We start from the raw sequence: 288,358 nt of genomic DNA, 5'->3' as shown, positions 1-288,358 counted from the left end.
GATACCGGCTGCCAACTAGACACTGAGTTGTTGATCCCTATTTTTTGAGCCTGATGATCTAACCAACTTTCTAGCCATTTTATAATCTGTTCATCCAGGCCCTACTTCTTTAACTTTCTGGCAAGAATACTATGTAAAACCATATCAAAAGCTTTTCTAAAGTCAAGGTACATAACATCCACCGCTTCCCCGATGTCCACAGAGCCAGTTATATCATCATAGAAGTCAGTCAGATTGGTCAGACATTACTTGACCTTGAAGAATCCATGTTGACTGTTCTTGTTGTCCTTCACATCTTTTGTGAGCTGGAACTGCAATCTTGATTTGGCCCTCCTAATTACAACCCTACATGTTCGAGCAATATTCTTCTACTCCTCCCTAGTTATGTGTCCAAGTTTCCACTTCTTGTAAGCTTCCTCTTTGTGTGTAAGCTTTCTGAAGATTTCTCTGTTAAACCAAGCTGGTTGCCTGCCATATTTGCTTTTCTTTCTGCACATTGACAGAAAACATGATAGACTTCTTTCTTTACAAAGTGGCAAATCAGATGTGCACACTTGTTCATGCCCAAACTAATATTTTCCAGTAATGGTAATATATGTGTTTTAAAATACATAAAAACACCCTAATGGCATGTAAAATATGGTCCACAAAGCACATCCTTCCAAGACTACAAGCACTGTTCAACAGCAGTTCAAAAAGGTATTGTGATCATTTGTTATGTATTCTTAAGCATTTTAGGTGAGTAAAAAGTAATACAGAAAACAAGTTCACTTATATTTTCCCACTATGGGATAGAATTCCAGCTTAGACAATAATTGTCTGTGTAAAGAATGTTACTGAATGTTTAGAACAAACAATTCTGAAATATTTCTGACAATAAAGTTTTGTAGCACTTGGCAATGAGCTCATAGTTCTTTACAATATTTTAAGCAGGTCAGAATTGCTTCAGTTGGCTGATCGGCCTTTCTCACAATCAGGCTAAACTCCTGGGCTATGCCTACCCTTGCCCCCAACGTCAAAGGGGGCATGATAATCAGGGTGATGGGAGATAATTAATGAAGTTCTGCCATGAAGGTGCAGCACTTCATTAAGCAAATTCTCCCTGCGGTGACTTTGAAGTGCCAGCATGCCACGTAGCCATGGGCACTTTGAAGTGCCTGTGCTACTTCGAAGTGCCTTTACTCCTCGAGTCCCTTTACATGGCATGCCAGCACTTTGAAGTTTGACACTTGGAAGTTGCTGTGGGGAAGAATTTGCCTAATGAAGTGCTGCGTATTCATTGCAGCACTTCATCAGTAATCTCCCGTCACTCTGATTACTGTGCCCCCTCAAAGTTGAGGGAAAGTGTAGATATACCCCTGGTAAATTCTTTGACATATTATATATAATATGAAGGGGCTTTCTTGTCACTAGAAAAGCTGGATTTTGAGCAAAATATATAAAAAATGTAGTATTGTTTTATCAATCTGGAGAAACCTATTGAGGCCTATAAATGTCTGTAAAAGTATACAAATTTATATAGCCCTTTCCATTGCAGGATCACACGGCTATTCATAAATATTAAAGAATAAATCCCCAGCATACCTCAGAGAAGAAGCTAAGTTTTGTGGCATCTTACTCATGAATTAAGTAAATATTAAGCTTTGTTCTCATATTTTTAAGTGCAGTGCTAATTGGGGCTTTTATAATTAAAAATATTGTTTTGGAAGAATTTAGTGAACCAGGGTAATGGATTAGAAGGAAATAAATGGAGCAAACCATAAACTGAATTTATCAGTTATGGAAGAAGGAGATGGACTGGCTACAGGTTATAGGAAGTCTCCAGGAAGCATCATGAATGGAGCAGCTCCAGACAGTTCCACAGGGGCAGCAGTTGCAGTACATGTGAATGAGAGGGAAATTTAAAATTAATTGAAGGTTCCTAAAGCTGTTTGTGAGCATCTCAGTAGTATTTTCTCTTAAACTTTTTGGATTTCCCCCCAACCCCCAGGAAATTCTCTAGTATTCTATTATGTGTAAATTCAAAAGTCAGCCAACACTGAATTCCAAAATATGATCTTTTTTATATTGTTAAGCATATCAGGCCATTTTCTGCTACAGAAAACTTCTTCCCCTTTCAAGCACTTATTTTAATTATCTGTTGTTGATGGCACAGCTGCTAGATTAGCAGCTACACTACTAATGGGATCTATTCCATCATGTGTTAGCAATTCCCCTCATCAAACCAGACTTCTCTACTCAAAAGAATAAATGGATACCATCAAACATCAAAAATGGTAATACTAAAAAAACGGGGAGAGCACTTCAGCCTCTGTGGACATTCAGTAACAGACCAGAAAGTTGACCTACTTCAATAAAAGAAAAGTTCTAAAATAGCAAAATGAAATTGAAGCACTGGAATTCATATGCAAACTTGATGCTATCAGTGTGGGTCTGAATTGGGAATGGCCAGCTTATTTTAAAAAAAAAAAAGTAGTAATAATTGTTTCCCTTTTGTTGTTCTCACCTTCTCATCAACTGTTGGGAGGGATTAAATTGACCTTGTTAGCACTGGTCTTTCACATAGTAAGGTAACATTCTCATCTTTGCATGTCTAGGGTTACCATATTGGACAGACTTCAAACTCTCTTAGACAAAGAGTTAATGGGCATAAAACAGACATAAAAACACTCCTGATCCACCAACCGGTCAGCCAGCATTTTAACGGTTGGGCCATTCTGTTAATGACTTAAAAGTTTGCATCTTACTGAAGAGGAATTTTCACAACAGATTGGAAAGGGCGTCTGCTGAACTCTCTCTTATATTCAAATTTGACACATTAACACGTGGTTTGAATTGTGATGGGAGTTTTCTGAGTCATTATAGGGGCTTGTTTGCATACTTGGCTTAATCTAATTCTTGACTTCCCTCCGCCCTTCTACTCTCTGATTTGCTCACCTTGATAATTTTGTTTTCTGATTTGTCCACCTTGATTACTATTTTTGATTCTCTGTGCCTTAAATATTCAATCTGTTCTGGTATGGCTATGGTCTGAAGAAGTGGGTCTGTCCCATGAAAGCTCATCACCTAATAAATTATTTTGTTAGTCTTTAAAGTGCTACTGGACTGCTTTTTTGTTTTGATTGATTACACAATGTGAGTTGGTAGATGCCGATTCAGATACACTCCCTCTTGGGGTGTCGTCTTTTTTATATGGTAACTCTACTGTCTATATACCTGGTAAACAGAAGTTCAGTTTCATGCATTTTACTAAGTGGGCTTCAGACCACGAAAGCTTATGCCCAAATACATGTGTTAGTCTGTAAGGCACCATCGGACTCCATTGTTTTTGCTGAAGCAGACTAACACAGCTACCCTCTGAAACGGCTACAAAGGCTATTTCAGTTGCTGCTAGCTTTATATGTAGAATGTTTCATCCATACACAACCCAATTGTGTGCACCATTTACATTGACTTCCTTAGAGTTGGTTTTGCATTCGTGTAACTGAATGCAGAATTTAGCCCAACTAAGTTCAACTGAAAGAAAAATATTTAAAAATAAATGTTTGTAATAAGCATGTTGCTCTTTGAATAATTTTCTATTTAGTGTTTTTAATCCAAGTAGATGATACACCTATCTTTCAGAAGTGAAAGGGACCTTGAGAGGTCATTGAGTCCAATCCCCTGCACTCACAGCAGGACCTAGCACTGTCCTTAACCAACTTTTTTTTGTAAATCTATTTGCCCCCATCTCTAAATGACCCCCCCCCCTTGAACTCACAACCCTGGGTTTAGGAGGTCAATGCATTAACCACTTAGTTATCCCTCCCTGCCACTACAAAAAAAAAAAAAGGCAGGGCAGAGCAGGCTGCCACTCCTTCCACCTGCTTGGCAAGTGGGGCGGAGGAGGCAACTCCCTGTGCTGCTAAAGTCACCACTTGTTCCCCCCCCGACCCCTGGCCCCAGTTAATTGCTTTGCAATTTATGACTATTCCTCTGAAATAAATCTATTTCTGCAATTAGCTTAATATGGCAGCTATTTCAAAAGTTTAGTTTAATGTGATACAACAGCATAGGAGCAGGGAAGTTGCTGTATCCAATTGCTGCAGGGAGGATTGAGATATGTAGAGTGTAATTAAGCTAATTGGAATTTGGCACAGTCATTGAAGCTGGTGCCTTGATCCTGAGTAGCCTGGAAGCTTTTAATAAGCACATTTTGCGTTCTATCTGAAAGGCGATACCTCCACCCACAATTCCCACTCTGTGCTGGGAATTAATTTAATACTGATTCAGCCATGAGAGTTGCTGAGTCATACACATTTGCCTGCAACTAAATCTAGTGACTCCACTTACTGGGAAGCTTTACCCTGCTTAGCCTGTTCAAACAACCCACAGCCTAAGGGTTTTAGAGTGCAGAAAATAGAAGTAGTGCCTTGTTCAGCCTCGGTTCACTTTTATTATTAACATCTTTGAGAGTGATGCATTTTTGAAAGGTTTTGATTTGTATCAATTTATGCATAGGCATTTCTATCATGATGGCTTTCTTAATACCTTCAGCATTCTAAGTTTTAAACTTTGACCTGCCCTATAAGTGTTTTGCAATCGTATTCATTCAGAAACACAAGGGTCCTGTGGAATTCACCCCACAAAGCAAGAAATCCTTTGCATGATATAGTGGGAACCCTTAAAAAGTGCCACCATTTTGAAAGACTTTACCAGTTCTGGATATCACCCGCTTAGAGTTTATTGCAATCATTCCAAATGATCGGAAGGTTCAAGGTTGACCAGTGTAGGTAAAATTTTATAGGGTCACATTTAACCTTTATATTGAAATGTTCCTAGTTAATATTAAGTTGTTAAAGTTCAAGTAAGACTCAATTCAGTTTTTGGCCTGAGCCACTATGTTGCTTACATAAAATATTTAGTAAAGAACCACTAGGCAATACTTTGAGAAAATCAAACTTTAATAAAGAAAAATGATTGATTAAGCAAATAGGCATGCAATTATTATTTACCCAGTAACTCTGCCCCAAGCCACCACCACCCCGCCGGTACTCACCTTTGAACGCTCACTCCAGCCTTTATTTGTCTTCATTTTTTAAAAATATTATCATTGAAAACAGCATGTACACTTTTCATTTATTTTCAAAAAATTACTTCAGTTAAAGAGCTGAGGAATGCTGAGTACATCTTCTGTTACAGAATACAGAACGATGATGTCCACACCATGAAGAATTTGCAGTTCTGCAAGAAAATGTGATGAATAGAATGTGAGAGGGTCCTATGGAAGCTTTATTTATGCGACAATTTTATCGGTATCTACGAGTGTGTGGACTTAAGGAAGGGATCTGGGAGAGATGGAAGGAAAGAGGAGAGAAGATCATTCCCAGACTAAGGAACAGCAGCAGTGGTGAAGATTTTTTCATGGATGAGAAATTCAAATAATCTCCCTCAGCAGTAACACCATTCTTGTCCTCGTTTGTCCTTTCCTCCTTCTCCCACAGCCCCGTCCTATCTCCTTCACCCAGGGCTTCTCTCTCTTACCACCACATATATGTCTTGGTGCTTCCAGGAGTGGAGTTTACAGCAGAGCACAGGGAAGTCTACTGTACAAGAACAGACTCCAGGTGTGTCAAGTAACCACAAATTTGAATGGTGCTGCACCCCCATGCACCACTCACTGAAAGTGACTGGCTCAAATTTTAGTGTGTTGCAACCACACAGCTGGAGCAGTGCTCCCAACTGGCAGCTGTGCTCATTTAATGAGAGTCCACTGCTTAAAAGTGACCTGGCCAGGGCTCCCCAGCTTTCCTCCAGCATGTGGGAAGCTTAGGGAACATTTTGAGGTTCAAATTCAGGCTCATTCTTCCAGGACATGAAGATACTTTGATCTCAGCACAAAAAATGTAGACGGGTGTAAATCACATAAAATGTACCATCTGTATAAAATATGCACATTGGAAAGCACCATTCTGACAGTCAACTGATGTAAATTATGACTGAGAAAATGTCTTCTCAAAATTAAAACTCACCCCAGAAACACATTGAAAAATGTTTTAAGAAATTAGTTAGCAGTTGTAACTGTTAACTAGCAAAGTAATTTAAAAAAATGTGCAACACCTTGGAAACATAGTGGCTTCCTGTGCTTTCTATCTGCAAAGGTAATGGATTTCAAGCTCAGAAGGCACCATTCTGGTCATCTAGTCTGACGCAAAACACGGGCCATAGAACTTCCTTGGAATAATTCCTTTAGAAAAAACAAAGTTAATTATTTGAGTTTTGATTGCACATAATCAACAGAGAGGATTGAATGGTTCCCCACACTGACGGTGTGTCCACAGTGCAGATATAGGGTGTGGGCTAACTGCATGAGTCAAATCCCACCTGATCCACTGCTTCGAAACATAGGTGGTTAGCCCAAGCCACCACCCTGGCCACAGCAGCCAAATTGCTATGTTTAGTACACTATGAGTGCGTCTACACAAGAAACTAACTTCGACATTAACTTCGAAGTTAGGCGCTACTTCGAAGTAGCCTGAACAGAGTCTACACACGTTTTCCCTTACTTTCAAAAGGAGCACCACATACTTCCAATTTACTTCAGAAAGAACACTTTTGTGTGTAGATGCTCCATGGGCTCTTTCAAAAGAAGCCCCTTCTTTCAAAAAAATCTTTCGAAAAAACTTGCTAGTGTAAACGCAGACTATGTTAATTCTGCTGCCAATGGTAGTTATTTCATTCTTGCTGACTCCCAGGATAAGATTTCATTAAAAGAGCAGAGAGAAAAAAATAAAGGACAGTGCTATAAATTTTTGTTAGTAGAAGTCCTGCAGCTCAGCCAAAGAATATATACTGAATATACAGCCATTAAAAAGCCTTTATTGATTAAGTGGATCTCCACAGCTATCCTCCTTTCCAGCCAAACTCTGGGGAATGTACAATAACAGACTTAATTTTGGAATGTATGCTCTGCACAGGAATTTCTGAAGGAAGATGGATGGAAAAAAGAAACTAGATCCAGATTCTAAAGTTGAGTCACAGATGTAAGAGCAGCCAGTTTCATATTTCATAACCTATATCTTGATTGCTATTCTGTCCAGGAAGTGTACTGAGAATAGATCTCCATTTCCTCTCTGTGTAATCAAAATACATGTTTTCTCTCACCTGTCTTTGTAATTTCTTCACTACCAAATAATGAACTTCCTTCACTCCTTGTTTTGTTTTATTTTATGCTCTCTATTGTATACATTATTTGATGTTCCACTTTTTTTTCTGCTATGTGAACATTTTAAGAAAATGAAGATGCACTATAATTTTTATGTGTCAACAGAATTGGTATTTTTCAGTGTAATGGATATGTTTGTCTCTTGCTAGACATGATAGAAAACAGATGTTCTGTATGTTTGAAACTTCAAAACAATAAAATGTAGCAAGGGAAAAGCTGCCTGAGCTAAATCCATGTGTGATGTAACTCCATTGAACCCAATGGATTAACACCAGGGATTAATTTGTCTTTCCAAGCATAGCCAGAATAAGAGAGAATACCACAGATACATTCATATGCAGAACAACTTGTACAACCATGGAAGAAAACAATCAGTCTGGTAGCACCTTAAAGACTAACTATTTATTTATTGAGTAATGAACTTGCATGGGAAAGACCCACTTCTTCTGATTTCTGGAGTAGAAGTAAGCAGTCAGGGAAATAATAAATCAGGAAGTAGAGAGAAGAAGTGAGGGGGAGAAAGAGGGAAAAATATAAGAAAAAAGGGAGGAGGAGGAGGGTGGGAGTCACCTATCATTAAGAGGACCTCTGGGACTAGTAAATTAAGTTAAGATGGATGTCTGCCATTCCTGTGAATATCAAAGGTAGAGAAATGAAACCGTGGAAGACCCAGCCATTTCATCTGCTGATTTTTACATCTCATTTTACAGTGGAGATAGAAAAAATGAGTCTTGAGAATGCTGATCTAACTTGGAGTTGAGGGGTGGAGAGTGTTTTGTGTGTTACTTTATAGCTGGCTGCCTGAAACAAATGACAAACATTTACTCAGTGGCTTCAAAAGAATTAGTACAGTATGTGAATGACTTTTTGTCTGGTACTGAACTTTGTTTAATTACACTACATTCCACTCAGTGGCTGGTAGTAATTTGCATAATGGCATGCATAAACAATGCACATACACTTCAAGAACTCATTTAATCTAAATTGTATGGCTATCTCTGTATGGGTGCTATAAAAGTGAAAATCCAGCTTTCAGATAGGTATTTTTTTCCTCCTACTTCAGATTTGCCCACAGTGTATTTGTCACCCAACAAGAGAGGAAGATGAGAATTCTTCTGGTATAGAAACTAATACATGAATGCTGGCTTCCATCTTATCGGCTTGTGTGTTTTTACATCAGACTTTCAGCAGTTTCATTTGTCGGGCTTTTTGTTTCAGGTAAGAAGAGGTTAGGACCAGAAAATCTTAAACAATTAAATAAAAATGCAAGAACATGGAGTTGAACTATTGGAATAAAGTAAGACTCTAGTGATGGCAATGAAGGTTGGGAGAAGGTAAGACCTTGCGCTGCAAACTTTCATGTGCTAGGCACAGTATGCTTTTTCTTTCCTGGTTATCCTTCTATGACAACACGCAGTTATTGACTGCTGCATGCAGCCAGCAAATTCATCCCTGTAGCTGAGTCACTGTTGATAAGCAACTTACTAAACCTGTTTTGGAGAAACCTAAGCCCCTCCTCTCGTATCAGTAGTAATGGCAGATATATTAAACAAAACCAAATAGTTTTTATTATTGATATCTGATTGGCTAGATCAAGTGAGGAGCTAGTCAAGATCTTGCTCTTGAAATGCTGCGTTCTTCATGTGCATGTTGACTGTTATGGCTCACGTTCTGCCTCCAGTTCTATGCATCTGAGGCTTGGTCTATGCTAGGCAGGCAAGTCAATTGTAGATACACACTTCTAGCTATACAATTGCTTAGCTTGTCTTCAATCAGTGACTTATCTGCAATCAACTAAACTGGCCGTCCTCACTGAGGAAGGTCAACAGGAGAGTACGGGGGTTGACTGCCAACCCCAGTAGGTTGATTTTGGGCATTCCTACCCTGAGCAGGTTGATCTTCTGGGTAATGTAGACATGGCCTAACTCCCTTTAACTTCTGGGATTGTTACAGAGCAGGTCAATATAGAGAGGCGTTTTTTGAGGGTGGACATGGGGGCACTAAGAGGGGGGATAATGGGAAAGACCACCAAGAATGCCTTGGAAGGAGCAGGGATTTCAAGAGTTAACTTCCAGCTTCACCTTGCAATAGAAGAGAAAGTGATGCCTCTGAAGATGAACTTGAAATGGTTGAATTAAATAAGAATTGAAGAGGAGAATATTCTTAAGACTCAGGTCAGGCTGCACTGAAGTTTTCAGCCACTGGAACCAGCTACTTGCAGGTGGCACTGGTACAAACTTTTGCCTGTGAAGTTCTATAGGCCAGTGCATATCACAAATGTGTCAAACTTCTTTGAGCCACCAGTGACTGTTACCAGGGCAAATCCCCAGAGTACAAAAGATTAGGGACTGCATATAAAACTATTTATGAATTGGGTAGGGAGACACAGACATGTTCTCATACTGCAGATGCGTTACTTTTTGCATTTGTTTTGAGTTAATTCAAGTAATCAGTACTCTGATGGTGAAGGTAAATTGTGATAAGACCATACCAGAAAAATCTATGCCATTTGCTGCTTCATTTAAGCTTTTATTAACAAAAAAAAAAAAAGAAAAAGAAAAGTTTCTAGCCTTGAAAAGGCTGCTTTCCACACCTGAAATGATACGCTGTTTTTACCCTGAGAATGCAGGTAATCAGAACAATGCCACTGAGAATTGTGAGCCGACACCAGTCTCAGTATCATGGGCATGGCAGGATTGGAAGCCAGTGCTATGGAGCTCGATGAAAACCTTGGACTCTCTTCTCACCATTGATCTACCAGTTTCTAGCTATTGTGCACTGCAAGCTATCAGATCACATATCATCCCTTGTGGCAGAACTGAATAGTGTCTGTCTGGGCTTTGGAATCATGGAATTGAGGGGAAGAAAGGAAGGAATTAATTTGATGTCAGGTTGATTTTTTTTCCTAAGGTGTTATGGTGCCTAAAGATTCTCAGAGGCTGGAAAATTAGAAATAGTATTGGGGGAGACTGACTATTGGTCTGAGGAAAGGTGAAGAGGTCAAAACTGGCTAGTGAATGCCATTTATTACCTGGATAGCACCATCGCTTGCAGTGCATGTCTGCATATGTGTGAAATTCTCTACATGCACATATACACTGCAAGGTATGCTCTCCGTGAGTATGTAATATAGGGGAGAGTCTTTTGTGTCTCTTAATTATATTTCATGTTAATTCATCTAATTATTGCTATCGATTTACTAACGAGTTGAGCTTTTACAGTTTCAGGCTGAAGCAACCTCACCTGGAAGACTATGGCTTCCTGTGTAACCCATGCTGTACTTAGTATGATTTAGACTTTTGCTATTGAAGTTTTGTTCCGGAACGCAGTCTTTCTCCCCCGTCTTCCCTCTGTACTTATTACTCCGACATCTACAGTCAAACACCCTTTAGTGCAGCCCCTTCTTATCCTGGCTGAGGGCAGCAGGGTTCAGTTCTGTCTGTATCCCATCAGCAATGCTCCCCACATCAACCAAGTGTCTTGGAAGAAGATGGAAGAAACTCCCTTTCCATAGAGGTTAAGCATTGATTTATTGTTCTTGAACAATATTGCAGACAACTTGCTTGCCTGGCCTAACTCCATGGGTTGGACTTACACCAGGGATGAATTTGTTTCTGCATTAATATTTGATTTTAATTTTTTCCATGTCTTCCTATAGTGTACCACGTTGGCAAATGCTGTTTTCTTTATCCTTCATACCTCAATGTTCTTTCCATTGTAATATCAAGATTAATTTCTTAATATTTCCATTGTTGTTTTCTTTAACAGAATCTTTATATCTGAAATTTGGACAAGATTTGCCAAGACTGGCAACCCAAGGAACCTAAACTGAGCTTTGAGAAAAAGTCTGGGCTGATTTGTGGTTTCAGATAGAGAGTATATTTTGGCTAAGTTTACTTTTCATATTTTGTGTTTGTTTGACTAAGAACACTCCAGGGATCCAATCAAGTGAATTGAGGCAGGAAAAGTTTGTCATAGATTCCAGGGCCAGAATGGGCCATAGTTCTTAATTGCTCATCTATTCTGACCTTGTGTATAGCACAAACCTTAAAACTTCCCCAGAAGAATTCCTAAAACAAATCTCTCCTTTTTTAAACAAGTCTTAGATGTAAATACTGCTAGTGACGGAGACTCCACCAAAACTTTTTTTACATGGTTGCAATGGTTAACTATTGTCACAGTTGAAAATATATGGTTTATTTCCATTTGGAAATGTCCTGCTTAAGCTTGCAACCATTGGAGCTTGTTCTACCTTTCTCTGTTGAAATGAGAGGCCCCATTATCAAACATTTGTTCCTCATGTATATATTTACAGACCGTATTCAGGTTACCCCTTAAACTTCTCTTTGTTAGACTGAATTCTCTGAGTCTGCCTCTCTAAGACATGTTTTCTAATTCTTTAATCAGTCTCATGGCTCTTCTTTGAGACGTCTCCAATTGCCAACATCCTTTTGAATTGCGTGCACCAGAAATACTCACAGCAGTGCCAAATGAAGAGTCAAAGTAACCTCTCTACTTTTATTCAAGATCCTAGTCTTTATACGTCCAAGGATTACATTAGTCCTTTTGGCCAGTGTGGCTCTGACTAGTCAGGTTCAACTAATTAGTAGTTGTAATTCACATATATTTTTCAGTCCCTGCTTCCCTCAGTAGAGTTTCCCCTGTCCTACATTCTTTGTTCCTAAATGTATTCTTCTGCACATACCTCCACAAAATGAAATAGTTCAGTTTCACATAATACAACTACTATCCAAGACATTGTGGCATTGGCCAGTTTTCCAAGTATGATGTGTACCTAAGTGACAAGTGGGTTTTTTGCTCTATACACTTCTTTTGCCACATTCTGTTATTCCTGTTTTGCAACAGGAAATTTCATTTCCCTGAAAGTGGAAACACCAATAAGAAACATTTTTTTATGTACAGTACAGTCTCAATATTCGTGAACTTATGGTTCGCAAATTCAATTATTCACGAGCAGCCGGAGCAGCTGCTTCCCCAGGGCTCTGGAGCAAAGAGCACTAGCAGCCACCGCTTTCTCTGGGGCTCTGGGCAGGAGCACTGGCAGCTGCTGCTTCCCTGGGACATCCCAGGCAGGGAGCACCAGCAGTTGGGGGTTGCCATATTCATGAAATTCAACATTCACAAGGGTTCCCAACACGGAACCCTCGCATATGTTGAGACCCTGCTATTGTATATTACTTTGGTCTTGGATGTTGCTTTACTAGATGCAATCTGAGAGCAGTGCTGACTATCAGAATATATTGCTTTGGGAGAAAACGAGATTTAGTCTCACAGATGGCTCCACGGAAAACCTCTCCTTTTGGAATTCAGACATATAATATTTTGATTCTTTACAGTATTGGGAAATGTTTTCATTATGATTCTGATTACATGCCCAAGAAAGGGATTAAGAAACCCCTTTATGCTCCTGCACAGACTAAGCAGTCATTGCATGACAATTTCCCCTTCCCAATGCAGATAGGCATTGAACAAAGCCTTGGCTTCACCCTTTCTTATTTGGCCAGTGGACCTGGAGTGAGGAGAGCTGGAATTTGCTGCTGGTATAGACCAACAACAGATTACTCAGTGTCTCTCATGCCGCAAAGGGATCTTTCTGAGGTCATGCAGCTTATACACCATTCCTAGCAGAAGGCTGTATTCAAAGTCACAGTCTCACTGTTAGTTGGATAACAATGACACTTTTCAAAAGGGTTTTGTGTTTTAATATTTCACCCTACAGTTACTTTATTTAGGTCATGACTGTTCTAGATAATATAATTTTGACTCTGCTTGGATCCACATTATGTCTCTATTTTCTTTTTCATCCTAGCTCAATAAACTCTCAGACCTTATTGAAAAACCAGAAATTCGCTAGACAGGAGCTATGACTTTGTAAAATGTTTATCAGTCAAATGATTCTCTTTCACTCACAGTACCATGGATTCACTGCTCAATTCAAGTATGCATGTATTATTTTTTTCCAAATGAATTTAGCACTGGAGGAGCTAGCAGAGGCCAAATTGCCAGTCTGGAGACTAAATTCCTGTGCTATAAGCAACGTTCCCTCTAGTCTCTTCCACCCATGTGTAAAATAACTTTTAAGTGCACCTGCATAAATGCAAATGGGCACCACCAATGGAAACAAACCCAGCTGTGGGCACTCTGCTACCCAGCTGAGCAGTGTGTGAATCTCTCCTGAGCCGCTGCACAACTGCACAGTTTACAGGAAACGTTGGCCATGAGAAAAGATATGGACAGGTAGCAGCAGTTCAGGAATTGCCATGTTTGTGCACCAGTGGCCTCCGACCTGGAACAGAAGGAATTCATGGAGTGGTCAGGTTTACTCTTCACAACCATTGAACTCTTGGCCTTTCTGCACAGAATATCGACCATGGTAATAATGGTTCTAATTACTTATCATGGTGGGGGTTTAGTATCTAGATTGAACTTCTCTTTTTTAATGTTGGGGCGTTATGTTATCGGTAGGGTACAAAGTGTTGACACATTGTTTGAAATATACAAAATGTTTAATGTAATGTCTACAGATGTCTGTTCTTCAGCATAAAGTAAGCAAGCTCTCTGGGACAAGGACTGTTTTCAGCTATGTCTGGACAATAAAGTGCCAGTTTGGCTGGGTTTTTTTGGGGAAGTGCCATAATATATTATTACTAATAATGATCAAAGCTGCCTTCTATCATACACACCACTTCCTGAATATTCTGCTGCCATTTTTGTTTGAGGAAAAATTGGCCACACTTTAAAAATATTTAAAGACATTTAAATAACAACTAACGGGGCTTGCACACTCTGCTCACTGTGCTTGTCAACCCCTCTTCACAGGTGTGGCTGGAGGAGCTGCACAGTCTGCCCTGGACAGCCCCAGCCTTCCTGTGGGTCAGGGAGCCAGACGGCCAGCACTAGCTTTCCCGGGGCTGGGGTTGCAGCCAGCCCCTACCTTTCCAGCACCTACCCCCCAGCCCTAGCCATTCTCCGTCTCCTCTCATTGTCTCCAACCCCAGGTAACAGACTGACATGGTGATAACATTCTGTTGCCCAGGTGGAAACTTTTTTAATAGATGTATGTATGTAAGTGAGGGCTCCTACGTCCTCAGCATGAGGGAATGAACTGGCAACCTTAGGGGCTAAAGCCCTATGCTCTACTACATGAGCTAAAAGCCCCCTGGTTCTCAGCCAAGGCAGTTGAGCAAAGACTTCATTCTCTCTTGGTGGTCTCAGTGCCTCTGTGGGTTACATATGTAAAGAGAGAGATTTTGCATAGATAGTATTTTTGTTACTGAAGCACTTTATTCAAAAACACCAGTGCTGTGGAAGTTAGATCAAATAGGGAACAGCACACTGAAGAACACTGACCAATGTGAGTGCAAAATCTGTCCAAGGACATCCAAGTTAAACCCACTTTTCAAAACTAACACAAGGCCTCAGTATCTATTTAAGGGGTCACACAAATAACCCATATATGTAATTCAATTTATCTACCTAAGACAGATCAGATAAACCCTACCAGGACAAGTTGCTAATCTCAGATTTTATAAACCTGAGGTTTAGACTTGTCATCCACTATGTTATTTACTGTTGTCATAAAAAACAAAGTAGCATTGCACAAACAAAGTGAACAGTGGGTGTAGTGTTGATAGTGAGGTCATTTACAAGAAATAAAAAGCTTTAGAGATTGCAAATTCTGACGATATCTCATAATTTGTCAGGAACATTTGTCATTCAGCACCTGCCCTCTGTATACACATTCTGCAGACTGAGGTCTGAGGCAAGAAAAATGTGGGGGCTGGGGTGAGGTGATTAAAGTTAGAATAGCTTTCATCTTAAACCAGTGTGTGTAATTGAATAGTTCTAAAAGAGTTAAATTATCCATTTCAAGGTTCCAATTTCCACAAGGGAAAGTAACTAGTGAAGTTATCTGGTTTCTATAAAATAGGTAGATATTGTAATTGTCAGGAAAATAGGAATTAATCTTTTCTTTTTATTCTTCATTCAGTTTTGCTTCCTGAAGCCCCTGTGCCCAGCAAAGGGATCCTTTGTTAAAAGGCAAAGAATGAATTGTTCTATAAAAAGGAATACAGCTGAAGGTAATATGCAGTTTTCCACAGCTGTTAATGATTTTGAGTATTAAAAACTGCATTTCATTTATGGCTACATTTTCAGCTACAGAAGCATTTTGCATTATTTGTAGATTGCTTTACTGTTGTACAACCATGGAAACTCCTTTTCCCATCAAGTAAGAGATGGAAGACTGCTTACATCTATAATTTGTGATTGAATACTTCTGTCATAATTCCTCTCAAGTATTGCTGTTAATGTCACCTTCATCTTATAGAAATCAGACTTTCACTACATTTTTAAGACACAATCAAATTGTATATTAAGCTTGTATTTCTCATTTTCCTGTACTATTACTTCCCTTTCCCATATTTGTCAAAAGGCTAAATGAAAAAAATTCACACCAGATAAAATTCAGGTAAAATAACCAATCACATCCTATACCGTAATCTCCAATGCATTCTAAAACATTCTTACACATAGAATTCTTTACTTAACATTAACATTCTACACTTGACATTTAAAAGTTTTTTGGTATATTCCTAATATCCAATTCAAATGTACTCCAATTTCAGTTTAAACTACAGCCCTGGAAAATGTTCCACTGTTTGATTTACAAACATCCATACTTCTCTAAAGCTTTCAAAATGAGTCCAAAATTCCATTTTCACTGTAGGTCCCGTGAAGCCCAGCTTTTCATCACAAGAGTGATGGAGGTGGGGGGACGGGAGATTTTGGCTCCTAAGAACTAATATAGTTACAAACATTTATGTCTTTATATTCACTAATTCAGAGGGAGGAGCTTAATATTTTTCACCCCAATGATTTCTGGTGACATTGACAGTTGTCAACAAGCCTGTATCTTTGAGCAAAATCAAATGATGCATTCCAATGTCCCTCCTCATTGCAATTTCTCCAGCAGTGCTTCTGTTGTCATACTTTCACAGACCCACAACCTTGCAGATGTTTAATAGAATCTACATAACAGTTCAGGCCCTGATCCTGGAAGCTCTGATGCACACACCTGTGCATACAAAACACCCCCCTCTCTCTTTGCTACTTTCTGCTGCAGTGGTACTGCTGCAGCAAAATGGTTAGTAAGACATCTGTCATGTGAATTTAAAAACAGACATGTACCTCGAGGGCAATGGCCTAGCAATAACAAGCTAGTTTTGATTGTTGCCCTCAGGCAACGTGGGAGCTAGGCAGGCTTTGACTGCAGGAAATATACCCTTGGGTGAGAACAGAATCAGTGTTGCTAAACTGTAATCCGTTTAAGTTCAACTGATGAGATCCAAAAGGGGAGCCCACTCAGGTCTTCATTGCCCCCAAATGGGAAGACATTCAGAGTTCCAACCACCTGCTAAGCTACGGCCATGATGCACAGTGTATATAAGGCTCACAGCTGTACTCCCCATACCTTCTGTTTAGGCTCAGTTCTACTTCATGCTGAAGTAGCCTGCTGGCTGGAAACAAATACAAAAGGCTGGAAAATGTATCCAAGACTCATCAGGCTGCAGCTGATTCCAGCCATGGTGCTCTGATTCCCATGGTACCTGTTTTCTCTGTCATGTTGGCAGCAGGGAGGGAGAATGAAACAACCCTTTACACTGGCATGATCCTCTCCTGCTTTAAAGCCAGCTTCTGCCAGCACTGAAATGGGCCTCATCATACAAGCACTCTGGCCCATCAGTAAATAACACTTTTTCCTCCTTTCCTGGAGTAATTTCTGATATAAATGTCTTCAGCCTTCGAGGAGCTATAATGAATTATTGTTTTTTTCTATTCAGCAGAGATACGTGCAAGCAAAACTTGCGGAAGTGATTTGCTCTCCCTTCTAATTGATTTGGCAGAAAATTCCCAAGAAAGCTTTTCTGACTGAGTTCTGAGAGAGCAAACAAGGATGGATTTAGCTAGGTGGCTGCCTGACATGGCATGAGCAATCTTTTCCACACAAAGCTCATCCACTGGGCTAGTCATAAACGTCTTTATGATTAATGGGCCATACTCAAAGCTGGTATAAATGGGACAACTTTGTCGATATCTGGGGAATGATATCTTCTTGTGCCAGGAGTGAATTTGGCCTAATGATTCTCCTTGGCATTTGTGTGCTGAAGCGCACCATTTATAGTGTACAGTGGAAACTAAAGGAAATGTGAGGTTTGAGGCACTTCAAGTCTGAAGGAGCCAAACTGAAAATAAAAATATTGCAGTGTTCTCCAACCACTCTATAAACCCAAATGGAGCATAGCCATGCGTGATCGAAATGGGATCAAAGAATAAGGCTGGCAGGGACTATTTGAAAGTCAAACAGTAACAGATGGGAGGTTGGTGCTATTTTATGCCATTGAAGAAGCAACCTGTGCACAAAGTAGTGTAATGTTTACTGAGACTGGATTTTCCGAAGAGGCTCAGGAAGTTAGGCATGCAACTCCTACTTTAACTGAATGGCTACATCTACATTAGAAGCATCTGTTGGCAGAAGTTAGTGCTGGTAGGAATGTCCTAACAAAACCTCTGTCGACAGATGCCATCTACACACAAAAGTAGCATGGAAAAGCGATACGCTCTGTCGACAGAGGACGTCCACGCAGCCAGGGCATGCTGTCGACGGATCAGGACCTGGAAGCCTGCAGATGGGGTTCTCATGGCCCTCAAGCCCTTCCAAGGCTGCTGGCCCCGTGTGTCCTTAAAGAGCCCCTCCCCAACAGCAGCTCCCTGCAGCCCAGAGTCTGTGCAGCATGTGGCCAGAGGCAGTCCCTCTCTCTGAGCTCACAGCCTTGGAGCCAGACCAGGCTCCAGACATTCCCTGGACACCAGAGGAACTGCAGTGGCTGATGCTGATGCTGGCAGCAGCAGTCATCCTACTGTTCAGGCATCCTGTGCACCACACTGCCATTGGGTCCCTGATCCCAGAGCATTAGTGGAGCCTCCCCTCCCAGTCGTCAAGCAGGTATGGTGGTACCCAACCAGCACCAGCTGGGAGGACCAGGTCATCATGGGAGAGTGGGACAAATGGCACTGGGTCCAGAACTGCCAGATGTGCAAAGCCATATTCCTTGAGCTCTGCGCCTAGTTCATCTCCACCCTACACCAGGAGAACACAAGCATGTGGCCCACCATCCCTGTCAAAGTACATGTGGCCATGGCCCTTCAGAAGTTTTCCACCCCAGACTGTCACCGCTCAGTCAGGAATCAGTTCAGGGTGAGTAGGTCCACTGTTGGGGCTGTGGTCGTCCAGGTAAGGCACCCTCAGTTCGCGTGCCTCACATGGGGGGATGGGGGTGGCTCACTGAAAGGGGATCCTTGGGGGGTTGGTGGGAGAAAAGGGTGGCGGCCCGAGAGGGGAGCTCCAACCATGGGGGATGGTACTGTCCCACCCTAGCTATATACCTGCTGCAGGAGACAGCCTGGGGAGGCAGTAGAGCTCCAGGAGGTTGGGGGGACTGCAGGGGGATGGAGGCCTTCCAGAACCCATGAGCTCTGCCCCCTCAGGCCCTCGTGTGTGTTCAGTCTCTTCCTCTTGCAGGTTGTCAGGGCCATCAATGACATCCTGCTGAGAAGGGTTGTCTGGCTCAGGGATGTGGATGCAGCCATGGCTGGCTTCGCAACCTTGGGCTCCCTGAACTGCGTCAGTGCGCTTGATGGGACACACATCCCTATCCCTGTCCCAGACCAGCATGTGACCCAGTTCATGAACTGGAAGGGGTGCCATTCCATTGTCATGCAGCCCCTGGTGGACCACCGAGAACATCTCACCAATGTATATGTCGGCTGGTTGGGACGGGCCCAGAATGTGAGGGTGTTTAGGAACTTGAGCCTCTTCCGGAGTTGAAGGAGGGGACCTATGTAACCCAACAGAAGATGTCTGTTGGAGCATCAGCATACCACGCTGCATTGTTGAGAATGCAGCATCCCCCCTCCTGCCCTGGCTCATGCACCCTTACACTGGGCACCAGTACCCCTCTCAGGAATTATTCAATGCCCACTTCAACAGGGCCCGGTTGCCAGTGCAGTAAACCTTCAGACACTTGAAGGCACACTTTTGACACCTCCTCACGTGGCTGGACATGGAGAAGTAGAACATTCCACAGGTTGTGGACACTTGCTGTGCTCTCCACAACATAGTGGAAAGTGAAAATGAGGACGTCCTGCAGGACTGTCTGGCTGCCGCCACCACCACCCATATATGATGAGCGGGGGTGAGCACTTAACCACCAGGCCTACCACAAGGGAGTGTGGATATGGGACAACCTCTGGGAGAACTTGGTCCGTAACAACAATGACCCTCCCCATGTAACCCCCTTCTGGGCTCCCAGACCCCAAAACCCACCCCCTCCCCAACATGGCCTCACCTACCCACTCCCACTCTCTCCCTCCACCAATGACAAGGGACATGGAGGTGTTATAGAAATAAGGTTTAGTGCAGAGAACCTCTCACCCACACATAAGAGAAAATAAACACCTGGAACACAAACTTTGTGGAAACTTTTAAAAAGGGTAACTACATACATACAGGAGGGGACAGGAAGGGCATTAGCCCTCAAAGGGAAGGGCATAAGCCATCAGCTGGGACCCATGGTGTGGGCACGATCCCCTCCTGCCCTGGGTTTGGGGATCAATCAGGGCTGAGAAGGGGCCTGGAGTATGGGGAGGTATGGAGGTGGGTGGGAATTGGCAGGCTCTGGGTCAACAGGGAGTTCAGGGGGGCTTGGAGGGCTGGAGGGGCCTGGTGGAACAGGGTGACAGTCAAGGGGAGGCTGGTGGGATGGGGGCAGGCACGGGGTGCTGGGGTTGATGGTGGACATCAAGGACTGCCTGGGGGAGGGAAGGCAGGACAGTGGAGGCGGGGGGCTGGGAGTAGCAGGGATGGTGGGGGTGGAGGAGGGATGGGAGAAGCAGGGACAGTGGTGGCAGAAAAAGGAGTGGAGAGACTGGCCACGGGTGTCTGGGCTGCCTGGGCCTCTTGGCCATTGGTCAATGCAGCCAGGTGGCCCGTGCGTTTGGCCCAGCAATATGCCTTCTATTCCCAACCCCCTACATCTCTCTCTGGCTTGTATGCCTGCCAGGCCTCCTCCCAGTGCACCTGCTGCTCCAGCAAGTCATTCTGCCATGGCATGGGAACTGTGTATGCCCACAGTGCTCTTACCCACTCCCCCCTCCAGTGGGCTCTGCAGCCACGTGGGTGCCTTCAGGCTGGTGGCATGGGCGGCCCCTCGGAGGATGCTCCAGGGCTGGCTGGCGCTGGTCCACAGGTCTTGCCGAGCCTGGAGAGCTGTCAGATGGGCTGTCATGTCCCTCTGATGATACGACTGTAAGGAGAAAACGGAACACGGTGAGACACTCCTGCCACATGGCCCCCATCTCCCACTGTGAGTGGCAACCCCTGCCCCCAGGACATGTGCCCTGCACACATGCCCTACTGTATGGGAACATGCCAACCCTCCCTGACACTCCCACCCAATGGGCCAGTGGCCCAGAGGGTGTACAACTGCTGAGGGGTCCCAGCTTAGGTGGCGAGTGAGCAGAGCACATGGCAGCCCTTCCACCCGACACACATGCGTGGTCCAGAGCGCTGTCCACTGGTGAGGGTACAGCTCCTCAGCTGACCCACGCCCACCCATGGCATCACCTCATGCCCAACCGCCCACTCCCCATGCCCAGGGTCTGGTCCCATGTGGTACTCACCTGATCCCCCAAACAGGCCTGGGGACGCCCTGGGGATTCCCCTGCTGGAGGGGCTGACTCCAGGGCAATTACCAGCACCCCCTTGCTCAAGTACTCGGAGTCCCCTGGGCAGCGGGCACCTGCTGGGACTCTGGGTCCAGCTGCTGCTCCCTCTTGGCTGAGGGGCCCACCTCACCTGTGTCTAGGGTGCCATCATCACCCCCCGCCAAGAAGATGGTGGAGCTCCTCATAAAAGGGGCACGTCATTGCGGCTGCCTCATGTCCCAAGTCTTCATATACTCCTGGAGAAGTTCTGCCACCTTTGCCTGCACTTGTGCGGGCAGCGTGGCCATGCTCCACCAGGGCTTCGGTGATGTGGGCATAGCCTGGTGCAGTGTGCCACCCGGCTGCAGTGTCCAGCAGCAGAGCCTTATCTCCCCACAGAGGAGCAGGTCTGTCTGTCCTCTCTAGACTATGAGGGTGCCTGCTTTCTTTTGTCCTGGGATTGGTCCTGTGGCCCCCTCAGTGGAGTTCCTGGAGGATCTGGGTGGGTCTTTGGGCACCTGGGCCATCACTCTAGCTGCTGCCCTTGGGTGCTGGCTGTGGCTGTGGACAACATGGAGGATGGGCAGTTTCCACGCTGTCTACTTCTTGGAATAGGGTTCCCTAGGCTCTCTGTGCCTTTAAGTGCCACCATAGGCGCAGATCCTAGAGCCCTGTTTCTGGGGCAGCGGGTACCTCCCAGCTCCAGCTGGCCAGTGTGGTGGAGGACCTCTCTCTGTCGATAGAGGACCCAGAGCTTCTACACAGCACTTTTCTCGACAGTGCTCTATCAACAGAAGCATTATTCCTCAATGCAGAGAGGGATAATGCTGTTGGGGAAAGTGCTCTGTTTTGTCAAAACTCCTGACAAAATGCCTTTTGAGTGTAGAGGTTCTTTGAGTTTTGTCGACAAAAGCCCAGTTTTGTCAACAAAACTCTGTAGTGTAGACGCGGCCAATGTGATTTGGGTTCTAAATTTCTTCAGGGTACATGAAAACAGCCTCTCGATGAGCCTCCCAGCCCAGCTCATAAGATTGGGGCCTGCAGGTCTAGAACTCTAAAAATGGGGTTCAAAGCCTGAGTTCCAGCCCAAAGAGCAATTTGAAAGCATGGGCTGTATAGCTGTTCTTCAAAAAGTAGCAGGAGACCCACAAGTCCATATCTGTTGGCCTAGGTTAAGAGGCTTAGTGCTGTGGGTTATATAAACACATCCTTAGGTTCCTTTAAAATTCCTAGTTCTAGTTACTAAAGACCAGATTCTCCCAGGCTTGCATCAAGTAGAACTTGCATTAGTTCTGTTTTAATCCATGGAGCCACTTGTTATAAAAGGAGCTACACAAATGTGACTAAGAATACGTAAATCACGTTCCTTATGTATTGGATAGAACTGTTCAAAATTTTTCCTAACAGTCACAGTGATTGAGCACTGGAATAAATTGCCTAAGGAGGTTGTAGAATCTCTATCAATGGTGACAAATATCAGAGAGGTAGCCGAGTTAGTTTGTATCTTCAAAAACAGTAAGTCCTATGGCACCTTATAGACTAACAGATATTTTGGAGCATAAGCTTTCGTGGGCAAAGACCTGATTCATCAGATGCAACTGATGAAGCAGGTCTTTGCCCACAAAAGCTTATGCTCCAAAATATCTGCTAGTCTATAAGGTCCCACGGGACTTCTTAAACAAGAAGAACTTCTTGTTGTCTATCAATGGTGATTTTTAAGAGCCGACAAACAAACAATTGTCAGGGATGGTGCAGATGGTGCTTGGTCCTGCCATGAATGCAAGGGGACTAGACTTGATGTCCTCTTAAGGTTCCTTACAGTTCTATGATTCTAAAGTTTGATGAAGCACTTGGTTTTGGAAAGGTTGAAGTGCTTTATTTCCACTTTATCATTTCAATGGTATTATAATAAATAATTATGATAAAACACAAAGTAATAAAGCCAAAACAAAATAACATTTTTGTTTCTCCTTCTGGGTCCCATCCAACCAAAAGGCAATTTCAAAATGTCAGAATTTCCAGCAGAAAGGAAATTCCACGTTTCAGCTGGGTCTAGTAATGTGGCACTGCCAAGTTAAACAAAGCCGTAAAAAGAGTCCACTGCACTATGAGTAGTTTTCCGGCCTGGATAGAATGATTCTCAAACATCTTTCTACTTGCCATGTTCGGACAGGTATTTGTGAATAACCAGCTTGTTTATTTTGAAGGGTGCTTGATTATTGTGAGGTCAGTCTACAACTGTCCTATGTCAAGAAGAAGCCATTGTCCATGCTATCTATGACCTCTTCTATCTACCTACTTTTCAGAAGGCTGGGGGAAAGGCATATTTTCATCTTAATTACATGCAGTTTTTTTTTCTCATTTAGTCCCAGCTCAATGTCATCTAGTGCATAGGACACGGGATTGATACTCCAGAAACCTGTGTTTTCTTGGACAAATCCATCTTTGTGCCCAGTTTTCCCATCTATAAAATGGAGAAAAGGATACTGACCTCCTTGGTGAAGCCCTTTAAGATCTCTCAGTTGAAAAGAAAGCTAGATAAGACCCAGGTAATAGTATTAAAATATTTTTTTCAATGTCTCTCAGAATAAATCTTGGATATGACAATAAAAAAATTCCCAATCTTAGAAGTAGAATATGCAGTACCAAGCTAATGAGCAAATTCTTCCTCATGGGACAGCAACAAAATGCCACTAGTTTCAAAGAATATTTGGAAATCTGCTAACCACAAACAGTTGATTCTCTAGTACTGTTCTGTAAAAGGAATCATTACAAATGACTAAAAATACCAGTCAGGTGAGAGTTTAACAATTTTAAAATATCCAGAAAAAGTCATTTTATAACATTTACCAAACTTCACTCTTTGAAAAACTAACAGCTGACCCTATTGTGATTCGATACCTGTCCTTTAATGGATTTTACTTCCAATGCAAGTAATCATAACATTACATTACTGTTAATGATGGGTAATAGTGAAGTTTTCTCTTTTGAAATATTCTGTACATATAAAGATGCATAAATGGTAAAGAGAGGAGGGACTGGTATGATCACTTTATCTGATCCTTTGCATAATACAGGCCGTAGAAGATTACCCAGTTATTCTCGTATCAAGCCTTGTCTCCTGAAGTGGAATTGGATAAAATTTGCAAAAAACACCTAAGTGACATAGAAGCTTTGGGCCTGGTCTGTATGCAGTTTTTGTACTGCTATGACTATGGTAGTTAAAGGTGTGATACTTTTATCACTATAGTTATGCCAGGACAAGACCTAGATTAAGGCAGTTATGCCAGTATCTATATGGTTATACCGGTACAGTTCATACCTCTTTTTGTAAGTAGTATGAAGAATGCAATGAAAAACTTAACGCTTACAGAGCCAACTCTCAGCGGGGGATGGTCATCTAAACCAATAGGAGGAAGAGAACCTTTTTTGAACTGAGAACCATTGCAGTCTGAGGGATGTTTGTCTGTGTAACTGATGCAGAGGGGACAGAGAGAAATGTTTGCTTCCAGGCAGTTGGAATGAATTCAGTAAATATCCTGACCGTCTCAAACTCAGCCATAGATATGTAAGTAGAAGGGGCATGTATAGTTAGATGCGATCAGGTTACAGTTATTTTGGATTTGGTGTGGACTATGTTTTTTCAATGGCTTTGGTTAATGATTTGATTTCTTCCTGTGCAATCTTTACTCCTAAGGTGAATCCCAGGGAAGTAATTCTCTGCAACCAGTATGATTTATTTTCTCTTTTTTGTATAATAATTACTAATTAATAATTGTATAATTACTTTTTTAAAGCAGATGATTGGATCCCTGTGTCCTAGTGGAGAGTCTGTGTATACTCATGCCTTAGCCTGTTTTCAGATTACAGTTCTTTGTGTCTAAGCTCTCTCCTGAAAGAAGGTTAAGAGCTTGGTGTATCCCAGAGGGAGACATCCCAAGTGTGTCTTCTTGAGTTAAAGGGTTGTTTTTCTCATTCAGGTGGTAGCAGTGATTACCTCCTCCCCGCCCAAGGTCAGGGAATCTATGGCCTTGGGGAGCTTTTTAAGAAGAGCCTTTAAAGGCAAGGTATTTTTTAAAGGGTTTTGCAGGATCCCACTTTCTGTACTTTGCGTGTCAGAGTTGGGAAGCAGCCCTGACAGTAAGCGATACTGGATGCTAGAGTGGATCATACCACTTTACCTAACCTGGTAAAGTTAAAGCACTACAACATTTGTGGGTAGACATGACTTAAGTTCCATTTCAAAAGCAAATAAAAGAATCCAAGTCTCATTGTCCTTTTTTACCCCTTGAATCATCCCTGAAGTCCTTGTCTGGGTTATCCAGCCAAAGCTAAATACAAATGACTTACATCTATTTTACCTTAATTTTCTGATTTTTAGGTAGTAAAATTAATGAACAGGTTCCTGGGGGTTCAGGGAGAATTGTCTCTAAACAAATCAAGCAAGCTGATGCCAGGCATAAGCAGAATATACAATTGCAGAGAGCCCTGAGCAGCTCAAGGGTTTCCCCTTTTCAGTTTGCGTTATTGTTGGGGAGAGAGCAAAAATATTTCTGCTTAGGGCCCACAGGCAAGCAGTGCCTCTATGAAGGAAACCTTTCATGAGAACAAAGTAAACATAAAAATCAACTGAAAGTCATAGTAATCCTGTCTTCCCATGAAAAAAAATATTTAAAGAGCTACAAGTTCCCTCATAAAAGATTTTTCCAGTGGAGGCCAGGCAATAGGAGTCCATTAAAATAAAGAAAAACCAAGCATGCCTGACAGTGTGAAAAACTGCATCTCTCTTGCACGCTGGCAAGAGGCTACAATAATCAAATGAATTCTAAGACTATTATTGTAAAATGGTGTGCAGTACAACTACCTGTCATAAAACAAGCCTTTCCAATGGAAATTCCAAGTATTAAACGGCGTACCAGCAAAAGAGAGGCTCAGGTGGTAAGCCTCAAGCTGCATTAATGAGAGATCGCTGTGCTCTGTGCTTCTTGGTTCCTGTCACATCTATATCCTCACAAAACTGATTCTCCAACACATTCCCACAACCAAAATTGTCAGTCCCTAAAGTTGGGAAACAAAGTCACATGTACAAAATATTTCAGAGGAGACTATCCCATGGAACTCTCATAGTCTTGTCTTGGATTTGTTTTTGAAATGAAAACAAAAAAGCAGTCAAGTAGCACTTTAAAGACTAACAAAATAATGTATTAGGTGATGAGCTTTCGTGGGACAGTCCCACTTCTTCAGATTATAACCTTACCGGAACAGACTCAATATATAAAGCACAGAGGTCCAAAAATTGTTAGCAAGTTGACAAATCAGAAAAATTGTTATCAAGGTTAGCAAATCAGGAGAGCAGAGGGGCAGCAGGATGAGGGTGTGTGATGGGGAAATCAAGAGGTACATAAAACAAAGTATGTACCTTATAATGGGCCAGCTAATCACTGTCCCAGTTCAAACCATGTGTTAATGTGTTGAATTTGAGTATAAATGAGAGCTCTGAGCACTCTTTCTGTAAATGACTGCTAAAGTTCCTTTTCAGTAAAACACAGACTTTCAGGTCATTAACAGAATGGCCCACTCCATTTAAGTGCTGACTGTGAGGTTTGTGAGTTAGGAGTTTTTTGAAGTCTATTTTGTGTCCATTCATTCTTTGTCAAAGAGTGTTTACAGTCTGTCCTATGTACATGGTGTATGGGCATTGTTGGCACATGATGGCATATATGATGTTAGTTGAGGAACAGGAGAATGTGCCCGTGGGTCATTCTGTTAATGACCTGAAATTCTGTGCTTTACTGAAAAGGAACTTTAACAACAGCTTACAGAGAGAGTGCTCAGAACTCTCATTTATATTCAAATTCAACACATTTACATGTGATTTGAACTGGGACAGCAATTACCTGGCCCATTATAAGGACTCTTTTACATACTTTGTTTTATCTACCTCCTGATTTCCCCACCCCACACACATGCCCTGCTGTTCCCTCTGCTCTTCTGATTTGCCAGCCTTGCTAACAATTTTTGGACGTCTGTGCTTTATATATTGAGTCTGTTCTGGTGTGGCTATGATCTGAAGAAGTGGGTCTGTCCCACGAAAGCTCATCACATAATAAATTATTCTGTTAGTCTTTAAAGTGCTGCTTGGCTGCGTTTTTGTTTTGATAGGATACAGACTAACACGGCTATCTCTCTGTCACTTTTGAAATGTGACTTAAGTCTTGTCTACACACAAATGTTTTAGTGCTTTAACTGTATCAGTGTAGATAAAGTAGTATGATCCACTCTAGCATGCATATAGTTATGCCAGTATGACTTACCAAGAGGGGGATGCTGTACCGGTGTAACCACATGGATACTGGCAAAGCTGCATCAATCTAGGTATTGTACTGGCATAACTGTAGTGATACAAGTTGCAGACCTTTAACTGACATAATTATAGCCGTACAAAAACTATATACAGACTAAGCCAAAAACTTCTATGTCACTTAGGTGCTTTTGCAAATTTTACCCAATTCAACCACAGGAGGCTAGGCTTGACATGGGAATAACCGGGTAATATTCTATGCCTGTGTTTTATGAAAAGGATCAAAAGTTATGAGCCAGGAATGCAGATGATAAACACACTGAAATGTAAAAGCCAACCAGCCCCATCAACAGCAATTCTGGGCCCCAGGACAGAACAGTCAATGGGACCCCCACATGCACACAAACCATGCCTGCATGGGCAAGGCTTCACCTGCACTGGCTGGTGCCCAATGAGCTGCTGCACACCTGTCTGGCAGCAGCACCTAGGGGAGGTGGCAGCCTGTGGAGATTCCCCAACATCCAGCCCCAGACCCCAGGGATGTGCTAGCTGCTTCCAGGTGTGGTGCAGAGTGGGGATGGGGAGATCCTGCCTTAGCTGGGCTGTGCTACAAGTACTGGCTGAGGACCCCCTGGGCCCTTTTAAATCACGCATGTTCTCAGACAATTGGCCCTTTTGCCCACACCTGTCATGGGCCCGAAGCCAAGGAAGATGGACAAAGAACTATCAGATGCTATATAAATGATATATGATGTAAAAAAAAAATCTATCAAGAAATTACATTTTCTGTTTTAAGCACTTGTTGCTTAAGTTAGGAAATAACAATAATCTGTATTATAATTTGGCTTCCAAAATGTCTACTATCCAGTAGCCAAAAGCCTTCCTTTAATGGGCTGGGAAAGATCACGCACTGCCAGAACCTCCCTGTCTCCTGGCTACATACTCCTCATTAATGACCAGTAATGAGTAATACCCTGGCTTTTGGAAAAACACTGGAGAGCAAATATTTAACAAATTGACTCCACTCCTGCACTGAGTGCCGCCTGGAAAAAGAGAAATAGTGTATAGCAAAGAGCAAACTAAAAACAAGTACAACTTTAGATGACTCTGTCTGTAAGTTCCAGTGTTTATTGTTCACGTTGCTTTATTCTTTTTCCTGTATGCCTCTCCATAGCCACAAAGTAGTGTTGCCAGCTCTTATGGTTTTAGCGCAAGTCCGATTAAATTTTGTGTTTTCTTATGGCCCCAGTAGCTGAAATCAGGCTATTAGCTGAGAAGCTCAATTTTAGAAAAAAAACATGTCACTAACCCTTGTAGTTGTAGAGAAGACTTTGAATATATGAGCCCCTATGTATTCCAATTCCAACAGGAATAAGAAGAACCTAAAATTTACTATTAAAGAAACTCTCATGATTCTTAAGCTATTCCTATGATTGGGTAGGGAGGGGGCTGACTTGTGATTTGTTTAACACTTGAGGCTGACACGTGCTCCTTTTTAATGTGCATCTCCCTCTACATTAAAATTTCCTTACTGCAGATAGGCACAATATTTTGCCTGATGCCCACTGCGTTAATCATCCATGTTACTTTTCTGTTACAAAGACACAGACTTACAGGGAGTTTTAAAATGAAATGTGAGAAACTCCTCAATCTCCAAACAGCTGGACAGAAAAAAAAAAAGACAACTGATCTCCTCAAAAAAAAAGAATCACTACAATCCCTCATAGCTGCTCACCAGAAAGGCAACCAAAATATTCTGGGAGACCAGTTGAGCATTTCTGCAGAGATCCAAAAGATGTATGTGGCTTATTGGTGAAAAACTTCCTAACAGTCATCATGAGCTGAAAGAACGTTAGCAATTTCTAGAATTTACAGGATTATAAGGCACATTTTCATTTTTCGCTCTGTGTATCTGAGCTAACTTGTGTTGCCAGGAGTTCACTTTCTTCCTCCTGCTTTCTGAGTAATCCTCTAGAAGCAATAATGGGAAGATGATTGTAACCCAATCAGCTATTTTTTATGGTTCATTGTAGTAGTAGAATAGGTTTACTTAGGGAGTGTTGCCATTCAGGTGGTGAACTGCTGAAGAGGTTGCATTCCTTTTTGTCTCATCACGCCTTACTCACAATTACGCCATGGCTGTGCTGACTACCATTAGGAATTCATATTCTGTTAATTATTAACTAACCTCAAAGTGAGATGCCCAGAACTGTGTTAAGCAAATGGTTTACACATTGAACTAAAATGGATCAGAAGAGTCTGAGTCAAGGACTTGCTAGTATTTGTAACATATGAAGCAGGAATTCAACCAAAAAATATTTTTGAGGGATGGATTAAGCATGAAAGAAAAGCCCAAACATGCCAAAACTCTGATGTTTGGGTCCAGATTTGGGTCTGAACATAGCAGCTCAAACCCCTCTGTTCTTATTAGATCTGGATGAATGCAGTATATTTCACCTAAAACTGTGATGGGCTTGAGCTTCTAGACTTGAGAAACAAAATTTGCATTTGCTTGTTGGATCAAATTTAAGCTGTCTCTTGGGAAACAAAAGACGCTGCCTTTCTTTCTTCCTGGGTTAGAGATAATGTAAGAAGCCTTGCCATCCGGGATGACCTGCCTCTACAAGCTGGGGCAGTATGGCTGTGAACCGTTTCGTTAACAAGAGGAGGCAGAGTGGTAAAAAATTAGTGAAAACACAAAGAGCCTCTGTAAGGAACAGTAGAAAAAAGGGGAGGGACCCATTGTTGAAATCAACATAGAGGAAAAAGGAAACCAGGGAAAGCGGTTACATAGCCAGAGGAAAAAAAACTTTTCTATAGTTGCTGTGCTGTGTTACAGGCAGCTTCTGAAAAGGGCCAGGATAAAATATTAAGCTTAAGTTCTCAGAAAGGGCCGAGTGGCTGTGGAAGCCTTGAGTTTTGTCCTATTTGAGATATATCATAGGTGACTGACTTGCAGAAAGTGCTGGGCATTTAAGCCCACTAGTCACTGATGAAAACAGGTTTGGCCTAAAGAGACTTTTGTGACCTTTGCCTGTGGGGTTAAATTTTCAGTAGGCTTAGCTCAGCAATGTCACTGAGCAACTTTGCACTAACTGTTTTGCACATTATCACTTTTACCCATCGCTTGATGGAATATACAGTCATGGAACCGTGTGCTCTTGTTTTGCACATGACTGATTAGATTAAGTTGAAAGTAGCAGATACATTGGAACGCCCTTGACAGCATAACGCAAAATGGCAACAATTACTAATGCAATTATTGCTACTGACTTGCCATTGTTCTCTTTACTTCTTTTGTCTTTTATACAGTAACAAAACATATGAGATTTAAGATTGAAATGGTGTTGAATACTACCAACCTACATTTTAACCGTAATCCTACCTGCTGTCTAGTATGAAAAATATTGTTCAAAAATGCACTTTAACTGAATTGCCATTTAAAATGAGCAATGTATAAGTTATAACAGAAAAGGTTTTACAAAGCTCAGTCTCTTGGTGAAACTCTAAGTGTCTAGCATCTGTGCAGCTCACAAAATAACCACTCAGTTTGTCTCTCCCTCCTATTGTGCTTTGATAGCCACAGTTCATGTCTAAGCCTGCCTGCGTTAGAATCTGGCTGTTCCCTAGTAAGGGCGGGGAAGAACTACACTCATCTGTAAAATATTCAGTGGCCAAAAAAAAAAAAAATACATTCAAGCAGAATTAAGCTCTCTTGGTGGCACATCAGACCAGAGGAAGGTTGAGTTGAGCAAGGTTTAAACTCCTGAAAAAACAGGAAATGTAGATGGCTGCCAATGCAACCTAATTTTGCCCTCTTTCAGAAATACCCTAATACACCTCATTACCTTTACTTTGTCAGCTCCAGAACTGCTGAAAAATACATGCTTTTCACCTCTGTTTACAACTCATTCACTGTCACCCGCAGAAAGAAGGGATAAAAGTACATAAGAAAAAAAAAAAAAAGTTGCTGCCTTCCCTGTAGCCTCTTTGAGCAATGGCTCAACATGCATACAGAATTATAAAACTGGAAAGAACCTCTAAAGGTCATCAAGTCCAATCCCTAAGGAAGGGCATGGGTGCCAGGAGCAGGCTTTGAATGGGAGGTACTTGTCTGGGTTGCTTCTGGCCAGCAGCCCAGCACAACCCTCAGGTAGGCTCCCTGCCTTCTGCACTCCCAGCATGCTGCTCAAAGCAGCCATCTGCAGAGGCTATGTGGTTTGTGCACCACAAGTCCTGGGGTGGGGGACAGATGTTGCACATTGCTTGCACTGCAAGCACAGCCCAGGCAGCTCCCATTGGCCACTGGGAGATGTAGAATTGTACCGAGAACAAGACAACGTGCGAACTGTCTCCCTCCCACAAGGGGCCTGCAGCTGCAGTCCCTGCAGCTGACTGCTTTGAATGGCATAGGATGGAGTGGAAGGTAAGGCTCCTGACTGAGACTCCGACTGGGCCATGGATTGGTGGCAGTGGGCTGGATGCAGTGAATTGGTGGGCCAGATTCAGCCGGTGGTCTGCATTTTGCTTGTCCCTGATCTAGACCATCCCTGACAGGGGTGCGTCTAACCTGCTTTTAAAAGTCTCCAGTGCTGTTGATTCCACAACCTCCCTCTGTAATTTATTCCAGTGTTTATGTAACTCACACACCTTCTGGGTGTCATTCCTTCTCCCAAGTAGTGGCAATCACAGAGAGGGAAACTGTGTCCTCTCTAACATTAGCTGTGAGGTAATTGGCTTTGGCTCAAGCAGTAGATGCTCATGCACTAAAGTCCCAGGTTTGGTTCTGCCTGTCAGCAGTTACACTTAACTACCCTGACAACTAGGAAGTTTTTCCTAATATCCAACCTGAAACCCACTGGCTGCAATTTAAGCTCGTTGCTTCTTGTCCTATCCTCAAGGGTTACGAAGAATAATTGTTTCTCCTTCCTCCTTATAACAACCTTTTACTATTTGAAAGTGGCTATCCAGTCCCCTCTGCATCTTCTCTTCTCCAGACTAAATAAACAGACATAGCAGGACTCACACCACTAAAATTCAGGAGGCTCCTGATCTTGGTGTAGACTCACATACTTGGCCCACTCCCCAAAAGAATATCTCATGTGTACACTTCCTAGCCTTTTACAACTCCTGACGCTCTTCCACTTCACTACTGTTGAAGGCTTATAATTCTCTCTTACACCACCTCACTGCTGGCAATAGTCTTTGCAGTAAAAGCCCTATGCCCTGCTAATGAAATGAAATGAGCCCCGCGGCAACTTCAAAGTTTTAAACTTCGAAGTACTGGCTCGCATCTAGCCGCGGCTCACCCACTGGTACTTCGAAGTGCCGGGGCAACTTAGAAGTCTTTTTACTCCTCAAGCAGTGTAAGTATTGTCTCCACATTCAGCACTGCTATGCCTGAAAACAACACTCGCTTTACCTGGAATACATGCAAATTAAACATGCTTAGATGCTTGCACATCCCAGCTTGCTGTTGACAATACTCTTTGTAATAACCCCCCTGTGTCCTCCTAAAGATATAACATGCACAATTTTGCATTGCAGTGACACATGCTGGCCCTGGAAAGCACACAAGCAGCTCTGGCCTTTGCTCACACACATTGGCGAAGGCAAACATAGATCTTGTCATAATCACAGCTGAGTCACACACTTCAATGTAATCCATAGATGGCTTCATCTCCCAAACACACCTTTGTCAAGCAGGCCCAACTACTCTCTCTATCCTAAACACCCTGCACCTGGATCATATGCAGATAATTCCCTTTGGTTAATGCCTGTTCCAGGAGAGCAGAGGGAAGGCATTTTTCACTTGCTTGTTTCTTTCCCCTAATAGTCTTAGTTGGAATCCTGTAGGTGTTCAAGAATGGGTTGTAAAATGAAATGCAGCAATTGGTGTGTTGGCAGGGTAAAGCTGTGGGTGTTAATGGGGCATGTTGGGGCACTGCTGGAAAAGGGAGAGTTAGGGTGCATTAGCAACCTTACTCTGGACTGAACGGCTTTCAGAAGTTTGCGTCTTGCTTAACTCAGTGTTCTGCAAGGGAATAAGGTCCCACTAAGCCACCTTAAGCCTGAATTAACTTTTTTTTTTTTACTCTGAATTTCCTAGTGTTCTTTTGAATGTGGAAAGATATGTTGTTGGTAGGACTTAGGAGTCAATGTGGCAGTGGCACATATCCTGCCCTGAAATTAGCATATGGAGCCCGCTACCACCTTCATGCACATATAGTCATATGCAACCTGAGTCCCACCAAACCACGTTGGCACACCAGACATAACCCAGACCTGTTCCACTGAGGTCCACCAAATTTTAAACAATCCCGAAAAACATTCAGATTCTAGAGATTTGCCAAAGTGGAGTTTTAAACCTTATCGACAACAAGGAGTGGGTATAATTTAACCATTTTTCTGTACTGGTGCACACACACCATGTGAGAGTGTGTGTCTATATATCTATAGATATATAGACATCCACAGTATTCTTAAATACTGTCTTGCTCTCAACTTGAGTTCCCTAATCATTTAGTGGATGCCATCCACTATCCTTGTGTAAAAATTAACAGATTGAGAGCACTCTGGCCCTGAGCATATCAATAGTTTGATCTCTAGCTCTAGACAACACATGCTCACATAGAAAAACGTATTGAATGACTATTTTTTCAGCACTTACATGTCCTGAATCCTGACTCAAATTAATCCAAACATGGATCACTAATCCTACCCTGCACCCTATTAAGGCACACCACTTTTCAAAGAAACCTTGAGTATCTGTCAATTTTCGAGGACTCAGAAAGATCAACTTACGTTGTGAGGCAATCTTAAATACGGGAGGGGCTGGAATGTCGCTATAATGGGACGCATTCTCTCAAACAGGGCTACCTGGAGGAAGAAGCCGTGGGAAAAGTTGAAGGCACCATGAGAGTGGCAGCAGTTTCTGTTTACTGTGGTAACCATGAATATCTAAGGGGACTTCACCTTAAGTCTTTTTTGGCTGTCCCTCAATGTGAGGATGCAGTCTGCAAAGGGAGCTTCACTGGTAGGTTTTTAAGTAGCTGAAGAGTCCAATTCATGCCCTGCAGATTTTCCGAAAAAATGACTTGTGCAATCTCGGAGGAAACATAATTATTGGCTCAATGATTGTGCCTTTTTTTCCCCTCCTTTGTCACTTCTCTGTCTCATGAGCACATCTTTTTTCCTCCAAGTGAGCTATAGCTTGGTGTGAGATGTGGTACTGCTGTGTTCTGTTCCACACCAAGTCCTACCAATTTATTGGGTTGATGCCTCCCTTTGTAAAGTGTACTTTCAAAATGTCTTTGAAACTCTTTTGCTGCCCTTGCAGGCTCTTCTTCCCTGTTTTAACTCTGAGGGCTTGTCTACACTAGCTCCCTACTTTGAAGAGAGGATGGTAAGTAAGGTGTTGGGAGTTTATTAATGAAGTGCTGCGCTGCATATGTAGCACTTCATTAAGCAAATTCCCCCCTGCGGCAACTTCGAAGTACCAGCGGCGAGCTGCAGCTGGATGCAAGCCAGCACTTTGAAGTGCCCAGGGTACTTCTAAGTGGAGTAAAGGGATTTCGAAGTACCCTGGGCACTTTGAAGTACCGGCAGTGAGCCGCAGCTACATGCGAGCCAACACTTCAAAGTTTAACACTTCGAAGTTGTATGGGTATATCAGGTATATGGGTATATCAGTTCATCTAGATATTTGCCTAGTTTTACAACAGGCTACGTAAAGTGAGAAAGAAATATTCCAGTGCTGTGACACTTTTGTATTTTAATGTCTGACTTTGTAAGCAAGTAGTTTTTAAGTGAAATGAAACTTGGAGATCAGCAAGACAAATCAGATTCCCAAAAGGGGTACCAGTGTCTGAAATGGTTGAAAGCCAATGCCTTGCAGATTTGCTTCATTGCACTGTACAAGATCTGATGTAATAAATCAGCAATTAAGGAATCTAAACAAGTGTAATGAGATCTAGAAAATTAGACTATAATATGACATTCATATGTGAAAAGACACAAAAAACATACAAGATTCTTGGTGACTTTATTAAAATAGTTCATTACTTGAGTTGTTCTTTAACACCCCTGTGTAAGCTGAGTGTACCACTATGTTGCCTCCCAACTGCACAATTGTCTGGTTTTGGTTTTTTTCAAGAGTTATATGTCTACAAGTTCTCCATCTCTTTTTATTCCAGCTTAGACAAAAGGGTAAGCTTTTGCTGATAGTCAGGATTTTATATATGTCCTAGAGCATGCAACATGACATTTTCAGCAAAGATGTTTTACACATACTGTCGTTTCCATGGTGAGGAGTCTTTTGTGCTGACCACCCACCCTGACCCGTTGTTCCTTATGCAAAGCAAGTAGAAAAGTCATGGCCTTTTTCCAGTTCTTTCCGTCAGTGGAAAATAAAATCTCAGCCCTCTAGGGCTATTTTAAAAGAAAAAACTAAATACATGTACACAGAAACTCAATACAGAAGTCCCAGCATTCTACAAGAGTACCAATTGCTACTAAATCTGTTCCCATTGCCTAACAAGAGTAGGACACAAACATAAAACATGAGAAATGTTGCTTGCACTTTTCCCACAATAACAATGCTTGGCCAATTAACGAAGGTCATATCAGCCCAAGAGACAAGGTACCCACTATGCTCTGTTTTGTATTTTAAGTTTCATATGCCTCCGTCAGGCCTCTCTTGTCATTCCATGAGCAAAATAATCTTAAAAATTGTACTGCATTATTTCCCTGCAGAGTTTTCTTGTTGCGCTCTTTCCAGGGTGCCTTTGAATGATCCAAAGTTAGTGGGGAACTTTGTTTTATAAACACACAATGTTTGTGAAACTAAATGAATTGTTACTCCCCATTTGTAAATCAGATAAGCCTCAGGGGCTACATATATGGAACTGTTCAGACCACAGTGATTAAGTTGCAGATATTTGCACCACTGACACCAAGTCAGACGTGCTGCGTTTTGCAGTTCAAAACATGTCAAACACAATTATCCTGGCTCGAAGGAGGCACTCTGCTTCATAAGCAGCAAGTTCTGTGGAACAGCTCATGGGGACACCCCTCACCTCCGTGGGAGGACAGGAAGCCCTACAATATCAGTGGTGGCAGCAGGGGCACCCAGACGATCTTAAATTGCCTGGAGACAACAGGTGGGGCTAGGGGACAGACCGGGGAGGGGAGAGGTCATGGAGGCAAGAGACGTGCGATAGCATGTAGAGACCCCTGCCCTCCCAGGAGCCGCTGCCAGAGGGGGTGACCTACATAAGTGCTGCACCCCCAACCGCCCCACCTCTCACACACCCCACTCCCACCCAGATCCTACATCCTCCCCACTAAAGCCCTTTCCCTGCCCAAACTCCCACACCCTCTCCAGCCCCCAAACTCCCTCCCAGAGCCTGCACCCCTCACCCATCTTGCTCCCCCATGCCCAAACCAGAGTCTTCACTTAACACTCTAACTCCATGCCAGAGCCTGCCTCCCAGGACACCTCCTACATCCAACTGCCCCCCAACAGCCATGCACCCCTTCCTGCCCTAGTCCTGCGCCTGCACCCAACACCAAAATCCCTCCCAGACTCTGAACCCCTCCTCCACCCAAATTCCCGCCCAGGGTCTTAGGCAGGTGAAAGGGAGGGAGTTTGAGTTCGGGAGAGGTGCAGGCTCTGGGCATTCTGGGCATCGTCAAAATTTCTGCACACCTGCTTCCCCTGCTCTGCTTTCTGATTGAGCTTGCCCCTGTAACCATTTGGCCAGGTAGTGACAGTAGGAACCAGGGTTGCTAGTGGTTCCTTTCCATCCATACAACACTGCAGAGGCAACATGTGGGAGCGCACAAGAGTCACATGCACCCCTCCAGTGTCACCACCTGCCCTGCCCTCATCATCAGCACTGTGCCACTCCCAGTGAGTGCATGAGCAGTCCAGCCCCTCCTCTTGAGTGGTGCAGCCTGAGAGCAGCATGACCTCCCTAGCTCATGCTGCTCTTGAGCTGCACTATTCCAGGATAGGGGTGAATTGGCCCCTGGACTCATGGTCAGAACAAGGCCAGGAGGGGTGGGAGCATGGGTGGGGAGGAAGTGAGGCAGAGCCAAGTAGATGGTGCCCCTTCTGCAATCCCTAAACTAGCCAGCCCTGCAACATAGGGACCAGCTCAAGATCCCACCCACTAACCTGGGAAATTATCATATCGTCCCTCTGCCCCTCCCCACCCGGGCACCTCTGAGTAACAATGCTTCCCCACTCACAGAGTCTGAGTGTAAGAGACACTTTTAGTAAAAGGAGGGAAGTAATTTGGCATTAATTTGGGAAAATACCTCAGACAGGGTTTTGAAACATAAACCATGAGTAAACGACACATCCACAGGTAGGTTGGTCAATATTGTTTTTTCCTCAGGGTGTCTCTGCACCTCCCTGTTAGTTGCTGTCCTTGATTATTGCAGATCCAGCGTTCAGAGGGGCATGGGCAAAGTTTACTCTCTGGCCAGGGTGGAGGGAGAGTAGAGAGACACCTTACTCACTCCACCATTTGGGCACTCACTCACCAACTCCCTCTGCCAGCGACCCTGCTGACCATTCATTATGCCCCTCTGCTGCTTCCCTGCTGGCCACCTGCTCACCAGTCTCATCATGCCTCTCCATCAGCTGCCCTCCTGACTGCTCATCATGCTTCTCTGCCATGACGCTATTGGCAGATTGTGGCATCTTTCAGCCTCACCAGCCACTGGTTCAGCAACTGGCTGTCAAGTTTCCTGATGCTACCTGCTTCTCTATTGTGCCCTCCTGCACATCACTGTCTAAGGGTACATCTATACTTATGGGAAAATTAATGTGGTTGTCATCTATCTTCCAGGGTTCAATTTAGCACACCTAGGCTATGTCTACACTAGCACACTACGTTGAGTAGCCTATTTTGAAGTAAAAACATTGAAATAGGCTACTTCGATGCATATCATCAACACGTCCTCCAGGGCTGGTGCCATCGACATTCAATGTCAAAGTAGCAAAGGGGAACATTGAAAGGAGCCGCCCCGGAAGGAAATGCAGAGCGTCCACACACACAAGCACTCTCCATTGAAATAAGGGGCCAGCAAAGCCTTTGGACGGGGTCACAGGCTGGACTAGCCCTTCTGGGGCAACAGCAAGCTGCTCCTTTAAAGGGCCCCTCCCAAATACACCAGGCCTGCACAGCATGAGGTCCACAGAGCCAACAATTGGTTGCAGACCCCGTGCACACAGCATGGACCCCCAGCTGCAGCAGCAGCAGCAGCAGCCACCAGACACCCTTGGCTAAAGGCTGCTGCATGCAGCAACCATACAGCCCCGCACGGGCTGGACAGAGCGTCTCTCAACCCCTCAGCTGATGGCCGCCATGGAGGACCCCGCTATTTCGATGTAGTGGGATGTGGATCGTCTACACATGCCCTACTTTGATGTTGAATGTCGAAGTAGGGCGCTATTCCCATCTTCGGATAGGAATAGCTATTTTGATGTCTCGCCACCTAACATCGATTTCAATGTCGAAATAGCACATGGTGCATGTAGACGCAAGGCGTGCTATTTTGACATTGTGCCAGCTACTTCGAAGTAGCTGGCTAGTGTAGATGCACCCCTAGAGAGGTTGCACAAAATCAAGCCACCAGGGTTCCACTGTCAACCCTGGTACTCCTCACGATTGTGAGGAATAAGGGAAGTTGATGTGAGACTTCATCCATTGACCTCACTCTGTGGGGATGACTCAATAGATTGATTTCCATTACATCAGCTCCAGCTAGTGTGGGGATGACTCAATAAATTGATTTCCATCAACTCCAGATATGCAATTAATGTAGCTGGCATTGTGTATCTGAAATTGATTTTTCTTTGTAGTATAGCCCTGCCCTAAGTATTTGTTAGCTCTTTGCATGTTAGGCAGAACCACTACTCGCTCAAGTGATTTCAGCTCTTGGTGGCTTTTAGCTCTTAGGAGACACAGGCCTACCACAGTTGAGTTTAGTTGTGACTGAGCGAAGAGGCTCCCAGTGAAGCTCTTTCTTTGAACAGAGGAAGGGAATGGCTGAAATCATCCTTGCGGGAACTATTGGGCAGGGTATGCAGCCACCTGACCAGGACATCTGTTCCCACACCTCTTCCTTTCAGAGGGCTCTGACGTTCAAGCTCCTGGTTTAAAGAGATTGTTTCAACTGAGGGTGGACTACTCATTTGGGACAGGTTAAGCACAGCCCAGCTTCTCTGTATTCCCACAATAAATACAACATTGATAAATATATTTCACTAACCCTGCAATCAGTTTTAAGGTGATTTGTACCCAGCGCCAGTTGGTCTGATCACTTTCACACTATTCTATCAGCTGAATATGTAAGTAGAACAGGAGAAAACTGCAGTTACATAGATACATCCAACATTACTGTCAGGGAAGCATGCACTCAGTCCCTGCTTACACCCCATATGACTCCATTTTGATGAGCTAATGGCAGAAATAAATATTAGTTTTAAAAATACCATGGAAATTAAGAATGTCCATGTGAGACAATAGTCAAACTACTACTGGCTTGTTTTGATGTGTCAGTCTTGACTGTAAATCCACTTTAATTTTGGTTTTATGACCAATAATTTTGTATTTGTCCATATTCATCAAAAGAAAACAAGTTCAAAATTAATATTTGTGCTATACCACATGATAGTCTTAAAAATGCCCACCAAGAGTCATAAAATTAGAAGCAAGATGTCCACTTCTCTCTTAGCATATAAATGTGATTATTTAAAGTTCTCTGTTTTGTAATAATTCTACTTCCATTCTATTTTGGTTCAGAAAGCGTTTGTCATTGTACATAAAATACTCAAATAATGTTATTTTAAAAACAGGGAAAATAATGGATGCTCAAGCAAGACATTATAAAAATACAAATTTAATTGTTCCTTAGAACTGAAGCACTATTAACCAGTGCCTCTAAGTTATAAACATGTATGAATCTATATTTTTTTTGTTATAAGTGGCATATCACATTTCGTCACCAGTGGAAAGATAATTCAGAAAAAGTGAGGACCGGTAATAGAGATCTCAATATTTGATACAATTGGATAATTTTGGTGATCTGTTCTCCAGCAGAGGCTATCTGAAAGTTTGTTTTTATGCTGCTTATAAGTAAAGAATTGGTAAATGTTCACGAACATTGGGAAATGAATGACACAACTTACCTCTGTCTACAATGACAATGGAACATCCTTTAGAATAGAATTGATTCTGAATCCTAAAACTGTTCATGATAGTTTTAAATTCTATTTCACCATAGTGTTTATTTTGAAGTGATCAGGAAACATATGACAGCACTATTTTCAGGAACCTTATTTAAGATTTAACCTTGTTTATATCTAACTTAAGATCCCACAAGCCTTTATTTTCTGTGTTGGGAATATCATGTCGAAGTAACTAGATTGTAGACATAAGCTAGAAAAGATCTCCTGCTCCTTAATAGATGATAGCAAAGCATTTTCAGATTCTCACTACAACTTGTTCATCTGGCTCTTTTTGGCCCAGGGCTATCTTATGGGCCTTACTCTGGGCCTGATATAAAGCTCATTGAAGTCAAAGGGAGAAGATATGCATAGCTAATCAGATCAATTCCAAACACATATTTCGCCTATTACTTCAGTGGAACTATTCATGATGTAAAGTACTACTTAGTGTGGGAAGGTGGGCCGTAAATGAATAAGCTGTCCTACACTTCTTCAGTACAGCTGAGTTAATGATGTAATGAAGTTACTATTATTCTCTCTTAGTTTGTATTTCAATAAATGTAAATGTTAACAGATGTGTGGGCGACAGCAGAGAGAAGATTTTTTCTGCCTATTGAGACTGAAAAAATTAGGAACAACAAATGTACAACTTCAAAAGAGTTTTTCATCACTGAACATAACTGGAAATATCTTAATGATCCTTTTTGTCTTCTCTAAATCCCATGCTCACAATACAAGGTAATTTATTCATTATATAAGAGAGACATTGGCTTCCATGTAGAGAGATTTTTTTCAGATAAACTGGAACTGGTTTTGATATAAAATGAAAGGACCAAATCCTGAGAGGAGCTGACCAACCCCAAATCACACTGAATTCAGTAAGAATTGTGAAAGTTCATACCACTCAAGATCTGGGCCATGATGTTACAAGTGTTCTGCTGAATGTCAAAATTAAAGCCGTCCATTAAATCAAGCAGCGCTGGTGCCATTCTAGTTGTATACAGAGCAGGCCATTCTAAATAAATTAAAGCAAATGCAAAAAAAAAGTTGGGAGAGATTTTCTATTTTCAGCTCCATTTTCCCCCCCATTGCTTAATGGATGGATGCATTTTGTTTCATGAAAAATAAAGAATGAAGAACATAGATCATCCTCGATGCTGAATGTCTTGACTTTTTAATGGCTGGGGGTTGGCTGGGCTTTAGTGTTCCTGTAGGGTTGTTTATCCTCAGCCGAACTGGTATGCTTTGTCAAACCTTCCCACTTTTTATCTGGAAATGGCATTTGTATATACTCACTCTACAGATATATGTAAAGTATATAGAAACATTACATGAAAAGTATCTTCTAGTCAACTAAAATTAATTCAAAATCAAACTTTGTTTTGCCTATATTCCATCTTGGTCTGTCTTTTCCGCCTTCTTTTTCAGTGTCTGCTTCCCTTCAGTCTATCTTTCTTATTTGTTTTATTAATTCTTTCTTTTCTCCTTCTTGCAGAATTTTATTACAAATCTACATCTCATTTTCTGTTCCTTCTTTTGGCATGATCCCTCTCTCCTTTCCCTTTCCACCACTTATTCTGACTTTTCTTCCTTCTGTTACATTCTTTCCATTTCTCTTTCCCTCTCAGTCTTTGCTTATTGTTTGCTCCTGATTCTTTGTCTGATGCTTCATGTCTATCCTCTTCACCTCACCTTACTATATCCAGCGTCCTCCTCCTTCCAGGGCTTCTTCAACTCCCTACTCTTCTTCACTTCCACCAGTTGTCTCTTGAACCATCAGTCTTCTGAAATGTTCTCCCTTTGTCTTTCTCAGCACACACAAAGTCTCAGTCTTTCTTCCATTACCTTATACCTTCTCCCACCCCCTTGCCTGCTGTGTTGAACTTTCCATGCCAGCTCAGCCAATGCACGTTTGGGAAGGGAAGGGGAGTAGACTGGTGACTGCAAGTATGGGGAACAAAAGGAGGACTAGGGGTAGTGATTTTGTGCTGCATTGACCCTGTACAACCTTCTTCTGCATCACAGTCCAAGAAGGTGTAAGGTGCTGGTAATTGGTTGAGGAAAGAGGTCATTTTGCCCCCTCAGGAAAATAGTGGTCTAAATTGGCATCTCACATTAGCTAAACGGGGTACAAAGTAACCAACCAGACGGCAGACATTTTAAGTGGTTGATTTCAGGAGGCACCAAGCCTCGATGCCTGGGTCATCTGACTTGTGCTGTGAGGCTGTAAAACTGCTGTGTAGGTCTTTGGTCTCAGGTTGAAGCCTAGACTCTGAGACCCACCCCCCCTCACAGGCGATCAGAGCTGAGGCTTCAATATGAATGTTTCTACACTGCAGTTTTATGGTCTCTCAAGCCTGAGTCAACTGAGCTGGGCCTGCTGCAGCCATGCAGTGGATCTTTTATTGCAGTGCAGACATACCCTAAGTGGTATTAGAGATACCAGGATCTTTTATTTTTTTAAACTTTGGTAGAATTAAGTATTGTGGATTGTTGTCCTCCTTTTCACAGAAGAGCCAACCAGGAACAATGTCACCTTCTCCAACTCTCCTGCACGTATGTCTCATTCATGACCTACAGGGAATAATATCTTTAGGGTAAGAGTGTATGTCACCCTCCATCTTTATTCTGTTTTATGTCTGTCTGTTGAGAATTTCAAGAGCCACACCAACTGGGTTGGTGGCATTTATGATGGTGAAACCAATCCAATGGGAACTGGATTCAAATTCCCATCCACATAATACACAGAAAAGCTAGTAAATTATATCATTACTTTGGGGCCTCATTTAACCTACTAACTATCTAGTCTTCCAAATATCTCCAGTTTAATAAACTATTGACAGTGTTAATATTGTCAAGCTAATAAGAAGCATGAACATTTCCACAACAGAAATTTCCTTTTGCCTATGCAAAAAATAAAATGTGTTCGGAATAAAATTAGACAAAGAACAACCACAAAAACATTTCGACATCATAATGAAAATGGTAAAACTTCAAAGCAATGGCTGCAAATTTTAAATTAATCTTTGTGGGTTGTCAAAAGGACAATAAATTAATTTCATCTGAGTGTCATAAGGAATTTATTAGGCACGTATTTATTTCAATTCTCTTCACTTTCAGGATTAATTTCTAATGAAACTAATTTCAAATAATAGAATGAAGTTACAGCTGGTTTCTGCTAGAGAGGGGCAAATGAAAACCTCACATCCAACCACTGTTAAGCACTGGAATGTTGGACACCCAAACCCAGGTCTCTAATCCAGGCCCACAGGCAGTGCAGTCTCTGGTTGCCATTGGCAGCCCACCAGGTCTAGTAGAGAAAAGGGCTTGCTGAGCTCTACCTCACCAAGGGTTTGGCCTATGAAGCTCTTGATAAGCTTGTATGTACTACTTAAGTCAGAAAAAGGGACAGGATATTGTGGCTGCTCCTACATACACCACCTCCTGTCAGAGGTGGCATGGTAATGAGGCAATTTGAAACAGGCTAATGAGGCCTTAACATGCATATTCAGCACCTTATTAGCATAATGGCAACTGCACAAATTTCAAAGTTCAGACTTTGAATTGCAGATTGACGGTGAAGATGGGGGCAGCTTTGAAATAAGCACCCCACTTTGACATTCCCTTACTCACACAGAACTAGATCGGAGTAAGGTGATGTCGAAGTGGGACGCTTATTTCGAAGCTGCCCCCACCTTCACTGTCAATCTGCAAGTCAAAGTCTGTGCTTCAAAACTTGTGTGGCCGCCATTATGCTGATGAGGTGCTGAATATGCAAGTTAGCATCTCATTAGCCCGCTTTGAATTGCCTCATTACTATGGCACCTCTGATGGGAGGTGGCATGCGTAGAAGCAGCCTGTCTGAGCAACTAGGTGGATCCCTGGCCGGCAGGCACGAACTTTGAACTTTGACTAACCTGACTCCTGAGTCCTGTCTTACTGTTTCTGGTTTCTGCCCTCCTTACCTCAGATTCTCCTCTGTTCCCAGAAGACCCTCTGAAAGGGGGACAGGCAAGGTAGCAGAGTAGCAGCAGAGGAGTCTGGTAGCTCTGGACCTCTTTAAACACCACAAGAGGGTCACTGCACTGCTCTGCACAGCTTCTGAAGGCTGGGGCCAGGGGAAGCGATATACTTTGGGCAGCACTCTGTGCTGACTTCCCTTGGCCCTGCCCCTTTTGCCAGAGGCTCTACCCCTTCTTGAGCATGGAACAGACCCTCCCCCCGTACACTGCCCCCAGGCACATAGTGGCTGCAAGCCCCACTCTTTCCCAGTTCTTGCCTTCCTGCCTCTTTCTCCAGCTCCCTGTTTCTCCAGCCTGACTCCAACTCTGGCTTTAACCCCTGGCTCATCTCCAGACTCTGACTTCAGCTTCCACGCTGGCTCTGGTTCCTGAAACTAGCTGAAATTTTGTACACTGTCCCCTGTCATTATAGATGACATCAAAACATAACAGCTGAATACCTCAGATTTTTAATCTGGTCTGGCTGATCTCTAGTTACTCAGGGAAAATGTATAATTGGGTTAAAAAGAATCAGCTTATAAAAAGATTTTTTTTAAATAATAATTTTACCCATTATTGATTCTTTATGAACAATAACAGGAATGTCAAATTTGCCTTTGCTTGACAGGTGACTTCATCACTGGACATTGACCTATCGACAAGAAAACTGAACCTTTCATTCAAGGTAGCATATGCTGATTGTCGTCTGACCATCTCAACAAAATCTTTATCTGTGGTAGGATAGAAGCACCATGTGTGAAACTTGTCACTGGCATTCAAATCCAGGACAGTATTATCCATATGAACGTCACCAAAAAATGTTTTCTCAGTTATTTGCGCTGCATAGTTTCATTGTAGTCAGGGAGTGTGAGATCTTTTCAATTGCCTCAAACACGTGAAATTTATTGCAGGTATCATGAAAGTGTGCTAAAAGACCATGATATAAATTTGTGACAGTGTATAACTCAATACCAGCCTCCTGCAGATTTTTCTTGATGAGATTAGTCTTTTCCTAGTATGTCATTCCAAATGACGCATATATCAAAGCTCTCTGAAACTGACCCATGTTTTTTCTGTGGGTTTTCCAGTCATAGTTGCAACAGCGCCTTGCTTCCCCTTATAAGCTGATTTAACTATAAGGTGCTTCCTAAGAATAATTGTAATAGCCTCAAAATGGCTATGTCTACACTAGCCCCAAACTTTGAAATGGCCATGCAAATGGCCATTTCGAAGTTTACTAATGAAGTGCAGAAATACATATTCAGCACCTCATTAGCATGCGGGCGGCCGCGACGCTTCGAAATTGACACGGCTCGCTGCCGCGCGGCTCATCCCCATGGGGCTCCTTTTCAAAAGGACCCCGCCTACTTCGAAGTCCCCTTATTCCTATCTGCTCATGGGAATAAGGGGACTTTGAAGTAGGTGGGGTCCTTTCGAAAAGGAGCCCCGTCGGGATGAGCTGCACGGCGGCCAGCCGCGTCAATTTCGAAGTGCCGCGGCCGCCCGCATGCTAATGAGGCTCTGAATATGTTTTTCAGTGCTTCATTAGTAAACTTCGATAAGGCCATTTGCATGGCCATTTCGAAGTTTGGGGCTAGTGTAGACACGGCCAATGGCTGTTATTTTTGGATGAAATACCATGAATTGCTCAGGCAGTGCTCCTCATTCAAGACTAAAAATTAAAGTGGGTAATATTAAACATATAGGCACTAGAGTATTTTTCCCTTATATATTTATATATAATCTAATTTAAGGGCCTATAATTATGAGAGTGCCAAAGAACTATAAAGACCTTAATTTGGCCCTGGCCTCACCCACAGGCGGGGAGGGTGGTGAGGGCTGGAAGCTGGGGGATGCCCAGAGTCCCCTTCAGAATCTCCACTTACCTCCTCATCCTTAACTAATTAAACCTGCCTTTCCTCCAGCACCAGCAAAGAAAGTTAAACAAAAAACTATTTCTAAATTTTTTCATATATACTATTTCAGCTGAATTATGGATTAAATAGGATTTTGTGGGCTAGTCTAGGAACCTAGTTACCATTTTATAGCATTGTTTCTATGGGAAAATGTGTTCCAAGTTCCAAACGATTGACCCACAAACAAACTTTTTGTTACACAACCTGTTTGGTAATAGGTAACTTCCTGTATACGACTAAAACTTAGGTTATATGATGCCACTTTCGAATAGAAAATAAAATGTAGCTTGGGCTGTGGTTGGCTAGTACAGTAGAATGTAAGCTCATCTGTGCAAACATGTTCTTCATTTTCTGACAATAAATGGAAAATTCATGAACCATGCGCGTTCATATGCCAACCTGATAGGGTGTTTGCGTAATTCAGTAATGAGTGTCATACCAATGTTTATGAATAAAGAGACTGAATTAATTTAAACTGAAACATCCATGATGGGATTTCCCTATTCCACCCACCTCTGCCCCTCCCCCACCACCTGTGGTTACATCATGCAATGTTTCCAATTTAGTCATTTTCCAACCCCTTCCTTCTCCCCTCATATATGCAAAGCTCACCTCCTAATTCAATTCCTGGGGAAAATGAACTGAACATTTACGATTTGTAAAACAGTGCCTCTCATTCTAATTCTGACTTAAATCTGTGAAAAGCTTCAGTGCAAAATTCTCTGATTTTTGGTTTCCTACTCCAGTTCTGCATTTATGTCATGCAAACCTATCATTAATTTCTCTCTTCATCCACACAACTGCAAAAATGATACTCATAATCTAGTAGACAGTACCTTAACAAAAGTTGCCTTTGGTTTTGTTTTATTTAATTGAAAAGTGTGATGAATGATTTATCTTTTTGAATTCCTTTCCCATCAGCTGTCTGTCTATAACATGGTTGTCCAACCTTTTGGCTTGCCTGGGCCGCATTGAGTGAAGAGGAATTGTCTTGGGCTGCATATAAAATATATAATATAGTTAATGTATATAAATCACATAATAATGTTAAAAGTTTACGATCTTGTGGGGCCGCATTACTAGCTGTCCAGGACCGCATGCGGCCTGCGGGCCGCGGGTTGGACACGCCTGGTCTATAATTTTATTGTACTCCTAACCCTGCTAAATATTCCCAAGCCGACACTGGCAACCTACACAACCCACACAAATAATCAGAGAGTGTGCATGTGTACACGGACTAATTCAGTGATGTAGGACTAGATATCCTGAGAATGAATGGAAGAAGAGCCAGCTGTAGTGTTGGTATTTCCTTCCCCAGCCTCACCCACCTCTGACACACTTAAAATGCTGCATTTCACAGCTTCAATGATACAGCTGCACCACTATAGCATTTAAATGAAAATTCTCAATGGACAGGACAGGAATCTCCCATTGGCTTCAGTTAATCCACCTCTGTGAGAAGATGATGAAGCTCTGAAGCTGAAGCTCTCCCACTGATATAGTGCTGTCTACACCAGAGGTTAGGTCAGTACAACCTAAAATAATTTTGTAGTGTAGACCCACGCTGAGAGGAGGATAAGAAAGAGAGCTATCAGCCCTACCCTCATGATATGTGTCTGTGTATTTTGGGATATATATATTTGTGAACAGGGGGAAAGAAGGCATGTTTGCAAGAGAAAAGAACAAAATTTTGGCACGTGCAGAAAAGATGCAACTCTGATGTGTATGGTGTATAGTTATTGGGTGCAGGACTGGTAGTGTGGTCTGTTGTGTTCTGGCACCATTTATTTGCATGTTTTTGTGTGCATGTGCATAGAAAGGATTTTGTGGTTGTGCAAGCATGTAAGGAATTAGTAAGCTAAATTTGTGGGCGGGGGGGCTAGATTTGGGTAGTTCAAACAAAGTTTGGTTCAGATGGGTAGTACTGAAAAATGCAGATGTACTAGTTGCTATTGTCTGAAGGTAAGAAGGATCAAAGAACAAAGCTTTTAGAGTTGTGCAAGAATATGATGTTACCAAGCTGATGCAAATGAAGAGCAAGAACCAAGATGTCTCATACTTTCTGTTTGCAGAGGATTATTTGTATTGTGATATTACACAATGGCTCTAGCCACTATCAGATCTCCCTTTTGTTAAGTGCTCTAAAAGTGCATAGGAAACACAGCCCTTCCAAGGAGTTTGCAATCTCATGAAAGCAAATGGTCAAAAAAGCTATAGAGCTCAGCAAAAACTCAGAAAATGATTTTATTTTTAGTATACTAAACATTTATTAGTTCTATGATTCATTAACAGTGTCTTTATCACTCAAAAAAGTTCATTCTATCAAGAATCTTTTATCAAAATAGGAACATAAAATCCTAAAAGACACACTAGTAAAACTTGTTTAAACTGGTATTTTTTGCCCCTTATTTTCTCCTTATCTTGTGTTTATTTATATATTACTTATTATATATATAATATATATCATTATATGTTAATTTATATATTTCTCAGGCTTTTCTTGATTCTTTTAGTCCTTGCTAATATGGATTTTCTATATATCTGTGTTTCTAACTTATATATAGAAATGTTAAAAATAGCTGAATCTTTATAAACTGAAGAAACATGTTCCTTGCCTATTGAGAATTCAGTATGTGGCTATTTTATAAAATCTTATTTTTTGTAATGCCTCTAATTTTAGATCTTTCATATTTTTCAGGGACACACATGTTGTATATAATTCAGGTAGCACTATCAATAGTTAAGATTGTCAGATACTTCCCATAATATGGCACTGTTTTCATTTGCTAATAATTTTGCCAGGTTTTAATAATGTCGGATGAAATTTTCCATGTTCTGTATCTGCATAGGGCTGATTTTTACTTTAAAATTTCATCAGAAATGATTCGGCCATTTCTGAGAACAAAAGTCAGGAAAATATGTTTTTTTGTTTGTTTGTTTGTTTTTTTGGTTTGGTTTGTTTGGTTTGGTTCCTTTTTTTGGCCAATGTTTAATAAATGCTACAGATACTTTACTGGAGATAGTCTTAAAATTTGGTGAGAAAATCTGGTATCAGGAATGTACATGTCTTTTGCTGTCCCTCTGAAAATCTTTCCAAATTTGCCTCTAAAAAAGCTTCAGTTTGCAGATGCTCAGTACACACCTGTTGGAATTTCACAGCTATATTTTCCAAAGACTACATCTGTTCCAGTCAAATTTCAGCCAAGGATTCTAGGGGTGAGCCAGACTTTCCCTGAATTTGTTCTCCTTGGCTGCTAAGGTCTACCAGAGTGTCAGGCACTGGAACTCAAAGCAGGAAGCCTCTGTCCCCATGCTCTTAATGCATCCCTTGTGGCATCCTGGAACAGGTGAAAGGTAATCTTGCTAAATCTTGTGGTTTTTATTGTGAACCTCATGGTTTACAGTGTTTTACTTTGAGCTACAGCTCCAGGAATCCTATTATTGCTCTGCTCCGGAATTAGAAATAGTTTTAAAAAATAGCCCTGATTTTTAAGCCAGTGTCATGAATTTTAGGGGCTAGATACATGGAGTTTTAATGTTTGGAGGTGGCAACATTTGAGCTGACTAACTGGAGCGCAGAGAGGGAAGGTGAGCGGGATGGAAAAGGAACTGGCAGGAACTAAAGGGTGAGGAAGAAGCAGAAGGAGGAGGGTTATATGAATCTATGGGAACCTAGAAGAGGAAGGGGAGTGCTTTGGCACAGAGGAGGTAGGGGGCATGAGCCAGAGTATGGGAGAGGGAGAGGAGTGGATAGGGGCAGAGGGTGAGGGAAATAGGCTCTTAAATTGTGGGGAGCAGGTAAAAGGAGAGTGGCGGGAGCAGGATCCTAGGAGTGGGATAGGAAAAGAAGGAATGAAAATGAGATAGGAAAGGATTAGTGTAGAGGTCAGGTGACAAGGCATGGCAGGTAACAGGGGGCAGACTGAGACAAGGAGGGTGGTGGTGGGAATAAGTGTAGGGGTGGGGGGGCTAAATAGAACAGAATTGGGGCAGCCTTGAAGGGGCTGGGGTGAAGTATCTGTGACCACTAGAGAATGGTCTTCTCCAGACTTGTAAGTGAGCCTAGGAGTTCTGAGTCTCACCCTTCCTTCACTGGCAAGCAAATAGCTGTAAAATGCTCTCAGTCCTCATCCACACAGAGGATAATAGACTACTGCTGCTACTAATTACTCCATTAGTTCAGATGGTAGGGGTCTGTGCAGTAAAGATCCAGACCATAATGATGACCCAACCTGGGGTTTACTATGATTCCACATGATTCTAGCTTTTCTGTGTTAGAAACTATATTTAAAAAAAAACATGTTAAAATTGTTAAGATTTAAATTTTAGTGTTCAGAGATTAGGAAATGCCAGTATTAAGGTTGCCTGTGCAATCCCCTGGTATATACATGTGAAAAATGTGGAAATTATCTTCTTTAATTTGTATGTGTATTATATAATATCTGTAGGTTTGAGGGACTAGGTCAGGGGTCAGCAACCTGCAGCTCCACATGCAGCTCTTTAAGGAGTCATTTGCAGCTCCAGACTCTGCCACCGCTGAGTCCTCTTACGGCTCCCAGCTCCGCTGCCACTGAAAGAGTAGAAGCAAATGTAATTGGTTCAATGGCCGGCAGTGTGGTGGGAGAGATCCAGCTGTTAAACCAATCAAATCCAGTTGCGCAATCTCAGTGGCAGCAGGGCAGGGACTGTTCCTACCTCTGGGCACACATGACCACCACGTGTAGGCTCCCCACCATCCAGACACTCCTGTTCCCTCTCAACTGCACTGGGAGGGCTGGAGCCAACCGTGTTATGCCCCTTCCCAGCTGTAACTCGGGCAAGGGGTTATTTTCAGGCTGCTCCATGGGTTTTCCCCTGACCTGTGCTCTCTGCACAGCCCTTGGGAGCCGGCTCCACCCCCACCCACGCACTCTGCAACCCTGCCCCCTGATGGAAGCCCCCCCCACCCTGCAGGCCACGGCAGGACCTGGGGTCAGAGGCCCTCACTCTCTGGGGAGCTCTGCCACCCCACCCATTGTCAGCCACACTGCCACACCTAACTTGTTGACAATAAACAAAGCCAGTGCCAAAGATGGGTTAGTTCCAGGGGTTGGTTTGGGTCTAAGGTAGGTGAAGCCTGGGGATGGGGGGGCGGGGTTTGGGAGCCAAGGGAGTAGAACCTTGGAATGGCGGGGGGGAGCATGGAGGGTTGATGCAAACATTGTTCCCTCCTTCTTAAAAGCCTGTCCCCATGCGCAGTGTTTTCCTTGTCTTCACTGCTCTCCAACTCGGGGTGAAAGTAACTTAAACTTTCTAACTGGTACAAATCACTGTAAAACTGCAATACATTGATGACCTACCAGAAAACACTATCCTAGCCACCATGGATGTAGAGGCTCTCTATACCAACAACCCACACAAAGATGGAATAAATGCTGTCTAGAACAGTATCCCTGATGATGCTACAGCACATCTGATGGCTGAGCGCTGTAACTTTATCCTCACACACAACTATTTCAGATTTGGCGACAATATATACCTTCAAATCAGTGGCACAGCTATGGGTACCCACATGGCCCCTCAATATGCCAATATTTTCATGGCTGACCTGGAACGGTGCTTCCTTAGCTCTCGTCCACTAACACCCCGTCTCTACTTACGCTACACTGATGACATCTTCATCATCTGGACCCATGGGAAGGAGTCTCTGGAGGAATTCCACCGGGACTTCAACAACTTTCACCTCAACGTCAACCTCAGCCTGGAACAGTCCACACAGGAGATCCACTTCCTGGACACCACGGTGCTAATACACGATGGCCACATCAATACCACCCTGTACCGTAAACCTACTGACCGTGATGCCTACCTTCATGCCTCCAGCTTCCATCCCAGACACACCACACAATCCATTGTCTACAGCCAAGCACTAAGATATAACCGCATTTGCTCCAACCCCTCTGACAGAGACAAACACCTACAGAATCTCTACCAAGCATTTTTGAAACTGCAATACCCACCTGGGGAAGTGAAAAAACAGATCAACAGAGCCAGATGTGCCACGAAGCCTCTTACTACAGGACAAGCCCAAGAGAGAAACCAACAGAACACCACTAGCCATCGCCTACAGTCCTCAGCTAAAACCTCTACAGCGCATCATCAGGGATTTACAACCCATCCTGGACAATGATCCCCCACTTTCACAGGCCTTGGGAGGCAGACCAGTCCTTGCCCACAGACAACTTGCCAACCTGAAGCAAATCCTAACCAGCAACTATACACCAGACCACAGTCACTCTAACTCAGGGACCCATCCATGCAACAAACCTTGTTGCCAGCTCTGCCAACGTATCTACACCAGCAACACCGTTACAGGACCTAACCAAATCAGCCACACCATCGTGGGTTCATTCAGCTGCACATCTACCAATATAATTTATGCCATCATGTGCCAGCAATGCCCCTCTGCTATATACATCGGACAAACTGGACAGTCTCTACGTAAAAGAATAAACGCACACAAATCAGATATCAGAAATGGCAATATACAAAAACCCGTAGGAGAGCACTTCAATCTCCCAGGCCACACAGTAGCAGACTTAAAAGTAGCTATCCTACAGCAAAGAAATTTCAGGACCAGACTCCAAAGAGAAATTTCTGAACTACAATTCATCTGCAAATTCGACGCCCTCAGCTAAGGCTTAAAGAAAGACTGCGAATGGCTGGCTAACTACAAAAGCAGCTTCCCCTCCCTTGTGTTCACACCTCCAGATCAACTGCTGGTAGTAAGCCTCACCCTTGCTGACTGAGCTAACCTTGTTATCCCCACCCTAGCTCTGGCTTATTTATACCTGGCCCTGCAGATTTCCAAGACCAGCATCTGATGAAGTGAGTCTGTGCTCACGAAAGCTCATGCTCAAAACTTTCTGTTAGCCTATAAGGTGCCACAGGACCCTTCATTGCTGTGTGTGCACTGTTCTTAAAATAGGGGTTACAGAAAGTACAGTTTGAAGTTATTTATTAAGGACTGTCTTGAAGTATTGATTTTATAACCAAATTTGAAAAAATGGCTTTTTTCACTATTGTGATTGCAGACCCCTGGACTTGGTTGCTTGTCAATGATTAAAATCAGTCCTAATTAGCCATTCAGTAGCAGGAGCCCAGTTAATGACTATAAACATTGTTAATCACATGCAAACTGCAGTTGTTGCTGCTCACAAGGACGATACCAGGAATCTATCATCTGAAAAGATTCCGTTCCCCACTTGGCACTTGTCTTTATTCTATTTCATCTAATTGAGTCTCTCTCCAAAGTGTTTGCAACCCCTCCCAAGTTGGTGTCACCTGCAGATTTTGTAAGCATACTGTCTGCTCCATCTTCCGGGTTGTTATTGAAAGTATTGAGTAGTACTGATGGAGGCCTGAGCCCTGCAGGACTACACTTAACATGTAGCCCCAGTTTGACGCTGAGACGCTGATACTTTTTGTATACAGTCTTTCAGTTTTCACTGTCCACTAAAATTGAGAGGAATTTACTTTAGCTGTATATAGTGCAATATTGTCCACCTCCCTTTCCTTCAAATTACAACGCTAGGGCTGTGTCTACACTACAGAATAACTTAGAAGTTGCTGACATCAAAGTATGACTTCGAAGTAAACAACTTGGAAGTAGAGCATCTACACACAAAAAGCACCTCCCCGTACTTCGAAGTAGGCTCCCCACTACTTTGAAATAAAACGTCTACACATAAGTAGCTCCTACTTTGAAGTAAGGGGCCAGGAAATGATGCAGGCAGGGGGTCGCCTGGCTGACAAGCCCTTCCGGGCTTACAGGCAGTGACCCCGTAAAGCGCTCTTCCCAATACCCCCACCCTGCACGTGCTCAAGGCTGCCAGGCTGCAGACTGCAGCAGAGCACATGCTGGGGAGAAAAGCTGGAGACCATGCCCGCTTACACCCTCCCCAAGGACAATGCCCTCTCCACCCTGGCAAGGCTGCTGGCCATGATGGTCACCCTGCCACTCCAGCAGCATGGTCAGATCCCCTTTTTGGGACCCAGCCACCAGGCCCTGGCCATGGCCCTGATCCAGTTTTAGTGGGCCTTTGCCACCAGCACTGAGTGGTGTGAACAGCTGGTGCTGGAGGACTGAGACGATGAGCGGTGGCTGAGGAACTTTCGAATGACCCACCAGATATTCAAGGACCTCTGCCACTGGCTTGCCCCAGTCCTCCAGCACCAGGACACCCGAGTACAGCCAGCGTTACCAGTGCAGAAGAGGATGGCCATTGCACTATGGCAGCTGACCACCCTAACAGCCGCCAGTCTGTCAGCCACCAATTTGAAGTCAGCAAGGCCACCATTGGAGTGGTGCTGATCGAGGTATGTCCAGCCCCCACCATGGACCCACGCTGGGGAGGAGGCAACTGGGAAAGGGGAAGGGTACCCCCGGCAGGGAGGCAGGGGACAAGGGGACCTCCCAGTCAGGTGTTCATGGACGTGTCTTACTCCACCCCCACAGGTCATCCGAGCCATCAACACCATGCTCCTGTGATGCATTATGATCCTGGAGGACTTGTATGCTGCCCTCACTGGGTTTGCAGACCTGGGCTTCCCCAGTTGTTTCAGAGCCCTGGATGGGATGCATGTGGCAATCCGGGCTCTGGACCACAGTGGGGGTGCCTACATTAACTAGAACGGGTACCACTTGGTGGTATTCCAGGCCCTGGTGGATGTGAGGGGCAATTTCCTGGATGTGCATGTGGGGTGGCTGGTCAGGGCCCATGGTGCTCAGGTGTTCCAGAATTCATGGCTGGGACACTGGATGCGGAAGGGCACATATGTCCTCCCGTGGGAGCTCCCACTCAGGGATATCATGGCCAATGCTGCATACCTGCTGCATCCGTGGCTCATGCAGTCCCATACTGGGTGCACCACGCCAGCCCAGAAGACCTTTAATGGTCACCTCAACCATGCCAAGTGCAGAGGAGAGTGGGCATTTGGGAGGCTGAAGGGGAGATTTCACAGCCTCCTCACCAGGCTGGATGTCAGCCTTCCAAATGTCCCCTCAGTCATCGCAACCTGCTGTGTCCTCCACAACCTTGTGGAGGGCCACCAGGAGCCCTTTATCTAGGGCTAGGCTGTGGAGCCAGGGCCAGGCTATGAACAGCCACTTGCTGCTCTGTGCCGCGAGGCCCAGAGGGATGAGGTCAGGGTCTGGGAGGCCTTGTGCCAGGCCTTTGAGCAGGGCCTGCCCTGACCCTCCCAGCCACATTCCGCTCTCATGCTCCCCCCTCACCACTCTCCCATCAAGCAACAGGGACACAGGGTTAGGGTGGGAAGAATGAACTTTACTGTGGGGAATAAATGTATTTGAAAAAACACAATGGAATGTGTTAACCTCTATGCAGTGCACAGGGGCAACAGTCGACAGAGGGAAGGCGGAGGCCTAGGTGGGGGAACTGAACTGGGAGCGGGGCTGGGATGGAAGAAGGGTCAGTTGCCCAGAGGCGTGTGGGGCCAGGAGCCACACTGGCCACAGCTGCCCCTACCAACCCAGGTCCAGGTCCCCCTGCGGGGCTGTGATGAGGCTGGGACCATGGGGAGGTAGGGCTGAAGTGGGGATGCCATGGGCTCGGCTTCTGCAAGGTGTGCAGGATGGGCCACTGGGGCTGGGCCAGGTGCACCTGCCTCAGTCAGCAGCCACTGAGCCAGCTTGAGGCGGGTGGCTGGTGCCAGGTCTGCCATACGATGGGTGGCTGTTGGGGGGGGACGGCTGAGGGTGGGCCTGGTGAGAGTGCGGGAGGTTGGGAGAGGTGGTTGGCTAAGGACTAGGTCACGGTGTCCATGCCGCTGGCCAGCCACACATACAAGTTCTCCATCGCCAGCCAGTCCTGCAGCACCCCAGTCATCTCCCACACAACTTCCCAGTTGGTGGCTGCCTCCTCATCCCTCCAGTGTCATCTCTGGGAGGCCTGGCTGTGGCTGAAGTGGACTGCAGGCTGAGGTGATGGGGTGGCCACCTGGCCCACTGTGGCTGCGGCCCGCTCCGATGGGCTGTGGCGGCTGCCTGGTGATGGACCTGTGGAGACAGAAGGGGAAAAGAGATGGCCCATGAGTGCTGGTTCCCAACCCTGGGGAGGCGGGGCCCCCCACTCCGTTGTCCCCCACCCTGCTCCCCTGCCACCTGATGGTCCATGAGCCCCTTGGGGTCCCAGATGCCCAGAGGTTCCCATCTGACGAGGGTCATGCCATATTCCCTCCCCATCCCCCATCCCCAGACGTGTGGGCTGCGGGGCTGTTCTGGGGAGGCCCCATCCCCAGCCCTTGTGACATCACGCCAGCCCCATACATACCAGCTGTGACCTCCCGGGGCCTGGGCAAGGCTCAGCATGATGAGGCTTTGCTGGATGTCCCAGAGGGGAGGGTGACGACAAGGGTACTGTCACTGGAGACTTCATCATCGTCCTTGGTCTGGGTGGCCCTGTCCCCATGTCGGGGGCTGGTGGTGCTGGTGGGGCCTGCCTCATCCTCGCTGTCCACAGGGAAGGGACCAGCGGTGTCAATGACATGCTCCGGGGTGGCCTCCTCCCTCAGCCTCAGGAGTCTGTGCAGCTCTCAAAAGTGGATGCAGTGCACAGGTTGTGCCCCCGACCAGCTGGCAGCACCATGGGCTTCAGCATGCCTCAGCTCCTTTACTTTTATCCTGACGCTGTGGCCAGTGCGGTTGGGGTGGCCTTGGGCAGCGAGACCACTGGCCAGCCAGTTGAAGGCCTCAGGTTGCACTGGCGGGTGCCGGTTTACCAGAGGACCTCCTCCTCCCCCAACAGAGCCAGGAGGTCCTTCAGCTCCACCTTGGACCAGGAGGGTCTGCTCCTGGCACAGCTCCTGCCTGGGTACTGTGAGCCCTTGCACTCCTCATCTGGGCCCCTAGGAGTGGGCAGGGGGGTCCTGACGTGCTGCCGTGGTGGCCAGGGGGTGCGGAGGCTGGCTGGTGCATCGAGCAGGAGCAGTCCAAGTGGGAGATTGTGCTGCCCCTGCTTGTGGCACAGTGTCAGATTCCTGCCTGGGGTTGCCAGGGAGCTGCTTCCTTTAAGGAGGCTGGCAGGGACCATAGAACCCTGCCTGGGCTGGCCAGACTGTCTCCGTCCTCCACAGGGGCCACCTCCTGGGCAGATCTCTTACTTCAAAGTAGTGAGTGCAGACCATCTACACAAGCTGCTTCGAAGTAAGGCACTACTTCATTCCTGTGAATGAAACAGCGACTTTGAAGTTTGCTTCCCTTACTCCGTAGTTAACTTCAAAGTAAGGAAAAGTGCGTACAGATGCTCTGCAGGCTACTTCACAGTAGCCCTTGACTTCAAACTTAACTTTGAAGTAAGTTTGTAGTGTAGCCACAGATGAGGAATCACAGGATTTTATGCACTTCGATATTTTCAAAGTTTGCTGTTACGTTTGGCATTTAATTTCCATTTTATAGCAGAAAAGAAGTCGTTCATTTGTATGACATGACTAAATACTAATTGAATGTGACTAGTCTGTAATTATTTATTTTGTTTCTGTGATCCTTTTTCTTTGACTTTGTTATTACATTCATGTAAAAAAATTAGAAAACTTTAAAAGGTTCAGCTTTAGGTTGTGGTTAAGATAAACATCCAAACATTTTGGATGCTCATTTAAAGCTTATCCACACTTTCCTAACTTCTGCAAAACTGGACTGAAAACTTAGGACTAAAAAAAAAAAAACTTTCCTCATGAAGTTTCCAGAGCTTCCATTACTGGAACCGAATCGAAATACCATGAGGTCAGTCTTTCTTCCAGTATTTCAAATCTTTTACATCTGGACAGAAAGTGGAAGCAAGAGATTCTGTGTGGAAATAGCAGCATCTGAAGATTGCAGTGCAAGAAAAAAAGTTCACTTCTAAAAATAGATGAAACAAATGGATTTATCCAACCCTTATGAAAATGGTTTAACAATTCCAAACTTAGAGTGGAATCCAGTCAATTGGCAGAGGAGCAATGGCATGCTCAATTAGCCCCTTTGTTGATGAGCTAGAGGCATTTTCCTCTGAGCCTGGAACTGCTTGGAACTCAAATGTGGTAGACAGCCTGCAGTGGGCAGGCTGCAGGTGTGTCCAGGGCAGCATGTGATGGGCAGGATGGGTGTCTGGCGTGTGCCCTCTGGGGCTGCACATGGTGGTACAGGAGTGTCTGGGCACGGGCGTCTGGGGGCGTCACTGCAGTGTGCACTTTGGGGCAGCGCCTGGCGGTAGGCGGGTGCCTGGGCGCTGTGGGGGAGCGGAGCGCGGACGCGGTGTAGTGTCCGGGGCTGGCAGCGGGTCGGGGAGAGGAGGGGAGGGCGCCCCTCGCTGTCCGTGCTCTGCCGCCTGCTGGTGCCGCGGGGCCCGCGCTTCCCGAGCTCCCGGGCGGCGCCGCGCCTCCAGCCCGGCCCCCGCGGGGAGCCCCCGCCGGCGGGCCGCACTGTCCCGCCGCGCAGCCACCTGAACCCTGCGCCCGCCGGAAGCCGGACGCCGCCAGCCCAGCCCAGCCCAGGGAGCCCACCTTCCACCGCCTCCCGCTCCACTCCGCGGCGGCTGCTTGGCTCGGCCCGGCCCGGCCCGGCCCGCCGCAGCTGCGTGCCGCCGGGGCCAGGCGGGAGGGAGCCGGGCTGAGCGGCCCGGGGCGCGTCCCAGGTGGGCAGAGGCTGCTCAACGCGTTGGGAAGCACGAGTGCCGGGCGAGCGCGGGGGCGGCGGACGCAGCAGCAGCAGCAGCACCAGGGGAAGGTGGCTGCTGGCGCGCGCGGGAGGACTGCAGCCCCGTAATATCCGCACGTAAGTGTCGGCTCCCGGCGCGTCCCCGCCCTGCAGGGCGAGGAGCAGCTGTAACCTTTGCAGCAAAGCTCGATGCGGGGGAGGGGGCTGGCTGCGGCTGCGGCTGCTGGGGGCACCGGCGTGTCCTTGGGCTGCGCCTTCCGCCTGGGACTGGGGAGAGGTTCTGGTCAGACCACCCGCCTCTCTGTCTGTCCGTCCGGCAGTCTTTCGTTCTCTCCTTTCTGTCCGGCCGTCTTGCCTCAGTGTCTGCCCGCCTGCCTGTCGCCGCTTAGCCCGTGATGAGCCCCAAGGTTTATTCCCTGCGGGAAGGCAGGGCAGGGAGAATGGGCAAAGTGTGTTCACACGTGCCAGCCGGCCCTGCCCTGGCCAATGGCGGGACCTGCCCAGAGCATGCTCCAGAAGGTCCGCAGGAGCCCGATTTACGTACACCCTGCTTGAAGACAGACGCTGCTCTTCGCTTTCGAGGCTAGCCGGGGATCCCGGGGACAACACCCGAGCGACAAAGCCATTGGTCATGTGCTGGGCGTGTGGGGCAGTGTTACTGTCGGTGCCTGAGCGTTACGCGGAGCCAAAAGTTCAGCTCTGAGAAAGTGGAGTTCAGATCTAAGAAGCAGGTCGGCCTGAGGGACTCTCTCTAGCCAGCAAGGTACTGGGCCAAAAATAGGAAGGAACAGAAGGGAGGAGGAGGGGTCAGGCGGGATAAAAATTGAAGTCCCACTCCTGGCTGTTCCCCACAGTCGTCTTCTGGCACTGGATTGCTGGATTCCTGCAGCCTGCGGGAGGGAGAGAAGAGGAATCTCCACAGAGGGTTGGTAGACAGCAGACTTTGATAACTCATCCGGTCCAGGCATTAGCTCTTTCGAATGGTTGTGAATCTTGGCTAGCTTCCCAAATAGGTTCTTTTCTTTTGCTGACATATACAAAGGAGCTGTTGGAATCTGTGCTTCTCTAGTACAGTCGCACCTGATGCTACAGAGCCTGTGGTTAGGACGGAATTAAAGCAATGATGAAGGAAGAAAGAGTACATGTCTTTTACAACACAAGGTAAAGTAATGCCAGAAGAATTTATGCCTAAAGAACAAAGGTTGCATTAATATAGTGCTACTGGCGTTGGTAATGTGTGGCATGTTAGAAACTTGTAACTCTAGAAAATTAATTTTGGAGGGAAAGCTGAGGACCAGGAACATATGAGATATTAATGATATGCTTTAAATGAATGCCTTATAGGAGGAGGAGGATTGTATTTTCACCTCACAGTTTTTGGCTGGCTTTAAAAAGAGTTGAATATGGGGAGAGTAAGTAGAACTATACAAAATAACAATTTTAAGTGGCATTGTGTGAAGTTAGCTATTTACAATTAAAAGGGCAGTATTAAAGATTGCAATGCGTTCTTTTGTTAGTGTGCAGGCATTAAAACTTGAACTAGTTGTTTGTCATTTGTTGCATTATAACTGCATAGTGATTACATCATAAAATAGTTTTGTTTCATAACTTGAATGAGATGTTTGGAAATTGATGGTATCTTTTTAAATTTTAAACTGTCAGCAGCATTCTTTCTTAATAGTTTCTGCCATGCCAAAGATCAAACAAAATCCTGACAATCTGCTTAGGGCAGAATTCAACTTCCCACTCTGGAGAACTCTGCCCAGGTTTTGAACATGGTTCATGGTGCATGCAGATATGTCCATTGTGTTCTGTAGATGGGTTATTGGTGCACGACCCAAAGGTTGTTGGATTATTTATGAGTAGTATTTTCCTCCAAAGATGTGTGCTTCCGGAAATATGCTGGTAATGCTTTAGCTGGACATTGTATACCCAGTGAGGTAGTTTTAGCTGGATATTGTATATATGGTGAGGCATTTTAGATTTAGCAAGACTAGCACTAAATTGATCTCGAGCCATGCAAAGTTACCATCCATTTATGGTTTAGATAAATTACATTACAATTTTGCTCTTCCAGAATGAATTGTGAATACATCCATTGTCTCCTGTGTCACAGGAAATAGAAGTACAGTAGCTATGGGTTGCATGGAGTTGGTAGCTAGTGTGTTCAACTGTCTGTGTCACAGAAGTATCTACAGCTGTCATTGCACAGAAAATTTGGTAATGCTTAGCTGTTGTAGACTGTATTTATTATTCTGAAAAGGATATATATCTACAGTGGCGTAGCTCATAGTTACTAAAACAAATATAAAAAGGTAACTATAGTGGGATTACATCCAACCCTAATGGGATTAGTGATAGTTGCCAACTCCAGTATTTTGGGCCACATTTTGTTTAACTTTATGGATTTCTCTGGGGCTGTATGACTATAACTAGAGAAAGGGAGACTTGGGTTCACTCTTCCAAATTTTGACTAAATTTTAAAGAATGAGAGAGACATCAGCTTGAGCTATATTCATAGTTGAAGTGACTCTGTTGTTAGAGGCAGAAATAATCTGCAGCTTTACTCCTCTGAAACAGAGTTGTCATTCTTGTTACAGTTTACAATGCAAGTTGGAACTCTGTGTTTGGATTTCCTTTGTCCAGAAACATCTGTGGTCCAGCATCCCCTTGGGTGCTCCTGGACTTGGAGCAGTCACAGGGAAAAGCTGGAGGCCCCATGCTCAGTAACTCCTCCCTCACCCTTGCAATGTTTCTGGAGTACCACAAATAGCTCTTTTGCAGTGTTCAGGCTCTGAGAGGGCATGGAAAGAGAAAGGATGGACAGGAGGCTGAGGGGCCAAGTCAGGGTGGCTGCAGAGCCCCACATCTGGGGCCCAGGAATACAGCCCTTCAACTGTGGGCAGAGCCATCCTGTCCTTAGGTTGGTTTGGGGAAGTTGCCCTAGGCCCCATGTTTTGGGGGGGCCTTGTGGCAGCTGCCTCAGTAGTCCTATGAATGGGACTTGTGGGGCCCAGGTCAGCCTGGGGTATTATCTGGAGGGCCTAGCAGGGGTCATGTCCCCTTGCACTCAACTGCAGCAGCAGGAAGTGGAGAAACACAGCAGCCTGCTCTGCTCCACTGCCTATCTCCCAGCCTTATGCAGCCTGCAAGTGGAGCAACCCGGTCCCAGCCAGCTCCATTCCCCTGAGCAGTGCAGGGCTCAGATGTACAGAGGAGAGCAGTCTGGGATGGGGGCGCTCTGCTTCCTGCCACCATGGTGAAGCAGAGTGCAGCAGACTGGGAGACAGGCAGCAGAGCGGAGCAGGCTGCTGCCTTGCTGTGGCTCCCACTGCTACAGTGAGTGCAGGCAGGTGCTGACCCCTTCTGTCACCCTGTGCCAGGGCCCTCTCAGTAATCGCCTGGGTCACGTGGATCAGGGAAGGGGACGTTCAGGACGGTGTGTGGTAGGTTTGGTAAGGGCCAGAGCAGGGGCAGAAAGAGTCAGGCTGAGGGTGGAGCAAGGGTTGGATTTGGATTACAATGGGGGTGGAGGGAAGGGAAGAGGTGTGGATGAAACCTGGGTTGTGGGGCATTGTCCCATGCCTGGGGCAGAGGGGAGGGTTGCCCTGGGCCCCATGCCACTGTAGGGACAGCTCTGGTGCTTGGTGCGCTTCCACAGGGCTACACAGGACTCCACAGCTACCCTGCCTCTTCCCCTGAGCTTCCCCCTACCAGCCCCTGTTTGGTCAATGCCACCCTGCTGCTGCTGCTGTCTGCAGAGCAGCATTGCCTCCTCTGCTCTGGCAAATTCCCTAGCTCCCAATTGGTCAGGTACTGAGGTTCTGGACCAGGGAGGTGCAACCTGTATTTACTTAACCCCTTGGAAGGCTTCAGTACATTGTTATCCCAATATTTCCGTCTCTCCATTAGTTATGAATATGTCCCTCCCGGATTATTAGCCATGAAAAAAGGCATCATGGATGGTGAACTCTGGTCTCTTCTCCTCTTGAAATCTGATCTTAATGCGCTTTTACCCTGTTCTATGTAAGCAGCTTTCATGTGGGATAACAGTGGTTTTCAAATTGGGGGTCCTAAGCTAAAAGGGAGTTGCAGGGAAATCACAGGAGTATTTTAAAGGGGTAGCAGCAATACCAGCCTGTGCTACACTTACTTCTGCATTTCCGCTGCTCCTTTTTGTGTCGCCAAAATTATTTCACTTGGAAATTTCAGATTTAAATAGCTGACTTTACAATTTAAAAATCCCATGACTGTCTAAAATGTGTCAAAAATGCCTAAAAAAATTCCATTGTCTAAAATGGACAATGAATATGGTAGGGCCTTATGAATATTAAAGAACAAAATGCAGCCCTTCTAGCTCTCTGAGATGTCTCGAACCTGGAAGACACTATTTTCCCTAATTATTCACTAATTTACTTGAGTTATTCATTTGCTAGTTAGGTTCAATTTTATATTTTAATAACTATTAATAATCAATAGAATTTGTATTAAAATAACTATATAATGTCTGCATTAGTATTTAGAACCTTTCAAGAATTTCTATAGCTGTTAATGACTATTTTCTATCCTTTTAGTTCCCTAACTCCATGTCAGAATAACCTGGTAATTGGAGAAATCATACTGTGAAAGTATCTGAAATAGCAGTTTCTTCTGTACTGAACCAGTACTGCTGCTTCTTTTATTTGTCATGAGAGGTGGTTAGCAACATTCAGATAAACAAGTCCAAATCAATGAGCCAGTGTGCTTTGGCAGTGATGTGAGGTAGGTCTAAGGAGACACCGATAAACAATCAAAGCAGACACTGATCTACAGTGTGGTCTGCAGTGTTTACTTGTGTCCACAGCTACATTAAGTTGTCACTCATTTCCCAAAGATGCAAGAGATGGCAGTATTCATCATGCAGTATTCTAAAATGGTTCAGTATGGGGCCATTCTTTCCAGTGTAGGTAGAAGTCTGGTAGTTCTTTTGGGGGGCGGGGGGCACTTCAATAAGGGATTTGTTTGAGACATTAAATTATCACAGAATCCTTTCCAGTGTGTTTCAGGATTGAATGAAGATGTTTTAGAATCTGTAGTCCAGTCACCAAAATTCTTATTAGATTTCAGACATATACTATTTGAAAGGTTCTGGTGGTCCACATGAGTTGGAAAGTTCAGGTGGGCCATGGGTTGACTGTACTTAGGAGAATTATGAGAGTCTCTCTGATTTTGGAGGAGGGTATATGTTTCAGAGTAGTCAGTCATTGAACACATTGTTGATTGTAATGTTCCAGTTAGGTTTCTCAGAGCAGCATTAAGCTACTTGACCATGGTATACGACATATCTGCTCAGACTGGAGTACAACATTCAGGAGTCAAATATGCCATTGCTATCATTGTTTGAAGTGTGTGTGCATTGGTGTCTGAGCCTGTGCCCTTTTGGACGAGACTGGTCCTTGCTTTTACCTTTTTTGCATAAGGCGAAATGGTTAGTGGAGCAGTGCGAAGATATAGAGAGGTATTACGGCAAATGTAAGGCCAGGGATGCATATAAAATGATTAGGAACATTAATAGGAAGTAGCAACTGAAGCAGATGGCAATCAAAGATGAGAACAAAGAGGTGCTCATGAACAAGGAGAATATTGTGCAGCAATGAACAAGATGTTTCACCAATCTCTACAAAGCACGGTTGGACCCAAGTGTCACAGAGAGACCGATCAAAGAACTGAAAGGGATATCTCTGCTGAGCATCGAGAGTAGACCGATATTTCAAAGGAGGAAATAGAAAGAGCAGTGAAACGACTAAATAACAAGAGCCCTGGAAATGAGAAGATCACGGGAGAGATGATTAAATATGGCGGAGAAAGTACGATTCAAGAAATTCACCAACTATGTAACATAGCCTGGAAAGAAGGGAAGGCACCTGAGGAACGGACAATATCCATGCTAGTGACAATACATGAGAACAGAAGAACATTGGAGTACACGAACTACAGAACAATTGCCCTAATGAGTCATCTAGGCAAGGTGCTGATGATGATACTGATGGAGAGACTAAGATTGCAGAGTCAATAACATCTAGCAGACAAACAAGCAGAGTTCAGGAAAGATAGAAGTAGCATGCGGCAGATATTGTCACTAAGATTGATAGCAGAGAATGCTTGATGAAAGAACATCTACACTTGCTTCATCGATTTTCAGAAGGCATGTAACAGTTTAGATCAGAAAGTGACGTGAGTGGTGCTGGAGTCTTATGGAGTGGACAGCAGACTGATATGGTTGTTGAAGGCTATTGGTAACAATGCAGAGCCAGTGGTGAGAAAGTGTGGAGAGGTGGAAAGTTGGTTTAGAATGAGAAGAGGTACGAGGCAAGGAGATCCAATATCGCTGACTATCTTCACCACACATCTAGAGAGAACAATGGACAAGATCAAGTAAGTGGTAAAAGGGAAATCTGTGGATGGATAAGAATTAACAACTTGAGGTTCACAGATGATATAGTTATTGAGGAAGATAAGGAGAAGCTAGTGAAAACAGTGCTGGTGCTAAACGAGGAAGGGAAGTGGTACAGACTGATTATGAATATTGATAAAACAAAAACAATGGTATTTGGAGATAAGGAAATAGGAAGGAAAATCAGTGTAGATGGGATTGAATTAGAGAACATAAAGAAGGTTACATATCTGGGGAGCAACATAACATATGATCTACATTGTAAGAAGGAAATGGTGATGAAAATAGAGACAGCAAGAGCCAGTTTGAAGGTGATGGATAAGATCTGGTAAAGCAAAGCAATTAGCTTAGGAAGGAAGATGAGTGTCTTGAAATGTCTGTATTCAGCAGCATGTTGTATAGATTTGAGATGTGGGTGATAATGAAAGATTCGAAGAGAAGGGTATTGATGTTCAACAGGAGTTGTGATAGACAGATCCTGAGAATAGGATGGATGCAGAAGGTCCCCAATGAGGAGTTATATAGGAAGATACAGCCGAAAGAGAACCTACTGTAGAAGGTTATACAATGCAAGTTACAGCTATTCAGGCATATTTGCAGAAAACAAAAAATGAAAGATGAACAAAAAATCAAGACCCTGGTATTTGGCAAAATGGATGGTTTGAATAGGAGAGTCAGACCCCACAGAGAATGGGTAGATGATATAGTAGATTGGTGCGGAACTATTCTACAGAAACTAAGCCACTCTGCAATGGACAGGGATAGATGGAAAGAAATACTGGGAGAAGCAGCAGACGCTAATGGGTGCTGAGCCCATGGTTGATGATGATGAAAGTGATGATGATGCTTATCTTTTCTAGATGGACTTTAAAAGTCAAGCTTCCATCCAAGGTTTATTTCTGGTCTGCTGACTTCCCTCCTGTTGTTCCTTGAGAGCTTTGCTGTTTAGGTCAAAGCCTATTACTAAGGTTTTGGAAGCACTGGGGCAGAGCATCCATCACTGGAAATATTCCACCAGTAGCATAAGAACAGAGGAAAGTATGTCACTGATGCCCGTTACCGCAAGTGTGATGTTGTTAGTGTAAATGAACTTATGCAAAATTATTTCAGGTAAATCATCAATGCAGATTTTGAACAGCAAAGAAGCCAGTTTAGGTTCCTGAGGTAGACGATCATCAAGAGTGTGTGCTCTGCTGATCTGCCCATTTGAAAGATCATTCTATCTTCTGTTGCTCAACATGGAGTCACATAATGGTATGGCATTTGATGACCCTTGATGCCTTGAGCAATAGTCCATGTCTCTAGATGCTGTGTGGGTGGGGTCTCCAGCAAAAGTGAAGGGGCTAGCCTCTCCAAATGGGGGCTGGGGGATCATGTGCCATCCATGGCTAGTACGATGGGGTTCTGGTTTCTAGGCACTTCAACAGTACAGCTACCCTCAGAAGCATTTATTACTATTTATTAATAATTAAGTCTTCTAGAATCACTGTAGTTTGATTAGTTCTGGTGGAAGCAGAAGAACACTAGACTTTTTGGAAATAGGTAATCACCAGAGCCAATGTAGTCCAGTGGATTTAACACAGCACAGAACACTAGAAACTCTTTTGCTGCATGTCTTGAGCAAACTGCACTCCGTAACTTAGGGTAGATCTACACTAGAGAGGAAAATGGATTTCAGATATGCAATTCTAGCTATGCCATTAGCGTAGCTAGAATTGATGTATCAGAATCAACTTTCTTGCATAGTGTAGTGCGGGGTTCAGAAGTCTGTGTCAACATCCCTTTCCCCACGTGATAGGGTGGAGTACAGGGGTTGATGGCCGAGCCCAGAGAGGTTGATTTTGGCAAGTCTTAACAGATGCGGCAAAATTGAATTCTGGAAGATTGATCTAACGGCAGTCAATCTTCATGTGAGTGCAGATTAGCCATTAGCTCACAGAGATCTCAAGTGTTAATTGGGAAGACAACACTGTCAAGATATATGGATATGATAGAGGCAAAAGCAGGTTTTTTAGTTTCAAGTCCAGCAGAATTGCTCTGATTATTTGGCAGACTGATAATGCTACCTCTGCCTAGAAATTCAGCCTGATAACTGTGTGAGTTCTACGGGTATTAGTGAAAGTCCTGTGCGTCACACTAGAAGTTTACTCTGTCAGTCCTGCCCTTAAAATTCAACACTTCGTTCTTGTAGAAATCACATTGTCTTCCTGTATTTGAAATAGAAGATACCATGTTACAGTCACCAACTCAATTAACAAATGTTGAGATTTTAATCACACCTCTGCATGTATGATTTATTTTGCTATCTTCTGATCAACAGCAGCTTTCTGGGAGAATATTTAGAATATCTGTATATGAATGAAAAATTGTTTTTGCATACTGTACAGCTTTCAAAGTCTTGGCATTCTCTTGCCTGAGATGCTAAAAAAGGATTTATGGGCCACTGAGTTTGAGGACAATATTTCTATTGTCTAGTAATCTGCTTATTCTGTGTCTGGATTCATCAAAGAGATTCTTGTATTCCAGAGCCCTGAATGTTCTGTGCTTGTCTTTAAAACTTGTTAAGTGTAATTTTACCATATCCCAGAAAAATAAATCTGATCCAAGTTAATAATTTAACAAAACTTGCAATAAAAAACTGGACCTTTTCATAGTCAGATACTTATGTGAGAGAACACGTTAGGTTTTCCTTCAATCCTATTGCAGCAGTTGATCTCATGAAATGGAATTTACCTGTATCTGTGACATATCATTCAGGGGACTGATTTGGAGAGGTATTACTTTTAAACTTGGAACATTAATTGTTTCATTACAGTTGATTATTTTAGGATGTTGTACTTATCTAGGCTTGTTGGTGCTTACATATTTTTCTTTCAAAAGCTAGAAAGGCCATTGAGTGGACAAGATTTTAAATTTACCTCCAGCTTTCACTAGCAGGTTTAAAGCAATATATGTGGAATGGGAAAATAAAAAGAAAGATTTTTGTGTTTAACAAAGCTGGGCTTTTATGGTATGTGGTTTCACTGCCTGTTTTGTTCCCTCTCACTCGCCTTCCTCACATTCATAGCCTAACAAATTACATTAAAATTCATCCAAAATGTCTTTTGGGTCAACTTACTGAATGTTTCATTACCCTGACAGATGTTTGTGATGGCATTTTTTTCATTACTGTTAGTTCTGTGTTTTTTGTCAAACCATCCTGTTTCCTCCCCTTTTCCCCTCAACGTAACTGAACAATTTCTTACTGGAAAAAAACCAGTGATAGACATTCAGTACCAAATAGAATGGGGCTGGGGCTGGTAGTATAGTGTGGACTGTGTTTCACTATTTCTTCTTTGCTGTCACTTGTTCCTGAGATGCAGAATAAACAAAAAAGCAATATAATAGGTTACAATTAATTATGGATCCATGATTGCATCTCCTTGTTAAATGTTGGGACTAAGTTTCATTATAAGCCTTATTTCTTGTTTGTCCATTTTCTGTACACCATAATTTTAGGTAGGAACATTTTTTATTTGGTTTAAAAATTGTCACGTATTCTCTAGAGGCAAAGGAATGCAAATAGAATTAGCTGAATTATTTTTTGTATTTATTTTATAAAATATCAAGAATGTAATTTGTTTTATTGAGAATAGGATTGGACCTCTGAACATGGACAGATAAAAAATGCTGTCTTTTAAGTTAAGGTTCCTAACTACTGTACAATATGTAAAAAAAGGATGTTATAGCTCTAAAAACCTTATGACTGAAAAGGGTAGGAAAGAACTGTTATGGGAAGATAGATAAATATTCAAATGTACTCAACCATAATCCATATTACATTTTATCCTTCTGTTATAGATTAGAGGTGTGAACAACTTGTCTCTTACCCTCCATAAAAGACCAGAGACTGCACTCTTTTAACCAAGATTTTAAGAAACTCCATATTTTTCAGTTACTGGTGTGATAATAACTTTATCTCAACTATCACCAAAAAAGCAAGTTTTGGTTTTTTTGAAAGTTTCCTAAGTTGCTGCTTTTTTGCTTCACAGGATGTCACCTGCAAGTGCTATGAGGTGCTATCACTGGAAACAGAAGCTGCAGAATCTTCTGTATTTATTTACTATCTACATCATATATGTGCAGGATTCGGGTAAGTGAGCACATTATCGCATCTTTAAAATAGGAAGCTCGTACGCCCAGTTTTGATCAGTAAGTGGTGTTCTGATGTATGGCTATATTATATATTTCTTTTATTTTCACAATTTCATATTTTGATTACATTGATCCACAGTAATTTGATAGCTTGATTGGTATGTTATGCCATTGTAAAGGTTCAGTATAGCTGTTTCTGAAAAGTATTTGACTCATTCATCCCTGCCATTACTTTTTCTTTAGCTCATTGTATACGTTACGTGATTGATCCTCTGATTTTTTTTTTCTTTGTAAATTCTTGCAACTCGGTTGAATTTCTGATTCATTTCTGCCTCCTCTATTGCAAGAATAAGGTGTGATCCTTAAATATGTTTCCATATTTTGGGGTGAGCGTGTGTGTGTAATGTAGTGACGCTTCATATCACAAATAAATTGATCTTAAAAACTGTAAATAAAAGATGGCGATGATGATGATGATTAACCTCGAAATATTTTGTGCACATTTAATCTGAATGATGGAAAAATTGCTTTAAAAATCTGTCTGAACCTAGACTAATTATAAACATTTATGAATATACATAAAGACCATTTAATTTAAAACTCTACTTTTGTCACTCTGTAGAAGCTGGAACATTTTGTAATATCTTGAGATTACTGTTGGCATGCTGAAGACCTGGAGATTTGATTTACTAAATGCCTGTTCCTGTGTGGTGCAGAAAGTGTTTAAGGAGTTTCAGCGGCTTTGTTGGAAAAGCCTCTGAAGTTTTCTAGATAGTTCTGGAGCACTTAAAAAAACCCACCACCTTGGAGCAGATTGTATGGTTTGCTAATTCCGTATCAAATCAGCAATTTTCCAGTTACTGACTTTGCATTGGAAAGATCATATTAACTATGAAAAACAGTGTGGAGTGTATAGAGATGTTCTGGATTTTTTAAAACAAAAATGTAGAGAGCTTTGATTATGCATTTGTTAAAGTGGCTAAGCTATGCATTCATAGTTCCAACTGCGCAACAATTTAAGTGGCGTACTTTTTAAAACCTAGATACAATATTGTAGACACAAGTCTACATTTATGGTCGGATTTTCTGCTGTAGCTCTCTAGTGCTCAGCACAAATGCAGTGTGCAAAAGTCCTATTTGAATTCCTGTGATCTTGAGCTGTCCAGCTGCCAGTCTGATCTCTAGTGCTTAAAAAAACAAAACAAAACAAAACTGGGAGGTGACTCTAATTTTCATCAGCTACTAGTGGGCCTTGTGCTTGGCAGTTGGGAAAGTTGGGGCACAAGGATGCCTCATCCGGTCCCCATAAACTGGCCACTGAAAGGGTGTAGAGCCACTACAACTACTCTGTACCACTTAAGGATCCCTCATTTGCTGGGCCAAATGTGCCAGGGGCTGGCTGCACCACCTTTAAGGCTGCTTAATGACAGTAGAGTGGTACAAGGAAGCCAAAATGCACTTGGTAATTCAAGAGACAAGGTGGGTGAGATAATATTGTTTGAAGCATCAATTTCTGTTGGTGAAAGAGACAAGCTTTCAAGCTTGTGCAAAATGCTAGGTCGCCATCAGAAGTTCGTCCAGTAAAAGGTATTACTTTACCCATCATTTTATTTTGAAATCCACTGATCTGGTACGTGCCAGTTTTTCTGTTTTTGTTTTGTTTTGTTTTGTTTGTCCTAGGTCTTTTGGCTAAACTGACCTGGCTGGATTCAAATTGTTTTGATCCCTTTATTGCTATGAGAAGGAGTTTTCTATTGCACATTATTTTTCAATTAATGCCTCGGATAGGAGAGGGATAGGATAGCCCAGGAATATCCAATTTCAAGAGACAGATATGTTTGCTGTTCAGCAGTGAAGTACGTCACAAGCACCCTTTGTTGTTAACACTCTTTTGAAATGAAAATGGGAGTGATGTCATTTCACTGGATCTGTCTTCAGCCCCTTGGGCTTTGGTTGTTCATGCTGCCTTTGCGGTCTGCAGGGGTAGGTTTCTTTGTTAGGCTATAAACTAGATCTGCAATGTATTGACTTCCCCGCATTTCTTTTGTACTTTTAAATAGAAGTTTACTGTGTGAGGAATACTAAGCAGATGGCACCAGCCTGTTTAATGCATCAAACATCATCTTTGACATGTTCTTTCTTTTACTAAAGATGTCTGTCAGTCTGACTTCGAACATGCCTGACATCCAGAATGTTAATGTCAGCTTCAGTGCTACTTAAGTTAACTCAACAGAGCAGTGATTCTCAGATATGGTTTGGGACCCCAAAGTGAGTTGCAGCCTCATTTTAATGAGGTCACCAAGACCAGCTTTAGGCTTGCTGGAAACCAGGGCTGAAGCTAAACCTGAGCTCTGCCTGCATCTGGGTGGTGGGCTTGGGCTGTGCCCCCCACTCCCTTGCTCATGGTGGCAGGGGTCAGGATCCACCAGGTCCCCCCAGGATCATGTAGAAACAGTGTTGTCAGAAAGGGGTTACAGTTCAATTAAGTTTAAGAATCCCTGCAACAGAATAAATACCCATAAAATATTCATTAGTAATCTCAGAAAGCTATTGGATTTTTCTACTTCACATACCATAGGCTAGATATGTAGAAAGATGATAATCTTTCTCATAGAAAAACTACAGGGCTTATGGTCCAGGCCAAAAAACATGAGCCATGCATTTGTGGGCCACAAATGCAAAAGTAATGGAGGCTTGCTTGCATAAGGATGCAGGGTCAGGCATGTTTTCAGAAAATGAACTCAAGGGAGGAATAAACACATCAGAAAACCTATAATAGTAGCAGACTTGTCTCTAAATGGAATGCTTTTTCAGTGTTCTGTGATGTCAGCAACTATTTGAGGTGCACAGCTCTTTTTCATTAACTGATTAATTCAGTGTCAAAATACTGAGAGGCAGGTGCAATAGCTGAGTGAATTGCCCTAATATAGACCTGCTCAGAAGCACACTGAAGTCAGTGGAAAGACTTCTAGACATTCATAGATTTTAAGGCCAGAGGACACTAGCTCTTTTAATGCACTAGAGATTATATGTGACGTGATCATCTTGACATTTTGTCTGACAAAGGCCACAAGAACTTCTCTGAACTAATTCCTATTTGAATTACAGCATGTCTTTTGCAAAACCTTGCAATCTTGATATAGAATGTCTCAGGGGGTAGCTGTGTTAGTCTTTAGATTCACAAAAAGGAAAAAAAAAAGAAAGAAAGGCAGTCTTGTAGCACCGTAAAGACTAACACTCAGAGATCATTGACTTTTAATAAAGCAATTGCAGTTTACACTAGCTGAGGATCTGTATTTACCAGCAGGGTGAGAAATAAGCATATCTTTTTCCAGTGTAAGGCTGACAGCCTGAGATGTACAAATAGTCAATATTTCTTCTGTAATGTGGGTAATTGGGCCATTCACTGGTTAAGATATAGCGATCTTCCAAATCAGTTTGTTTTTATACAAACCAAATAAAAAACCACCTCATTCAGAGTTAAGTAGTTATATTTTCCTCTTCTTGTAAAGTGCAGAAATGCATATAGACTGTTATCTCCAATAGCCTGTACTTTGTTCTGTTCCACCCAATTCACCTGTTGTATCTTGTGTGTAGAAGAGTTATGTAATGAGTATAGCCTCATAGACAGAGCTCCGGCTGACCTGTTTCTGACTGGATTCAGAAGACTTAGCTCTGCCATTAGACTGCAGGATGGCTGGGGAAAGTCACGTCTCCATTTTATGCCTGTGAGCTCTTGCTTCTGGAAGATCCCCTTCTGGAAGCAAAGCTGCCGTGTAGATGGGGCTCCTTCAGAAGGACACAAGAGTCCTTCTGAAGGAAATCTTCCTTGTGGAAGACCCCTGTGTCTTTCCAAAGGAGCCCCATCTACACACAGCTTTGCTTCCGAAAAGGGATCTTCCAGAAGCAAAATCTCACAGGGCTATGCTAATGAGACATCAGGTATTTAAAACTGCACCTCATTAGCATCTTCCACTTCTCTCATTACTATCCCTCTTCCGGAAGTGAGGGGTGAGGCAAGTGTAGGTGCAGCCATTGTGATTAATTTTTTCCATCACTTGACAGTCTGAATTGTTTCCTGATTTTGGTTGCTCTATGGATTATAATATAGGAGTTGAATCAAGGTTGTTTAAGTAATCTTAAATGTACATTTCTAACTGTACACTTTCTCTCCAGTTTGTTTTTAACTATAATCTCTTCATTGAATTTCCTGCTTTTCTATTGTTTGTGCCTTTTGAGGGACTTGCAACATTCTCTCAAAAATTTTTGTGCCATCAAGTATGTGGTATGACTCTACAGCCTTAACTAAGACTTAATTAATTTTCATGTTATGTAAAAAGGGGGAAAAGATATTCAAAAATAAATATCCATAGACAGCAACTCTAGTAACAGTAGTTCCATACTGTGTCCCTTGGTACTGCTATCATTGAATGATTATGATTGCAGCTGATGTCACAGGCAGTACCTAACCTGGAGAAGGAGCTGATCTGAAGCCCATTAATGCGAGTTGACATTGCTCCACTGACTTCTGTGGGTTTACACTTAGGCCCCTAGAACTAGCTGTAGGGAGAAAAATATCAGTGGGTCATGTGATGTCACAGGTAGTGCTGTTAACTGGATGTTGGAGTACAAGGAACCATGCTCTTCTACCTACTGACTCTTTTAAAATATTTATTTGTTGGTGTTCTTCAAGGGAAGTGGGTAAAAGAAAGAGGAGTTCCAGAAGGTCTTCACTTCCCCATAATTTGAGTAGAAGGCAGTGGAGTAGGATGACCACCGGTCCCGTTTTCACCAGGACAGTCCTGTATTTTAGGCAGACATCCCATTTTTTTTTTTTTTTAACAAAAAGCTAATTGTCCCATATATTCACTCTCCTGCTGAGCTGCCCTTCCCCAAGTCAGTGCAACTGCAACTGCAGGTAAAATTAATCAGACCCGGCTGGACAGCACGTGGAGCATGTGCTGACTGGCCAGTACAGGCAGCAGCAGGAGAGGGAGCCGGGGCCCTGCCAGAGGGAAGTCAGGGTATGCTGCGGGGGTAGGGAAGTGTGGTTTGTCCCTACCTCTAAGATTTTAAGGGGGGAACCTGTTCCCCAGAAGTGCTGGGCAGCCCCTCAGTGGGGCAGCTGCCCCTGCATCTGGGGAGACCACTGCTAGGAGGTAGCCCAATCCCCACCTCAGAACAGTCTCCCTTGTAGCTGCTCCTCTCTTTACAGGGCAGCCACCTGCACAGGTAGGGAGCTGTCTTGTGGGCTGTCAGCATCGTTGCCCGTGCTCGGAAGTGTGGGGCAGCCACCTTCCCCAGCTTGGGAGCTCTTCCTGGAGGAGTGGCAGCCCCATTGCTGGCACCTGAAGATGTGGGGCAGACAGGGAGGTCTCCTGCGAGGCAGCAGCCCCATGCCCTGGTGCCTGGATGTGTGGGGCGCCCAGGAGTCGCAGCCACCCGCCACAATCAGGCAGTGCCCCTCTTCCCCATAGGGTGGGAGCCTCCACAGAGCAGCCATCGCTGGAGCTAGGAAGCATCCCTGCAGCATTCCTGGAGCCCAGTGGTATGGGGGCAACAGCAAACCCTGCCCCACTTCCACAAGGCAACTACCTCTGAAACTGGGGAGCTCCCCTGTGGGTCAGCAACCGCGTTCTGGTGCCCCGTGGCTTGGGGCAGACAGGGAGCTGCACTTGCTTGACAGCCACAGCTGGGAGCCACCCCACCCCCTCTGCCGTGTCCCATATTTGACATATGGTCACCCCACAGCAGAGGGTCCGGATATACACAAACTGGGAATTAGGTCAGAGGATCAGAAGGGTCATTTGCTACTAGTTTGGGATGTGACACTATCCCCATGTAAGGAATACAGAGGTCAAGTCTGGGGGGTCTGTGGAAGTGGGTGAGTGTAGCTACAGGTGGGGTTAGAGTACTCACATATATAAGGGTGTGAAGCAGGTCTGGAGTTGAAGGTTTCCATCCCACCCCCACTCCCCAATGAAAAGGAGACTGGTGAGAGCCAGTTTGGAGGAGAGGGAACAAGGCGAAAAGCACGCTAGATAAGGGTAATGGTGTGTTAACAGAGAAAGTTAGTACAGTGCCCCTACTGTGAAAATTGGTTCAGCTTTATCTTTAACATGCCTTTCTTGCCTACACAGCTCAGGAAGTATGTATTTGAAACTGTTCTGACCCAGCCTACCCTGAACAAGGGCCAAAGATTTTATCTCTAAGTGAGCGATGAAATAACGAAAAGCAGAGTTGCTTATCTTTCTCCCTCCTGCCATCTATGCAGTAAAGATTGAAGTGCCACGATTCTATGCAAATCAGTAAGTGTAATTCTACATGTACAGCTGAGAGATGGGAATGATTTGATAACTTTATTACTAATACTTTATAAAATTCTCTACTGTTGTCACTGGGATGGGGATAAGTGTGTACCTAGTGGGTGGATGCTGGGTGTAAGTGGAACTGACACACTGAATACTTAGAAATTTACAAACCCTAAAGAACTTTTGGTTAAACAATGTCTCCTTTCTTGCTGTCAGGAGAAGGGGTATAGGGTATCTAATTTCTCAAATTCCTTAAACACACACAATATAAAAACAGAATAGATGTGCATGCGTATGTGGAAGCTGAGAAGTTAGATATATCTAGATTCTCTCTAGCAGTCCTGAAACACTCATTCATTCCCTTTCCCTGTAATTCCCCTCCATTTTAATGTAACACTATTAAAATAAGCTCTTTAATCTGTATTTGTTTAGTGGCCAGATTTTTGTTCTTTCGGCATACACATTGAGACCATTTATATCTTTTGTTGAAAACTCTGAGTTGTCTCTTTTCTACACCCTGCCTTAACCAACTAATTAATGTGAAAATAGGTCACAGCTGGAATGATTGTGCAGGAAGTAGCCTCTTATCTTCATTTATTTTAGTTTTTGACAATGTGTGTTGATAGACCTGATTATTATCTCCTCTGAAGTGTTTTGAACTCATTTTATCAACCATGAAATATTACCTTATGGTTAGTGGGATTCCCTTCCTCTCCCTGGCCAGAGAGTAGAATGCAGTCAAACACCACTGAGAATTCTAAGCTGAGGAGGAGGTGACAAGACATGGCTTATGCAGTCTCTTGATGTTTTGTTCCACATTAGTTACAAAAAAGGGAACCTTTTATGAATAAACCAAGGGATGAAAGCATTGGTCAGAAGGGCAGTAATATTTTTAAAGCACCTGTTGAAGAGTATGCCTTGAATAAAGATTATCTGCTTATACCATCAGATGTGATTTGTGGAAACTGCACTTTATATATGACATAGTGCTTGCTCCCAGGAGCAGAGCCAAGAACAGAATTCAATTTTCCTGATTCACAGTCTGCTCCAGTAGGTCACATTGCCTCTCATAAAAGTTATGTTGTAAAAAGGATCATAAGTTGCTGTAGCTCTCATTTGTTCCTTCGTGAGATGAATGGCTTTAATTTCAGTATGTCTCTCATCAATCATAGAATCATAGAATGCGAGAACTGGAAGGGACCTCGAGAGGTCATCATGTCTAGTCCCCTGCCCTCACGGCAGGACCAAGCACCATCTAGACGATCCCCGATAGGTGTCTATCTAACCTACTCTTAAATATCTCTAGTGATGGAGGTTGCACAACCTCCCTAGGTAGTTTATTCCAGTTTTTATCCACCCTGACAGTTAAATCTTTTCCTAATCTCCAACCTAAACCTCCCTTGCTGTTGTTTAAGTCGGTTGCTCCTTGTCCTATCCTCAGAGGATCTTTTAGACTTCTACTTTATTCTCTTATGAATTATCGATGGCAGAAATACTGGACTACAAAGCAGAGATTTTAGTTGGGAATAGGATAGTCCCTCACTTAAGAAGTGATGTGTACATGAAACTAGCAAGTTTACCAAATCTGTATTCTTAAAAGGAAATGAGTAATGGATGCAGAAGTAAAACTGCTGATTTTCAGGTGCCTAGTACCATTTTATTAACTTTGGTATCACTTAGGATTGAGTAATTTGTCAGTTAAGGTAGGGTCCCATTCTTGCACACACTCACGCCTTACATTACTCACACACGCAGTTCCATAGGATGTTCAACCTGATTACATAATGGGGTTGCTCAGGTGATATTAAAGATATCCATAGAATTATAGAACACTAGAACTGAAAGGGATTTCAAGAGGTCATCAAATCCAGTCCCCTGCCCTCAAGGCAGGACCAAGCATGGTCTATATCATCCGTGTTAGATATTTATCCAACTTCTTAAATATATCCAATCTACAACCACCCTAGGCAATTTATTCCAGTACTTAGCCACCCTGACAGTTAGGACAAGAAGCAATGGGCTTAAACTGCAGCAAGGTTAGACATTAAGAAAAATTTCATATCATCAGAAGCTAAAGAGAATAATTTTTCTCCCTCTTCCTTGTAACACCTTTTTAGGTACTTGAATTCAGCTTTACCATGTATATGCTCACTGCATCACAACCTCAGAGATCACTGTCTGGTAACTGTTAATTGCTGGATTTATAATGTCAGCATTAATCACAGCTACCATATTGAGCTAGCTCAGATAACATAGATTTTCCTTTATACAAAGTACATGGACTAAAAATGAAGGACATTTATTTTACAAAAATTGAAACACACTGAGTGAAAGAATTTTAGTCATGGCTGAAATAGAAAATACATCAAATTATTCATTCAGAGTTTAAGATTTTACATAAATACACCTGAATAAATAAAAAGTCACACTTGCTATTCCTTTGGCTGATGCTCAGTCAGTATTTCTTCCATTCCTCACATCTGAAAGAAAAAGTTGGCTAGGCACAGGCTGTAAAACATTTTCCATGCAGTTAACTAGAAATAGCTATGCAGCACAAAAATAAATGACAAGGGGAAAACTATTCCTTTAACATGACACGGTGACCAATAGCCCTAACCTCTCATCACTGCCTTTGAACCACCCCATTGCCCCAAGATCGGTTGCAAAAGAAGCATTAATGGTGAGTAGGAGAGTGGCTGGATGACTCTACCCCCAACCTTAAACAGTTAGACCTGGCAGGTTCTTGCTATTAGTATCCAAGTTTCCCAAAGGAACAAAAATGGTAACTAGAAGTGACAACCTAGTAAAATGTGTAACCAAGAGTAAGTCAAAATCTAGGCATTCTGTGGTTCAAAAGTGTCTTGAGCACCCAAAATCAGATCAAGCCCATAAAAAGATATAGTCATGCTGAAATGCTACAATGTGAATTTCCAGCACTTTCTTTGTGGCAACAGAACGGTGTTCCGGTACTTATGGTAGCACTGCTACTGGGAGTGTGTTCTGACACTTGTTTGTTTAGAACCCATGTACTGGTAAGCAACCTAGGTTATTTAAACTTTGGTCAAGACTGGTGTGCCTTGCTGAGATACACCTTGCACTCTGCCATTACAGAGTGGAAATCTCCATTCTCACAGTGGGAGTCTTCCATTGTGTCTTTGTTCTTTTGTATTATTAAGCACTTTATGAAGAAAATACTTGCATCTGCTAAACTATGCACCCCAATTTGTAGTCAGTGTCTGAAGAAACTTAAGGACAGAAACTGAGTATCCCACTAACCAAACTACTCTCCCTCTCAAAAAATAATTCTATTTATGAATTTCTGATAGTTTTAGGAATAGAAAAGAACATTTATAGCAAAAAAATTAAACAGAATTTGCCCCTTCTTGTAGTATTTTTCCTGTCTTTCATTTTAAATTTTGCCCTAGTGTCTCTCATATTTGGGTCTTTGCTGTTTGAGAGGCACATTCATAATTGTTTACTCAGTTATTAGGAAAAACAAACTGATTTATTTGGTGATGAGCTTTCATGGGATAGACCCACTTTTGGGTCTGCCCCACGAAAGCTCATCACCAAATAAATCATTTTGTTAGTCTTTAAAGTGCTACATTTCTGCCGCTTTGTTTTGTTGGAGTACAGACTAATATAGCTACCTCTCTGTTACTATTCAATTATTAGGAAACAATTTTCTTTTACTTGTTGCTAATCGTTCTAAAGATTTTCCCCTCTGTGGTTTTTTCTGTTATCACTTTCTATTCAGTAAGTTTCTCGTTATGTTAGTTCTTGATAGCACCAGTAGCTTCTCAATTATATGTTGGATTGTTGACAGCATAGCATTCAAAATTGTAGGGCTTAATTTAAAAAAAAAAAAAAAAAGAAGCGTTTTGGCAATAGAGTCCTTTTTAGTGGTAACTCAGTTGCTTGAGTAATATTCCAGTGTTACTGGAATAATATTTTATAGTTAAAATGTAAATTTTACAATTTCATGGATACCTCTACATTTATTTTATTTTTACTAATGAGCATATTCCTAAAAAACTTGTACAGTTAAAATGTACTTCATATTGTTGTATATCATTTTGCATGATTTTCTTAGGGTGCCATCAAAATTTAGGTTTCAATCCTGAAAGTGCTTATTCTGGGCATGCAGTGTAATTCTTTTGACTTCAGAAAACCAACGCATGCAAGTAAATGCTACCCCCAGTGTTAAATATGTGCAGGATTGGGCCCTTATATAACAAGCAAAACAGAAATGTAGAAGGAGCTGGATACCACTGGCCTGATTATTTACAGGGTGCAATATGATCATAATATTTTCCAAGTTCCAGCTTTTTTCCATTATGAATACAGTTCAGGATGGGTGTCAGGCAGGATGCTGCAACTCTCCATGTTGAACAGAGTTTGTTTTGTTCAGATACATGCTTTGGCTGCTCACTGTTCTCGTAATTAATGGTGCAGTGACAAATTCATTCTATCAAGCTGAGGTCATCTTTTATCAGAACTCTGCTATGAGGTAGAGGAAAAGACTTCATGGCTGAAGTTATCGCAGAGGCATTTGTGGCAAAAAACACAGTTCTGAGTGCTTACTTATTTTTTTAGGTAGGGGGTGAAATGAGGGAGTGAGGTTATGGCTGCAGTGGAGTGCTCTCCTGTCAACGTAATTAATCCCTCCCCAATGAGCAACAGCAGCCAGGTCAGTGGGAGAAGTTCTCTCACTGACTCAGTGCAGTCCACACTGGCACTTACATTGGTGTAACTTACGTCATTCAGGAGAGGTGACTTATTCATATCTTTGAGTGACATAAGTTATACCATTATAAGAGATAGTACAGACAACCTCAGTGTGTTTCTGATTTTCTGTCTAGAAATTTTCTAAAATTTGCAGGAAGCAAGTTATTAACTGTATTGGAATGTGAAATCTTCTGCAAATTTTCTTTGGTGTTTATTTTTTTCAATTCTCCAGTATATTTGTGTAACCCATGCACCAACTGGGTGTGGTTCACTTTCCCATATAGTGGCACGTAGCCCACTCACAGAGCGGAATAATGGCTTTTAGCTCAAGCAGTAGAGGCTCATGTATTAAGCTCCAACAATCCCAGGTTCAAGTCCCTCTGTCAGTGCTTATATTCACTTACTTCATACTAGACATGACAAAAGCTGAATAGCACCCTGGAACCGTACCATAACTACATCATGTAAATGCTGCAATCACAAAAATGCCTTCAAAGAAGAGATATTTCCCACACAGTAATAAAGTTGTATGTATTAATGTGTTCCCTAGCACTGAGCAGTTGATCTAAAAAAACTGATTTATCTGTTTGGGTGTTTTTACTTTATAAAATATTGTTATTTAAGAAATCAACACTATCATATACATTTAAAAATAAAAGGAAGAAAGTGATAGCATTAGCTGAACACAGAATTGGTTAAAATAGAATTAGAAATTCTTGATTCTTAATTTTGTGTGTGTCATGAGTAATTGGAGGAACTTGAGATGCTGCAATCGCAATATTTTTCTGTGCATAAGCTAGCAAAATTGGGTAATACAAACTAATCGAGTTGTGTAAGGTTTCATTTCCTTTTCTATAAAAGTCTATACTTCCTTCTTTTTTGAACTGTTGAAACCTGGCATGATATGATATTTGTTTCTTAAAGGATACATTTGTTACTATGCACTATATGCACCGGCTTAATTTTTGTCTATGTTGATTAGATGAGGTGTTTGCCCATTGTATTAGTAATTAATTTTTCTAAATTCGTTGTGCAGATGTAGGGCCTCAATCCTGGGTTGCAGCCAGCTATGCTCAGCACACCTCAGGAAGTGGAAAAGCAAATGAGAGCAAAAGTGGTTTTAAGTACCCAGAGCCTAGAGCTGCCTAGAGACAGCCATAAGTTGGAGAGCAGCCTGCACAGTGTATCTCAACCTTACACCCAGCTGCCTCTGACCTTCATGAGGCTGTTCCAGTATCCAGGAATCACCAGTGCTTAAAGGCATCCCTGCCATTTCCTCCTTAACCTGCCTGTGCCTACTGAAAAGGCAGTAAAGTAGCACCCCAGGTGCTACACAGAAATTTTTCCACATAGGGCAGGAGAGGTGGGGAGTAGGAGGAGGGACTGGCCAATTTTTTTTTTTCTAGGTAGTCCGTCGTGTCTGACGATGACATCTTGAGCTTCCACAGGCTCATCAGTTCTGGACTTGCATGTGGCTGAGGAGTCCAAGCTTTGAACGGCATGGGCGTTCACAGTGGGGGCAAGGGAGTTGTCCTGGCTCTGTTGGAGAGGCTGCTGCTGTTGCTATCTTCCTCTCACGAGCATCAGTGAGGCGTACATGTCGCTGCTTTTCAAAGTTGCTATACGCATGTCGTATGAGAGCATGCCAGCCTGTTCAGTCTTTTGCATGCTGCTCTAGCTGATCTGGTTTTAAACTAGCATGAGCACTGTTGGCCTTCATGCCGTCTTTATACCTCTTGCGTGGCCTGCCTTGATTTCTTTTGCCCTTGTAGAGTTCACCATAGAGAAGTTGCTTAGGGATTCTTGACTCCTCCATTCATGTGACGTGCTCTGTCCAGCAAAGCTGGGCTTTCAGAATCATGGCTTCGATGCTCGTGGTTCCTGCTCTGTCCAGGACTTCCAGGTTCGTAACTGTCCAGCCATCGAATGTGCAGTATTGACCTCAGGCTGCGTGTGTGGAAGCGCTCCAGCAGTTTTATATGTTTTCTGTACAAGGTCCAGCTTTCACAGCCATACAGGAGACTGGTCAGGACTATACCCTTGTACGCTTTCAGTTTGTGGACTGTCAGATATTGTGCTGATTCAACACTTGCGCACTCAGATGTCCTAGTGCCCAGCTGGCCTGGCAGATTCTGGCATTGACTTCTTTGTCAAGGGAGCCACCATTGGCTATCACACTGCCAAGGTACTTGAACTCCTCCACTGTTTTTAACTCTGTTCCTTCAATAAAGATTGAAGCAGGGAGAGCAGCAGATCCTGGAGCAGGTTAAATCAGTACCTCGGCCTTTCCTAGGCTGATGGTCAAACCAAAGAGGTGAGTGGCATCAGCAACCTTGTTGACGATGAGCTGGAGATCAGATTCCTTGTGTGCCATAAGTGCCCAGTCGTCAGCAAAAAGGGCTTCAAGGATGAGCCTCTCAAGCGTCTTGGTTTTCGCATTCAGATGACGAAGGTTGAAAAGTGACCCATCAAGTCTGTATTTTATGTAGACTCCAGGGTCCAGGTCCCTAACTGCATGGCTGAGGACGCACGTGAAAAAGAGGTTGAATAACACTGGGGCCAGCACGCACCCTTGCTTCACACCACTGGATATCTCAAAGGGATCTGAGGACTCGACATTTGAAAGAACAAAGCCAGTCATGTCATCGTGGAACAGGCATATGAGGTTAACAAATCTTCTCAGGCAGCCAAGTTTTGACAGGGTAATCCACAGGGTTTCTCTGTTGACGGTGTCAAGTGCCTTGGTCAGGTCTATAAAAGACAGCGTACAAATCCAAGTTCTGCTCTGTGCATTTTTCCTGAACCTGACAAACGGCAAAGATCACGTCAGTGGTGCTGAAGCCTGGGCGAAAACCACACTGTGCCTCTGGTAGGTTCTCCTCTGAGATGCTGGTGATCAGACAGTTGAATCATAGAATCATAGAATAGTAGGACTGGAAGGGACCTCGAGAGGCCATCGAGTCCGGCCCCCTGCCCTCATGGTAGAAAGTCATTGAGGATGACTTGAGCCAAGATCTTCCCAGCAGTACAGAGAAGGGAGGTGCCCCAGTAATTTCCACAGTCAGCTTTGTTGCCCTTGTTCTTGAAGAGCAAGATGATTGTGGCATCGTTAAAGTCTTTAGGCATGTCTTCTTCCCAGATGCTGATCAAGATGTTGTGAAAGGCTTCAAGTGACACTGGTCCTGCCACTTTGAAAATTTCAGCAGGGATACCGTCCAGCCCAGGGGCTTTGCCAGAGCTGGTCTGGCTGAATGCCTTTTTGACCTCATCCATTGTCGGGGGACAGGTCAAGACTGTCTATTGTGGGTTTCTGTAGGATCTGGTCTAGGGTCACAGGGTCGACAATGGAGGGTCTGTTGAGAAGGTTGCTGAAGTGCTCGCTCCACCTATTGTTGGTGCTGTTCTTCTCACTCAGAAGGGTCATGCCATCTGCAGATAAGAGAGGTGTAGTACTTGGCTTTGAAGGTCCATATATTGCTTTGGTAGTACTGAAGAACATCTTGGAGTTCTTGGTGTCAGCGTAGTATTGGACTTCATGAGCTTTACTCACCCACCACTCATCTTACATTTTGAGAAATGCCGTTTGAGACTGGCTGTGAAGGTGTTTGAAACGATCACATTTAGAGATTGAGGACTGATCATTTTGCCATAGCAGAAATGCGTTCTGTTTTTCCTCTAAGATCTTCATGATGTCTTCGTCATTTTCATCAAACCAGTCTTGCTGAACTCTCTTTTTCAGTCCTAGTGTTGACTTGGCTGACTCCATCACCAGGGTTTTGAACTGGTCCCACTGTTGGGTCTCCAGTCAGAGGTCCATGGGACATCAGCACTTCGTCAAGGCGGGCTGCGAATTTCTCACGATGACCAGTATGTTGCAGCTGCCCGATGTTGAAGGAGGGTCTGACAACCTTGAGCTTTTTGAGGTGCAGTGGTGTGATGTGCAGCATAAGGACTGATCTGATGAATCAATGATCAGTCCAGCACTCAACTCCCCACATGGCCCTGGTGATCTTAATATCTTGAATGTCCCGCCTGCAACTGATGACATAGTCAATCAGGTGCCACTGTTTTGATCTCTGGTGCATCCATGTGGTCTTGTATTTATCGGCCTGCCTGAAGAGAGTGTGCCCACATAGAGCAGGGGAGGTGGGGAGTAGGAGGGACTGGCCAATTAAATTACTGTAAAACACACATAGGATAGACCTGGCCATAAAACTATCTACAGTTTGGAAAGTTTATATTCCATTTTATCAATTACTGAATAACCCACAAAAGCAAATTACAATCCAATGAATTCCTTCCCTACTCCAGGTATTACAGTTAAGAACTAATAATTGTTTTCTGGATAAAGCAGAAGCATCATCAATAAGAATGGTAAATTCTTCTATTGTTTGTCTCTGTACTTGTGTCACAGACCATATTTAGTTAAGATCGCTACAGTAAATTCTTTGATATCCAGTGTCCATGGAACTGGGAGATTAGAACATAAGAATGGCCATACTGGGTCAGACTAAAGGTCCATCCAGCCCAGTATCCCGTCTGCCAACAGTGGCCAATGCCAGGTGCCCCAGAGAAGGAGAACAGAAGACAATGATCAAGTGATTTATCTCCTGCCATCCATCTCCTGCCCTTGTACTGAAGGCTAGGGCACCATACTTTACCCCTGGCTAATAGCCATTTATGGACCTAACCTGCAAAAATTTATCGAGCTCTTTTTTTAAACCCTAATAGAGTCCTGGCCTTCACAGCCTCCTCCAGCAAGGAGTTCCACAGGTTGACTGTGCGCTGTGTGAAGAAAAATTTCCTTGTATTAGTTTTGAACCTACTACCCATCAATTTCATTTGGTGTCCCCTAGTTCTTGTATTATGGGAAAAGGTAAATAATTTTTCTATATTCACTTTCTCCACACCATTCATGATTTTATATACCTCTATCATATCGCCCCTCAATCGCCTCTTTTCCAGACTGAAAAGTCCCAGTCTCTCTAGCCTCTCCCCATATGGGACCCGTTCCAAACCCCTAATCATCTTAGTCACCCTTTTCTGAACCTTTTCTAATGCCAATATATCTTTTTTGAGGTGAGGAGACCACATCTGCACACAGTACTCAAGATGTGGGCGTACCATAGTTTTATCTAGGGGAAGTATGATATCTTTTGTCTTATTATCTATCCCTTTTTTAATAATTCCTAACATCCTATTTGCTTTACTAACTGCCGCTGCACACTGCGTGGATGTCTTCAGAGAACTATCCACTATAACTCCAAGATCCCTTTCCCGATCTGTCGTAGCTAAATTTGACCCCATCATGTTGTACGTGTAATTTGGGTTATTTTTTCCAATGTGCATTACCTTACACTTACCCACATTAAATTTCATTTGCCATTTTGCTGCCCAATCACTCAGTTTGCTGAGATCTTTTTGTAGTTCTTCACAATCCCTTTTGGTTTTGACTGTCCTGAACAACTTGGTGTCATCTGCAAACTTTGCCACCTCACTGCTTACCTCATTTTCTAGATCATTGATGAACAAGTTGAACAGGATCGGTCCCAGGACTGACCCCTGGGGAACACTACTAGTTACCCCCCTCCATTGTGAAAATTTACCATTTATTCCAACCCTTTGTTTTCTGTCTTTTAACCAATTCCCGATCCATGAAAGGATCTTTCCTCCCATCCCAGGACCGCCTAATTTACGTAAAAGCCTTTGGTGTGGGACCGTGTCAAAGGCTTTCTGGAAATCTAGGTATATTATGTCCACTGGGTGCCCCTTGTCCTCATGTTTATTAACCCCTTCAAAGAATTCTAATAGATTAGTTAGACACGACTTCCCTCTGCAGAAACCATGCTGACTTTTGCCCAACAATTCGTGCTCTTCTACGTGCCTTGCAATTTTATTCTTTACTATTGTTTCTACTAATTTGCCTGGTACTGATGTTAGACTTATCGGTCTATAATTGCCAGGGTCTCCTCTGGAGCCTTTTTTAAATATTGACGTTATATTGGCCGTCTTCCATTCATTGGGTACCGAAGCAGATTTAAAGGATAGGTTACAAACCCCTGTTAATAACTCCGCAATTTCACATTTGAGTTCTTTCAGAACCCTTGGGTGAATACCGTTTGGTCCTGGAGACTTGTTACTATTCAGCTTATCAATTAACTCCAAAACCTCCTCTAATGTCACTTCAATCTGGGAGAGTTCCTCAGATTTGTCACCTAAAAAGGCTGGCTCAGATTTAGGAACCTCTGTAGCATCCTCAGCCGTGAAGACTGAAGCAAAGAAATCATTTAATCGCTCCGCAATAGCACTGTCTTCCTTGATCGCTCCTTTTATATCTTTATCGTCCAAGGGCCCCACTGCTTTTTTAGCAGGCTTCCTGCTTCTAATGTATTTAAAAAACATTTTACTATAATTTTTTGAAATTTTGGCTAGCTGTTCCTCAAAATCTTTTTTGGCTTTTCTTACTACATTATGACACTTAATTTGGGAGTGTTTATGTTCCTTTCTATTTTCCTCACTAGGATTTGACTTCCACTTTTTAAAAGCTGCCCTTTTCTCTCTCACTGCCTTTTTAACACCTCTTCCCTGACACTGCTTCTCCACGACCCTGCCTCCGCTGACCAGGTCTGCCTGGCTGTGAGTCTTGTCGGTTATTTGAGTGTGCCAGTTAATCAACTAACAGTTAAACAAGAGTTTACTGTATTAGAAAATGACAGACTCAAGGAAGTATCTCTGCATAGGCCCTGATACAGAGATAATGTACTTGTGTGTGTATAAATCAAGCCTGCTGATGTGGGTGGGAGGAAGGCAAAAGGGGCAGTTGCTCAGGGTCCAGTGTTTCAAAGGGGCCTGGACCTCTAGTCGCTGCTTGCTGCTACTTAGGCAGCAGCAGGGGCAGAGATCCAGACCCCTTAGAACTGCCATGGCAACACTGCTTTGCCACTCTGCACAGATGGGAGGGAGGGAGGGGGGCCCAGCACCATGATCTGAGTAGTGCTAAGGGCTGACTTGCCCTTGGCCCCACCCCTTCTGCCCTTGGTCTTGCCACTTCCAGGGGTTTGGAGCCAGAGCTACCCCTCCCACCTTGCATCAGGGTGAGTGGTGGCTGTCCGCCTCAGCCCTGTAAATATATAATGTTATCAAGGTAGGCAAATCAGAAGAGCAGAGGGGTGGCAGAGGGGGTGTGGGGTGGGGAAGTCAAGAGTTAGATAAAACAATGTAAGGAAAATAATCCTTATCATGGGCCAGGTAATTGCTGTCCCGGTTCAAACCATGTGTTAATGTGTTGAATTTGAATATAAATGAGAGTTCGGAGCACTTTCGTTAACGATCATTAACTCTTGATAACAATTTTTCTGACTTTTCAACCTTGATAACTTTTGGACCTCAGTGCTTTATATATTGAGTCTGTTCTGGTGTGGCTATGATCTGAAGAAGTGGGTTTGTCCCACAAAAGCTCATCACCTAATAAATTATTTTGTTAGTCTTTAAAGTGCTACTTGACTGTTTTTTGTGTTGATAGAATACAGACTAACATGGCTATCTCTCTGTCACTACTGAATACCTTAGGATATGTGTTAACTACTTATGCTATGCAATCTGTTCCATCTTGTATTTAGCTGTGACTCTGAGTACTTCTCCCAGATCTCCCAGACCAATACCACCCTGTACTGTAAACCTACTGACCACTACGCCTACCTTCATGCCTCCAGCTTCCATCCCAGACACACCACGCGATCCATTGTCTACAGCTAAGCACTAAGATATAACCGCATTTGCTCCAACCCCTCTGACAGAGACAAACACCTACAGGATCTCTACCAAGCATTCTTGAAACTGCAATACCCACCTGAGGAAGTGGAAAAACAGATCAGTAGAGCCAGACGTGTGCCACGAAGCCTCTTACTACGGGACAAGCCCAAGAGAGAAACCAACAGAACACCACTAGCCATCACCTACAGTCCTCAGCTAAAACCTCTACAGCGCATCATCAGGGATTTACAACCCATCCTGGACAATGATCCCCCACTTTCACAGGCCTTGGGAGGCAGACCAGTCGTTGCCCACAGACAACCTGCCAACCTGAAGCAAATCCTAACCAGCAACTATACACCAGACCACAGTCACTCTAACTCAGGGACCCATCCATGCAACAAACCTCGTTGCCAGCTCTGCCCACATATCTACACCGGCAACACCATTACAGGACCTAACCAGATCAGCCACACCATCGTGGGTTCATTCAGCTGCACATCTACCAATATAATTTATGCCATCATGTGCCAGCAATGCCCCTCTGCTATATACTTCGGACAAACTGGACAGTCTCTACGTAAAAGAATAAACGCACACAAATCAGATATCAGAAATGGCAATATACAAAATCCTGTAGGAGAGCACTTCAATCTCCCAGGCCACACAGTAGCAGACTTAAAAGTAGCTATCCTACAGCAAAGAAATTTCAGGACCAGACTCCAAAGAGAAATTTCTGAGCTACAATTCATCTGCAAATTCCATGCCCTCAGCTCTGGCTTAAAGAAAGACTGCAAATGGCTGGCTAAATACAGAAGCAGCTTCCCCTCCCTTGTGTTCACACCTCTAGATCAACTGCTGGTAGTAAGCCTCACCCTTGCTGACTGAGCTAACCTTGTTATCCCCACCTTTGCTCTGGCTTATTTATACCTGGCCCTGCAGATTTCCAAGACCAGCATCTGATGAAGTGAGTCTGTGCTCACGAAAGCTCATGCTCAAAACTTTTCTGTTAGTCTATAAGGTGCCACAGGACCCTTCGTTGCTGTTACAGATCCAGACTAACACGGCTACCCCTCCGATGCTTGTCTCCCAGATCTGTGTAGCTCAAACACTTGTGTCTTTCACTAGCAGATACTGAGGAAAGATATCACTTCACCTACCTTTTCTCTGTAATGTTGTGGGACCAACAGAGCTACAACAACACTACAAATAATAGATAATTATGGCACAGTATTAAAATTATTGATCTTGGATTGGGTCTATTCTCTGAATGGTGGATATCCAGAAAAATTAATTTAAGGAATGTTATATTTTTAGAAAAAGTTCTGAGGTCTTGATCTTGATAGGTGCCCAACACCACCAAGTTCAATGGGAGTTGAAGATGGTTGGCACCTCACAGGCTGAGGCCAGTTCTACACTATAAAATTACAGAGGTTTAACTACATCATCTGAAGGTGTGAAAAATCCATACCCTTGAGCACAGTTATACCAACCTAACCCCTGATGTAGATAGAAGGGCTTCTCCCTTCAGCATAACTACGGCCTTTCTGGCAGAGGTGACTTAACTATTCTAGTGGATGCGTAGTAGCATCTTCAGTGAAGCTCTAGGGTAATGAAGCTGTACTGTTATAAGTATAGACCTGCTCTTAGGGTATGACCGAAAGAATATGCCCCTTAGAGATCAAACGTGAGTTTCAAAATTGGTTGTCATTCAGCTTAACTCTGCTCCCATTGAAGTGAATGGGAGCTTCACTCCTGACTTTAAAAGGAGGAGTTAGACCAATGAATGCTTTTCGAAATTTCACTCCCAAAGATTCAGTTCAAAAATTTATCTAGTTTACATCTCTGCCTAGCAAAGTTGTTATATTAGAAGAAACCAAACCTGTGCTCTCCCACCCCCATCCTTTGTATGCCACTACGGTATTGCCATTCAGTATTCAGTATGGGAAAAGACTTAGAGGAAGAAAGGAGAATTGCTGTGCACATTTGGCAGTGATTACATGTTTTAGCTTGTGGTTTTGTAAATAGCTCACTATGATCTCATATGATCTTGTCTAGAGCTTACCATGGAAGGGGATTTTATATTCCGCTTTCTACCTCTATAATTATCATGTCATATGAGGACAATAAACAGATGCTTAAGGAACGACTTGACCGCCCCTGCCCCCCACTAAGGACCCTAATGCACAAATCTCACAGGAGGCATTGATATTAAATGCTTTTATCTACCTTCGCTCAGACTTAATGCAGGCTTTCCTATAAATACTAGTACAATATTACCCTGATTTTTCAGTAGTGCGGAGTGCCTGAGCTTCCTGTGACTGCCTTGGGGCTAGTGCCCCATCTAAAATTTTCACTTTTAGTTAAGGAATCCTATCACCATGAGAAGAAGTAGACCTGTCACAATTTAAAAGCAAAAACTGATGGAAATCAGAATCAGTCAAACGAAGCTAAAAGATATTAGGCCATATTTTTATTTTGGATAATAATTTAGCAGCAGTTGCTAGAAGTTAAAATAAATGACAGCTGGAACTATTCATTCTTCTTTGACAGTTTGCCCTGTAAAGTTTATGATTTTTTTTTATTTCTTTATTTAGCTCAGCCCTTCTGAAAATCCACCAGTACTAAGAATTTAAAAATGTTTTTGTATGTATATAATACATATTGTTATCTAATTAGCTCTGGCATTGTGCTAGCTATCTGTGTTCTGATTCCAATAATCCTCTTTTAAGTAAGATTCAAGGAACCTTACTGCTCATTGGTCAGTAATTGGCCGCACTAATGAAGCAATCAGTTGAATCTGAGCATCCATCCATGTTTCTACCTATTCATCCATTTATAATCCAGTTGTTTTTAATCCTAATTCACAGAGGAAAGCTTTTTCACCACTGTGAGTGAATTAGTTTTGGTCACATTGTGATGAAAGATGTGTTGTAGTTCTGTGCAGTGTTGGCTTCTGATTGTAGAACTATACAGTCAGGGCCAGATTCTAATCACTGGTGTGCGATGTTCCTTATCTTAAATAATCAGCTACTGCTTTTGTTCACTTGAGACACATAAAGTACTGCACAAACATCTTGCATCAGCAGGGAGCAAGGCATTGAACCAAAGCAAATAAAAAAATCTAATCTTTTGGCAATTTATACTGTTGTTGGATTTGAGCTTAGTGCCCCAGTTAAAAATTTCACTTTTAGTTTAATGAATTCTGCCTCCAGGAGGGAAGATAAACCTATCACATTTTAAAAGTAAAAATTGGTGGAAATCAGAATCAGACCAATAAAGTTAAAAGATATTAGGCTGTATTTTTATTTTGGATAATATTTTAACCTATCCTCTAGGAGATAAAGGGAAAATAAATTAATTTGCAACAGTTCATAGACATTGAAGTAAATGACAGCTGAAATTGTCCATTCTTCTTTGACAGTTTGCCCTGTACAGATTATGATATTTAATTTCTTCATGTAAAACACAGTTCCTGTTTTTAGTCTAGTTCATTATATTGATATTATATTTTTAATGAAGTTAATTAATGATAAATTTGTAGGTGAGAGGTTGAACCTTGTAAATGAATAGATACATACCAAATGACATCATATGGCCAATCTCAAACACTTGAATTCAAAACCTAAAAGACACTATTAGCTGCTATTACAGCCATGCCATATAAGGCGGGACCCTCTATTCCTCTTTTTGTATAGTTCTTAGTGCAACAGGGTCCCACATACTTGGTTGATCCCCTACATACTTCCTTAATAAACATGATTAATAATTAATATCTGGCTAATGCAAACATTCTATAAACAACCTCAGTAGGAAGAAACATCTAACAAAATGCAGGCTTTTGCATGCAGCTTAGACTTCAATAAAGAAAACCTGTGAGTCAAACATTTTGTACAACCCAACTATAAATGTTTTTATGGAAGCATATTACTCTACAGATAAAGATATAAAAGAATTGAAAAAGTGCAGAGAAGAGAAAAAACTATTAGGGATATGGCACAGTTTCCATACAAGAAGAGAAGAAAAGGACTGGGACCGTTTATCTTAGAAAAGGGACAACTAATGGGGAATATGATGCAAGTCCATAAAATCATAACTAAAGTTATTTATACCTTCATATAACAAAAAATCCAATAAAATTTATAGGCAGCTTGTTAAGAACAGTGCTTCTTCACACAATACACAGTCACCCAGTGAAACTTGTTGCCACAGGGTATCGTTCAGGCCATAAGTATATCTGAATTCAAAAAAAAGAATTAGATAGTTCATGGGTCTGCAACCTGGGACTCCGGAGCCTCATATGACTCTTTAAGGACTTCTTTGTTCTTCCTGATGCTATAATTGCAAATTTTAAAAAAATAAACAACAAAAACACCCTCCTGATTATTTTCGATAAATGGTGAATGTGTAAAAGCCCAAAAATGAACAACTCATAGCAAATAAATAGCAGACAATACGTGGTCTTGAAACTTTGGATAACTCCACCTAGCATCCTCCAGAGAGAGAGAGAAGGTTCAGGAGCGAAAGTGAGGAAGGTGGTGCTACAAACAAACACGTAAAGTTTGAGGAAATAGAATATGTAAAAAGTTTGTGAATACCTGGGGTAAACATGTATCACATTACAATCATTGTGTGTGCACTGTTCTTAAAATAGGGTTTACAAAAAGGCTGGCTTGATATTATTTATTAAGGACCATCTTGTATTCACATGCATTGCAGCTCTTTAATTATTGAGCTATTTACCAAATTGGAAAAAAATGGCTCTTCTTGCTATTTTGGCTGCTGACCCCTGAAATAAGTTCATGAAAGGTCAGTCCATCAGTGACTACTAGCCAAGATAGCCGGAGAGACAACCTCAGGCTCCACGTGTCCCTAAACCTCCAACTGGCAGGTCCAAAGATGACAGCATAACGTAGATTACTCAAAATTACTCCCTGTTCTAGTCATTCTCGCTAAAGCCTTTGGCTCTAGCCACTGTCAGAGACAAGATACTGGACTAGATGGACGATTGGGTTGACCCTAAATGGCCATTTTATGTATGTGTTGTATTTGAGCTGGGCGAGTTGATCTATTTTGCTTTCTCACAACTGCTGACTGATTTGTAATTGCAGTCCAATGACACAGTCTCTCTATCAACACATTGGTACACTCATCTCTCACTTAATGAGTACTTTACTTACGAGTACTCACTAAAACGAGGGACATACATACCTACCTTTGTTCACTAAAGGAGCGAACTTCATCCACTTGTATGAGCCAGCCGTGAGGTCCCTGGCTCGGGCACAGGGAGACCCATGGCCCCATGGCTGGCTCTGCTCCAGCTTCAGGGTCCCTGGCTGGGGCATGGGGAGGTTCACAGCCCTGCAGCTGGAGCAGAGCCAGCTGTGGGGTCCCTGGCTGGGGGGCACAGAGACCCACAGCCCTGGCCATCCCACTCCCAACACCCCCAACCTGCAACTTCCTGTGTACCCCCTGCCCACTCCCAACACCCACCCAGGCCCAGTCCCGAACCCCCTAGCCCACTGAACCCCCCCACAGGTACCGCTGCTGCAGCCCCAGGAACCGCCTCCTGCACTGGAGCCACCACCAGGTTTTAACCCTCCCTCCTGCACATGGCCCCAAACTAGCCCCAGCCTTTAACCTTTTCCAACTCCCCACCACCACCCAAGGTTCACTTACTTTTCAAAAGCAGCACTGCATGCTGCCACTGCTTCCCCCAATTAGGAGCACTAGGAACCAATCAGAGACTTTAACGTGTATTTAATGGTAATTTAGTGTCCCTCTTATGAGTTCTTGCCTACGAGCAGAAAGTTGGGAACCAATTGTGCTGGCATAGCAAGAGATAAGTGTACTGTCAAGCATGTTGAATAGTAACAGAGAGATAGCCATGTTAGTCTATATTCTATCAAAACAAAAAAGAGTCCAGTAGCACTTTAAAGACTAACAAAATAATTTATTAGGTGGTGAGCTTTCATGGGACAGACTCACTTATGGTCTGGAGAAGTGGTTCTGTCCCACAAAAGCTCACCAATAGATTATTTTGTTAGTCTTTAAAGTGCTACTGGACTGCTTTTTTGTTTTTTACTGTGAAGTGTGGCTTATTATGGTCATTGAAAAGCTTATTCGTATGAAAGCGGGTATGAATAATCAATATCTTAATTGTGACTACCATTCTTTATCTCCATTCTCATGAAACATGCAGATCATGAACTTAGACTAGCTAACTTATTGTTCTTTATGCTGCATTTTAGACAAGTTATAATATTGTATTTTTTCTGATTCTGCCATTCACCTATAATTTTATCTTTTTGTTGTTATATGGTTGAAGATAATTCTTTGCCCATATTCAGCAATGTTGTTTTTGCATCTTTATGCCTTGTTAATTGTTTCTTCTCTACCTGTAACTCCTTAACATTATTTTCAGTCAGGAAAAACACCCACAAATTCTCTCTTTCTCTCTCCCTGGGTGCGTCTGCACTAGGAACTAACTTCAAAGTTTGGCACTACTTTGAAATAGCCAGCAAAGAGTCTACACACCTTTGCGCTTCCTTCAAAGGAGCCCAACTTCAAACTCCTTACTCCAGTCCCGGGAATGGAGTAGTGGCGTACTTCAAAGTTTTACCTCGAAGTAGGGTGTGTGTAGACACTCAGCGTCAAAGTTGTTGGTCCTATTAGTAACAAGTAAAAAACCAGGGTTTTGTCAACAAAACTCACTATTGTAGCTGTAGCCCATAGGATCCCTGCCTCATTTGGCACAAAAGATGGAAAATGCGTGGTATATGAATATGTTTGGCGGAATTTGATTTTTTTTTTTTTTTTTTACAATTTTTAGCTATGTAAATGTTCACAGTTGCTCAGAATTGGGGAAATAAAGCGTTTTAAAAATCAATTGAAATGTTTGCAGTTGCAGGAAATTATGGGGGAACATTTTTAATGACAATATATATTGAGATTCACAAAGTTAAAACTTTGTATTCATTAAAACACAAATTGTCAAGATCACACATCAAAATATACAAAATAAATAGCCTAAATTAAATTCTAATAAGGTCTCAAACAATACTTTTTTACTTTGCTCTTCAATAGATTCTGATTATTATAGCTGTAAGTATTTTTGTTGGTTTGTGTGTGTACACTGAAATTGGCATTTACAAACACTTACTGAGAAAAATTTAGTTCCTTCCAAGCCTATGCATGTTGCAGGGAATTGCAAGAAGACATTGGCAGTTCTCATGGTTCATACAGTTGACGGATGTCCTGGAGAATCAGGTTCTGCCTCTGCTTCAGAGTTCCTAGTAAGTTCTCAAACAGCACTTTTTTACTTTGCTCTTCAATAGATTCTGATTATTATAGCTGTAAGTATTTTTGTTGGTTTGTGTGCGTACACTGAAATTGGCATTTACAAACTCATCTGCAGCTATCTCCACTGGCATCAGGAAGCTCTTTGGTGACTCTGCCTCCAGAACTGAGCCAGAGAGTTTCCTGCAGCCAGAGGAAGTTCAGGGAAGTGGGTCTGATTTCCCTTATACTGCTGTGAAGACCCCAGCCAGGGGCCCGTAACATCTAGTCCTGTTTGGGCAGGGGAGGTACAGGACGATGACTTCTCCTTTATGGCCTCCTTTACAGACAGATTATTTTTTGTGCGGGACTGGGGGTCAGCAGGGTTTACCTCCAGACACCTCTCCTGACTGTGGGAAGTTCCATAGCTGTGCTACCTTCAGAGCCCCAGCTGGACAGGGGAAATCAGACTGATTTCCTCTTCCAGGAACCTCTCCAGCTCTGTGGCTTCTGCTTTCCACTCTGAATTAAGCATAGAAGTGAGGGTGGCAATACCATGACCTCCTACAGTAGCATTGTGATTCTTCCACCCCCATGCACCCATTATAAATTGGGTTTCAAAATAATGAAAATATAGATGTAAACTTCTGAAAATGCAATATTAAACAATTAAAAATGCTCTGGCCATGAAACTGATTAAAATGGACCATAAATTTGGACGGGTGCCTACATGTTCAAATCTTGATTCTGTCAGCTAATATGTCTGCACTGAAAGTAAGGGGACAAAGTCAGAGACAGAGAGAAAAGTTGTGTGTCTTTGAAACAGCTCCCTTTTCAGCTTTAAAAATGGAAACTGGATCTTGAACTGGCTCTAGACTGGTATCCAGAGCTAGTGTAAAAGTTGTATAATGTGGTTTTGTTGGCTTAGCCCACTTACAAGGCAGGCTGTGGTCAGCTGTGCCACTCAATTACAACTTGTGAAGGGTCTCCCTAGCCAAGCCAGCCCAGATAGAATACCTTTAATATCTAGCCTGCACATGCCATCATGTTTTAAACAGAAGGATAAAATCATCTGCCCATTCTTAAATGAAATGTATTTCTATCTGATGTTGCTATTTGGTGCACTGTGATGAATCCAGTAGGTTTGTCATAATACTCAGCATTTAAATCAGTAGAGGCAGCTGAAAGTTGCTGCTGGAAACTCATTCGAGCAAAATCCTGAAGTTAGGGAGCAACAGCTCTTGCTTGGTGGTGGTACGCCTGCGGACAGGGTGGGTGTGGGCAAAGGGGGTAATTGTTCCAGGGCCTGGTGATTAAAAGGTGCTACAGCAGCAGTGGTGCCCAGAGCCCTCCACCCTTTAAATCACTGCTGTGGCACTCCACGCAGCTCTTAGGGCTGTCTGAGGAGGAGGGAGCATCATATGGCACTCTCCAGGAAGGGCTGCAGGAGGGGTGGGGGATAGAGTTGAACTGGGTTTGTGGGGTTTGGAACGCGGTCGGCTGGGGCTGGGGCTGGGGCACGTGGTGGTGCCTGGACCCGGGGTCTGCAGCAGAAGCTGGAGCCGGGGTGTGTGGTGGTAGCTGGAGCTGGGGCATGCGGCGGTAGTTGGAGCCTGTGGTGGAGGCTGGAGCTGGGGTGTGTGGTGGTAGCTGGAGTCGGGGTGCGTGGCAGAGGCTGGAGCTGGGGGCTGCAGTGGAGGCTGGAGCTGGGGCACCTGGCGGTAGCTGGAGTCAGGGCTTATGGCCGCAGCTGGAGCCAGGGTGCACGGCAGTGTCTGGATCCCCCCTCTGCCACCCACTGGCGGCACTCAGGGGAAGAGCTGGCTGCTGTCAGCTCTGTTTCCCTTTGATAGGAAGATGTCCTCCCCACCCTACACCTCAGCTTAGCTCCAGGGTTTACTGGATAAAGTGTGAATCGGGGCCAGCTGCGAAAGAGCGGGGTCACATACTGTGGATTCACATACTCTGCGACCTTACTGTATCTAAGTCACAGTTCTAAAAAGTGCCTTATGATTTTAGCTGCCTGAGTTTTGGGGCCTCATTTCAAGAGCTCGTATTCTGAGTGAGCATCCAAAATCACATTGTTTTTTGGAAATATTGCTCTTACTGTTTGGAATTCTAAAATGAAATTAGCCAGCTTTGGTATGGCGTCAGAGCTATACAGAAAGTATACTTGTATATTTGTCCAAGCTTCCTAGTAACTTCCACTGAAAAACTTATGCCCGACTATTCCACGTGAAAGATACATTTCCTGGACATTACAGAGCAAATCAAGGATGGCCTGATTGGTACCACACTCTACCAGAAACCCACTGATTGCTATACTTACCTACATGCTTCTAGCTTCCATCCTGCACACATAACTAGATCCATTGTTTACAGTCAAGCCCTTAGGTACAATCACACTTGCTCTGATCCTACTGACAGAGACCAAAAACTACAAGATCTTTACCAAATATTCATAAACCTGAATTACCCACCAGGGCCGGGTCTACACTAGCCCCAAACTTCGAAATGGCCATGTAAATGGCCATTTCGAAGTTTACTAATGAAGCGCTGAAATACATATTCAGCTCCTCATTAGCATGCGGGCGGCCACGGCACTTTGAAATTGACGCAGCTCGCCGCCGCGCAGCTCGTTCCGACGGGGCTCCTTTTTGAAAGGACCCCGCCTACTTCGAAGTCCCCTTATTCCCATCTGCTGACAGGAATAAGGGGACTTCAAAGTAGGCGGAGTCCTTTCGAAAAGGAGCCCTGTTGGAATGAGCCGCGCAGCGGCGAGCCGTGTCAATTTCGAAGTGCCACAGCCGCCTGCATGCTAATGAGGCGCTGAATACGTATTTCAGCACTTCATTAGTAAACTTCGAAATGGCCATTTACATTTACATTTACATGGCCATTTCAAAGTTTGGGGCTAGCGTAGACATAGCCCAGGAGAAATAAAAAAACAAATCGACAGGGCCAGATGAATACCCAGAGACCAGCTACCCCAAGCTAGGCCCAAAAGAGCCAAGAACAGAACACCACTGATCATTACCTACAGGCCCCAATTCAAACTACTGCGACGCATTATTAGAGACTTACAGCCTGTCCTTAATCAGGATACCACACTCCAGAAGGCCCTAGGTGACAGGCCTGTTCTCTCCTACAGACAACCTCCCAACCTTATGAGGATTCTCACCAACAGCCACAGTCTATACTGTAGGAACACCAGTCCTGAAACTTTTCCTTGCAACAAAGCCTGTTGTCAACTTTGTCCACATATCTATTCTGGAGATACCATGACTGGACCTAACCAGGTTATTCACAGAATCACAGGCAGATTCTCATGTTCCTCAGCTAACATAATTTATGCCAACAATGCCCAGATGCTTTGCATATTGGACAGACTTCAAACTCTCTTAGACAAAGAATTAATGGGCACAGAAAAGACAAAAACACTCCTGATCCACAAACTGGTCAGTCAGCATTTTAATGGAGTGGGCCATTTGGTTAATGACCTGAAGGTCTGCGTCTTACTGAATAGGAATTTTCACAACAGATTGGAAAGAGAGGCTGCTGAACTCTCTTGTATATTCAAACTCAACACATTAACACGTGGTTTGAACCGGGATGTGAATCTTCTAGGTCATTATAGGGGCTCTTTTGCATACTTGGCTTAATCAGATTCTTGACTCCCCTCCCTGCCGCAATGCTTCTGCCCCTCTGCTCTCTGATTTGCTCACCTTGATAATATTTTTCTGATTTGTCAACCTCGATTACTATTTTTGGTTCTTTGTGCCTTAAATATTGAGTCTGTTCTAGTATGGCTATGATCTGAAGAAGTGGGTCTGTCCCACGAAAGCTCATCACCTAATAATTATTTTGTTAGTCTTTAAAGTGCTACTGGACTGCTTTTTGGTTTTGATCCTGTACTGTGGTGTTTCACATCTAGGGCCAGGTATACAACACTGAAATAGGTTTGACATCAGGGGAACTGGGGAACCTGGGATAATCTTAGTAGGCTAAAAGCCTATGAGATAAAAGCCTCAAGTGACAGCTATTCTGCAGATCTGGATAGTTGGGACAGAGCCCCTACTGTGTGTGATTATAGTGGGAGAGAATGGTTCCCTAGAGGATGAAGTTCTTAGTATCCAGAGTCTGTCACTCTAAGTCATGTTTTCTAATCCTTTAATAATTTTCTTGGCTTTTCTCTGCACCCTCTCCAATTTATCAACATCCTTCTGAAATTTTGGGTATCAGAGCTGGAAACAGGGTTCTAGCTGTAGATGTAACATTGCCAGATATGGAGGTAAAATAACCTCTGCTCTTACTCGAAATTCCCCAGGATCCTGAGATTATATTGGGTCTTTGAGAGAGACAAGGGAATAAACAGGAAGCAACAACAATGCTGCAGCACCTTTATTTGGTTAAACGAATAAATTGTTTGATCTGATCATAAAATAATCTGGATTTGGAGAGCTCCCCCAACTCAAAGGTTTACCACCATCTACGTTGATTGTTTTAAAGTCCCATCTAAATTAAATTTATACCATTTCATACCTGAAAAACTGTTACATTTTCTTTCTTTTTTCTGTTCTTGGTGTCTAATGCTTTTTAAGGATGGCCATACTGAGTCAGATCAAAGAAACTGAGCTCTCCTGGTCTGTCAGACTCCACTTAGGACTGATCTGGTCCCAGGTGTGCTGTACCAGGAAGATCCAACTTGTACTGAGGGTGCTGACAGCCACTGAACCAAATTGTAAACCTTGTATATAATCAAAACCACTTCATTTCAGGGGGTGCTGCAGCCATCCCCCTCACACCCCCATAGTCTTGGTTCCAGCACCTCTGGTACTATATTGAGACTATTTTGTGCCCTTTGCAGCTATATTTGGGAGAATAAGCAGTGGAATTGTAAATATGTCTTTAACAGAGAACAGTGTTATACTGAAAAATGCATACTGGACTACTTTGTTTGGAAAATAGATTGTTTTGTCATGATTGAGTTTAATGCAGTCTTCAGTCTCAAAAACAGAGACTGAGTAAACAAAGTAACCAAGAACAAATATTTCATTGAAGGCAGGCACACAACCCATATCTTAGCAGAGGCCAATGTGTTTTGTATTTTCAATTGTTTTTTAACACTAGGAGAAGTAGATACAGCACAGCAAATCTCTCAGTAGGTATGTAAGAAATGGCGGTTAAGTTGTATAAACACATATTTCTGTCTGAAACAAATGAAAATGTCTCTCTTGTTTCGGAGTTGATGAAAATCAGCAGAGATCATGTAGCTGTTGTATTTATGATAGTGTAATTCAGGAGCTGTATTGGATGTTTCTTGTAAACCACCTAAAGAAATAAGAATAAAAAGAGAAGATCTCCAGTAAATATATAATCCCAAACTAAACCATAAAGCAAATAATAGTATATGCCTTTTTTCTTAACGTACATACTTCTCTTCAGTACTTAAAATTTATGGTACTGAATTCATTTCTAAAGCCTATCTGGACTACTGATAAAATATCTGAACTATGTCTAGGCTGAATAATAGTTGGAAAAGTTCACACTATATTTCTGTTCAACAATATGATAGGGATGTGAGTGAAGGGCTGAGAAACTGTTCAAGCCAGTCTCCTCACTCTGCTTTCATTTACTTAACTGATATGCTTTGTTGGCCTCAAAAGCAAACTTTCAATACAAGGAAATGATTGCAGAGATTAGACTTTCAAAAGCAAAGAAAAGTTTCATATATGGTTTCATTTAGTTCAGGTTATATTGTAAGTATCAGCAACAAGAAGGAGCTATTACAGCTCTGTAAAGATATACAGAGTCTTTTCCGTTTTAGCTCCATATTGCCTTTCTATTCTTTGTTAATCATTCTTTCACCATATACTAGGGCACCTTTCTCACCTTTACCTCTCAAAATGTTGCAGCTAAAACTAAAAGTGCATCACTCCTTTACTACCCACACTACATCGGGCTGATTGTGGGTGCAGTATACGTGCAGAGAGAACATGTACTCCTCTGTGTCTGGGAAACCCTCTCACACTCTCTAAACCTAGTTATTTAATTCTTTGTGTTTCTGTTGTTGTTTAATCCAAGGTCATTGTTTGTAGCCAAACCATTCAAAAACTCCTGAAAATTTGCAGGAGCAAGGCAATTTTGATTGAAACATAGTCAAAATGTGAGTAATTTGAAGGGAGTGAAAACTAGGGGCATTCAGCACTTCAAAGGATGAGGCCTGAAGTGTTAAATTTGGACTAGCTTGTTCTTCTGTTAAGTATATCACATGCAGGATATACATGACAGGATGCCGGTGGAAGCAGAGGGCACTTGGCACCTCTCCGGAGACCTTGCACCCTGCAGGATCTTGTTCCTTAATTTCTGAACATTTCCACAGTAGGGAATCTTCAGCCTAGTTTGGGGTATGATTCTCAGAGTCGGTTTCTATCCAGGCTTCTGTACTGATGGGTTGACTGGAGATAATAGGTGAATAACCTGATATCATCATGGGTTTATATTTCAGGTGTTAGTAGAAAGCTACTTTTTTTGAGACAGCAAATGGATTCCAACTCTAAACATCAAAGCTTAGTTTTCATAATTGTTGTTTTGAAAATAACTTTCCTATGGAACATTTTAAGTGTAATTAATGGTGTTGGAAGCCCTTTCAGGGAGAGCACTACTATGATTGTGTGTTCTCTGTGGTTGGCTTTTCCTGGACCCGTTTGCTTCAAAGTTACAAAATGATGAAATTAAATTTTTGAGATGGATACACATGTGGACTTAGTTCAAGTTCAAAGCACTGTCAAATGAAAAACAACCCAGCACAAAATTTAATTTTCTGTGTAAATATTTCTTAAATATAATGTTAATTGGTAACTCCATAACCTCAGGCAAGAGAAATATGGAAGCCAGCTAGAGACCAGCTTTCTTTAAGTGGAAGGCTAATGCAGTGTGATCCAGAACAGTGTGTTTAGAGTAAAACTATAGCATAGTACTTGATGTAAATGTCAGTGTACAGGCATTGTTAAAGGACAGTTTGTTGGTTTAGTTTCAGAAAAACATGGTGCCATAAATATTTGCCTTTTACTCACTTCCTATCTCATTTCAAGGAACATGGTGCACCTGTCATTATACTTCCTAAGTCTTTTAAAACTTCTTTAAAATCAGTCTCTAGAGTTAACAAAATGCTTTCTTCCTGTCTGCATTTCTTTTAAATAATGGCTCATGAAAGAGATTTCCTTTGACTAATTTGCTTGGTTTCATTTCAGAGATTGCAAAACAAGGCAACTGTAAATCTCTGAACTTTCTAATGGGACACTAGAGTTTTACAATGTGGTTTCCAAATATCAGAGAGTGCAAGATCATGTCAGAAATTAAGTAAGACCATTTAAAATACAGGTGGGGAACCTCCATCCTTCAAGCCAAATGTGGTTCATTAGGGGCTAGCTGCTAGTGGGCGGCCAGATGATTTGTTTACCTGAGCATCTGCAGGTACAGCCACTCACATCCCGCAGTGGCCACTGCTGGCTGTTCCTAACCAATGGGAGCTGTGGGACGTGCCACAGGCCAACACCACTTACTGCAGCACCCATTGGCCGGGGAGTGAACGTCAGACCCTGGGGCTCTATGCCTGCAGATGCTCCACTAAACAAAACATCTGGTGGTTCATCAGCAGCTAAGCCTGATGAACCACCTCTGGATGGTGCACTGGAGGTTCCCCACCTCAGATTTAGAAGCAGCATGTTTTGTCGCACTTAAGTGCACTCCTCTTTATAATCCTGAGACTACGTAATTTGTTTTTTAGAAGTTTTGGAAATAGAAAATAAAAAATTCTTTTGCTGAAAAATTTAGCAGTCACCAGGGTCAGATCAGATGATGTTCACCCAAGAATTCTGAAGAAACTCAGATATGAAGTATCCCCCCAGGCATACGTATGAGATGATCAGAGGATAGCTATTATAAACTTGATGTTTTAAAAAGGTCCAGAGGCAAGCCTGGCAATTGCTGGCTGGTAAGCATAACTACAGTAACCAGCAAAATGGTTGAAACTATAGAGAAGAACAGAAATATCAGACACGTCCATGAATATAGTATGTTGGGAAAACTATGCCTCTCCAATCTATTATGATTTTTTCAGGGTGTCAGCAGCATGTGAACAAGGATGGTTTACTTGGACTCTTAGGAAGCCTTTGACATGGTCTCTCACCAAAGGCTGTTAAGCAAGAGGGAAGGTCTTCTCATGGATACATAACTGGTTAAAAGACAGGAAACAAAGGGAAGATATAAATGGTCAGTTTTCATAGTGGAGAAGGGCTTATATTGGGGCACCCCAACTATTTGTACTGGCACCATTGCTGTTCAACATATTCATAAGTGATCTGGCAGAAAAGGTAAACACTGAAATGGCAGAGTTTGCAGAGGATTCACAATGTCTCAAGATAGTTAAACCCAAAGGTGACTACAGATAGTTGTAAAGGGATCTCACAAAACCATCAAAAGGGCAGATGAAATTCAGTGTTGATAAATGCAAAGTAATGCTCGTTGGAAACCAAAATCCCTACTATCCATACTAGAGGGAGAAGGGGGAAACAAAGAAAATCTGAGGAAATGCTGAAAGAAAAAGAAAGAAAGAAAGAAAGAGAAAGAAAGAAAAGCAATATTGTGTGTTTAGTTGGAAGGATAGTCAACAGGGACTTGGAAATAAAAACTTTTAATACACGTTGAAGCTTTCTAATCCAGAACTCTCTCATCCGGCAACATCCATCAACCAGCACGATTTTAGTTAGCTGGACAAACATTTATCATGTGTGTGGCCAAGTTTCCAGTGGTCCCATAAAGTTTGTTTACAGCCACAACTCTTGGCTCTCAGTGTTCTGTGCTGTTATTTAGCTGTAATTTACCCCAAATGTCTTCTAAGAGCACAGTGAGCAGTAGAAGTGTTAGTAACGTGCTAGGACATACTGACCACTTGTCATCTGGCAAATTCTTTCATCTGGCACTGGTTAGGTCCTGAGGGTGCCAGATGAGAGAGGTTCAGTCTGCATATCGATTTTGTAATTCCTCAGCATTTATAATTACTATTGACTTCAGTAGGCATGAGTTCTCAGAGCAGAACTACTTCATGATAGGAGTGAAGTAAGAAAAATAAATCATATGACCCAAACCAGAAAAAGTAAAAGGATCACACAGAGATGAAACAATAAAAGATCAGTTTTTCCAGGTTTAAGCCAGTAATATGCTTAGTTAAGGATACGCTTGCATATTTAATCCTGTATGCACAATCTGTGCATTTTGCTGGAATGAGAAGAAACAATGAAGGCAAAGCAACCCAAAGATTGCTAATATTGATTGCACTACCAAAGTGAAAGAGTCAACAGTTTAGTTTCACTTTAGTTCTGATTGGAATCCACTGTTGAAAAGCAGTTGTTGGTGTCTATTACTAAAGTTATTTATAATTATGTTGAAAGCCATTTTCAAGACTGATCAGTAGAGACCAGTACTGGTCATGCCAGGGGAAGCATTAAAACACCTTTGTAAGACTTTTGTTGTCCTTAGCAGATATTAGTTTATAATAATGCTGTTGTGCTATAAACAGTATAAACAGAGGGCCAGTTTCTGCCTCATTTACACCTATGTCATTGCATTGGCTTGAACAGTGTTTATATACATATAAAATAATGAAGGAGGGGTAGATCTTCACTTTAAAACAGCACAGGGAGGAGTGGGCAGGTATGTGTGGAGAAGATGGGTTTCTTTAAAACCATTTTTCCATTCTTTTGATCTGAGAGTGCTGAAAAAAAAATTCAGTATAACTCAGATTAGCCTAATTACTGTTCTAAATTGCAGCAGCTGAAAGACTCTCAAGATCAGCCAGAGTGCTGTGCATTACAGCCTGCTTCCTCAGGTCTCTGTTGCCACAAGAGGGGAAATAGATGCTGTAAAGCTAGTTAATCCCACTCGCCTCCAGCTGAGTCTCCCCCAGCATTGGGGGAATCCTTAACAGCATATTTGAGGTAGCTTTAAGACATCTTTGCACCCCAGGAGCACTGTGGAGGGAACAGGTTTTGGGCCAAGAATCTGGCCCAAACTAGAGGAATTAGTCTGTGTCCTTCGTAACAGTCAGTGATGTCTGTGTCCACTTTGTAGTACAAAGGAAATCCTGCTCTCACAGAATGTAAAGTGGATCCAGGATTGGACTGTGGTTTAGGACACTCGAGTGCTATTGTTGGCTCTGCCACTGGTCTGCTGGGTGACCTTAGGCATGTCATTTCACCTCTCTGTGCCTCAGTTTCCTCATCTGTAAAGCAGGTGTAACAATACTGGCCTGCTTTGTAAAGCAATTTGGGACCTAATGATATTAAGCACTGGGTATTACTATAGTTATGTATCACATCATGACCACGGTAGATTTTTTATTTGTTGTTTATGTTCTAGTAGCACCCAGAATCTCATGAGAGATCTGACCCCCATTGTACTAGGAGCTGTGTATATGCATAGTGAGAGAATGCTCCTGTCCTGAATATATTAGTCTAATTATACAAGACAGATGAAGGAAATACTGTTAAATTACTTACACAGGTCATCCCCACTGAAACCCCCCAATGCCCTTAGCAAAAGACCAGTGGGGCTTTGCTACCACCATGGGGAAGTACCCCCCCGGCAGCTAAGATACTCAGGGGCTTCCTGCCACTGGGGGCAAGGGAAGTCTCCCCCAGTGGTTTAGATATTCGGGGAGACTACTTCAATTACTTCAACATTTCAACCAGCTCTGCAGACGCAGACCACAGTTCCCCCACTGCCAAAAATATTTTCAGGGGCTTGCTGTCCATTGCAGACACCTGCTGCTTCAATATATCTGTTAGGAAATGTTAGGAAAGAGATTTTATATCCTTCTTCATGTTTTGATGCCCCAAAAACACAGGGTGGAGGGTCAGTTGAGATTCCTGTTTCTGTTATAAGTTCTGTGTATGAGATTTCACTGTCATCCCTTGTGTTGACAATGTCTGTGTAGTGAAGAGGGAAGGCAAAGATCTTTTTTCATAAACTTTTCTATCCTCTTCCTTCTAACTTTGCGAATACCATCTATCCCTGTGTTATTTTCCAGGATTGGATGCAATCACAGGAGGGGGGACAGCCAGTGGATGACCAGGTTCGAACACAGCCTGCACAAGAGCCTTATATTGCACTGGAAAGCCCAAGACCCTCCCCTCAGCAACACTCTTTTTTCAAAAACTTTCCTATCACCTCTTTCTTCAAGCTTTTCAGGTTCCCTGCATTCTTTTCAGGGATCAGATGCAGTCACGGGAAGGGAGACAGTCAGTGGATGACCTGTTGAGAATTCAGTTACGGAAGAAAGATTTCTGTTAGTTTTTTTACCATCTCTGTGGATGCCCTCCTTTCCTTCCTTCTGACAGGAAAAATGGATGTTTGCTTACCACGGGAGGGGAATGAGGACAATGCAATGTGGGAAGATGATGTCAAAGACCAGCGAGCATACCCAGAATGCTACAGGGATGAGGGAACTGTGGGATAGGTTCCCACAATGCACCACTGCAACAGCCAATATTTGCCAGTTGAATGTGGCAACAATAAGTCAACTGTGAGGAGCACATGGGGATGTGAGGATGGTCAAAATTGAATTTATAAATTCCAGATTTACAAAATCGATATTAAGAAATTTGATTTTATCTCATAGTGTAGATGCAGCCTTAGTGTTGTATAGCAGCTGAAAACAAGGTCAGCCAGCCCCATGCGACTAGACAACCATTTCTGGACCTCTAGGTAATGCTCTGTGAATCTTGTCTTGAAACTGCTATTATGTGAGATATCTAAAACTTCTCTTCTCCCACCTACCTTTGTCCCTAAACTCATTTACTCGCTTATATTTCCATCTGCTCATGTGAATTGGCCTGTGTATAGCACTTCTAGGTAGCAAAACATTGTGTTCTAAAAATCCTTCCACGTCCCAAATTTTTGTTACTTTGTGAAAAATGTAACCTAAGCCAAAGCTAGCTAGCCAGTTCCATTATTTACCTAAGATTATTGTGGAGATGCCAATGAAAATATTCTGAATGTACAATGGGTGTAACACAGGATTTTCACATTGCCCTCTCCCTTTGGGGGAAATCCTTAACTTTGTCTAACAAGTGAACTCTGTGCAAACAGGTCATTGCAAATTTACCTAGAGGCTGTGTTTGTTTCCACTTCCATTTTCATTGGCGCAAAGCCAAAGAACCAAAGGGAAACAGGTGGTGCAGGGCCCCCACCCTATCTTTGAACAGATTTTCTTCTATTATAGTTTATTCCTTCAATTCCTTAGATCAATCAGAAATGAGTAGTACTAGTTCTTCGAGACACCCACTGTCTGCTCACCACGATTGCCGTGGTGTTTCCAGGTATTGACGATTAATTTTCAATTAAAGACAGTCATGTGATGAAATCTCCAGAAATTCTTCCAGCCAAAGCTGGAAACCCTGCACAATCAGGAGATGGTGGAATCTTATGTGAATGCACTCAGTAATCATATGTAAATCTTTACATTATGGGATGACTCATCCTCAGCAAGTGTCAGTCAAATGGCTTTATGCTGGTGTACTCTAGCTGAGGAACTCAGTCCGGTTTCACTTCCACAGCACTGTCAGTGGGGGGGTACAGAACACAGGACAACCCTCCTCTGCCCCAGGCACCAACCCCAACCCTGCCTCTACCTGCCTCTGCTGTGCTACAGTTGTCTGCCATAGATGTTAATGAGAGAAGGATAGTCCCCTTCTTTGCTGTCAGTGACTTCCATTTAAATTTGCTTAGCCAATAATTGACAATTCTCATGTCCAAAGTACTCTTAAACTGAGTTTTGAATTTGAAAATGTAAGCCTTCTTCTTTCTGCTTATTATAATATGTTGTCACTTTTAGCGGTGATTTTGCAATTGTGCTTTAGCATACAATTTTGTTGATTATGGAAAGCAGAATAAATGAGGAACTACTTCCCATTGTCGTATTTGTAATGATTGCATGACTAACATCAGCGTATAGGCATTACCCTATTGCATCAATTCCAAGGTCCAGCTGAAAGAACAAGGAGTCCTGTGGCACCTTAAAGATCAACAAGCTAGTCCAGTATGATGTAACCAAACCAGATATTCCAGAAAAAGATGAAGGAAACCTGCAGGAGGCCACTCACATGGGGACTCTCCTCTTCTCTAATAGAACAGATGGGCTTAAATCCTGAATGCATGACTTTTATTATCCTCACAAAAATTATTTCCCTTAGTTATGATATGTCCAGAGGTATCTCTGGATGTTCTTGGTATTCACAATAATGCCCCTTTTCCCCTTTCAGTCTTGCTAAGTTATTAGCTACAACAACTTCCTGTGACAAATTGTTCCACAGCCTAATTACACATTGTGTGAGATAGTATTTCCTTTTGTCAGTTTTTATTTTCCCACCTTTTAATTTCACTGGATGTCGTTCTGTGCTTGCTTTCTAGGTTGCAGAGAAGTTCCTGAGCTATCTTTTACTGTAGTAGAAACTTTACTGGGAAAATTTGTTCTCCCGGTGACGTAAGCAGTTAAAGTCAACACTACCAGGATAGATATTGAATAATATGTCCCATTGCTGACTACAATCTCACTTGCACGTATAAGACTATAAATGCTGGACTGTCAGGAGGTGTTCTCTATAGCTTCACTGTTGTGTGAACCAACTGTTTCAGCTATGTAAAGGGCTTACAGCATGATATACTGCATCAGCCAATGAAGACGTGAGGCAAGCGGACATGACTGACCAGTACATAGTACTTCCTTTGTCTCTTGGCTCCAGTGGCCAAAACCCAATTGTTGAATAATTCGTGTGAGAGCACAGTCTTGTCTTTCATTTAATTATAAAAGGCTCCATCAGGCTTATGTGCTATTTCTAGTCAAGAATATGGAGGCTTTAAATTCTTGCTGTGTTCAAGCAGTACTGCTATGCAGATGATGCTATGGGCTTTATCTAGAATATGAGTCTGAACTGAAGTTTAGGCTTTTAATACAGTTTTTCTTTGCAAGTTAATTTAAAAAACAAACAAACAAACAAACAAAAACATTTCCTAATGGCCAGGCCAAGTTCTGTGTTTGCCACATGTTACAGAAACCCATCAGGATTTTATGTGCAGCCCACGAGACATTTTGTTTTCTGTTGCCCACATGCAAGGTTGCTGGATTCTGCTGGCTTCTGTGTGTGTTGTGTTTTTCCTGCTGGTGTTACTAAAGCGGCACACGTAAAACAAGGGCATGCAAAATGAGGGGTACATTGATTGTATACTACATTGACTGTGAGGCTGAGCGCTTCCTCTGCATCCAATCAAATTTCTGCTACAGTTCAGTGGCACACCCTGCAAATGCTAGGTACACAAGCACAGTTAACAAAAATACCCTATCCCAAGAGACCATTTTGGTTATGACAATCTTGCAGCTCATTGATGTGAAAGAGGGACCCACTCACTAGTGTAAGTTGCCCATCACTGCTTTAGAGAACTTTTAAAAAATTTTTAGGACAATGTTTTGCATTCATCAGCCTGCAAAGCAAGGAGCTTTATTATTCATGAGGCCAGCTGTTCAGGGCTCTGAGAGTAAATATAAAAAAGACTTATAATACCTTTCTGTGCTTGAAAATGCTGCAGTTTAAAGTCTGTTTGTGGTTTTCTGCCGAAGACTTGTACTGTCTGTAACTTTTCAAAGAACAGTGCTCTCAGGGGGTCTTGACAATGACACAGGAAGTCTTTTCAAAACAAGGTAGCCATTTTTTGTCCATCTGGAACACAGAATCTAAAAGTCTTTTAGTTAAAAACGAGAGGCAGAACTTAGTCTACAGTCTATCCTGGCCAAACCAGTACCATCAGCCACCTGTGATGGTCTCCCCTCCTGGCTCCTTCCCTCTCCCCTTTGTCTTCAGAGTCTCTCCCAAGAACAACCCTCCTCTAGTCACTTTTCCAAATCTTTGCCCTCCACTTCAGGTCACAAGTCCCACATGCCAGTGTTTTCTCTTGCTAGGTATTGATTGTTCAATCATTGAGGCACCTCTGTCTTTCTTCACTGTCTTGATTTGGGTCAATGTCAGGTAATTCTGTAATTAACCCATTCAGTGTCTCAGACAGCGAGGTGACATGAATTCTTCATGCCTCCTGCTCTGTTCTAGGAGCAGACTTAAACCTTTTAATAAGGGAAAATGTGTACGGAGGCACACAGAGGATTCACAAAAATACAAGAGAAAACTCCCATTTTGTCACGTCATTTGATCAGAACTGTATCTCACCTCTCCTGGGCTTTGAGGGGAAGTAATTTACAAAGAAAATTCAGATGGATGGATGGGAGGCAGCTGATTTTTAAAAAAAAAACCAGTAGCTTTTGGAAGTTGCTTAGTAGACTGAGAATGTTCGTATTTGCCCTTTGAGGAGGAAAAGGCAGGAAGGAGGGGAACTGAGTTCTGTGAAGAAAGTAGGGCAGGGGTAGCCCAAGAAGCAGTGCATTTCAGCAGCAGCCCTGGAAACTACAAGTTGTGGACTCCAAACTGTGGCATGCTGGGTGGGCTTCCTAGTTCCTGCCAGGAACGTACCCTCTGACCCAGCAGGGTCTGGTCAGAGATTGAGCTGAAGCAGCATGCAGGCTGCAGGCAGGGAAGAGGGGCTGAACTGTGATCCTGTGTTGTGGTTTGTTTGTTTGTTACAGGTAGGGCCAAAAAGGGCTTTTGGGGCACCCAGTGGAGAGTTTAAGGGACACAGAGGGAGGACATGGACTTGGCTGTTGTGGGGCTTAGTTACTGTAGGAGTTAGAACATGTTTGTAAGGGGAGTTGTGCTGTAGAGTGTACCCTCTGCCCCTAGCAGCGTCTCAGCAGAGAGTGAGCTGTAAGCAGCACTCAGGCTGCAGGCAGAGAAGAGGGGCTGATGAACTGTTATCCTATTCTGTGTTTTTTACAGAATAAAGCCTGTTCCTGGTGGGTTTGTCTGAGTGGGTCTGGTCTGAGGTACATACACACACTAATACACAACGCAGAGCACACCAAGGAGCCTCAGGTCTAGTCTTCCCCAGTTGTGTAAGAAATGACAATAACTTCTCGCTGCAACAGTGAACAGGAGGAGCTGCACGGGCATAACCCAAACCTTTGAACATTATTTTATTACACAGTGTCTAATCACATGGTTATCAACTTCACATATATGGTGTGTGTGTATAGATATAGTAATGTGTGCAAGGTATATGTGTGTGTGTGTGTGTGTGTGTGTGTGTGTTTATACACACATTTAATTACCTTGCTGTTACTGACTTACTGGATGGTCAGAGAAAATGGGAAAATGATCAGAAATGGAAGAGATGAGCTTACTTGGCATCCTTCCCTCTGCCATCCAGTCCTGTGCATAGCCTCTTCTGAGAGTTTTGAACATTTGAGATTACATACGTTTAGCGGTATATGGCAGGGCAGTGGTGTTAATCCCCACTGGCTCCCACTCTGTGTTTGTCAGTCTTCATGGAAGCAAAATGTTAAGGGAGAACACATGAGAGTAGGACTTCAAATACAGGCTGTGATTCAAGAAAGCATGCCTGGTCAGAAAAGCACTTGGTTAACTTTAGCCCCAGGAAGTCAATAAGATGTATGCACACACTAACAGTTAAGCACACACTCTAGTTATTTCCTGAATTACAGCTGTGTTGTGTACACAGTGACAACTGCTGATGGGTTCCTGGAGGGGCACCAGCCTCATGCCTCTGCCCTGCCTCCTTCCCTCTCCTGCTGCACTCCCTCCCTGCTCTTTCTTCACTGCTGATCCCCCCACCAGCCTGGCCCCTTCCCATTTCTGCTCCACCCATGCCACACCTCCTCCTGCCCAGGCTCTGCCCATGCCTTACCATCTCCCCCTGCCAACTCTGCACCCACCCACCTCTTGCTCTGGAAGTGCCGTACCATTTCAGGTGAGCGTGGCAGCAAGCTTGGCCCTCCCTGGAGTGGTACAGCTCGAAAGCTACCCTGCTGCAAGAGACCCACCCCCACACTCATCAGAAGCAGTGTGGCACTAATGGTGAGTGCAGGGGTAGGGGGCAGATGTTGGAGGGTGCATATGACTGCCAGTGCACCTCCCATAGGTCATCCCTGTGTATATAGTATTATGCAGAAAACATACCAGTTTTCAATATAAATCTCTGAGTAAATTTCCGAGACCTGATAAAGAGCTCTGTGTAAGATCAAAAGTGTCTCTGTCACCAACACAGTCCAACATAAGGTATTATCACACTAGGGCAACCATATCTCCCTGTCCCAAATACGGAACAGGGAGATATGGGGCAGGAGGGGCAGCTCCACCAAGCCCCAGGGAGCTGGGAAGGAGGAGGCAGCTGGTGGCCCTCCCTGGGAGCCCAAGGAAGCAGCAGCTGTTGGTGTGCCATGGGGAAGCAGCAGCCACCGGCACACCCCAAGCCCCGGGAAAGTGACAGAGGTGCGACAGCTGCCCACACTCCCCCACTTCCCTGAGGTGTGGGGAAGAGACTCCTGTCAGCAGGTGCACCTGAGCAGCTGCTGGCAGAAAAGGTAAGCAGGGGAGGGCTCAAATACGGGACAATTAGTCCTATTTAAAAAATAAGTAGGAATGCCTTTTTGGTGTCCCAGATATGGGACCATCCTGCCTAATATGGGATGGATGGTCAACTTATACCTCACCCACCTGGGATTTCTGGTATCCTGGGAAACAGTATAGCTACAACATCACTGCATCCAGAAATTAGGATTAGGGTAAGCAAATTTGGGAGGTTAAACATGATTATCAGTAGTGCAGAAATAATCTCACAAAAAGTAAATATGTAAATTATATGTAGTGAGCCTAGGCAGTGCCAGTGTGGTGTAAGATGTTAGGAATTTTTCAGAGGAGGTCAAAGAGGTTCTACAAATTTGTAAAAAAAACACCTGCTGCACGTACTCAGCTGCAGCTTCATAAATCTCTCAGAAATACTGGGATAGATGGGCTGAATATATGTTTTCAAATAAAGTGCCCTCAAGCCTCAAGAATTCCCCTGTGAAATGTTTATTAATTCATAGCTTAGAGCAAGTTGTACAGCTGACACTAAGCAGCCACTGTTCTTAGTCCTGTCCAGAACAGGATTGAATGTGACAGCCCATTGCCTCCACTCTTCCTCTCACTCCCTTCACTTCTGAAATGGTTTCTGGAAGAGAAGAACGTGGGTAAACATGGGTAAGGTTTTCCACTGTCCAGACTTCTGGCACACTGTAACTGTTGTCTGTTCAGTGTTTGTGTTCCATATTGAAAAAGTAGGGAGTTGTTTTTCCTGTAGACCTTCCAAACCACATGCATCATGGTGGTTTGGTGTTTCTCCTGCTTTTCTGCAAGTATGTCCATCACTTCTCTCATTCAGATGCCTGTTTGGAGTTATAAATACATCCAACCTATTGGCTTGAGAGTACCTTGTAAATCTGCTGTTTTGTAGCTTCCACTGAAACCATTAATGTGCGGAACAATTAGTTTGTAAAAAAGGAAAATTATTTTCCTTTTTGTTATGTTCAACAAGATAAATGCAGCCGTAAATAGTTCCATAATCTTTCACTAGGTTTTTGAAAGTGCAGTGTGGTGCACCTGTATATATGGGCAACCAGTGTTATCTGACCTCTGTTGCTCAAGTCAAGATGATAATACTTAGTTATCTGCAAAGTTTCAGTTCATTGATGCATGTGAAATGCTTAGGCATAGATTGCTAAAGGTGTTAAGTACTGTGGCGGGATTGTCAAAAGCACTCAGCATTGGCCTAATTCTGCTGTCATTAAAGTCACTGAGTCAAGGTGGTTGGCAGACTATTTTTTATTGGGCCAGCTTCTGTTGGTGAGAAAGAGCAACAAGTTTTTGACTAAGTTCTTCACAGCTCAGGGTAAGCTTGAGAGATTGTCTCACCAACAGAAGTTAGTCAATAAAAGATATTACTTCTTCCACTTTGTAATATCCTGGGACCAACACAGCTACAACAATGCACCATAAAAAAGCTAAACTCAGTGGGAGATTTACTATTCACTTTAAAAATCCCATTCCATAACTACACAATTTATATTTTAAAAAATGTTCATAGGACAGCAGTTTACCTTATATTTTTAAAACATGTATTTATTTACAGGAAATAAAGGAGAATGTTAGACATGTTAAGTCAGCAAGTCCTGATAACCTGCATACAACAGTTTTAAAAGAGCTGAAATAAAGAGCTCTCAGGGCCATTACTGTTGATTTTCATTAAGTCTGGAAACATTGGGGAAGTTCCAGATCACTGCAAGAAAGCTCATGTTGTGTCAATATTTAAAAAGGGTAAGTAGGTGACTTAATCCAGGTGAAATAGGTCTGTCAGTCTGACCCTGATCCTGGGCAATGGAATGGAGCAGCTGACATGGGGACTCAGCTCATAAAGATGGATAATATTATCAATTCCAATCGATGGAAAACAGATAAGCTGCATCTACGTGGCCCCTCCCTTTTGGAAGGGGCATGCAAATGTGGCCAATCAGAAATGCAAATGAGGCACAGATTTAAATATTTTGTGCAATATTTGCATATTCCTGTGTGATCTGGCTTCTGGAAGAGCCATTTCCAGAAGCCAAAGCCGCCATGTGAACGGGGTTCCTTGTCAAGGAAACCCCCTTTTGAAAGCACCCTTCTTCCTGACAATCACAAAATCAAGATCGAGTGTTTTTTCCTAAAAGATGTGCTCTATGAATTATTCTGGGGAAGGTGTATGGCCTGTGTAATACAAAAGTCAAACAGCATGATTACAGTGGTCTCTTCTGTCCCTGGAATCTAGAAATCTAAGAATTGCTCAGTACCTCAATTCCCCCTGTGTAAAATGCAGCTAACGACACATCCTCACCACACATAGGTGTTGAAAAAATAACTTCATTGAAGTATGTGAAGTGCCCAGATAGTACTGTGATGAGATCACCATAGAAAGGTCCAGCAGAAATTTAATAAATGAATATTCAGAGAAGTGTTTGCATGTTGTGAGGTAGATAAGGCCTGGGGCCACACACTACATTCCTGGTATTAAAGAAAGAATTGACTGTCTGTCCACTCAGTGAACAAGGCTGGGATCCTGTGGGAAAATTAGTATCGTAAAGCATGCACACAAAAAAGGTCAACATGAAGGTTGCACAGGCAACCAAAACTCTTCCATTGAGTAGTAACAGAGAGGTAGCCGTGTTAGTCTGTACTCTAAGAGGACAAAACAGCAGAAATGTAACACTTTAAAGAATAACAAAATGATTTATTCGGTGATGACTTTTGTGGCACAGATCCACTTCATGATTGCTTGACTTAGCTATCTTAATGTGTTTTACACATATATTTTGGTTTTCATTCTCAGTAATTTCAGTTTTTCTTCGAGTGGTCCCCGTGGGTACTCCACAATAGGCGTCGGGCTCGCCCGGCGCCGCAGATCAGAAATCTTCCAGCAGTTTCTCCTGGATCGCGCATGCACCGGCGCGCGCCACTCCCCTGCGCACCCCTGGCCACGTGCACGATCCAGTCCCTGCCAGTTCCTTCTCAACCGCCATCGGCTGCAGACGGAATCTGCTCAGGCTAAGGCCAGAGTCAGATTAAATAGTGGTTTTCTACGTGTAATTTGTTGTTTTGGTTACTAAAAAAAAAAAAGAGAGAGAGAGAAAACAAAGATAAAGAGAATATCAGCAAAAGAAAAAAGAAAAAAAAAGAGAGGAGCGGAGAAGAGAAGAGCAGACGTGAAGGCCATTTAGGCCACCCGCTGCCCCGCAGGCCGGTGATCGCTATTTGGGGTGGAAAGGCACGTATTAAGTGCTAAGTACCCTATTAACAGTAAAGGACTCACCGCAATGGCCTCTTCAGGTTTTAAAAGTGTGAGTCATGCCGCGAAGCTATGCCAGGCTCCGTTGGGCATAGCGAATGCATCCACTGCCTGGGGGAATCACTCACTGTGCTAAGCTCACAGCCAGGGCCAGGAGGGACAGAGAGATGAGGCTTAAAATGCTCTTGTTGATAAGGCTGTCCAGCCGGACTTGCCGGAGAAGCCTCACCCAGAAGGGCCCTCTGGGTTGCAGAAGAGGAGGGCAGCTTCTCTGACCCCCTCGGTTCAGAAATGGAGGAAACTCTCCCTGGCTCGATCCTTGCCGGCATTTTCAGCGAGCAGGATGAGCGGCGCATACAGCCCCCAGCCGCATACTCAGGCAGGCGGCAGCGCACGTGGCAGAGGCTGAGCCTCCGGTTACACAATATCCGGCACGCGCGGCGCCCAGAGCATCAGCGAGGCAAGCGCTGGACCCGGCGGCACCAGCCCCCGCGGCACCAACGGTGCAGGGGCACCAGGCACGGAGCCTGCAGGCGCCAGAGGAAGCTGCCCGCGCGGTACCACAGCTGATTGTGCCGAGTGCGGCACCGACAGCGGGGCTGAGATCCTCGGCACGGGAGGGGGCGGTGCCGGCCCCGCAGGGGAGGGGCAAGGCGAAATCAAAAACCCGGCACCGCAGCCCATCTCCGGACAGGGCTGCGCTGCTGTTAGCACCAAGCCCTCCCGCTGTGATACACATGCCGCACCGAAGGCCTGTGTCTCCACCGGCTTATCCAGAACCTCCTTCTCCGTTCCTCCAACCAATGTCACCATGGCTTGGGCCACCTTCACCATTCTGGGAGTGGGTCCCCTGGAGCACTCTCACAAGCCAGTTTCACCTCTATCTGTGTCGTCACGGAGGTCTCGCTCTCCCAGACATCAGGGGTACACACTCCATGGGTGGTCCAGGTCTACATCCCCGGACCCTTGCCCATGCTGCTATGGTTGTCCTCATCATGCTGGATGCAGACACTGCAGGCCTACATCCAGGGGCAGGTTCCGCCCCCCCCCCCCCCCAGCCGCTTCATACACCCGTGGACACTCTCTATCAGGGACAGAAACACAGTTGTCTCAAGGGGACTTAGTTTTAGAACCCCGAGACTTTCCTTCACAGTCCTCCAGGGAGCAAGTGTATCATCGACCGCAGGAGCCTGAGGGCTCAAGGGAGGTTTACCCCAGTGGTTCCTCCTCATCCTTTCCAGATGAGGCCATGGCCCCCGGGGATGTCTCCCCCCCGGATGACCTTAAACAATTTCAGGAGCTATTTAAAAGGGTAGCTTTCACGCAAGACATTCAAATGGCAGAGGTGCAGGAGAAACATCACAAACTCCTGAAAAATTTGAGACCCCTGGCTTCATCCAAAACTGCTATTCTGCTGGACGAAGCCATTACGGAGTCAGCCACGACCATATGGCAGACTCTGGCCTCTATCCCGCCTACGAACAAGAGAGCGGATAAGAAGTACTTCGTCCCGGCAAAGAGCATGGAGTTCCTCTTTAGTCACCCACAACCAAATTCCTTGGTGGTCGAATCGTCCCAGCAGAGGTTGAAGGCTTCTCAGTACAAATCAGGGAGATTGGACAAAGATGCTAAGAAGCTAGAGCTGTTTGGCAGGAAGGTATATGCCTCTTCTACCCTGCTATTGAGAATGGCAAATTATGCGGCACACCTAGCTAAACATAATTTTGATAATTATTCCAGACTTACTCCTCTCATGGATTCACTTCTGGAAGACAAGAAGCCAGTGTTAAAGGCGATTGTTCAAGAGGGCTACGCAGCATCGCGGACGGGAGTCCAGATTGCCCTGGACGTGGCAGACACGGCGGCATGTTCAACGGCTACAGCAGTGGTCATGCAAAGAGAATCCTGGCTCCAGATGTCTGGTATCCCTAGGGACCTACAGGCGAAGGTCGTGGACCTTCCCTTTGATACACAAAAGCTGTTTGCAGACTCAACCGACTCGGTCCCTCACTCTAGTAAGGACTTGAGAGCTACACTTAGAACCTTGGGCATTTGTACTTCCCCATACAGGAGGAAAAAATTTTATCCTCAGCAAAGACGCTACACTTACAACCACAGCGTCCTCAATATCAACGGGGCTACGGCCAGGGGCACCATCAACAGCAGCAACAGTACAGAACTCCTAGGCGACATTCTCAACAAAGCCGTACGCCCTCAGGGCAGGCCCAAAGGCAACAAGTTTGATGGGTATGTCGGGGACTGCACTGTCAATACCATCGCTCAATGCCACTCTCATCTCATGTTCCATCATCGCTTCAGACCGTTCCACTCCCAATGGCAAAAGATCACAACAGACAAATGGGTGCTGGAGATCATAGCCACGGGTTACACGATCCCCTTCCAGTCGCTTCCACTGACAAAGCCTCCCACCAGGCCTCACCTCAGGGACACTGCCACGAGGTGAGGCTCAAGCAGAATGTGGATCACCTTACGTTCATAGGGGCAGCGGAAAGAGTGCCGGAAGAATTCCAGGGGAAGGTTTTTATTCATGCTACTTCCTAAAAGTGAAGAAAACAGGAGGCTGGAGGCCCATCTCAGATCTTCGGGGCCTCAACCGTTTTTTGCGCAAGCAACGTTTTTCGGATGATCACAGTTGCCTTGATACTCACAGCACTGGACGGTGGAGACTGGGTTGCAGCCCTCGACTTACAAGATGCTTACTTTCATAGAACAATCCTCCTGGCACACAGACGCTTCCTCCGCTTCACGGTCAGCAAGGAACGCTTCCAGTACAGGGTTCTTCCGTTCAGCCTCTCCTCGGCCCCCGGAGTCTTTACCAAAACCCTGGCAGTGGTGTCAGCCTACCTGCACAGACAGGGGGTGTTTATTTTTCCCATGTCTGGACGACTGCCTGCTAAAAGGGACCTCGAAGGCAGAGGTCTCATGCATGATACGCATCACGACGGACACGTTTTCTTCGCTGGGCCTAGTCATCAACCACACAAAGTCAAAGACCGAACCCATACAAGATATAGAGTTCATAGGGGCACGCATACACTCTATCACAGCTAGTGTGTATGTAACCAACACCGCTTCTGCACCATCAGTTCGCTGGTGCAAGTCATCACATACAGCCCCACGGTGCCGGTCTTAACGTGCTTACAGTTCCTGGGCCACATGGCGGCAGCGACGTTTGTGATACAAAATGCCAGGTTGCACATGCGAAGCCTGCAGCATTGGCTGGCGAGCGTTTACAAATCGGCATCCCACACTGTCCACAGGGTGGTGTCGCCCACAACAGAGGTGCACAGATCCCTGGCATGGTGGGAAAACCCCAAGAATCTGCTACTGGGGGTGCCCTTTTTCACCAACCACAAATTTCTATTTTTCTTACTACCAACGCCTCCCACATAGGATGGGGAGCACACATCAGCGACAAGGTGACGCAAGGGCTATGGTCCCCTGCAGAACAGACACTGCATATAAACATACTGGAGTTCAGAGCAGTTTTCAATGCCTGCAAACATTTTCGAGATTACCTACGTGGCAAAGTAGTCGGGATCAATACCGACAATACCTCCACTATGTTTTACATCAATCGACAAGGAGGAGCACGATCTCGTGCCCTATGTGCAGAAGCAGTCCGATTGTGGAACTGGTGCACCGCCAGCAACATAACGTTGAAAGCCTCATACTTGGTGGGCACTCACACCATGAAAGCAGATCAGCTGAGCAGGCACTTCACACTCACACGAATGGCAGATCCGCTCCGATCTGCTACGGCGCATTTACATGGGGGTTTCCCCAGATCGATCTGTTTGCCACCCAGTACAACAAGAAGTGTCACCAGTACTGCTGCAGGGCAGGAGTAGGGCGGGGGTCCCTGGGGGATGCATTCATGTTTTCATGGAGGGACCCCCTACTTTACGCGTTTCCCCCCACAGCGCTTATCCACAAGGTCTTGCAGAAAGCTAGAAGGGAGAGAGCTCGCATGATACTCAGTCCCGACTTGGGATTGGCAGCGATGGTTTCCCTTGCTTCTGCGCATGTCGGACCGCCCACCGCTCCCTCTAACGGTGGCGCCGGACTTACTCACGCAGGCTCAGGGGTCCATAGTGCACCCGCACCCTCAGGGTCTGCACCTACAAGCATGGCTAATCCATGGCTCAACAACTTAGAGAGCATGTGTACGAAGGGAGTACAAGTCCTGGAATGTAGCCGAAGGACCTCCACCAGGAGGACTTACAAGCAGAAATGGACTCGATTCACAGCCTGGTGTTCCGCCAAGCAGTTAGCTCCCCTTGACGTTCCTATACCTGTAATACTAGAATACTCATTGGACCTCGAGAGAGGCGGGTTTTCTCTATCCTCGCTAAAGGTCCACCTCACCGCTATATCAGCCTTTCGGCATACAGAGGAAGGGCCCACGGTCTTCGCCCATCCTATCATTACCAGGTTGTTGAAGGGGCTGGTAAACCTGTACCCCGCTCGGAATCCGCTTCCACCATCGTGGAATTTGGACTTGGTGCTCAGCATGCTATCGGGTCCACCTTTTGAACCATTAGCCACAGTTCCTGTATGCCTCCTTGCGATAAAAACATCCTTCCTCCTTGTAATTACATCAGCCCGCAGGGTGAGTGACCTCACAGCAGCGATGGCAATGCCGTCTTGCACAGTATTCTCAAAGGAGGCAGTAACCTTAAGGCTGCACCCAGCCTTTGTTCCAAAAGTCTCTTCAGAGTTCCATCTTGATGAGCCAATAGTTTTACCCACGTTTTACCCGAAGCCTCACAGCTCCGGCAAGGAGGCACGCCTGCATCTCCTGGATGTGAGGAGGGCGTTGGCCTTCTTCATAGACAGACCTAAGTCCTTTCGGAAAACGGACAGGCTTCTAGTCTCTCTCGCTCCCAGGTCAAAAGGAGAAGGTCTCTCTTCACAGAGACTCTCAAAGCACATTGTGTCCTGTATAAAAATGTGTTACGAGCTTCGAAAGACTCCTTTGCTTCGAAAGACTCCAAGGCGGTGGCGGCGTCAACAACCTTCTTCAAGGGCATCGCGTTAAAAGACACCTGTAGAGCGGCGACCTGGTCATCCTACGACACCTTCGCCAAGCATTATGCCCTGCATCGGGTATTGGAAGAGGATACCCGTCTGTCAACAGCAGTCCTCTCGGGGGCAAGCTGCACATAAACCGATTACCCACCTCCTTACTTGGGTTACTGCTGGGTAGTCACCTATTGTGGAGCACCCACGGGGACCACTCAAAGAAGAAAGAGAAGTTACTCACCTGTAGTAATGATGGTTCTTCGAGATGTGTCCCCGTGGGTGCTCCACCATCCGCCCATCCTCCCCACTTCGGGTCTCTGTCTAGTGTTTTTCAGGAGCATCCGAGGCGGTTGGTCAAGGAACTGGTGGGGACCGGATTGCGCACGTGGCCGGGGGCACGCAGGGGAGCGGCGCGCGCCGGCGCATGTGCGATCCAGGAGAAACTGCTGGAAGATTTCCAATCTGCGGCGCCGGGCGAGCCCGACACCTGTTGTGGAGCACCCTCGGGGACACATCTCAAAGAACCACAGTTACTACAGGTGAGTAACTTCTCTTTTTCATATCAACCAGTCCAAGGAGACAACAAGATAAGTGACAACAAGTTCTGAACTTTGTACCCTTGGAGTTGCTGACCAGGGCAATCATGAATTTGTTTATTGTTCTCATTGAATCAATAAATATTTTCACTTGCTTGCAAATCGTTTGCTGCATTCATTCCTGCAAGTACAAAATATCCAAAATCCAACACTGCTCTGGAACAATGGGATTACACAATTCTCAGATCTGGCTCGACAGCCTGAGACTACTACAGCAATGTTGTTTATGACCATGTAAAACAAGAGATGTTTACGAAAGACTAAATGTCTGCTGTGATGCACTGCGGAAAGTTCCATTTAAAACCAATATTGTTTATGCATGGTGTTTTATTTGCTTTCTTTCCATTTTGCTGGCTACTCGGGATACCTGAATGAAAACAAGATATATGTCTCTTAAAGTGCAATTATAGACAGAAAAGTGATTGTGTAAAAAAGGAGACTTCCTACTTTGAAAAAGAAAGAAGTAAGCTGTTCTGCTCAACAGATCTGAATCTGATGTGCTTTTAGTGCTGTATCTCCTTATTTTTCTATCAGAAATAAGCCTTTACTGTTTTATTCTGTTTAGCATCAATGCAGCTCTGGGGAAAACTTAATTTCAGTGAAACAATTGACAATCAAAGTCAGACTGTTAATTCTCGCTCGCAAATTCAATGAGAAAACACAGAGGAATAACAGCATCTTTATTATGGACTCAGACTTTTTGTAAATGTTGCTTAGAAATCATGCTAAAGTGCCTGACACTGACGGGCCAGTGGAGTGAGCTGGATTCTATTCTGGCTGATGTACAATCAGCAGATCTGTTAACCAAATTCCCACAGCCAATTCTTCATAACCTCAACAGTGCACACATTTGGCCTTCAGATCCCAGACTGAGTTTTCTGCACTAACAATTAGAAAGAAACATTTTTTACTATGCAAATAAACACAAATTGCCTGGAAGATATATGGAAACATAGAAGCCAGTGACCACATTGTCACAGCACCATTATCAGACTATAGGCATACTATAGCTGCCTCAGCTGTTATAAATCAGCAGTGGTGATATAGCAAACAAGGAGTCATGCTATCATGAGATTCATGAGCCATTGTTAACCTGTTTTGTTGTGCAGAATGGATTTTTGCCTCTGATCATGAATACGGCATTAACATTTTGGTGTTTAAAGCAGCCTTCCCATTGCTCTGCCGTATCACTCCCATGCACCCAGAGACAACCCCCTCCAATGTTTGCAACAAATCTTTAAGAAATTCTGAAATTCAAACAAATAAAATTTCTGTAGTTGTTTTCAACAACTGTCATCCACAGCCTTTGTTCTGGAAGCCTTTGTTCTGGAAGCTCTTTTAATTAATTACCTCTTCTCTTAGGGCCATGTGCTTCAATGAGTCGCATGTACAAAAAATGTAGAAACCAGTTATAAATTCTAGCTCCATGTTCTCCTACCAGAGCAAACCTGCTGCTTGCTACACTGCCCTACCAATGAATAATACAGAAATGGTCCCACATCAACTCAAGGAATGGGAACAGAGAGTAAGCCGTGCTAGTCTATACACTATCAAAACAAAAAGCAGTCAAGTAGCACTTTAAAGACTAGCAAAATAGTTTATTAGTTGAGCTTTCGTGGGACAGACCCACTTCTGAAGTGTGTCTGTCCCACGAAAGCTCAACTAATAAACTATTTTGCTAGTCTTTAAAGTGCTACTTGACTGCTTTTTGTTTTGATCAAGGAATGGGGTGTGGTTTGAGGAAACTGCTGAGAAAGAGGGAAACAGCAAAGTACTACACATACGAGCACAGTAAAATCTGACCTGCAATTACCTGCTACCAGTCAGTGCCGCTCTGAAATTTAACTTGCTATTGGTAAAAATTGACATCCCACTGAAAGAAGCTTCAGTGGGCGACTGAATAGCCATGAGCCATCTCTCAATGATCCTGATAGTTCTGAAGAATGTGTCTCAGATGGCAAGGAACTTTCGTAAGAGTGCTGCATATTACGCAGACCCATGGTCCCCATACCAGTGGGAACTTCAGGTAGCCTTCTATTCAGTGCTTCTTTGATTTCTTTGATTGTTCAAGGAAGCAAACCCTTCAGTAGCCCATTTGTGGAGCATGGTGTTGGGTTCACTGGCCAATTCTCCTTACTAGTCTGGCTTTAGTCTTTGGTCTCTTTTTCCTGTGTATGAAGGGGCACTGAAGTTAACCCTAAGGTCTTGTTGAACTTAAGTAACCAAAATTAACTTCCCCACTTTTTCTGTAATTAAGATTTTCAATTCTCCTGGACAGTTTTTCTTTTCATCCCCCATTCCCTGTCCTTAGACACAAGGCACTGAATACATGTATACATTCTTACATGCATTTATGTATGTCTGAATACATGTATAAATGCTGCCTCATGAAAAACACTGTGTACAGAATAGTTAGTACAATACTAGCATGGCACCAGATCAAACTTTGCTTACCTAATTCTCGGTGCCTATAGGACAGCTCACCCGTGATGACCCCTGTGAACATACCGCTAACAAAATCTGGGAAACCTGCCATAAACCCATCATCAATTTATGCTCCTAAAGAAGACTTGAACTGGAAACACTGAGAAATTCGATACATTAAAAAGCCACCTTTATTTTGTTTACAACAGTCATGGTGCATACAGCAAGCACTTCTTCCATTTGTTAATTGACAAATGTTAATCAGTGGACTTAGTTACTGTAAAGTATCCAGATATTGTTTACGTAAGACTATCCTGAATACTTATTTTGAAGTAGGCACCATCTTACTCTGTTGTGTTTGGCTAGTACAATGGGGTTTTACTTATGGCTCAGGCTCCTAGGAATCACTATCATATAATTAATAATACTATCATTTTAGGCATTTTAAAAAAATGTCTCTATCTGCTAGTTTTGTACTTCCTGTAGTACCTCTGGATTGTATTTTAGAGAGAGCATATTTTTCTACTACTATAATATCTCTTTTTTTGTGAATCCTGTATTTTACCTATACTTTGGGAGTCTTTCCACTAATTTTAATGTGGTTTTAACCAAGCATCATAGGAGCAGTTTAGTAGCAATGTCTGCTAATGTTGGGGTATTATTAGCAGAGGACTCTTCTCTCCATAGAGGAGTGGGTTAATTAATTGCCTTTCTGCTTTTATTTTAATGAGTTACAAAAATTCAAGAAAGTTGCTGCTGACAAAGTTAAGTATCAGAGGGGTAGCCGTGTTAGTCTGGATCTGTAACAGCAATGAAGGGTCCTGTGGCACCTTATAGACTAACAGAAAAGTTTTGAGCATAGTGACAAAGTTAAGTAACTTGTACTTGTTATTGTATTGAAGGTGAGTGTCTTTAAATCCAGCAGAGGCTAGCAAGTGGGACCGAAAGAATAGCACCTTCTTTTTGCTTTGGAACAATTAATTTAATACACTGGTTACTTTTGATGTTGCATCAGATGCAACAAGTTTTGACTCCTTTCATGTTTCAGTTCTTAATTTTTGATTGCTTAACTCAGCTTATGTCATAACAAAGATTCAAATTCTTCCACCCTGCGTAGTATTTTACTGTAGGAGCAAGGCCCAGTGAAATCAGGTGGGCTGTTTGCCGAGCAAAGAACTTAGCTTGAATCCAGATGGCAGGATCTGGAACTTTAAGTTTTTCCCTAAATTGCTCAGTGTTATTTTGGCAAGAGAGAATCAAACTGTCCTGTATATTTGAATGGCAGGAGGACACTCCTTTCACACACATCCCTTTGTCTGAGAGTATCAAGGTGTTTACAAGAATCATTAAGACAGAGATCATCTTTTGATCCACGTGCCTGTGCAGGGCATAAGGGAGACTAAACGCCCTTTTAGACCGTAGCCCAGGGGTGTCCAACATGTGGCCCACAGGCCAAAATGCAGACCACAGACCCTTTTCATCTGGCCCATGGAGACACCTCTCCGCAGGAGCCTCGTTTCTGTGGCAGCTGGCTTTGCAAAGGCATGTGGGGAGGAGACGCTCCCTTGACCAGGCCAGAAAGAGCTGGGGAAGCAGCAACAGCAGCACTGGGATCAATGCTGGTCTGCAGCAGCTCCAGTCTCTGTCATGCAGCATGGAACTGCGGCTGGTGAACGAGCAGGAGCTGCATGGGGCAGCTGCAGTTCACCAGCCCCAGCCAGCGCGCACTCCAGTTGACACTGCAGCCAAGTGAGGAGGTTGTGCATGGGGGCGAGTGGGTGGAGAGCTGTCATGGCAGGAGGGGGTCCATTGCTCCTGGGGGGCGGGGGCAGCTCAGGGAGGTGCTCATCCTCCCAACCCCCCTGGGGCGCACACAGGCGGCGCAGCTTGGCTGGGTTTGCACGGACGCTGCCCCCTCAGACCATGGGAACTGCCCTGTCCTCTCACTCCATGGTGTTCCCAGCCTGCCAGGGGGTGTCTCCCGCCTTGGGGAGCCAACCATGTAGCAGCCCGGCGCAGCCCCTTTCTCCCTTCACAGGCCTCTTGCCCAGAGCGCTGTGCAGTTTGCAGGCAAGAAAAGGGGTGTAATGAGTCTGCCCCACCGACGTCATACTCAGGGCCAGGGCAGAAGTTTCTTTCCACATCGTCAGTTGTGTTGCCTGCCACACACCCAGCACCTCTGCCACCCGTGGGCTGTAGAGGGATCCCAGGGAGGACAGTTGGGCGTAGCAGCTGGTCAAGACACTGAATGTTGCCAGCTTTGGAAGCTGTTCCTTTAGTATGGACCACCTGTTGTATGGTCCTTTGTTGTGCCTGCAGTGCAAGTAATACATAATAGTGCTATTTGGGGGTGAGTAAAGGAGCAATGTTAGCTGGACAGACTGTAGCTGGGCAGGGGCTGGGTTTCTATTTGTATAGCACCAAACCTGTGAATGATACGAGCTAAAAATGATGTTCTAGGACAGTGTTTGTTTATTTTTTTTTGAGACAGTGGAACACCAAACACCTCAAACATCAACAGATACAGAAAAAAGGGGGAATTTAAACAGTTATCATAGCAAAGAAGATACAATATTATATCTGCTGAGGATGTTGAATGACTTTAGAGTAATAAAATATCAATTTACACTGCATTGTTTCTGTTTTAAATGAATATGCTGTTTTGTTTTCGGCCCCCAGAGCATGTAAAAATTGCCATGTGGCCCCCAATGCAAAAAAGGTTGGGCACACCTGCCCTAGCCAACCTTCCCCCCCCGCCACACCCCATCACTTTTAAGCTAGTCAACATGGGAACACTGCAATAACCTGCTGTTAAAATAAGCCAGCAATGAACTCTTACTGTTCTTCAGGAAGGGGAGAGAACTGTGGAGGTATTCGTTAGAAAGGTACTGATACATTCAGCTTGAGCCAAGCAATTAACAAATACCTGCTGTAGAATGTTTCTACTCTTTGTCAGTTAAAGGGTGTGTGTGTGTTTGAGAGCAAGAAAAGGTTGATTTTATATTGTCTGAATTAGTATATCAGGTGAATATAAAAGTTACTGCCTGGAGCTCACTGTGCATTAAGCACTGTATTATGTATTTCTTAAGTATGTGCAACTTTTTAGTGACTATTTACCTCCAATGTTAGTGTCCTAAAAAGGAACACCTTCCTTTCTTCCTGTCATCTCCTTTTGCTTAAATCTTAATTGTTTTATCAGTTTTTTTTCACATGACAATATCTTTATACCTTTCCTGTCTTTTTTTTTTTTTGGAAACACAGTTCTTGGATGCTCTGACTGCAAGATATCATTGTCTGACCCTACGGGAATCTTCACCTCTCCCTGCTTCCCCAGTGATTACCCCAATGGCCAAGCATGCAAGTGGACCCTCCTAGCTCCTCCTGGATTCATCATTCAGATAACATTTATTGAGTTTGACATTGAAGAAGCTCCAAACTGCATTTACGATTCAGTAACTCTACTTACTGGAGAGAATCCAGTTAAATTTTGTGGCGTCACTGCCAAAGGATTATCTTTTAACTCCACTGGACATGAAATGAATGTGTCTTTTGTAAGTGACTTTAGTATCCAAAAGAGGGGCTTCAATGCCAGCTATACCCGAGGTATGTAATCACAAATATTTTTTTCCCTTATTTATCTATCATGTCCTATATCAAGCAGACTTGCTTTATGTGGTAAGGTGAATCTCTGAGGAGGGAATCTGGAGATCCAGTTCTGTCGTTAGATATATTTGGGATCATAATGTAACCCTAAGCAGACATTTATCCATATTTTTTAACAACTTATGTGAGCCTGTGTAAATGAAGGTACAGAGCTTGGTTCGTCCTAACAGATGCCTTGCTCCAATATACTGAAAAACCACTTGCAGTGCTTGTGAAGATTTTTGGTTCATTTGTGCCTCTCTCCTGGACATGGGTAAAAAAAGGGTATATCGGCCACAGATTAGTACACCGAGGGGCAGGGAGCCACAGTTTGACTCTGAGCATTGTGGAAAGCAAAGAAAAGTTAACACAGCCAGAAACAACTGTGGTCCTCTGGCACACAAGAAGTTTCCAACAAGAATCAACCTCTTCTATGAGGGAGACAGAACGTCCTTCGTAGCATGTCAGAGACTATGGAATTAACTTCTCTTGAAACTAAGGACCATCACATGTCTCACCACTGTCTTTGACCTTGCCTTCTCTAGTGTAAATGCCCAGCAATAAAAAAAACCCAAAACAAAATGGAAGCCCTACCAATGCAACACTCTCTGCTGCATATGCTTCTCCCAAGAGAGAACAAACAGCACACATGGGGCCTGAGTAGCACTATGATCCCACTCTCCCTCCTGCCAGCCTAGCTAGCATAAACGAAGTGAAGATTTTTTTTTTCCCCCCAGGAATTTTCTCTGACTACACCTACACTACCACAGAAAGTCTACTTAAGCTATGCAGCTCCAGCTATGTGAATAACGTAACTGGAGTTGATGTACCGTAGTTCAAGTTACCAGAGGGTCTGCACTGCAGGGCAGACAGTCAATGGGAGAAATCTCCCATTGACTTTCCTTACTCTTCTTATTGGGGCTAGAGTAACAGGATCAATGGGAGAATGATCTGCAGTCGATGTGACAGTCTTCACTAGACCCACTCCATCAACTGTTGCTGGATCAATCTCAGTGTGGGCTGTAAAGTTGACGTAGCCTCAGCTCTGTTGCTCTCAGGAGGCCCCTTGCAATCAGAATACATTTACATTTGAAGGCTGGACATTATTAATTAGTTCTGAGGTTCTGCCTAAGTGCTTCTATCATGGACCAAGACCCCGCTGGGCTAGATGCAGTACAATGGCATGGGGGAATGAATTAATTCAGGTTCACACTTTATTCATGGAGTAACTTGGAGACTGTTAATTAGGCATGGAAGCACATAGGCATGGGAGCACACGGGTATCATAAAAGGCCAAGAACTTTAGAGACTTCTGAGAGAAAAAGGAAGTGCTAGAGAAAAAGAGATCCTCGTGAGCCTGAACCAACAAAAAAGCTGTATTCCTAAGATAGAGAACTTAGAAAACAGAAGCTGTTTTCTTGAACTGGGCATACTGGGCCAAAATAGAAACAGCGCAAGGGGCTGGACACCTTGGTTAAGCATAAGGGAAGTTATAGAGTAGTGTGCCTAAAGGGATCTACTGGAATTGGAGAGCTCCCTAAGGACCCTGAAAGCAATGCTTCAAAAGAAGGGAGGCTCATAGGGGGACAGCCCCAATCAGCAGACAGCTGGTGGGGCCCTATCTGTTGGAAAGACCTCCATTGATCGCAACATCATGTAAAAGTGTTACCCAGGTTATACCAGGAGGCAATAGCAACCAGATGAAATGCCTGGATGAGGATAAATACTGAAGTTAAGATGAGACAGACGGACTGGTAAAACTGAAGAGTGTTGTGTGTGTGACTTTGTTTAAATAAAGGCGACCCTATGGGGAGAATGGTTTCATACCCAAAGCTGGCCTGGATTTTGTTCATGCGGCAGGGGCATGGAATAAGGCAGGACTCATCTGTTGTGGTGTGCCTGACCACAGCTCAGAGTGCAGGATGATATCACAATAACCTTCAGAGCCCAAGCTATTCTCAATTTTGTCATAAGCTACTCTTGCAAACAAAAGAATATAAGCCATTCTTTGTTGACGAACAAACTAGGCTTGACCAAATTCTGCCATTATGTGTTTGTACTCCTGTCCTGATCATATCAACAGAAGTTACTCCGACATATCTGCTGGCACAATTTAGAGTTATGAATTTTTGGTCTTGAAAACAATGAACGAAGAGGAAAGAGCACACACACTAACTTGTTCTTAGGCTTATTCTTATTATGGTAGCACCTCGATGCCCCCAACCAAGATCAGAGCCTTGCTGTAGTAGGTTCTATATATATATATTAAAATATATATATTCCTGCCTCAAGGAGCTTACTGTTTAAATATGGAAAGTGTGAGAGAGGAAACAGAGGTAAGTGGTTATTTGTACAGCAGGAGAGTAGGAGACAGAGAATTAGAAGTCAACTTCCCTGTGACTGATCCAAGAGGCCATCCCCACGGGGTGATACTACTTCTTGATAATTTTGTGTGAATGGTAACATATGGACATATCTACAAGGGAAAAATGATTGTTAAAACTATAGTAGCATAGCCACATTATCTCCCCATGTTGACATTTTGATTCTGGAACAAATATGGCTTTTGCTACCAGAATGGATGCCTGCTACTTTTCAGTCAAGGAAATAAGGAACAACAAATAGCATTCATCATTTCTGTTCGTTATCTTGTTCGCCCTCAAAGACATATACATGCTTGTATTTATTCATGCACATATGTGTAAAACGATTGGTCTTTCCTATTAGCAATGAGCTGAAGAAGAGCTCTGTGTGGCATGAAAGCTTCTCTCTGTCACCAACAGAAGTTTATCTCACCCACCTTTCCTAAACATTTGTGCAAATCCATTCAGAATATTTTTAGGAATAGTGAATGGCTAGAGTATAACTCTTTTGTGTACACTAGCTTTCAGCATCCAACCAGACCACTTTTGAGAAAAATAGAACTGAATCCTCATGCCCAACAAAATCATTAGTTGAATTCTGTAATAAAAGCCTTTGGTTTGCAAAGGAATGTGGCTGAGGCAGTCTCTGCTAGAGTATTACAAAGATGTGACATGGGCTTCAATTATGTAATGCACTCATGAAAAACAAGTCAATAAAATCATAAAAACTAATTAAATGTTTTCCAATTACTGTTGTAGTGTATTGCCTAACACATCCTTTCAAGTTGCCAGATGAATGAAAAATAACTGCAAAAATAACTTCTTGTACACTCTGAGTTTTTGCAACCTTGACAGTTAATAAATTTAATATACTTCATTCAACTTCAGGAGTTATTAGTTATACATAATGTAGTACTATAATGATCTTCACCCATTTTTGGGTGAATGTATTGCTAAACTAAATTCACTGTAATGTGCAATGCTGTATCAGTTCAATGATAAAAGCAATTCTTCTAAATGTTTGGTTTAGTGAATATTACTTGGATCTTTGTCTTCAAAGCAATTTGTCTCTCCCTTTGTAATGTATTTGTGTATGGATTTTTGTGTGTGTGCTAGTTGCTGTGTCCCTGAGGAATCAGAAAGTCATCATCCCCCAAACTCCAGAGGTTGACCCTGTGTCTGTGGCGAAAACCGTCCAAGTGCCAGAGCTTAGGCAGTTCACACTCTGCTTTGAAGCAACCCAAGACAGTGATAATAACAGTGAGTGGAAGGCTTTTTCCTATAGTGATTCTTTGTCAACAGAACTCCTCAGTTTTGGAAAGACCACAAAAGGCCACTTCCTATCAATCTCAGGCAAAGAGTGCTTAATAGACCGTGCGCTCATCACCAATTCTGATGGAAACTTTTTCACAGAAACTTTTGAACAACTGTGTCTAGTATGGGATGGCTTTTCTGGCAGTATAGGTGTAAATGGCAAGAGCACCTATCTCATTGTTTTCTGCTTGGAAGCCTTGGGTCAGTTTATCCCTGGCAATGGAAAATTGGTGTTGGGCTCTGACAACAAAGAAGTAAGCTCTTTAAATGGGGACATATACAACTTTCGTCTTTGGAATTTTACCATGAGTTCCCAAAAGCTGGCCAACCTCAGCTGTGACATGAAAGGAAACATTGTAGACTGGGAAAATGACTTCTGGAGTATCCCAACTTCAGCACTGAAAGCAGAAAACAACTTAAGCTGCGGTGAGTATGTTTGGCAGAAATAATTTTTGTTAATTTCACCCGCACCCCAACCCTTTGGCATTGTTCGGAAGGTATCTTGTACCGTAAGAAACTGTGTTTAGAATTACAGACAACAGCACTTCCCAAAAGGCAACCTCATTTGTACTAGCCTTGCCAACTCCATTCCACAAAAAATTAACTTTGCCCCAGGGTGCATCTGTTCCTTTAGTTTAATCAAAGCCCATATCCAGCCTGACTTCAAAAGACAACTAAGGAGGTTAAACTAAAGTTGTAATTTTTTTTTTGGGTGGGGAAGAAGGTTTTATATTCTTCAGGACAGAAGCAATAAATAACCAAAAGTAATGTGAGAAAAAAAAAAGTTCTCTGATCTTTCCTTTCCATGCATTCATTAGTTTAAATGTGATTTTAAGACAAGATTGTTAATCTTCTTGATTGTGGAGACATGGGGCAAGATAAAATATGTTTGCTTAAAAGTGACAATAGGTAGAAATGATACTCTTTATACAATGATATGGGCAGTCATAGTGCTGTACAAAAACGAATTAAGAGCAGAGTCCCTGACCTGAAGAGGTTACAATCTAAGGCCTTATCCTGGAAGCTTTTAAGAATGTTCTTTAAGCCATTGAGACACCATTAGACTACTCAAGTGCCAAAAGGTATTATTTTTTGTGTCAGAGTTTTGTTCATTGCAGGCTTGGCTGAGAACTTTAGATAGGTGATTTGGCCACCTTGATTCTCCCACTTTGAAGCTAAGATAAATCAGGCCCAGTTCATGAGTCTTAAGTCTATTCATTGCTGTGGCTCTTTAATGATATTGCACCAATAACAGGTTGTGAAGATGTTTCATAGCTGTTGTGATTTTAGTGTTCCAAGAATTATTCTAGATCTCTAGGAAAGAAAGTGCTCCAAATTTTTATCAAGGCAGGAGGCAGAACTTTTCACTCACCATGTCATCTTCTTTATTCCTTCAGGCAACATTGAAAATATCACTGTAGAGCTCAGGTATAACAACACACCTGAATAAGTTATTGTCCTTGTGTTTTTTATTCTTAGAAAACATGAAAACTTTTGGAAGGGATACAATAGATTTTTCTCTGGGATCTTTCCAAAATGAGACCCCCAAAATACTGATTCACTGCTTGAAATAATTTTCATTTCAAACTTCTTTCTAAACTGCTAGGTGGTTGTTAGCATTATTCCCACAGGAAATGAGGGAGGATCATGAGTGGGAAAGGATCCAATAGGCTTCAATTCGGTCACTCGGGCGTTTGGAGAAAAAAATTGAATGAACTGATAATTTGGCCCATTAGCCTGCAATTCTGTACTCTGACCCTTTGGTCAGTAGGAAGGAGCAGTGTGTGCTTTGTACATTTACTGTACACTCATTGTGGTGTCTGTGAAGAGTGCTAAAAAAAGCACCTATGCACAAAAACAAAACAAAACAGAAAATAAAAACAACATCCCAGAAATCTGAAGAGAATAAAAGAAGAATAAAGTGAAGGCAAAAATGGACTAAGATGAGAGGAAGCAATTCAGATTAAAATTAGTGTTTGTAACCTTCCCTTTGCACATCAGAAAACAAATATCTCATGATCTCAGCTCTTTTCATCCTTTCAATCTTGAACTGCACAATTCTGAATAATATTTAGGTTTGTAGACCACTAAGAAATGCTGTTCAGTGGTGCTCCATTGACCACTACAAAAACCACAGGTGTGGATAAAATCAGTCAAGAGAATATATGCAAAATTCTAAGGTGCGTATAGCAGATCCAAAGCAAGCAGGAATGAGTAAATCCATGGTGTGGATTTGCAAGCAACATTTGCTGATGGTTGGTGGTGAGAGAGCTGATTGATACATTGTAATTGAAAAGTTCAATCAGTATGTATTGATTTCAGTTTCATTCTGGAAGAAGAATTGAAACAAAGCATTGTTATTGGGTGTAAATCAAATTATCAGTAATTTTGAAGTCATGAAATATCCTAGAAAAAGTAATTCCCATTCCCAACCAGCTCGAGTGTGGGCTAGGGTCGTCAACTTCATAATTTCTGAAAACTTGACCCTGCTGCTCTAGCTCCTCTTTTGATATTTAAATGTTACGATAGTGCCCAAGGGCCAGAATCTGGATCTGCATCCCAGTGTGATAGGCAGTGTGCAAATAAATATGAAGATAGAGGCTCTGCCCCCCAAAGAATTTTATTAGCTAAGAAATAACTTGGGAAATTAGTAGTAGTGTTATGTGCAGTGAAAAGAGCAAAGGAGTAAAATCCTTACACAATCAGACCACACTCTGTTTGCTAAGAGTACAAAAAGGCCAAGCACTCCAAGGGATATATTACTCCTCTTAGGTAATTGTATATCTCCTGTTCCAAAGCCTAAAAGAAAAAACTCCAACACTCTTTTCAGTCTTTTCTCAGGCATGCTAAATGATTACATTACTACTGGCTTACCCAACTACATTTCCTCAGAGAAAGTTCTTTCAGAAATGCCATCTCAAAAGCTTCTAGAAATCCCCAAGGATGCAGCTGTAAGATTTTTCTCTTCTCGTCATCTTTTTGAGTAATAAAGAATTCTTTGTCAGACCAACCTTTCAAATAAGAGTTGATGAGTCAGTCTATCAGCCCCAGACAAAGTACTAACATTAGGGAGATTACTTTTACTGAATGTATTTTACTGATAAGGATTCATTTAATTGCAAAGCAAAGGTTTGTTCAGAAAGGAGATATCCATCCTGCCAGGTTCATGCTTTGGTGAAGAGCTGAAAGAAGCTAAGTCACAAAGCAGTCTGAACACTTAGTTGTGAATGCAGCATATTTACATGTGAAAGTCACTTGCATTATTGAACTCAGCAAAGAGTTAGTGTTTTCATTAGCCGTTAATGAACTTTTCAGACAAAGCTTTTGCTAATGGATTTATTGAACATATGAGGAGTGCATTGCTGCAGAAAGCCTTCTTTTGAGAAACAGCAATGAAGGGTCCTGTGGCACCTTATAGACTAACAGAAAAGTTTTGAGCACGAGCTTTTGTGAGCACAGACTCACTTCATCAGATGCTGGTCTTGGAAATCTTGGAAATATTCTTTTGAGAAAGGTGCCTTCTACTGACTTAGTATTCCATTCAGAATTTGATTTACACTGATATTCTTACGACTATGTAGTGGTGCACATTTTGTTCAGGGTTTTTAGCTACCTCATCATTCAGAAGGGTCTAGATTTCATTTCACTATGAAATCATCAGCTGCATTTGATACCAATAGTACATGTCCTTTTCCTACACCCATACAAAAAATGAGATGGTTCACCCATAACTGAACATCACTTTTAAGTGACTTAAGCAAGATATGTACAGGGTTGACATGCTTAGGTGATACTGATGAGAATATTGGAGCAGTTAAAAGTGTGTTGACATTTAGATCCTTATACGGTATCTTCTTTTAAGAAGTGCTAAGAGGTGACATAGTCTGGCCAAAATCAGGCTTGATTAAGACAAAAAGGGCATGTTTAGCACAGTGATTTTGCATATTTCTCTTTTAAAAATACAGAAATTAGGTCTGTTGCAATATGGAAGTTAAGGTGACATTTAGGTGGGTACCTCTGACACAGTTAATAGGGAATCAGCTTTCAGGGTGTTTTTATATTAGCCTATTAATATTAGGTGGGCCATGCAAGAGGTATAAAGACTCTGTGAAGGCCAACATTGCTCATGCTGATTTAAAACCAGATCAGCTAGAGCAGCATGCAAAAGACCAAACAGGCTGGTGTGCTCTCGTATGACACGCATATGACAACTTTGAAGAGTAGCGACGCATACTCCTCATTGATGCTTGGGAGAGGAAGAAAGCAACAGCAGCAGCTGCACCAATGGAGCCAGGATAATGCTCTGTCCCCCCACTGTGAACACCCATGCCGTTCAAAGCTTGGACTCCTCAGCCACATGCGAGTCCACAACTGATGAGCCTGTGCAAGCTCAAGATGTCATCGTCGGACACGATGGACTACCTACAATGAATATTAGCAAATGTAGGCGTAGAAATGCTGAACACAGGACCTCAAGTGGTTTGCAAAAGAGACACTAGAATTTAATGTCTTATATAAAATATGTAGCTCGTATCACTGTCCCATAGGTTCAAAACCAAAAAGAAGTCCTGTGGCTCCTTATAGACTATCTGGGAGTTGCAGTCTGCTGAAGCGGGTCTTTGCCCACAGAAGCTTATGCTGCAAAATATCTGTTAGTCTGTAAGGTGCCACAGGACTTCTCGTTTTTGCAGATACAGACTAACACGCCTACCCCTCTAGTACTTGTTGCCATACGTTCAAGGTATTCCATGGAAAAATACTTCAGTATACCTTTAAGACTGGCCTCTATTCTCTCAGGTCCCCAGGCAGTAATATCTTACCCCTGCTACATGGCCTCTAGGCTCCCTGCTGCTGCGTGGGGAGCCCGCGGGTCCACTTTAGTTCATTGTCAGCATAGCAATAACCACACCAGTTGCACAGTAGGGACAGAATAGCAGTAATATGCTGAAAAATATCTAGGCAGTTCATGATTCTAAATTCCATTTTCAGGCAGGATGTTCAAAATATCATGAATACAGATACAGGAATACTTGCTCAGTTGGTCATTGTGATATGTAGCTGGATTTCCACTCCAACAGAATGTGTGCTTGTTGAAATGAATAATTCAGGAAACACAAATACTTACAACTTTATCTGTTTGTTGTACATGCATACCAGAACACTAATCATGCCCACACCCTGCACACTGGAATGGATTGAATTACAGCTTACTTGTTTGGTATCTTCCTACACCATTTTTTTTCTGACTACTAGTGACATTGCTACTGCTGAGTTCAGAACTCTCTTGAAGATGGTATGTTATCCGTTAACTCTGCATGGGCACTGCAGCCACACTAACCACCACATTTTTAAACAATTGGGTGGAATTTTGCCACATACTGCTCAGTGATTTTCAAGGGTGCTGTGCAGCTAAGACTATGTCTGTATTGCCAAATGAGTGCCAAACCTTTTGTTGTTCACAGGTGCTTAACCCTACCCCCCACTCCAAAAAACAAGTTTTACCATGGCAGGTAGCAGTGTAAACAGCTCGTTGTTGGTGCTCGCCTGCTGAATACATGAACTCTGCTCATAGGGACGGGAAGTATTTTGTCAGCAAAGGTGCCAACAAATTGCATTTATGCTGCCCAACTTTTAGCAGCAATGCTGTGTAGCATAGATGTAAATCTAATGAAAATCTTGGAAAACAGGAGGATGTGAGATGCATGTTAGATAAGACTCAAACTTTCAAGGGAGTTGGATTTTCTTGGCATTGTCAGCAACCTAGGGAAAAAGGCAAACACAAGTCTTCTGAGCAAAATGGCATATCAGGTTTCCGACTGAGATAAACCAGAAAAAGGAATCACCAGCGCATGACTTAATGTATTTTGAGACATGACAATGTTATATATCATATACAGAACATTTTTAAAATTATTTGTCTGTCGTTATTCTAAAGGCTCATCCTTAATTCCCCCACCTACAACTGAACCAACTAGCTGTGCAAACCTTGGAAGCCTTTGTCAAGGTAAGAAGCCAAAGACACTTATTGCATTTTTTCAGTTTTACCAAGTCTTTTCTTTTATGACAATTTCGTTTTATTTTCACTTTTAAGGCTAACTTCTTAAAAAAAAAAAAATGTAAAGAAGTTCTTAGCTTCAACAGTTGCATGGTTGTATTATTCATAAAATATGTAAAAAGAATGTGATCACACTCTTGATAATACAGTCAAGTCCATAAAGTCTTCATTGTGTCAAAACCTAACAATCATATGCTCTTGCAGAGATGAACTGATTTCATTTTTTTTCTGTCTCTTTTTCCTCCTGCACAGTTAAAGGCTGTAATTTTAACTCTGGTAGAAAATCTGTAAATCAGGCGTAAAGTAATGTAATCACAGGAACGGATCATTATTTAGATAGTTTTAACAGGCTGCTGTGAGGCTTAATTATTTGTTTGTCGATATGGTTTCAGATTCACAGGTGAAAAATGTTATACAAATATGAAGTGTAATAGTTATTATTCACATAATAAAACTCTTAGGCTGTGTCTACACTACCACCTTCCTTTGAAGGAGGGGTGGTAATTAGGGTGTTGGGAGTTTACTGATAAAGTGCTGTCGTGCATAGGCAGCACTTCATTAAGCAAATTTTGTCCCCGACCCCGTCCCCCAACAACTCCGAAGTTTTAAATTTCGAAGTACTGGCACTCATCTATCCGCGGTGCACCTGCCGGTACTTCGAAGTTTTCCCAGTCCCTGATTATTCTGGCAAGATGTTCATCAATTTGAACATAGAACATTGCTTCTACTCGCAATGTGATGTAATGAATTAGGCCTGATTTTCAGCTATGTTGAGCACCTGCAGCTCTCACTATCTTCATCTATAATTTTCAGGCTTCAGTTCTTCTGAAAATCAAGCTGCCTATGCTTCCTGGACCTCTAAAGTGCAAAGACACTTTCAGTTTTTCCCGTCAAAGTTGGTTTAACTTCCACTTGTCTTTAAGATACCCTGTTTCTTTCACTGTAAATACTATCCACCTCCCATGAAGCACCTGGAACTTTGCCCCAAATGGAATCACAAAGAGAAAGCTTTCAATACGGTTCATGTCTGTTAACCCTTATTTATTACAAACTATCTAAGTTTGATGGGGAGCATCATAAACTAAAGTAGCCTAATGAACATTAGCAACATCTCCTGTTCTGACCCACGTAAGCCTGTTTCTAATTATTATTGATTACTGTCTGTAACAGTCCTGTCTTGGGGACTATGGTTAGTAGTCATGTCTGTAACTTCTGACTGCCAAGGGGTTGTAGGGAAGGAAGTCCAGGCCCCACCACTCCACTGAGCTACAACTAAAGCTCCTTTCGGCTACTGGCAACCCAACATGCTTAAGATTGTCCTCCCTGGGCCTCCTCTACTCATTCAACTCCCACCTCCCTAACGTGGGATCAGCCTCAGAGGTGGCTAGTACAGGGATTCCACATGCCCTGTCCCGCCCCTCCCTGCTCTGCTCTGCCCATGTCCCACCTCTCCCCTCTTCTGCTCTGCCCTCCCCCACTTCTCTGTCCCTGCCCGCCTCTTCCTATGAAAAGGAGACAAGTAACAAAGTAACAGACAGATTTATTCTCCCTCACTAAAAATCATGAAAGAAGCTTGTAACAAAAACAACACAGAATGAAATTTAAAAAAAAAAAAAACTTGCTGAAAATACACCTTTGTAACCCCTGCGGTTTGGTTGTGGGCCAGAATTGTATCAGAAGAGAACATGGCAGATTAACAGTTTATGATGTATGAAGTGTTCATATTGTAGAAAGAGTTTTCCAGCAAAAAAAACTATCAGTCTTTAAGTTTGTGTTCCCTGAGAATCACTGAATAAAATACATTTATTTTCCTAAGTATTATTTAAAATTATGTTAATTGTTTTGCTGAAGTTCTGTGTATACCCACAAACCTATTATTTGCTAAAGGGAATTTTCTGGTGTCACTTCACTATGCCAACTGACAGTGCAATTTTATTAGTCCCTACGCCTATGGCTACACTACAGAGTTATTACAAAATAACAGCTGTTATTTCAAAACACATTTGCTAGCGTCTAGACCAGGGGTCGGCAACCTGTGGTTCCTGGGCTGCATGCAACTCTTTAAGGAGTCGGATTCAGGGGCAGATTCAGCCACCCCTCCACCTCAGCTCTCCTGCTCACTTCCTAAAATTGCAAAGCGTGAAGCTCTCTGCCCTGATGCTGCTGAAATAATGGAACTAAATTTAATTGGTTTAATGGCCAGCAGGGCAGCGGGAGGGATCCAGTTGTTAGACCAATTACATTTAGTTCCATTATTTCAGTGCAGCAGGGCAGAGAACTACCTGCCCTGCAGTTGCGGGAAGTGAGCAGAAGAGCTGGGGGGAGAGGTGGCTGACTCTGCCCCTACTGGAGCCTCACAGCCCTGCTGAGGAGGAAGAGGTCATGGGAGGCCTCCTGGGAGCCAAGCACAGCTTCCTTCCCCATGGGGCGACTGCCTTCTCGCAGGCAGTGTGGTGCCCCCCAGCTCTTCCTCATTCTGCAGCCATGTCCCCTCCCCCTGTTTCCATTGGCAGCCTCCGGAGCCTGGAGCTGTATCCCATGATGCAATTTCAGCTTCTCCAGGACCCAGCCCAGATCCCTACCCAGCCCCAGGGCCCACTGATTCCATTGTTGGTGCTGCTGGGTGGGAAGCAGCTGGGAAAGTTGCAGGCACTTTCTGGCCTGAGAAGTTGGGGAGGGGGGCAGAGCGACCCAGAGCACCTGCAGGGAGAGAGCAGCAGGTGGGCAAGTAAGATCTGTATTCAGTGGCAGGTTGTTGCAGGTGTGCACAGCTGGAGGAGCGCCTCAGATGCGAGGGGTTAAGCCTGGGGATGAGGAGGGTGGGTTTGGGGCTGAGAGGTTTTAAGCCTGGGGATGGGGGCGGGGGATGGGGGCCAAGGGGAGTAGAGCCATTGCTCCCTTCTGTGTAAGAGACTATCCTCAGGTGCAGTGTCCTCATCTGCTGTCCAAACAAGGGGTGACAGTAACTTACATTTTCTAACTGGTACAACTTATTGTGTGTGGTGTTCTTAAAACGGGGTTACAAAAAGTATGGTTTGATGTTATTTATTAAGGATGGTCTCATATGCCCGTGCATTGCTTGAAGTACTGATTTTGTAACTGAATTTGAAAAATGGTTCTTCTCTCTATTTTATTTGCAGACCCCTGGTCTAGACTATGCACGCGCTGTTTGAAAATAAAATCGAAATAGCAGCTGCATTATTTTGGAATTGGTAACCCTCAGGGCAGGAGGAATAATGCCTGTTTTAAAATCTCACTCTTTCATTTTCAGAAGGAGCATGTAAATGCAGCGGATCAAAAATGCTAAAGAGGCACTGATGTGAATATTCAGTGCCTCATTTGCATAATGACAGCCACTTGCATCATCAAAAGTGCAGTTTTCGAAATGCAAAACAACCATCTTGATGGGGCTCCTTCAAAACAACCATCTTGATGGGGCACCTTCTTTGTGAAGAAAATTAGAGAGAAGGTTGCTTTTGAAAGATAAGATACTTCAACACTGGGCTGCAGAGTAGGTGCAGCTTAAGAGGATAGATTTTGGAAGTGCTGTGTAAAGTGACTCCTACTGATAGCAGTAGGAATTACACAGGATCCCACATGAAGATTTAAAAATACATTTCTTGAGAATATTTTAGATATAACTTTAATTCTGTTCATTACACAAATCTTAGTGGCGCTCATTATATCCGTAGATTGGTGTGTTGGTTTCTCAGTTTTTTTCTATATTTTCAGTCCCTGTGTAGAGACTTCTGTATTTTTTCATAATCTAGTGTTCTGAGTTCATGTGTCATTGAAGCAATCATAGAATCATAGAACACTAGGACTGGAAGGGACCTGGAGAGGCCATCGAGTCCAGCCTCCTGCCCCAATGGCAGAACCAAGTACTGTCTAAACCATCCCTGACAGACATCTATCTAACCTGTTCTTAAATATCTCCAGCGATGGAGATTCCACAACCTCCCTTGGCAATTTATTCCACTGTTTGACCGCCCTGACAGTTAGGAACTTTTTCCTAATGTCCAATCTAAACCTTCCTTGCTGCAGTTTAAGCCTGTTGCCTCTTGTTCTATCCTCAGAGGCCAAGAAGAACAAGTTTTCTCCCTCCTCCCTATGACACCCTTTTAGATACCTGACACGCTTTTAGATACCTGATATGTTAGATATGTTTAGATATGTTATCTATTTTCTGGTATTTGCACCACTCTCCATGGAAGATCTTATGAGATGACTCAGAATTTAAGAAGACAGTACAGAACTGATCTTGCAACCCTTACAGAAGTCTTCATGGATGCGGATGGCAGGACTGGGACCTACGTCAGTTCATTCACAATCATCACTTTATACAGAAGTTTGGTGTGTGCATATTAACATGTATAGTAAACGGTTTCCTTCACTCTCTATGTATGTTTTCATGCATTATTCCCATTGTGCTTGACCATATTAACATTCATGTTTCATGCAAATTCACCTTTCTCTCATCTTTGTTACCAGCTACTACTGTAAATGCTACTACTCCTCCACCACCCACTGTCACCACTAACATGCCTGATACTAATAGAACCGATAAACCAAATGGTAAGAGATCCAGTGTTACATTTTTCCTTGTACTGTATCTGGAACAAATGTGTTGTGTTGGAAAGTTATTTAAATATTAGAAATGTATAGTTTCCTTTATTTGGCTAGATTCTGCTTTTTTATTACACTAGTGCAAATCAGAAGTTACTCCACTAACGTCAACCACGTAAAACTTGTGCAGTACTAGTTTAATATACTTGCATATTTCTTGTATAAGAGATCTGCCAGTCAGGAACATTCTGTTAACATCCCTGTACACTTAATTCCACGAGGAAGAAGAAATGTCTTGACGGGATGGGGTTTCTGACATTTGGCCCCTTGTGGAAGGGCCAAGTGTTGGAAAAGCCTCTCCTGGCAGAACTGTCAGCAAAAGGTACACAAATGAGTTGCACAATTTGCGTATCTTTTACTGACAGTTCTTGGCAATCTAGACATAGCCTAAAAGAGAACCATATCTACATTTTTTAACTCTTGCTATTGATATTAATCATTTGCTAATCTTCAAAAAACACATGGTCAGAATAGACTGTTAAAAGAGGATAAAAATAGGCATAGCTTTGAGACATTTTCACACAGCTGCTGTTTAGATGCCACATAACAACTGCTTTTTCATCTGGGCCAGTGTATGTTCAGTATTGTCTATTCTCCATTGGTAAGTTTGAGAAGCCAAGTGAAATTTGTCTTAAGCAGCGAAACCACTTCCACTGAGTCAATAGGAATTTTTCCATTGACTTGAAGGGGAGCTGGATCATGTTTTATTTAGGAAAATATTCACAACATTGAATAGGGTGTCATTCTCATTCAGAAAAATTAGGGAAGCTTTCTTTTAATGGTAACAGCTGAATCTAGAATAAGCTCACTGCTATTCACAGGAAAGTGGAGATTTCCTTGGAGATTTTGTCACATTCTGAGAGATGACTTTCCTTAAGAGGTAGTGTAAAATGTCAGGGAAGCTACCAAAATACAAATTAATGAAAAATAATAATAGTATTGAATTGTAAAAAGCTATTATAACATAGCTATCATTAATTTCCTGCCAAATGTCACAGGACATTGCACAAAAATTATCTTCTGCAGCTATTTCATTTTCAGTAGATTCCACACAATTTAATCGATGATTGTCTTTTTTCTAACAGATGTGTTCATTTCTGTCGGACAGTTCAAAACTTACAATAATTCATTGTGGCATGTGTACACTACGGTTTATTGTAGCCTGTGTACACTATTGTAGAAATTACCCTAGAATGTAATAGTTTGTACCTATACAGGTTGAACCTCTTTAGTCTGGCACCCTCGGACTTGACCTATGCCATACCATGGGAGATCTATATTGTCTAGCATCATTACCAACACTTCCAGTATTTACTGGGCTCTTAGAAGACATTTAGGAGTAAATTAGAGCTAAATCATAGGACAGAACACTGACAGCCAGGACTACTGGCTGTAAACAAATTTTATGGGTTTTCAGGAAACTTGACCACAACCGTGATAAGTGGACATCTGGATAACTGATATCAGACCATGAATGTTGCCAGACCAGAGAGTTGCAAACTAGAGAGGTTCAACATGTACTTTTCTTCTTTGCTAGAGAAAAAGAGTCAGACTCTGAAAGGTGTTGAGTCACTTACATCAAGGGTTTCTATTGTGGAGCCAATCCCTAGATGTTCACACTGAACAATTAACCTAACACAAGTAACCTCACAGAGTAAGACTTGGATTTTCATAGCCATCTAGGGGAACAGGATGCCCCCCATTTCCACTAAAACCAATGGAAATTGGATTTCTAAAGCCAGTGCGTGTCTATAACATTCTGATCATAATTCAGAAAGACTAAAAGTTGAGGCCAAATTCATATTTAAAGTAAGCCAATAGCTTCCACTGACCTAACTGGTTATTTCTGGCATGAGTTGAATCATTTAGTTTGCATAAATAATGTTTCTTTCATCATTAACTATGTGGCTTGCTACATACAGACCTGCAGGAATTAAGAGTTCCTGCTACAGTTATCTTCAGAATGAAGAGAAATTCAGCTGATTCCTCCCACTCATTACTACAAGGGCAGCAAGATTCTATGATAAAAGGGGTCAAAAATATTGGAATTATCTCAACCCCAATTATTTGGCCAGTGAGACAAAGGCCTCTCCAACCCACTAAAAGTGCATCACCCAAGGAACAAAACCCAGAGAGAAAAAACGCACACAACTACTACTTACTACCTACTTCTGAGGCCACATCTCCTACTTCTGGGGAGACTGAAATTGGTTCCTTGGATCCTTATGTGGAGCATAATACTACAATGAATGAGCTGACACACAGAAGTGTTTTAAATCCTTCCAGTGGATTACTGAGTCATATAGCACAAATTCCAGCAACCTCCACAGTTGCAGATCATTCCAAGAATGCAGGACTTCCTCTGCTGCAGAGTGAAATTTTAAGTGCAGAACTACCATGGATTTTGACTGATAGACTGGAATACACTAATTCTGAATCAGCGTTCCTCACAGTGAACAGCAAAAGCACCTTTTATGAACACACAAAAGAACCTCTGTGGAGTTTTTCTTCTAATAGTCACACAACCGCTTTCAAATATGAAAGTAAAATCAGTGTCTTGGAAACTTTCGGCTGGTGGAACAATGCTGCATCATATCATCATGTCATTTCTGACATTCAAGAAGAAAACCATCATTCTCTATCTAGCCTCTCTGCTGCGTCTACACAGTATGAGTCATTGTTTCAAAAAAGTAGGCTGGACTTAATGGAATTTTCACTTGAAAACATTTACCCTGTAACCACTATGAAAAATATGAAAGATGATTCCATTAGTAGTAGCTTTTATATTGCAGAAGAAAATGATGAATTGCAGACTACAAAATATAAATATTCTAAGGAACATCAATCAGTAAACCTGAAGAAGATAACCTCCAAACAGACTCAACTTTCAAACCCATCTAGTCTCTTCCAAGATACGAAAGAAATATATAAGGAAGCTATGCTGGATATCCAGCCAACAGAAGCTCTTCTAACACTGGAAGACAGCACAGAATTGCTAAGGTTGCCCCCACACTTGTTAGCAACAAGAAAGAGAAGCTCAGAATTTCAACATGCTGTTACTAGTTCACCTGCTTATCAAGAACCCTTGAGTCATGCATATTTGAAAAATGACTTATTTTTAGTTAGGCCTTGGACCAAAGTGCCAAAAGAGCCTGATGAAGAAGCATCTTCTCCAGAAGATGAATTTGAACTCTTTAAGACACGCATTTCTACCAGCAACTATATACTTCATTCTTTAAAACCCCCAACAAATATGAAAAGAAATCCCAATGAGATCCCTGGAAATGAAAAATTAGAAAGTAGTTTAGGTGCAATTCCTAATGACAACCTACATACATTTTCTGTTTTTTCCACGCCTGAGCCAGAAAACATGAACAGAATCAGTAACTCCTGGAAACCAGATTATTTGGGCCTTCCAACACAGTCTGGCAATATTGCTCCTTCTTTATCAGCAAGTTTTTGGACTTTGTACGATAATTTCAAACGGAAGTCTCTGGAGTTTTCTGAGGAGCCTTCAGAAAACTGGTGGTGGGTTTCATTTAATAAACTACTTGCTTCCCCAACAGAGGAACAGCCATATATTAATTCCCGTACTGCAGCTGATAATATCCTTATGCACACTACCATCATCAATACGTCAGGTTATGGGACAGAAGAAGTGAATTTTTCAAGCTATATGTCATCTTTGGATACAGAAGGCTTTAGTTCAGTTGTTCTGGGGACGTCAGAAAATACAAGGAGGAAAATATCAGAGTCAAAAATAACCTCTTTTCCTTACATAAACGTGTCTTCAAATTCTCATTTCCCTTCACCGGAGATGTCTTCTTCATATCAGCTTTCTATGCAGTTACAGATGAGTACCTTTGATAATTTACATGAAACTTTCACTGATGAATTTAAAAGTGTTGGTAATTCACACATGCAGACATGGGATCAAATTGCAAGTGCTGATCAAATCAGCATGACCTTCCAACATCATAGTCAGACATTTGCTTCAGTTTTCTTCACTTCCTCAACAGTCCGGTCTTCATGTACAGAGGATAACTATATTGCCTGCTTAGCTAACAGATCATCAGAAAGTTCTGTAACCTACACAAAAGCTAATGGACCATTACAATCACAAAGCATTTATATGGTCATAGAGAGTAATCCAACAAGTGCTTTTGATAATGGAGAAAGTAAAATTCAGGCAGAGGTAGACATTGATTTTGCAGAAATACAAAGTTCACTGAGTTCTAATTTCCTCCCAATAACATTGTCTTTGGGAAAAACAGACACTCTTCATTCAGAACAAAAAATCAGTGCCAGTGCATATCCTAGCAGCTACTCATCATCATTGTACTTTTCTACACCCTCATTATCACAAAGCCTTCAAAATGATCTTGACCAAATCTCACCGAGCTTGGGTCAGCTATGGAATGTAGCGGACTTAGATTTTCTAACAAAGCTTGCAATTAAAACCTACGTAACCTCTATACAACAAAAATCTGTTAAAGACCCAGAAATCAGTCTGACACCTTCTCTTGCAATGGAAATGCTCTACAATGTAAATACCAGGATTACTACTTTACTGATGTCAAATAGTGAGTCAGCTCTTTCAAGAGGAGAATCGGAATGGGAGATATATCACTATTCTAGCAGACCGACTGAAGAATTTATTAACAAAGGAATGTCCTCTTTGAATTCCAGTAATATTCATTCCACTGATTTGCAACAACAGACAATGCCCCTATCTTTTGAAGCCCACACCAATTATGAAGAAGTAACAAATATCTCTTTTATTTTGGAACCAACAACATTTTCGATAGTGGACAGTGCAATATTTTTGTCATCTCCATACACAGAGAATTATACTCATGTCAATGATAGTATTTTAAGACATGCTGCAACTATACAGCTTTCTGTCTTGCACTCCCAAAGATCGGCTTCTCAAGTAATGTACCACCAGTCTTCTATTTCAGCATATGAAAATCCTTCGGCCAATGCACCTGATGGAACAAATCAAATCTCCACTCCTTACAAGCCATTGAATCCACTTACAAGCTCTCCCAAATTAACTTTGTTTTATTTATGTAACTTCTTCCCTGAACTGAGCTGTCTGTGTGGATCTGAGGTCAACAACAGTATGTCAAGGCATTAAACTAGATGTAGAGAAACTATCTCATTGCTAGATATGCATTTTGTAGAACTTGATGTAGAAATAGCTGGGTTTAATCATTAGATGCATCTTTCATGTACCATACTATAAGACTGTAGAATAGCAATTCAATTACAGTAGGAGGGAATTTGTAACGTGTTCCACATTAATCTTAGCATGTGCCATTAACATGTGATTTCTAATAGCTGTTTTCCCATTCTCTAACCAATAGAGCTCTAAGGAGACTGCTGAGCTAATAAATTGATTGCCATCAATTTATTCATTTATTTTTCTAATAATGATATTTATTTAAAAATATTTTTAGACTTTTTCAATTACAGTATTTAGATTTTTCTGGCATTGATTAATGTAAAAAGTCCAATCAAGAGTCTAGCTCAAATTTAACAATGAACATTTTGAAAAATGTGCACAGCAAACAGGGAAAAGCCAGTCCTGATAATGTTCTTATCTTCTAAATTTTTTTAAATATTTATTTATTTATTTTGGTTGGTTTGTTTGTTTATATTAAACTGCTTCAGCCCACTCTTCATTAATTATTTTCCCATAAAATAATTTTCTCCAAACAACATTTTTAATGGGGGAAGCCATATTAAGGGGGAAGCACTATTGGATTTCACTAGCTATCCTATAGTCTCCTTAGAGTGATTAGAAATGTAGAGTAGTTCTTTGCTAGTCTTATTGGAACATGCTTTGGGTCATCATGTGGTGGTGACTGTGAAACTATTTAACACTAGTTAATTGAAACTGTGTTAGAACTGTGTTTTATTTTGTGCAGTAAGTGTACATTTCACTTATATATATATATATTAAGTGACTATATAAGAAATTATACATATAATATGACACCATGTGCATACAACATACATGTATGTGTGTGTGTGTATATATATATATGTATGTATATGTGTGTATATATACATATAAAATACATTATCTATATAATTGTCTATATACAGTATAGATAATGTACCATGTATTTTGTGTGTGTGCGCACTCGCGCACGCGTGTGTGTGTGTGTATATATATATATATATAAAATGCATTAACTATATAGCATATACCATGCACTTTACAGTACAGTATATTTTTTCTTTCTGGGTTCAGAATTAAATTTTCCACTTTCTTCAATGAAATGATCACCGTAAAGAAAGCATAATGAAATGTTAACCTCTATTTATTAATTTTTTTCACAAGGAAAGTACACATTATTGTCCTGGGTTTATGACCTTTTGCTGTGAGAGTTTAGCTAAAACATTACTTAGCAATCAGGCTTCATTTAAGGACTGATTCTTCACTGTTAAATTCAAAAGGAGTTCTCCTACTGACCTTAGTATCAGGAGGAGTGACCACTAATGAAGAGAAAAGCAACCTCGTTGCTTAGGCAATGCAAAATATTTATTATGAAATTTCAAAAATCTCAGGTCTCATTCAGAAGCTATACAAATGAGTCTTTTTTTTTTAACAGACAATATCATGGTCTTCTGTTTTATCAGACTCTTCAGCATTCTGAAGTTTCCACTGTTATTTTTAAACTTGACTTCTGGAAGGATTCAGAATAGTGTGACTTTCTGAGTTCTTCCACTCCAACCCATAATTTGGAAGGAAAGAGTGAGAGAGGCATCAGACACCAATGGGCGCTGAGCCCACGGTTATTGATGATGATGAGGAACCCATAATTACAGCATGGCCTCTCCTCAGATGCTACTCCAGCCAATGGATAGTAAGAGTAACCCTCTGCACCACTTCTGGTGGCACTTAAGTCATAGGATCTATATAAAAGGAGATCTGTGGGCCAGATCACATCCTTGTCTAATACGGTGTAAAGAGTTAATGATGATTCCTTGTTCATAGTCAGTAGGTAACCTGTATGGGCACTCAGATGATGGAGGTCCACAAAGTCCACATGTGGAGTTTCATGTGTTGGGAGGTTCTTACTACCCCTCCACATCCAGATGAATTTCACACAGGGAGAGTCATTTCCCATGAAAGCGGGCAAATTTATGTAGTGCTTTAAATCACAAATCTTATTTTGTGAAAAGTCACGTGTTTGAGTCACAAAAGACCTTATTTTATTTATTATTTATGTGTGAAATTTTGTAACAGACAAGGACATCTGTTTACTGTGCTCATGAGTGTAGGGAGACTTCATCTAAAATTAATTATTGTCAGTTGAAAATAACCTTGCTCATGCTCTAAAGTTTCACTCTCAATGTGAATATTTAAAAAATGGCAAGATGAGGCTGTAGATTTATTGTATCTCAAAGTTTTTCTAATTAAGTTCATTTTGCAGTAAAAATACAGTTTATCTTTCTAACTGCCAGCTGTGAAAACTCATTTTGGGATTTGAGAACAAGGATTCTTCATGCAGTATTGTGTCCAAGAAAGAGCCATCCAACCCTACCATATTCAAATTCTGTCCTTAATTGCTTTTAAACTGATGAGTCACATTTTCCTTTCAAGCCACTGTAAATCTTAAAAGACTCCAGTGAAATCTGTGGAGATTTTCTAGATTGCACTAGATTATGTTCTGTTTAAAAACTCAACATTTAGGATTATTTTATATCTGTGGTATTTTCAGGATCTTACATTTTCATTTCAAGCATATACAGAATCACATTTACATATATATTCAGTTTTGCTGCAAAGTAGGCCAAATCCTGCATTCCTGTGTGCACTCAAATGACTATAATAGCAATGGGAGTTTTGGGTATACCGAAAAGTGAGTTCTGGTCCTATCCATTAAGTCAGCTTTTGTTACAAAATTAAGCTCTTGAAGTTATAAACAGAAAAAGTTTGTCAATGTATTATGGATGATGTTCAATATTTGATATTTGTAACACTGTTTTTAATGGACAGGAGGGCAATTATACAGGATTTCTATTACTGTCTTCAATAACAAGCCCATCTCAGAGTCAAAAATACAGAGTGCAGTGGCTGAATGGGTAAGTTAAGTTTCTTTCTATTTGTGGGAGTTGTACGTGTGTGAAACTGCAACTTAAATTATATTAAATTAGTAAGAGATAGGGAGAAAGGGAACATCAAAGAAACTAGCTGGCCTAGTTTATGAGATCTTGGGAACAGGGTCTTTGTGTTATGTGTTCGCACAGTAGTTAAAACAGTAGGTAGATGCTCCTTCTTTAAACTCTTATGTACTGTGGGTAAAATTTTCAAATGTTACCAGAAGGATCTGGGCGTTTAGGGACAGAAATCAATGAGTGTTATGCACCTGGAACTTTTCAGTATCCTAATAGGTGGCTATCTAAATCTTTAGGCACTTAATGCCTTTAAAAATGTGGCCCTTATACATCTAAGTCTCATTCAAAGTCAACAGCACTTAGCCTCTTAAGTGCCCAAATCACATTGAAAGCCATGCTTAGGCTCCTAAGTCACTTAGGTGTTTTGAAGTCGTATCCCATATCAATAGAAATGTGGCCAACTCTACCAGTGATCCATGGACCAGAGATTTTGTGAGTTTGTACTAGCAATTCACAAAGCCCTGCATGCTTGCTGTGATTGTCATAATGCCCAGAAACCCAGAAACTACTTTATTTATGCTCTCCCCATGCTAGGCTGTATTCAGAAATGTCAGGCCACCAAATTCAGCTTGATGTGCATAAGTACATATGTGCTGCAGGAATATGTCATCGAAGTGTTGAGGAAAGGACCAGGAAATCGGAGTCAAGAGACCACCAGAAAGAACTCTATCAGAGAGCTACTATTAACATAAAAGGAACTTCATATACAGTATTTCTGGAGATGGAAAGGTGGCCAGATAGCAAGTGTGAAAAATCAGGAAAGAGTGGGGAGCAGGAAGGGGAAACAGGTACCTATATAAGAAACAACGGCAAATATTGGAACTCTCCCTGTAAAATCCGGTCACCCTATCCAGGAGAAACATGGGATTTCCCAAAATATCTTTTGCCTAATGTTGACATTTAACCATAAAATTTATTTATGTGTAATTAGCTGCTTTCAAGCGAAAACGCATTGCATGTATGAGTCTGTTATAAAAATGGGGTCAACACATATACAAAAGCAGAACAACAGGGAACAACAGTAAAATCTCATTCTTTTTTGTGAGATGTTTTAGAATTTGATTTTCTATATTAACCTTTCTTTACCACATTTTAGGGAGCTGTTTCAAGCAGCTCATATATGTGGGAGAATGTTTTTTTATGTTCTGATAGCTCGTGGTGGTTGCTGTTATTTGTTCATTTGCTGATAGGATGCCTAAATAGGCCTCCTCTTCATTTTTCACATACATTTAAAGAGTTTTAATAGGGAATTACTGTATGTTTGGGGAAGGCTTTGATATATACAGTAATTGAAATCTGCTTTAGAGCATTTTGGTAATAACTTTCCACAAAGATAATGATGATGATTCCAGAAGAAAAATAACCTTCTGATGATAGATTTATTGACACACAGTTGCGGTGTTTATATTTCTATAGCAAGAGACCCTGAATCTGTACATTCATTGTTAAAGTAAAGTATATGAAATGACTGACGTAGACTTAATGATCATGTTTGGTGGATGTTGTTGCTGAAGAGTGACAGCTATGCACAATTATTCTTATTGAACTGTTGCATCTGACTTTTCTAGAGAATATTCCCACAGCACTCTTAAAGCAGTCAGTGAAAAGCAGTGGGATCAACAGCTGCCTCAGGCCCCAAAGCAAGATGGGAGGGATCCCAACTCTGTGCCCCAGCGGGGTCTGGGACAAGAGCAGTCAGCCCTCAGCACTTCCCAGACCGTGGTGCTGGCCTCCTACCCACGTCCTCACAGCCATGCACAGCCACAGCAGCAGTTCCATGGCATTTCAAAGGGGCACAGAGGTCTGGCTGCCATCACTGCCAAAGTAGCAGTGGCTACAACTCTGGGCCCCTTTGAAACACCGGGCTCAAGGGCAGCTACCTCCTTTGTCCACCTCTGTACCTCCCCCATCAGCAGGCCTGGTAAAAGGCTGATACACAAAGCACTGATGGCTCAGCCAGATGTTTCATGTAATTGAATATTTGGGGGTAAGAGAGAATCAGTGGAGTAGCTGACTTACTGTTTGCATTGTATCTGAACAACCTGGTGTCTCACCCTGAAAACGGACTGAATATGGAGTCCATCTTCAATGTTACTCCCACAAGGTGGTTACAAAGGGTCTATTCTCAGTGTGCAAATCAGCCTACTGCCAAGACCTTTGGTGAGCTGATGAATTACTTTGCTGCAGTGGTATTGAAGACCCTGAGGGCATGTCTGTAATTCTGGGAAGATTGACCCAGATGGTTCGATCTTCTGGAGTTCAATTTTGCATGTCTGGTAAAATCAATTTCCCTGGGGTTGGCAGTCAAACCATAGCATGGAGAAAAGGAAGTTGATGGGAGAAACATTCCCATCAACTTTCCTTAGTTAGGACCGTCAAGTAAGTCGATTTCCAATACATCGATTCTAGCTCCACAATTGCTGTGGCTAGATTTACCTATCTGAAATCGACTTAGTTCCCTATTATAGACCTAGCCTGAGTACGGATAGCTGGGTTTTCATTATTGAGAATGGCCAGAAAATACCTTGTTCCACTTTCTTGGTCATTGTAAAGTAGTCATTAAAAGAATACAGTTGAGCACCTCTAGGCAGGCCACAAAGTCCTTCTCGCCAATACAGGTGCACTCTCAATTTCCCTCCAGACCACAGTCTGGGGAAACAAACAAACCAAACTTTTATGTCCACTGAACTCTCCCCACTCCCAGGTTACAATCTGACAGGTCCACCGACTTGAGTTCCAGGCCCCAGGACAGCACAATTTATGGGACCCCTATCTCCCTGCCTTACACAGAGCCACAAGCCACCCACTCCTAGGGAAACCTGCCCCTCAATCAAAGGATCCCCTGGTCAATCACAACCCCATCCCCCACAGACGTGGAGGTGCCCCCACCACGCTCCTTCCACTCTCTACCACTCCTGTCACCCCTGCACAGCTCTACCCCCAGCAGTCCTGTGCCCAGCTCACCTCCTTCCCCTCTCTGCCCACCAGCAATCTCCTGCCCAGCTCTCACCCAGTGTTCCTGTGCCCAGCTCAGATCCTTCCCCTCTCTGTCCCCAACCCAGCTCTGCCCCCCCAGGGTCCTGTGTGCATTTCAGCCCCTTCTGCTCTCTGCCTCCCAGATCCCCATTTATTCCCTCCATCAGTGGACTGCAATTTGATAATCCTCCCCAAATTTACAAAACCCTCAATGTCACTCAGAGGACAGTAATACTAGGCAGCTCCCCTCTCCAGCCAAAGACAAGACCTGCACATCCTCTGTGTCCACTCCACTCTATAGGTCTCAACCCCTACATGTGTTCAGAACTTTTTGTGGGGAGGAAAGAGGAAATAGAAACTGGTAAGTCACCTCTTCAAGCACTGAAGTCTGGTCAGTGCTCAGGCTCCCATTGTCCTCGGTGGGGCAGGATTGGGCACTGTAAAATAAAAGATTGAAATAGGTTCAGCAGCAGATTGTAGACTTCCACTAAAAATGTACAGCGTATTTCTTATATTATTCAGTTCCCAGAAATCTTATGAAGCACAAATTTTACAGAACCAGTGGAGGTGGGTGGAATGACTCTCAGCACTTCTTGAAGTTGTCTGTTGGTTGCACAGGGCATTTATTAAGATACCTTTCCCCCAGAAACCTCCACTCTACACCAACAAATATACAAACCTCAGAAGGACATCATCTCATAATGGGAAAATGTTGGACTCTTTACTTTGCCAAATAAAAATTTATTTGGTGGTAAAAAGCAAGTTTATAAGATTCTGCTACATAATGCAGGGAAGCCTTACGTTACCACACCATATTTGTAATTGTTCTCTGTAATAATTCTCTTTGTAATTATTTTTTCAGCTAAATCACACCTTCCAGAACTGGAATTATACTGTGTATGTGGTCAATATCAGGTAAATGTTGCTGATGATTGGGAAAATACATGGTTTATGTTCTTATTGGGAGTCACAACACACAAATTTATATTTGTGTTTCTTGCTTTTTAAGTATTCAACCAGTCACTACAAACGAACTGGCAAGGGAGAAAAGAAGCACCACTGATGAAAAAAGGTAACTTTTGGGGATTTTTTAGTGATAGAGTGATAATAAATGTAATTCTTGACCATTTGCTGCTCTGGACCTGCATACAACCTTCATATTGCTATGATGTTTGTTGTAATTTAAATTATTTTGGATTTACATCAGGTAGTTCAATAAACGTGATACAACTTGGATGATCATTTATCAGAACTTAATTTTTACCTCTCACAAAATGTTGCAGACCTGTGTAACATGCATGGAAAGCAATATCAATTCTTAAGTCCCAGCACTGTCTGTCATACAGTTTTCCATAGACACCATGGGCTTGTCTGCGCTACCACCCTCCTTCGAAGGAAGGATGGTAATTAGCATGTTGGGAGTTTACTAATGAAGTGCTGCGCTGCATACGCAGCACTTCATTAAGCAAATTCTTTCCCCACCCCTGCGGCAAATTCAAAGTTTTAAACTTCAAAGTACCGGCTCACATCTAGCCACGGCTCACCTGCTGGTACTTCGAAGTGCCGGGGAAACTTTGAAGTCTCTTTACTCCTCAGTAAAAAACTTTGAGGAGTAAAGGGACTTTGAAGTTTCCCTGGAACTTCGAAGTACCAGCGGGTGAGCCACGGCTAGACACAAGCCAGTACTTCGAAGTTTAAAACTTCGACATTGCCACGGGGGGCGAGGGGGGATTGCTTAATGAAGTGCTACGTATGCAGCACAGCACTTCATTAGTAAACTCCCAACACCCTAATTACCATCCTTTCTTTGAAGGAGGGTGGTAGTGTAGACAAGCCCCATTATTGGTATCTAAGCACTATCTCTGGAAAGAGGCATTTGTGCTCTGCCTCATCTCTGAGGAGCTGATCCAAAGCCTAGTGAAGTCAAAAGGGGTCTTTCAACTGATTTCAAAAATCATGCTGAAACTGAATGCCAGGTTGATTTAAATCACCACATTTTCTCACCTCCTGATTTCAGTGGGTGGCAGATTAGGTACTAGGGTTGGGATTTGCAAAGATAGCCAAAGAAAGTTAGGTGTCCCATTGCCACTGAGAGTTGGATGCCTAACTTCTATGAGTTCACTTTGAAAACATCAGTCCACACTGTGGGAGGCAAATGAGGAGAATGCTGGTCTTCAGATTGAATTCAGAGCAGGTGACCAAAACCTAGGCTATGTCCACATTTCAGAGTTTTTTTCAGACGTGACTTATTTTGATGTTCTAATGTCTAAATATGTGATGTTAAAAAATCTCATTCACGCAGCCACAGCAATGCGAAACAGAACATTCTCGTTTACAGCCACAGTTCACAGCCACAGCATTGCAAAAGGAACCTTCACATGTGCTGGTAATAGCTGTGCTTTGTTCACACATATTCCTCTTCAGCCTTGGAAGGGCCGGGGCGGGACAGAAAAGTCAGAGAGTTGGAGTAATTTTTTTGAAGGAAAAGCCCTTTTATCTCAAATTATCCTGCTTGGCTGGGTGGACACTGCTGAGGGGAAGTGGGGGTTGGAAAAAGGGGGTTTTCAAGAAAAAAAAAGTGTAGACAAACCCATTCTGGCTGCTGTGCAGTAAAGGGAGACTGAGTATGGATTGCATATTAGTAATGTAGGTAACCACTTAATCCATAAGATGTACATGAGAATTTTTGTTGTGATAGGATAGAGCCTTTTATTCCATGGCTGACCCATTCCAAGATCATTATGCGGAAGTGGTTTCTGGTATTCTCAGTTCTTCTGCACTCTTCCTTACATATAGTTATAAGACAACAGTCTTTGAGAGATGGACACTATCATCACTAGGGGGAGAAATCAAGTGTAACAGAGGGAATGAAATGCTTTTCCTTGCAGTGTCTCTACCTCTTTACTGGAGAAATGCCTGCCCAGTCCACCAGGAGCCCTTCTCCCCTACTACACTTTCAGGTGACTCAAGCAGGTTTCAGCCTCCCATCCTCCTACTCTTTGCCCTAGGATTTTTGTCTCCATTTTCTCTAGATCTTTGTCCCTAAGAAAAGAAGGGAAAGAGGAAGAAATTCCTCTTTCTGTTCACAGTGCCAGATATTTGTGTAAGTGCCCCCTCTGACAAAGTGCTAAGCCTTCTGGGCCCAATCCACCCTAAACATTTAGGCTATGTCTACACGAGCCCCAAACTTTGAAATGGCCATGTAAATGGCCATTTCGAAGTTTACTAATGAAGCGCTGAAATACATATTCAGCACCTCATTAGCATGCGGGTGGCTGCGGCACTTCGAAATTGGCGTGGCTCGCCGCCGCGCGGCTTGTCCCAACGGGGCTCCTTTTCGAAAGGACCCCGCCTACTTTGAAGTCCCCTTATTCCTGTGAGCAGATGGGAATACATGGCCATTTCGAAGTTTGGGGCTAGTGTAGGCACGGCCTTAGGCATGTACTTCATGGTAAGCAGGGAGCTTTAGTTCAACAGGATATTCATATATCTAAAATTAAGCATGTTCCTAGAGTGCTTTGCTGGATCAGGCCCACAGTACTGAACACCATACAGAGATACCTGTTCAGCTCTCCACATAATTTTACCAAAAGACCATTTCCAGGCAGTTGGCCTTCAGGAATTGGAAGCAAAATCCAGGGGATCTGAAATAGAGTACTTAATTAAACTGTTAATTTAAAAATAACTCTCAGCTTTACTCCAGAGTCCTTTGTGATATCTAAAGAGTTGGCTGGGGAGTAAAACTACCCTCTAAACCACTTTTTAGAAATAGGTACATGCAGTTCTGATAGTAAGATTTTTGTCTCTTTCTTTTTTCTTTGACTCTGTGGAGTTTTTATTGCTCTGTGTCCACTTTCACAATGTAAAGAGTTACCCTAGCTGCTATGAAACAAATCTAGCTGTTATGAATGCTCCTAATGTATCACTGTGAATTTATGTGAACTGTACATGAGCACCCCATTTCTTGTCATTTCACTCCTCACATTACATTTCGGAGATAATGAGGATTATGTCTAACTCCATCCTGTACAATTTTTCAGAATTGAAAGTCTGATCCAAAGACCAAATACATGCAATGGAGTCAATAGACTATGGATCAGGCCCAAGTAGAATAGATGTCATTAACCTTTCACTGGGAAATATTTATTTTAAATAGTAATCAGGTTACATATAACATGAGTGTCAGCCCATGTCACACAAATAATAAAAGACCTATAAGTCCCTTGATTATGTCTGAAGAACCTGACTGAAGTCATTGAGATTGCCTGGGTGGAATTAAGGGTAGAATTTAGCTCACTGGATGCTTTAATTAGAAACTAGAATCACATGTTGTATCTTTCTACTGTTTTTATATTGTTGTGTTAATGGCATGTATTTCCATCATATACTGTTGTATAGGCTGGGTCTACACTTGCCCCCAACTTTGGAGGGGGCATGTTAATCAGAGTGATGGGAGATTATTAATGAAGTGCTGTGGTGAATATACAGCACTTCATTAGGCTAATTCTCCCCTGCAGCAACTTCGAAGTGCCAGCATGCCGTGTAGCCATGGGCACTTCAAAGTACCCGTGCTACTTCAAAGTGCCTTTACTCCCCAAAATTTTGGGGAGTAAAGGCACTTCGAAGTAGCGTGGGCACTTCTAAGTGCTCGTGGCTACACGCATGCCAGCACTTTGAAGTTTAACACTTCGAAGTTGCTGCAGGGGAGGATTAGCCTAATGAATTGCTGCAGTTAATATGCAGCACTTCATTAGTAATCTCCCGTCACCCTGATTAACATTCCCCCTTCAAAGTTGGGGGCAAGTGTAGACAAGCCCATAGAGTGGAATCCACTTGGAAAGCCTGTATTCTTCCAGCACCGGCAACAAGTGTATAAGCATTTATGATGATATACAGTCTTGTTGCAAAAACAGGGGACCTTGCTTCTCAGAAATATCCACTATCCCCCATCTCTAAAGACTACTGTTTCAAATCCTTGCAGCTCATGGGTTTTTGCAGTATTGACAAAGAATAAAACAACTGACTCTCAGATAAAGACTAAGAAAAAAACCCTTCTCCTCCTGTTTACTCCAAACTGTGGACTTTAAAATGCTTATTCATTTTTTTCAGCTTTAAGTTTTTCTTGGACATGGCCGTAAAGAAATGGTACAACATTTAGGCTATCATTTATAGCACTGAAAAATTAGCTGATGAAGCTCGTAAATCTTTATCCCAGATAGAAGTAATATTTATTTCTTATTTCTAGGATGAGCTGGCAGAAGGTCTTAAACTTTATGGCTGCGTCTACACATTCCCCTTCCTTTTGAAAGGGGCATGTTCATGAGCAGGTTCAAAATATACTAATGAGGCACTGCAATGAATATGCAGCACCTCATTAGCATAATGGTGACCACAGCGATTCGAAAGTGCAGCTTTTCAAATCACGCGCCGCCCATGGAGATGGGACCTTCCGAAAGGCCCCCACCCCAGTTTTCGAAAGCCCTTCTTCCTATCTGGTGATCGGAAGAAGGGCTTTCGAAAACTAGGGGGGGGGGGTCCTTTCGGAAGGTCCTGTCTCCACGGGTAGCACGCGATTCGAAAAGCCGCACTTTCGAATCGCCGCGGCTGCCATTATGCTAATGAGGTGCTGCATATTCATTGCAGTGCCTCATTAGCATATTTTGAACCTGCTCATTAACATGCCCCTTTCGAAAGGAAGGCGAACGTGTAGACCCAGCCCATTTGTATGGATAAGTCTTGTTGACAATGTGTGTTCATAAAGATTTTGAAAATAAGTTATTAATGACTCTATTTATAATCACATAATCAGTCATCAATAATGATGATCTCTTCGGGCTTCTCTGTACTTACCAGAAAATGGATGTGCTGGCGGTCAATCTTCAAGAATTCAATTTTGCGCATCTGGTGAAGGGGCACCAAAATTCCTCTCTCTGGGGTTGGCATTCGACCTCTGTATGCCACGCTATGAAGTGGAGTAAGGGAGGTCAATGCAAGACTGTAGAGATTATTTGCTTGATTTGTTTCTTTCTTACTTACTTACTAAGGAAGTAAGTCAATTCCAATATGTCAATTCCAGCTACGCAAACACCATAGCTAGAATCGCATATTGGCAATTGACTTATTTCCCTGGTATAGACATAATCTTTGTTTCAAACAGAACAGTATGTGATCTGTCTAATGAATTTCCCTTGCTTTCAAATATTTATAATTCCATTTCCCCTCAGGTTTCCTCTGAATTGAAGTTGGCTCCAAATTTAAAATTTCAGTTATAGCCCATAAGCAGGATGGCCTTTGACCTTATGTTCTTCAGGTGTAAACCTATTTCCCTTTGCCTTATTAACTCGCTCAGTGTCATCTCTCATCTACTTTTCTCTGATTTTGCTCAGAATTATGGTCTTCATATTTCATATGACTCTTAAGTGAGTATTGCCTGACTTCTCTATTTTGTCTTAGTATCTGTCCTGGATCTCTCTCTCTTTCTCTCTCTCTCTCTCTCTTTCCCTCCCTCCCGCTCTCTCTCTCTCTGTCCTCACAGTATGCATAGCTATTTCTTTCAATAGTTTGAATTACTTCCAAACTGGTTCCATTCTAGTCATTTCCCACTGTTTTACCCTAATCTATTGCCACCCTTATTTGCTACATCTCAACCATAACTTCTAAAATAGCCTCAGAATAGTGCAGTTCTTCAATAGACCTCTTGAACTGATGGATGCAAAATCCATAGAGACGGAATTATGCAGAGGGAAAACGGGAGTGGAGAAGCTGTCAATTTGGAGCTTATCAAAATAGATATTGTTAAAAATATTTTAAGCAATTACAGTCTGGAGAAGATTAAAATAAAGTAAAATATGGATGTGGCTTGTTGTTCTTGTATTGCTGAGCGCTCTATTAGCTGAAGCAATCCAAAGTACATGGATATTATGATGACTAATTATAGGTGGTGATCAGAGTCTCATGCAATGCCGGGTTCAAAAGTGAATACTGTATTGCCATAAGCACCTTGAACAGTGTAAAGTTCTCTAGATAGCAGTTATGCAACAGTATCATCCATTGGTAGAACATTAACTAAATTAAAAGACAGAATTTAATCACAATATTGCAGTGATCTGTGTGCGTGTGTTTAATTATTTCATCCTAGTAGCAGTGGCTCTTACCCAGAAGGCACAAGCTGGTGTTGACAGGACACTTTAGATGGGGTATAAGCACGATGGTTTGTGAGCATGGTGCTCTTTTATTCCCACTAGTTTGCACAAATCTTTAAAAACAAAGTAAGTCTGTGTTTTTTCTTATGACAAAGTTTGCATGCTCTTTGTTTCTTTCATTGATTCCTTGCCCTTTTTGACACCACAGTAATGCCACACATTTCTGCTACTGTTGCTGCTGCTTTTCCCAGAAAGATCCTACAGATCCTAGGTGTAGCCATATGACCAAGGTTGGGTCACTTGGGTAAGAGAAATGGTTTCCGCAGAGCTATCCCTCATCGCTGCTTTCCTTATGCTTATTCCCAAGCAGTTTCACAAATCTTGATTTCACATATGAGCTTTACCCCACTTACCAGAAAAACATGATTGTGCTTGCTCCAACCTCCACTACTTGATTGCCATCATTTTGGCCTGTAGTCTGTACTTAATCTTACCATGGGGAAGTGGCTGTTCAAACTACAGTTTAACAACTCACCCAAGTAAAAAATATCGCTCACTGTTAACATGTTCGAAAGATAAGTTGCTAAATCTCCATAGAAATCTCTTCCCATAGTCATGAAAAGACAGTGCTGAGCAAGAAAGTCAATGGGAAGTTCCCTATTAATTGCAGTAGAAACAGAATCAGGCTTTTGATGAATTGTGGGTGATGTGATTATATAACAGAATATATAATAGACTAATATTTCAAAAGTGCTGTAGCTCCAGCCAAGAGCTTGCTGCTGCAAGACTCCGTATTTTGTTTTTAGTGTTTCTGATAATTTATCGTTTGTCATTTAAGTTGGCACATTTATGGAGAAAGTTGGCACAGTTCCTGGCACTCCCAGTCTTCTTAATTGTTTTCAAGTATATTATGAAATAGAAATACCAGAGTTCGTATAAAGTAACACAATTGTAATGTCCACTTATATTTTTTAAATCCTGCTAAACCCTGTTGCAAAATCACAAGCATTGGCCCAACTCTGTTCCCTTTGAAGTCAAGGGAGATTATACCACTGAATGCTATGGGAACAGAATGCTGAGCACTTGTGAAAATCTAACTCTGTGCACATACATTTGCTTTTGAAAAATGTTTTATTTGTGTGTAAATATTTTGCTTGTGAAAGATGTTAAATTTTGAGGCCTGGAGATTGAAGTCCTTTTGTATCCACGGAAAAGGTACAAGCTTCTCCAAAGAGCCCCACTAGTGTATTTGAGCTATGACCTGTAGAGAACACCTCTGTGTACTAATGGATTTTTCAGTCTGCACGCCCATTCGATCCTTGGCCTCTCTGACACAACTGCCAATAAGGACCCTTGGTTCAGCTCCCATTCTCTACCATTGAGCCCTTCCATTGACTTCTCTGGAAATTGGGTGGGGCCGGAAAATATCAGAGCCCTAGTTGTACTGGGTTATTTTGTGATGTAAACAAGTGTAATGATAATATGTAACAAATTCATTTCACACAAGATGGCATCAGCCATTGGCCGTTGTTGACGCAACCTGAATTTTAATACTTCCTCCCTCCCTCCCTTTACTGCAGCACTCCCCTTTTATTATGTGGTAGATTGTAGGTTTTATACTGCTTCATGATTTACTGTATTATATTAATAAGTTTCTATATATGACAGAATACCAAGGGAAAGCAAGTGTTATGTTAGGAAGCAAATGCATTATGTGCAACTCTTTGTCTTGCCACGTCAATCTTATTGGAGGGATAGGACCCAAAGACACACAGGAATTACCTTATTGGATCAGAGCAGTGGCCCACCTAGGCCAGTCACTGAAAAAAGTTTAGTGCCAACTGCTTCAGAGGAAGATATAAAAACCTCTGAGATGAAAAATTATGGAAAAATATATCCATAGAAGTTTCTTCCTAATCTGTATTGGTTTCTGGTTAATTTATATCCTGAAACATGAGATTTTATGTCTCTTCTAAATTATCCACCTGCTATATTATGAGATAGTAACTAGGAGCTCCTGACTTACCTTTTCTATCCCACAGATCACTTTGCATATATCTGTCGTGTATATTCTTATATGTCCGTTCTGTAACCTAAGCCTTCCCAGTCTTAACAGTGTTGCCTCATTTACAAGTCTTTCCGTGACTCAGATAATTATAGTTGGTCATCTCCAAGCTCCCATTATTCTGCTATATCTTTTTGTACTTTGGGTCATCAGAGCTAAATAAATTATTCCAGTAAAGGACCTTGCCATTGATTTATATGATGGCATTATTATATTTTCAGTATTCATTCCATTCCTTACAGATTTGAACATTTTGCTTGCAGTTTGGACCACCAGGCTCTTTGACCAGATGTTTTCATTGCGTAGTTCACAATCTTGGCTGGCTCTTTTTCCTGAATAGTTGCATTAATTTAGAACTCACCAACAAGTAGTTCAAATTATTCCTTCCAAGTCATGCACTCATCTGTACTGCAGATCTTACCGCATGTTTGCCAGTATATTTTTAAACTTGCTACTAATTTTCAAACATCTTGAAAACTTTTCTGCTCATCTTCAAAAACTGCATAACAAAGTAGATGTGTAGAGAGGAGGCAAAATAACAAACTTAAGTGAAATTTTGAAAGTTCCTTGTGACTTAACAAGCCTAAGTCCCACTGAGGTTCAACTGGCGTTAGGATCCTAAGTCATTTAGGAACTTTTGAAGATTTTACTCTGTGTATTTAAAAAATAAACTTTAGATTCCAAGCCTGTAATACCGAATAATAACTTTACATTGACAAGAAAACAAGTTAATAATGACTTGCTAGCTGAAAGATTACAATTGCATTTTGGAAAAGACAATACATTAATACATCATTAGTTTAGACAGTTAAGATCATGGTCACCCATAATTACACCACTGAAGCAGTTTTTCTTCATTGATATTTACATAAAAATTGGCCTGCTAGTCTATAAATTCAAAATAAGTTTATTATTTCAACATCAAAATGGTCTGCTACAGAGATGAACATAAAGATAAATGATCAGCTTAGAATTGTATCAATTATCGAGTTAAAGTGCTAACATGAATCATTTTGTACCGTTTCTAATATTTGCAATATATGTTAAAATATAAAGACGTTCCATGTTACACAATATTTACAGCATATGCTGTAAGAATTATCAAAAGCCAGAAAAATAGAATATTTAAACAGATATTCTTTATTAGTGCTGAATAATCAATTTCCCCCATTGCAAGCAGGATAACTAACCCATTTATAACTGATTTATAATTAATACTGCTGTAGTGTTGTCATTGTTCATTAGAGCATGACTTTGGTTGCTGAATGTACAGTGCCACTTTCTGATTCGCTGGTAGAACTGGATATAAACTGTGGGATAGCAATGACACTTTTTGTGTAATATCCCTTTTGCTGAAGCTGGCAGTGGTAGCAATTTATTAATATTTTAATATTTTAAAGAAAACGTAGGTGGAATAGATGATGAAAGCCAGATCTTTTTGGGAAAGATAGTTTAGTGGCCGGAGCCTCTTGGGCAGGAGCAAAAGCAAGGGGTTAAATTATGACTTCCTTGAAGGCAGTTTTCACTCTTCCTCTGCAATGAATGCCATATGAATGCCACCCTTCAGTCGCTGTTGGCCTTGTGCCTCACAAAGCACCCCATTTATGCACCAATCGCCTGCTAGTGCAAACCCTACTGAGGTTGTTGCTGTGAATGTATGTTCTATTGAATGTTAGTATGAATTTGGTTTGTATTATAGCACAGCAGGGATGATCTGCGTAGAGCAGGAAAGAGGAAACTTTTTTCTACCAGAGGAGAAGTCAGTTGGGGTCCACACGCTGCCCCATGAGTGGTGTGGTACAGAGGCTCAGAGCTTTGCTATGTCTCCAGATTGGAGCCAGAAATGCAGAGTTCAGGTATGGGACAGGGCACCAGGCTGGGGTAGGGGGTTGAGGTTCAGGAAGAGATGAGGGCTCAGGCAGGGAGTGGAGGCTGTGGGGTGGGGCTTAGGATGAGGGGTTTGGGGTGGAGGAGGGGGTTCCAGGTGGAAGCCAAAGATTTTGGCATGCAGGGGGGGAACTCAGGGTTCTGGCAGGGTGTTGGCATGCGGGAGTGGGTGTGAGCTCTAGCTGAGGGTCTGAGCTCTGGGTATGATGACAAGGGTATGATGGGACGGGGTTAGAGTGCAGGCTCTGGGTGGGGTTTTGAGTGCAGTAGGAGGCTCAGGTTTGGGGTGAGAGTGTGGGGTCTGGGATGGAGTGAGGGTTTGGGAGAGTGTACTGACCTGGGTTTGGAAGGGTGGGTTTAAGGAGGGTGGGATTGAAGTGTGGGCTCCAGCCGGATGATGCTTACCTCAGGCAGCTTCTGGTCAGCTGTGCAGCAGGGCTGAGGCACGCTTCCTGTCCATGCTGAGCCCGAAAGCGGCCGTCATGTCCAGACCCTAGATGGAGAGGCCATCTGAACAGAGCATGCTGCCAATGCCCACAGGCACCGCCATCGCAGGTCCCATTGACCACTGGTTTTGGACAGTGGGAGCAGCAGAGCTGGCATTGGGGTAGGGGATTGCCCCTCCACCTAGGGTGTGAAGAGATATGCCAGCTCACTGATGCTCATAGCCGCAGGCTCACAAGGGGAGGGAGAGAGACTTGGAGAACTAGGGCTTCCAGTGTGTAGAACGGCCAGACAAAATGAATCTGTGGGAAATACTTGGCCCATGGGACAGATTTGGCTCATGGGCCACTGGTTTCCCACTGCTTGTCTGGAGGCACCTGGAAATTTTCTGCAGCAGTTACTCTATTGGGGAGACCTAGATTCAAGGTAAATGGATGACTAGATGCCAGATTTAAAATTTGCTCAGCAATATAAAAGAAGAAGAGTATGTATTACCTAGTGCTAGCCGTAAGAATAAATATTTTTGTTTCTATAAGCAGAAAATATATGCCTGTCTGTTCATTTCTCCTAGTCACTGGGATTTTTTAAAATTGCAAGATGTTTTGAAAATTTACTTCAGGATCTTGAATTTGAATACACAGGAGAAACATGTCATACGGCTCAGAGGTCATCAGTACCTAGACGTACTTCCCAAAAGTTTTCAGGCCACTTCATTGGCAAAAAAAACTTCGAAATTATCTGTCAGAGCCATCTGTCTTTTGAAAAGATATCAGACATAACTAGAATTGACTCTTAGCAGCCAACAGCAATATCTGTACAATAAGTGACAGTTCTTTTATAACATCCAGCACAGGCAGCATTAGGAGGTCCTTCTGTGAACTGTCACCATAGAGGTGGCTTTCTGGAAGATTCTTGACAACCAAATCATGGCACTTATATGTGTGGGATATTTCAGAGAACCACTCATTGTGCTGTCTGTACAGTTCCCCTCCTTTCCCACCGAGGGACTCCTGGTGAAAGCAGCTTTGTTTAGTCTGTTCCCTCCCTGTGTGCACACGGGCCACCATCCTTTCAGCTTCAAAGGAGCCCATCACTAAGTCTGGCTCCAAGCTCAGTGTTGTTTTTTCTTAGTACTAACCTATCACTGCCCTTGTACATCTTGTTGCTCCTCTAAGCATTTTTCCCTGTACACTGGGATCCTCACTTATCTTGGTGACGTTTTTGAGCAGTGGCTTTTTCTGCTGACTGCCTGTGCTTTCCTATCTTACACATGGTCCTGCTGAGACCCCTCTTTTCTTTTCCACCATTCCATCTGAATGGCCAGCAGAGAGATCTTGAATCCAGAATAACCATGACTCTGGGCAATGGGAGGGTATTGTTCTAAGTCCCACTCAAGAGAGGGACCACGGCACTTCAGGCTGTTCCTTTGGCTCAAGAAAGAATCAGTGGTTTCCTTCCAAAACAGTTATTACTACTCCAAGATTATGGCTTTCTCTTCAGCTAAGCTGCCAAACTTTCCTAATTGTTGATAACATTTTTCCAAGTCCCTAACTAATTTAGGAGACAAAGTCTTACTGCCTTTCAAAGGGACTTAGATTTCTAAGTCACTCAGAGCCAGATTTTTAAAAGTATTTAGGTACTTAAAGTTCACTGGTGAGGTTTTCAAAAGTATCTAGGTGCTTTAGAAAATCAGGCAGCTGACTGCATCTTTTGATACTTAAATACCTTTCAAAATCTGGCCGTTAGCTACTTTTGATATTTTTATCTTCTCTCTTTTAGAATGGCCTCAGTGATAGCAGCTGCTGGTGGGATAGCTGAACTGTGCTAGATTTGGAGGGTTCTGTGTGTAAGAAAAACCTAATTTTAAAGAACAGTATTTTCCACATTGGGGTAGACATGGACAAACATTGTTTGGTCTCTCTCTTGACATCTATAGATTAATATATAGGCACGCACCTTCATCATAAACTTTATTTCAGACAGTGGGATATTTTAATGTCAAAACCCTAATTCCTTTGTTATCTGTCATTCTGATTCAAACACTGGGATAATTTTCCTTGCAGTTTTGTGGTTTGGGCTCTTCTGGTTTACAACTCTACCAACAACATCAGTTTAGAAGAGCAAACCATCCGAGAGAAGCTCATAAGCAATAATGAAAGCATAGGGGATGGACTGAGGCTCCAGACAGTGGATGTTGATCCAGTAGGTAAGTAGAGGTTTTAGCTTTGCCATTCTTCAGGCTTTGTTTGCTTACCCCCAAGGTAAGTCCCTTTCCTGCATCTTTTTAGCGAATGCTAAAGAATCTCACAATACTGTTCCCAGTTGTACTGAAATCTGATATCTTCTAAATCAGATAAAAATTATGACCAGAAAAATGGGGCCATCACTGGGTTTTCAGCAGCTGGTGTGTAGGCTTCAAATTGCCATTCTGATACGTAGTCTCTCAGCTGCTAACTCAGCAAAGCTCCATAGACTTCAGCAGGGCTGATCTGGTAGCTCTGGGACAATGGTGTACAACATACAGCACCTAGGTACCACAAACATGTTGCAGGTATCCACTGTGGAAAAGATGATTGTGTGTAGATCACAGAATGATTAATAACATGTGATGCAAGATAGACTGCTAAATTAAGCTATAATATACTTGATAAAAGTTAAAATCTTTTCTCATGCACATGCACTGTTATTTTGTAGAAAAATGTGCTGCTGAAGAAAACCCTCCAAATTATTTCTGGCCAGATACAAGGCCCACTGTGACCAACTTTACTTTTTGCCATGGGAGCTCAGTCCACATTGCATCGAGAACATGGTAAGTATCCATGGAGACCTGTCAGAAACTTAGAGCTGTCAAAGGAAAAAAATCCATGTTAAGTATTCACAATATTTTGCAGCTTTATTTATGTCCAAGTTAGCCCATGAGTGTTATTTTAAGTAAGGTTATTTTTGTATGGTGACACATGGTGGCAGAAGTAGCACAAAGAGATGCATGTCACTGGAGTAGAGATATGTCCTCGATTATTAATAACTAGAGTCATCAAGCAATTAAAAATTAATTGCAATTATTCAAGTGATTAATCACACTTAACAATAATAGGATATCATTTATTTCAAATATTTTGGATGTTCTTCTGCATTATTAAATATGTTGATTTCAATTACAACAGAGAATATACAGTGTTCAATGCTCACTTTATTTTTATTTTTCATAGTGAACATTTGCACTGCAAAAAATGTCATTTTTCAATTCATCTAATACAAGTACTGTAGTGCAATCTCTATCATGAAAGTTGAACATTTAAATGTAGAATAATGCATAAAATATATCCACATTCAGAAATAATACCATGTAAAACTTCAGACCCAAGAAGTCCAGTCAGTCCTACTTCTTGTTCAGCGAGTTGCTCAAGAGATAGTGCTGCCACTTCTTGTTTACAATGACACCTCTAAGTGAGAGCAGACATTTGTATTGTACTGCTATTGCTAGCATTGCAAGATATTCAGATGCCAGATGCATTAAAGATTTGTATATCCCTTCATGCTTCAGCTGCTCTTCCAAAGAATATATGTCCACATTGATGTGTTCTACACAGTGATGATTTATAGCCATGCAGACTGACACATGTTCACTTTCATCTACTGTCTGCTAACCAGTGGTTCCAGCAGAATCCATTTTCTACCAATATGGGGAGAAGACATCAGCTAAAGGGGCACGTGACCCTCCATGTGACTCCTCACTCCTTCCATCCCCCCAGCCCAAGATTCCCACATTCTCACTGTCCCCTCCCTGTGATCCAGCCCACTTTACCTGGAGGAAGAGTGTGTGTGGGGCGTGGGGCGGGGGTGCGCGCGCACATACGAACACATACACTGTCCTCCTCCTGCTGTGCTGTGTGTGTGCTCTGTCCTCCTCCTGCTGTACTGACATTTCAGGACAGGAGCCCAATGTAAGGCTGCTGGGAGCCCCATGCCAGGATCTGTTCTGGCACAGCAGCTGCACCACCCCTTGTCCTTCTACACAACCAAGACAGAGAGGAATTGCCAGCGTCTTGCTTGTTCGGGCTCTCCCAGCAACAGCAATGAGGAAAGCAGTAGAAACCCCAGCCCTGCCCTTCTACGGATTTGCGTCTCCGTCTGTGTACAGCATGACAGAGCTGGGGGGTTGGCCAGGCAGGCGCAGCAGGGAAAGGTGTAAGACACGAGCAACTCTTCCCCAGCCCTGTCCTGCTGTTCAGAGACGCAGCTCTGTGGATGGGAAGGGGGCAGGGCTGTATGCAATACAGCCACGCCACAGAGGAGGTGTGAGGCAGCCAGCTCCTCATGTGTCATTCCTGTATGCCATACTAGCTAAAAATGTTTTGCTGGTTTGGCATACTGGAGCGTAGTAGCTTACTTGCTCTGCTGCTGCTAACCATCCATTGCCCTACTACATGCTTGTGAGTTGCCCATTTGATTTTAAGGGGTTCGCTACAGCATGTACAAATCCCTTAGCAATCTATCCATTTTACGGTTAATTTGGACACTAGTTACCTTCCCCAGTCCTAGGGAAGCTGTGTGAAGCTCAGGAACTAGTCCTTTCCACTAACAGAAGTTGGTCCAGTAAAAGATATTATCTCACCTATCTTTCTTTCTCATTTCCTAGGACCAGCACAGCTGAAAATGGCAGGTTGATAGTTGCTGGTAGTTTCTGAGAGGAAAGATGTTCCTAAGGTTTTACGCTGGAGGTTTTAAGGTTTAGATTGGGACTCAGAAGATTTAGTTTCAGTATTTGGCCTATCCATAGACTTCCTGTGTGAGCTTCAGCAAACCAGTTAATCTCTCCATGCCTCAGTTGCCCACTTATTAAACAGCAGTAATAATCCTGCCTTTCCTCTGCTCTTTGGTTCGTCTTTTCTGTTCAGACTGTAAATGCTTCAGGGCACAAACTCTCCTTTCCTGCATGTTTGTATAGTAACTAACAGGTTGATAATAACTGTAGTTAATATGATAGCCCTGAGAAATAACAAAGGCTAATAATGAGTACTTATAATAAGCCATAGAAAGGCTTGTCTGCCTACATTGTATCTGGCACAAGGTCTGAGAAGGATGATCCAGCTCTTTTACTTTCTGCAGACAACATGGCAACATGGAGATCAGCTTCAAGGTTTTGTGCCAGACAGGAAAACAGCCAGAGCTCGTGTTGAACTAACTTACTTCCTCAGCCTGTTAGCCTGGTTCAAATAGCTTCAGATTGAACACATGTTGCAAAGGATCTAGTGCAGAGGTCAAACTGTTTTGATGTGTGCCACTGAGTTATTGCACATTGAGGCTCCTGGCCCTTACTGCCCCCAGACTGCTTATCTCTGTTGCTCACTCACTGAGGTCTGCACAAAAGTTTTGTTTGCCAGCATAAAATATTTCTATTCCAAACCTTTTTTTCTTTCTGTTTTGTGCTAAGCTTTTCTTGTCTAGCCGTCTCCAGTAACTCTTGCCAATGTAGTGAACTCCAATAAATAGGCAACTGCCCACCCAATGGCTACACTGTAGCAACAAAAAGATACCAAAGATTTGTGCGTTTAAAGTGCTCAAATGTACAGCCGAAAGGAGTAAGCATTCTGCCCTCTGGTGTAGAAATGGTGGTCATAGTTATATGGAAAACGGTAGTGGAGCAGAAATTCAGTGATGTTTTCGTGTCACCCCTCCAAAAAAGTGTCAGATAGACAGCCTATATACTTTAACCTTGCCCAGACATGCAGGAAATGTTACATAGAGTAATGTTTCTGTGACACCGGATCCTAAGCAGATCCCTCCACAACAGAAGAGTGGGATGGCCTCCTGCAAATATTGTGCAGTATGGATCATAGATTTGGCTGTGGAGAGGTAACCAGGTGCCAGTTAGCGCATCAGTAAAACTTAACTGCCGCACTCTTAATGATGAATGTAGCTCTAATACTTAGTGATGGAAAACATGTCAGAATGTCATGTTCCAATTTATATTTCCCAAACCTATATTAAAAGCACGTTAAATAGTTAGGACATGGCAAATTTTAAGGTTGCTTTAATTTGTCCCCATTGTGTATATATATTATGATGATGCTTTTTATTGCAGGGCATAGAGGCTGTGTCTTTGGGCTAGTGTAGATATAGTCACAGTGTTTTCCATAGTCTGAAAATGTAATTGATGGGAATAATCTATTACTATGAGGTTTTAATTGCAGATTTTTACATAATTACTTAGCAATGTTTCTTTAACATGTGGGTCATTCTCAGATTGGTTACATACCCATTAACACATCCTAGACAGCTGCCTGACTATCCTTGCACAGGATCAAGGATGGCAGAACATTTTTATAGCTTCCTTGGAATTATGCACACTCCTCTTGCAGCTTCTGCTCTGTTCATATTGATCTGGGTCAAAATCTGAATAAGTTAAAGTGAAATCCGACCCATGTAAGGGGAAATTTTATGTGAAAATTTTGTCTACTCTTCGCAGCATTTGTTCAGGGCATGTTAGGAATGCTATAATACCACACGGGTGCTTTGGTCAGTCTTGAAATATAAGGCTAGATCCTCAACTGCTGTAAATCCTTACAGTTTCCTTAGAGACGATGTAGTAGTGCCCATTGACATTAGCTGAGAATCTGGTTCATAGTGCATACCTTTTTTCACCATTGTTGATATCACTGATTATGTACGACAATCAACCACAAATTCCCAATATTGTTAATTTTCACTGTGTTTTTGTTAGTGCAGGGACTGTAATTTTAATGTACCATGACACTGTGAAATTTACCAATTAATTTTGAAACAATCAGCTTTATTTTGCTATGTTATTCTGAATAATATGACAAGCTTTGCATTAATTCACATGCTGTCATTTTTTCCTCCACAGTATTTTAAACCTTCACAACTATACATCATATTGGGGACAACCTGACCTTAAAAATTGCACAGGTAAGAGTATTGGTATTCATCCTCAACCTTGAAGCATCCCCCACTCCAGGTAACATGTACTCCTCTCCCACACCCAGAACTCTCCCATCACCCTCAACCAAGATGAAGAACATACCAAGAATCAAAGAGTATACCAACATGTCATCTTGAGGTTCAAGTGGGATAAGTATATCTAGTCATCCCAAAGCACTGAAGAAACAGTGTATCCACAGCCTGGAGGCAGTTTCCTATGTCTGTTGGTCAAATGTTTCCCATTTATTGACTTTACAAAAGGTAGTTAATCTTCTCACTGCTACAGTTGGTAAAATTGGAGGAGCTTGGTTTACCAGATGGATCAGCAAAGCCAGTGATGACAAACTGCATGAAAAAGTTGTAAAACAATGAGCCTCTTAACTGGTGTGCAGAAAGCCAGAGGCAGCAAGTGGAGCCCCTTCTCTACCTTGGGAAAGCTAATCATTTGCTCCCTCCCTTCTGACCGTGCCTGCCCTCCCACCTCATCTGGTGGCTCAGTTCTCCCTCACACCCCCAGCTGAAGGAGCCCTGGACTACACAAAGCCCTAAACCCTCCCACGCCTATCTGGAGGAGCCCCAAGCCAGCTACAGCCATATCACGCCCCATTCCCCTCCCCAGACCACCCTGGGGAAAAGCATCTCATCCAGAAGAAGCTTTTGCTGTGCCTTATACAGGTTCTGGGGTGGTTGAGGAGGTGATATGTGCTACTCATTTTACTGGGTTCCTCAATAATCTCCCTGAAGGCCAGCAGTTTACTAATGAACCCAGGAAGCTGAATAGCGCATATTGCCTCCTCAACTCCCTAGAACCTGCATGGGGCATAATAAAGCAAAAACTTCTTCCACCAAATCCTACAAGCAAGGGTTCACCAGCAGTGGCAACACCAGGGGAGGCTGGTCTTTTATATCTCCTGCCCATGCAGAAAGCCTTATAAGCCAGTCAAGGTAAAAGCCAGTGTTAGAAATATTTAAAGAGGCTCTTAAGCATACTGAAATCATAACATAGTTTATGAGAACAAATACAACTGTTGCATCAAACTTTCTGTATAATGAAAAGATACCACACTCTACAAACTGGCAGTCAATGTTAAGCGCTTTGTCGCTTGTTAGCCCTAAAGTTGAAGGGCTCTGAACAAGATGGCAAATGCTCAATTTTTTTCTGCTGGAGACTCAGCTGACTGGTTAGGTGAGGGGTGAGCAAACTTTTTATGTCAGGCCCCACTTTTCATCCCTGCAGTTATCATCTATAAACTCTGGATGAAATGAACTCATTAGGAAACTTCCAGCTGACTTCAACAAGGTCAGGATTTTGCTCTTTGGATCCAAGAAGTAGTTTAATCTCTTCTGGCACAGGGGCATTAAGGAATTCACTATTTGATCTCAAGGATGAAGGAGAATTTGGTTTTCTCAAAGTGAAAGAGATAAGGGCCGGAAGGGACAGACAGGAAGAGGAAAAGGAAATACACTTAACTTTTTCCTTTTTCCTTTCCCTCCTTCTAATCTTTTCCGACTTTAAATGAGGATAAATGCAGATGAAATTGAGGGAAAGAAAGAGGAAACTGAGAGGGATATCGTATAAAGTTCAGCCAGCCCTGTGTTCTTTGTTTGTTTGTTCAGTTATCACTGAATACATTGTAAATCAACAAGCAGGAAGTGTCATTCCCATATATCCCTTTCTCCTTTTGCTCCCTTTTATGTTTTCACAGAAAATGCAGCTGATATAGCAAATCAGCTTCTGAATCTCACTGGCGAAGGGCAGCAGCTGACTGCAGACAAAGTCACTGATGTAGTCCAGAAACTTAAAAAAATAGTGAATGATGAAGAAATTGATGAGTCTTTGGGTTCCACCGTTGTGACAATATTTTCCAATATTTTAACGAGTTCAGACAGTGTATTGGCAGCATCATCTTCTGAGTAAGTTTTTCTGAACTTGGTGATGGAGGCTGAAAAAGTATTCCACCTCCTGTTAGTGTATGGGATCATAAAAACCTCAGAATTTCCATATATCACTACACAAGCTACAGCAAGCTGTCTCAGACTTTTGATTAAGTTCCTGGAAAGACATTTTGTCCAAGTGAGATATATCAAGTCTCAGATTAATGGGACTTGACAGAAAGTTAACTGTTTTCATGTCAGAAATGAAACTGTAATATGAGTTTAAATATTATCAGAATATTGTTGTTGTATACAAAAATGTCTGAGAGACAGATCCTTCCTTAATGCAAATCAGCATAATTGCAATGATTTCATGAGAGCTATATTGATTTACATCATTTGAGGATCTGGACAAAAGAGGTCAGTCTATCAAAATCCTTTTGAGTTTACAAAAATTAGTGTCAGAAATGGATGCAAAGTTCGAAAGAGTCATATTCTTTCCTGATACTGTATTACTGGTTTCATCATTTTTATTTAAACACACACACACACACCCCCATGCAAAATAATTTTATTTTTGTTTTTAGAGCTTTAAAAACTATTGATACCCTAGCCCTAAAGATTCAGTTCACTGGACCATCCATGAGCATCTCAACTCGGAACCTGGCACTTGGTGTTTCTTCTGTGAATTCAACATCTTTTAGTGGATCCTCCTTCAGTGTCAGTCCCCAGAACAATGCTTCAGATTTTCAGGTACAGAACAAACATTTACAATGGAACCCAAAATGTGTATGATGATAGGAATTACTACTTATTAGGCACTATACAGGAGCACTGGACACAGTTGGGAACATCAATTACCTTTTCTTCCCCATTTTTTCCAAATAGATCAAGTTAGTATTTCCATGGGTAACTGTTACAAATTCAAGTGTTTAATTGACATATTCCAAACTAGCTCCATCTACAGGTTGGACTTCTCTCTCTTTGGGACCTGTCCAGTTCTAAACCAGGCAATTTGCTGGACAGGGGAATTCAATTCCAGTCCCCGCACCCCCGTCACTGACCCCCCACAGCCCAGCTCTGCTTCTGGTCTCAGCTGCTGAATCAGCTCCCCTTCGAGCCCTGGCTGGGCTGCTGTCCTCTGGGCTTCATTCCCAACCTTGGCTGAGCTGCTGGGCCTGCTGCCACTGGGCTGCCAACAATCAGATCCTGGCCCTCTTGCCATTGGACTCCTGGCCAGTGGGGCTCTCTGATCTGGGAACATTCATGGTCCTGCTGGACCATAGATGCAGCTGGAACAGAGAGCCATGATTTGGAGAGGTTCAACCTGTACTTGGATGAATTAGTTGCTAAAATACTCTCTACTTATCTTCTGAACTACTTGTCTCCTGAATTGGACTTCAGCAACGTGTTATCTAAGTCAGGTTATTTATTAGCCCAGTATGATTGTCACCTCTTACAAATAACTGATGATGTTTCTTGGATCAAGTGTTGCTTTACTGATAGAAAAACAACTAATGATATTAGTATCTCTGTCTATAAAATCAACAGTTCTGACATGCACATGCATCTCCCATTGACTCCAGCAGAACTCCTTCAGATAGAGTTCACCAGTTCTTTGACTTTTGTCTCGAGTGTTTGGCCTCAAATGTATTTTTCTTCACAACATCCCTGTGAGGTATATAGTGCAATTATCCTCATTTTGTTTCAGATAGGGACTAGACACAGAAAGACAAGAAGCCTGATTTTACTGGTATTTAGGTGCCTAAAAATGAAGCTCAGTAAGAAATAGGATTTAAAAAAGCCCATATGTACCTCATTCCTGTTAAGTTCCACCAAGTACCTGTCTGCTTCTTTAGGCACATAAATACATGTAAAAATCTGGCCCTAAATGACTTTACTAGTGCACAGGAAGTCTGTGTCAGAGCAGGCAATTAAACTTGAGCTCCCTAAAGCCATGTCTACACTAGCAAGTTCTTTTGCATAATCAGGCCCTTTTTGAAAGAGAACATGGAGCATCCACAAATAAAATGTGATCTTTTGATCCAAGATCGAAAGAATGCAGCTCTTCTTCCAGAAGCCCTGTTTCACTCCTGGATCAGGAAGACCGTGTCTACACTTGGCCAAAATTTCGAAAAAGCCATACTAATGGCCAAATCAGAGATTATGAATGAGGTGATGAAGTGAATATTCAGTACCTCATTAGCATGCTGCCAGCTGTGGCACTTCAAAAGTGCCGTGTTTCCATTGCATGCTGCTCATCTACATGGGGCCCTTTTCGAAAGGACCCCGCAAATGTCAAAATCAGCCAATAGGAATAAGGGGATTTTGATGTTTGCAGATCCCTTTCGAAAAGGGCCCTGTGTAGATGAGTAGCACGTGATCGAAATGCAGCACTTTTGAAGTGCCGTGGCTGACAGTATGCTAATGAGGTGCTGAATATTCATTTCAGCACCTCATTAGTATTCTCTAATTTGGCCATTAGCATGGCCCTTTCGAAATTTTGGCCTAGTGTAGACACAGCCGAGGAGTACCTCCTTTCAAAAGATTCTTTCAAAAAAAAAGCATGTGTAGACGCTCCAGAGGCCCCCTTTTTTTTAAAAAAAAAAAAAAAAAGCAGTGCTTATGACACCAGATTTTTCGATCCCTTGCCTGTTGTTTCGATGACCAGGGGCCATGTGGATACTCTCTCTCTCGAAAGAGCGGATCGATCTTTCACTACGCTGTTTTGCGTGTGGAGACACCCTTTCAAAAGAAGATTTTGTGGAATGATCTTCGGGACGATCATCTTTTGAAAGATCTCTATAGCATAGATACAGCCTAACTGAATTGTCGCAGTGGACCATGTGACAAACACGTTGTTTCTGCGTAGATGAGGGTTATTTTTAAAATAAAAAGTAAAATCTTTCTATTATAAACAAGTAATCAGACCTGAGAAGTTAATTTCATAATTTAAACCTAAACTTGTAATAACAGTTACATGCAAATCATTATGATATAGTGGATTGGAATAATATTGCTGTAGAATATATGAGGAATTACATTTTCAGCAGGTGTAAACTTAGTAGTAGGCATCCTTCAGTCTGCATAGACTATGGATCGCGCCCTTTAAAGTTTCAATTGAGGACTTCATTTACAGCGTCTATTGTGACTATGTAGACCCACACGAGAGTGACAGTCCTTGCTGCATCTCTTGCAGATGTAGTGGGTGTCTGGCAAGTCCTTATTGTGCTTTCTGTGCGCTCGCTTCTCCTCTGCTAGCTGTCTGATCCTCATCTCGCCCTTCTGAAGGCCCTTATGTAACCCCTGCCTCCATCTGCTGCGGTCGTCCGCTAGTTCTTCCCAGTTGTCCAGCTCGATGTCTACCTCTCTGAGGTCTCTCTTGCAGACATCTTTGTAGCGCAAGTCGGGGCGTCCGGGAGGTCTTTTGCCAGAGGCTAGCTCACCATACAGGATGTCTTTTGGAATCCTTCCATCATTCATCCTGTGGACGTGGCCAAGCCAGCGGAGCCGACGCTGCCTGAGGATGGTGTGCATGGTTGGGATTTCAGCTTGCTCGAGGACGGCGGTGTTGGTCACTGTCCTTCCATGATATTCCAAGGATGCGCCTGAGGCAGCGCAAGTGGAAAACGTTCAGCCTCTTTTCCTGGCGGGCATACAGGGTCCAAGTCTCGCTGCCATAAAGGAGGGTGCTGAGGATGCAGGCTCTGTAGACTTGCATTTTGGTGTGAGTGTACAGCTTCTTGTTATTCCACACACTCTTGCTGAGTCTGGACAGAGTTGTGGCCGCTTTTCCAATCCTCCTATTTAGCTCAGTGTCCAACGACAGGGTGTCAGTGATGGTGGACCCGAGGTAAATGAACTTATTATTCCTGATAAATAACTTGTAATTGTTATAAAGTACCATGCAAATATATGGCATAATGCACATTACTAACAATGTTGTAAGTGTTATAGTATTTTTAAATATTATCCATACTATCTTCTGGACCTAAAATTCAAAGGATCAAATTCTCTATCAATGTAAATAGGCACAGCAACATTTGCGTTAATGGAGTATGACTCATTTTCATTCACAAAATTTCCCCCATTTTTCTCCAAATGATATTTAGTGGAAATGGATGAAGTTCTGTTTTAAATAAAGCTTGATTGCTAAGTATTATAAATAAAAGAAAGAGTTTTCACCTTACATTTATGGGGAGAAGAAAGGAAAAGTTCTAACCAGGAATGTAAGCATTTTCTTGCCCTGGAATAACTTATCACAGGTCTCTTTAAATAATAATAAAATCCATAGTTTATTAATAAAGTTCATTTTGGAACATTGAGTGGAACATTGAGTTGGTTTTCAGTTCAGGTTTGGTTTGTTTTTTTTTTCCTACATTTCCAACCACTTATTAAGCATTCGTAGCTCCTTCTCCATCAAAAATTTCCTCTACAGTTGTGGACACAGTTTATATTTCCATGCATATCAGGCAAGAAATTTTCTCATCTCTGTGGAGGCAGATTCCTCTTCACAGTCATGAACTTGAACCAAATACTGATGTGATCTTTAAGGATTCTTTAGAAACTTCCAATTATATTGCAGACAACTTCTACATTTTACTTTTTTCCTCTTAGGCTACATCTACACTAGCACACTACGTCGAAGTAGGCTATTTCGAAGTAAGAAAATCGAAATAGGCTACTTTGACGCGTATCATCTACACATCCTCCAGGGCTGGTGCCATCAACATTCAATGTCGAAGTAGCAATGGGGAGTGTCAAAAGGAGCCACCCCGGAAGGAAATGCGGAGTGTCCACACACACAAGCACTCTCCATCGAAATAAGGGGACAGCAAAGCCTGCGGATGGCGTCACAGGCTGGACTAGCCCTTCTGGGGCAAAAGCAAGCTGATCCCTTAAAGGGCCCCTCCCAGACACACTCAGCCTGCACAGCACGAGGTTCACAGAGCCGACAACTGGTTGCAGACCCCGTGCACACAGCAATGGACCCCCAGCTGCAGCAGCGGCAGCAGCAGCCAGAAGCCCTGGGCTAAGGGCTGCTGCACACAGTGACCATAGAGCCCTGCAGGGGCTGGACAGAGCATCTCTCAACCCCTCAGCTGATGGCCGCCTATGGAGGACCCCGCTATTTCGATGTAGCAGGATGCGGATCGTCTACACACACCCTACTTCGACGCTGAACGTCAAAGTAGGGCACTATTCCCATCTTCGGATAGGAATAGCGATTTCGACGTCTCACCACCTAATGTTGATTTCCACGTCGAAATAGCGCATGACGCATGTAGATGCAACATGTGCTATTTCGACTTTGTGCCAGCTACTTCAAAGTAGCCGGCTAGCGTAGACGCACCCTTAAAGTGGATATCAAGCAAATCTTTTCACAGCATCTTGCAAAGATTACACTTTAGACCAGGAGTCTTTACAGCTCTCTCCAAATCTTTGACTGTTAGCAGTTAAATTGTGCCTTTAATATATCTCTACTTTTAGAGAAACCTCTTCCACCCACTTCACTGAACCTAATAAGACACCTCTATTAAATTAAGAGTTTCTACTAGCCCTGGCCAAATTATTCTTACAGGTTAACATATGAGATGAATTTAGCCCCGTGTTCTGAGGGAATAGTATCGAGATTTAACCAATTACATCATAATTCTTTTTACAAAAGTTTCTTCATCAAGGTAGAATCTTCTAGACTTTGGGCCTCAACTACTAACCATAGTGGTTTTTACTTGTTTTCGGCTCCGTGGCCCATTAACATGAATTCATAAATTAATGCAATATATATGTTTATAGTCATAGAGCTTCCTACCGTATTTTAGCCCTGAAGTTCCCGTGTCTACTTTTCTGTTAATTTCTATGTCTTGTTCAGAAAGCTGTAAGTCTCTTGCCTCTGCCACTGTAGCTACATGAAAAGAAAAGACTCAGATATATGACATTCTGACTGTCCAGAAGAAGGAGCTGATTACATGGATGGATGGATGGATGGATTGGTTGTCAGAGTTGGCATCTAACTGTTTGTCTAGTCTACACTAGCCAAAAACTTCGAAATGGCCATGCAAATGGCCATTTTGAAGTTTACTGATGAAGCGCTGAAATACATATTCAGCACCTCATTAGTGAGCGGGTGGCCACGGAACTTCGAAATTGACACGGCTCATCCAGACGGGGCTCCTTTTCAAAAAGGAGCCACGCGGCAGTGAGCCGTGTCAATTTCAAAGTGCTCATAGGAGTGCTCCTATATGCTTATAGGAATAAGGGGACTTCGAAGTAGCCGGGGTCCTTTCGAAAAGGAGCCACGCAGTGGTGAGCTGTGTCAATTTCGATGTGCCACAGCCACCCGCATGCTAATGAGGCACTGAATATGTATTTCAGCGCTTCATTAGTAAACTTCGAAATGGCCATTTGCATGGCCATTTCGAAGCTTTTGGCTAGTGTAGACATGGCCTTTGACACATTCCTGGGCAGTCAGTCCTTATTCTGACTCCAGGGACTTTTTTATTTGTTCCATTTCTAGTTGGTGACCCTAAAAGTAATGAAAAATATTTCTTTTCTTCCCCAGATTGTTTCACACGGAAACTGGACATACTGATAAGCTATTACAGAGTTCAAAAGGGAGAGAATTAAATCTTTTCTAAATGATGAAAAACAACATTAATCTAGCACTATTGTTACTATGCATAAGTTAGTATAAACAGAATTACAGAAGGAAACATGTCATCTACAAACCAGTTTTGAATATGAGTTATGTGCAAGCTGCTGAGTGGAAACATTTGTTGGTCTCGTGGGGAAATGACACATTTAAATATGGTCAGCTAAAAATCAACCTATCTGCAAATTACATGTACATCCAAAAGTCACTATGAGACAATCTTAACAAAAAAAAATCCATTATTGCGCTTTTATCCCAATGTTGTTTATCAGCCTAAAATGGCTAAAAGTGAATAGCCTGTAATCTTATTAATCAAGTTAAATATATCCACAGCCCTGTCTATTCTCTGATTTTCTGAAGTTTAACACAGAACTGAGCCCTTGACACACAATTGTGCTCCAGATCAAATCTTTCTTCTTTTTATACTGAAAAATGTCTAGTCCCAATGGATGTGAAGAAAACCTTCTAAGGCTTTATTTATGCTGGAAATCTTATACCCTTTCAGTGCACTGGTGCTAATATGGATAGCCAGCATTAGTTTGTGTGCTTCAGTAGGAAACAGGCCTGAACCCTACCCATTCTGGGGCCCCCATTGCCTCTAGTCCCTTCCAGCTGCACGGGTTCTGGAAAGTGGGACATTTTCTGAAGACCCTCTCAAAACATCAATTCAGTGTAAACTGAAGCAGCGATGTGACCTGGAAACAATGGCCCAGCTCTGCAACAGTGGCCAAAGAGCAGGCCCACCGATAGAGGAGGGAAGGATAACTGCGGCCTGGGAATTCAAAAAGAACTAATGCTTCTGGCAGTAGCAGCAGCTGGAGTCTTGGGCTCTTTAAATTGCTGCCAGAGCTCTGAGCAGTGTGGTCTAGGTGGCACGAAGGACTGGGTGCCCCAGCCTGGCTGCTTCCACCTGAGGCCCTGCCCCTTCTGGGAGCATGGAGCTATGCCCATGACTTTGCCTAGGGGCCCAGCAATTCTGTTGGATCACCTGCCAAAGGAGTACCTAGCATTCCTCATGAAAGGAATAGCCTGAAATGGTCAGTTTGCTTCCCTACTGCTAGGTTGTGTACTTGGACAAAAGTTAGAGCAGCATGAAGGGTGCTGTATGTTATCCTCACTGCTGTGAGCCCCAAGGTGTCAATATAGCAGCTGAATATTATGTTTGCACATTCTTCAAGCTATTTGAGAGGCAGGAAGGTTCTCTTTGCTCTGTGTTTGTACTAGTGCCTCCCGCTTCAGAGCTGGTGCTAACAGTAATAAATAATGTGGCTCTCACACACACTCACACAAGGAAGATATAAAGCAGGCCAGACCATGATTTTGGACTGTATCAGTCCTCAGCTAACTCCAAGCAATATTTATGCTAATGGTGATAACATGCCCAGATCCAGTGGTCCTTGGACTATTTCGTTTTTGGTCTGACCCTTTTCCTCTTTTTATATAACAGATAGATTTTGACAGAAATCAGACAAATGCCCTGGCTTCTGTTGTTCTTCCCTCAAGTTTACTGAAGAATTTAAGTCAAGATGAATTTGAAGCTGTATCTAGGGCTCAGTTTACATTCTTCAACAAAAATGGACTTTTCCAGGCAAGTATAAATACGTTTTCAGCATTTCACCAATATCTTGTGAGTTACAGAAATGTAAGGTAATAGTAGGTAGGTACTGGCAATATGTATTGTATATTGATAGAGTAGATTATCCCAATATTTAGATTATACATTATGTCGGAGATCTTAATGCTATTCTAAGGAAGGTTACCTTCTGTATCACACAAACTTTTGCTTATAATAATCTAGAAGGAATAGATACCTAGGTGGTCACTGGCATAGCTCTACTGTGTTCAGATAAGCCATGCTTTTTTACACCAGTGTAGAATTGAGCCTAAAATTATTCCTACAAACATAACTTCTCTTTCTTTTTTTTAAAAACAAAAAAGATCGCCCAGGGTGAAATTACGCTTGTGAAGAACAGCAGAAGGCTAACATACTAGTTAAGTCCCACTTACAACCTTGTGCTGGTGCTTTGCACAGGGGTTAATACTGATAAGAAAGCATGTTAATTTTACTGCCAACCTCACAGATAAGCATTCTTAATCTACATTCAGTGTGTTTATATTTTATATGCAGGTTTTCTCAGAGGAAATGGTTACTCAATAACTACTGAGGTTTTTTTCTTCATTAAATCTGATCTGATGGTAATACATTTCCAAGTCCTCATTCACCAACAAGTTAGGACAGGGACAGACGAAATACATCCCATGGACCAGACCTGGCCCACCAAGCCACCAGATCCAGCCTGTGAATGCAGAAGATAGCCTCAGGCAGGCTCCCTGCCTACTTTCTCCTCTCCCCACATGCTGCTCAAAAAAAGCGGCTGCTGGGCCCTGTTTCTTTCAATAGCTGCAAACCTTGGGAAGGGAGAGAGAGGCTTCAAGTACTGCTCCCACTCCAGCACAGTCCCAATGGCTGGTTTCTCACCAATGAGAGCTTCCTGTTTGAAGCACCCTTCCCTGTCCCTGTTAAGCTTGCAGACATACCTGGCCCTTGCCATAGCCTTGCAGGCAGAGAGCCTGTCAGTGAAGTCAGCTGGGCTGTTGGCCAAGAGTCGCCCAGGTAAGTCTCCCAGCCAGAGTTTGCCTCTGGCACCCCATCTCCTCCCCCACTTCAATCCTCTGCCCCCTCCAACCAACATGATCCAAAGCTTTAGACCCCACCTCCTCCACCCATACCCCACATAACACAAACCCTCTGTCACTTCTCCTGCACACATGCCCCTTCCCAGACCCTGCATTACAGACCACTGCCCTAGCTCACAACTGCCGCCTCCTCCTAAACTCCCTCTCAGACCCCACACCCCCTCCTGCACCCCAGTCCCTTACCCTGAGCTCCCTTCTGCATCCAGCCTCATCCCAGACTCCGCACCTCCACCATTAATATCATAGGAAAGTGTGACCCTCAACCTCTGTACAAATTCTTAGCAAGCCCCCCTCACCATCAAAAATTATTTCCCACCCCTGAGATAGGAAGATCTTCACAACTGAAAAAATCACACTACATTCAGAAGATACTGTATCCATTCAGAAGAAAACATTTTTTCATAATGAATAGTGTTTTTTTGGCTTGAATTCATTTTCCCATTAGTATTTCAATTGACCTTTGACTCTTCTGCATTGGCAGGACTCTGTGGTATTGTGTTGTGTGTATATTATCTTTTTTATTGGCACCATATTGAGATACTTGAAATAATCTAGGTTATCAAAATATAGATGACCTTCAGTTGCCTTCTGAACTACACCCTGCAGTATCTGCAGTTGTTTTGAACAATATTCACACAAGAAATATTTTTTATTGAAAACCACAGTGATCCCAAGAGAGTCAAGAAAACAAAAAGGTTTTGTCATAATGGCACAAACTCCACATAATGATGAAGCATTTTATCTTAATAAATAACACTAAGCCTGGTCTTTACAAGCTACATTGTGATTAGTCGTATTTTATATTAAGGGGCAAAGTTCAACCATAATGATTGTGACTTACATTTAATGATACCCACTCAAAAGACAAATGACAACCCTGACGCCACATCAGTATTTAATTGATCTGTCTGATTTCCTCATATGTATGCCTGAGTGGTTTGTCAGTAAGAAAGACGTATTTGATAGGAAGACAATAAAAACTTGGAGCTGCACAAATACTGCCAAGAAATTTTTTTCAGGAATAGTTACTTTTTCAAAGTGTGCTGGGTCTGAGAAAGTGAGGATGTGCAAAAAGACCAAACACACACGTTTTCCATATGAACATGTAAGCATTTATGTATTCATCAGACCAGGAAACAAACAGTAATTTTTGACCAATCACAAGTTGCCAAAGTTTCATTCCTATAATGAGCTCTGACTTCTTCACCCCTACAGAGCTCAAATAGAGAATACTGAATACTCACTGAGAATTCTTGACAAGCCATCCAGAAAGTTTTTAAAAACTGTTAAATATCTATGTTAAATATTTTTTAAAAATAAAAGTCTTTGAAAGATATTCCTGCCCACAAGGAATTAGATTCTTTAGATCACCAGGTCCAACAGCCATCATTGGCCACAAGCAAGCTGGGAGGGGGAACCTGGCTCTGCATCTCCAGAAGGGGCAGGGCCAATGGGTGGGGCCTAGGACAGTCCCTTTGCACTGCTCAGACCACAACTCTGGTCTCCTTCTCCAGAGCCACATGGGCCATCAGAGCAGCTCAGCCACAGTTTCAAAGGGACCTGGAACTCCATCCGTTGCCACTGCCGCTTCAGAGGTCTGGGCCCCTTTGAAATGCTGGGCCCCTGCACAACTGCCCTCTTTGTCCCCCACTGGCCAGCAGGCCTGACCTAGATAAAGTACACGCAGAGAAAACAAAACATCAGTCATGTAGAATTTTAAAGACTAACAAAATTATTTATTCGGTGATGAGCTTTTGTGGGACAGACCCACTTCTTCAGATCAATCTCATTTCCAGCACAGACTGACATTTGTAAGTACACAGGACCAAAAAAAAAATTGCAATAAAAACTGACAAATCAAGTATATAGAATTGAAGGAGGGAGGGCTAGGGGTGGGGGAAGTTAAGTGTCCTGCCTGAGATAATTACGAGCATCAAGGAAGGGAAGCAGTCCTCGTAATGCATGAGGTAATCGGTGTGTGTGTTCATACCACAGGTTAATGTGTCAAATTTGAATATGAGTTCCAATTTGAAGAGACACGAGCAGCCCTGGTTAGTTTCCCGGCTCCTGCAAGTGGCAGGGAGCTGGGAAGCTCATGACGCTGCTGTACTTGGCTCCCGGCTCCCTGGAACTCTCAGGAGCTGAGAAACTGACCAGTGCAACACCTGGGTCCTGCTGCACTTGGCTCCCAACTCCCCCAAGCCAGGTGCAGCAGCACTGGTCAATTTCCCAGCTTCCCCGAGCTGTGGGAACCCAGGAACCAGGCAGCAGGGTGAGCGCTGCCAGCGTTGAGAGTGCAGCAGGGCCTGGGGGTAGGACACAGAATGCAGGGCTCAGGGAACTGTGGGATAGGTTCCCATAATGTACTGCTGCAACAGTTGATGTTTGGCCATTCTAGTGTAGCATCACTAACTCAAGTTTGTGGAAGTGAGGATACTTAAAATCGAATTTATAGAACGCAGAGTTATAAAAGCGAATTTAATAAACTGATTTTATTTGGTAGTGTAGACATAGCCCTTTTGAAATCACCACCACATAAACAGGATTGGAAATATTGTCTTACTAGGCTCAGTCACTTAGACCTTCTTTTTCACAGCTTATGGTTCTTAGCCACTTTCTGTAAGGTAGTGTATAATACTGCAATAACTGAATAATCATGTTAATATTATATGTAATGCCAAAAAAAGAAAAGGATCTACCTACTCTGCCAGAGGCCATTTTGTCAAAATGATGATAAAGCCCCAGTTCATTCTTGGTTAGGGAAGTGATCTAATTATATCACAACTTATCAGTTAGCATTGTTTGAGGTATGAGTGTGGTTGGCATCAAACAAAGTGATTTAAAAGAGAAATTTTATGGACATTGCCTTACAGTCTGCCCTCAATTATGTGTTTGTGTGTGTTTATTATACTAACGGATATAGCAAAGGAAAAGCTGCAATTTGATCTTATAAACAGGATGTTCTTATAATGGGTGAGCTTAAATCTAAAAGTGCTGACAGATTGTTTATTCTGGCACTCTGCGAAAATATTCTGGCTAGTGTATTTGGTATTCTGATCGTATTTTTTGCATTTTTGTAATCCTTCCAAGGATGTAGGTACTAACGCCAGCTTAACCAGTTTTGTAGTGGCATGTAGCATTGGAAATGTTACCATCCGAGACCTTCAGGATGCTGTCAAGATTACAATTAAACATACCCTAGTCCAGGTAAGGAAAAACTGGTGTAGCCAGCCATAGAAGATTTCAAATTATATATGAGAGTGGTACAATCAGTGGTAGAAAAATAATCTTTGATTTTGTTGGGTTTGAGGAAGTGTTTCGGTAGAGAGCTAAAAATTACATTTGTTAATAAACATACACATAATCCAGCCTTTTGTAATCTTCTAAAATGTGGGTAACTTGACCTGTCCTGATGAAGTTTCCATGCTGAGAATACTTGAGACTTAATCAGATGGACTGATCATTTGTGTCAACATTTATAGTTTGAGGAAACTTCAGGTCGATATGAACTGTTGGACCAGACACAGGCCATTTTATTAACAGTACCTCAAAGAATTTTGTGATTTCTTAGTTTTCTGCAAGGAAGCAAAGGACTTTCAAAATGTGACCTATATTATTGATGGGAAACAGGAGCCCAGAAAACTCAATCTTTTGTCATGTTTTACTTATCAGTTACAAAAACCCCAATATGTGTCTCATTTGTCTTTTGGCCATGCTAGTGAAAACCAAGAGAAACCCCACTGAAGACAATGAAATCACACTGATGTCAAACACATTAAATGAGATCTTGGGGAAGGGAAAGGAGAAATATTATTTCATATTTCAGTCAGTGGAATAGCTGCCCATTATGAAATCCACTTCCAGGTCAAGTTAATTGGCCTCTAAGAAGATTCAGTAAGTTACTCCCTTCAGCTTTAGCCATCACTGGATGCTAGTTACCTGGAGAATCCCTTGGGAGACACTGAAGGAGCAAACAAGCAGAAGCATTTCTACTTACACCCTCACCTTACAAAGGCTTCACACATGCTTGACTTCAATGAGATTATTTGCATTCTGTAAAGTAAAGCATGTGTATAAATCTTTACGGGTTGATGTCCAGATTTAGGGCATGGCCATCTTTTTAATATGGTGGAGCCCTGATCCCTGACTGGAGCTTATAGACCCTACCACAGTCCAGATAACAATAATATTTCTCTCCAGTTTTTGTTTTGAAAATCTAAGTAATGGAATTCCTGATAAGTTTGTAGATTTTAATCAAATTTGTATTTTAATAGATAAAAATGTTCATTTTTATATTTATGTATATGTATTTAGGAGGAGCCTAATCCTACCTGTGTCTTCTGGGATACGAACAAAAACGGTAAGATTAAAAATACTGGCAATTATTTTATGCGCAGAATAAAGATGTGTCTGTTTTTAAATCAACATACACTGGAGAAGGTAGTGTTGCGGGATACACGGAATCCATTTTAGTTGAATACAAACACACAGTTTTGTAGGGTTTTTTGCCCCTTTTTCTCCTTATCAGTACAAAATAATAATTAGAAATTGGTGTGATAAAATAGAATACTATTCCTTTACTGGCAGACACTTCTCACTAGTGACAGCCTGCAGTAGAAATTCCCAGATAGAATGTTGCACCCAGTTTGAATATCATATTATGGGATTTGATGTACTCAGTGATGTTTTTTCATTTGAAAGCATACTAGATTTCATGTAAGGACCTTATGAGGCTGCCAAGGAAATTGTGCAGTGGTTTTGTGGATATTGTTTGCAATTGTAAGTGTGCATGTTGCTTGATTTTGTAGATGGTAATGGTGGCTGGAACTCCACAGGCTGCATTGCACAAGCAGAATCAAATGAGAATGAGACAGTTTGCGTATGCAATCACCTCACACACTTTGGGGTACTAATGGTAAGTGAATCTTCATTGTTTGCTGATTATCTGAAATGACAATATAATGGATTTATTTGGGGTAGGAGGTATGGCTGCAGAGTTGCATTGGTACACAGGAATCTTCTCTAAATAAAAATTGCCCCAGAACTAATCCTGAAAATAAAGTAACACAATGAGTCTTGTGCCTGGCTGGGTCCCAAGGTTGATATCACAGCACAAATAATAGGCAATAACGTATTGTGAGCTATAAGATAACTCCGAGTTACAGTGGTAGGCCACATATACGCTAGCAAGTCCTTTTGGAAAATCAGGCCTTGTTCCGAAAGAACAATTGGATCGTCCACACACAAAATGCACTCTTTTGAATTCCTTTTGCAGCAATATGGCGCTTCTTCTGGAGGCCCTTTTCCTCTGCCTTTTTCTGAAACATTATTTCAGAAAAAAGCATATATAGATGCTCTGGGGACCCTTTGCTTGAAAGACCAGGCCTCATGATGGTAAATTAGGGTGACCATCCATCCCATATTGGGCAGGACGGTCATGTATTTGGGTTCCCAAAAAGGCATCCTGGTGTTTTTTTTAAAAAGGGACTAATTGTCCCATATTTGGGCCCTACCCACAGCCTTGGGGAAGCAGAGGGAGCGTGGGCAGCTGCGGCTTCCCCAGGGCTCTGGAGCATCGCCAGCAGCTGCAGCTTTCCTGGGCTCCCAGGGATCTCCTGCACCTGCAGCTTTCCCAGGTTCCCAGGGAGTGCTGGTGGCTGCCACTTTCCTAGGTTCCTGGGGAGTGCCAGCAGCTGCCGCCTCCTTCCCAGCTCCCCAGGGCTTGGAGGAGCTGCTTCTCCCCTCCCATATGTCCCTGTCTCGTATTTGGGACAGGGAAATATGGTCTCCCCATGCTGGGTTTTTCAGTCCCTGGCGCTTTCTTTCGAAAGAGCAGAGGCTATATGGATGCTCTTTTACGAATGAGCAGATTGCGCTTTTAATCTGGTTTGATGTGTGCAAATGTGCTCCTTCGAAAGAAGAGCTTCCGGAAAAGATCTTGCAGAAGATCATCTTTCAAAAGATCGCTGTAGTGTAGACGCGGTCATCGTGATCAGACTCTGGTTCAAAAGAAGGTCATTATCCAGTGGACGTAAGCTAAATTCCATATTGGATCTCTGTCATTGCTGATGCAGAAAAAAATGATTGTTGAAGCAATATATTATTGATAAGATTCTGAAGACACTAGGGACCCAAGAGCCATAATATATTAAATACTAGGCAAAAGAATGCCCTTTGATCATTGTGCTGCCACAATACAGACAAGGAGAGGCAGAGAAGAAGAAAAGAGCATCAAAAACTGTCCCGTTCACTTCCACCAGCTACCAACACCTGCCCCTTCTGGGATCAGATCTGTGGCTCCAGAATCGGGCTGATCAGCCATCAGAAGACTCACAAATAGGAGCGTGACCTGAAGACATCCTACTTGATATCGAGTGACTGCCAAGAAGGATCAGTGCCACCCAACTGCCATCTCATTGCTGCTGGACCTCTGACATCATCAAAGGGGCACTCCAAAAATATTTAAAATGACAAGCATAATTTGACTTTATGTATCAGTTTATTCATCTGCAACAAAAGATGATCCCCATGTCAAGTTAGTCAGCTGTAGTCCAAAGTAACAATCACTTCTCTAATTCGCCTTAAGAGCACAAGCCAGCAAAAAATTATCTATGGTGTTTAGAGTCATGCAAGTCCAAAATGCCTTTTGATAAGACTCCAGAAGACAGATTTATACAAAGGAAATTGGGCGGAAGAGAAAAGCAGTATGTCACAGACAGCCAGAAAATGGTCCCTACCTCTGTGGTAGGGGGTTTCAGGATGGTTTAAAGAAAGGAGAACCTGGAACTGAGCATTAATGACTCTCTGTCTGCAGACAGATGGAGAAGATTGCAGAAGAGAGGGGAATTTACAGAGTGTGATGGAAGCCAATGTTGCATAGAGATCGCATGGGTTCGGAATCTAGCCAGTGAAAAAGAGAAATATGTAGGATTTTGAGAGTGTTAAAATAAAAGAGAATACTGTAGGATTAGATCAAGGATGAGAGAGAGAAGTAAAACTCTGATATAGAAAAATAGACACAAAGGCTGGGTCTACACTAGCAAGTTCTTTCGGAAAAGCAATCCCTTTTTCAAAAGAACCTGCGGTACATCCACACACAAAATGTGCTTTTTTGATCTGAAATCAGAAGAACACAGCAATTTTTCCAGTGGCGCTCTTCCTCTCCCAGATGAGGAAGAGTGCATTTTTGAAAAGATTCTTTCAGAAAAAAAGCGTGTAGACACCACGGGGGCTCTTTGTTCGAATGAGCAGTCCTCATGGTGTCAGATTTTTTGATCTCTGGCCCATTCTTCCAGAAGAGTGGAGGCTGTGTGGCTGTTCTCTATCAAAAGAGCAGATCAGTCTTTCGATCCGCTTTTTTTTTGCGTGGGAACTTGCTGTTTCAAAAGAAATGTTTTCAGAAGAGATCTTCCAGAAGAACTTCTTTCAAAAGATTGCTGTAGTGTAGACATAGCGAAAGTGAGAGAGATTTGAGCACCTGTGAGTCAACAGGTTGCAGATGAGAGATTTGTATTTATATTGTTAATGTTTATAAATATTAACTAACCAATATAGTTAGGAAAAAAAAAATCTTTATTTGCTGTGTTCTGTAAATGGTCTTCATTCAGCCCTGTAGCATTTTAATCTCGAATCAGTATGTTCCAGGTGCACCAACTCTACTGGAAGAAACTCCATCCAAAGGGAAATTGTGGTGGTGCAAAGCACGTGACAGGTCTGCTCTTCCAGGTGCCTGCAATAGAGCCTCCCAACTGGATGGCTCTGGTTAGAAGAAAGTATAGCCAGGATCAACAGAGCATGCACCAGGCACCCCCTGACACCTTGACCAGTACTCTTTATTCCACCCTCTTTTGCAGAAACCTCCAGGAATGGCTACATAGCAAACATAGTTTACCTTTACGTGGTGTGGTATTGCACTCTGAAATGTATATAGCCAGGCATGATGGAGTGAATCTAAATGTTTCAAAAGAAAAAATAGAAAAAGGAAGGAAAGGAAGGAAATTCATGCAGTCTTATTGGAAATGCTGATGATTTTGCAAAATCCTCTATCTTCTTGGGTTCCCACATCCTTAGCAACATTACCCAGTGTTGCGTTGCACTGCAGCTTTCTCTCTAACATTAACATTCCTTGACTCCAGAAACATTCTTCCAGGAAGGATGTTTGCTACTTGTGCGGGTACATGCGTTTTGATTTAACCAGTTTAACAAGGATATTTTAAAAAGAAAATTAAAAATATTTGAAATACGAGGAGTTAAAGTGAGGGAAAACAGGAAAATATTTTCCTTGCATATGATTTACAGTACTGGGGAACCATATATTTTAAAGTTTGGCTTCACTGCACCTCATAAAGTATTTGCTTTCTTTATATCTTGCTTGAATTTAAATAGGAAAAATGTCATAAGGCTTTTTGTCCTTTTGCAGACTAATTGCATTCTGTCTTTTCATGCTTATAGGAAAAACTGAGCTTTCTTTAAGATAATTTCAATAAGTTCTTTCTCCTGCTCTGATTTTTTTCTATGGCAAGTGAGAAGGAAGTCTAAATTGTGAAGATTTTTACATATATGTACATGGTTTTTGTGTTTTAATAATCATGCTTGAACTTCCACACAGATATTTAGTTACTTGCACAGGATATTCTCTGGATTTAAATGTACTGTCTTACAAGTGTTGCCCCTTTGACGACCAGATTTACTTGAGTCTTAGTATCGATTTCTCTACATTGGCACTGACTCTGAGGGACAAAAGAAGGTTGAGCAATAATGGAGGCTGACACATGGGTTTCTGGCCTGGACCTTGGGGATTCAGTCATTGACATATAGAACCATTAGGACACCATAGTGTCTGATATAGTCTGCCATGATGGAAGAAGCTTTGGTGAAGACTCTTGGAGAGGCTGTCCAGCTCTAATTGCCACACAGAACAGTTGGAGAATAAATATCAAGGGCTTGTCTTCACTTAACATGCTACAGCAGCTCAGATGCATAGCAACAGCACTTCAGTATGGACATTATTTATGTTGACTGAAGAGATTCTGCCACTGGGTTAGGTAATATTACTCAACCTTCTTTTGTCCCTCAGAGACAGTGTCAATGTAGAGAAATCAGTGCTAAGACCTAAGTAATCACAAGCCTTCATGGGGACAACCATTAGTTTGGCCACAACACAAGCTTACTTGCCCGGAAACTGTTCATTGGTAATGAATAATATCATAACTTGCAACATAAACAATCCATATGTACCAGCCAGGATTTGCCTGTGTAACGAATGTGCCAGCAGGAGCTCAATACTGCTGAAGGATTTGGGGAAGTGTCCTTCAGAGATCATTTGCATGAAAATGTAGAGGTGTGCATATGTAATGCCTTGTAAACAAAGCCTGATGGGAGCAGATGAAGCAATGACGTTTTGTCTATTGAAAACAGCATGTTCTTGTAAAGTCAAACAGTGTAAGAACTGTGAAATCTCACCAGTGCTTGAAGTTGTTGTGGGGGTATAGGGCAGTAATCACTGCTGTGTAAGATACAGATTGCAGAGGGCTCCCTCCATCTAAGCATTGTGAGATGAGAAAGTGGGGAGGCATAGTGGTTGAATCAGCTGGCTAGAAGCCTGCTGTAAATCAGGTTTCACTAGTTCTCCCTCCCCCACCCCCCAACTGTTCAAAGGTAGACCTAAAGATGGGTCTATAGTTATTCAATGAGAATCCAGCTTGGTAGATACTGAGATGCTGAATGCCACCATGAGCTGAAATCTCTGAGAGTGGGAATCAATGATAGCTGAAGCTACAGAGAGTTGGAATTACAGGGTTTTGCTGTAGGCAAAGTTATGTTTCCAAGTTATGATATTATTCATTACCAAAGAACACTTTCCAGGCAAGTAAGCTTGCTGTAGACAAAACTCACAAGACAGTAGCAGGTGACCGGAGGCTAGCCAGTAGGAGAAGCTGTGAGCGGCTGGCAGGAGCAACCAGCAGCTGGCTGGTAGGAGAAGTACTGGGCAGCTGGCCAGCAGGCATGATCAGTGGGTGGCTGGTGGGGCAGCTGACAGGGGCAAGCAGAATGCTGGACCAGCACAAAGTTTCTTTTGGAGCAACCAGCAGAAAGGTGGTAGGAGAAGCAGCAGGCAGCTGGCAGATGCAACCGGTGGCCGGCCGGTAGGAGAAACAGCAGATGGCCGGCAGGCACAACCGGTGGGCAGCCGGTAGGAGAAGTGGTGGGTGGCTGGTGGGGCAGCTGGCAGGGGTAAGCAGAACTCTGGACCAGCACAAAGTTTCTTTTGGAGCAACCAGCAGCCAGCCGGTAGGAGAAGCAGTGGGCAGCCAGCAGGCATGACCGGTGGGCGGCCATTGGGGCAGCTGGCAGGGGCAAGCGGAACATTGGACCAGCACAAAGTTTCTTTTGGAGTGACCAGTGGACGGCTGGTAGGAGAAGCAGAGAGCAGCTGGCAGGAGCAGCTGGCCAGTGGGGCAGCTTTCAGGGTCAAGCAGAATGCCGGACCAGCAGAAAGGTGGCATTGCCTCAGGTTCGATGAGGGAATGCATCAGGGTGATGTGTCAGGGCCTGCACAGACTGGATGGAGTTGTAAGTGAGGCATTTAAAGTGGACTATGGAGACAGTTTGTATGTGTGGATTGGCTATTTACACTGTTGGACTGGTGACCTTGAGAGGCAAAAGACACTGTTCAATCCATTTGAGCTGGGGCGGTTACTTGAGGGTTGATTATGTTCTGAGTGTGGTATTTTCCCAAGCTTATGCCATATGACTTTTCTCCCTCTTTATTAAAAGTTTCTTTTCTGCACTCAGACTCTGTGCTTGCAAGTGGGAAAGCATTGCTTCTCTGAGGCACCCAGAGGCGTGTGAATTTCCCAGGCTGCTGGGTAGGGCTTTGAGCCAGTTCTATGGGAGGTGGATGAAAAGGAACCCCTAGATGTTGAACCTGGTCCTGGCTGCTGCTGACTCCTTCTGGCAGAAGGGTTACACCTGACCCTCCTTAACCATATAGCTTCATGTGCTGACATGACTTCCTTCACACAACTCCATCTTTGCTGCCTCCAGACACAACTCGAGTCCCACCCAATTGCCACTCCGTGGCTTACATGCTGACGGTTCCTGACAAAGTGCTGTTCTCTCTCCTACTTTCCAAGATCTCCAGTATGTATGACGGTTCCCTTCCTTCTGTCTCCTCAGAGAAGATGATTATCTCTGTAGCATTCTGGGTGGGCTGTGGAGGCTCACTTCAATGACCAAAACATGGACTCCCAGAGAACCCAATATACACATAAACATCCTGGAGCTCTGAGCTGTGAGAAGAGCATGAGAGTCTTTCCTTTTCTTCATCTGCTTCCATGATGGTCACATCACATCAGACAGCACCGCCACTGTTTTTACGTCAACAAACAGAGGGACAAGGTCATCTGCACTGTAGGCAGAAGTGTAGGCAGAAGTCTCTGGAACTTGTGCATCACTCAACATGTCCTCTTGTCTTCATGTCCCCCTGGCGATCTACCTTAAAATGAATGTGTTCTTCAGCTGTATAGGACATTCTTTCTAGCATTAGGAAGGACTGAACCACATGTTGTTCTCAGGACAAGTGATGACATTTATCATCATAGGGTCAACAAAAGGGGTTTTACCAGAATCAGATGGGATAGCCCTCATACTGGACTACATTCTGTCATCCAAATAATCAGGTCATACTCTGAATTCTTTGAAAGTATACCTGGTTGCAAGTAGTGCATTCCAGCCTACAGTGGAAGGTTTCTTTACCTACACAAACCCACTAAGCAACATCAGAACCTTCTCACCTATTCAGTCGGTAGCTCCTCAGAGGGACTTGACTCTTGTTCTCTCTGTGCTAATGAAGATTCCCTTTGGACTTCTAGTATTATGTTCTATGGCCCTCCTTTCCATGGAAGTTGTTCTTGTTGCTGCCATTCCCACAGTAATAGCTGGCAAAGGGACAGGTCATCTCCACCCAGAGAATCTCCAAATGCATTTTGGCATGTATCAAATTCTGCTACCAGCTGTCTTGTATACTTCTCCCTGCAGGGTTTCAGCTCACTTCACAAGGGCTCAGGCTTTTACCTTGGAACTTCCTTCAGAATGTGTAGCTTGCTGACATATGTAGAGTTGTGTACGTATCTTTGCTATGCATTATGACTGGGTGTAAGACTCGGTGGATTCATCCTTTGATGTGGTGGACCTTCATACTACTGTTTCATCCCATTCTCATACCTTCTTCCACCTAGGCTGGGTCTACATGGAGCTGCTCTCACAGCAGCTTCATGCTAATGAGCAGTCTCGCAATTGCAAATGGCTGCTCATTAGCATAGTTGCACTGCTAATTATCACAGCTGCGCAAGATTTCACTTTCAGCTGAGGGTGGTGTCGACAGTAAACATGGCATGTGGACATGCCTCTGCTGGCTAAACTCCCCTCTGTCGCCAGTCCCTTATGCCTGAGGTATACACATAGGTATTACTTGTTCATCTCCCTCAGTGGAATACAATAGGGACCATCATTCAAAGAAGAAGAGGAGGTTACTTTCATGTAACCTGATGTTCTCTGAGATGTGTGGTTCCCAGTTGTATTTCACATCCTGCCCTCCTTTCCCTCTGCTGTGGATCTGCGGCGATGAAGGAACTAGAAACAAGGTCAATCCACCACACTATTTATCACTTGGGAGAGAAGCATGAGTCATCCCAGGGCATATGTGTGGCCCAACAGGCACTGCTTTTCAAATTGTCCAACTCCAAGCACATGGTGTGCGTGCATAACTCTCAGTAGAATATGGACGGGGCCACATGTGTTGAAGCACCTCAAGTTACAAGTAAGTAATCTCTTATGGTACAATGTTTTCTGCTGATCCCAGCTGTAACACTATTTTGGCACAATATTTTCAATGGATGTGGGAAGGAAGTCAGAGGTGTAGCAACTTATACCAACTATTCAGTAAACTCAGCCTCTAGCATTGGGATTATTGCTAAAGGGCTCTAGAATTCGTTCTTGTCTTCTCACGAACAAACGTCATGCTAATGCTGCAACGTATGCCTCTTTCTCTTCCCTCATATAGGACCTCCAGAGAACTGCTGCACAAATAGATCCACGAAATACCAAAGTCCTCACCTTTATCACCTATATTGGCTGTGGGATATCTGCCATATTTTCAGCTGCAACTCTTCTGACATATATTGCTTTTGAGTAAGTATTTGTGTTGTCAAAATAACTCAAATCAGCTAACCACAGGCCAGGACTTTTGTTTGATGGGGCATGGCAGCCACGTATCTCATGAAAAGTGGCTGAACATCACTGTGCTATCATGTTAGATCAGGAATGTTTTTGCAGAAGTCCAAGCCCAGATTCTCTCTTCCTACTCTGGCTACTTTGTGTTGCTCAGGCTGGACAAAACAGCAGAATCTTGGTCGCAAATAATCTTCTTATGGGGCATAATGTGTCCTTTCATTAGATTTTTTTTTCCAAAGACACGTTGCTCTATCTTATTTTGAAATTCCCTATTTAGGCCTCATAGTTCCTAAATATAGCAGGAAAAATCCTGCCCTTTCAGACTGGAGACTTTCAATAGAGAGGGGAAGTGAGATGAAGATATGCCTTCTGTACAACAATTCTGAAGACAACCTTCGGAAGTGGCAGGGTAGCTTGGGGATAAGGAGACTCTGCAGTGGCACAGTACGGGGAAATATGGAAAAGAGAGGTGAAGTGAAGTTATATCAGCTTCCAGCCACGCAATCACAAGAAGAATCCTGGTGTTACTGGGCAGGGTGGCTCATAAAGGGGGTGATTATATAATGAGGAACTATGTGGATAACTGAAAAAGGACTCATTTTCCTGCATTCTGCACAGTTCCTGTGGTATAACGCTTTGGTCCAAAAGAATACATAATCTGCTGGGTAGGTTTCCAGTAAATAAACCATAGTATGCAGTAATTAGAAGGAAAATATATTTGATTTTGAAATTCATTAGGATTTTACAAAGCACATAGAATGAGACCCTGTGTTGGAGTGTGTGCCATTTAAAAAACCTGGAATGAACTTTAAGAACAAATAAGAAACTAGCTTTTGGTCACTCCTACTTTTTTAAAGCTTTTTACTTACATTTGTCTATGTTATTCAATGAAACACAAAACATGTTTGAAAATGTAATTTGTGGGGGTGTTTAATATATATGTTACATTATGTTATTTATAAATTAATAATAAGTACATTATAAATACATAATACATATTAATAGATGCATAATAAAATAATAAATACGAAAATGATAATAATATGTGAATGAATTGTTGCTGCTGATCATGACTAGCTGTGGTTTTCTGCCTAAAAATGCAACAGAGGAGTTCATTAATAGCCCATTAAAGTCCATGCCATTATGCATTATTGCTTCTTTCGTTTAGCATCAAGAAGAGACCGTAGCTCCTCATTTCTTTTGACACCTTATAGACTAACAGATTTTTTTGGAGCATAAGCTTCTGTGGCCAAAGACCCGCTTTGTCAGGTGCATCACGGCTAACGTGTATAACAACTAACATAACTACCCCTCTAATACTTGTCATTTCCTTTGTAAATTGGTAAGCACACCTGCTAGAAATATCTTAGTAATTTTGGCTACTTAACATACGCGTCTGTTTTTGTCTCTTTAGGAAGTTACGAAGAGATTACCCCTCCAAAATCTTAATGAACTTGAGCACAGCCTTGCTCTTTCTCAATCTGGTCTTCCTGCTTGATAGTTGGATTGCATCATTCAACATAGAAGGCCTCTGCATAGCCATTGCTGCTCTTCTGCACTTTTTCCTTCTGGCCTCCTTTACGTGGATGGGACTGGAAGCAATCCATATGTACATTGCTCTAGTAAAAGTTTTCAACACCTACATACGGCGATACATACTGAAATTTTGCATTATTGGCTGGGGTATGTGTGAGGACATATATTTCATATATAGTGTATATTTTTTCAATTATTATGTATTATTGTGTATTCCAGTAGTGCCAAGAGGCCCCACATGAGGTTATAACCCCACTGTGCTAGGCACTCAAAAATGTTGGAGCTGAGTTAATAACTGACTTTTTGATTCAATGGCAAAGCTAAAAAAATGCAGAAGAGAAAAATTTCAGGAGGAAAAAAAATGTTTAAGCCAAATGGAAATGATTTTTTTCAAGTTTTGTTTATGTCTTACACTTTTTTGTTTGTCCATTTTAGTGAACTTCACTAAACTGTTAAATGAAATATCAAAAGAAATCAAACCAAGATTTACTGAGCTTCTGTCTGGTGCCTCAACCACAAGTAAAATATATTACTGAAAAATAACTACAATTAATGAAAGAAGGCTTTTCTTCATTTTTTTTCTATAGCAGTGACCGTTGGCTTCTGTCAGGCATGCTGCCTGAATATGTCTGTTGTGTTTAAATTAATACAGACCTACACAAAACCATTGGCTTCATGAACAGAGTAGTGATCGCATTCCAATTTCTATTTGGCAGGTTCCATGGGATGATGATAACTGTCATGACTGGTACCTTTGCTGGTAATCTCAGCAGAGGGAACAAGGATTACTTGGTCAGTGAAACTGATCCTGAGGGGTAGTTTCTCCAGCATAGGGATCAGCCCAGTGTAAGAGACTTACACTAGGGATAAGTTTACACTACAGCGCTCTGTCAACAGCACTGTCAGAAGAGATTCCCTTACAAACCTTCTGTCAACAGACTGCGACCACACACTAAAAGCAGATTGAAAGAGCACTCCGCTCCATCGACAGAGCAGCTGCACTGCACGGCTGCTTTCTTGGCAAAACAGGCACCCAGAAGCAGAGCAGACAGGACTGCCCATTGTTCTGGATACCTTGTCTGTTGAGAGAAGGCCCCCCAGAACATCCACCCAAGCTTTTATTTGTTTACAGACTGTAGACAAAACATATTTTGTGTCTGGACATTCCACCAGTTTTGTCGAGAAACTCGGAGTTTTGTTGGCAAAACTCACTAGTATAACTGTAGCCTAAGGCTTCTTGCGTTGTATCTCTGTGGACAGAGGGCTTCAGTATAGCTTTCAGTTCAGCACTTTTCTCAAACACTATGTTTATATTGCACAGGGAAAATATAGAGAACTTGTGTTTATGCAGCTAGAGAATACAGCTTGAACCTGACTGGTGCTGAACCAGAGAATTTGCCAGACCACAGGAGGTCAATGTTATCTATCAGCATTACCAGCACTTCCACTGCTTACTGGGCTCTTAGAAGACATTTAAGGGTAAATTAGAGCTAAATAACAGCACAGAACCCTAAGAGCCAGGACTGGTGGTGGTGCACAAACTTTATGGAACCGTGGGAAACTTGGCCACGCCCCTGGATAAAAGGAGATCCAGCTAACTAAAATCGCGCCGGATGTTGCTGGACCACAGAATGCCAGACTAGAGAGGTTCAACCTGTATAAATTCCTGTAACTGTATCAACTGTGCAGCTGTACATTGTAGCTGAAGCAATAAACGATACAAAAGTTCTTTTCATACACAAGGATAGATGGGCTGGGAATCTGGGACGGTGTGTTGTTGTTCAGGTTCCAGTTCTCCGTTTGCTTCTTGTATGAGCTTAAACAAATCATGTAAGCCAATGTTGTCAAGTATGGGGCACCTAAATCCATATTTGGACACCTGGATGCTCAGCACTTCTGAAAAATCAGTATAATATGATAATTAACCTTTCTGTGCTCCCAGCAACACTTTCAAACCCACGAGTCTACTTACGTTATGCATCTAAATAAAAGAGGACTCGTTTTTTTTAAAGGTATTGTCCACTTGTAGCTCCTACTGATTTCAACAGCACTCATCAGTGCTCAGCATCTCTGGAAAAATGAGACTGCTTTAATTTATTTGCCTCTGTATGGATCTGGGAGCCAAACTTTAAACACTTTTACTTTACTTTTCCTTTTTTGTAATAATATTTATTAAGACTTATAAAGCACTTGGAGATCTTTGGCACTTTGACCTTTATATAATTTGTGAGAAATCATTAATTTCATACTTCTCTTCCATGCTGTGGTATGACAGACATATCTGGAGTTATATGGTTACCTCAAGAGACTGCACTAAAGCAAACATTTTTAGCTCTTTTGCTCATCAGTAATGCAGCTGTGTCTGAAAGTTTCTGATGCTTCATGTTTTGAAAACAAAAACCACAATAGGTTTCTCTTGTATTACAGGTTTACCTGCAGTAGTCGTAGCAATAGTATTAGCAAGCACAAATACAAATGCAAGTTATGTCTATGGCAAAAATATATATGGCAGAAATGCTAAAGAGCAAGGAGGAGATGATTTGTAAGTTGTTTTTTTAAAAAAATATCTTTTATTGTTCTTTGTATGCATTTTGTGAAGGTGGAAGAGGCCAAACTAGCATTTGTTAATATTCTCCTAAAGTTTGTAGATAAAGAACAAGAAGAGGGTCTGATCATTACCTTCTAATTTGTTTGCTTCTGAAGCCCTATAAAATCAATAAGAAATCAGAAGCAATTGTGCATTCTCAAAAGCCATGTAGAAGATATCCCTATGATGCTGAAAAGCTGTGTCTACACTTGCATTCCTCTTTTGAAAGAGGCATACAAATGAAGAAAATTGAAAATGCAAATGAGGCACAGATTTACATGTCTGTCACCTCATTTGCATAATCTCTTTTTGGAAGAGTTTCTTTCTAAAGAAAGAAAGCAAGCAGTGTACATGGCTCTTTCGAAATGAACCTGATCTTCAATAAAGCCCCATGTACACTACTTTCTTTCTTTCAAAAGAAGCTCTTCTGAAATGAGATTATGCAAATGAGGTGCCTGGTATGTAAATCAGTGCCTCATTTCCATTTTCAATTTCCTTCATTTGCATGGCTCTTTCAAAAGAGGAAGGCAAGTGTAGACACTGCTAAAGTTAATAGCTCACAGCTTTACTGTTTCACCCAAAAAATTACTCGGTTTGGTTTTGTCTTGATTTTTTTCACTTTTTGATGGAAATAAAAGATTGGGCAGGGAGAAAGAGGCTGCTTAATAATCACGTTTCCTTTGTAAATGTTAGTCTTCTCACAATGTAAGCTACCTAGCATGTCTGTCTACCACATTTTTATGTACACATTCCAAATAATCTCAGAGAAGCTTCTTTTCTTACCATCTCTTACAATATTGTCAATGCCTTGCATGATAAAAAATTACATTGAAGAAAGCGGCTTTGTCACTTATCTTTAACATTCCATTTCTCATAGGCATCCATTTACAGCCAGTGAGAGTGATCAGTTTGTTAGTGGGTAGTGTTAGTGGTAGTATTGACTAGCATGCTACTATCTTAAGCTTAAGTAGTAGGAGAGCTGAGTTTTTGATGCTGGTGGCCCCGTTTTCAGTATCATCTGAGACCTCTATGTATGTGCTGCTAGTTTGTTGCATGGATAAGCAATGTTCTATCTTGATCCTGAAGCGATTTAAATTATAGTAGAGTCCTGCATGGTTGGGCTGTAGACCCTGCAGGCTACACCTGTATGGCCAATATGAATTTTGTGTACACTAAGTATATCCCATAGGTATCTGGCAAGATACAAGTGTGTTCCTCAGTTACTTAAAGAGGCCTTGGAGCTTCACCCTGCTTATAGAAATAAAATGGTCACAGGTTTGGTTTTTCCACAAGAGAAATCTTATCTGTTCAGCAATGGAGACAGATGTAGATAAGTTTTTTTTTTTTCATGTCATGATTTAAATAACTAAAAAGGAACATAGCTTTTAGTGTGTAAGAATGACTTGTGGCTTTTTTTTTTTTCTTTTCTTAAAAACAGCTGCTGGATCAAGGATAAAGTTGTCTTTTATGTGACTTGTGCTGGTTACTTCGGAATTATGTTTCTTATGAACATAGCCATGTTCGTGGTGGTGATGGTGCAGATCTGCGGGCGGAATGGGAAGAGAAGCAATCGGACCCTCCGGGAAGAGGTCCTGAGGAACCTTCGTAGCGTGGTCAGCCTGACCTTCCTGTTGGGCATGACATGGGGTTTTGCCTTTTTTGCATGGGGCCCCTTAAATCTCCCTTTCATGTACCTCTTTGCATTATTCAATTCATTGCAAGGTAAGAAGAATTCCAAGGTAAAGATTGAACTGCTGCTGTTTTGTGAGGAAGTGGTTCTAGCACTTTGACCAGGGACTCAGAACCAGTTTCTTAGAATCTGTCTCTGGTATTAATTTTTCACTGCGTAAACACAGTGCACTTAATTCTCTTTTTGCTTCTCTTCCCGTCTGTAAAACAAGAAGACCTGTGTCACATGAACACTGTAAGACTTAATTCATTAATGCTTGCAGAGTTCTTTGCTGACCAGCCCTGCTTTTGCTACTGCTGACAGTTGAAAGAAACATCAGTGATTACAGCAGTCTGTTCAGGGCTGTTTCCTTTACTGACGATCGATGGATTTTATTTTTCCAAAATAATTTATCTTTCTGTTGTGGGAAATGTTGCAAACTGTAATCAAATTGTTGTACATCATGCATTATAGAATTATGCCATCTGCTGTTTAAAAGAATTTAAACTAAAGCATATTTGAGCACCCATAAGCCAGCATAATAGAGAACAGAACATCCCACAAACAAATTTTACATGTTGAGATAAAAATAAATCTTTCCAAAGGTCAGAAGAAGTATCTTTCCTTCATGGAAAAGCATTTGTTATTTGTGCTGTGTGGATTTCATTCTATCTGCTGCAGATGAAACACATTTACCACTGTAAAAGATTTACTTAGCTTTTTTGGGAAGGGCCTAATATTGGTAAAATGTGAGTCAGAATATCCAAAAGGTGTTTGAATCTAGGGTTTGTTTTTTTTTTCTTCCAAGGAAATATTTAAAGTATAATGAAATATTTACTGTAATGTATCAATGAGTAGTACACAGAATTAGATAGGATCTATAGGGAGCTTGTTTAAACCCCTTTGTTGGAAATTTTTATGATGAACAGAACAACTATTAAAATACACTGAAAATCACTTTCTGCACAGGGCTTTGGGGGAATTCATTAGCTTCAGTAGGCTTTGGTGTACCATCATAGGGGTACGTTAAGGCTGCAACTCAGCAATTCACTTAAATCCAAGCTTAACTTCCAGGATATAAAAAGTCCTGTAAATTTCACTGAGACTCCTCATGTGTTTAAAGTGAAGCAAGTACTGTAGGTAATAGAAAAGGATAAATCATGGACAAGTGTAATATTTGCGTTTAGGCTCTGATGCAGTAACAGTCTTTATGCACTAGGGAGTTGTACTCTTCATGGATCTTAAGTATCAGAGAGGTAGTCGTGTTAGTCTGTATCTTCAAAAACAACAAGAAGTCCTGTGGCACCTTATAGACTAACCGATATTTTGGAGCATAAGCTTTCATGGGCAAACACCCGCTTCATCAGATGCACCTGACAAAGTGGATCTTTGCCCACGACAGCTTAGACTCCTAAATATCTGTTAGTCTATAAGGTGCCACAGGACTTCTTGTTGTTTTCCATGGATCTTATTCACGTACAGTACTAGCAATTCCTTCTATCCCTCCATTTCATCCACCAGGTTCCCTGTGTAACATTCTCACATCCCACTCCCCTACAGGGACTTCTTGCAACTTCCCCATTCTCTTCCAGCTAGGGTGTTGTGTATACAGCCTTCCCCTCTCCATGTTACCAAGGTCTCCAGTTCTTCTCCATGCCTCAGGGCTCTTTGTGCCCTGTATTCTTCCGCCCTATTAGGATTATCCATTCTCTCTCCCTATGCCAGGGGCTATGTGCACAGTCCTGTTTCTCTCTACCTCACCTCAACTGTTGTGAGGAGAAGCAAAGATGAGATGGCATATTGTTATACTGAAAGGAATTAACAGGAATTATGTGAAACCTGGCAGACTAAAAAGTCTCCAAATCACAAGCTACAGACGTTCCTAAACAGATGCCTGAGGTACATCCTTCGCATCAAATGGCAAGCCTTTGTCACCAATGAGGAGCTTTGGAACAGTGCAGGACAAGACCACTTCACATTCAAATCAAGAGAAGAAAGTGGGGATATTTAAAATCTAAACGTTTCGCTGAGTTTAAAATCCTTTAATTGCAGACATTTTGTTACTGAATGGAGTAACATCATCAGTGCCTAGTAAGAGATCTCCAAACTGTTGTTTATATAGTCCTTTCTCATAGATCTTATCAGTGATTGGTTCTTAATTGGTTACTCATGTCTTCAATTTAAGACCAATGGCACCTGAACACGCCCTCATTAACAGTTTGAAGATCTCTTGCTAGGCACTGATGATGTTACTCTGTTCAGTAACGAAACGTCTGCAATTAAAGGATTTTAAACTCAGTGAAACTTTTAGATTTTTAAATGGAATTTCCCGGGATACCTGTTTTTATTTTTATTTTAAAGTGGGGGGATGGCTAGGCCACACTCTCAGAAAACCATCATCCAGCATAGTCCGTCAGGCTCTCAGATGGAACCCGCAAGGAAAACCCCAAAGAAGAAGACCTCAGACAACGTGGAGATCTACTGAGATTGAAGGACAACAAGCTTGGGATACTCCTGGAGTCAGTTAGAAGTTTTGCCTTGAGACAGAGTGAAGTGAAAGAGACTTTTGGATGACCTATGCTCCACCCAGGCTACGTCTACACTATGAGATAAATTTGAATTTATAAAAATCGATTTTATTATGCCATTTTTTCTAAGTTCAGTTTTGAATATCCTCACTTCCCACAGGCTCCCAATAAATTTGACACATTGCTTCCACACTGAAATCACCAAGCATCGACTGTTGCAGCGTGCACTGTGAGAACCTATCCCACAGTTCCCTCAGCCCTGCATTCTGAGCCATGAGCCAGGTGCAGCAGCACTGTCAGTTTCTTGGTTAGGCAGCTTGGGGGACCCAGGAACCTGACAGCCCTGGTCAGTTTCCTGGCTCCTGCTAGTACAGTAAACCCTCCATTTAATGGGCTAATAGGGCTGTCCATTCTTCCCGATAGTTCATTAAATGTGACGGTTTACTCTCCATCCCCACAGGTGCGCGCACGCACACGCACACACACACACACGAAGTGCGGCACTCTGATCAGTTTCCCAGCTCCTGCTAGTAGCAGGGAACTGCAAACCAGGGGTAGCAGTCATAGCTTTGTGGGATAGATAGGGGACACGTCTGGAGGCTAAAAAATTCAATTTTAAGAAATGGCACTTCCTGTATGGCCTTTAATCAAACTTCTGAATTCAAGCTTGACGTGATACCCATCAGGTAACTGCGATTTTTTAATCTCAAGATTAGTGTTCCCTTCATCGGGCTAATGGTATTTACAGTGAAGACAGTCACCTGGTAACGTCAAGCTAACTGCCTTAAATTCAAATTTATCCTGTAGTGTAGAGACAGCCCCAGAATACAAAGGTTTAAGTCAGTCAGTCACTAACCAGAGAACTGCAAAGGTGATTGCAACTGTGGCTGACGCTAATCAAATTCAGAGGTTTTCTGTCTCCCTCTTCCCATCTGCACATGCTTGTGCACACACACGCACACACTTACTGCAGAAAATTAGAAAACTGAAAAGGGAAAACAGGATTATGCCCACTGATGGCTGGAACTTCTCTCAATGCAGTGTAATTGCATCTATGTCACTCCCCGGGTATTAGATAAGGTAGGTGAGGTAACTGTCTTTCTCACCAGCAGAAATTTGTCCACTACAAGATACCCACTCCCACCTTGTCTCTGGATCTTTCATTTTGGAATTGCTCAGATGCTGCACCCAAAAGTCACAGTTTTACATAAAGCAAGACAGGTTGAAATGCCACCACTCCATTTGCAAGACCTTCACAAGCTCAATAGCTAGGATTTCAATTGTTTTTGTACGTCCTAAATTTTAGCTTTCACAATTTTTATCAACTATCAAATAAATTGCAAACAACATTTTTCATTATTCAACTACACACCAACATAAAAAAGCAAGCAGGTTTCAGTTCTCACTGACCACAGTTCGGGCAGTGTTTTAGGGCACAGATCCAGGTACATGTTCAGCTGTACATGCCAAAGTGTACCACTGCCCACGTACTGAGATCTTTGCTAGCAAAGGTTTTTGTTTTTAAACAATTCAGAAGGCTGTGTTCCACGCCCCACACTATCTTGTTCTGCTTTCTTATAACCCAGTAGGTATGAGCATACAGAGTTAAGCATGATGGGGACAAAGGAGAAGCTCCACAGAAAACCAGTTAAGCATTTAGGTCCCCAACAATCGTCACTTAAATCATTTTCAGATATAATCATTTGGTTCAGCTTTGGCTCTGTCTCAGTTAATGAGAGTGAAGCAAGTACATGCCAAGCCAGCGAGAGGTGGAAGATTCCACAACTAAAGCCTCCCAGCAAACGGCCAGGATTATGTTGTTATTCCAATTTCTGCTTTCAAAATTAGCACCGGAATATCTCTGTGGAACTATTACAGTTGTAATTACAGTCATAATCCAAGTTGCAAGCTTCTTAGCAACACTGGCAAAACATGACTGCACTCCAAAAATTGGAAGCTATAGACCTGCATGCAAAAAAATTTCTGCTTGTAAATGTGTGCACCTGCATTTTTGGGCACATTTACAGCCATTGTATGCACAAACCAGGTAACTGCCTGCAAAAATGTTTAGTTGGACCCTTACGTAGTTGTGTATTTCCCATTTTCACACTCATTTTCAGTAACTGTGCAAATACAAATGATCTTTGTGTGAGGGTGTGTGTGTATTTTTTGGGCGCAGAAACTTCCAGTCTCCAGTATTTAAAGTGTTGGCCCTGTTGATCTGGAGCATTAGAGATTTAACAGGAAAAATCTCCTGCTGAGTAGAATATTTGCCTTATTTTGGCTTTGGGGCTCTTGATTTTGAATGTTTATGAGCACAAAATGTTCATTCAAGTCAATGAAAGTTATGGTTGTGTAAAATCTAGAGGATTGGTAAGCACTCGATGGTTTAAGCACCTGGTTCACCACTAAAAACAAGCAGTCCTGTAGCACTTTAAAGACTAACAGTTTTACTTATCAGGTAATGAGCTTTCATGAGTAAGACCCATTTCTTCAGATTTGGAGCAGATTCCTGCTGCAGAGCTGATGAAGTGGGTCTTACCCATGAAAGCTCATTACCTAATAAATAAAATTACTAGTCTTTAAGGTGCTACAGGTCTGCTTGTTTTTTGTGAAGCTACAGACTAACACGGCTACCCCTCTGAGCCTATTGCACACCACAGTAATGCAGATTGATGTCCAGGACCAGTTCATAGTGGCTTTCAGCGTATTTACAGTATTTTTCATTGAAAGTCCAATATTACTTAAGAATTCCTGCAAATAAAATTCTGATGCATCAATTTGTTTGCATTCCTTGCAGGTTTATTTATATTTATATTCCACTGTGCTATGAAAGAAAATGTGCAGAAACAATGGAGGAGGCATCTCTGCTGTGGCAGATTCCGACTGGCAGAAAATTCAGGTAAAAGAAAAAAGTATGCCCATTTCATGGTTCCATTTCTGAGACATGGACGTATACTGGGAAATGCCAGGTGTACAGCTTGGGTCTTTTCTAGTTAACACAAATTAGGCCACAGATGTGGAAAGAGTAAGGAACATGATTATTAATAGCCTATGACTGCAATAACGATTGCCTGGAGACTCCATAACAGAAGCTTTAGTCCTCACTTTAAGTTTTCCAGCAAAACCAGCTGGTAAATTTTGTAATTCTGTAAGCATGGCTTTCCAAGTCCCTTTAGTTTTACAGCAACAGTGATTCAGTCTTTAAATAAGGATTCAGAGTGGCAAATCCCTGTCACTTTCACCTTTGTATGATGGGCTTGTGCCAGGCCAAGTGATCCTGAGGGTCAGCATACTGATGTGGAGGAGATCATGGAGTTAGATCACAAGAGTCCTATGCTAAACTGTTGAGGCAGATATCTTTCAACCCCTCCTGGGGTCCTGTGTGTATTCAGTCTCTTTTCCCTCCAATATACCAGCCGCAGAAACAGCAGTAGTCAGAAAAGGTATACCAGTGTTAGAGTGCAAGAAGCATCAGCACGCCCAGAAATTGATGTGACTTCTTGCAAATAGGAGCTCACAGTGGCAGGGAATGTGAGGTCACCTTGTGAGAACTCACTGCTGCTGCTCCCCATAGCAAACAACTATTGCTCTAGGCCTTCTGCCGGCAAAAAAGCCACTTACCAAGTTGCTGATAATATTGGCCATATTCTTCAGTTGGTGTAAATTACCATCACTCCTGTGAAGTCACATGAACATGCCAAATTTTAATATACTGTCAAATATTATTTTTCCTACTTAAACATAAATCCTGTCTGCTGCAACTCACTTCAAATCTTTAGATCATCCTTTCCCAAACTAATTTTGCCCCAGAACACTTTTGGGATTGGAATATATTGACAGAACACATACAGAAAAAGGACAGAAAAAGGAAGGGGAAGAGGATGGTTTTATACTGAAAAAGTGCCACACGTAATGTTCATAAGTTGATTTAATCAGAAGGTCACTAAAAGTAGAAAAGATGAGGTCCAAAATTCCAGTTTCCTTGACAACAATGAAGTTTTCTCCATTGCAGTAAAAGTGATCACATTCTTTCCTTGCAGCAACAGATTCACTTCATTTAATTTTGTAAAAATATCTGAAAGGTAGGCAAATCTCAGCAGCCATGGGGAACTTGTCAGACAGTCAAAACTTGGAATCCAAGAAAACCAGTAGTTCATTACAAAGTTCAGTAAGTTTTACAAGCATTTTGCCTCGCAATAGCCACCTCATCTCCATATGTAGAAGCTTATATACACATAATTTTATATTTAATATTTTAAAAGGAAAAATATCACTAGCATAGAAATTTTTTCACGGAACACCTATTCACATTGGATGGAACACCTGTGTTCTGCAGAACACTGTTTGGGAAATACTGCTTTAGATTAATTGGGATCCTTACACTTTTGTCCATTCAATACTTACTCACAAACCAAGAGTCAGAGCCTGGACTAGTGTAAACTGGCATTTGGTGTGACTACATTACCATGGGCAACTTATAGAGTAATGCCATTTTGTCCAAATTATTTTAATGCCAGCAGGTGAGGAATTCTCCCTGTGAGCTGTGATGCATCTTATATTGTCATTTCATATTAAGAAATCCTGATTCATGAAATCCAACTAGCACTAACTCGGAAAGATATATTCATTCTGATTAGGCTTCCAGAATATTTCATGCATTCTGTTTCCAACACGTATACTGTAACTCATGAATTGGCAACTGAAGAGGAACCAAATTGTTTCCAGATTTTTACACTGTTCTTAGAGGGACTTTGGGGAGGATAACAATAAAAGTTTGAACTACTGAAGGTCTTCAATGATAGTACTTTATGTGGCATAATTACCAGCTCTTTACGTATGGCTGTTTTTTTAGGAGCTTGACACTATTAGCAACTAGAAGAATAAGGTGTAAATCAAATAGGATTTTAAAACATATTTAAGTTACAACACAATTTGATCAAAAATCTACATGTTGTTATGGCCAGCACAAAAAATAGTAAAATTCATTGTGGTGAAAAGAGTTAAGATAAAGTCCTGCTGCTTACATGAACCAAGTACAGGTTGAACCTCTCTCATCTAGCACCCTCAGGACCTGACTGGTGCCAGACAAGAGAATTTGCCAGATGAACAGGAGGTCAGTATTGTCTAGCACATTACCAACACATCCACCACTTACTGGGCTCTTAGAAGGCATTGGCTGTGTCTACACTAGCCCCAAACTTCGAAATGGCCACGCCAATGGCCATTTCGAAGTTTACTAATGAAGCGCTGAAATGCATATTCAGTGCTTCATTTAGCATGCGGGCGGCCACGGCACTTCGAAGTAGGCAGGGTCCTTTCGAAAAGGAGCCCCGTCAGGACGAGCCACGTGGCGGCGAGGCACGTCAATTTCGAAGTCCCCTTATTCCCATGAGCTGATGGGAATAAGGGGACTTTGAAGTAGGCGGAATCCTTTCGAAAAGGAGCCCTGTCGGGACGAGCCGCACGGCGGCGAGGCGCATCAATTTCGAAGTGCCGTGGCCGCCCGCATGCTAATGAAGCGCTGAATATGCATTTCAGTGCTTCATTGGTAAACTTCAAAATGGCCATTTGTGTGGCCATTTCGAAGTTTGGGGCTAGTGTAGACGTAGCCATTTAGGGGCAAATTACAGCAAAATAACAGCACAGAACACTGAGAGCCAAGACTGGTGGTTATAAACAAACTTTATGGGACCACAGGACACCTGGCCACACCCATGATAAGCAGTGGTCTGGCTAACTAAAATCATGCTGAATTATGGACTTTGCTAGCAAAGAGAGTTCCAGATTAGAGAGGTTTAACCTGTAGTTAGGGACTTAGGTGTTACATACTGCCTGGGCCCCACTGCAATGTGGATTAATTTTCTCTAAGAAGATCAAATTAAAATAGTAAGAACAAAAAAGACAGGCCTTGAAACTAACCTTACATGCAAGTATGTGCTACAGTATGTTTTGGAAAATTAGCTGTTCACGTTACTCCCTCTTGTACTAATTGTGAAATATATCTTGTGAGATTTGCAATGTCAATACTTTAGCAACATTTAATTATGAATTAACTTTTTGCCCTACTGTAGGAGCAGAGGTGAAGTGGGGACTAAGGGAGGGATTATCTGTTTTGACTGTAAGAAATGCTTAATGTAAAGTTATTCAATTGAATTATTATTATTATTATTATTATTTCAGTGTGTTAGGTACTGTCCACAGCAATGTTAGATTAGCAGACCCAGCCTCCTTGTGATTCTTCTTTAGTAGGAAATCCCTGCATGGAGTAGCCACAGTAACAGCTCTCCCATCTCCTTTCTCCTGGATCCCTCAGCACAGAGGGCTTGGAATGCAAAACATTTAGGCCCCCTTGCTGCTGGAATGTCTCCTTTGGGCCTTACCTAGGCAGATGTAAATTAGGAGCCATCCAGCTCCCAAACTGCAAGAGTGCAAAAACCAGCTAAAAGTCATTGGTTCTTCCTGCTCCGTTCTTGCACTCTTGATGGACTTACCCCACAGATCTTGCCCTACAGAATTCAGAGCCTAGGACTGAAGACTATGAAGACTGTTATCCATGCTTGTGAACCACATTTATTGCATTGTTGTTTTTAATCTAAAAAAGCGGGTAGGGAGTAATTTCTTCATTCCTTCTGTCCCAAAACTGGCACTATGGGTCGCCCAATCCTTTACTGGGGTCTATGGGCAGTACCAGAATACAAATAAACAGTAAATGTTAAGTTTATAAGATGTTCGATAATGCCAGTTTGATTACCGCACCAACAGAGACACCAACTCTGTGGGCACTTCAGGGCTGGAGCACCCACAGAACAAGCTCCACCCCCCGACACACACACTGATCAGCTCCTCCTATTCCTTTCAGCACCTCCCCCCCTTCCCACAACTGGGTCCTACTGATTAGATCCTCTGCCTCTCTCCCATGCATCCCACATGCTGCGATCAGTTGTTCAGCCCCATGTAGGTGCACAGGGTGTAGGAGGGGAAGAGAAGGAGCCAAGGGCAGAGCTTCTCAGGGGAGTGGGGGAGGGGTGGTGGCTTGGGGGGTTGAGGTCTGGGGGAGGAGAGGCTGAACAGGAGCAGGGATTGAGCATATCCTGTAATTCAGAAAGACGGTGCCTTTGCCATCAATCAGTTTTAACCTTGTGGAAGTATCAACCACTGTTCTTTAATGTCATCCTTAATAATGAAATAACCGTGTTGAAATAGTCCTGCTTCCTAAAGAACAAAAAGTACAGCCAGACAAGGACCACAGAAAATCGCTTTGTTGTATGTCAAAAGTGCTTCTGATGTTTGGAAATTAAATACTTGAGAGAAGCAGGAGTTTAGTGCTGGTAGAAATTAATAATTTAAAAATGCCTATTTGTTTTCAGACTGGAGCAAAACAGCGACTAATATTATAAAGAAAAGCTCAGACAATCTTGGGAAATCTTTGTCGTCCAGTTCCATTGGTTCCAACTCAACCTATCTGACATCCAAATCTAAATCCACTTCTAATACATACTTCAAAAGAAACAGCCATACAGGTAGGTCATTTCCAGTACATCAAAGAATCTTTCTAGTGGGGTACTTCAGATTGTGAATGTGCACTTTGGCACAACAGACTTGTGTTACTTGTGTTATCTTCACGTATAAAGAACATCACTGAGTTGATGTAAAATGAGTATTATTAAAATGGAGGGTTTTTTTCATTTAGTAAAGGCTGTCATGAAGCAATATTCACTAACAAAGGTAAATATCTCACATGTGACTTTTATTATGATATACAAAGTATATTTAATAAAAATAATATTTAGCCTTATATAGCACATCTACCCAAAGTGAATTGTATCCCATTTTACAGAAACTGAGACTATTTTGTTAATGTTGATTTTATAAAACTGCATTTTATAAAGTCAAAGTTGAGTTTTCACACCTCCCCACAAAGTCAACTAGTGTGCCCCCACTAAGTCGCCAAAGTTCGACTGTTGCAGCAGTGCATTGTGAGAACCTATCACTCAGCCCTGTAGCAGTCTGCACTTTTTTTTTTTGTTTTTGCTTTTGTTTTTTTGTTTTTGTTTTGCTGGTGCGTTATGGGGGGAAAATGCCCCACAAGTGGTTGTGGGTGTGTGATGTCATCTTCCCACACTGCATTGCCCTCATTCCCCTGCAGTTGAAAAGCCAATGGCCATTTTTCAGAAGGAAGGAAAAGCAGGGAATCCCACGCGAAAGAAAACCAAACAAGTGAGCTTCAGAAGGTACCTGAACCATGTCAACAGTAATCAAGGAGGACAAATCAGAAAAAGATAATCTAGGTGAGCAAATCAGAGAGTGCAGGGGTGCGGGGGGAGGTCAAGAATTAGATTAAGCCAAGTATTAGATTAAGCCTTAATTATTAACCCCTCCACTCTCTGATTTGCTCACCTTGATTATCTTTTTCTGATTTGTCCTCCTTGCTGACTGTTTTTGGTTCTCTGTGCCTTACATACTGAGTCTGTTCTGGTCTGGCTATGGTCTGAAGAAGTGGGTCTGTCCCACGAAAGTTCACCTAATAAACTATTTTGCTAGTCTTTAAAGTGCTACTTGACTGCTTTTTGTTGTGATAGTGTATAGACTAGCACGGCTTCCTCTCTGTTACTATTAGCCAATATGTGTGTGGCAGCAATGACTCGACTTTGTGGGGACCACAGTGGAAGTGAGGATGGTCAAAATCGAACTTATAAATTCCAAAATTAGAAAATTGATATAAATAAATTCAAATTTATCTCATAGTGTAGACGCAGCCTACATTAGATGCATCTGTCGACAGAAGTTACTTTCGGAAGAGATCATCCAGCAAAACTTCTGTCAACAGATCATGTCCATACACAAAAGTGGATCAAAAGAGCAATCTGCTCTATCAATAGAATGCGGCCAGGCCCTCTCTCAACAGAACAGCTGACCAGAAGCTCAGCAAACAGGGCTGCTCAGTAAACTGGAAGCCCTGCCTGTCAACAAAAGGGCCCCGGAGCATCTACGCAGCTTTTTTTGTCAACAGGAAACTACTGACAAAGGTGTTATACCTGAACACGGAGAGGCATAGTGCTGCCAGCGAATGTGTAGGGTTTTGTCAGCAAACTGCCAACAAAGGACATTTTGCATGTAGATATTCCAACAGGTTTTTCCAACAAAAGCCCAGTTTTACCAGAAAAAAAAACCCTCTCTGATAGATGTAGCCACACTGTTTCCATATTAGCATTAATCTGACCTTTTACATTTGAACTTGGCATTACACCACATTATATAGTCTGCAAGAATGTAAACCTTAGCGCTCCTTAAAATTGACCTTATGGTATTTGCAGTGAAAAAGGTCACATTGTAAAATCAAGTGCCTTAAAAATCAACTTTATGCTGTAGTGTAGAAATAGTCCGAGGCAATGCAACTTTCCCACATTCAGGTAGCAGCAGCAGGTAGAGGCAGCATTAGAATTTATATTTTCAGAGTCGAAGACCAGTTCGCTGGCCACTGGGCCAAACAGACATCTGTTTGCATGTGCTGCATTTACAGATAAAGAGACAAATGAAGGTTATTTGGAGATTTGATTGTACTGTGTTAACAGAATATATACTGTTGTTAGAAAGAGCACACAGTATTTACTATATAGCTTTTCATTTGTCGTCTGTGTAATGAAAAGAACCGTATATATTCCAGCCACACAAAATAATTATGTGCTTATCCCAGGAACATTTTAATGACAGCTGAACAACAGAGCAACAATTACCTGAAAGCTCATGTGCTCATATTTGCTTGGGATTATATTTCAGAGAAGCCTATAAAGCAAAGTGATTTTTCATTGACCTTTTGTTAACTAATACCTCCATGGATGGCTTTCTGCATAAGACAAATGTTATCAAGAAATGTTCGTCTAAAATTTAATGGAAATCAATGTTCATGTATATTTAACCTGGACTGTTAAAAGGGGATCTGTTTGTTTGCTTCAAAAACACTCTCTTAGATTTGCTCATTTAAATTCTGTCCTTGTTGTAAGAGAACTGCGTAGAAAGAACTTTCAGAATTTTTATAAAACTAAAAGCACTCCACAGATTCACAGGGCAGGTCCCATTCATGCTACTCCAGTCTCTCTTCATGCATAGATCTCCGACTGACATCAGTTGAAATTCTACACATATATGGAGAACAGAAAGTCAAGTTTCACTATCCAGCCTGGAGAGGAGAATTTTGCCCAATCTGAACAAATGATGTAGCTGAGTTCCAGAAACTGCTTTCCCATTTTAACTTCTCCTTATCACATGGCTCATTCATGTGGACTGGCTGGTTGGATCCAGTTTTTCATGTCTGTATTGCCTCTTTGGCCTGAGCTTTTTAACCAGTATTCCAGACCTTGCAGGATATTTCAATCAGAAGTTAATATTTTATTAGTGTAATCTTATTTTCTTACAAAGAATGCACACAAATTCCCTTTTCCCTGAACATAGTGGAAACAAACAGAAATTATCTTGATCAGAAATCCCCAGTCTGCCTGGCCAGTAAACACTGGCTCCCATAAGCCCTGTCGCTCCATTTCTTCTCATGGTCATGCTCCCAGCATGTTTTCTGCCTGCTTTTTCTCCTCTTATAGCCATGATCTTCGGAACCAAATCCCTAGCACCTGTGATTGTCACTAGCAATCCCATTAGCTCACACTGTTCATTACTGACCAACCATGCACCCCACCACCTTGGTCAATTTCTAGCTGTCTTTACCCTATAAAAGGGGTTTCCTTGCCACACCCACTTTCACAGGCTATGGCTACACTAGCAAGTTTTGACAACAAAACCCTGGTTTTGTCAACAAAACTGGTAGAACATCCACACACAAAATGTTTTGTCAACAGATTGTTAACAAAAGGTGGCACTTCCACTGACAAATTTCTACCTCTCCCAGGTGAGGAAGAGCACCTCCTTCAACAGGATCTGTCAACAAAAAACTATGTGGATGCTCTGGGCAGCCTTCTCTCAACAGACAGGGCATCCAGAGCAGTGGGCAGCCCTGTCTGCTGTGCTTCTGGATGCCTGTTTGGTCAAGAGAATGGTTGGACAGTCCGGCCAGTCTATCAACAGAGTGGAGCACTCTTCAGATTTACGTTATGTGGCCACACTCTGTCAACAGAAGTTGTGTCAGGAACTCTCTTCTGACAGTGACTTCTGTTGACAGATCTCTGTAGTGTAACCCTAGTCCCAGTGTTTGGTTTATTTCAGTAAGGGCTTGTCTACACTACCACCTTCCTTCAAAGGAAGGATGGTAATTAGGGTGTTGGGAGTTTACTAATGAAGTGCTGCCATGCATAGGCAGCACTTCATTAAGCAATTCCCCCACCCCACCCCCCCGGCAAACTTCAAAGTACCGGCACACGTCTAGCCGCAGCTCACCCACTGGTACTTCGAAGTACTGGGGCAAAACTGGGAGTAAGAGGACTTTGAAGTTGCCCCGGCACTTTGAAGTACCGGCGGGTGAGCCGTGACTAGATGCATGCCGGTACTTCGAAGTTTAAAACTTCAAAGTCTAAAACTTCGAAGTTGCTGGCGGGGCGGTGGGGGAGGAATTTGCTTAATGAAGTGCTGCCTATGCACAGCAGCACTTCATTAGTAAACTCCCAACACCCTAATTACCATCCTTCCGTCAAAGGTGGTGTAGACAAGCCCTAAGTGTACTGCTATTCTGGCACTACTGCAGTGCCTGCTCAGCAGATAGTAGCTGGTCATAGTGTCTAGTTCCCTGCTGACCATATGATAAAATGTGTTAAATTTTAAATGCTACAGAGCCATGTACATCTCTCTGTGGTTCAGTCCACAGCATGTTCTCAGCTCGCTGTGTGGTAATGTTGACATAAAATTCCCATTTATGATGATAACTGAGAAGTCCAACACAGCAGTTTTATATCAACGCTTCTCTTTTTTGTTGGATCACAGCAAGCGTGTGCCTAAAGATAAGAACACACTTAAAATTAAATAAATGCTTAAATGCTTTGCTACTCTGGGGCCTTAGAATGTTAGCAATTAGAGCATGCCTCCTCTTGAGTTTTCACTAGTCAGTGCTTCTGCGCTGCAGTCTTAAAAGAAAATGGACTAATGCATTAACAAGAGAGAAAAAGTGTCAGATATTAAATTTTTAAGAAGAAAGAAAATATGTTAAAAGACCAAACAAATGTTATATACCTTCAAACAAACTGGGTATCTATGTTTTCAGAACAATGATTAGGCCGGGTGCTAGCTATTTTTTAACGATAGGCAAAATTCTCCTCTTGGTACCTCATTGCAGATCAAGACTCAAAATTTTGCTCTTCCTACATGTGTACATCCCCCAACTGACAGTAGTCACAGCCACTGCATGCAGGGAGATGAGGACATCAGATGAGAAGTTGGAAGATTAACTGAGAATGTTGTCCGTGTGAGGGAACATTTCTATAGGATGATTTTTTTTATTACTCAAGCTAGTTTCTTATGCCCAAAACTTAAAATTGTGAATTAACTATACTAGTCATAGAGTTTTATGTCCTTTGCCATTTGAACCTGGGCTGCAAGACCTTGATGATAGAAAAATTCTGTTGAAAGTGGAGTAAGAGCAGCACAAACCTGCCACTACCACTATTTCCACAAAGGGTTAGCTGTGAAGAAGGTGTAGCCAAAGGTCCAAGGCATGAGTTGACACAGACCATGTCCTGAGCAGCCTCCACTGAGTAATGAAAAAGCTGGAACTTAAAACAACCTCTCTTTTAACTGAAACTCTTGGTAGTGCTATTATCATATGCCCTTTTGAATGAAATTCCTTGAAGACACAACTGTACTGTGTACACCTCATATTGCAATTGTACCTCCATACCCATAGTGGTGAATCAAATCCCTAGGCCTAATTCAGAAACAAATCCTCACTCAGGAAAATACTTAAGCATATGTTTAAAGCTAAGCAAGTGATTAAGTGCTTCCTGGAATGGGGATGGACTTAGTCCGATTGGTATATTGGAGAATTTATAACCAAGTTCAGTATACAGTGTAATAGATGTATGTCTTGGTAGCTGCTGTTGATATGGTTGTTGGTCACTGGAATTGACCCAGACATTCATATGTTTATGGTATAGATAATGTCTTCTAAGTGCATTTCTTCATCAGAGGTGGAACATTTCAGGTAAAGTGTTCACCGTTTTTGTTGAATGCATGATTTCAACAGGGTGGAGGGAGCATCACTTGCATGACGTCCTAATCGACACAAAAAGGACTATTGCTAATCTGAAATACTGCTTATTCTTCACTGTTCATCTTCTTGTGTTATGGGTGCTCATTGTCTGTAATTCAAATGGCAAGTATGCTTCATCCTCTGGTTGTCTATGCTGCATGGAGCATGGCATCGCTGAAAGATTACTCTTCTAGAAAATGTACTGCGTCACAGCATTGATGCTCAAGGTGTGATGCCTGACAAAGAAAAAAAATAACATCTAAAACAAAAAATCATATTTGAAAGTAAATGTCCAAAAAAAGCACCTGTCAAAAGTGGGGTTTTGATGAATTATTAGATATCTCATGGTACATTTCTAGAAGGAACACATGCATAAAAGGTTATGCTAGGGCCCAAGAAACTGTAAATTTGTTTGGGCCTATGGCAATTATAAAATGCAGTTTCCTAGCCATTGGTTTTAAATACCTCTAAATACATCAAAATTAAATCTAAATGACAGATTATGTTTTTCAAATATACCTAGAAACTTTGTTGTGAATGACTGTTTAAGTAAAGAATTTTAGTTTGTAGAATGATCAAAGGAAATCATTTTCATGAGTTTTCAGAAATGCATGGCACAGTTGTGTTGTGGGGCTGACCAAAAACATGAAGCAATGAAAGATCACATATGCTGAAATACTAATTATACAGCTATCAGTGATAAAACTCACATTGATTTCAGTGAGGCCATGATTTCATCCATACGGTCCAATCCAAAGCCAGTTGAACTCAATCAAAAGACCCCGTTGATTCCAGAGAGCTTTGGATAGGTATATGGAATACAAAAATATTTTGGGAAACATGAGTTAATTTAATGATGTTGTAGGAATATCTGCAATCATTTTGGGGATACTGAAACTGTCTTTCTGAAGGCATAAGAATTAATTTAAAATTCCTTCTAAATAAAATAGAGTAACTGCAAACTGTAAAATCATTGGCTAGTGAGTAAAGAAAATTGAAGAATGAACAATACCCAGCCATTTTCAGTATTACAAGAATTTCTTTGCTATAATTCATTAGCCATTTTCACCTGCTTTAAAGAAATATAATTCTTAAATTGCCTGTTCTTTTGTTCATAATGCAGCTGTTTTGATTTTCCTCTGTGCAATCCATTTCTCTTTTACATGCAATTCAAGCATCATTTCATGTGGTAATTTTTTTATGAGAACTATAGCTTGGTACATCATTTACATCTTTTTGGAAATCTGTATATTAATTTTGTTTTCATTGGTAAGCAATATATTTCTCTTGTATCATAATTTATTTGAGACATAGTCCAATATAGTAAAATACACTGATTTTTAATACAAAATTACCTTTTACCAAAGAATTATCTGAAGGTGATTTTACTATAAGCTGTAGCAAGCTGGTTGCCCGACATGTCAGCAGTGGAGAGCATTGTTTCATGGAGCCATTTAAGTTGCTATCAAACTTCATATTGGGTTGTATCAGACTTGGCTTAAAAGAGGTTCTGGTTCCATAGCTGAGTTAGAAGAGACCAGGCAACTCGTTCATACAGGCTAAAAAGGGGAGGTAATGATTGCTCACTACATGAGCTCTCCCTGCTGGTGAGACTCAGAACAGCAAGGCTGTTAACCACACAAATGGATGCTTGTCTTCTGTCTGAAGAAAAGTACCACATGGGAGGGTTTACATGAGTGAAGGCTACAGAGCTAATGGTGGTAGTTCTGGAGATACTGAAGATCCTCTCTGAGTCTTATTGAGATGGTATTGGTCCACGCAGCAGAAGCAAAATAGTTTCTACTTATAGTTGAGTACTCAGATGTGTCCGTGTGAAATGCAGATATCAGGACATCGAGGACAAACTTTTTTTGACCATTGATGCAAACCAAATTGGGTATATGGCCATACCAATGTCAAAGGCATTACTGACATCAGATACAAAGAAGGTAGATTTTTGAAAGTGAGAGGAAATAAAGAGATAATTCATTCTGTTTCTCTCCTTCTCCATGCTTGGGTTTAGAGCAGGTGAAGTATGAAAATGTGAGTTTTCCAACCCCTTTGGATGCCACAAACCACAAATATAGCTCCTCAGCTTTCCTTGTATTCTCCACTTGCCAGGGAGTCAAACTGATGCAATTGCAAGAACTAGGGCAATTTTAAAATCTGTTTCTTTTATTTGTAGACATCTTACATTGTTTTCTTTGATTTTTTTTTTGATAACTCAAACTTTTAGGATACACACTATTAAGTGTTTTTTACTAGCCTTTTCACCTATTTTGTTATTTGATTCAGGAGGGTGCTATTTATCATTTGTTACTGAAGCAATGTTTGCATCACCTCCTATCCTGTAATATTGTAATACCCAGAGAATATTCTTAATTTGAGAGTTCTGTAGCTGGAATCTTCAGTATCCGTAGTGAAGTAGGATCCAGTCACAGCATAAGCAAAAGGGGTGAAAGGGGACTACATTCAGGAAAGGACTGAGCAAGAGGCTAGGATTCCAGAAATGTAGCTTAGCATGTGTAGAATTAAGTCTGTAGCACATAACTGAAGAAAAACCCCACAAGAGGTAATGCCAAGTTATTGAGTGGCTATATCAAAAACCCAGCAAGGAAATATAATAGAAAAACAATTATCAGCAGTAATGCAGAGGGAGGTTGCATGCAGATGCCACAACTGCTATATAACAAAGCTTGTTTTGAAAGCCCTAATTTGTTTCTTCTTTTCTTCTTTCTAGACAATATTTTTGTAGACAAGCCCCCAACAAAATTTGTCCAGGTGGATGGAGAACAGACACCAATCATTCCGGTCCATCAGGTTATTGACAAGGTCAAGGGGTACTGCAGTACTCACTCAGACAACTTCTATAAAAACATCATGATGTCAGACACATTCAGCCACAGCACGAAGTTCTGACTGGCTTTCTGAAATTCCAAACCAAAGACAGACAACACGCAGCCTGGAGATTCTAATCCATGGAGGACTTGCAGACTGAGTGGGAGAATTATATTACCAGATTTAGTCATTTTCCCCAAAGTCTAATATCCTATTAACAGCTTCTTCACAAAGAAGGGTTTTCTTCCCTCACTGAGTCAGTCATTTTTCCATATGTTCTATTAACACTGACGTTGCTCCACCATGAAATAAAGACTATTTTTAAACATCAGCTGCATGCCAGCCAACAGGATACCGGGACCACTGATTTAGGTGTGATCCTATATGCATATTTGCAAGACTGAAGAAATTCCCTAAGCCCATTTCTCAATAACGTACGATCTGAGTGAAAACAAGATTTGGGTCTATTGGAGAAAACAGTGGAAGCATCCTGCAGTACATTCAAGTCTTGGATGCAGCTTTCTTGGTTGGTCTCTTCATGAAGAATGTGGGATTTCCTTAGTGTCCTTGTTGAACTCTTGCAGCTTAGCTCACCATTGCTCACTGTGTTTTTCACAGGTGAAACAAGCCCTAACTCCATTGTCAAAGGGTTAGTTTGACTAAATGAATAAGTAAATCTCCAGAGCTAACCACACAAAGAAAATCAGCTCCAAATCTTGCCTGCAGAAACTAGTCTATAGACTCTGGGCCGCCTTGTATCCAAGTGCCTGGAAAGGCATTTATCACATACATGTGCACCAGGAACTGCTTGTCATAAGAGTACGCAAGTCACTGAGAACCCTCCCACAAATTTTACATCCATATCTGTGAGTGTTACACAAAGTCAAGACTTCAGCATCCCATTGATGTATAAAAGGCAACTCCTCCCATTGTAACTACTACACTGGTATGTAGAGACCCATGCTGATTGCTCCTGCTAATTAGGTGATGTGGGAGTCACTGGCATGACAGGGCATTCATAGCAAATACTACAAAGGACACCCTACTTTGTAAATTGTAGAGCTATATGTTTACCATGCACAATACATCACAGATCCCTTGAAAGCCCATATTCTAGCACATCCATTTTCTATAGTTTGGCCATATTGCATGAACAGAGAACTTCTGTCATATGACGTTACAATTTATGAAGGCTCTAATGGTCACCATATGTTACACAATAGCATTCAGCAGCTACATGGACACCTACAGATCTGTATTTTTTGAGAAGCAATTGCCAAGCAATGTTGACTGAGTCCTATATTTCTGTACTATGCACACAAATGCATTGTTTTAAGTGTGTGCAGAAGACGGAGAAGGATATACGATACTTTACTTTTCCAAGCCATGACACCATGGCTATGTCTACACTAGCCAAAAACTTCGAAATTGCCATGCAATACATATTCAGTGCCTCACTAGCATGCGGGTGGCCATGGCACTTCGAAACTGACGCGGCTCGCCGCCGCGCGGCTCGTCCAGATGGGGCTCCTTTTCGAAAGGACCCCAGCTACTTCAAAGTCCGCTTATTCCTATAAGCAGATAGGAATAAGGGGACTTTGAAGTTGCCAGGATCCTTTCGAAAAGGAGCCCCGTCTGGATGAGCCGCATCAATTTCGAAGTGCCGCAGCTGCCCACTTGCTAATGAGGTGCTGAATATGTATTTCAGCGCTTCATTAGTAAACTTCGAAATGGCCATTTGCATGGCCATTTTGAAGTTTTTGGCCAGTGTAGACATGTCCCATATGTCCATTTCTAAAAATGCGCACCCATGCTTGAACATATGTAGAAACCTATGCCAACTTATGAACTCCTGTAAATGCATATTTCATTTAACATGTCAGTAATAGAGCTGGACAGAAAATGGAACTTTCCATGAAAATTTCAAAAGAAATGAGAAACACATTTCATGAAATGGCCATTTTTCAAGAAATTATTTTACCTAAAATTTCAATCAGTTTTGTTCATCACACTTCCACAAACCACTGGTCTGGTGTCATGCAGCTACAGAGTCTCAATCAGTTACAGCAATTAGACATCAGTTAGATGTTCAGTAATGGTATTTGGATTTGTACCTTTATGAGTTCTTTGTGTCCACTGGTTTACAAAGAGGATTTTATTCTGTGCCCAAACAAATGGAACAATTTGTTGCAATAAGAACATGTTTATTACTGAAGGAGAGACATATATTTTGATCACACTCAATCCTGACACACTGCTGTGAAGTCAAGTTCATGCAAATAACTTGATCAAACTTTCTTTACATGAGAGCAAAATCCTTACATGACTGCACAAACAAAATTCATCCCTATTTACTTCAAATGTAACTATGCTGGGGATGAATTTGATCAATTGTTTTATTAAGGGTTAGAATTTAGGGAAATTGTATGTATGACCATTTACAGAACTTCTTTGTTATCATCCCACCTACCTGACTGCAGTAGGTAATAGTTTTCAGATAGTAGCTTTCAGTGAGATTTTTACTTATCTAGGATGTTCTGTAGTGAAGAGAAGAAAAGGAAAATAGCTCTGGAAATTGAGGAATTAATGAAGCACAATAATTCAATAAAATATGAAGAGTAAAAGAAGTATCCTGGCTGAACCCTAACTGTAATCTAGCCAATAGATTAATATACAATTGCCTATATTTTTGCTAAATTAAGAATTTGCTCTTTTTACTACCATGTAGTAGTCCTTAACTGTCTATGTCAGATGTTCTTGAATGCATTCACTTTTGCAATTTAAAATCTTTACTTTGTTGTTGACATAACAATACCTCCCTTGTATATATATATTTATTTGTGAGGTTAAATATGTCAACATATATTTTAACTCCATAATCTCTGTCCTTGTTATTTTAAATTTCTGATTCATCATAGAGGAGAAAGAAAGAAAAATCTTTCATACTTTTTCCAAACACCTTCTGAAACAGTTTACTGTAGTTATTTGTATCTTTACCAATATGAGAAAAAAAGAGCAGCATAATTTGAAATATTAGTCAGTGCAAGTTAATGTAATTGATTTAAAGATGGGCTAAAGTGGCAAAATACTTTTCAAATAAATATTCATGTTATTAGTGTTACAAAGAATTAAAATATTTTAATAATGACTTTTTTCTTTCTTACACTTTGGTGGGAAAACATTATTTGGTGGAATGCTGGAAAATAAGCTGTTGCTTATTAAGTATATGCACTGGGGTTGCTCAGCCAAAACTCTGGGAAAAAATCCAGCTCAGCAGGGAATGTATTTTTCAGAATTCAGTTTTTCTTGTTGCGATTAATTCAGTGCCAAATGCAATGAATGATTTAAGAGTTAGGCTGGGCCATTCCTTTATTGTCACCTACTATGTGCTGACATGCTGTTTTTCACAAGAGTATAAACAGATTATCTGAAACTCTGATTTACACCAAGGAAGTTAATTATTCATCTCCATTTGTTTCTAGGGGCAGAATGTGGCCCTTTAATGTAACGTCAGTATCATAGCAGGGTTTAAACTGGGCCTCATCGGCTACATCGATACTAGAAGCATCTGTTGATAGTAATGTCTGTCAACAGAGTTGTGTCAAAAGACACCCTGTTGACAGAGTGCATCTACACACAAAGACTGTGTCTACACTAGAGAGTTTTGTTGACAGAAGGCCCCTTCTGTTGACATAACTCAGGGAACGCCTACACACACAAATCAGTCTGTCAACAGAGTCTCAACAGAACTCTGCATTTGCCTTGACAATGTTACCCCTTGAAAATTTGAGGCAAAAAAATCTAATAAAATAACCATCTATCAACAGCGTACTGTTGACAGAAGTGCAGTGTGGACATGTTCTGTTGACAGGGGTTCTGTTGGCAAAACTCTGTTGACAGGGACTGCTGTAGACAGAACTTTTTAGTGTTGACACAGCTATAATGTATACTATTTTGACCAATCACTGCCAAAATATATTAGCCAATTATCATACCTCTGAGTCAAAGGATGATATAAAAACTGTCAAGTAGTTACTGTGGGCTACCTGCAAAACTTCTAATCTTAAGCTGCAAAGGCCGCAGAAAGTCACTGAAATGTATTTTATCTGTGACTCCATATGTGAGCTGAAGCAGAGCAAATGCTCTTACCTTATATTGAAAACTAGGAGTTCTTTTATTTAATTTTTTTTAAGTCTTTTGACATTCCCGTGGACTTTGAGTAGCATACCATTATTTTCATCCTGAAATGTAAGTACCGGGATTTGTTTTCTTATAAAGCAAAACTGTATGAGCAATGCTGCTTTGTGTCTTTTTCTTGCTCTAGAGCAAACTAAAGCACATTTTGCAGTTGCAAACCGTTGCCAACATTTTGTACAGTCTGTCTGCTAAGCAAAGCAGCACAATCTAGTCCATGGCAATTTATAAAAAATAAATCAACTGACACCTAAGTGAGTTGTAGATTCAGGATATTTTTTAAAACCAAGAACATAGACTTGGAGGTTTCAGTGAGACCTCTTTGTGTCATCTACATCTTGTATTTGATAGCTTGCAGAGTTGCTGCTCGGAAGTCAGGCTTCTGGGGTCTGGCTGCAGAGCTTCTTTGCCAGGGAACACCAAATACGTTCACTGTACGATCCTCTAATGCGCTGCCAGGTATAGTTTTTTGGCACTTAAGACAGTGATCCCCAAACTATGGGGCACATCCAGCTGGGCCATGGGAGAGAAGCATTGGGGGGGCAGCATGGTGGGGCTCACACTGCACACAGGTGGGGAGAGAACACCGCCGAGACCCACTTCAACCTCAGTTCTGCTCTGGCCCCACTCAGCCTTAGCTCCTCCCATTGGAGCATGGCTACAGCTCTACTCCCACTCCCAGAATTGGCCAGCTCCAGACCCAGCTGTCCACCTAGTTTTGACCCCCTTGCTGCTATCCACATCCCACCCCAAAGAGTTGTGGTGCCATTCCAGAAGGGGGTGGGGGGATGACTCTGAAAAGTTGGGGATTACCAGCTAAAGGTACATTACACATGGTGCTACCTGGTGGCTGAAGAGTGTTACATCGTTCGGCATTCCATTACCCATAGAACTGCAGAGCAACACAGGCAGGCAGAGCGGAAGAGGAAAATGTATTATCAGTAAGGACAGAAGAAGAGGTGGGTACGGCCGCATCTACACGTGCACCCTACTTCGAAGTAGCAGCGCCAACTTCGAAATAGCGCCCATCATGGCTACACGTGTTGGGCGCTATTTCGAAGTTGAAATCGACGTTAGGCTACAAAACGTCGAAGTCACTAACCCCATGAGGGGATGGGAATAGCGCCCTACTTCGAAGTTGAACGTCGAAGTAGGGCACGTGTAGCCGATCCGCATCCCGCAACATCAAAATAGTGGGGTCCGCCATGGCGGCCATCAGCTGAGGGGTTGAGAGACGCTCTCTCTCCAGCTCCTGCAGGGCTCTAGGGTCACCGTGTGCAGCAGCCCTTAGCCCAGGGCTTCTGGCTGCTGCTGCGGCAGCTGGGGATCCATGCTGCATGCAAAGGGTCTGCAACCCGTTGTCGGCTCTGTGGATCTTGTGTTGTTTAGTGCAACTGTGTCTGGGAGGGGCCCTTTAAGGGAGCAGCTTGCTGTTGAGTCCGCCCTGTGACCCTGTCTGCAGCTGTTCCTGGCACCCTTATTTCGATGTGTGCTACTTTGGTGTGTAGACGTTCCCTCGCTGCGCCTGTTTCTATGTGGTGCTGCCCAGCGTCGAAGTTGAACGTCGACGTTGCCAGCCCTGGAGGACATGTAGACGTTATTCATCGAAATAGCTTATTTCAATGTTGCTACATCGAAATAAGCTACTTCGATGTAGCGTGCACGTGTAGACGTAGCCTACATGTGCATACAGCAAACTCCCTCGCCCTTAAGCTCTATAGAGGTGGACCACCTACACCCACAAGGAGCTGCACTGACTTAAGCAACGTTCTGTTTAAGTGCAAGGATCAGGTCTTTTCCTAGCAGTTCTGGTACCCTATGGAACCCAAAGACCAGTTCCCATCGCAGGAGATGGGGAAGGCCCAGCAGCAGCTCTGTAGGGCTGTGTCTACACGTGCCCCAAACTTCAAAATGGCCATGCAAATGGCCATTTCGAAGTTTACTAATGAAGCGCTGAAATGCATATTCAGCACTTCATTAGCATGCGGGCGGCAGCCGCGCTTCGAAATTGACGCTCCTTGCCGCCGCGTGGCGCGTCCAGACGGGGCTCCTTTTCGAAAGGACGCTCATGGGAATAAGGGGACTTCGAAGAAGGTGGCTTCCTTTCGAAAAGGAGGCTCGTCAATTTCGAAGTGCCGCTGCCGCCCGCATGCTAATGAAGCGCTGAATATGCATTTCAGCGCTTCATTAGTAAACTTCGAAATGGCCATTTGCATGGGGCACGTGTAGACACAGCCTAGGAGGCCAGCCTCTTGCAGGGGTGGAGGGGAGAAGCCTGTGTTCAGGGCTGTCAGGGCTTCAAGGACAGGGGCTGTGGCGGGAGGGGAAGGAACAGAGCAGGGAAGCTGGCTCAGAACTGGGGCCTGTACAGGTTGCACCTTGTAAAACCTGCACTCTCTGGTCCAGCAACATTCCTTATCTGGCAAGGCCAGGGATCATTCTTTGTGAGAGAGTCCAGGTAGGAGGGCAAGCCAGAGCCGGCATCCTTCCAGCAGCCCGGTGGGGCTAGAGGCAGTGTAAGCCAAAGCTGCTCCACCATCCCCAGGGCACTGTAGGCTGGAGCTAAAGTCCAGCCAGCCCAGGCGAGCAGCCCAGTGGTGCGGTTGGGGCGGAGGGGGGCATGACCCATGCAGGGAACCTCCCCAGTCCAGCAAATTCTCTTGTTCACGTCTGGTCAGGTCCTGGTCAGGTCCTGACCATGCCAGTTCCGGAGGTGCAACCTGTGGTTTTTTTCCCTTATTGGCATATGCAATAAACCTTAATAGCTTCAATGCCCCTGTTTCTTTGAGGCGTGTATAAAAAGTCTTGGGCCCAGCTAGCATTTTTCTGTCCTTAAATAGCCTTCATGTAATCTTTATAATTTTCTTTAACCACATCCGAATCACCGCTCTGGCACCTTTAAATGAAAGCCCACCTAGTACTGAGTGCTCCCACCCTCTTAAATTGATATTGCAGCTTGGGAATATGGTGCCCTAATAGCCCTAACTAATTTCTTCAGGGTTGCGTGCTGCACAATGGCTCAGGCAAGTGCAGTACACATGTCATCTGAGACAGGACAGGGTTTGATCAGCCTGACAGGTACAAATACCTCTCTGGACTCTGCTCCACTGAACTTTCATAAGAACGGCCGTACTGGGTCAGATCAAAGGTCCATCCAGCCCAGGAGCCTGTCTGCCGACAGTGGCCAGTGCCAGGTGCTCCAGAGGGGGTGGACTGAAGACAATGATCAAGCAGTTTGTCTCCTGCCATCAATCTCCAGCCTCTGACAATCAGAGGCCAGGGACATCATTCCTACCCTTGGCTAACAGCCTTTTATGGACCTAACCTTCATGAATTTATCTAGCTCTTTCTTAAATTCTGTTATAGTCCTAGCCTTCACAGTCTCCTCTGGCAAGGAGTTCCACAGGTTAACTATGCACTGAGTGAAGAACTTCCTTTTATTAGTTTTAAACCTGCTACCCATTAATTTAATGTGGTGTCCTCTAGTTCTTGTGTTATGGACACAAGTAAATAACTTCTCCTTATTCACCCTCTCTACACTTGTCATAATTTTATATACCTCTATCATGTCCCCCCATCAGCCTCTTTTCTAAACCAAAAAGTCCCAATCTTTTTAGCCTCTCCTCATAGGGGACCTGTTCCAAGCCCCTAATCATTTTAATTGTCCTTTTCTGAACCTTTTCCAGTGCCAAGCTATCTTTTTTTAGGTGAGGAGACCACATCTGTACACAGTATTCAAGATGTGGTCGTACCATAGATTTATACAGGGGCAGTAAGATACATGTGAGATGATTGACAGCAGGCCTGCAACCCCCACATGTCCCACCTCCCTCGCCAGTCCCATATGTGTTCCAGGTGCAAATCACACTTCTGGTGCTGAAAAAAGCAGCTCTTTATTCTTTGAGTGCGTGCCAGGCCCCTTTTGGCCATGCCAATTACTGAAACTGACTGTAAAGGAGTCAACACTGGCTTTCCAGGAGCATGAAACTTTTACAGCCACAAACTCAGGCAGATGGCTTGTCTCTGGGAGTATCCTGAGGCTCAGTTTTTGCTATTGGCCCTAAGGCATAAGCCACTGGCGTCCAATTTTGACCACTGCATTGTAAAAGGAGTGCTGCAATACCTCCTTCGAGGCATTCGCAGCAGAGGTGAAAGTGAACTGGGAAGGCCTGGGGCACCCCACAGATAAGAAGGAGCCAGCTGGCTGTGACACGCTATTGTAGGAGGCAGGCTGGCATGCTCCATAGCCAGGCTCATGGGCTTCCCCTGCAGGCTATGGCACTAAGCAGCAGGCATCAAGGCAAGTTAAAGGAGCTGGGGGAGGGGGAGGCACACCTCTTCCCAGTCTGGGACTCCTCCAGCCTGAAATTCCACTGATGGACACCCTTGCGGAGGGGTTGGGGGGGGCTGAGCTCTCTCTCCCACAACTCATACCAGGGCACTGCTGGTTGTTTGTTGTTCCCCTTCCCACCGGGAAGCAAGAAGAAAGCACACTGCATGCGACCATTCCTCACTGCCCCGCCTGGAAGTGGGGAGTACTGTGCGTCGCTCCCACGCTCCGACTATGATGAATGGGAGTAACAAGCAGCTTCCTGCTATGAAGCTTGGTTGGGAGGGAGGTATTCAGCACCCTGCTGCCCGCCCTAAATAGTCCCCTTGTCCCCCCACAGTCACATACCTCAATTCCCTGCCTGCCACCCACAACACACCCAACCCTGAGGCCTGCAGCCACCCCCACCGCCACCCAAGCTGAGCTGGCCCACTCACCACACCCGCCTCCCCCCCCCCCCCAATCGCACAGCCAGCGTACCCTTTATTTTTAGTATCCATGAGCAGGATAACTTCTGTTATGTGCATCAAGGCAGGTACGCCACCATACAAACACAACAGTGGGTGCACGGCTAACAGCTGGGCAGCACCTGGTTTTCTCCTGGCTCACAGGGCGACGCCCCCCCCAATCTCTCAGGGAACGCTAATCACAGCCCCACACCCATCCCCGCCCAGCTGTGAGCCCAAAGCCCCTGCCCTGACTCCTGCCCCAACCCTCTGTCCTGAGTCCTTCCTCACACACATACCCCAGTCATGACTCCCGCCCCTCCCACTCCCCAACCTGCCCTGAGCCACTACACATGCCACAACCTCCACCCCTGAGCCACTTGCATTTCCCCCCCACCTCACATCCAGTTCTTACAGGGACTGACATAGCTCAGGCCATGGCTACACTGGTGGGTTTATTGACAAAATTGGTGGGGGAGGGTTGTAGTTGTTGTTGTTGTTTTGGTTTTCCTTTTTTAGTGTTTTTTTTTTTTAAAGCACCAAAACCCGCGGTGCAGCCAGATTCCCAAGGCAGTCAGGCAACAGTAAATCAACAGCCCACCGCCCTTTCGCCGACAGTCTCCTCCCGCACCCCATGAGGTGGAACGCTGCTGTCTACAAAAAGCTGTTGACAGAAAACCAGTCTGTACATTCTGGACCCACCACCTGCCCCTATTTCCAGGGGCTGCACCAAATCGGGGGTGGGGGTGGGGGGGAACCCATCACCTCTGCTCCCGCCCCCCTCCGTTGACACAGCACAGTATTCCCCCTCCCCCCATCCTGGAGTTGGTACCTGCCAGCCAGGCCACCTCCAACATGTCATTGCAGCTGGGCAAGGGGCCATCCAGTAAGTAGCCCATGCATCACCCACCCCAGGGTGTGGGAGGCAGGTGCAGATGGGGGTGTGCCGCAAGTGTTGCCTGGCCAGCTCAGGCAGGACCTCACACTATGGGTCCAGCATACAGAACCACATGCTGGGTAGTGTGTGCCACCTGGACGCAGCAGGCAGTGCCCCAGGCATGGGTGCCAGCCTGCTGCCAGCCACATGGGAGGCTGGACAAGCCCTGGGCCCCAGGAGGCCCTGCCGGTACCTGTCACAGTTGGAAGAAGGCTAGCCATAAGGGCAGTGGCCTGACCCCGGACACACTGAGGAGTGCAGCTCCCAGCTCGTGGGCATGCCCATGGGTGAGCAGCAGCTCCCGCGGACAGCGCTGTGAGCCACAGGGGTGTTGGGAAGGGCCAGGCTGCTCCCAGTTCACCCAGCACCCATGTGACGATCCCTTGTGGCTGAACAGCCTCACCCTTAGCCACTAGCCTGTAGCCTGGGGGGCAGTAGTCTGCCCAGTCCTGGGGGAACAGCACAGTCCCCATGTGATACGGCCCACTCTGCAGGCCACACATGGCTTTGCCCTGGCACATTCCCATCCTGTGGGCCCAGGGGATGTTGGTTGCTGAACACAGTGGAGGGCAGGGCCTCAGGGACGGTGTTGCATGAATGACGCACCAGCTCTCCTCCTTGTCCTCCATACAGATGGACCCACATAGACAAAGGGCTGAGCCACCCCTGTATCACTGCTAGGATGAGCCAGCCCCACCCAAGCACTAGAGCAAGGCAGCAATGAACCACTGCCAAGGCGAGCCAGCCCCACCCCATCAAGATGGTGGGCCCACAGCCGGAGGTGCCATCACCACATGCATAAGGACCTCCAGACAGCCCACAATTCTGCCCTTCAGAAGCTCACAGACCTCCTGGGGCAACACTTGCGGGACGACCAGGAGTGGCAGTTGCAGGCCTGGGACCAGCTCATGTCCTGCTCACCACTGCCACCGGCATTTGGTGGGACATGTTGGCTCAGATGCTTGCAGGTGCCACCCCGCCACTGTCCTGCCCCCACCAGCCCCTCAGGGCATCACTGACCTCTGGCAATGGCTGAGCGCCATGCTCACCCCACCCTCCTCCCCTGCAGACCCACCACAGCCCCCACCACCTCTCTACCTCCCCTTGCTCCCAGCCCCAACCCAGCCCTGATGGGAACCCCGAACCCACATCAGGAAGGGATCCGGAGGCTGATGCCAGTCAGGGTCCCACATCCCCTTGGGTTCATGGCCCCCCCACCCCCTCCTTGGACTAAGGCTCCCCACACCTGTCCCAAGTCTCCCTCCAAGGTCTGACACCCCATCCCTATCCAAAGCCCCCACACTGTACATAGTTCATTGCTTTTGCACTTACTGTTGATGTAACTAGTTCTTTATTATACCATTTGTGCTTTACACTGGTTTTGATTTGTTTAGGTGAAATAGTTCTTTAAGTCCCGCTCGTGCATCCCTCCTTCTTGTGCAGGGGTTGAGAAGGAGTGATGGGAGGGGTCATGATGGGGACAGGGTAGGGCTGTGGTCCCAAGGACTCCCACTGGGGAGGCCCTGGAGAGGATTATTGGGAGCTGTGGGAGAAGGTCTCCCTCAGGGCCTTGCAGCTCCACAGCCTATGGGCCCGGAGGATCAGTGCTGCATCCGGCTGCTCTTACCCGAGGCCACCGTTTGCCCCTCACCCCAAGAGGAAGTCTTTCCCCTTCCCCTCCACAAATCTGGGGGCTCAGAGAAGGAGCATGTGGTGCCTACCAGGAGCCCTCAGCTGTTTTGAGAAACCTGGGGCCCCAGTAGACAGAGAGCCTACCTTGGGGTGCCAGCGGGTCAAAAGGCTTATCAGGGAAGCCCAGGTAAGGCACATCTGTACATAACTGCCCACAGGCAGCCTCAGCACTGGAATCTAGGGCAGGAGCCTCTACAGTCTGAGCTGAAAACCAGCTGGCTCTTAGCTAAGGCTGTACAGGAGAGTCATCTTCTCTCTGTGTAAGCAGTCTAGGTGCCACTGCATGGGACAGTGAGCCACCCACGTTCGGTGTGCAGGTTACACTCACAAGAGGGACCTGAACCCATTGACCTGATGTAACTGCTGGGGAGGGGGGTCACCTACCAAGAGAACCTGCCCTGAACCTAGGAGTGGACTCAGAGCTAAGGACACAAAGCAAGTGCCGAGCCCCACGGCTACCAAGACTTCCACATGCACTCACACTGGAAGCGAGGACACACCCTTTTTCAGAGCAGAGGCCCATATGATGGGTCAGCAAAGGAAGAGAATACAAGTCTTGTCACCGCCTTCCCCATTGCATTTCCTTCTCCCCTGGCCTGGGAAAGGAAAAACTCCATGCCAGGAAGTGGCTCGGCTCTGTACGGGAGTGGGAGCCACATCACAACAGGAATGTGGAGTCAGAGGCAGACATGGGAAAAGCTGTGAGCACCGGCTATCACAGGGCTGTGCAGGGCAGTGAGGCAGTACAAAGCCCAGAGAGAGCCATTGAACCTTGCTTGGAAACCTGCAAAAGCTTGTCTACAGCCTAGCCTGGACAGGTTATCCCCAGCACCCCCGACGAGCCCTGACTGAACCAGACTGTGACAGTGACCCAACCAAGAACCACAAGTGCTCACTTTGAACTCGAAGGCTGTGCCTGCTCTGCGTTGAAAGAGAACATCGAAAGCTGGCCTTTCGAAAGGGAGCATCCACACACACCAGTCGGGACCAAAGGTTCGGGCCGGTCTTTCGAAAGGCCTCTAGCGCAATTTCGAAAGAGAGTGTCCACACATGCCAGGGTGCTCTTTCAAAACATCAGGGGCAGGAAGCACCATGGGCAGGGTTGCATGGTGGACGAGCACTGCTGGGGCCGCCGCCTCCTTAAAGGGCCCCCACCCCCACATACCTCAGCCTGCACATGCTGAGGGCCAGCAACCCTGTCCCCAGGCAGACAGAGAGAGAGATTGAGATCTGAGGAGGCATCCCAGGCCCCCATGGCCCTCGAGCAGCAACCCCCCGCCCCCACATCGCAGCCATGGCCAGCACATCGGCCTCAGTCCTGGCTGCAGCAGCTCCACGTGGCCACCTCAATAGCCATCCTCCTGGACGGCATCCACAGGGCGCAATGTCCCCAGCCACTCCCCCAGGTCATCTACTGCCTGTGGAGCATCCCCACAAGCAGCAGCTGCTGGGACTGGCTGGTGCTGGAGGACTGGGGCGATGACCGGTGGCTACAGAACTTCAGGATGACCAAGGGGACATTCCTGGAGCTGTGCCACTGGCTCACCCCCAGTCCTCCAGCACCGGGACACACACCTGAGGCTGACACCCTCATTGCACAAAAGGGTGGCCATTGCCTTATGGAAGCTGGACACCCCGGACTGTTACCAATCCATTGGCCACCAGTTCGGGGTGGGCAAAACCACCGTCGGGGCCATCCTCATTGAGGTAAGCCATGCCAAGCTCACACCTAGACTGCATGGGGGGGGACAGCCTGGTGAGGGGCAGCATCAGGAGACAGGCAGACACCCCAGGGATGGGGGCGGGGATGGGGATGGGCACAGGCGGACACCCTGGGGACAGGAGCAGAGATAGGGATGGGCACGGGCGGGCAAGCCACACCCCACCCCCAAGCTCATGAGTGCCCCCCCCCGCCCCCGCCCCCAAGCCCTGCAGGTCGTCCGGGCGATCAACAAGGTGCTCCTGAGGCAGCTGGTTCATGTCAGGGACTTGGACAATGCCATCCGGAGATTCCAGGAGCTGGGCTTCCCCAACTGCTTCCGGGCCCTGGATGGCACCCACATCGCCATCCGGACCCCAGAGCACAGCCACAGGGCCTATGTGAATCGCAAGGGCTACCACTCAGTGGTCCTGCAGGCCCTAGTCAAGGCCAATGGCCAGTTCCAGGACATCTATGTGGGCTGATCAGGCCGCACACATGACACAAAGGTCTTCAGGAACTGAGGGCTGGGACGTCATATGGCTGAGGGGACCTTCATCCCCCGGCAGGAGCTCCCCATCGGGGACACCAAGTTGCCGCCCTGCATCATGGTGGACATGGCCTGCTCCCCTGGCTGATGCGGCCATATCCAAGCACACCCAGCTGAGCCAGGACCTTTTTAATGAGCAGCTGAACCATGCCCGAAACACCGTGGAGCAAGCCTTCGGCTGCCTGAAGGGGCATTTTAGATGCCTCTACACCAGGCTGGAGGTGGGCCTTCCCAACGTCCTGGCGGTGGTTGGGGCCTGCTGGAGGCGAAACACCCCATGGAGGGGTGGGCCGCCAAAATGGGGGCATGGGTACAAACAGCCCCCTGCCACCCCATGCCACCAGGCCCAGCAGGATGGGGTGCATGTGAGGGAGGCCCTGCGCCAGGCCTTTGAGTGGGAGCCACGGTAACCAAACCCACCCTGCACACACCCCAGCACACATGCACAGGGGACACAGGGTAAACCATAAAAATAAACTATTTTCTTACAAAACTGTGCCCCTCATTTTCTAAGGGCACTACACACATGTGTGAGGGGAGGGTGAACAGGGAGCTGGGGTGGGAGGCCTCACCCTCCACAGGGCTCGACGGCCAGGATCCCCGTCACCCACGCCCACCCCTTCCACCCTGTGTCCAGGGGCCCCCCTGGGGCTGGGCCGGGGCCAGCAACACAGGGAGGTAGTGGGCTGCAGTCCCTGTGCCTGTGCCGGGCTCGGCACCAGGGGAGGTGGGGGGAGGGGGCTCGGCCTCCAGCTGGATAGCCCTGGACAGACAGGTGTGGGCCAGGCGGATGCGACTGGCCGGGTGGAGGTGGGGAGGAAGCAGGGCCTCGGGGTCAGCCACCTTGGGGGGGGGGGGGTTGGGGGGGGAGGCACGGGGGTGGGGGATTGGGGGGGGGGACTGCTGGGAGGGCGGGGAGGGGATGCATGAGCGACAGGGGTGTGGGGGTGCAGTGGGGGGGGCAGGAGTGACCCACAGTGGAGAGGTGGCAGGGGCCAGGTGGCCGACCACAGCCTGGATGGACACCACCTGGTCCCATGCCTGCCGCTTCATGGCAAACCACACCCGCACGACACCCATCAGCTCCCTGAGGGCAGCCATGTGGGTCATGTCCCCTGCCTCCTCCTCCCCGGCCTGGTGGCGCTGGCAGGAGGATCTCTCACTGTCCCAGTCTGAGGCCTGGGCCACTCCCCCTCATCCTTGGTTGTCGAGCTTATCGCAGGGCTGGTCCAGCTGCTGGCTGCTGGAGCTGTAAAGACATAAGGGGAGAAGGACTGGCCATTAGTCCCAGTGAGGGACCCCTTGAACCCCCCCCATCCCTCCCACCCCATTCAGGGCCCTCTGCATGGACTGAATCCAGGGTTCCCCCCTGGGTTGCAGGAGCACTAGCTCCCCTCTGCCCCCCTGCGCAGCCTGGCGGCCCATGGTGCTGTCTGGCCCACATGGTGCTGGGTGCCACACGTCAGCCCTCTGGGGCCAGGGTAGTGGGGCCATCTGGCCTGCCTGTATCCTGGGTCTGATGTCCCTCGGAGTGGGCTGCAGCCACCCCGCACAGGACTGCATAGCACCTCCCCTGGCCCCGCAGCCACAGATATGCATGGTACATAGCTATGGGTCCCTCCAAGAACTCAGGCGAGGCGCAGTCGGAGGGGGCCAGGCTGGATGGACTAGACGGGACGTCGATGACAAGGGCCCCCTCGCTTGAGCCCTCATCATCGCTGCTGGTATGGATCCTGGGAGGCGCCTGAGGGTGACCAGTGGTCCGGGGCGGTCATCCCCCTCGGTCCCATCTCCTCCGGCTCAGTAGCGGGGGTCAGCAGTGTCCAGGTACACGGCTGGGGGTCACACTTCCTTGGGCCCAAGGAGGCGGTTGAGTTCTTTAAAATAGGGGCAGCTGGCGGGCGCTGCCCCGACCTCCTGGCCGTGTCCCAGCCCAGCAGTAGCCCTGCTGGAGCACCTTAACCTTCAACCTCACCTGGTCTGGGGTGCGGGTGGACTGACCCCAGCCAGTGAGGCCCTTGGCCAGGCGCTTGAAGGCCGCCGCGTTCCAGCACTGGACTCCTGTCTGCTGCAGGACCTCCTCATCTTCCCACAGGGCAAGGAGGCCCTGCAGCTCAGCATCTGTCCACGAGGGAGCCCAGAGTTTGGAGGGCTGGCTCCCCTCCTGAGAGAACTGCCCTCAGTCCCTGGATGGCCCTGGGATGGGCAGGAGTCCCAGCTGCTGGCCATGGTGCCGGAGATGCCGCGGCTTCCCCCAGGGCCTGGTGGCTGGGAGCGGTCAGAGCAGAAGTACGGGCTCCCTGCTGCCTGCACGTTCTCAGCTTCCTGCCTGAGGGCTTCTGGGAACCTGCATGCTGAAAGGCGGCCAGATCCTGGAGCCATAGAGCTCTGCTTGTTCTGTGAGTGGCCATGGATGACCCACTCTTTCGAAAGAGCAAGTCGCGGAACGTCTACACTTGCACTTTTTCTAAATAATCTTTCGAAGGAGGGCGTTTTTCCCAGCCTGGGAATGTAGGACCGACTTCGACAGAACGGGGGAGTTCTTTCTAAGTTAATTTCGAAAGAGCGCCGTGTCAACGTAGACGCTCCGGGGGTTCTTTCAAAAGAACTCGGTCTTCCGATCTGAATTTCGAATGTACTTGCTCATGTAGATGCACCCTAACTGTTTAAGCCTCTGTAGCCGAGGTACTGGCAGCCTTTTCCCCTGCTCCCGCCAGCCCTATTAAAGGCCTATCCCTTAGCCATGTGTCTTGGGACCATTGGGGGCCAGCAGGACTCTCGACAACACACATAAGCGGCGCCACTACAAGGCAGTACACCAAATACAAAACTAGAACTGTACAGCTCTGGTATATATGGTAACCCTAATAATAAAAGCATTTTCCAGCAGCCTAAGTTAGCTGCAAATTTGGCTCAATGGCTAAACTGTTGCTATGTAACCAGAACACAAGTGAACTTTGCTAGAAACGGAGCCAAAGAGCAATGCAAATTAACAAGGATTCAGAGGAAAAAGCAAGTAATAGTAACAAATACAGTCCAGACTTTTTTCCCCCAGATGTGCCTACGGTCTTAAATCAGCTCCCACCTGAATTCTATGGCTTGAACTCTTTTTGACAGATCTGGTTCTCCACCTGGAGAAGGCCCATCAGTAACAATCTGCTTCTTTCCTCTCCCAAAATGGCTCTAAAATTTGGCTGCTGATTGCAGAATGCTAGCCAACTATTTACATGTTCAGTAGTAGAAAGGTGCTGTGTTTCTGCCACTGATGGGCTGGTCAGCAGCCCCTACAATGTAATACTTTACAACAGTTCATTTCCAAACACTGTAAAAATCATAATTATGGAAAAACACAAAATTTGCAAAGGGTTTCCTGGTTGTTTTTTATGTGTAACTTAGCCTGGATCTAATTACAAAAGGTTCCAGCAGAGGGCAGTGTCACATCACTGTGTGCAAAGCTGTTTAAAAAAGAGACAAAACCTCAGCCAGATGTTTCCATAATAAGCCTGGGTGCAAATATTACTAAGAGGATTCAAACCAGGATTGCAAAAGGCTTGACGAAAGTCTTACATCACAGCATAAAATGAATGGTTCGTGCCTACACATACTGGTGTAGAGAATTATCTGTTCATGCTTTGCCAGCTTTGTTGGGGAGTAAAGCACTGTTTTTTGTTTGTTTGTTTTTTGTTTTTTGGTTTTGTTTTTGTTCTTTTTTGTCTTACATGTGCCATTGCATTTTCTCTTTTTTTGGAGTAAAAGGAGATCCTGGGAATTTCAGAATCTCTTTAACATCTATTAGCTCTCGTCCACCAGCAACTGCTGTTCGGCTTTCATCTAAGAATCATCTTGCTTTTTAAGTTTGTTCATCTGTTTGTTCCAGTACTGTACAAGTTGCACAGCTGACTTGATTTTTCTGAACAACTAGCTTGCGATTCAGAAATTCACTGTATGCATTGTCCAGGGAGCAAAGACAATCGCCCTGTGTTGACAGAGCCACATAGTATTATTCTTACCTTTTCTTAGACAAAACAGGAAACGCAGCCTGGCCCTGGCAGATCATCTAATCCAAATGAATGTTTCCTACTGTTTTCCATTCATTGTGGAGACAGCTCACAACTCAGGCTTGCAGCTGCTTGATTATGCTTTTGGTCTGTGTGACCCAGCCTCCCATGACCCGTTCTGGCCTCTGTTTGGAGACAATTTTCAAAGGGACTGTTTTCTGACAGAAGAATGCTGAATTTTTCCATTTTTTTTTTTTTTGCAAACAATTGAAATGGAAACAATGTTTCAACTCGTGTTTCCTTCCAACTTTGTTGTATTTTATCTTTTAATTGTCAAGGATGTTGCTTTAAATCCGTGTATAGCATCTTTGTTCCCATTCATAAACTTAACCTAGGCTTCTGGAAATTAAAGTAATTGTCTACATGGATATAGCAAATACACTTTCAGCTGCTACACTGCATTCAAACACCTGCAAAGGAGGAGGAGAAGCCAGCCCTATATGGCTGCCACCATCTCATGTCCCTGTGCCACATGTGAGACCTACTGACCATACAGAGAATGCAAATGGAACTTAGCCAGGCGGGAGGTCTGAAGACCTACACCTCATTTCTGTGGATTTATCATTGATTAGATCAGATTAATTTTGTCAAATACCCTTTGTCCCAGACTAAGCTAGGCCTTTAAGAGCGGGTCAGGCACAAACTCCACCTCCCAGACTGGCAGGGATTGTAATCTAAGGATTAGAAGACTGAGAATGAGCAAAACCTATTAGTAGGGGAAGCAGATGTGAGAGCTTCCTGTGCTTAAAGGTAAGGTTAATAGCAGAAAAGTCCAGCTAATCTGCTATTGGATAGGAGCTGAGCTGCTGAGGTGCCTTGTGGGCAGGATGCCTAGAGGGGGCTTTTTCTTTTCTTTGTGTGGTCTGAATTTTATTTGCCCTGAAACAAAAAGACTTTTGATTTGGCTGGAAAGTCCAACCAACCTATCTGCCTAGAGAATAATGTATTTTTAGAGACACTGAGGGACAGCCACATATCATGTTGATAAGCTATGCTGCAGTCACACTCATTATATGGCAGACATGACAGAATTAATGCATGCATGGCCTTCTGTTTCTTGTGGAGGAAAACAGTGGAGGGAAATCTTGAGTACATGTTTCCCACAAGTAACGCAAATGCTTAATGAAGGTAAAGGAGGCAGTTCATAATGGTGATTAATTGATTTGTACTCTGGCAAACTCCCAGTCAATGTGAGTTTCACTGTAAAACTTCAGTTTTGGTTGTTTAACGGAGCAGTTAGTTGCTGTTACTGTGGTTTTAATGCCTCTTAAAAGTGTAACATTTTTACCTAGTTTTTTGGGGGATTTTTTTTTTTTTTGCCCTAACTCTTATGTGAGCTCCATTTTCAGTGACTGATACAAGGGGAAAAAACCAGCAAGGAATGTTTGCTCCATAAGATACATCTGACGAACCCGGGCTGTTTCTGTATGCCTTGTTTACTGTGTTTGAGAGACTAGCTCCTCAGTGTGGGCTTTTGAATTTAAATGAGCAATAGCTGTGGATAGCCACAGTGGACATTGACTAGAGACCTGGGTTTTATAGGAATAGTCCCTAAACTGACTGCTAGGCATTAAATTCCCTCCCCTGCCACCAGCTCTCCAGACTTATGTGTCCGCTGAAGTGCTCCCTTTGTTAGTAGGACTGGAATAAGCTATTCACTGGAGAGCTGGCTTCTGGCCAGCATCTTCATGGCTTCATGTAAAAATTGAAGAAGTGTCATTTACCCATTCTCTGTTCAGTCAGGCTTGTATCTACATACTATATCTGTGTGACTGCTTCAGCAGTGTTTGACAGAGAGGCTGCTACTGTTAACCTGTGCTAGTCTGGTCCTGCCCTGAATCTGCCAGCCCAAAGTGTTAGCCCCTTTGCTTGCAAGTTTTAAGAACTGCAGCTGGCACTGAAGAAAGAGTGAAAAAGGTTTAAGTACTGCACTGAAACAGGGCTGAGCTAATAGCGAGAGAGAATCTACAGCAGGGCATAGCGGGGTAAGATAAAGAAAAAAAATTCTGAAGCCTGACACTTTAAAGAGAGGATGTTAAAGCATGCAGTCTAGAACTTAAATCTGCTAGTGCTCAGGGCAATATGTTTTGAAATAGTGGCCTGCGTTGGCAGGCATGCAACTCCAGACGTGTGAAACTCCTGCAGAGCATTTCTTTCACGCAACATCATTTGTGGCCACTCACACACCACAGTGACCACCACTCCCCAGCCAAAGAATCTAGGAAGATTTTTCCCCTGCAGACACAAGAGAGCACACAAATGTCAAGCCATCTGTATGAGACGTGGCCATGTTTTTCCCTCCATGTACACAAAAACAAAAACCCCAATAGCCATTGCATGTGCTGAGGCCCTGCACACAAAAAAAGTCAAAATTGCCCAGCTGCCTAAAGTTATGCACTTACATCTATATTTAGACAGCTAATTTAGGCTTGATTTTCATCATCTCTTTATATTTATAGCCAGGGAAAACACTCTTTGACAGATTTTGAAATGACATTCACTTACCCTGGCTTGCTGTGTTAACAGTTTTCACCTGTGCATAAAATGGCTTGACACACAGAAATTACAGTGTTTGACCACTTCACCATAAGGATTTGCAGTTGTTTATTCTTATAAACCTGATGTTTTGGTGTGTACTGCAACTGCATGTCCTGACTGACACTTGGATATTTACAAGATGCCTGTTTTTCCATGGCTGGTGCATGGAAACCATTTCCTAATAAAAAAGAGGGCTGTGAAAGAGCAGCTGATGCAATAGCACAATACAAACAATACTAGTGCATTGTAGAGTTGTTTCACACCAGACTGTATTTGAATAGTTTACAATGACTCCATTCCAAGGTGCAAAAAATAAAGCATAAACTTGCCCAGCTAAGATTCAAGTTTGCATAATTTCATCTCCTAGGTGCGAGAGGGGGTCTTCCATCCTAGCACACCTAATCCTAACATCAAGTTTCAAGACCCAAGCCAATTTATTTCTGGGACCTTGCTGCCACTAGGAGGACTGCTTCAACTGCCCCCCACACTCAACCCCTCCACACACAACAAGCACACTGGGGACTAGCTGTCGCTGGGGGAGAGCCTCCCCCAGCAGCTCTGAATTGCAGGGTCTCCTGCAACCCATGGGAAATGGTTCAAGTGGCCTCGAGCCACAGACCCCGTATCCCAACTGCCAAGAAAGATTTTCAGGGACCATGTCAACAGGCCATTCAACCTCCAAAGTACTAAACCCCCCACCACAAAGGCAATGACATTTGGCGAGCCCCATCCCCCGTGTTGGCAATGTCTGTGTAGTGCAGAGGGAAGCCAAAGATCCTTTTTCCTAGCATGTTCTGTCATCTTTCTTCTACTTTGAACCCTTTCACACAGCCTTAGAAAGATGATGATACTTAAAATGGAACCATTGTTCTTTAATTCTGCCACCACATGATTATGGTGCAGTATTTATAGCTCTGAATCAAAGCTCATTAAAGCCATTGGAAAGACACCTGTTGACCTCCACAGGGTTTAGATCAGACTCCATGAACACTCACCACCATTCACAGCTCATTTGTACTGTCCCATGGCCCACTGCCACTGATGGAAAATTCAGTCCATGCTTGGCTCTTAATGTCACAGTATCTTTCATTCCCATTTGAATATGGATATTGTTTGCAGGGGGAATTAGCTTTCCACCATCTGATTCTGCAGCCTCTAGTCAGATGGCACCAAGAAGAAGGCATAGGAGCAGCGAATATGGCTGGGCTAAAGCAGATCTAGAACAAAGATCAGTCAGTCTGGAAAACAAATCCAGAATATGGCTCCAGCGTGAGTGAATGATGTTGTCAGAAGCTTCTCCTGACTGCTGCTTTACTATGCAGAGTGAGGGGCACAATCGCCAGTGGGACCACCACAGAGTCTTGGGAAGGTGTAGTGTGACTGGGGAGCCTATGATGTGGTATAATTTCCACTTGATCTAGAATTCATCCAGCTGCATAGAAATGCCTTTTCACTTGCATAATTTAATGTCCTATAAAGCCACAGTATAGCATTAGTCCGAGGGCATGTCTATAATTACTGTGAGTTCAATGCACCACAATCAATCCTCCGGAGTTCGATTTTGCTGTGGCTGTGAAGATGCGGCAAAAGCAATCTCTCTTGACTTGGCCGTCGACCCTGGTACTCATTGCTGCTACCTGGAGTAAGGGATGTCAGAGTGAGACATCCAGTTTATACCAGGCTGATCCTGATATATTGATTCTAGCTATACTAATGGCGTGGCTAGTATTGTGTATCTGGGATCGACTTTGATCCCCTTGCAGATCAGGCCTGGGAGGAGGAGGTCTGTCCATATCCAATCTTTCTTCTCTGAAAAATTTGGCCTAGAGGCACTTTTTCAAGGTATTTAAATTTTTTCAAGCCAAGGCTGTTCCTCTGTGGCTCTGTCAGTAGCTTTACTTGGATGTACTGAAGTACTGCCTTATCTCACAGCATCATCTATGACAATGAAGTTTTATCTGTCCCTTATCTTTTTAATCAGATGCTACCAAAACACCCCTCTTTGTACCTATTAAATAAAGTACTTTCTGACATGGGCACCTTTCGTAGCTGCATAATTTTTATATGTAAAGAAAATGAGGAAAAACATTGCAACAACATCAATTGAGCAAGCACTCTTAAATTTTGTCAATTTTTTTTCAACATGCCACTAAAATACATGAAAAAGATAGGAAAATATGATACCTGGAATATTTGTCATAGTTTGAAGGCAAAAATGCAAACACTAACTCATATTTTTGTCTCTGGGTGGAAACGGGTTTTGAAGCGTATCACTAACGTGTTTTTTGCACAAATTTAATTTGATTCCTGGCTAAGGGTAAATTAAGGCCCAGATGGCCAGTTACAGATACAGTAGTTGTGTACAACAGGGAATCAGACACAACACCCTGCATTGTGAAAGCATTGAAATCAGAAACTGCTTCCTCTGTTTATCCTGATGAATCTATTAACCCTAAGAAACTGTCAGTCGATTGAGAAATCTGATTTAAAGTTAAAAAATTACTGCTTAAAGCTAAAAAAAAATGTAGCTGGCCACTGTAGCTTTAAATTATGTCACTTGTCCTTAGTAGTCATAGAATTTGAATATGGAAGCTATAAATTTAGCAGCCTCATAAGTAAGGTCTAAGATATTTTGTGAGAAATAGGTACAAATATAGGTAGAGCTGAGTTTTGTAGTACTACTGACATAATAGCCTCCTACGCCAGTGAACTCCTCATCATAGAGTAAGAAGTGCTTCCTTCACCATGAAGGAGAAACTGATCTGCACATTTTAGGAGTGGGGAAATGATTGTGCAGTTTGCCTGCGCCAGGGGTCTGCAACCTGGAGCTCCAGAGTCACACGTGGCTCTTTGAGGACTTCTTTGTGGCTCCCAACACTATAATTTCAAAGAAAAAAAAAACCCTCCTGATTATTTTCAATAAACGCTGAACATCTAAAAAGCCCAACAACGAACAACTCACATCTAAATACCAAACCATATGTGATCTTGAGATGTTGGATAACTCCCCCTTTAATACGTGCAGTGCATTGTGGGATCTGATACTGTATCTGTGGTTTGAGTGTATTGCTAATAAAGTCTTGATTTTGAAAAAGAAAAGGAAGTTTGCAGCATTTCTGGTGTGAAAGGCAACATATATTTTAAGAAAGAAAATTGAAATTAAACCTGAAATAACATTAGCATAATTAAAGTGGGATTAGAGTGGCTTCAAAAAAGAGGAAAATCAAAGATGAAAACTGAATTTTAAACTGAATGGATCCAATCCTTTGCATTTATATTGAGTTCAGCTGGGCTCCCTCTATCTGTCGTTTGCAATGAGAAATTGGCCAACAACAAAAAATGCAATCTCAAGAGGCATTTTCTCAAAAACATACTACTTTTTCTGAACTGCATCCAGCTAGAGACACTAGAAAAAAGCCGTGAAGGAGGTGCTACACAAAACAGAGCAAAGAAAAACATTTACGAAATGGGTGAAATCACCAAGCAACATACCTGTAGCTAGTTTTATGACCATTCAAGAGATTGTGAAGCAAGAAAAGCTGTTTATGGATGGTGAATATATAAAAGAATGTTTCTTCAAAGTATCAGAGCAGCTGCACAGTGATTTCAAAAATAAAAACAAAATTGTTCAGAATCTAGAATCTGAGAGAGAGAGAGAGGGAGTGAAAGTCAGGAAAACAGTGGTACAAACACACACATAAAGTGTGAGGAAATAGAATACGTAAAAAGTTTGTGCACACCCTGCAGTAAGCGTATCACATTCCAAATCCCTGTGTGTGTACTTAAAATAGGGGTTACAAAAAAGTATGGTTTGACTTTCTTAAGGACCCTCTCATATTCACATGCATTGTGGCTCTTGAGTTATTTAATTTTGTACTGAACTTGAAAAAATGGCTCTTCTTGATATTTTGCTTACTGACCTCTGGCTGAGTGGCTGAAAAGTGATGCTGCTTGCAACAGCGTCATTATGGGAGCTCAGTTTCTGATACGGCACTTATCCTGGTTTTCATTTTTCCTTCAAGCTAGTTTAATACTCACACTCCTGGGTAAGCTTTTAACACATCATTTTGTAGCGGGAGGAGACAATATAGAGTTTGAGGTATACATCTGGGAGTAAAGAGAGTGAGCTCTACTCCTATCTCAAAAATACCTTTTCTCTGTGCCCATCAGCAAGTCACTCAGTTCAGTCACTTAACACAGGCAGCCAGGGAGCCATGCCCTATTCACCAGATGTAAGGGTGAATAATGTGGAGAGGAGCTGGAGAGGACTGAGCTGGTGCACGGTCTTACTCTTGGGGGGGGAAGTTGGGGGTAGCAGAGCTGTGGTTAATGACCTGTGATGTGTCACTTTTTCACAGGCGCTTCTGCCTCAGCAAGTCATTCAACTGACATCTGTAAAATGGCAGATATTTCTGCTGAGTAAGTCATATGATTAGCACATGGCACTGTGACAGATGGCGTCAAGCACGTGAGCCTGTGTGTGCACTTGTGTGAGGCCTCAGGAGCTGTGTGTGACCTAGCACAAGCCAGCATAGGATGTTGTAGTCTCCTCCCTACCTCTGGGTTGTTCAGGCATTCCCGGAACACTGACAAATTGTACGAAAGCTGACTGAAGGCCTGGTACCTTCACTAGCAGAAACTGCTGTGTAGAAATCACTAGCCACGATCTGTGTTTTGCAAACAACTTCACAGTACATTATTACAAAAATCAGTGAAAAGGCAAAAAAATCCACCCCATCGAACCTGGGTAACCCCTTCTGGTTTATCTCTTTCCCCCAAAACCCCCTTGTTGGAATTGTGACTGGGTACCACTACATCAAGAAAAATGCAGCAGAGAGGAGGAGCAGTTCAAAATTTTGGAGTCCCTGCTCATCTCCTCGTGACAATGAAGCTCCAAAAAAACCCCTCAGAATCTCTGAGTAAGTACATGCCCAGGAAATCTGTAGGTTCCAGGTGTCTGGCCTAACTTTCAATCTGCCTTTGCCTGTGCTGCAGAGATGGACTGCAGCTGGTTTAAACCTGCCAGTTATTTTTTTGTGGGAAATATAATACAAATTTGAAATTTCCCATCAATAAAACTTTGGACAAAGTCAAAGCCTCAAAAATGCCTGGATGTTTGTTTGAAAACCACAAACATTTTCCTCGAAAACATTTTTGCTGCGTCCAAGAAATAAACAAACAAATAAATAAATAAAAATTTCATCAAAATGAAATAGTTTGTCAACTAGCTCTTTCTCATTTAAAAAAAAAAAACTTAAAGCAGATCTCTAGGTAAGGCTCTCTGGAAAGAGCTTGTCATTCTTCTATGCATGGAATCCTCAGACTGGCAGAGACTGCCGCACGCACAGGACATCAGCTAGTGCAGGCCCCTATCCTCACAGTAGGGCTAAAGTATTACGTAGGTCATCCCTGAGAGGTGTGGAAAAAAGGAATGCGGCTGCGAGCTCCTCTGCAAGCACACAGTTGATGCTTTGAACAGTTGTCTCAACATACGACACTCTGATAGTTACATGAGCAGTTTTAATTTTTGTGTCTTTATGGAGTATGAGGAGAAGATATTTAGACTACCAGATACGCCTGCTTATGGTGTCTGTTGCCCACATCCAACAGATTTTGTCCCTTCACTAAAAATGTCTATACACATATTGCGCTTGTTTCTATCATACAAGGGAGAACAGTTTGCTCAGTAGATAGGTCCGCGATGTCTAATGTGTTTGCCATTCGCCACATGGGGTGAACAAGAGACCACGGTCTGGTCGCTCCAGCTCTGGAGCTGCATGCAGCTCTTGAAGCCTTTAAATAAGGCTCCCCGTAGAGCCGCATACCGCTTTGTGCACGTGCCCCACTGCTTGGTGGGAGAAGCACATGGCGGCGGCAGGCCAGCTCCAGTGACGGCTCCAGCCTCAGTGGCTTCAGCAGTGGCGCCAGCAGCTCTGGCGGCTGCAGCTGTAGTGGCTGTTCCAGTGGCCCCAGCAGCTCCAGCTGCCTCAGTGGCAGCAGCCCCGGCAGCCCCAGTAGCCTCAGCAGCAGCTCCAGTGGCCCTGGCAGCAGTGGCTCTGGATGCTCCCTCAGTTCTGGTGGCAGTGGCTCCAAGCAGCCCCGGCAGCTCCAACTGGTCCCGGTGACCCCAAGTGGCCATGGTGGCCCCTAGCAGCAGAGGCAGGGCTGTGGCGGTGGCTCCAGCTGCTCTGGTGAGTTGCTGGCATTGGTGAGGGGGGACAAGCCTGGCTCTGGGGCAAAGGTAGGGCATTTATTTAGAGTGGGCGAGGGGAGCTGTGGTGAATATATAATGGTCCTCGAATTACTATTGGACACCAAAGAGATAGGTATTACACTAAACCCCTGGGTCAAACCTACCCCGTCTTGTCAAGAGTCATAGAGTCTTCGAGGAGCTACTAGAAAAGAGCGCATCTCCTGAGTTCCTGCTGACCATCACAGCTGGCACCTTTCTGCCAGCATCTGCCGCCCCACAGGCAGCTCCCTCTGTCCCCACCGAAAGGTAAATGGGGCAGCAGCTGAATGGGAGCTGGCACTGGGAGGTGGGAGGAGCTGAATTTTCTTATGCAGGGGACCACTGCACACTGCCTGTGCCTCCCCCCAGCTTCTCTCTAATGACTAGAATAGTTGACTCTCCGGCAACGTCCCAGTCCCAGTGTCGCTGGATATCAAAGAGTTTACTGTAATATGCAGTGCAGAGCACTAGCACACTGATAGCGGACTTGCCTCCAAAGTATTATATGAACTCACTGCTGTTGCTGAAATATATTTAGGTATATTAAATGCTCATAAAAATACAAAGGCCAGGTAACACTAGCTTAACCCATACAAGAAGGCTGCAAGTTCTCCCTCACATCTCTGCCAACTTATGTTGACCTACAACACCCCTGTGTTATTTGTGTTTTCCTTTTATGTTTTTTTAATTCACAATGGACAAAAATGAGATTTAAAATTAGTGCTGGTCAGAAATTTTCCAGTACAATGTTCTTTCCTCCTATCAGAAAATGGTTTGTTGAAAGCTAATTGTTTTGTGGAAACATATGCATTTTGATGAATGTTCATTTTAAAAGGACTTTAAAGAGCATTTGGCTAAGGATGAAATTGAATGGAACATTTTAACCTTTCTGGAACACAACACTGGTTTTCTTTTTTGTTTCAGTTCTATATTATATGCTGGTTTTAAAAAGTAAAAACTGGAACAAACCATTTGGTCCGAAAACATTTTGAGCAACTGGAATTTTGGCATTTCACTTCTTGGAAATTAAAAAAAAAATCTCATTCCATTTTTGAATGGAAAAGAATATTGAAATGCAGAACTTCCCACAAAATGAAAAATATCCAGTTCCCAACCAACTCTATTTAAAATGTCATTACATATGTGGTTTAATTTAGCTCTGTATTGGATTAGTTCACTTTTCTTTCACCACTTGTTTCCACCAGCACCCTATTATGCCATTACTAAGATCTAGAGAACCAAATTTGACTTATGTCAGACGTAAAAGTAAAAGTTTGAAACAGTTTTGTGTTTTTTATGTTTGAGGGACAGTTAGCCAAGGGCAAGAATTCTAACTATTATATACAGAAGTCATGCCTCCTTACTTCTACAGAAATGTAGCCCTATGATGAAAAGTAGCTGATGCTTACAATACTAGGATAATCATTGCAAACTGCAGGTTGCAGTTTGCATCCGCCTCATGTAACTGTATGAGGTACATTCTGCTCTTTTGTTCTTTCTAAGACAATATCTAACTGCACAGGGAACTGTCCTTTATGCTGTGATAACATACCCTCTCCATCTGGCAATGTGAAACTAATTTTCTTGGCATATCAAGTGTGGTAAGTTGAATTCTTATAATATATTATTGCATATGAATGCATCTGTTCCACAGTTTCTCAGTGTTAGCTGCCAACGCAGTAGGACAGTGTTAAATAAAGATATCTTCTATGCTAGAATTAATTCTTCTTTCAACTAAATGAATTGACCTGTAATAGCCCATCCAAACGGCAGGCATTTGTTTTAGTTTGATGTTTATGTTTAGTGTCTTATTTCAGATGTGCTTGAGACATAACCATTTCTGCTCAGGTTTAAAATATCCCATTATATTATAACCCACCAGAGTCCACTATTACTCCTCTTTTGCTGGTTCTTTGGATCTGTTTTAGTTTTTATATTATAAACCAAATTCCAGTTGTGACTCTGTGGGCTGTTACAAAGAGGAAGTAGATATCAAATCTTTATGTTTCGAGCTCAATAAACTGGAAACACAGGATACGGTTTATAAGAGTGAATTCTTTCCATTAGAATTTTGGGTTTTTTTAAGTTTTCCAGACAGAAACAATTATCCGATGCATTATTCCTCTCTTCCCTAGGATTATGTTTCAATAACAGGCTGGGCTCCACTCCTTGCTGTAAGAGGATTACAAAATAGTCACAGCTTTGGAACTTGCAATTTATGAAGAACCATATTCCGAACCCATGTGCAGCTCTGCGGAGCAGACAGGTATAAGGGTGTTGTGACTACATAGGGGGTGAGCTGGGTCAACTGCAAAAGGAAAACCAATATAGCCTTGGCATTGGCAGGCTGATGGAATGTACTGCAAGTAACAACAGCTATTCCAGAGCACCTCTTCAAACCTGAGCTGGGGGAGGGGGGAGAAGCGGGTGTGCTGCTTTTGGGGCCATTCTTGCAGTTGCCCGGCACCCCGTCCCCACAGCCTGGCCCTTCTTTCTCTGGCTGCCCCCAGTGCTAGTAACCTCTTGGGATACCCTCTTTTCAGAGGAACCCTCAAGTGGTCAATTAATCCAGCCTTAGGTTTAGTGCTTTCTACTGCTAGGTTTAGTGGACTGGAAAACATAGTCTATTGTAAGTGATTCTTTTTTCCAGTGTCTAGGACTTACAGGATCATGGGACTGGAATGAACCTTGAGAGGTGACGAAGTACTATCTAGCCCATCCCTGACAGGTGTTTGGCTAAACTGCTCTTAAAAATACTCAATAATGGAGATTCCACAACCTGTTTGGGCAAATTATTCCATTGAGAGTTGGGAAGATTTTCCTAATGTTCAACCTAAACCTCCCTTGTTGCAGTTTCAGACCATTGCATCTTGTTCTATCATCAGAGGCCAAGGAGAATATTTTTTCTCTCTCCTCCTTCTGTCGCCAGCCTCTCAGTCCTGGGGAGAAAAACAGGGATAAGGGGCTGATGACAAAGGGGTTTTTTGCTGGCAGAACCTGTCTTCACCATCTGTTTTCTGCGGTGAATATGCAAATGAGCTGCTCGGATATGCAAGTGAACAGCCATTTTGCATTTTCAAGACTGCTCATTTGCATGAAGACACCAGCACTAGGGGTGAGTGTAGCACTAGCCTGACAGTTAAGCCACTTTCCCAAATGTCCAACCTAAATCTTCCTTAGGCAGGGACTACCAAGAGTGGGGTTTGAACCCACACAGACATGCATCCATTGGATTGTAAAACCAACACCCTAAGCACTCAGCCAGCCTGATACAGATAGCACAGCAGCTCTGCAGAAACCCCAGAGATTTCTTGGACAAAGAAAAATAGGTAATCCAATCAAAATACCATATAGCATTAAGGCAAGCAGAATACACAGGTAAGCAAATGGGTATGGTAATATTCCCATATCAGACATGGCACTCATTTCTTTTGAACATACTTCTGACAACATTCTTACTTAAATTCACATGCTTTGGGACACTCTGATGAGAGAACTAGGTGTACCAAAAAGAAATTTTTTTATACAGTTAGGCTGGGTCTACACGTGCCCTTTCCTTTCAAAAGGGGCATGTTAATGAGCGGGTTTGAAAGATGCTAATGAGGCACTGCAATGAATATGCAGTGCCTAATCAGCATAATGGCAGCCGCGGAAATTCAAAAGTGCACCTTTTCGAATCTCTCACCGCCCATGGAGATGGGACCTTCCAAAAGGACCCCCCCCCCAGGTTTTCGAAAGCCCTTTTTCCTATCTGGTGATCAGAAGAAGGGCTTTTGAAAACTGGGCGGGGGGTTCCTTTCGGAAGGTCCCGTCTCCATGGGCAGCACGCAATTCAAAAAGCTGCACTTTCGAATTGCCGCAGCCGCCATTATGCTAATCAGGAGCTGCATATTCATTGTAGCGCCTCATTAACATCTTTGAAACCCCCTCATTAACATGCCTCTTTCGAAAGGAAGGGGCACATGTAGACACGGGCCAGTTCTACACAGGCCACTTTCTTTAATACGTGGCCTGAAATATGCTAATGAGGCATGAATGCAAATTCCCCATGCCTCATTAGCATAACATCACGTGATTTGGAGTCCAGAAGACCATTCTTCTGGACTCCAAAATGCTGTGTTGAAGCATGGCCCCTGGGGAGCTTCCAGAAGAAAGTCCTTCTTCCAGAGGCCCCTTCTTCTTGAAAATTTTTGGGAAGAAGGGGCCTCTGGAAGAAGGACTTCCTTCTGGAAGACCCCCCCTCAGGGCCGTGCTTCTAAACAGCGTTTTGGAGTCTGGAAGAGCAGCCTTCCAGACTCCAAATCACATGACGTTATGCTAATGAAGCATGGGGAATTTGCATCCATGCCTCATTAGCATATTTTGGGCCACATATTACCATGCCACTTTAGAAAAAAGTGGCCTGTGTAGAAACGGCCAGGGTTAGGCTGTGTCGACAATTGCATTCCTCTTTCAAAAGAGATATGCAAATGAGATGAATTGAACATTCAAATGAGGTACAGATGTGCATATCGGGCACCTCATTTGTATATTCTTATTTTGAAAGAGCTTCTTTTGAAAGAAGAAAAACAGTGTGGACACTGCTCTTTCAAAAGAAAAACCCCATCTTTGAAAGAATCCTTCGTCCCATAAAAGAAGGGAAGAAAGATTCTTTTGAAGTTGGGGTTTACTTTCGAAAGAGCAGTGTCAATACTGGTTTTCTTTCACGAGAAGCTCTTTCGAAATAAGAATATGCAACTGAGGTGCCAGAGATGCAAATATGCACATAATTTTATGTTCAGTTTCCCTTATTTGCATACCTCTTTCGAAAGTGGAATGCAAGTGTAGACACAGCCTTAAGGTTTGAGCTCTTCTTTCCAAGACAATCATTTGCCAGAAAGTGGTGGGTGAGGGCAGACAAACATTCTTTCTAGACATGGTTTAAAACTAGGTCATATAAATTGCTAGAAAATATCATATGGGGAATAATCATGGAAAGGCTGCCAAATGGATTAGATTCACAAATTCCAAGCCCAGAAGGACCTTCATGATCATGCAGTAGAACTTCTGCAAAATTTCAGAAAAACAGCCAATCCTTATTTTTATGGTCTGTGGTGTGGCTGAGAATCCACCACATCCATTGATTAATTATTCGATGGTTAATTACCCCTCTGTTAAAAGATAAGCCATATTACCAGACTGAAATAGTCTAGTTTCATCTTCCAGCCATTTGATTGTTATAACTCTTTTTGCTAGGCTGAAGAGGCCAAGATCAAAGATTTGTTCCCCGTTTAGACACTTAGCATGTAATCAGTGCTCTCTTTGCTTAGCTGAATAGAATGAGTTATTTGAGTTTCTCACTCAGCATTTTTTCCTAGTCCTTTAATTATTCTTGTCACACTTTTCTTAACCATCTCCAGTTTCTCAACCTCACTCTTGAATTGTTGACACCAGAACAGGACATGTTATTCCAGCAGCAGATGCATGAGTGCCAAATACAGAGGTAAAAACCTCTCTTCTATTCGAGCTTCCCCTGATAATGCATTCAAGGATTACATTCACTCTTTTGGCTATAGAGGCACAGATGAGCTAATGGATCTTGTTTTACAACTTTTGATGCCCTAACTCTCTGAAGGAAATAGACGTTTCCATCTAAGTCAATATTCTTACTAGACTTTCAGCAGTTCTGAACTGGCAAACAGATGCTTTTCCTTCTTGAAAGGAAACTTGCATGAAGAAGTAATGTTTCAGAGCCTTGTCCTCATTCAGACTCACATTCACATTCTGTCAAATATCTAATTGATAAGGTGATTGGAAACTTATGTTCAGTTAGAAGCTATGTTTACATAGTTCCAAACTACTTTGGAGGTTTAGACTCAGATTTCTTCAATATTTTCTCCCTTTCCTTATCTTGCTCAAAACTACACTTCCTAGCTTTATTTTAAATTGTCCTGCAAACTCCTCGCAAGTGAAAAGAAATCATTCACAGCTAATATGTTTTAGTGCCTTTGCCAATCAAAACACCGTGTACCACTTATTGACAACATGGCTATAATAATTCAAGCCATTGGCTCTCCTGCCAGGTCCTCCTGGCTTATAAAGAAAAATTCACACCATTGCAGAAGAAAACTGTCAGGTCATTAAAAATTTATTTGAATATTTAAAAGTCTGGCTGGAGATAAGTGTCTAGGGAGAGTTACTCAAAGAGGCTTACTAAAATCAGGCATGTGTACAGCAAACTGCAATTCAGTAATGCTCATGAACAGTTCATCAAAATGCAAGAAGGTTAGTACAGTGGGAGACACTAAACTGTAATAATTGCCTTTGAGCTTGACCCCAAATGAACACAGCCTTTGCTTTCAACTTGTCCGAATTTTGTATTTCAAATCTTGGCTTTAATAAAATTATTACACTAAAGGAACAGTGTGACAATGCCAGCTGGCAAAGAGGGCTGGATGGGGGTCACAGATGTTACAGATATCTCCCAAGTTTGATATAAGGATAACAGAGAATGTTATTACAGGTTGAACCTTTCTAGCCTGGCACCCTTAAACCCTGACCAGTGCCAAATGAGAGAATTTGCCAGACTATGGAAGGTCAATACCGTCAGCATTACCAAAACTTCGACTGCCCACTGGGCTCTTAGAAGCTATTCAGGGGTAAAATACAGCTAAATGACAGCACGGAGCAGTGAAAGCCCAGTCTGATGGCTTAAGCAAATTTTATGGGACCACAGAAAACTTGGCCACACCCATAGTAAGTGGTTATCCCGCTAAATGAAATCATACCAGATTACGGATGTTCCTGGATGATAGAGTGTTAGATTAGAGAGGTTCTACAGGTAGTGGAAAGTTTCTAATAAAAGGTTATGTCACATTGATCCTCATAATCATTATGAGGTAGATGGATGTTCTTGAAAGAGTTGGATATCTCCACTGAAAAGTGGTTTGAAAGTCTGTCACCATCCTAAGAAGAGAAAAAGGTTTTCTTCCTTTTACTTTTATCTTCCTTTACTAGAAATAAAATGTGTAGCTCTGTCATAATGTTTTACCAAAGATTTAAAGATCTGCCACATACATTTAAAGAAGGTGGAGGGCTATTTAAAACAATCAAAGTAGGTTCTTATATGAAAATAGATGCAATAATTTGAGGTGAGAAGGAAACAGTGAGGCAATAGAGGAGTCTAATAATGCTTTTGCTTTTAGGAACACGCATCAAACTTGGAAGGAGGTTTCATCAGGCTGCGGGAGGGAAGGGTTTCATCAGTAGTGTTGGAACCTTTAACTCCACCACACAGAGGTCTGACACATGAGCTCATGGAGTAATTGAAGGTGTTGTACACAATGAGAATCAGGACTAAAAGGGGATGAGACATTTTGCCTGTGGGTTTCACAGATATTTCCTGACAGCAGGAAGATGGTGAGACTCAGGAATCTTGGGTTGTTAGGGGTCACACACACCCTTCTATCTCTCCCTGTCCCACAAGCCAGACCTTTTCTGCCCTGTCTCCTCCAGACTGTCCCATTTGTGATACATCTCTATCCTGGGTTCCTTGTCCCAGTCCCAGTCTCCTAGGTTATCTAGTCCCAGTCTTCACTGTTCAAGTTTCTAAGCCAAGTCTTAGGGCTTGTCTATACTACAGGGAAGATTGACTCATCCACGGTCAAACTTCCAGGGTTTGATTTCATGCATCTAGTAGAGATGCAGAAAATAGAACTATCCAGGGTTGCTATCAAGAGGAGTAAATGAGGTCAATGGGAGAGTTTCTCCCATCAGCCTCTCTGTGTGGATGGCCAAGTAAGTTGTAAGCTAGAATTGCGTATCTGCAATTGACTTACCTGCCTAGTGCAGACCAAGACTGAATCTCCCACTTTGGGATTCCTGTCCATGTCCCAACCTCCCCGCCCAACCTGTACCCTTCTCCACACCAAGTCCTACTTTTCTTGCCCTGCCCCACCACTGTTTCCTTACCCAGCCTAATCCAGGTCACATCTCTGGGTTCTTCATCCATCCTGTCTCTCCTTCAGCCCAGTCCTACCCAGCCCACAGTTCCCAGGCACAGTTTCTCTCTCCTGCCAGTCTCAGTATATTCAGATTTCTCTCAGTCTGTTCATCTCTCTGTGTCTTCAAATCAGCTGGCTTTGTGCTCCCCACTGCCTGCGTGCCAAAAGAGGTCACTCAGACCATAAGAAAGGCCAGTTCCCCGCCCTTTGTTCTAGTGCCCAGTGTGGCCCACTCCGGCCAGGTGCAGCTGAGACTTGCAACCATTACAGGTAAGGCCTGACTTCACCCAGTTGCCCTGGTCTGTGGTCTCTTCAGGGGTTCTGTGAGGATGGCACATGCAGTTTGCACATACGAGGTGGTGAGGGGATGGAACATGAAGCTCATAAATGCTAAGACGTCTGAGCAGGTGTGGCTTGCATAGGGCTGACTTCAATTTTTCCCAGGGGGTGCTCTTCCCCAAGTCCTGGAGAAAGCCCATTTTCCTCCCTTCAGGCCCCACCATTGCTGTGCTCCAAGTCCCTGCCCCAACTCATGCCTCTCCCCCACGACCCTCTGCCTACTGACAAACTGCTGAACATTGGCTCAGCTGAATAGCTGTGGCTGGTGGGTGTGGACCTGCCCCACTATTTTCTTCTGTGGTGCTTAAGCCCTGGAACATACACGGAGTCAGTGCCTGATTCTCTCCTGAGCTGTAGTAGTGTAAGTCAGGAGCAACCCCAGTGAAATCAATGATATGCTCATGGAAACAATGAACCACAGAGGGTTCACCTGCCATAGAGGCAGCCTAATGAGTGGTAGTGTGGTTCACCAGCAGATATAAACCCAACCTGATAAGCCAGGGAAGATGTGTAAGACTGACAGTACCAGCAGGACTCAAACACACTTCTAGAATTGAAGAGGATGCTAAGCAGGGAAGAGTCTACACTGGCAAAGATGTTGTAGTGCAAACAAGACCTGCATTAATCATGGTTTGGGGCAGTTAATTTCCCCTGTTTCTGGAGGACGAGGCATTAGTAAGGGCCAGGGCAGGGGGCATGATTGGAGGTCACCAGTGGGAGGGAAATGATTTACTACTTTAGCTACTAGCTGCTCTGTCCTCCACCTGGCCCACCATGCCCCTGTTTCCTAGGACAACTGGAACAGTCATGGGAAGAAAGGAAGATGGTAACTGACAGACTGTGAGGAGCAACTCTACCAGCTGGAGGCAGCAGGCTTTGCATCAACTTCAGGAAGCTACTGTAAAGGAAGGGGCAGTGCACTCAGGAGTACTGTTGATGTGTGGAATGTCTCATTCACCTTAGTGGGATGTGCACAGATGAATGAGGATACTCCAAAGAGATCAATAGCGTAAGGACAGGTCTACACTAGACCTTCAAGCCAATTGTAGATACGCAATTCTAGCTATGGCAATTGCAATCCTCACAGAAAGAGGTCACTGCGAAAAATCTCTCCCATCAACCTCCCTTACTCCTCGCGATATTGAGGAGCACAAGGGTCAACTGTTGACCCCTAATAGTTTGATTTTGTGTCCCTCTACTAGGAAGATATAAGTTATGTCTAAACTAGTGGGTTTTGCTGACAAAACTGGTGTTTTGTAGACAAAACCCAGGGAGCATCCAGATTCCCAAGGCATTCTGTTGACAGTAAGTCGACAGAATGCAGCACTTTTGTCAACAGCCATAAGCTGCTCTCCATGAAGGATAACGCCTCTGTCAATAGAAAACCTGTCTGGACCTTTCAGGGGGCCCTCTGTTGACAGACAGGGCTTCTGGGACACTGGGAAGCCCTGTCTGTTGTGCTTCCAGTTGGCATTTTGCCAAGAGACTGGCCAGGCAATCTAGTTACTCTCTGTCAACAGAGCAGATCGCGCTTGTGATCCACTTGACAGTCTGGCTCTGATCAGTGAGCAAAAGTTTTGTTAAAAGATATATCCCAACAAAATCTGTCAACAAATCCCTGTAATCTAGGCATAGCTATAGTGAAGACATACCCTAACAAACTAACTTGGGGAAGCGTGAAATGGCCCATTCATCTCAACAGGAGTTCCCCTCACCTCAGTTTTAGTTGTGGAATGTCATTGTTCAAGGTAATCTGACTCTGCACATCAGTTTTAGAGCAACTAGAATACTAAAATTTTCTTCTTAATATGGAGACAGTATCGGAGAAATGCCTGAAACAGATTATTCCAGACTGGCACCATTGCCCCTGTTGTGGCATACCAAAATCCTCATCTCATTTATGTATAGATTTTAGACTGCTTTGCAAATTAACAGAAACTCATGATAAAGGGGGAAGACACATATTGGGAACCAAGTGATCAAATGACTTAAATTTTCACTGCAAATTCTACCCTAGTCCCTGAATAGTTGTTTTATTTTAATTACTGCTTCCTCGAAAGGGAAGTGGGTGTTGGAAATTATCCATAAGTGATCCTAAGACAGCAGTATAGGATCAGAGCCAAAACTGGAGCCCCAAGCAGTGTAGAACAAGTTACGTGTAAAATCTGGATCTTACACAAATTTAGTGAAATTGTATCTCACTCAAACTACCTCAAAAATCTTGACAGCTACACAATCCTGTGGCTATTTTGAAGATTAATAGGGTCTTAAAGTGGTAAGTGTCAGGCAATCTTAATAGGTGGTATCATTCCCATCTATTTTATATACGCACATATCTGAGTCCTTATTCACTGCTGCATTACTCCATTTTTTATAGCTTGGTAACTCCGCTGGATGAAACTGGATTTACACAGTAGTGAATCAGTTCAGCATAATTTAGAGAGGGCAAGAAGACAGTAGTGACAGTATCTCATTTAGTGAAAACAAATGCTGTTTATTAGGTCCCTGTAAAACTTTTCTTTTGCATCTCAGGAGCTAACGTGAACATTAGTTTCAGTTTCTGTATAAAGGGAACCCTCTTTTAATCTGACAATTCTGAGCATCTGTAAAGTTTTCAGTAAAAGTCTTTTGCCTCAGGAGATATGTGGACAAAGCTGGCAGTGGGCTTTGTTGCAGGGAAAGGTTCCAGGACTAGTATTCCTGGGGTATAGACTGTGGCTGTTAGTGAGGATCTTCATAAGGTTGGGAGGTTGTCTGTAGGAGAGAACAGGCATGTTACCCAGGGCCTTCTGGAGTGTGGCATCCTGATTAAGGATAGGTTGTAGGTCTTTAATAATTCATTGCAGTGGTCTGAGTTGGGGACTGTAGGTGATGACCAGTGGTGTTCTGTTCTTGGCTTTTTTGGGCTGATCTTGGAGTAGCTGGTCTCTGGGTATTCGTCTGGCCCTGTCGATTTGTTTTTTTACTTCTCCTGGTGGGTAATTCAGGTTTATGAATATTTGGTAAAGATCTTGTAGTTTTTGGTCTCTATCAGTTGGATCAGAGCAAATGCGATTGTATCGAAGAGCTTGACTGTAAACAATGGATCTAGTCATGTGTGCAAGATGGAAGCTAGAAGGGTGTAGGTAAGTATAGCGATCAGTAGGTTTTTGGTACAGTGTGGTACTGATCAGGCCATCCTTGATTAGTACTGTAGTGTCCAGGAAATGTATCTCTTGCATGTTGTAATCGAGGCATAAGTTGATGGTGGGGTGTAGATTGTTAAAGTCTCTGTGGAATTCTTCTAGAGTCTCTGTACCATGGGTCCAAATCATAAAGATGTCATCAATGTATCTTAAGTAGAGGAGGGGTAATAGGGGACGAGAGCTGAGGAATCGTTGTTCCAGGTCAGTCATAAATATAGTAGCATATTGTGGGGCCATGTGGGTGCCCATAGCAGTTGCACTAATCTGGAGGTATAACTTGTCCCCAAATCGGAAATGATTGTGTGTGAGAACAAAGTTACAGAGGTCAGACACCAGACTGGCTGTGGTGGCATCAGGGATGGTATTCCTGATTGCTTGTAATCTGTCTTTATGTGGAATATTAGTGTACAGGGCCTCTACATCCATTGTGGCAAGGATGGCATTATCAGGAACTTTTCTGATGTTTTTTAATTTCCTCAGGAAGTCGGTGGTATCTCGGATATAGCTGGGAGTGTTGGTGGCATATGGTTTGAGGAGGGAGTCCATGTAACTGGATAGTCCTGATAACGCCATCCTTGCCACAATGGATGTAGAGGCCCTGTACACTAATATTCCACATAAAGACGGATTACAAGCAATCAGGAATACCATCCCTGATGCCACCACAGCCAGTCTGGTGTCTGACCTCTGTAACTTTGTTCTCACACACAATCATTTCCGATTTGGGGACAAGTTATACCTCCAGATTAGTGCAACTGCTATGGGCACCCACATGGCCCCACAATATGCTACTATATTTATGACTGACCTGGAACAACGATTCCTCAGCTCTCGTCCCCTATTACCCCTCCTCTACTTAAGATACATTGATGACATCTTTATGATTTGGACCCATGGTACAGAGACTCTAGAAGAATTCCACAGAGACTTTAACAATCTACACCCCACCATCAACTTATGCCTCGATTACAACATGCAAGAGATGCATTTCCTGGACACTACAGTACTAATCAAGGATGGCCTGATCAGTACCACACTGTACCAAAAACCTACTGATCGCTATACTTACCTACACCCTTCTAGCTTCCATCTTGCACACATGACTAGATCCATTGTTTACAGTCAAGCTCTTCGATACAATCGCATTTGCTCTGATCCAACTGATAGAGACCAAAAACTACAAGATCTTTACCAAATATTCATAAACCTGAATTACCCACCAGGAGAAGTAAAAAAACAAATCGACAGGGCCAGACGAATACCCAGAGACCAGCTACTCCAAGATCAGCCCAAAAAAGCCAAGAACAGAACACCACTGGTCATCACCTACAGCCCCCAACTCAGACCACTGCAACGAATTATTAAAGACCTACAATATATCCTTAATCAGGATGCCACACTCCAAAAGGCCCTGGGTGACATGCCTGTTCTCTCCTACAGATAACCTCCCAACCTTATGAGGATCCTCACTAACAGCCACAGTCTATACCCCAGGAATACTAGTCCTGGAACCTTTCCCTGCAACAAAGCCCGCTGCCAGCTTTGTCCACATATCTTCTCTGGAAATACCATCAATGGACCTAACCAGGTTACTCACAGAATCACGGGCACTTTCTCATGCTCCTCTGCTAACATCATATATGCCATCATGTGCCAACAATGCCCAGGTGCTTTGTATATTGGACAGACTTCTAACTCCCTTAGACAAAGGGTTAATGGGCACAAAACAGACATCAAAACGCTCCAGATCCACAAACCAGTTAGTCAACATTTTAATGGAATGGGGCATTCTATTAATGACCTAAAGGTATGTGTGTTACTGAAAAAGAATTTTCACACCGTTCTTCAAAGGGAAGCAGCCGAGATGGCTTTTATATTCAAATTTGGCACATTAACACATGGTTTAAACTGGGACGGGAACTTTCTGAGTCACTATAGGGGCTCGTCTGCATACTTGGCTTAATCTAATTCTTGACCTCCCCCCCCCACCCCTCCACTCTCTGATTTGCTCACCTTGATTATCTTTTCCTGATTTGTCCTCCTTGCTTACTGTTTTTGGTTCTCTGTGCCTTAAATATTGAGTCTGTTCTGGTCTGGCTATGGTCTGAAGAAGTGGGTCTGTCCCACGAAAGCTCACCCAATAAACTGTTTTGCTAGTCTTTAAAGTGCTACTTGACTGCTTTTTGTTTTGATAGTACCTTATGTTCCTGTCTGGAAGGACACTCATTCGTTGTCTGGTCCTGAGACCTCTTGTGACTGACAATATAGCCACTGAGCATGGACATTTGAGGATGTCTGGTGCTGCCCATGTGAGTGACATTCCACACACTGGGCATGGAGGAAGGAGTCAGCAAAGGAATGGAGGGGAGGCTGTCCAACCCACTTCATGTTATACGGCAGGTACTGACACTAGCTGAAGTCTGAGCAATCAGACCAGGCCTCTGATGAAAGCCACAAGGCAAATATAACCAAAGCATGAAAAACGTAATTGAAGGATTGTGCAGCTTTAATGATGGGGTTTCAAAGCCAATTCAAAATTTTTGAAGAGTTGAATTTTTTAAACAAGCAACATGTTTGTGCATTAGGTGCACTAAATCAAACCCTAGACGACCAATCATCACCACATTGACCTTTTGGTAACTGTAGATGTACCCTGAGATCTAATTGTGAGAAATGCTGAACAAGAATTAAATGTTATTAGTATACCTAAAATGCATTTTCATAACATTTGTGGGGATTGGTCCAAGATCTGGGACTTTCTATATTCAGTCTTGGACCATGTAAAGAAAATGGTTGACCAAAAAATCCAGTGACCATCTTAGGAACCAATACCTAGCAAATCATCAAGACAGTAAGTGACTATTTCACGCCACTGGAAAGCTGAGGATGCTAACTTTTCAGTGAAGCAATCATGTCTAAGTTTGCCAAGTTGTGAGATCTCAAATGACATCGTTATTTGGGGAGGGATTAGCTCAGTGGTTAAAACATTGACTTTTTAAACCCATGGTTGTGAGCTCAACCTTTGAGGGTAACTTTCAAGAGCCTGGGGCAATTTAAATTATTGTTATTTGGTTCGTTTCATATTTTCATTTGAATACATAATGTTGTGGTCATTGTCACAGGAACCCCTAGAACACCATTCGTTTTGACTCTCAAAAGGTACTAGTAATTCTTCCATGCATAGGATGTTTTTAACTGTAAAAATCCTATGTACTATATGAAAAAAATCCAAAAATGGACAATGGAGGACATTGTACATGATAGCCAATTCTGTTTTATATTTTCTGTCCATGTTCTGCTGTATTTTACTTAAGTGTCATTGCATGGACAAGGCAAAAACATTTCTTTAAGACAGGAAAATTATGACAGGGTTGTCACACATCAAAAGGGGGCTGATTCACTAGATCTGAAGTGTGCGCTGAATGATTCTTCATACTAAACTGAGGAAGGAGATTGACATTTTATGGCTAAGATTATAAGTCATGGTTTTAATTCTGCAGACCTGAAATTGATCTATAATATGGGTTGTCATCATTAGATAATAATAATCAAATGCTGTCACTGAGCTCTTAGACACTGGTTTTCGTTAATAGCTCTCAAAATGGTGTACCAAGGAGGCCAGTACGATCACCTCCAATTTACAGATGAGGGCAGTGAAGCCAGGAGATGACAAGTTTCAGACCCACTGAAAGGCAATGAAAGTTACAGTTAGTCTGAAAATTCTGAGGTCCGTATTGACAATGGAAAACCCCAAGTGTAGGAGAAGGAATTTAAGTGTCCATGTTTTTTCCAAGTAAAAGCTTTCAGGGACTGACTCAAATCCAATGATATCAATGGGCGTCTTTCCACTGACATCGGTGTGCTTTGGATCAGTCCTTAAAAGAGCAAAATAGTGAGCAGGACTAAGTTTTCTCTTTTTATTTACAGGTCAATATGAGCAGGACTGTGAACAAACACTACAGGAAACATAAATTATTAAATTATGTAATTGGTAATAAAACTACTTTTTTAAGACTTTAAAGTGTATTTCTGAATGGTTCTTTTCCTGTGAGGATTTATAAGTACTTTACTAACTAACATTAATAAACAAAAGTTGAAAGAACAAACAATAATTCTAAATCCAAAAATGAAATCTGAGAACGCATAGTTTAAAATGGTCATTTTCGAAGTAATTAATTCCAGGTTCCTATCTTAATGCCTAACAAATCCTGGAAGTCAAAACTACATTTTAAACAGTTTTGATTGTTTTGGTTTTATGGTTCCATGAGTATGTAAAAGAGCAACACACTCTGCCAGAAGGACAGATGCCAAATAATAATGGCTTGAGCTCCCTCTGCTTGGAAAACCTATACGTGAGGCAAAGTGACTTTTGTGTACTTCAAAAAAGTTTTAGTTATTCTCACTCAAAACAATTGCTTGGCTACAAGGATCAAATTCAGAATATCAAAAAAAAACAACTTTTGGATCTTTTGTGCACCCTGCATATAGCATGGCCTCACTTACACAGCAAGGTGAAGATTTATCTGGCCCAACAGACCTTACAGAATCACAGAGCTGGAAGGGACCTCAGGAGGTTATCTAGTCTAGCCCCCTGCTTCAAGCAGGATCAACCCCCACTAAGTCATCCCAGCCAGGACCTTGTCCAGCTGGGACTTAAAAACCTCAAGGGATGGAGAATCCACCACCACTCCAGGCAATGCATTCCAATGCTTCACCACCCACCTGGTGAAGTAGTTTTTCCTAATATCTAACCTACAGCTCTCCCTCTTCAACTTCAGACCATTACTCCTTGTTCTGCCATCTGATACCACTGAGAACAGTTTCTCACCCTCCTTTTTAGAGCTCCCTTTCAGGAAGTTGAAGGCTGCTATTAAATCACCTCTAAGTCTTCTCTTCTGGAAACTAAACAAGCCCAAATCACTCATCCTACCTTCATAGGTCTTGTGCTCCAGACCAGTCATCATTTTTGTTGCCCTTTGCTGAACCTGCTCCAGCAATTCCACATCCTTTTTATACTGGGGGGGGCCAAAACTGGACACAATATTCCAGATGTGGCCTCACCAGTGCTGAATAAAGAGGAATAACTACTTCTCTAGATCTGCCTGAAATGCTCCTCCTAGTGCACCCTAGTATGCCATTAGCCTTACCCATATACTCTTTATTAGTCCTGCAAACATTAAAATAAAATAGTGGAAAGTTGCTTAGGGGCAAACTACTGACTTGACACTTCAGACAAAACTGTTGTAATTTTGAGTAATACAGCATTTTGCATCTACTTGCCCCTGAAAAGAAAATCAGTCTCTGCTGTCTTGATTCCGTGAAATGAGAAAGACGAGTTAAGTGAGGCACTATGTTTTTGTGCCTGACTGCTGCTGCTGAAACAGACATGCTTTGGAACTAAGCATTTCGTACAGAATGCTCACATATGGGAAAAGTAATCAGTGTCACTGTTCAACGTAAGGTGGAAGAGATTGTTAGGCATAAGGAGTTAATTCATGGTGCAAGCGGCCATTCAAGATGAAATGGGCAATTGCTAACTTGGCTGTCACGGGACAAAAAGAGACAGTTGTACTGAGATATAAAACCAGGGGCTCTTCTGAGTTTGTGATTATTAGTGCCTAGCTAAGTTATGAATTTAAGGCTTTGTCTACACTTATAAAATTAAAGTACAGCCACAGCAGCACTTTAACACAGCAGTGTGGCCAGGGCTGGAGCACTGGGCAAGAACTCTCTCAGCGGTCTACACAGCTGTACCAGAGAAGTAACTAACAGTGCTGGAAGCCCATTCACAGCACTGGACCTTGCCGCCTGGTGGGTGGGGGTGGAGGTAACGTGTGTTTTCAGTTGAGCAAATTCAGGGTGTAACTTTGGGGTGCAACATAGTTTCACTGAAGGCCAAATAACAGTGGAACTCCCTGCTTCTGTGACTCAAGATAACCATGTTTCACATCTTTAATGAGCTCAGTGGAAGATAAAACTCGTCACAAAGGCCCTTCCTAAATAAGGGATACAGACTAACATAGCTGTCCCCACACTGCCCCCATACCATCATCCTTCTAAATGACTCTGCTGAATAAGGCACAGAGAAGCTGTCCTCTGCTTGTAATGTTACAGAAGTCAGTATCAACAGCTGGTGTAAATTAGTGTTGCACCACTGATTTCTTAAGCCTTCATTGACTTCTTACAGGGCCTCATTCCTTCTTCACTTACACCAGTGTAACTCCAATGACTTCAATGGAAATGCTCCTCATTTAGCGGTGGTACAACTCTGAAGAGAATCTTACCCATTACATAGATAAAAGTGAAAAGTGTTCCAGAGAGGCATGGAGTTCACATTGCCTTATGCTTCATATCTCATGAGAGGAAATAATCAAAGATCAACCTGCTTTCCTGAGTGATTTTCAAAACGTTACTCTTCAGTGATTCTGGTGAGCACTCAGTGTGGTATTTCTCACTGAGGAGAGAGTGTAGGAGGCTTATGGCAGAGTTAAAAAAAATGAACATCACAGCATAGGCACAAGAGAGTGGGAATAGTCCTGATGAAACAATGTAAATCCTGATATGCAGATGCAAAACACACAGGAGCATCTCTGCCACACCACAGCACACGGACTATATGCTGGTGATTTACACTGTAGGCACTGGGAGTTAAGACAAGGTCATTGCAGAGCATTTTGCATTGTCCTTTTTGTAAGTCAGCTAGACTGGCCACCTGCACAGTTAAATGGCACAACATGCTGAGAACGTAAGCCACTGACAGTTTAAGACAGCGTGCTGCATAATGTTTTCGTTCTGTTAACAATTCAACAGGATTTAAGCAGACAGAGGCGTCCCATTCATAGGACAGCTCAGGGTAGCCACCCTGGTGCCTGTGATTTATGGGGGGGGGTCCCATGGAGAGATTGAGAGATTACCAGGGGGCCTGAGGTTGGCAGCAGGGCTCAGGCCTCCCCTGCACTCACTGCAGCAATAGGTGTTATGAGGAGTTATTATTTAATGACTGTATAGCACTTAGAATGTGTACAGGCTTGGAGCAATTAGATTTTTTTATAATTTTGATAAATAATATCACTGTTTATTTTTAAGCATGTTTTCTCTTTTGATTTATTTAAATTTTCATAACTGTGAAAAATTACGCTGTTGAAGCATTTTTTATCTTTACCGATCCGACTTTTCACAGCTGCCAAACATGGAGGGGAGTCACACGATCATTATTTAATCATAGTACACACTGAGATTCACAAAGTTAAAGCTTTATAACTTAAAACACAAATTGTCAGCATCAGATGTCAAGACATACAAATTAAACATCCTTAAATCACACTAACAAGTTCTCAGGAAGCATTTTTCTTACTTGTGTTAGCTGTAACGTTTGTTGTTTTCTCTAGATACACTCTCTTCGGTTTGTACGTTTGTAGTGAAATCAACATTCGTAAATAAAAATCAAATTTTTGCAAACCTATATATGTACTTATTTGCTCCAGAAATACCTTTAAACGTGCTTTGTTTCACCATGCTGTGCAACCTGCCTTGCTGAGTTAGCAAGTATCTACTACTGTAACACCTGTCCTTCCACCAACAGCCTACTGTTTCCCCACCACCTTCACTTCAGCAGTTGGATTTTATGAGCTGGGTCCATATTATAGGCAGTGCAGTCAGAGACCCCCATAAGTCATGGGTTAAGTTTGTCCAGTACTTTCCATTTCCCTATAACATTGCCAGATTTTTCAACAGTTGAGCTGAAATTTTACAAGTCAGATATACAGGCCTGGCAATTTTCATCAACAGTTCGGTCATTTCTCAGAACAGGGTAGGGGAAAGTACTTTCATTTTGCTCGTATTAATAAAAATACCGTATAACTACTTCACTGAGAAACTCCAGCAGCTCAAGGCTTTGGAGCATAAATTTTAAATCTAAAGGAAGAGGATGTTTATTTTTGCTCTCCTTAACAAAAATCTACCCAGCATTTGGCAAAGTTCAGAGCCTCTAAATATCTTAGCTCACACATGTTGAGCTGGGAATTTAAAGGCCAAACTAACGCTAAAGGCTTCATTTTACTGAGCATGCACCATGCCCTCACAGTTCCTACTTACTGACCAGATTGCTTGAGTATCGCTCCCTTAAAGTGAGTGAGAATAATTCATTTCAAAGTAAGAGGGGCTGTGCAGGACTTTCCTAGAAATTTGCCGTGTCTACTATCCCATGGGGCATGGTGTGATGGGGGAGTCCAGTGGAAAAAATAATATGTGATCATGTAATTAAAGATTGTATCACCATGCATACATGCAAGGGGGTTGACTTTTGGTGTCACAGGGACTCAAACATTTGCTACCTTTTCAATGCTTGACTGCGGAACCTTAGCAATCTTTTAATACAGGTTTTTATATGTACTAAGTGAATAGATTAGATAAGATGCAGATGAGACACAGGAACTCTCGCAGGCTGTGTCTACACTAACAAGATCTTTCAGAAAATCCAGCCCTTTTCCTTTCTGGAGTGCCTTCACACAAAATACACCCTTTCTATACGAAATCGGAAGAACACAGCTGTTCTTCTGGAAGCCCTCTGCTGCTCCTGTATTCAGGAAAAGCACCAACTTTCAAAAGGTTCTTTCAAAAGAAAGCATGTGTAGATGCTCCAGGGTGCCCTTGGTTCAAAAAAGCGGCACTCACGACACCAAATTTTTCAATCCCTGGCCCATTCTTTCAAAAGAGCAGGGCCTGTGCGGATGCTCTCTATCAAAAGATCTGCTTGATCTTTCAATCTGCTTTTTTGTGTGTGGATGTGCCCTTTCAAAAGAAGTTCTTTTCAGAAGAGATGGTCTGGAAGATTATCTCTCAAAGGATCGCTAAAGTGTAGACATAGGCCTAGTCTGTGTTTCTATCCAAAATGTTGCCATATGTTGCTGACTACAGACAACACTCATTTTGTGGAGCACACATTTGAGTGCCTGCAATTAGACCTAAAGGTCTAAAGAGAGGGGAGAGCATCAGAATGGTCTTTCAGGCAGAAGCTGGTTTTTGTACTTTGCAGTTTCATTAGATGGCATTACATCACAGGAGGTAGACAAACAGAGCCAGAACTGATCTTGCTTGACTCAACCCTAAATGAATGGAAAATGACTGCATGGTTTGCCAACGTGAAGCAATAATGGCAGGACAACTCTGTGATTTGGATGAAGCTTTATTTCTTTATGGCACTTCCTTTCAGTTTTATGTTTCAGCTGCGGTTTGGGAATTTGCAACATGAAAAATGTTTTTGGAAGAAGATTTTTCTAACCAGATGAAAATATCTCTGGATTTGAGAAAATATATTGATTTCTTGAGGTATAACTTAAAAATCTTTTCTTTTTTATTTTAAGAACAGAGCTACTCATTAACCCACAAACATAAGGATTGTGGTATTGTATCACTCCTTGGCTACGTCTACACGTGCACGCTACATCAAAGTAGCTAATTTCGAAGTAGCGACATCGAAATAGGCTATTTCGATGAATAGCGTCTACACGTCCTCCAGGGCCGGCAACGTCGATGTTCAACTTCGACGTTGCACAGCCCAACATCGAAATAGGCGCAGCAAGGGAACGTCTACATGCTCAAGTAGCACACATCGAAAGAGGGATGCCAGGCACAGCTGCAGACAGGGTCACCGGGCGGACTAGCGCTTCCGGGGCAACAGCTAGCCGCTCCCTTAAAGGGCCCCTCCCAGACACACTCAGCCTGCACAGCACGTGGTCTGAGGAGCCATAGGCACACAGACCCCGGGCGCCGCAGTTATGGACCCCCAGCAGCAGCAGCAGCAGCTAGAGGTGCACCCAGCCCTCCCGGCAGGAGCAGGGCTTGCCCTGGCCCATGCCATGTGGGAGGCAGCTGAGTACCTCCTTGCCCCAGAGGAGGAGATGCCCCCAGGGCAGCAGGGCTCAACCCCTACCCCTGCAGCACCCCGCCCCGCCCCCCGCCTCACACGCCGGCGGCTGTGGAGCTACCCCACCAGCACCGACTAGAGGGAGCGGCTGGTGCTTGGGGAGTGGGACGACGACCGCTGGCTCAGGAACTTCAGGATGAGCCGGCAGACATTTCTGGAGCTGTGCCAGTGGCTCACCCCCGCACTCAGGCACCAGGACACCGCCATGCGGCGTGCCCTCCCTGTGGAGAAACGGGTCGGCATCGCTGTCTGGAAGCTGGCCACTCCAGACAGCTACCGATCCGTGGGCCAGCAGTTTGGTGTCGGCAAGGCCACCGTCGGGGCTGTCCTCATGGAGGTAAATGAACCCACGGGGGGAGGGCAGGGCAGGGCAGAGGAGGGCAGAGGAGGGCAGGGCAGGGCAGGGGAGGGCAGGGCAGGGCCACGCACACCCTGCTCACCCCTCATTGGTGCTCTCCCATGTGCTTTCCCTGCAGGTTGTGCGTGCCATCAACGCCATGCTCCTGCACAGGCTCGTGAGGCTGGGGGACGCAGATGCCACCATCGCTGCCTTTGCCACCCTGGGCTTCCCCAACTGCTTCGGGGCTCTGGATGGAACTCACATCCCCATCCACGCCCCGCATCACAGTGGAGGACGATACCTGAATCGCAAGGGCTACCATTCTGTGGTCCTCCAGGCCTTGGTGGACAGCCGGGGACGTTTCCAGGACATTTATGTGGGCTGGCCTGGCAGCACCCACGATGCCCGGGTTTTCCGGAACTCGGGCCTGTGCCGCCGGCTGGAGGCGGGGACCTACATCCCCCAGCGGGAGATCCCTCTGGGGGACACCACCATGCCCTTCTGCGTCATCGCAGATGCGGCCTACCCCCCCCGGCCGTGGCTCATGCACCCCTACACGGGCCATCTTTCTGCTAGCCAGGAGCGCTTCAACCAGCGCCTGAACCATGCGCGCCAGGTGGTGGAGCGCTCATTTGGCTGCCTGAAGGGACACTGGAGATGTCTCCTGACCCGCCTGGATGCAGGCCCCAACAACATCCCGCAGATTGTGGGTGCCTGCTGCGCCCTGCACAATTTGGTAGAGAGCAAGGGGGACACCTTTTTCCAGGGCTGGGCTGTGGAGGCCAGCAGGGCAGACGTCCAGCCACCTGCTGCCCCCAGTCGGCAGGTGGACCCCGAGGGGACCCGGGTCCGGGAGGCCCTGCGGGCCCACTTTGATGAACAGGCCGCGGGGTGAACTCTGCCCAGGCCCCCTACTGCCCGTCCCTTTCTCCACCACACTCCTGCCCCAACGCCTACACCATGGAGCACCACACCGCACCCCCCTCCCACTTGTCCTGATGTAGCAACATCGAAATAGGCTATTTCGATGAGTAACGTCTACACGTCCTCCAGGGCTGGCAACGTCGATGTTCAACTTCGACGTTGCGCGGCACCACATCGAAATAGGCGCTGCGAGGGAACATCTACACGCCAAAGTAGCACACATCGAAATAAGGGTGCCAGGCACAGCTGCAGACAGGGTCACAGGGCGGACTCAACAGCAAGCCGCTCCCTTAAAGGGCCCCTCCCAGACACAGTTGCACTAAACAACACAAGATACACAGAGCCGACAACTGGTTGCAGACCCTGTGCCTGCAGCATGGATCCCCAGCTGCTGCAGCAGCAGCCAGAAGCCCTGGGCTAAGGGCTGCTGCCCACAGTGACCATACAGCCCCGCAGGGGCTGGAGAGAGAGAGTCTCTCAACCCCTCAGCTGATGGCCGCCATGGCGGACCCTGCTATTTCGAAGTTGCGGGACGCGCAACGACTACACGGTCCCTACTTCGACGTTGAACGTCGAAGTAGGGCGCTATTCCTATCCCCTTATGGGGTTAGCGACTTCGACGTCTCGCCGCCTAACGTCGAAGTTAACTTCGAAATAGCGCCCGGCACGTGTAGCCGTGACGGGCGCTATTTCGAAGTTAGTGCCGCTACTTCGAAGTAGCGTGCACGTGTAGACACAGCTACGGTGGGCACACTGAGCTTACTTAATTAGGGCAAATAGCAAAGACTGCGGCAGACAGTTCCAAAGCTGGTGGTCATTCCACCCACCAAAGTGGTCACAAAACAGCTTCTGTAATAACTTACTAATTAGCCAGAAGCTAAAACACAGAGAAATTGAACTAGACATTTCATAAGACAGAGATTCCCATGAGCTACCCTGTATTTCTGATGCTGCTCTCTGACGGTGTGATGGAGCGTCACAACCTCGCACTGGTAGCGCGAGTATTTATCCTGCTTACTTAGTTGAGGAGGCGCCACCCTCTCACTATGCTGGGCATGGTCCAATGGTAGGCCAGGCATAAAGGTTTGCAGAGCAGCTCAGTCTGAGCAGACCGCCAATGGAGATAGGAGTGCTACACTCGTTCCTGAGGACTAACCGCCTACACACCAGGGTGCTGGCATCAGCCAGGAGGAGACCAGTGCAGACACACCAGCCTGCAATGCCACCATGAGTGGAAAGATGGAGACCCCAGAGCTAGAGAAAAGTGGAGAGCCATGTAGGAAGTGACTCAGGGGAGTTTTGTGGAGAATAGTAGCCTTACTGGAACAGCTTGGCATGTTTTATTGGGAGCCTTGCCACCAACAGGACCCTGAGTTGGGACCCAGTGTAGAGGATGGGTCTGAGTCCTCCTACCGAGACCACCACTGCCTCCCCTGAACCCTGTTATTGACTCTGGCTGATAAGATGCCCTGCCTGTGAGAGAAGGGCAGGGTCTCTATGTCATGCACTGCTCCTCTTTCCCCTGGCTGCAGGGTTGTACATTCTGGCAGCTGGGGTGAACGAACAGCTGGCAACCACTCCGATCAGCCGTCAGCTGGTTTAAAACATTTTTTTTTCTATCCTTGTTTTTCAGTCCCAGAAGATGAACGATCTGAAAGATTTGGATTTTGGCAATCTGAAAAGTGAAAAAAGGAAAATGGAAGGACACTTAGTGGTGAAAGGACAGAAAAAGCATTTGTTACTGAGGCAGTAAAGGAATGAGACAACAAAGAGGCTGCTGAAGGGAATATAGATACTGACAGGGGTTGCTGAAACAGGGAACCAAAGAAAGCTTTTTCTTGTCTACTCTCAGTCACTATCCCTTCTTCCAGCAATATCTTTCTCCCACCTTCCTCCCTCAGCCTACACACCACAGTGTAAAAGAAAGTAGTAACAGTGATAGATACCAGATTAAAAGCAAGAAAGGACTTGCAAGCAGCAGAAGGGAGCATCAGAAGAGCAGCAAATGAGGTCTAGTATTTAATTAACCATTTAGCACGGCAACAGTGCTACCATTTCTGTGCAACAGACGCATTTGGCACTGTTCTCTGTGCTGATATTTCACTATGCACTATTGAGGGCAAACAGTACACGTTACACTATGAGCATCGAATGAGTTAAGAGAGAAACTAAATAGTTAGTACAATGAATGGTTTAAATGGTCCAAGCCCTAGCAGTTGTCAAGAATCTTTTCCCAAAGAGAATGTTTTCAACCTTTCCAAGTATAAAGAGGACACAATAAGTAGAAGAAAAGGCTGTGCCTTGATTATGTTGAATCACGAATGTAATGTTTTTCCATGTAGCTTTCCAAGCTATAGCTAGTTCAAGCCTTGAAAAGTGATTTGAACAATGAGGTACCAACACATACCAGTGGTAAATTAGATTGCTCATAGATTATATCCAACACACGAACTTTTTCCCTCAGTTAGTGGCTAAGCTTTGACAGTTCAGTTTATGATAACCAAACTCACTTTTCAAGTCAAATTCCTACACAACTGCTTTTCACAATATCTCAGCGATGTGTGTTAAAGAGACAGCAAATGAGTGCAAACATTTAGCTATTCCTTCATATTATTGGAAATAGTTACAAGTGCTTGGCAATAGAAGCCTTCCAGAGGTAAGAGTGCAAGTTATCAGATCATGGGGGAGACACTCATTTGATTATTGTCATCTCCCATTGATATGAATGTGGCTCCACAGTCTGCACAGACACTACATCTACACATGCCCCAAACTTCGAAATGGCCATGCAAATGGCCATTTCGAAGTTTACTAATGAAGCGCTGAAATGCATATTCAGCGCTTCATTAGCATGCGGGCGGCAGCGGCGCTTTGAAATTGACGCGCCTTGCCGCCGCGCGGCGCGTCCAGACGGGGCTCCTTTTCGAAAGGGCCCCGCCTATTTCGAAGTCCCCTTATTCCCATGAGCTCATGGGAATAAGGGGACTTCGAAGAAGGTGGCGTCCTTTCGAAAAGGAGCCCCGTCTGGACGCGCCGCGCGGAGGCAAGGCTCGTCAATTTCGAAGCGCCGCTGCCGCCCGCATGCTAATGAAACACTGAATATGCATTTCAGCGCTTCATTAGTAAACTTCGAAATGGCCATTTGCATGGCCATTTCGAAGTTTGGGGCATGTGTAGACACAGCCTGCCATAATTATGATGTATCTGAGGTCAAAACAAAGGCAAATACACCTACTGATGTCAAGAATATCTGATCTTTGCTGCACAACTTTTAATGGTACCTGGGCTCAGGTTTAGCTCTAGTGATGTGACAAATGAACATCAGTCTTTTGGGAATTTCCATTTTAAATATCAAGGGCTTTAAACATGCAGATTTTACAGCCGATGAGTAGGAGTCCTGCCAGCATAAATCCAGATTTTTTTTGTTTCACGGGGATGTTTGTACGTGATTCGGTGAAATGGATGCTCTAGGAGATGGATCTGAATAATCAGTTACTGTGCTTGTGGCATTTCCTTGAATTTTGAAAAGGAACAATTTTGAATAAACATTTATACTTTTTTATGAGTAGTTTCTAGTCAGTGGCCTTATTTAGATACTGGGCAAGGAATAGTTCAGCAATTCCTTGCCTATGTTAGCAATGGGTTTTTTTTCAGCTCTCCGACTCCTTCAGCTCTGAAGGAAACCAGAATATCCAGTTCAAACAAACACCAGCTTCAGCCAAGCGGGAGGGCAGAACTTAAGGCACATGTTGTTCCGTGGCCCTGGAACTTCTTGAATAATAATGGCGAGACATACAGGAGAGCTGAGAAGAGTCTTTATTTTATATAACCTGGGTTAGGGCAGGTGACAGAGGTCAGTATTTGCTGACTCAATGGCTACTTATAGAATTTCCTCATTTTAAAAAAACAAAGAATGACTGACGTATAGGTAAGATACAGGGCGGTCGATGTACAAGATGGCTAGTCTGTACCCCTCACACTGCATGCTTTGTATCTTGGGATACAAGAATAAATAATGCTTTGTTCAGAAGACACTGTTTCTGTATCACTGCAAACTTAGGCTGTCACAAGTTTCAGAAGGAAACTTAAAGATGTCAAAGCCAACTAGGCTTGTTGCATTAACATGATTGGGATGCTGGGAGCTGCAGCTCAGAAAGCCAATCCATGAGTGGTTGGACCACATGGGTCCACCAAGAATGAGGAACAGGAAGCTAGGCCTGTCACTTGAGGAGTGCACTGAAGAGAGACAAAAAGGAGCCTAAGATGCAGGTCTCCCAATAACTGTGTCCAAAACCCAGCTGCGAGAGTCATCAGCTACACACTAACACATTTAATTAACATAATACAAAAACATAAATGTCTAGAATGAAAATGAGGGTACAGGACCTGATCCCCCTTTAGCATGAGATGATTTTTCTGCCTAAAATTTGCTTATCTACCATGAATCACTAATTCGGAACCCCTGCAGTTTTTGGTTATGTCACATTCCTATCCTCACAGTTCCTTCTGTAGTGAGTCATTCTCTTTCTAAAGCTCCAACAACTGGAGGCTGTAGCTGATGCTACAGTGATTTACATTGACAGAGGCTGTTGAGCATATTCTACTTCTGCTGGTTCACAAACACAGACACTCTGTTTCTTGTGAGCTGCCTTAGACTCAGGGTTCTCCTTGGTTTTGTTTGGGAGTCTTCTCTAAGATAATACTAACCTCCAGGGTTGATTATGATGTATGTCTTGTGGGTGGTATAGCTGTTACTTTGACAGATCTCTAGCCATTTTCTATTTGGAATCCAACATGCTTTCCTAGCTGCAGTGAGAAAGTGGCTGTTTTAGCATTTTGTCATAGTGATTTTTCTGTTCTACTTTCCTGGCATATTAAAACATCCTGAGAGTGAACAGTCCTCAACTCCAGAAGCTTGTTAGATTTTGACATTAAGATTTTTGTCCTTCTGCCCATAATAATAAAATGTGATCTCTTAGGACGTGCTTCAGCACTGCTAAGCTATGGTTAAGGGAAAATTGGACTCCTTGGGCTGATGACATAATATTCCTTTTGCATCTAATGCTGTCATTGTGATTTAGAAGCCATGTGCATCCATTTCATAGCATGCTCAGCAGTGACTATAGCCAAAATAAATTAGTACAGAAGATGGTCCCCCTAAAAATGGAAAAGTTTATCATGCTGGCGGTGAAGTAAATCCTTGTTGGATAGGCCCAGATCTACAAAGATAATTAGCTACCTGATGTCCATTTTTTGTCACATTATGATCCATTAAACTTCCATACAGCAGCTCACTTTTGGGACTAAGTTTGTTTTGGTAAAACTTTCCCAGGCACATAAGTTTCAGCCTCTGGCCATGTGCCCTGCTGCTTAACTTTTGGGTACTCGCACATATTTCCATGAACTGGGAGAAGATAGGCTCTTCCCACTCTCCTTGCTGCAGGCTCTGATCCAGGTGTTCTTAGAGGCTACCTACAGTTACAGAAAACAGGAGCTAGGGGGAGAGAGAAGACAGAATGCAATGTCACAATACCCACATCCCTCTGTACATCCAGGCAATAGTGTCTGGCTTGTGTTTGTGTGACTGGGAAATCTAATTATAATTTGATTGCAATCTTTTTTATATGATCATGTCAGTAAAGTGGAGATGTAAGGGTCAAAACACGGAATAAAGAAACTAGATATGGACCCAAGATGAAACTCCAAAACTACAGACTCCTCAGCTCTGGGTGAGTGTGGTTCTAGAGCTAAATTTCATGGTTTTCCTTCATCTCTGCACTGAGCCGAACCAAAACCCGAGGAACTTTGAAAGAGTTTATGTACAGATACAGATATTGGGGTCTCACTTAAGCTATGCTCTGCCTCCCCTCCCCAGCTATAAAATGGGGAACATCCTTCTTTACCTCATAGGAATGTTGAGGGTAAAAATCCATTAATGACTGTGATAACACAGTAATAAGGGTCATCAAAGAAGAGAGAAGGGAGGAAAATGGGCACTTGAAGATTATATCCTATCAGTGTGTTTCATGTCAGCTAATCATAAGAACATAAGAGTGGCTGCACTGGCTCAGACCAATGGTCTATTTGGCCCAAAATCTTGTCTCTGACAGTAGCCAGTGCCAGGTGTTGCAGAGGGAATGAACAAAACAAGGCAATTTGTCAAGTGACCTATTCCCTGCCATCCAGCTTGTGTTTGGCCCACAGGTATTTAGGGTGGGGCTGCATCCAGGGCCGTCACAGCTAATAGCCACTGATGGACCTATCCTCCGTGAACTTATCTAATTCTTTTTTGAACCTAGTTATACTGTTGGTTTTCACCACATCCCCTGACAAGACGTTCCATAGGTTGATTATGCATTGTGTGAAGTAGGTCCTTTTGATTACTTCATACCTATCACCTGCTATTTCCTTGTGTCATCCCTGGTTCTTGTGTCATGGGAAGGGGTAAATAACATTTCTTTATCCAGTTTCTCCATATGAGTCATGGTTTTATAGACTTTATCATAACCCCCATTAATATTCTCTATTCAGGTCTACTCTAAAAAGTAAAATCAATTTTAGATATGCAAGTCCAGCTATGAGAATTGCGCAGCTGGAGTCAAAGTATCTAAAATCCATTTTTTGCCACCATCCACACAGTGAGAGGTTGACAAAAGAAACCCTCCCATTGACTTCCCTTATTCCTCATGACTGTCAAGAGTATTGGGGTCAACAGCGGCAACATGACAGTTAATTTAGCACATCCACACTAAGCATGCTAAATCGAACCCTGGAAGATCGACTGCCAGCACACTGATCTTCTCATAAGTGTAGACATACCCTAAGATAAGCAGCCCCAATCTTTGTAGTGTCTCCTCATATGAAAGCTTTTACATGCCCCTGATCATTTTTGTTGCCCTCTCTGGACATTTTCTAATTGTAATGTATCTTTTTCGGAGATGACAGAAGGAGAACTACATATAGCATTCAAGGTGTGGACATTCAGTGGATTTTTATTGTGGCGTTATGACATTTTCTTTCTTATCTTCCATTCTTTTCTTAGTGGTTACTGACATTGATTGCTTTTTTGACTGCTGCTGCATACTGAATACATGTTTTCAGAGAACTATCCATGATTACCTCAGGATCTCTTTCTTGAGGTGTTTTCTCATTTCTTGAGATCTTTCAAATAACTAAAACCTCATCATTTGATGTGCATATTGGGGTTGGTTTTCCAAGGTACATTGCTTTTCACTGATCAGCATTGTATTTCATCTGCCACTTTGTTGATCAGTTGCCCATTTTTGGAGATCCTTCTGTAACTTTTTGCAGTCAGTTTTGAGCACTACTATATTGACTAACTTTGTACCATCTAAAAATTTTGCCACATCATTATTTATCCTTTTTTTTGATCATTTATAAATATGTTGAATAGCATTGATCCCAGTACAGATTCCTGGTGAACCCCACTATTTATCTTTATCCACTGAGAAAACTGACTATTTATTCCTGCCTTCTACTTCCTGTTAATTGGTTACTGAGCCCTGAGAGGAACTTCCTGCTTATTCTATGACAGCTTACTTTGCTTAAGAGCTTTTGGTGAGAGATCCTGTTGTAGAGCATTCTTGTCCATTTATCTGTTGCCCCCTCTGCCCCAGTGGGGCATCATGTCCCTCTACAAGAGTCATGTTGATGCTTTCCCAGCATATCATGCTCATCTGTGTCTGATCACTCTGTTCTATAGTTTGAACCAATTTGAATGGTACTTAAATTAGCGCTACTGCTTTGTAACCATCAGCTATCTGTCATTCATCTGGTAACGAATGTGTTTGAAGTAACATTCTACATACCACTATTAGTTAGCAATTCTTTCAAAGTTCTTGGGTCAATACCATCTGATCATGGTGACTTACTACTGTTTAATTAGCAATTTGTTCCAAATCCTCTCTTGTCACCTTAGAGACAGATGCTCACATTTGTCAACTAAAAAAATGGCCCAGCTGTGTGAATCTTCCTCAGATTTTCTGCAGTGAGGACCAATGCAAAGAATTCATTTGGTTTCTCCACAGTGGCCTTGTCTTCCTTGTCTAACTTAATAGCAGTTGAATAACTTTAGAGGGGAAAATATCTCCCTTATTTACTTAGAAAGCTATGTCAGCTAAAATGAATAGCTTCATCCTGTTAAACCATTTTGAAGAGAATATACACTACAGAAAGTATAACCTATTTCAAAGCACTCAGCAGTCAGCCAAATTGAAATCACTTTGACATTTGACACATTTTCTTTCATGAAATTTGGAAATTAAATAGTGAGTGGATACTGCTTGCAGAGTTACACAAAGTTCACAGCTCCTGAGGGAGAGACCAGCATTAGACAACTGGGAGGAATTCTTGTAAACATAAAAAAATACCAGTGCACGTAGTTAAACTCAGTCAACTGAATATACTTCCCTATTTTATATGCTATTGTAGGAATTAAAATTTACCACTGGAACCCCTCCTCTGCATTATTTCTGGCCCATACAAGTGCTTTGTCTTCACACAATAAAGCCACAAGGGTATCCTTTCCACCTCTCTTCTCCCCCTTAATTCTTGTAACTCAACTACTGACCTTTCAATCAATCAGGGCAACATTTGGATCCTTCCAGAGCCTCTGAATACTGGTTTAGAAATAGCTAAAGCAGCATGAGATTCTTCGTCCTTTATTGCCAGCTTAGGACCAAAGGAACACATATGAAAGTGTGGAAATAGTTCTCCAGGGATGAAGTTAATGAATGGAATGATGAAAAGATTACAGTTGATTAAGATTGTGTGATTGTGTGATCTATGGCCGAAAAAAGAAAGCATTCTAAGAAAATGGACTGTGCTGCTGAGACAAAGTCAGTCAATCAGGACAAAAAGATGGTGCTACCATTTTCAATGACACAGACAGATTTTTATTTATTACTTATCTGTATGTATTACTGAGCACTAGGGATTGCACAGAAATAAATACAGTTTGGTTTTTCCACAAACAGTTACAATCAAAATGTAATACAACATAATGGGGATAGGTTATGAGCAGGCAAAAAATATGGGGAAGAAGGGAGAGGGCTTGAGAGTTGCCCTAAGATCACACAATTATTTAGTAGATGCCTGCTCCAAAACCCCTGGCAAAGGTATAGAAGGCATTCCCCTGACCTCAGTGAGCTTTGGGTCAGGTGTTATAGACTAACATTCCAACAGTTCCATTAAAGTAGTAGTTTTTTTTCTAACTGCTCATAGAGGAGAGAACAGACGTGAATTATGAGGATGGAACTGAATGAGTCAAAGAAGGCAGTTTAAGTACCTTTTGCAATTCCTTACAGAGGTATGGAAATTCACATGATCACTAGGGGATGTGCCATCCATGCCAGGCAGCATGACCCAGAAGGCAAGGCACTGTACTGGGTCTCAAACCCAGAGTCTGTTTCTGGCTCCTCCACTAACTTACCGTGAGACTGCAGCCAATTCATGTCACTTTGTGCTTCTGTTTTCCCTCCTGTCTCTTGTCTCTTTACATTGTGTAATCTGTTTAGGGAAAGGCTGGCCTCCGTGTGCCTGCACTGTGCCTAGCGCAATGTGGGACTCACATCTTTGTGAGTACTACTAGAATAGAAACAAGGATAGCAGAGATGCTGCAAAATACACCACAGACAAAACATACCGGAGACAGTGACAGCAAGTATTCTACAGTCTAGAGCAGTCCAAAGAAACTCAGACTCTCCTGTGTCTTCATGATAGCATCAAATAGGGCACAACATTTATTCCAATGCTGTTCAGAAAGCCTCTGGAGTGAGAGGTAGAGAGAGTCACTTTGGAACACTACACTGGTCACTGAAGCATAGTATCATAAATAAGAGGGAGAGTGGCAGCACAAGATAACCAAAATGACTCTAGCATCTTAGTGCTCCACAGAAATTAGAAGTACGAAGGGTATTCCCTACAGTCCTTACGCAGGCAAAACTCCTATTGGACTCACTGGGCTACTAACCCATGAAAGGAATGCTGTACAATGCCACAGATGTCTTCTATTTTCAGATTTTACTTTGAGGTATATGAAAATCCGTTTTTATTTTCAAGTTCCTGATATAGGAACACAGGACATTAATCCAACCACATGGTTGCAGCTGAAGGTACCAGTTGTGTCCTAACATTCTATGGAATTCAAAGGCATGTTAAAGAAGGGTAACGTACCTGTTAAGGCTGTCAGTTCAGAGCTCTGCAAACGTTATGCAAATGACTTTTGTGCCCTAGCTTGACTATATGACTAATATGTTTTATGTTATTTACATAAATGACTACAAATGTCCTGATTAACAGATTTTAAACCAGAAATGCCCACAGCATGGAAAAGTGTTTGGAACACAGGAAAGCCCATAACGCTCTGTCATCAGATTGGGCTGGTGTCCAGGGAACTTTGGCAGGTCTGCAGTACCATCTCTTTTCGCTTGAGTTGAGTGGACGGGTTGTGGGTGACCTAGTGCTAGCTGATGCTTGTCCTAGATTGGGAAGTAGGATCTGGCTGCTTTCTGACTTCAAATTGGAGATGCTTTGGCTTGTATCCTGGAACTAAATCCTCAAGGGGCTTTAGAAATTTCAGCAGCCAGCTCTGAAGCGCCTTGCTGCCCAATGGAATTCTCAGTTCCTGATTCTTATACCTAGACAAGCTACACTTGGTTCAGATCCCAGATGGGTGCTCCCTAGGCAAAACGTTTCAGAATGAGATTATCCGAAGCCAACTTTCCAAGTAAGGGGCTAGCAAATAGAAAATGCTGAGAAGAAGGGAGGAGTCTGACACCCACCTTTCAGCTAAGTGCCCAGTTCTGCCAGAGAAAGTCAATTCTCTCCAATAGGGATTCATGGCCAGGACTCTTCTCGTGGAGTTAGGCACCTAATACAGGTGAACTCTTTCTCATAGGATTTATGAATCCTGAGAGAAAGGGTTTACCCTAAGTCCTGTTGCGTAGCTAGCCCTTCTGGCCAGATGCCTGCTTCTGTCTGCCTCTTGTGGCATGGGTTAGGGAAGGGAGGTTCTGAGTCTGGCAGCTGTTCCCTATTTGTGGGTCACACACTCATGCAGCCAAGGGGACTTGGTAAGAGCATAGCTCAGTGTCATTCCATAACTCTGAGCCTGTGGCTATGTGTGGGATGGGGGGCAGGGCCAAAGCTCTAGCCCAGCAGTGTCCAATAGGAATTCAAAGATGTCCACACTTGTGGTTGTCATCTTTCCATATTCGTCACATTAGCTTATACAAAACTTTATAGATCCAGGTACTCCCAGCCCTGGTTCCGCCCACGCTCTAAATAAATGCCCTCCCCATCTTCCAGAGCCAGGCTCCCTTAGAGCCCCCCAGCTCTAACTGAATGCCCTCCCCCGTAGCCAGGCACCCCCAGTTCCCCATTCTACTTCAATGCCGGTGACACACCAGAGCTGCTGCCACTACCATGCACTTCTCCCCACAAGCAGTGGTGTGCATGCACAGAGGGGGCAGGTTGAACTCCCTGTGTGTGGCTCTCAGGAGGAGCCACATTTAAAGTCTCCAAGAGCCACATGCATCTCAAGAGCCCTGGGTTGGCCATCGCTCATATTCACCACAATGCAATGTCCTATTTGTCACATATGGTGAGTGGTGAATATACTGGACACCCCTGCTCTAGCCTCTATCTTTATGCTTTAACTCCTCCAGACTGGATCTCTATGGTTAACACTGAAAACTCTAACCATAGAGATCCCATCCCCTGGCCCTGAGTATACCAATGCATCCCCCTTCGTGCTCTATAGCCAGAGATTGATGGTCTTTTGAGCATTCCTGACTGACAGTTGCTGAGAACTGGAGATTCCCAATGGCCAAATTAGGTGACTTAGCCAGTCTGAGGGCAACAGTGCTGCAGGGGTCAGAGAAGCAAAGATTCAGCCTTCAAAATGGTTTACCTCAGGAACAAGGAGACACTTAGAAAACTTACTATACATGGAATTTCATTTCCCAGAGAGAAATACATGAGTAAAATAAATTGCCAAAGGAAACGATGGCAGCCACAATCTGGTGTAAAGATTTAGGAATATAATTGGAAGAAACAAACATTTAGTGGCATATTTGCTACCTCAAAGGGCACCAGTTACAGGATAGCCCTTCAGTTACATTTTAGCCCCGTCTGTCAACTACCTGCTGTAGCTTTAAACCCTGATTCTTATTCCTAGCCAAGCTATACTTGGTTCAGATCCCATATGGGTGGGAGTAAAATTGACTTTCCTGCATCTTCTGTAGCTTCCCAATTCCAGGATCATCACCGAGACCTTCTGACCCACAGTCTAACTTACAGTAGCTTGGGAGTTGCCCTAATCTATGCCAGCTGCCTAAGGTTCCAAACAGCTCCAGACATATCCCTTACTCTAGGGCTGGGGTAGATGGGTGGCACAGAGTTATGATGTTCATTCTGTGCTATGCAACAGAGCTTATGCAAAAAGCATTCCCAGTTAACCCATTAAACCTGCTGATGTCCTATATGCACTTATAGAGCAATATTAAAAAGGTCATAACAGCCTGTGAACCAATCCCCCTTAAACTTTCATCTTAGCTGCATCATGCTAAAAAAAGGCTTAAATATAAGCTTTCAGTTTGAAAATTGTTATCAATTTCTGTGTGAGGGAGAAGGATTATGCATGTATAAGTTACACCATGTGAGGAACATATTTTTGCCATTGCCTAAGTAATGAAGCTTCAGGGATAAGAAAATGGAACTTGGAAGCCCTTTTTTCCTATCTCGAACCAACAGCAGCGGGGGTAGGTGCCTCCCACATCAGCTGTACATAATGAAGAGTTGCTAAGAGGCTTTTCTACTTGTCAGCTCTTTGACATCCCTTTAATGTGGTAAAGGTGGGCTAAAAGACAATTAGTCACCACCCGCCTGTAACAAAACAAGTGATCTTTCTCGAGTGACTGATCTGAAATGTTTAACTATGGATAAGATCATTTAAGATACTTGTGCCGTTCTGTGTTGTCCAATGACATGTAGTCAAAGGATATATACAAGGGCAATGAGGAATACACCTGTTACACAACACACACACATGCAGCTCTGAACTCACAAGCTCTGCCACCTTAGGACTCTGTTCTGAGTGCTTATGTATTCCAACAAGAAAAGAAATCAAGGAGGTGACAAAGAGGCTTATGTTGAAGACTATTAGACAAGCTTTTCTTTTCTTTTTCTACATGCCACTAATACATATTTAGACAATACAAAATAGGAGACTTAATACACAAAACAGGCCACCCCATCATCCTGTCACTTGTGTACATACAGCAGCAAATCTCACCAACTCCCACAGAAGAAGCTGCATGAAATCAGCTCACAGAAGGCCCAGTCATAACTGAGGACACACGGGCATCCAAGCTGCATTCGGGACTGGGAATGGATCATGGGGGACTGTGCAAAAGTAACCAGGGACCATACTGTTCTGGACCCAGAATCAAGTGACCCTAACAGACTTGCCTTCCTCTTCCACATGGCAAGGAGCATCAGCTTGGATGAGACTTGCCTGCTGGTACCATCATTTGCTCTGTTGTGGGAACAGAAAGATGCACTATCCTACAGCACCTTTCTGCTACTTTTGTGGTATAAGTAGGGCCATAGAAGTGGTCCAGCTGGCCACCCAGGAATCAGAGATGACTTCCCTGAGTGTTGGAGAACCAACATAGGTACAGCCCACAAGCATCCACCTAACAGGCACGCACATGGCCATAACTGGGAGAAGCTGGCACTGTGGCAGTTCTGCTCTAGCTACTCTTGTTTTCCAGAACAAGCTAGCAGCAGAGATTAGCCACAACGTATCAGCACGGAAGCTACGACCCCTTGTCTCTCTCTCTGGCCCTGACACATCACCCATAAGAGCAGGTTAGTTATGTCCCTCCCACCACCCAGCAAAAGCCAAAGGCAGAGTTTATTCACTGATGCCTGAGGCTGCTGGATTTAAATTAAAGACTTGCAACCTCTAGCTAGCCCAAGCACACAGCGAGCTACACAAGTAACATGTTCACCTCCTTCTCTTCTGGTTCCTGAGCCACGTGTTTCTTGCTCAGAACTGATGACAATCAGGCACTTGGCCAATGCATATTTGTCCTTTAGTTGACTTATTTTTGGTCAACTTTTAGTCCCTCCTTTCTCATACAACTGCAATTGGTCAGATGCCAGAGCTCAGGCTCTCTGCCCCATCTGCTGCTTCCCCTCTCCTTCTCTGCCCCTTCAGTCCTCCTCATCCACCCCTTCCTCATTCTCCAGCAATCCCTTCCTGCCCCACCATCCTCTCCCCCACTTCGATGTCAAGGCACGCACTGTCCCAAACTTTAAGTTATTATATTTGCTGTACGGAACAGGGTCAGGCCAGCAGACCCCAGCTGAAGGATGAAAGGCAGCTCAGGACACAGCCTGGGTCAGAAGAAGGGAAAGAGTTCCTTAAGCTCCCAGGTAGAGGCAACAGGGAGTGGCAGCAATTAACCAATGAGGGCCAGCTGATTTAAATGCAGGTGTGCTGGCAAGCCTTTGAAAAGCCGTCCCAGTCAGCAGACCGGGAGAAAGAAAGAGAAGGTTGAGATAAGAGGAGGGAAGACAGATCAGGAGGAAAAGCAGCATTACAACAGACAGCAGAGAGAAAGGGGAGAGTGCTTGGGCTCCCCTCCCCCTATGAGACTGAAGCCCTGATGGTAAAAAGCAGGCAAAGGGCTGACCAGATGACCCATACTAGCAGAGGCGGGTGCAGCCTAACCATGCCCCTCCCCCCGCCAGCAAGAGGTAGAGAGGTGAGACCCTGGCAAGACCCAGGGGTACCCTGCCACAATACTGTAAGTAGAACCAAAAAGATGGAGTCACACCAGAGTCAAAGTAAACACATATGTAAAGCCTGCATCAACGCAAAGAAGTTGAAGCTAGGCCTACCACAGCTGCTGGCCCACCAGGAAGCCTGTGTTCTGTTCCCAGACCTTCAGCTTACTTACTGTGTGATTTTTGGGCAAGTCACTTAGCAATGCCATCCCTCAGTTAACGTAGCTGCAAAATAAAGCTGACAGTACTTACCTACGTAAAGCAATATAGCATAAGTGAGCAGAGCTCTAAATGAGTGCCTAGAGAGGTCTATGGTTTTCAGAAAGAAAAAAATCATTAAGCCAAAGTCAATGCATGTTAAATAAGGAATAAAGGGAATATACCTGGAGCATTGCCACAGCCACTGTCCCAGGAAAAATTAATGAACCAATCACATACAGGGCACATACTGTATAGGAAAGCGTGCTTCCTGAGCTGTTTCAGTTCTGTCTCCAAATTCAAGAAACTGCAGACAGAGGAGCACAGGTGTGCTGCACAGATCCAGGCCTGCAGCCTGTGGTCACATGAGGATTAGCAATGTTTCAGAAGAATACCCAGCAGATCACTCTTGGGGCTGGAGGTTCTCATCTGCACAAGAAACAGGACAAGAGTGAACTATTCTGGACATAATATTCTAGGTGAAATGCATCCATCTAGCATACGTCCATTCAGTTAACAGCTGGGATGAATTTATTTTGATGGAACTGGTGTCAATCTCCAATTTTTACTTTGGTTCTCCTTTCCATCAAATCTCCAATGCTTTTCCAAGGTAGAAGTTAAGAAAATCCTCAGGGCAGTCCATTTACAATTTAAAGGTTGCAGAGTTTTATTCCTATGACAGTGTGGGCAAACTACAAACTGCAGATCACATCCAACCCTCAACCTCCTGCTGGGGAGTGGGACCAAGGGCTCTCCTGGTCTGCCCAGCGTTCCATCTAGAGGGCGGGAGTGGGGGCTTGCCTCATTCCTCAGGTGCTGTGTCTCCACATGGCTACTGGAAGAAGGGGCCAAGTCTGCAGTTCCCATCGGCTGGACCACTACAGCCAATGGGAACTGCTGGGGTAGTGCCTGTGGATGGGCAGCACCCAGAGCCGCCTGGTTGTGCTTCCATATAGGAGTCAGATGGAGGACACGCTATTCCTTCCAGGAGCTCCTTATGCATCCCAGCCCCCATGTTACCCTGGGGCCCCCACACACTCTGAATACCTCATTACTGGCCCCACCCTAGAGCCTCCACCCCCAGCTGGAGCCCTCACTCCCTCCCATACCCCAACCCCCCAAATTTTGAGGGACATACAATTTCCTTACCAAGCTGTGTGCCTCAGGCCAAAATGTTTGCCCACCCTGGTCGGTGGAAAAGTTATAGGCTTTACAAGAGGAAAACATGTCTAAATTCCAGTTATTGCACCAATGCCAATTCCTCCTGAAGCACAAAATGCCACATCGGCTGTGCAAAATGCCTGTAACATCTGCTTCTTACTGGGATGGTGTTTTCAGCTCATAAAGGGAAAATTAATCAGCAGAAGAGAAACTTTCATCCTCTGGCAAAGAGTGGGGAAGAAGCAAATTATACAAACGTTTTCCATTAAATTAAGCATTCTTGGCAAAAAGTGATTGGATGTGCCAGTCCCTGCAAACCTTTCACAGTGGGTGACATCGCGCATTCTAGGTAGGACTGTTCAGTTTCTTAAAAATTAATCGTATAATACATCCTCAGTGAAAAGTATATTCTCTCTCTGTATAACTATACTCACTACAAGATAAATATATGGAGTTAAAATCTCAGCTGAGAACCTGAAACATGCTGTCTGTGCTTAAATTCTGGCAATATTGCATTTGGTCTCAGTTCTGCCCTCAGGTAAGTATCTAGTGCTCCCACTGAAGTCTACGGGCATGTGAAAAAACACGTTGTGTACCACCCAACTGTACCGTGGTCAGTGTTGGTGGTGCAGAGCACAATACTAGTAAACGATTGCTGGATTTGCTTAGATCTGTATCCTCCTTGACTTCGCCAGTCTCATTCTGGACAGGCATAAAATAAATGTGTGTGGCTTTCCTTGAGACTAGGCTTTATATTATACTATGTGGAAAGAATCCATTCTGACCAAAGCAGAGAGGACTAAAGGGATAATAAGCTAAGGATACTTGCTTACTCTTATGGAAAGTTAATTTGCACAGAAAGCTCACAGAAACATTACCCAATATCTGGACTCATAACAGTGTCTGCGGTGCTATCATTCTGTTTGACAGTGCAGGTGATCTGTCTACAATATTGACCAGAGAAAATAGTTTCCATGTCCACGTGTAGGACTAGCCAGCCAGAGGGAATATGGGACCCAAAAAGAAGAAACAGACAGTAACAAATGAAAATTCCAGTCAAGTTGAATCTACCAGTGGATAATGCATAAAAGCTGTTTCACTTTATGGAAACCCGGTGATAGAAAATCTTGAGCATATGCTGTTAATGTTAACACTGTGACCTCTATTTTCTGATATTGGTGCCATGCCACCACACCCAGCCCACACCTCCCTTGGTTAAATAGGACAAAGCACCTGCTTCAGATCTTTATATGCCAACAAGAGGACAAGCAATTTCATCAGTCTCACATTCCCTCTAAATTCAAGAAATATTTTAAAAAAGACAACAAGCACTGCACTGCACCTTGTATACTCAATATTGCTGAAGGTGAACTTCTTATGAAAGGCTTGTGTAACAAGACTATTATGCTCCTGTCGATGCTGTTCTCCACTCTGACACTTGAAGTGCAGAAGGCGAGGGCCTGGGAGAGACCAAAATACCTTGACACTAAGGGTGCATCTACACGAGGAACTAACTTTGAAGTTAGGTGCTACATCGAAGTAGCCAGCAGAGAGTCTACTCACTTTTTCCACTTACTTCCAACTTAACTTTGAAGTAGGGAGCCCAACTGCAAAGTCCTTCCTCCATTCCCGGGAATGGAGTAGTGCCCTACTTCGAAGTAGGGTGTGTGTAGACCCAGGTCAGCTTCGAAGTAAGCAACT

At 43.2% G+C, this 288,358-nt stretch overlaps 1 protein-coding gene across 5 annotated transcripts; it reads left to right on the top strand.

Annotated features, from left to right (window-relative positions):
- Window positions 1-58,868: 58,868 nt before the first annotated feature.
- On the top strand, window positions 58,869-222,641 carry ADGRG6 (adhesion G protein-coupled receptor G6). Of its 5 annotated transcripts, XM_074988727.1 has the most exons (26): window positions 60,182-60,302; window positions 69,606-69,706; window positions 127,922-128,263; window positions 131,782-132,405; window positions 137,915-137,983; window positions 142,526-142,609; window positions 150,675-150,760; window positions 154,692-154,744; window positions 154,839-154,901; window positions 167,431-167,573; window positions 168,062-168,176; window positions 172,236-172,297; window positions 174,016-174,223; window positions 174,772-174,937; window positions 182,284-182,424; window positions 186,624-186,740; window positions 187,848-187,893; window positions 188,342-188,448; window positions 196,597-196,724; window positions 198,181-198,449; window positions 200,730-200,844; window positions 202,328-202,611; window positions 207,887-207,988; window positions 212,457-212,609; window positions 218,178-218,224; window positions 221,013-221,143. In XM_074988727.1, the coding sequence occupies exons 1-25, from the start codon at window positions 60,262-60,264 to the stop codon at window positions 218,189-218,191; spliced, it is 3,633 nt and encodes a 1,210-aa protein (XP_074844828.1). In that variant the 5' UTR covers window positions 60,182-60,261; the 3' UTR covers window positions 218,192-218,224; window positions 221,013-221,143. The 5 variants fall into 5 exon arrangements, with proteins under 5 accessions (XP_074844824.1, XP_074844825.1, XP_074844828.1 ...); XM_074988723.1 differs by lacking the exons at window positions 60,182-60,302; window positions 218,178-218,224 and adding an exon at window positions 58,869-59,258 and having other exon boundaries at window positions 221,013-222,641; XM_074988724.1 differs by lacking the exons at window positions 60,182-60,302; window positions 218,178-218,224 and adding an exon at window positions 59,630-59,904 and having other exon boundaries at window positions 221,013-222,641.
- The last annotated feature ends 65,717 nt before the right edge of the window (window positions 222,642-288,358 follow it).

The sequence above is a fragment of the Carettochelys insculpta genome, chromosome 3 (assembly GCF_033958435.1).
Source record: "Carettochelys insculpta isolate YL-2023 chromosome 3, ASM3395843v1, whole genome shotgun sequence".
NCBI classification, from domain to species: domain Eukaryota; kingdom Metazoa; phylum Chordata; order Testudines; family Carettochelyidae; genus Carettochelys; species Carettochelys insculpta.
This window is presented reverse-complemented; position numbering and strand designations above follow the sequence as displayed.

Bases quoted from the DNA above. Each gene is read 5' to 3' on its own strand.
- ADGRG6 (XM_074988722.1), top strand. From the start codon at position 60,262: ATGATGAAGGAAGAAAGAGTACATGTCTTTTACAACACAAG. The intron at 132,406-137,914 runs GTGAGTATGTTT...GTTATTCTAAAG, and splicing joins AGAAAACAACTTAAGCTGCG to GCTCATCCTTAATTCCCCCA. The intron at 207,989-212,456 runs GTAAAAGAAAAA...ATTTGTTTTCAG, and splicing joins CCGACTGGCAGAAAATTCAG to ACTGGAGCAAAACAGCGACT.